This window comes from Hemiscyllium ocellatum, chromosome 1 (genome assembly GCF_020745735.1).
Source record: "Hemiscyllium ocellatum isolate sHemOce1 chromosome 1, sHemOce1.pat.X.cur, whole genome shotgun sequence".
Lineage (NCBI taxonomy): Eukaryota > Metazoa > Chordata > Chondrichthyes > Orectolobiformes > Hemiscylliidae > Hemiscyllium > Hemiscyllium ocellatum.
This window is the reverse complement of record NC_083401.1, coordinates 30,579,183-30,812,413: the sequence shown is the minus strand read 5'-3', so window position 1 is coordinate 30,812,413 and position 233,231 is coordinate 30,579,183. Positions and strand designations below refer to the sequence as shown.

At 41.2% G+C, this 233,231-nt stretch overlaps 3 protein-coding genes across 8 annotated transcripts; 1 reads left to right on the top strand and 2 right to left on the bottom strand.

Moving 5' to 3' along the window:
• Positions 1-3,034: 3,034 nt before the first annotated feature.
• Positions 3,035-184,110, bottom strand: LOC132826492 (charged multivesicular body protein 3). Of its 4 annotated transcripts, XM_060842730.1 has the most exons (7): positions 69,776-70,321; positions 58,082-58,221; positions 17,200-17,260; positions 11,350-11,529; positions 8,009-8,130; positions 6,290-6,404; positions 3,035-4,955 (listed from the first exon to the last, which is right to left on the bottom strand). In XM_060842730.1, exons 1-7 carry the CDS (start codon positions 69,999-70,001, stop codon positions 4,813-4,815), a joined length of 987 nt encoding a protein of 328 aa, XP_060698713.1. In that variant the 5' UTR covers positions 70,002-70,321; the 3' UTR covers positions 3,035-4,812. The 4 variants fall into 4 exon arrangements, with proteins under 4 accessions (XP_060698713.1, XP_060698616.1, XP_060698536.1 ...); XM_060842633.1 differs by lacking the exons at positions 58,082-58,221; positions 69,776-70,321 and adding an exon at positions 24,924-25,029; XM_060842553.1 differs by lacking the exons at positions 3,035-4,955; positions 6,290-6,404; positions 8,009-8,130; ... (1 more) ...; positions 17,200-17,260; positions 69,776-70,321 and adding exons at positions 48,306-50,561; positions 53,558-53,673; positions 127,839-127,934; positions 183,648-184,110.
• Positions 100,577-153,458, top strand: LOC132826712 (E3 ubiquitin-protein ligase RMND5A). Of its 2 annotated transcripts, XM_060842863.1 has the most exons (10): positions 100,577-100,970; positions 124,565-124,707; positions 128,710-128,805; positions 131,072-131,206; positions 136,093-136,193; positions 137,252-137,418; positions 141,323-141,488; positions 144,623-144,725; positions 146,565-146,719; positions 152,623-153,458. In XM_060842863.1, exons 1-10 carry the CDS (start codon positions 100,829-100,831, stop codon positions 152,684-152,686), a joined length of 1,272 nt encoding a protein of 423 aa, XP_060698846.1. In that variant the 5' UTR covers positions 100,577-100,828; the 3' UTR covers positions 152,687-153,458. The 2 variants fall into 2 exon arrangements, with proteins under 2 accessions (XP_060698846.1, XP_060698936.1); XM_060842953.1 differs by lacking the exon at positions 128,710-128,805.
• An 8,262-nt stretch (positions 184,111-192,372) lies between the features above and the next one.
• Positions 192,373-205,479, bottom strand: cd8a (CD8a molecule). Of its 2 annotated transcripts, XM_060828513.1 has the most exons (7): positions 205,393-205,479; positions 204,326-204,649; positions 204,015-204,119; positions 201,099-201,209; positions 200,961-201,000; positions 197,798-197,846; positions 192,373-192,961 (listed from the first exon to the last, which is right to left on the bottom strand). In XM_060828513.1, exons 1-6 carry the CDS (start codon positions 205,430-205,432, stop codon positions 197,801-197,803), a joined length of 666 nt encoding a protein of 221 aa, XP_060684496.1. In that variant the 5' UTR covers positions 205,433-205,479; the 3' UTR covers positions 192,373-192,961; positions 197,798-197,800. The 2 variants fall into 2 exon arrangements, with proteins under 2 accessions (XP_060684496.1, XP_060684506.1); XM_060828523.1 differs by lacking the exons at positions 200,961-201,000; positions 201,099-201,209.
• Between the last annotated feature and the right edge of the window lie 27,752 nt (positions 205,480-233,231).

Below are 233,231 nucleotides of genomic sequence, written 5' to 3'. Positions count from 1 at the left end.
TTTGGACCCAATGATAGAGTTCAATTATGTGTGATCATAAGTACTGTTTTTTTAGGAAAGCAGAAGCTGGTAATTGTGCTGTGACATTTCTAGTTCTTCCAACCCATTAATCCCTGCCCTTTGCCATGGCTGTCACTTTTTCTATTATTGCATTTTCCATACCACAGCAGTGACCCTGTCTTAGTGTTGAGGGAGGAGAGGAAAGAATGATCATTTTCATCTCAAGTAGGAAGTCATTTGTAAATTCTGTAGGTCTCATCACTTGCAGAAGACACATCTATTTAGCATCCATCCTATCCAGTTCTTCAGGATCTTGTATGCTGCTTACATCTGGCTTCTCATTCTGCTGGAAACTCATCAATACAGGCCCATACCTTCCTCATAAGCTAACCTCCATTCAAGGAATCAAATAGAGTGAACCTTCTTTGTATTTCTAAAGCTATTATATCCCTTCAAGTAAAAAGATTGAACTGTATAGAGTATTCCAGACGTGGCTTTAATACTGTACCATATACAATTGTAGTAACATCCCTATTCTAATATTTCATTCCACTTACAATAAACATTTCAATCATTTTTTCCCTAATCATGTGCTGTAGTGAATCAGATGTACAGTATGGAAACAGACCCTTAAATAAAACCAGTCCCATTTGCCAGCATTTCCCTCATACCCCTCCAGGTGTCTAAGTGTTTGTAATTGTACCAGCTTCCACCACTTCCTCTGGTAGCTTATTCCATATACACACACATCACCCTCTGTGAAAATGCTGTCCCTTAGGTTGCTTCTAAATATTTCCCCTCTCACCTTAAATCTATGCCCTCTAGATTTGGACTCTTCCCACCCCAGGGAACATACCTTGTCTATTTACCCCATCCATGCTCATACTGATTTTATAAATATCTAAGGTCACCCCTCAGTCTCTGACGCTCCAAGGAAAACAGCCCCAGCCTATTCAGCCTCTCCCTATAGATCAAACCCTGGCAACATCCTTAAATCTTTTTAGGAACCGTTCAAGTTTCCCAATACACTTCCTACAGTAGGCAGACCAGAACTGCATGCAGTATTCCAAATGAGGCCTAATCAATGTCCTTCACAGCTGCAATATGATCTCCCAACACATACTATGCTCAGTGCACTGAGAAATAAAGGCAAGCATACCAATTGTTGCTTCACTCTCCTATCTATCAGTGACTCCACTTTCAAGGAACTATGAACCTACACTCTAGGGTCTCTTTGTTCCACAACCCTCTCCAGGACCTGAGCATTAAGTGTATAAATCCTGCCCTGATTTTCCTTTCCAAAATGCAGCACCTCTGATTTATCTAAATTAAACTCCATCTCCCACTCCTTGGCCCATCTGATCAAAATCCTGTTGTTCTGAGGTAGGCTTCTTCGCTGTCCACTATACCTCCGATTTTGGTGTCATCTGCAAACTTACTAACCATACCTCCTATGCTCAAATCATTTAAATGATGAAAAGCAGTGGACCCAGCAACAATCCACGCAGCACATTGCAGGTCAAAGGCCTTCAATTTGAAAAGCAATCCTCCAACACCACCACAACCCCCTGGCTTCTACCTTTTGAGTCAGTTCTGTATCCAACTGGCTAGTTCTCCCTGTATTCTGTGATCAAACCTTACTGCTAACCCAGCGTATCATGAGGAACCTGGTTTGAATGCCTTACTGTAAGTCCCTATAGATCACATGTATCACTCATCTTATCAAATCCTGTTACTTCTTCAAAAAACTGAAGTTAATGAGAGACAATTTCCAACGCACAAAGCCATGTTGACTATCTCTAAGTCTGTCTTTCCTAATACATGTAATTCCTGTCCCTCGGGATTCCCTCCAACAAACTGCCCACCACCAATGTCAGGCTCACTGGTCTATAGTTCCCTGGCTTTTCCTTACCACTTTTCTGAAATAGTGGCACCATGTTAGCCAATCTCCAGTCTTGCAGCACCTCACCTCTGGCTATCTATGATACAAAAATCTCAGCAAGGAGCCAGGTCATCACTTCCTTTGCTTCCCACAGAATTCTAGGGTATACCTGATGAGGTGCCAGGGGTTTATCCACCTGTGTGTTTTTAAGATGTCCAGCACCACCACCTCCGTAATATGGACATTAAGATGTCGCTATTTATTTACCCACATTCTATATCCTCCACAGTAAACAAGGATGCAAAATACTCATTTAGTATCTCCTGCGGTTCCACACATATGCCCTATTCTCTGCTGAGTTACTCTTTTGTCCTTAATGTATTTGTAGAATCCCTTTAGATTCTCCTTAACCCTATTTGCCATCTTGATTTCCCTCAAATATACTTCTGCTTTTATACTCTTCTAGGCATTCAGTCTATCTCTGCTGTCAGTATCTGGTGCATGTTTCCATTTTCTTGACCAAAACCTCCATTTCTTTAGTCATCCAGCATTCCCTACACCTACCAGCTTTGCCCTTCACCCAACAGGAATATACTGTCTGGACTCTCACTATCTCATTTTGGATTTTCAAATGACCCTATTATTCTTATAGATAGCCTTACAAATTTGTTTCTCAATTTCTTACTGATTATTGGGGGTCTACAATACAATTCTGATAAGGTGATCATCCCTTCTTAGTTCCACCCAAATTAACATCCCTGGATGTATTTCCAGGAATATCCTTCCTAAGTACTGTGGTCATGTTATCCCTAACCATAAATGCCACTGCCCTCCTCTTTTGCTCCCCCTTTCTATCCTTCCTATAGCCTCTATACCCTGAAATATTAAGCTGCCAGTCCTGTCCCTTCCTGAGCCACGTCTCTGTAATTGTCAATTCTATGCACCCAACCATCTGCTGTACCAGCATTGATTTTGATGAAAAAGATCTCTCAGTCCTGTCTTATTTTCTACTTTGTTCCTGACTGTTTGACTTGCTCCTTTCCTTACTATCTCCCTGGTGATGTTTGTGCAGTACTCACACACATTGTCCTGTTCATGAGGCAGGACAGAATCTGTCAAGTGGTATAACAAGTTTTTCATAAACACGACAAATTTAAAAGTTGTATAAACAATTTATTAAGTTGTATTATGAAAAAAAAACCTCAAACAAAGCTCCAGTAAGCAGTACAGATCCAATGAATCTCAACTATTTTTGGGTAACAATGAACTGAATCATTGGCATGTTATTTCCTGTACCTCCATCCTTAAATGTTTATGGATCCAAATACTGCATTATTTGATGTTAGTATGAGATTGCAATATTATTGGAGGTCCAGTTTGATGAACTCTTACCTCAACAATTTTTGAATGCATCACTGCAGCCAATCCTGCTTCAGCATGACTTCAACATGAAGAAAGAAACAGATTGTGATACAGTTCTATTGAGGATGATGTGTTGGGGACTGCAATAACCAACTATGAAGTTACTACTTAAAATACAGCATATATCCGGAGTCTAGATTCCTGCTCGATTTTGAGTATTGTCACTCAGGAGTGTTTCTATAATCTTCTAAACCAAATGCAAAATCTACAATCCATCCATAAATATGTATCAAAGCAAAAAAGTCAAATCCTCATTAAAGTTGCTCTACTGCATTGTAGCCCCAAGTGTAGTCCCATTGTGATTCCTACATTATAATAGTGACTATTCCAAGTATTTAATTGATATCTCAACGTCAAAGGCTCCATATGCGGTGTTTTATTCCTCCAGCTGAACAAACCACAAATACACTTGTCAGCATCTTGTGATGGGGGAGGTTAGTAAAAATACTCTTCACAACCAAGGTTCTTTTCAAGCTGCACAATCTTGCAGCAATTTGCAAGGTTCCAAATGTTGGCCCTGTTAATTTAACATACACCTGCACAAGAAAATTAAAGGCTCCGTGGGGAAGCAAAAACATTTCGCAAGTAGATCGTGTTGCTCAGCAATGAGGTTAGTGTTTTACTGGTAGTAGTGCATCTTCCAATTCAAACTTTTTGTGATGGAAAGTCAGATGAAACATTAACTGTTTTTCTCTACATACAGAATAAGTATATCCAGCATATTGCTTTTAAATTCAGATTTCTGGAATTTTTGCAGTACTCAAGGCAACAGCTTTAAAGACTACAGCAAAAAACTCAAAAAAATTCAAAATCCCTAGATAATTTCACACTTTGTGATAAAGGGGGCAATGCAAAATTAGCTGCCTGCAGTTTATAAGAAAAAACTTGCTTTAAGTAACAGAACACCTGTATGAATGACTATATAAGCAACCAGATACATATCCCCTAAGCAATTATCATTGAATTTTTAACTTTCATTCCAAAGGGTTTATTTTGAATCACTATGAACTATCCATTTGATACAATTAAGGCCACATGAAGTATCTATACATGTTAAAAAAAACTAAGTTTGGACAGCTAACATTACTACCCCAAATGAAAAACATGCCTTCACTATGTACTTCACAATGATTATTCAAATTGCTCGAGCAGGGACCCCAAACTTCATTGCATGCCTGGGAAGTACACTTAAAACAATAAGAAATCAATATTGAAGTACTGAAATCACCACGCTGAATGATAAACTGAGAAAAGTATGTTAACAAGACAATGCTTTAGCAAAGAAGTAACATTCACAAGTGCAATTTTTGTTTTTCTTCAGAAACCTTCCCATCTATACAAATTTAACTGTAGTTACCTTTCATTAAGAAGGAAATGTTTACTCATATTTGGAAAAACAAAATTACATTGAACAGAAAGTAGAAAGGATATCCATTAAGTGCAACTGAATTATATCACTGGAGTAAATTTGTAAAAGGGCAAACTGTACAACTAAGTTATTTACATATTTAACTCCGTAGGGCAGCCAGTCGTGACTGCATTTCTTCAATATCTTCCTCTGCCTCACCCTCATCGGATGCAGCGGTAGCCCCTTCAAGCTCTGGTTCTGGGAGAGCATCTGTGACTTTACTGGGAGCTTTCCCAAGAGCACCTGCAAAAACAAATGCATCAAAAGATGAGGACATTAAAAGGTAATATTTCCAAATTTGTAGATGATACAAAAGCTGGGTGGAGGATGAGCTGTGGGAAGGATGCAGAATCATGATCATTATTAGATACTTAATTCCAGATTTTAAAAAAAATTGAATTCAAATTTCACTATCTGCCATGGCAGGATTCAAACCCAGGTCCCCAGAATGTCACCTGGATCTGTGGATTAACAGTTTAGCAATAATACCACTAGGCCACTGCCTCTCCTGAAGGGGGCAAGCAGTTCAGGATATTACTACATTTCAAAAATCTATATCGAAACCCAATTATAAATCCACTAATGTTTAAAAAATGCTCACAGGATGTGGATATGTTAGATGGGCTGGCATTTATTACTTACTCCCTCATTACCCTCAAAAGGTGATGGTGAGCTGCCTTCTTGAAATGCTGCATCCCAAATTGGTGCAAGTGAACCTACATTGTATTAGGGAGGAAGTTCCTGAATTTTAACCCAGCAAAATGAAGGAATGCCCATGTTTTAAAGTCAGGATGCTGTGTGGTTTGGACAGGAGTGTGCAGGTGGTTGTGTTCCCATGCACCTGCTACCCTTGTTCTTCTAGATGTTGAAGGCTGTATTTTAGAAGACGCAGTCTAAGGAGTTTAATGAGGAGCTACAGTGTGTCTTGTGGGTTGTGTCTTGTCAGTGGTGGAGTGACTTTTACATTGAAGGTGTTAGATGGGTGGAGGAGGTGAGGACTGCAGATGCTGGAGATCAGAGTCAAGACTCTGACGCTGGAAAAGCACAACAGGGCAGGCAGCATCTGAGGAGCAGGAGAACCGGCGTTTCAAGAATGGGGCTTGTGGGCCGGGGGAGTGCTGAGAGATAAATGGGAGGGGAGGCTGGGCTGGGGGTGGGGGGGGGAGAGACGGAAGTAGCTGAGAATGCAATAGGGAAGTTTAGATGGGTGTCAATGTAACTGGATGTCAGCTCAATAGCCTATTGACAATCAGCAAGTCCAAAATTAGGCAACTCAGAGTTAGGTTTTCTTTAACTTTGAACTTTAATATATTAAGTATATTCTTAACTAAATTTTACTTGAAAGCTCCATTTCTCTTGCTAACCTGTCCCCTAAAAACCTCCTCCCTCCCATTAAAGGGCAATTACATACTGGCAATAGTGGAGAGATGCAGACTGAAAAACAATTATTTTACCCCCCAAATCTTGTCCCAAAAATTTACTAGCAGAGATTTGATTTCTGAGAATGATACTGGTAAAAGTTCCTTGAGAGATTCAGTATTACAAAAATTTTTAAAGACATAGTGGCCTTAATTTACCTGCAGTAACCTCAAAAAGTATCTTGTCAATTTCCATCTCTGCTGCTTCTTCCATTTCTTCCTCATCTTCCATGCTTTCAAAAGTATCCTCTAACATCTCCTCAATAATCCCTGCCTGGTGAATACAAGACAGTGCAGAATGCAAAACAATAGTTGATTATAATTATGGATATGAACACATTAGAGATTTACAAGAATCTAGGAATGAGAAACTTCATAGCAAGTTTTGAGAAGATTTGTAGCTCAGGTTGAGGTTCTGGACGTAGGTTTGCTCGCTGAGCTGGAAGGTTCATTTCCAGATGGTTCTTCACCCCACTAGGTAACATCTTCAGTGGTAACGCTTCGCCTGGAGTCCCACTGAAGATGTCACCTAGCAGGGTGACAAAATGTCTGGAAATGAACCTTCCAGCTCAGTGAGCAAACCTACATCCACAAAAACTTCATTTACAAGACAGATAGATAAGTTGGAGCTTTCGTCCTTGGACAGGAGAAGGCTAAGAGGAAATTTGACAGAACTTTTCAGACCCATGAGCTAGACAGCAGCACTCACTAATTTCCATTCTGGCTGTGTCGGCCTTTGAGACCCTTCTGCGGCAGTAACTTCCAGAACTGTAAGTCAATGCCACGATCAGTGATAAGTTGCACAACGTACAGGGAACATTACTAGACACCGTAGGTAGGGAGAAACTGCTCTCACTTGTAAAAGAATCATGAACAAGTGGACATAGTTTTAAAATGACTTGCAAATGAAGCAACTGTGAAGTGAAAACACTTTCACATAGGAACTTGTTAGGGTCTGGAATGCATTGCCTGAAAGTGTGATGGGGGCAGGTTCAATCAAAGATTTCAAAAGAGCATTTGATGATTGTTTATATTCAAATAATTTGCAGAGGTATGGAGAAAATGTACTAAGTCATAATGCTCATTTGGAGAGCAGGTGAAGGCCCAATTGGCATTTTCTGTGCTGTAACAATTCTGTGATTGTTGACAATGCTATTAATATCATTGCCTTGACAGAAATATAAATTATTTGACTAATCTATTATCTATTGACTAAAAAAAGCAGTAAGTACAAGAAATATAGAAGTACAAGAAACTCTCTCATTGCATTGTTTTTAAAAGCACCTATAACTGAAATATCTCTTCAAAGATTCTGTCTGACTAATCTGTTCAGTGTTTATATTTTACATTTTGGTTCAGGTTTCGAGCAGCTTTTTTTTGAAGCTTTTTTGGCTTGGGAAGTTGATTCACCAAGCAGCTGTGATAAGCCAGCTTTCATCTGCATTCGTCGTTGAACTGGCTGATCATGGGTAGAACAAGATGACACTATATTCAGCCTCAGCAATTATGGATACATCCTCTAATCTAGTACACTACACCTGCTGCTCATGAAAATATCATTATGAGAGACATATATTGAAACAATCCAGCCTAGCATGAACTTTGTGTAGCTAGTTAGGTCACAGGTTTGATTTCAATAAGTGAAACTATAGAAGAAATCTCACTTTCCACAGCTCTCAGGCAGGAACCGATGATCATGATCTTCTGATTCTCAGTGGAATTCCATGGAATTACAGGGTTGGTCCTGATAAATATTCTAAATAGATGGGCTGTATTTTTACAACAATAACAACAGCATACACAATACAAGTTCAAACTAAAATGTAACTGTTCTATAGAACTACAATTCTAAAGGCTAGGGCCTAGGTTTTGTCTCACCTTCATCATTTCTTTGGACAGATCTCTCATGGTGGCTTGAATTTCAGGAATTTTTATTAAACTTTGCATGGCTTTCATCACCTCTGTGCTCTTCTCTAAGGAACCAGTGACTTTCGCTACAGCTGTGAAGAAAGGACAAGGATAAGAAAATGCTCATCTTCAGTTAACAATCTATAGCAATTTTATGACCATTTCATGATGACTTAAAAAACAATCAGGGCTCCAACATTTTGAATAGAAAATCTCCAAAAATAGTAATCACTGGAATACTTACCTATAAACGATCAAAATGAACAAGAGGCCTAAGCCTGAGCAAAAGAGTCCAGAATGTGTTTGGAGAACTTGGCTAAGCTCATTTCAGTCAAGACATTTTTAATGATCTTGTAATGTGGGAAGTGGATTTGTGATGCCTGTCATACTTAGCAAGGGGCATAAGGGTGGACATGTTAAGGAATCTGGGCATGCAAGACAAAACTGGGAGGAAGTGAAGACTGTAAAAGAGCAGAGACAAAATATGAAGCACTGTTGCTGATGTTGTAATTTTGTTACCAGTCATTAAATAGGCTCTATTTTATATAGATAATTGAGTGTGCAGTTTCCAACTGTCATGTGGGTCACCTTATACCATAAAACATATCTTTGCATTTTATATGTGTTGTTACCATGCAGATATGATGCACCTTTTTAGGGGAATAAAATATAATTTACATATTGCATCTTATCATTAGAGCTGTAGACAGCAAATATGAAATGATGCTTAGTCCTTCCCCATACTACTCTCTAGTCATTTACATTTGAGGATTCTGACAGCAGGATATCTTTGCTAATGTGTTTTTTAACATTAAAATGCATTTACTCTGGTTATACATTTTTGAAAACTAAAATTTAAGCAGTAACAGTGACATTTGGATTAATCACAATTAACTGATGAGATTATTATTCTCAAAACGTGTTTGAATAGGTACTCTCTTCTTCACACTGGCACTGCCCCCTTCCCAAGCCAAGTTCTGAGAAATGTCTTCTTCTAGTTGAAAGGGTAACTATCTCCTCTATTGCCTCATTCAGAGTCACTACTTAAAGACTATAGGTCACAGGACAAGAATTAGATCATTCTGCCCATCATGTCTCCTCCACCATTCATTGAACATAAAACATTACAGCACAGTACAAGCCCCTCGGCCCTCGATATTGCGCTGACCTGTGAAACCAATCTGAAGCCCATCTAACCTACACAATTCCATATCATCCACATCCTTAAAGATGGCAAATCTATTACTGTTGCAGGCAGGGTGTTCCATACGCTTATTACTCACTGAGTAAAGAACCTACCTCTAACACCTGTCCTATATCTAGTGGTGGACTCTCCCTCTTTATGGGCATTTAAACGGGCATTGGATAGACATATGGAGGATAGTGGGCTAGTGTAGGTTAGGTGGGCTTGGATCTGCGCAACATCGAGGGCCGAAGGGCCTGTACTGCGCTGTATTTTTCTATGTTCTGTTAGCCTTCAATTTAAAGCTATGTCCCCTCATGTTAGCCATCACCATCAGACGAAAAAGGTTTCACTGTCCACCCTTTCTAATCCTCTGATCATCTTGTATGTCTCTATTAAGTCACACCTCAACCTTCTCTCTAAAGAAAACAGCCTCAAGTTCCTCAGTCTTTCCTCATAAGACCTTCTTTCCATACCAGGCAACATCCTAGTAAATCTCCTCTGCACCCTTTCCAATGCTTCCACATCCCTCCTACAATGCAGTGCCAGATATCAATGTGATATCATTGATACTCTGGGTTTAACAACAGATTCTAAATAATATTATGCTTCTGTCAAAGAGTGGGTGGGAATAGCTCATCTATTGTGAAACCATGTAATGCCCATTTGTCAAATATGCCCCTCCAAAGCAAAACATCATACATCAGATATATACTGCTGTCAGGATAAATAGATAAATCACCAGGGAGTAGAGAATGTGTAGGTGATTAGAATATAATAGATAACAGTTGCTTAAAAACAAAGTTATATTGAGTGTTAAAGCTTTTTATCATCTTATAAAACATTCTTCTGGGGTATATTTGAAACCATTCTGGTGGCACATATGTCAGTAGCAATTCTAAATCACTTATTCTATGTAGTTACAGAATGTTACATTTCTGCTTACGGTATTTTAGTATTTTGATTTATTCATTTAAACTCTGAAGGGATTATTTTCCTTGGAAAATTCACTATCAGATAACATATTTGAGAGTTTGAGCACCACCCCCACTATTTAGTACACAATGCTGTTAAAGCTTTAGGACAAAAATACATTGCCTGCATTCATGAATTATCATTTCTTTTAACAAACCATCTACTTTATATAAAAATCCAACAATTATGAGAAGATGAATCTCCAATCAAGATAAAAGCTACATAAACTTGCACCTCTACTTAAATGATTTGAAATGAACATACTCTTTACTATAATTCTAGTGCTTTTAAGAATTCAAAAAACACAAACTTAAGTCAAGGCTATCTTTAATATTTTCATTACATTTCAAAATAAAGGAGAACCCAGAGGAAACCCATACAGACACGGGGAGAATGTCTGTGTGGAGTTTGCACAGTTGCCCAAGGCTGGAATTGAACCTGGGACCCTGGTGCTTTGAGGCTGCATATCTAACTACTGAGCCACCATGCCATCCCTAAGGAGTCAAAACAAAGTACAGGGCCAACATCTTCATGTCCTATCGCATTAAAATCTGCTTTTCCTCAATTCAAAATATTTATATCTGGTCTACCTTTGATCTTTTCCATGACTATCTTAGATCTTATTGATTTATGATCACGATCACCGAAATGCTCTCCCATAGATACCACCCTCAAGTTTTCACAGTTATCCATCCCAGTTAATTCTGGAGAAGTTGAAATCCCCTATAACCTTTTTACTTTTACACATCTCTGAAATGCGTCTACATTTCTGTAGTTCTTTTACTTCCTGACTATTTGGGATCTATAGTATACTCCAAATGTGACTGCCCTCTTTTCATTTTTAAGTTTCACCTATTTGGTCTCAATTGAGAAGCCCTTACAAGATGTTCCTCTTTATTGCAGTAATTGACTCCTTGATCAATACTGCCACACTACCTCCTTTTATGCCTTGCTATGTCTCACCTGAATATTGTCCACCCCAGAATATTGAGATGTCAGTCCTGCCCCTCCTTCATCTAAGTCCTCATGATAGCAATGTTGTCATTTGGGAGTCTTAAACTGATCAGACTGGGTCCAAAGCAGTCATCACAAGAATTTCACGAATTGGTTATTGCATTTTTCTGACATTGGAGCGACAATACTAATAACTTACCTAGCTGGTTTTTCATGCTCATAAGGACAGAGTTCATTTGAGCTTTTGATGCATACAGCTTTCCCACAGCCTTTCTTGAATGCACAATTTCTTTAGCTAATATAGTGCACACATCCCTTTGGCCTTTCTTTGCAGCATCTTTTACCGATCGCTTGACTTTTTCCTCTTCTCTTTGAATATCTAACGAAAAGATAAGAAAGTATTTTAAAAAACACAACTCTATAGTGCCTTACTTATTTAATGGCTTATCTTCACTTCAGTATCACCATGTACTGCAGCAGTTCAAGAAGTCAGCTCACCACCAATTTGTGATGGGTAAAAAATGCTAGTCTAGCCAGTATTAGCCACATATTACGAATACATATATTTTAAAAATCACGTTCCTTAGGCTGCCCCAACAGGTTTCAGAAAATTATCTGAAGTGCACTTGTGGGGAGCGGTGAACCTGGTAGACATTTTGCTCAATCATTCTATTATCAGCAGAGAGATGTTTGATTTTCCTTGCAAAAAGAATGTTGGAATGCACATCAGAATTTAAGGTGTAGGTTTGCTCGCTGAGCTGTAGGTTTGATATCCGGACGTTTCATTACCTGGCTAGGTAACATCATCAGTGGTGACCTCCAGGTGACTTCACTGATGATGTTACCTAGCCAGGTAATGAAACGTCTGGATATCAAGCCTACAGCTCAGCGAGCAAACCCACACCCTAAACCTCAACCTGAGCTACAAACCTTCACAAAGCTTGCAAAAAACATCAGAATTCACTGTTTCTTTAAATAATGTCATTTAAATAAGTTAATAAAGTTGGCAACATGTATCAATGGATTTCAAAGCACTGCAGTACTCCGTACTCTGCAGGATTGCCAGTCAAGATGGTACAAACTAAAATTCTGAAGTGAGATTTAAACATGTGACCTTATTTAGAAAAATTCCAGCATGGTCTGCATAATGGCATTTTTAAAGAGCTTAGTCATTCTATCTAAAAAGAAACATGCAACTTGTAAAAGATTAATGAGAAAAAAAATTGCTCCTTTCAGAAAAAAAGCTTGCAAAATTAATAGGAACAACAGTTGAAAAAAAACAAAACAGGCCAAAAGGCAGGAGGAAACAACATGCAACCTCAGAATTTAGTAGAGCATATTGTGAACCGTACAAACACACTTTCAATAATGATCAGTGGGCAGCAATCAAGAATAGGCATCTTATATAATTGTTCCTCTTTTGCTAACTGGGGGTCAGTTAGCTCAGTTGACTGGATACCTGGTTTGCAATGCAGAGTGATGCCAACAGCATTGGTTCAATTCCTGTACCAGTTGAGGGTGTTGTGAAGGACTCAACCTTCTCAACCTCTCCCTTTGCCAGAGGCATGATGACCTTCAGGTTAAACCATTGCCAATCATTTCTCTTAATGAGACAGCAACCCTATAGTCTGGTAAAACTTTGGCCATTGCTAAGCAGGAACTCCAAAAAAATCTGCATTTTTCCTATAACCATCCTGGCTGAGACTAACCAACTCAATGCAGGGCAGTGAACTGGTGACCGAAACGTTGATTTCCCTGGACTTTGGATGCTGCCTGAACTGCTGTGCTCTCCCAGCACCACTAATCCAGAATCTGGTTTCCAGCATCTGCAGTCATTGTTTTTACCTCCATAATCTATGACACACACAATTTGAAAGGCATTATCACCTTCTTATAAAACTTGCATCAGTTCAGACTAATTAAACTGTTCTGAGAATTGCAATGTGGATGTGCCAATGTTGGGCTGGGGTTGACAAAGTTGAAAATTACAACATCAAGCTATAGTCCAATAGGTTTATTTGTAAGTACAAGCTTTTGAAGCATTTCTCCTTCATCATGTAGTTAGTGGGGCAGTATCATAGGACACGGAAATTATAGTAAAAGTGTCATACAACTGATGCAATGTATTGAACAAACCTAGATTGTTGTTAGGTTTTTAATCACTTGGAATGTGTTGCAGATTTTGATTCATTAATATGTAAATCCCAGAATTTATTTCAAGTCACATTCCCGACTCTAACCTCACACCTTTAATGCATTGTCTGAGCTGAGATGTCACTCTTTTGTTATAACACCTCAAGCTATCTCCGGAATGTGACTTGAAAGAAGTTCTGGGATTTACGTATTCATGAATCGAAACCTGCAACCCCATTCTAAGTGATTAGCAGCAATCCAGGTTTGTTCAATACATCATGAGGGGCATTAATAGGGTAATTTCGCTGCACTTTGGATGCTGCCTGAACTGCTGTGCTCTTCCAGCACCACTAATCCAGAATCTGGTTTCCAGCATCTGCAGTTATTGTTTTTACCTCCTAAACAGACAAGGGCTTTTCCCTGGGGTAGAGGAGTCCAGAACTAGGGTGAGAGGGGAAAAATTTAAAAGGGACCCAAAGGGCAACATTTTCACAGAGGATGGTGCATGTATGGAATGAGCTGCCAGAGGAAGTGGTGGAGACTGGTACAATTACAACATTTAAAAGTCATCTGGATGGGTAAATGAACAGGAAGGGTTTAGACGAATACGGGCAAGTGCGGGGCAAAGGGACTAGATGAGGTGAGGATATCTGGTCGGCATGGACAAGTTGGACCAAAGGATCTGTTTTTGTGCTGTACATCTCTATGACATTGCAACAGTTGTATGACACTTTGATCTTTTACTATAAATTCTGTGCCCTTTGATCGCACCCCACTAGCTACCAGATGAAGGACCATGCTCCAAAAGCTTGTACTTCCAAATAAACCTGTTGGACTATTATCTGGTACTTTGTGATTTTTAACTAAGGATTGTGGAGTCACCTATGATGCTTTAGTTATTTAAACTAAGCTGGTCTCTCACTAAACATAGATAATTGATAGGGGGTTTAAAGATTATCACAGATATAGGTTGATCTTTGCTAAATTTGGAAATCACGAACTAGAAATATCTTTCATAGGCTTTCTGTATTTATTTCTTTGCATTTCTTTGTTGCTTTTTAAATTCAATTCATAAATCCCAATTCTTAAGAACAGGCAGCTAATCAGCTCATCCAACATGGGCAGCACAGTAGCTCAGTGGTTAGCACTGCTGTCTCAATGCCAGAGATCCGGGTTCAATTCTACCCTGGCTGTGCACAGTTTGCACGTTTTACCCGTGTCTGCATAGGTTTCCTCTGCTTCCCTCCCATAGTCAAAAGTTGTGCAGGTTAGGTGGCCTGGCCACGCTAAATTGCCTATAGTGTCTAAGAATGTGTAGGTTAAGTGGATTAGCTGTGGGATATGCAGGGTTATAGAGCAGGACGGGGTGGGTCTCGGTGAGATGCTCCTCAGAGGGTTAGTGTGGACTCGATGGGTCATATGGCCTGCTTCCATCCTGTAGGGATTTTATGTGGAATAAACAAACGTGACTGTTATATTAATATTCTAATTGTAGAAATCTGTTCTTTCAAATAGCACATTGTCACTGGACTTGATTAGACTCTAAGAGATGCAACTAGAATGGCTCAGTTTTGATTTTTTAAATTCACTCCTGGGTCATATAAGCCTCGGTGGTTGGCCAGAACTTATTACCCGTCCTTAGCTGCCCTTGAGAAAGTGGTGATGAGCTTTCTTCTTGAAATGTGGCAGTCCATGTGCTGTAGGTGACCCACAATGCTCATTAGGGACTAAATTCTAGCATGTGACCCAGCGATACTGCAGCAGCGGTGATATAATTTGAAAGTGTGGACAGTGAGAGGCTTGGATGAAAATGTGCGGGTGGTGGTGTTCCCATATATCTGCTGTCCTTGTTTTTCTATATGGAAGTGCTTATGGGTTTGGAAGGTGCTGCCTTGTGGATCCTTGGTGAATTTCTGCAGTGTATCTTGTAGATAGTACACGATGCTGCTAGTGGTGGATGGAGTGGATGTTTGTGGAGGTGGTACCAATCAAGCGGGCTGCTTTGTCCTGGATAATCAAAAATGAATCAAGTATAGCAAAATGTTTACATAATACCCATTTTTTAAAAGTGAAAACTGGTTCCAACATTGAAAAGTTTGGATGAAGGAAGTTTTATTTTAGATAAAAGAAAAACACTGCAGATGTTAAGATTTGAAATAAAAACAAGGCGCTAGGGAAATTCAGAAGGTCTCACAGCATCAATGGAGGGAGAGAGAGAGAGAGAGAGAGAGAGAGAGAGAGAGAGAGAGAGATTAATGTTTCAAGTCCAATATGACTCTAAGATACCTGCTGAGTTAGGCTGGCATAGACAGATTCCTGGTAAACAGGGGAATCAAGGCCTATGGGAAATGGGCAGGTAAAACCTTGAGGCATGTTGGATTAGTCATGAGTCTAGATTACAGCGGTGCTGAAAAAGCACAGCAGGTCATGCAGCATCCGAGGAGCAGGAAAATCGGCGTTTCGGGCAAAAGCCCTTCATCAGGACTGAAGGCAGGGAGCCTCCAGGGTGGAGAGATAAATGGAAGGGGGGTGGTTATGGGGAGAAGGTAGCAAAGAGTACAATAGGTGGATGGGGGTGGGGATGGAGGCGATAGGTCAGAGCGGAGGGTGGAGTGGATAGGTGGGAAGGAAGATTGGCAGGTAGGACAGGTCACGAGGACAGTGCTGAGCTGGAAGGTTGGAACTGGGCAAAAGTGAGGACTGCAGGGTAAGATGGGGGAAGGGAAAATGAGGAAACTGGTGAAGTCCACATTGATGACCTGGGATTGAAGTGTTCCAAGGCAGAAGATGAGGCGTTTTTCCTCCAGGCATTGGGTGGTGAAGGAATGGCGGTGGAGGAGGCCCAAGACTTGCATGTCCTCGGCAGAGTGGGTGGGGGAGCTAAAATGTTGGGCAGTGGGATTGATTGGTGCAGATGTCCCAGAGATGCACCCTAAAGTGCTCTGCGAGAAGGTGTCCTGTCTCTCCAAAGTAGAAGAGACCATATCGGGAGCAACGGATACAATAAATGACATTGGTGGATGTGCTGGTGAAACTTTGATGGATATGGAAGGCTCCTTTGGGGCCTTGGATGGAGGCGAAGGGGGAGGTGTGGGCGCAGGTTTTGCAATTCCTGTGGTGGCAGGGGAAGGTGCCAGGAGGAGAGAGTGGGTTGTTGGGGGCATGAACCTGACCAGGTAATCACAGAGAGAACGGTCTTTGTGGAAAGTGGAAAGGGGTGGAGAGGGAAATATATCCCTGGTGGTGGGGTCCGTTTGAAGGTGGTGGAAATGCCGGCAGATGATGCGGTTTATGAGAAGGTGTGGAAGGTGAGGACCAGGAGGGTTCTGTCCTTGTTACAGTTGGAGAGGTGGGGGAGGGCGGAGATGCGGATTATGGATGAGATGCATTGGAGGGCATCTTTAGCCATGTGGGAAGGGAAGTTGCGATCTCTAAAGAAGGAGACCATCTGGTGTGTACTGTGGTGGAACTGGTCCTCCTGGAAGCAGATACGGCGGAGACGGAGGAATTGGGAATACGGGATAGCATTTTTGCAGGAGGTAGGAGGTGTCTTCGCATTGGCGTCTGGCTTCAGCGGTGTAGAGGTCAGTGTGCCAAACTATCACTGCACCCCCCTTATCCACTGGTTTGATGGCGAGGTTGGGATTCCTACTGAATCGTGGAGCAGGCTCGAGAAGCTAAATAACCTGCTCTTTTTCCTGTTTCTTTGGTTTTGCAGTTTCTCTAGCACTTTGTCGTTATTTCAAAGCTACATTCTGTTTGCATTGCTTGGATGTTTTTGCTCAGGAAAACCTCTCCATTTATGAAACACTTTACTAAAATTCCAGACCTAGGCCTAGAGATTTCACTTTATTCAGTGTACAGCACTAAAACATTCAACTGAATCATACAGTGGAAATATAAAATCTTTACTTACCTCGGATTTGTCGATCAATCACCCTCATTTCCTTTCTTATTTTTAATGACCATTCTGTGACCTAATCAGAATCAAATTTTAATAGTATTAAAACCAGATAAATTATTTTGAATAATGTTAAGATCAAAATCCTGAAATGTTCTATCTAATGGCACTGAGAGTGTACCACTGCCTCAGACAGTAGCAGTTCCAGGCTAGGCCTCATCTTCTCACAAACAATTATGGTATCTGCGGACCAGTGATCCTTGCAAAGTCTTCTGCAGTAACATCTATCCCACAGACTAGTGAACCATCAGCTTGATGTACTCATATTCACAAATCATAGCTTACAATCAATATCCTGGATACCCCATTACTATCTCTGGCTGTCCTGTCCTACTGACTAGAAAGACCCACCACATGTTACAGCAGAATGGTACACAGCCAGGAGGGAATAACCCAGAGTCAAAATTGTCTCAAACACAATGAAGTTTCATGGCATCAGGTCAAACATAGGCAAGGAAGCCTCCTGCTGATTACCACATACTGAGCCACTCTGGCTGATGAGTCTCCACAGTGTTGGAAAATCACTCAAGGAGAGCACAAAGAGTAGAAAGGCCAAAGAATATATACTGGGGTGAGGGACTTCAAATGTCCATGATCAAGGATGGAGCAGTAGCATGACTAACTACAGTCCTAAAGAATGTATCTGTCAGATTGGTCTGCATCAAGTGTTGAGGGTCCAACAACAGGGAAAAGCTATTCGCCTTCATCCTTGCCAATCTACCCAGTGCATATATATCTGCCAATTACAGTAGGAGCAACCATCACATGGTCCTTGTGGATACATATCTTAATAGTGATACTATTCATGTTGTGTGACAATGCCACCATGATAAATGGAACAGATTCAGAACAGATCTAGCAGTGCAAAACAGGGCATTCATGAGACATTGTAGACATCGAGCAGCAGAATTGCATTCAACTACGATCTGCGACTGCACAGCCCAACAAATTCATCACATTATCATGAGGAAGACCTACAAATAAGTTAACCTCCTTAAGCTACCACGCAGGATTGCATGCGTACTAAATAATGGAATGAGCATGCTATGGCCAAAACCAGTGCAATCCTGCCATATCCACTCATGAAGGGTAAACAATACCTCGATCCTTAAAGATGACAGAACCAAGTACTTTATGCAAAACACAGGCCTAAAGCAGAAGCAACATCTTCAGAGGTGTAGAGTGAATGATCCATCTTGGCATCCTCCAGAGGTCCCCAATATCACAGAGGCCAGTATTCACTCCATTCTTTGAGAGTGATAAAGAAGGTAAAAGCACATGGAATCCAGGATAACTTCACAAGTTGGATCCAAAATTGGCTTTGTGGTAGGAAACAGAGCACAGTGGCTGTTTGTGTGACTGGAGACCCCGTTCAGTGGTGTACCACAGATCAGTGCAGTATCTCTTACAGTTCATAATATACATATATTTAAGAAAATGTGAGGGAGATTGATGTATAAATTTGTGGATGACACAAAGATTGGCCAGGAGTTTGACAGTGAGGAAGAACGTCTTAGGATATAGAAGGATATAAACAGAGCAGATGAACATATCACTGGCAGATGGAACTTAACCCAGATTAGTGCAAAGTGATGCACTTCAGAAAAAGTAACAAGATAAGGAGGCATGGCAGGAGACTAGAAGGTCTGAGGAAGAGAGAGAGAGATCTTGGGTGCTTCTCCTCAGATCCCTGAAGATGGCAGGACAGGTTTACAGGGCTAATGCCTGAAATATAGACTCTCCTGCTCTTCGGATGCTGCCTGACTTGCTGTGCTTTTCTGGAGTTTTTGACTCTGATCTCCAGCACCTGCAGTCCTCACTTTCTTCTAGGTTTACAGGGTAGTTAAGGTGGCAGATGGGATACTTGTTTTTAATCAGTCATGGCATAAAGTATAAGAGCAGGGTAGTTACACTGGAGCTGTAGAAAACTTGGATTAAGCCACAGCTGGAGTAGTGTGTGCAGTTCTGATCACCACCTTACAAAGGAAGGATGTGATTGCACTGGAGGTGATTCTCCAGGATGTTGCCTGTGCTGAAGCAGTTTAGCTATGAAGAGAGGCTGGGTAAGCTTGGGTTAATTTCTTTAATGCAGAGAAGGCTGAAATGGAACATGATTGAGGCCAATAAGATTGAGGTGGTTATGGACAAGGTGGATCATTTTCAAGGGGGCATAATTTTAAGGTGAAAGGCAGGTGGATGAGAGGGAATTTGAGGACAACAAATTCACTAAAAGGGTGGTTGGAATCTGGGATGTTGTGCCTGCAAGGGAAATTGAGGTGGGAAACCTCACAAATTTTCATAAGTACTTGGATAAACACTTGAAATGTCATTACATTCAAGGCTCTGGACAAAGTGCTGGAAAGTATAAATTTAGTTTAGTTTTTATTGGTATGGACTCAAAGGGCCAAAGAGTATCAAATGATTCTATGATTCATTAGTATCTTTCCATAGAATATCAAGAAACAGGTGGAGATACTGGATACGGCAAAAGCTACAGGCCCCGATGACATCCTGACAGTAGTACTGAATAGCTGTGCTCCATAACTAGCAGTATGTCTAGGGAAACTGCTCCAACACTGATATTGTGGCTACAACAAGGAAAACTAACCATGAACATCCTGTTTATAAAGAGGCAAGACAAATCCAAATCCACCAAGCATCACTGTTTTAGTCTACTCAGAAATCAGCAAATTACTGAAAAGCATGCTTGACAGCGTTGAGGGGAGAAACTTGATTGTCAGTGATGCTCAGTTTGGGTTCCACCAGTGCCACAAATCAGCTTTGATCAAAACATGGCCAAAGAGCTGAGGTGTTCAAGAGGTGAGGTGACATCAAGGCAGAATTTGACTGAGTGCAGCATCAAGGAACCTTGACAAAATTTAAATTAATGGGAAATTGAAGAGAAATTCTCCACGAGTTGCAGTTACACCTATTACAAAGAAAACTGGTTGTGACTGTTGGAGATTAATCATCTCAGCTCCAGGAGTTCCTCAGGATAGTGTCCCAGGCCCAAAGAACTTCAGCTGCTTCAATGACTTTCTCTCCATCAGAAGGTCAGAAAAAATGATCGTGGATAATGACTGTACAATGTTCAGGACAATGTACAATTCTTGACTACTAAAGTAATTTGTGTCTCTATGTGTCAATGCCTGAACAACATCCAGGTTTGTAATAACAGGTGGCTTCTAATACTCGTACCACAAATTGCCTGGCGATACCAATTCCGAAAGGACAAAATGTAACCATCTTCCCTTGATATTACCATTAGGTATTACCATAACACCTTGGAAAGTTATCACTAATGAGAAACTGAACTTAAGACCAGCCATCCGAATACTGTGGCTACAGAAGCTGGTCGTGGTTAGGAATTCTGCAATGAGTAACTCACCCCCTTACACACCAAAGCATGTACACCATCTACAAGGCATAAGTCAGGATTGCAATGGAATATTCTCCATTTGCCTGAATGTGTGCTGTTCCAACAATATTTAAGTAGTTCAACACCAACCGGGAGAAAAAGCTTGCTTGATCAGCACCCTAGTAATCAACTTGTAACCACCTCAAAACATGCATGCTCCCACTACCAATGTACATTGGAAGTAGTTTGCACTATCCTCAAGAAGCACTCCAGAATCTCACCAAAGTTTTTCAAAAGCTCTTTCCAAATCTGTGACCCCTAACTTGTAGGATGACAATGACAGCAGATGCATGGAAGCAAGTTCTCCTTCAAGTTACCTACTAACTTGACCTAGAGTAAAATTCCTTCAATGTTACTGAGTTAAAATCCTACACCACCCTCCCTAACTGTACCGCGGGTGTGCCTGTACCACATGAACTGCAGCAGTCCCCCGCCACATTCCTAAGATTAACTAAGAACCTAGGCAATAAATGCTGGTTTTCCCAAAAAAGCTCAAATCACATGAAAAAATATCAACAAACCATTTGATAAATAAATTTTGGCTTTATTAATGAGCATCCACATCTCAAGGATTAATTTTTGAAAATTTCTCAGAAGTCTTATAATACACAATGAGGCCATTTGGCTAAAGCATGCCTGCACCATAATTCAACAGGTTTTTATAATTCAGATAGAAATTAACAGCTGGACTGTCATTAGTACAGCTGCAAATACAAAGACAATATTAATTTCAAATCATTATCAAAAAATGAAATTCTCCAAAGTCCAGCAATTGCAGTAAACTTCTCTTTTACAATTTTAAAATATGAGAACCTTAGAATGGTCACGATTTCAACGGTCTGACTGTGGAGAAAATACCGTGTTCCTAAAAATAGTGATCAGTCTAAGGTTCTCATTTTTAAATTGTAAAAATGATAAAAAGTATTGGGGAATAATAATGAATCTGTAACTAATAAACAAGAGGAATTCACTTTTCTAAAGCATTCATAATATTCAGCGAACAGAATGAGACACATTCTTTACCAGGTCTGATTTTTTAAAAACATTTTCTTAATTAGCTGGGGTTTGTAAATCTCTAACCTGGAACTATACAACCTCAGGGAAGTAGGGACTATATTACAATGTACTGCATAAGTTTGGGACAGGTAGGACTCTGTATAAAGTACATGTCCAAAACTGCACTAAATACCATTTCTCATTAATTTCTACACTCAACACTGGCCTGCACTGTTCCTCAGTCCCTAGTACAACTGTCATCCTGCACAAAACACAACTGCAGAACTCCAGTAAGGATTTTTAAAAATATATTTATTCACAGAATGTGGGTATCACTGGTTAGGCCAGTGGCTATCCCCAATTGTCCAGAGAGCAGTTAAGAGTCAACCACATTACTATCGGTCTGAAGTCACATGTAGGCCAGACAGTAAAAACAGCAGATTACCTTCCATAGAGGTTTCTACAACAATCCACACTGGTCCCTAGTAGGTCAGATTCTAGTTTTTATTGAAATCATATTTCATCAGCTACCCTACTGGAATTCAAACTCGTCCCAAGTTTTGGATTGCTGGTCAGTGACATTTTCATTATGCCACCACCTCCACAATTCACTTGCTTCTCTGATATCCAATTAGACAACAAAATAGCTGAAACTCAAGTATTTTATTTCTTCATCTATAACTCTAGACAGTGACTATAAATACTCAGTGAGAAATAAACGCTGACACAAATTTGGTTTTCTTCTACTGAAGAGCTAGCAGTAAATTGCTGTCTCATGTAGGTGAACTAAAGCCCTAGCCTCATTAGAAACTGTATCAACTAAACATATTTATTGTCAGCTTGTGTACTTCACTTTGTCCTTAAGTTATCCTAGAAACTTATCCAATACTTTAGAGGAAATATAAACAGATTTAATATTTTTATATCACATTTACCTGACTCAGTTCTTGCCACAATGACACTCAGCTATTTTTAAAAGTAATCCTCCCAAGTAATGGAGGAGACTTAGCACCAATTTTAGAGGAACTGGTAATGCAGTGTAATGTCAGGGGGTTAATATTCTAGAGACTAATGCCCTGGAAACAGGAGTTAAAATCCCATCATGGTTACTGTTTGAATTTTAAATTTAATTAAAAAATCTGGAATTGAAAGTTAACTTTCAGTAATGATAATCATAACAATTAGTGACTGTTGTAAAAAATACTTCCTAGTTCACTAATTTCCTCTATGGGAGGAATTTTGTGGTCCTTTTCTGATCTCGCCTAATCTGCCTCCAAACTCATAGCAATGTGGTGGACTTTTAACTGCTTTGTGAAATGGCCCTAGCAAGCCAATCACGTCAACTAATGATGGATAATAAACACTAATAACATTCATAACCCATGAAATAAAAAACATTTTGTATACCAAGGCATAGACTTAGTTAAGTGACACAACACCAGATAATTTGTTTCAGTGAGGCTGATTGGGAAACACAGGGAAGAACTCCACTAACAGTCTTTGAAGAATTCCATAGAATTGCTTCCATCCACATCAGATGGTAATTAGGGTTTTGCTTTGCCATCACACCAAAAAAGTCTGAATTTCACACTGTATTCACAATGAGCACAATGATGGGTGGCACGGTGGCACAATGGTTAGCACTGCTGCCTCACAGCGCCTGAGACCCGGGTTCAATTCCCGACTCAGGCGACTGACTGTGCGGAGTTTGCACGTTCTCCCCGTGTCTGCGTGGGTTTCCTGCGGGTGCTCCGGTTTCCTCCCACAGTCCAAAGATGTGCGGGCCATGCTAAATTGCCCGTAGTGTTAGGTAAGGGGTAAATGTAGGGGTATGGGTGGGTTGCACTTCAGCGGGTCGGTGTGGACTTGTTGGGCCAAAGGGCCTGTTTCCACACTGTAAGTAATCTAATCTAATCTAATGAGCAGATATATAGTGAAAGAGCCAGAGACTTTGTGGACTGGTTTACAATCTTCTTAATCAATGGTGACAAGTTTAACACATGAAAAAACATTATGAGTAGGATTGCAACAATAAATAAATTTTATGTTGTGCCTTCAATATTAAAGCATTCCAGCAGCATTATCAGAAAAGGACAACAAGCTACACAAGATACTGCATTGGGACAGGCATCCATAATTTTAGTTATGCAGGGTCACCTAGAAAGGAGGAGAGGTCCAAAGCAGAGACCTTGAGGAGAAAATTCAAAATCTTGGAACTTTGATAAAGGAAATGGGGGATACACAAAAGGCCTAATGTCATCAGACTAGTAGCCTGTACAATTTGGAGATAATGGTGAGTTTGAGGCGGGTAGAGGTGAGGTAGGAATCTGTGTACACATGGAAATTTTTATTGTGTTTACAGATGATGCTGTAAATCGTAGCATGCAAATGAGAAGTAGGAAGGGGCAAGGAAAATGTCCACTGAGCAATTCTCATCCTCCCAATGTTTACAGGCAGAAGCATCAAGTGTTTATGGAGCAATCCCTCTCCCCCCGCTGTACTTATAGATAACATCAAGTGTCTGTGGAGGAGTCCCTCCCTCCATATTTACAGGCAACTTGAAGTGTCTATGGAGAAATCACTCCCATTCCCCCACCATGATACCCCCAACCCCAGTATTTATAGGCAGCATCAAATGTCCATGGAACAATCCACCTCCCCCCACATTTACAGGCAATATCAAGTGTCCACGAAGCAATCCTCCTCCCCCAGTATTCATAAGCAGCATCAAGTGTCCATAGAGCAGTCCTCCTCCCCCCGCATTTACAGGCAGCATCAAGTATCGATGGAGCAATCCTCCTCTCCCCAGTATTTACAGGAAGCAGCAAATGTCCATGAAGCAGCCACTCCCCCCGCAGATATTTACAGGCAGCGACTCAACCAAACTCGCTGCACCCCCCCCCACCTTTTATGACCTCACCTGACTGGCAGCCGTATCAGCCACTCAGTGAGGTCCGGGAACGCCAATGGACCAATGGACTAAGACAAGAGGTGAGACCCCTCCCCTCCCCTCCCCTCCCGTCCCCCACCGGTATCAGAGTAGGTTTCACGCTGCTGTGCTAATCGGCCAGAAGACCACCCGCCCTTTAAACCCCACACCGGAAATAACAAACACGGTGTCAGGCCGAATTCACAAAGCCGCAAATCTGACAGCGGTTCCGCTCCCTCTGTGCAATATCCCAGCGACCTCACTCGGTTTGGGTACAAAATGTGTGCCAAATTCGAATATAACACTGTTTTTAAAAATGGCAACGTAAGAAAATACCAAATCCTTGGGTGGCCGCTCCTGCGATTTACCGAACAGCCCCATATCGCCGAGCTCGAGCAAGCTGTTGTCCCGCCCCTCTCGAGGCACTTCCGGTCCCAATGACGTCAGCAGCGGCGGACCGTGTGCTCCCTTGGACTGCCGCAGGAGGCGCTGTGGCGGCAGACTACAACAAGAACTTGGATTGATGTAGCTACTTTGACAAGGCAACAGAGAAAGGTTCCTTCTCCTTCTATACCCCTCTCACATTGTCATAATCACTGTTGTGGCGCAAGATATCCTTAGGAATTGGAAGGGGTGGGGCAAGCGCTCATTGGAAAAGTAAACATAGGGCTCTTGTAATAGTGTCCACCCAAATGCAATTATCTTGAAAGGTTAGGAAACCTGGATGAAGGTCATTACAGAGTCAGGAGGCATGAGGAGGTATTTGAAAACGAAGATGAAAACTTCAGAATCAAGGCATTGTTTGAGAAGAACCCAATATAGGATCGCAAGCTCAGGTGGGATACATGATTATATGGGTAAAAAATGAGGTCTACAGATGCTGGAGATCACAGCTGAAAATGTGTTGCTGGTTAAAGCGCAGCAGGTTAGGCAGCATCCAAGGAATAGGAAATTCGACATTTCGGGCATAAGCCCTTCATCAGGAATGATTATATGAACATGATTATATGCACAATATTTGCTTCAGTCAAGCAGTCTTGAATGACCTCCATTGCTAGAAGATAGAAAATGAGACACATATCAAGAATGCTTTCATCAAATCTAGAAGTAACATCTAGAGGTAAAAATCTGGAATTAAAATTCTAACGATGACTATGAAACTATTGTTGATTGTTCACTTCACTAATGTTCTTTAGAGAAGAAAACTGCTTTCCTTATCTGGTTTGGTCTATATGTGACTCCAGATCCCAGTACAGGAGTTGAGAGGTCATGTTGCTGCTATACAGGACATTGGATAGGGCACTTTTGAAATATTGCATGCAATTCTAGTCTCCTTCCTATTAGAAGGATGTTGTGAAACTTGAAAGGGTTCAGAAAAGATTTACAAGGATGTTGCCAGGGTTGGATGATTTGAGCTCGAGGGAGAGGTTGAATAGGCTGGGGCTATCTTTTGTGTGTGGAATGGGCTGCCAGAGGAAGTGGTGGAGGCTAATACAATTGCAACATTTAAAAGACATCAGGAAGGGTCTATGAATAGGAAGGGTTTAGAGGGATATGGGCCTGCTGCTGGCAGGTGGGACTAGATTGGGATGGGATATTTGGTTGGCATGGACGAGTTGGACTGAAGATCTGTTTCTGTGCTGTACATCTCTATGCTCTTTGACTCTAATTGCCCTCTGAAATGGTCTAACAAGCCTCTCAGTTGTAGTAATCACAACAAAGTCTAAAGAACAAGATAAAACCAGATGGGCCATCAGGCATCAATAGTGGCAAACACAACCTGTCAACCTTGCAACATCCTCCTTACTAACATCTGTAGGCTAAAGTTGGGAGGGCTGTCCCACAAACAAGTTAGACAACAGTCTGATATATCAAACTCCAGAATCACACCTTACAAACAACAATGTTATCATTTCTTAGAGGTGTGTCCTGTCCTGTCCCACCAGTAGGACAGACCTAGCAGAGGTGGCAGCATAGTAATATATAGTAGGGAGAGAGTTGCCTTGGGCAATCTCAACATTGACTCCAAATCTCATAACGTCTTATGAGACTGGTTACAACATATATCTAGCACCCCTGCCTTGACTGATGAATCATTATTCCTCCATGTTGAACCTCACTTTGAGGAAGTAATGAGGATGGCAAAGGACCACAATGTGCTCTGGAATGGAACGCATCAATGTCCACCACCAAGAGTGGCTCAACAGCAGGTCCTAAAGGGCATTGCTGCTTTTTGTTGGATCTGTGGCAGGTGGTGAGGAAACCATCAAGAGAGAAAAACATATTTGATCCCATCCTTACCATTCTGCTGGCTGCAGATACATCTGTCCATGAAGTATTAGTGAGAGTGACAGTCCTTGTGGAGATGAAGTCCCACCTTCACATTGAGAACTCCCTCCATGTTCCATGGCAATATCACCTCGCTAAAAGGGTCAGATTTTAAATAGAACTAACATTCGATTTTTTGTTGTCACATGTATTAAGGTACGGTGCAAAGTTTTGTTTTGTGTGCAGTACAGGCAGATCATAACATACAAGGACAAATAGACCATAGAGTGTTTAGAGTGAGGCATACAAAGTTACAGTTGCACAGGAGATGCACAAAAACAAGATCAACATTAAATTTGAAATTAGAGACGTCCATTTGGCAGGCTAAAAACGGCGGGGAAGAAGCTGTACTTGAACCTTTTGGTACTTGTGTTTAAGCTTCTTTGCCTGACGGAAAAGGTTAAAAGAGAGTATAACTAGGCTGGGAAGGGTCTTTCATGATGTTGGCTGCTTTTCTGTGGCAACGAGAAGTGTAGATGAAGTTAATGGATGGGAGGTTGGCTTATGTGATGGTCTGGGCTGCATTCACAACTTTCTGTAGTTTGCTACAGTCCTAGGCAGGACAGTTGCCATACCAAGCCATAATGCACTCAGATAGAAATCTTTCTATGGTGCATCTGTAAAAGTTGGTGAGGGTCCTTATGGACATGCCAAATTTCCTTAGCCTCCTAGGCAAGAAGAGGCATTGTTGTGCCTTTTTGACCATTACATCCCTGTGCGAGGACTAGGACAGACTGTTGGTTATTGTCACTCCTAGGAATCTGATGCTCTTGACCCTCTCCACTTCAGCGCCATTGATGTAGATTGGGGAGTATCCTTCTCCTTTCTTCCTGAAGTCAACGATCAGTTCTTTAGTTTTGTTAACATTGAGGGAAAGATCGTTATGTTTGAAACACAACACCAAACATTTGATCTGCTTCCTGTATTCTGTCTCATCATTTTGTTTGATATCCAGTCTACAATAGTGGTGTTGTCAGTGAACTTGTCGATGGTGTTTGGATGTATTTAGCCACACAGTCATGAGTGCACAGAAAGTATAGTACGGGGCTGAGTATGCATCCATGTGAGCACTGGTGTTGAGGATTATCATAGAGGAGATGTCATTGTCTATCTTCGCTGATTGCGGTCTGTAGGTCAGGAAGCTGAGGATTCATTTGCAGAAGGCAGAGCCGAGAAATAGGTTTCGGTGTTTGGAGATCGACTTGGCTGGGATTATAGTGTTGAAGATGGAGCTGTAGTTCGTAAGTAGAAACCTGACATAAGCCTCCTTATCCAGATGTTCCAAGGATGAATGTAGGGCTAATGGAATGGCATCTGCTGTGGACCTGTTGTGCCATTAAGCAAAGGATTGAGGCAGGCTGGGAAGCTAGAGTTGATGTGGGCCCTGGCTAGCATCTCAAAGCATTTTATAATCATGGAGGTCAGAGCCACCGGATGATAGGCGTTGAGGGACGTTGCATATGTTTTCTTTGGTATTGGGATGATGGTGGTCTTCTCGAAGTAGGTGTGAACTTCAACTTGTAGCAAGGAGAATCTGTACTCCCGCCAGCTTGTCTGCTCAGGATCTGTGTGCACAGCTGGGACCTCCACCTGAGCTAACCACTTTCCTCGGGTTCACCCTCAAGAAGACTGATCTGACATCTGCAGCGGTGACTGAGGGAAAAGGTGTGTATGGAGCTGTCAGGGCAGGGGACACTGTTCCACTGGCATTCTGCTCGAACCGAGCGTCAAAAGCATAAAGTGCATCATGAATGAATAAGTTTTTGTTCACTACTTTCTTCTGCTTCATTTTGTATGTCGTGTAGGCCTTGCCACAGGTGGCAGGTGTCCGTGTGGTTGGTTTGGGTCTCTAACTTGGTCCAGCAATGCCTCTTGGCATATCTAATGGATTTGCCATTAGAGGTCATATCTGGATTTCTTGTAAAGCTCTAGGTCATCTGTCTCAAATGCCGCATGCCTGGTCTTCAGTGGCCAATGGATTTCATAGTTTATCCGAGGTTTCTGGTTGGACAACATACGGATTGCCTTCTTTGGCACACAGTTCCCATTATCAATGAAGGGGGTGCCCAGCATATCAGTGCAATAGATAAGGTTGAAACACAGATGCTAGTTTTCAGCCAATTCGATTCACTCCAATGTGATACCAAGAAACAGTTAGAGGCATTGGTTACTGAAAAGGAGATGGATCATGATCATATTCCAGCATATCAGAGCATAGACAGGTGATGTTAGGAACAAGGAAATAGGCAGTCTTAGTGATGTGAATGTATGCCCAAGAACCAGCATGGGTTGTAAATATCTGACTGGTCTTGAACTGTGTCAGTAAGAAAGATGGATTCAGTAGCTCAGAATGGAGTTTAGAAGAGGGACTGAAAACAAAGGCATCAATCTCCTTAAATTTATTTGGAGTACAACTAATAGGTGAAATATGCCTGATTATTCAATTTTCTAACTCAAATCTTTTCATCTCTAACAGTACCTTAATTAATTCCAGCTGTGACATTTCTTCCAATTCTAAACATCGATTAATCACTAGAAACATCTCATCATTATTAAATACATCTTTTACTTCTACCTTTAATTTGAATTCTAACTCTCACCTTAGCTTTAGTCAAGGATTCCATATAATCCACTATTGTGTCTTGCACCTCAAGAAAACTCTTAACAATATTCAAAGCCATCTTCAAATTTTGTGCAATAAATTTCAGTGCCACACAACTGTTTATGTCCAGAACTGTCTGTTACTTTAAAAAGACACAGATTCCTCTTAAATTCAATGAATTAAAATCCCATAGCAGCCCCCAATTCTGTGATCCCTGCTGATATTATCTGAAACTATCCAAAAACTGTTGATAGATGGTTTTAATTTAACAAGGTGACCTTTCATTAAACACAAACACGCAATACTGAAATTTTAGTTCTAACAATAAAACAGAAGTTTATTTGCAAAAGAAAAAATAATTGAATGAATCAAGCTAGTTATATATGATCCAATTTGAATGCTCATAAACATAAGAAAAATAAAATCCCATCCATCCCAAAATCATCACTTTACACTCATACACCAGAGAGAATTTTCTTCTCTATCGCATCTGCAGGTTTAACTTAACTGTTTCTTTCGATTCTTAGTCTTGAGAGGTTGGTGGTGTCTTCCGTGATTAGTCACATAACTGAGCTTAGACTTTCTCCTCTTTAAATAACATTTTAATGGTTTTAACCAATAACCTCTGATCTGGAACTTTCAAGCTAAAGTCCTTACATGGAGTTAACCTATTTCCTAACAATTCTAAATTATTTCCTTTCTTCAGATAAAATTTTTCATTTACCTCATTTCTACCAGAATCTCTGAGAAGTAAAAAGTAAAATCTTTCCATGTTGTGTTTTTCCCCGAACAAATCCTGTTCCTTTGAAACAGAAAGCAAGTTAATGCTGCTCAAAGTTTAGACTGCTCATAAAACTTTCCTAGTGTAAATAAATTATATTAATACCTCAATAATCTCTCACATTCTTTTTAAGAAAGAATAGTCCAGAGATACTAACAAGTTAATCACAGACCACCTAAAAAAACACAGACCAAAATCTACATACCATTAGCTCAAATCTAAATTCTAAAATAAATAACATTTATTACATATTTATAACATACACATTACATGCACGAGTTGTAAAAAGCTGAGAACACAATAAAATCCTCTGAGGGATTTGACTTATCACATCCTGTCAACCAGAAAAAAACCCATTTATCCACTCTCTCAGTTGTCTGCCAGCTATTCTTCTTACCATGTTAATATTGAATTAATTACATCATGAACTCCTACTATGATTAATAACATTTTTATTGACACCTTGTTCAATGCATTCTAGGTCTCCAAATGTGATACTCTACAGGCTTCCTTTTATCTAAAATGCACTCCCTTTGCCAGGAAGAAAAAAACAAAGAGTACTCCTTAAACAGAGAACAAAACCACTGAAGAATTCTGAGGTGCAGAGGGATTTAGATGTTCTGGCGCATGAGTCACAAAACATTAATACACAGGCACAGTATGTAATTGAGAAGCCTAATGGGATGCAACCCTTCATTATGACATCAATTGAATATAAAAGTAAGGTTGTTCTGCTTCAGTTACACAGAGCATTGGTGAAACCACAACTCAAATCTGTACGCAATATGGTCTCCTTTTTTAAGGAAGAATGTAGATACATTGAAGGCAGTTCAGATTAGGTTGGAAAGGATATTTTCCCTTAAGAGTTATGCCAGAACTAATGGGCACCACTTTAAAATTAGGAATTGCCATTTAAAGGCAGAGATAAGGAGAGTTGTGAGACTTTGGAACACTCTGCCTCAAGTAGCTTTGCAGATGGTGACATTGAATGTTTTAAACAGAGATGAATAGATTCTTGTCAAGCAGGGGAATTGAGGATTTGTGAGTTTGGAATTTGACACATAGATGGAGCAGCATTAATTCATTGAATGTCAGAGCAGGTTCAGGGGGCCAAATGTTCTACTTCTGCTCCAACTTTTAGTATTTGCACACAAAGAACTTTTATAAATTGCTTAGCCATGATTTCACTTTCACAAAATTTTGCTGATTTTTTCCAATTGCCTTGTGATTTTCCCTCATGTCGTCTAACTCTTTTGCTAATTATGTGTCCTCTGATTACTGTTCCTCCTACCGCTGGAAACAAATTCTCCTTATTCTATTAAAACTGATTGCAATCATAAAAGAACTGAACATAAATTCTGGTAAGTGAAATAAATATGTAGATTTATAGGGAATGCAATTGTTTTGCTGTTGCAGACAGCTGACATCTACACAAATGTTACCTACCACTTATCAGTCCAAATAAGGTTCCGCTGCCTCTTAGTCAGAGAATCATGGGCTCTGAAGGGATTAGTGTTTTGTTTAATGATGTTGAACCTGCAAAAAGAACTATCAAAATATTCAAGATGTAAGTAACTGAATGAATCTGTAAATTAGAAGTGGTGACAAGGTAGGAGATAATTTTGCTGATAATGACAGTGCAAGGTTAGACGGATTAAGACACTTTTTAAAAATAAATTACTAGGTCCCCTTTTTTATGAAAAATAATGAGTGAATGAACACTCGGGAAAGCCAGGGTATAAAAGGGGGCTGGATGCTCTGGATGCAAAGAGGAGGAGAATGATGTCAGGAAAAGGACCAAATGTAGTTTGTTTTTATATAATCATGTACATCACAAACAAGGGTATAATCCATATGATAATTACATGCAACGTTGAATTGTCAGAAGGGCAATATAAATGTATGGGAGACATTTTATATCAGTAATCTGAGAGTACTCTCCTTGTGTGTATACTTGTACTGATCAACTACTGCTTGATTTACTTTACAGTAGAGTCATGTTGAAAACCTTTAATATTTCTACACCAGTTCAAACCCTTCTCCAGAGACTTGGCACCAAATCAAGGCTAATACATGATGAACTACTGATAGAATCATACAGATGTACAGTATGGAAATAGACCCTTCGGTCCAACCCGTCCATGCCGACCAGATATCCCAACCCAATCTAGGTCCACCTGCCAGCACCCAGCCCATATCCCACCAAACCCTTCCTATTCATATACCCATCCAAATGTGTATTAAATGTTGCAATTGTACCAGCCTCCACCACATCCTCTGGCAGCTCATTCCATACATGTACCACCCTCTGCGTGAAAAAGTTGCCCCTTAGGTCTCTTTTATATCTTTCCTCTCTCACCCTAAACCTATGCCCTCTAGTTCTTGACTCTTCAACCCCAGGGAAAAGACTTTGTCTATTTATCCTATCTATGCCCCTCATAATTTTGTAAACCTCTATAAGGTCACCCCTCAGCCTCTGACGCTCCAGGGAAAACAGCCCCAGCCTGTTCAGCCTCTCCCTGTAGCTCAGATCCTCCAACTTTGGTAACATCCTTGTAAATCTTTTCTGAACCCTTTCAAGTTTCACAACATCTTTCCGATGGGAAGGAGACCAGAATTGCACGCAATATTCCAACAGTGGCCGAACCAATGTCCTGTACAGCCGCAACATGACCTCCCAACTCCTGTACTCAATACTCTGACCGATAAAAGAAGGCATACCAAATGCCTTCTTCACTATCCAGTCTACTTGCGACTCCACTTTCAAGGAGCTATGAACTTGCATTCCAAGGTCTCTTTGTTCAGCAACACTCCCTAGGACCTTACCATTAAGTGTATAAGTCCTGCTAAAATTTGCTTTGCTTTGATGTACAACTGAATCAGTCCAATTTAAATCAGCCATTAAACTTAGACCGCATCTAGCAGCTCATGTGGATGCAATAGATTCCATGATATTACTCAAAGAGGAGAGAGCTCTTGTGGCACACCTGGACCAAGAGGCTCAGGTTCAAGTCTCACCTGCTCCAGAGGTGTGTATTGTAATATCTTTTGAATGCGTTGATTAGAAAATATCTATTCAAAAAGGAGCAAACTTTGCCCAATGTTTATCCTTTAGCGAACATCACAAACACATAAATTGGTCATTTATCACATTCAAGTTTGCTAATAGGTATCTTGTTGCCTGCAGGTTGGTTGCATTAGTCCCCCAAATGACAAAGGTATCTAATTGGCTTTGGTATGTCATGCAATTCACTATAGAAATGCATAGTAGGATTTTGTGGGGCAATGGTAATGTCCCTACGTCTGGGGTAGAAGGGTTCAAAGCTCACCTACTCAAGCTGTGTCATAACATGTCCCAACAGTTGATTAAAATAAATATGAACGCAAGTTCTTTACTCAGTCCTCTTGGAATTCTCTTGATGGACCTCTTGAAATTCTCTCTTCTTTCACAGACTACAGTGTTTGCACTTTCACACACAAAATAGGTGTAGTGTTTACAATTCAGGTTATTTTTACACTATTTATGTATTGGATATGAGGTGATTTGACATTGTTTCTCTTGAAGTTAGTCAACAGATCATCTTAAACTTTACAATTAAAATCCTGTAAGTGTGAAACAACTATTTTGTGGGCTCAAGATTACATTTTATTGAACATGAAAGTAGCCATCATAAATATTATATTTTTGCAGCAATCTGAACTTTTAAATATTGTCTGTAACCAGTTGACAATCTTTTATAAGTAACAAATGTTGTCATTGTATTTCTCCTCACACATTCAATACTCTCTACTCCCAACCATCATCCAGGGTGGCACTGCTGCCTCGCAGATCCAGGGATCTGGGTTCAGTTCCAGCCTTGGGTGACTGTCTGAGTGGAATTGCACGTTCTCCCAGTGTCTGTGTGGGTTTCCATTGGGTGCTCCAGTTTCCTCTCACAGTCCAGCTTGGCGGAATTGTCAATGCTAAATTGTCTGTACTGCACAGGGATGTGCAGGCCAGGAGGATTAACCATGGTAAATGCGGAGTTACAGGGATAGTTTAGGGGGTTGGATTTGGATGGGATGTTTTTTTGGAGGGTTGGTGACTTAATCGGCCTCTTTCCACACCTTAGGTATTCTATAATTCTTCTCTCAACAAACACACACAAGAAAATTAGTTGTATCCTTTAATCCAATTTTACTCTAATTTTCTATAAAACTAATTTTAGGAAGCAATAACTGTTATTTTTCACTCTTAAATACAATGCAAGAGGAGGCTAGACTCTCAAAATCTGAACACACTTCAAACTATTCCGTTTGGTCTATTTTAAAATTACAATGCTTTTCAAAATCTTCCTGTTGTTCCCAATTTTCTAGAGCAGTTCTAAAACACTTCCTTCTAAGTTTGGGAGAAGATTTGTAGCTCGTTGCTGTGGTTCTGTTCGCCGAGCTGGGAATTTGTGTTGCAGACGTTTCGTCCCCTGTCTAGGTGACATCCTCAGTGCTTGGGAGCCTCCTGTGAAGTGCTTCTGTGATGTTTCCTCCGGCATTTATAGTGATTTGTACCTGCTGCTTCCGGTTGTCAGTTCCAGCTGTCCGTTGCAGTGGACACACACAAAAGAAGTTGCATCAAGACACTGTTCAGAAGGGCCACAACACACTGCAGCACACCAGAACTGCAAAAAGAGGAAGAAGAACACCTATACAATGTATTTGCCAAAAACGGATACCCCCGCAATTTCATCAACAGATGCCTAAGGGAAAGACAACGGAATGAGAACATGCCACAACCCAAAGGACTAGCTACACTACCATACATCAAAAACATTTCTAAACTTACAGCCAGACTACTGCGATCACTCGGACTCATAACAGCACACAAACTAACAGCCACTCTCAGACAACAACTCACTAGAACGAAGGACCCGATACCCAGCATGAGCAAAACCAATGTAGTGTACAAAATCCCATGCAAGGACTGCACAAAACACTACATAGGACAAACAGGAAGACAGCTAACGGTCCGTATCTATGAACACCAACTAGCCATGAAAAGACATGACCAGCTATCTTTAGTAGGCACACACTCAGATGACAAGCAACATGAGTTCGACTAGGACAACACTACTATTATGGAACAAGCAAAACAGAGAACAGCCAGGGAATTCCTAGAGGCATGGCACTCATCCACAGATTCTATCAACAAACACATCGACCTGACTCAATATACCGGCCACTGCAGCGGAGAGCTGGAACTGACAACCAGAAGTGGCAGAAACAAACCACTATAAATGCCAGAGAAAACTTCACAGAAGCGCTTCACAGGAGGCTCCCAAGCAGTGAGGATGTCACCTAGACAGGGGACGAAACGTCTGCAACACAAATTCCCAGTTCGGCAAACAGAACCACAAGACTTCCTTCTCTCTCTACAGTCAAATTAAATCTCAATTATATTCTCCTAAACAGTGTCTCAGAAGTGTAGAACTCCTTAATTTTATCATTCTTACATTTCAATACTCAAGATCTATGTCTAAAGTTTTTTAAAAAATTATTCATTTGTTAATGTGATGTGGGGATCACAGCCGGGCCATTCGTTGCTCATTCCTTGTTGTCAGAAAGCAATAGTTCACTATCTTCTTGAGCTCCTGTGATCCATGTGCTGTAGGTAGGCCCACAATGCCAATAGAAGGGAGTTCCTGGATTTTGACCTAGCAACAAAAAAACGGCAATATATTTCCAAGTCGGGATGGTGAGTAGCTAGGAGGTGGTGTTGCCCATGTCCTTCTAGATGGCACTGGTTATGGATTTAGAAGGTGGTGTCCGAGGTGACTTGCCTCCTGCACTGTAACAAAGAACAAAGAAAATTTACAGCCCAGAAACAGGCCCATCGTTCCCTCCAAGCCTGAACCGATCCAAATGTACTGTCTCAACCTGTTAGTCAATTCCCAAGCATCTGTATCCCTCTGCTCCCCACTTACTCATGCATCTGTCCAGATGCATCTTAAATTAATCTACCGTGCCTGCCTCTACCACCTCTGCTGGCAACGCATTCCAAACGCCCACCACCCTCTGTGTGAAGTACTTGCTGCGTGTATCACCCTGAAACTTTCCACCTCACACTTCGAAAGCGTAACCTCTTGTTATTGAATCCTTCACCCTGGGAAAAAGCTTGTCTCTATCCACCCTGTCTATACCCTTCATGATTTTGTAAACCTCAATCAGGTTCCCCCCCAATCTCCTTTTTGCTAGTGAAAATAAACCTAACTGACTCAACCTTTCCTCATAGTTAGCACCTTCCATACCAGGCAACATCCTTGTAAACCTTCTCTGCACCCTCTCCAAAGCGTCCACATCCTTTTGGCAATGTGGTGCCCAGAAGTGTACACAGTATTCTAAGTGTGGCCGAACCGATGTCTTGTACAACTTTAACATGACTTGCCAGCTCTTATACTCAATACCCCATCCAATGAAGGCAAGCATATATATGCCCACTTGACCACTCTATCCACCTGCACAGCAACCTTCAGGGTACAATGGACCTGCACTCCCAGATCTCTCTGCCCATCAACTTTTCCCAAGGCTCTTCCATTCATTGTATAATTTGCTCTGGAATTAGACTTGCCTAAATGCATCACCTCACAATTCTGAGATTTTGTGAAGGAAGCAATCAAGTTGGCTGCCTTTTCTTGGACGGTGTCAGCAGAGTTTTCCCCTCCCTGATTCCTATTGACACCACTTTTGACAGGGCTCCTTGATGCCACACTTGTTCAATTGCAGCCTTGATCTGAAGGGGTGTCACTCTAACCTAATGGCTGGAATTCAGCTCTTCTGTCCATGTTTGAAGTAAGGCTGTAATGAGGTCAGGAGCAGACCTGGTAGAATCCAAGCTGAGCATTAGTGAGCAGATTACTGCTGAGTGAATGCTGCTTGATAGCAGTATTGATGACACTTCCTATCACTTTACTCATGATCAAGAGAAGACTGATGGTGTGGTAATTGGCCAGGTTTAATTTGTTTTGCTTTTTGTATATCTGATCAATTTTCTTCATTGTTGAATAAATGCCAGTGTTATAGTTGGAACAGCTTGGTTTGGGAGCGTAGCAATGTTTAGAGCACAGGTTTTCAGTACTAGTGAGAGACTGTTGTCAGGGCCCATAGTCTTTGCAGTATACAGGGCCTCCAGGTGTTTCTTAGTATCACATGGAATGAATGCATACATGTAGCATGCATGTTGCTGAAAACCTCTTGAAGTCAAGATGAATAATTCACTTACCACATCTGACTGAGATTGTTGTAACTGCTTTACCATTTGCACTGATGTGGGGCTCCCACGTTATTGAGGATGGGGATATTTGTGCAGCCTCCTCGAGTGAGTTGTTTAATTTTCCAACATCGAGTGGCAGAACAGCAGAGCTCTGGTTATGGTACACAAGTGGGCCTGTTTGTATTTTCACCAGGTTGACATTTTATTTTTAGCTAAAGCGTCTGGCATTTCCTCCTGCACTCTTCTTATACCAGGATTGATCCCCAGCCTTGATGTTGATGGTTGAATGGGGAAGTATGCCAGACCATGAGTTAAAAGTACAATTCTGCTGCTGATCCATAGTTCTTATGGTCATTAATCATTTGGCCATTTGGACTATTGATTCCAATCTTTCATTCAATGAAATCATGGCAAATCTGATAATCCTCAACTCTACTGCAGTTCTGTGGAAGGCTCAGTGTACCCGAAATGTTTAATTTCTCTCCACAAATGCTGCCAGAGCTACTGAGCTTTTCCAATTTCTGATTTTGTTTCTGACTTACAGCATGCACAGTTCTTTCAGTTTTTATTTTGTTACATTGGCAGTTTGCCAAGTGTCTGGGACCTTTCTAGAATTAGGATTCTTGCAAGATTACTACCATTTCAACCACTGTATCTGCAACTACTTCCTTTAAAACCCTAAGATGCAACCCATCATGTCAAGGAGACTTATCAGCCTTTATCCTCATTACTTTCTTCTACTTTTCCTCTAGAGTTATTTCCTCCCTCTGTTTAGCACCTTGATTATTTTTGGAATGCTGTAACTATCCTTTGCCACAAAGACTGATGTTCAACTCTTCTGCCATTTCTTGGTACCCCATCATTTCCCCAGCATCATTCACTGAGGGTCAATGTTCACTGTTGCCCTCCCCTTCCCTTTTATATATTTAAAGAAGTTCTTAGTATCTGTTTTCATGCAACTTGCCAGTTTGCCCCTAATTTATGTTCTGATTATTCTTTTAGTCTTCTTTTGTGCTTTTAGAACTTTCTCAGTCCATAGAATATTACCACATTTTATGTGTTTTTCCTTTCAATCTGATACTGTCCTTAACTTTCCTGGTTACCCATGGTCAGTGTATTCTGTTCCTAGAATCCTTCTTCCTCATTAGAATATATCTTCACTGTAACAAATGAACTAGTTTTGTTAAAAATGCCTGACATAGTTCATCAACTATTGTTTCTGCTAAATTCCTTTCTCAGTCTGTTTCAGCCAAGTCTCTTCGGATTCTCATGAATCACCTTTAAGTTTAAGTTGTTTCCTACCCAAGTTCCTCTCTCAAACTGAATACTAAATTCTACCATGTTACAGTCATTGTTCCCTAGGGGATCTTTCATTGAGAGATCATTTACTGAACCTGCCTCATTATACATTACTAGATCCAAAGGTTACCTGAATCCCTGGTCGAGTTCACAACATACTGTTTCTTCATGGCTCCTCTGCCAGTTTGATTGTCCAAATTTTCAAGAAAATTAAAATTACCCATAAGATGCAGAAATAGACAATTAAGATTCTTAATCAACTCATAATTAATGTATAGCTTTTAATAAAAATCTTTCCGATCTCCTAATTTATTCTCTGACCTGTGGAACATATTGACTACCACCAGTTCTTCTTTCCCTTGTTATCTCACCGCCATTCATATGGATTCTGCATCATCCATATTAGATCACTCTTGTATTAATTCTATCTCATACAAACAAAGCTCCCTCCCCATCCCCAACCTGCCTGTCCTTTCAAAAGGTCACATAGCTCTGAGTATTTAACTTTGATCACATTGTAACATGTCTCCGTAAGGGCCAGACTATATTCATTAAACTCAGTTTAGTTTCTCAAAAAATGTTTCACTCCAAGCCCAACTGTTCCAGTCTAATACTGTTGCAATAGACTCTATCCACTTGTTTCATTGTGGTTTGGTAATAACAAAAGCTTAGGAGCAAGTGACCTATTACCTCGTGACAGAACGACTTTACTGGAAAAGCCAAGAATACTTTAGCAGTGGCATTAACAGCTTCATTTTATGTCAGAAAGCTCCCCCTCAAAACCAAATATCACCCTGACTTGGAATGATTATTGCAGTTCCTTTAATGTTGCTAGGTCAAATTCTTGGAACTTCCCAACACCACTACCTATACCCAAGACCTGTAGTAGTTTACCTTTTCCAAAGAAATCATGTAAGGACAATAAATGCTGGCCAAGCTATAAACACCCACAGCCCATGAACATTTTTAAAAAATAGTGATTGCTTTATAAAATACACAACCTTTCCTTTATTTTAATTTCAATTTCTTTTGTAGACTAAATGGCTGAACTAGGAATATATGGAAAACATATTGTAACCAGAACAAAAAGTAAGAGTATAAATGAATTCTCACATCTCATAGCATAATAGGATCCTGGTGACATTTTTTCCTTTACACAGGGTGCACAAGGTCACAGAAAATTTTGCATTCATCTGTGAAGTCAACAGAACAAACCGTGGATTTTCCTGAAGTTTGTAATCACTTAGACATGATGTTTACTGCCAGAAAGAATCAGTATTAACTGAGTAGAGAGTCAAACAACATGAAAACAGACCCTTTGGTCCAACTTGTCCATGCCGACCAAGTTTCCCAGACTAAACTAGTCCCACTTGCTTGTGTGTATCTCTCGGAGAAAGTGAGGACTGCAGATGCTGGAGATCAGAGCTGAAAAATGTGGTGCTGGAAAAGCGCAGCAGGTCAGGCAGCATCAAAGGAGCAGGAGAATCGACGTTTCGGGCATAAGCCCTTCTTATGCCCGAAACATTGATTCTCCTGCTCCTTTGATGCTGCCTGACCTGCTGCGCTTTTCCAGCAACACATTTTTTTAGCCCATATATCTCTAAACCTTTCCCATAGACAATTTCCCAAAGAACTATAGGCTAGTAAGCCTGATGTCGGTGGTGGACAAGTTGTTGGACGGAATCTTGAGGGACATGACGTACATGTATTTGGAAAGGCAAGAACTGATTAGGGATAGTCAACATGGCTTTGCGCATGAGAAATCATGTCTCACAAACTTGAGTTTTTTTTGAAGAAATAACAAAGGTGATTGATGAAAGCAGACCAGTAGATGTCTATATGGACTTCAGTAAGGCGTTCAACAAGGTTCCCCATGGGAGACTGGTTAGCAAGGTTAGACCTTATGGAATATAAGGAGAACTAGCCATTTGGATACAGAATGGGCTCAAAGGTAGAAGACAGAGGGTGGTGGTGGAGGGTTGCTTTTCAGACTGGAGGCCTGTGACCAGTGGATGCCACAAGGATCGGTGCTGGCTCCATCTACTACTTTTCATCATTAATATGAATGATTTGGATGTGAGCATAAGAGGTATAGTTTGCAAATGACACCAAAATTGGAGGTGTAGTGGACAGTGAAGAAGGTTACTACGGAAAACAACAGGATCTTGATCAGATGAGCCAATGAGCTGAGGAGCAGCAGATGGAGTTTAAGTTAGATAAATGCAAGCTACTGCATTTTGGGAAAGCAAATCTTAGCAGGATTTATACATTTAATGCTAAGGTCCTAGGGAGTGTCGCTAAACAGAGACCTTGGAGTGCAGTTTCATAGTTCCTCGAAAGTAGAGTCGCTGGTAGATAGGATAGTGAAGGCGTCGTTTGGCATTCTTTCTTTTATTGGTCAGAGTATTGAGTACAGGAGTTGGGAGATCATGTTGTGGCTGTACAGGACATTGGTTAGGCCATATTTGGAATATTGCAAGCAATTCCGTTCTCCTTCCTGTAGCTAAAGGGAGAGGTTGAATAGGCTAGGGCTGTTTTCCCTGGAGTGTTGGAGGCTGAGGGATGACCTTTAAAGAGGTTTATAAAATTATGAGGGGCATAGATAGGGTAAATAGACAAGGTCTTTTGCCTGGGGTGGGGGGAAGACTAGAACTAGAGGGCATAGGTTTAGGATGAGAGGGGAAAGATATAAAAGAGACCTAAGGGGCAACCTTTTCATGCAGAGATTGATGCGTGTGTGGAATGGGCTGCCAGAGAAAGTGATGGAGGCTAGTACAATTGCAACATCTGGATGGGTATATGAACAGGAACATTCCTGATGAAGGGCTTTTGCCCAAAACATCGATTTTCCTGCTCCTCAGATGCTGCCTGAACTGCTATGCTTTTCCAGCACCACTCTAATATAGAATCTGGTTTCCAGCATCTGCAGTCCTTGCTTTTACCTGTATGAACAGGAAGGGTTTGGAGGGATATGGGCCAGGTGCTGGCAGGTGGGACTAGATTGGTTTGGGATATCTGGTCGGCATGGAAGAGTTGGACCAAAAGGTCTGTTTCCATGCTGTACATCTCCATGTCTCTATTCATGTACCTATCCAAATGTCTTAAATGTTGTGACCATACCTGCATCTACCACTTCCTCTGGCAGTTCATTCCAAACAGTATTGTTTGATTGTACCAGAATGGGTTGAACTGGCATGATGAACTTTGTTTTGGAAAGAAACAAAACCAGTCAGGTAGCTACCTAGAAATGACTCAAATATACTGAAGCGTGTGGCAGTTAATTGCTACATTGGAGAATAGAATGTTCCAGATTTACTCAATAGGCTAGAACAAAAAAAAAGTAATGCCTATATAAAATGGTAGGATAACATTGAGACCTAAACCAAGAAGATTACGTTGGAAATTTAAAATGGAAAAGTGAAGGAGGTTAGTACATCAGTCGCTGTAGCCTGGGTTGAAATGCATTAACGTGAACAAATGCTCATTTTTGACTACAGCCTTCCTCATTGTAATTGTTATAGACTTAACACAAAAATGAATCACGATACATACAAAGCAGCAGCAGTAGACCATTCAGCCCTTTGAGCTTGCTCTGCCATTCAAGAAGATCATGACTATTATAACCATAATCCACATTCTTGCCTCGCTCTGATAATCTTCCACTCACCCTCTTTTATACCAAGAATCTATACACCTCTGCTTAAGGATATTCAATGTCTCTCCTTGCACCACCTTTTCAGGATGGGAGTTCCAACGTTTCAACCAAGTCACTTCTTAGACTTCTAAACTGCAGTAGATATAAACCCAACCTGTTCAACCTTTTGTCACAAGATAACCCATCCATTCCAGTTTGTACCCCCCCACCCCACTCCCCACTAAGGCACTAATGATTCTGGTAACATTTGTGGTCCAGCATCCACAATATTTCAGATGTTCGCGCCAGTAATTCTGTCTTGATCTTTATTCATATTCCACTTTGTTACGTTTTGTCCAGTTTGGATACGCTAAGACATGTTTTTCATGTCCAGTTAGTAACATGATTCCCTCTCATAAGGGGCAACTCCTGGATAATCTTAGTGATAGAGTAGGTAATCTATTATCTGGTGAGGATTAATGCAGTTAGTAAAGTTAAGTGTACCTCATTAACTTTATAAGGTTCAAACTCTTGAAGATTGAGAATAGTGGGAATGTAGCTTACAGAGAACAAGTGTAGACAATATATGGTATTTTTGTTAGCGAGATACTATCAGTGTGAAATTTAGCTCATAATCACCTAATTAACCAAAACCAACTAAAATGAATCTAATAATTCTAGTCTAAGGCATTAATTGTAAGTTTAAGACATGTCAGGAGAGACCAACCAAGCGGAATTTGTCATTTATCAGAGATGGAGTGTACTGGACACTGCCAGTGTCCTAGACGATCACATGTGCAGGAAATGCTACCAGCTGCAGAAGCTGGAGCTCCAAGGTCTCGACACTCGAGCAATGGTTGGAGACACTGTGGCATGTGAGACATCCATGAGGTTGAGAGTTACATGGACAGCACATATAGAGAGGTGGTCACACTGCAGCTAAAGGGAGTAGAAAAAAGATGGAAATGGATGACGTCCAGACAGTCCGAAAGGAACTGGCATGTAGTGCAGGAGCCCCCAGCCAAGCATCTGGCACCACAAGTGGCTTGACTGCTGGGGACAGGGGGAGAAAAGCCAGACAAAGTGTTTGATGTGGCAGTGGGGAATCATTTTAATGATAGTGACCACAACATGGTATGGACAAGGAAATAGGTGACTTGCAAAAGATGGTTTTGGATTGGGGAAAGGCATAAATCTGTGAGAGAAGCCACAGGATACTGGAAGTGTTGAATGAATACTTATCCTTGGTGTTCACTTTGGAAAAGGAGAATGTAGGTATGGAATTCAGGAAAAGGGACTCAGGAATTTACACAGTTTGACATAACAAATGGCAAGGTATTGGAAGCTTTGTCAGGCTTAAAAACAGATAAATCACCTGGCCAAGATGAATTGCATCCCAGGTTGCAATGGGAGATGAGACAGGAAATTGCACATAGACATAGAACATAGAACAGTCCAGGGTAAAAACAATGACGGCAGATGCTGGAAACCAGATTCTGGATTAGTGGTGCTGGAAGAGCACAGCAGTTCAGGCAGCATCAGAGGAGCAGTAAAATCGACGTTTCGGGCAAAAGCCCTTTATCAGGACAGCACAATAGGCCCTTCAGCCCACGATGTTGTGCCAACCATTGATCCTCATGCAATGTAAACCTAATGTACGAACCCTCAAATTTCTGTGACCATATGTATGTCCAGCAGTCTCTTAAATATCCCCAGTGACATCGCTTCCACAACTGCTGCTGGCAATGCATTCCATGCTCTCACAACTCTCTGTGTAAAGAACCCGCCTCTGACATCCCCTCTATACTTTCCGCCAAACAGCTTAAAACTATGACCCCTCGTATTATCAATTTCTGCCCTGGGAAAAAGTTTCTGGCTATCAACTCTATCTATGCCTCTCATTATCTTGTACATCTCAATTAGGTCCCCTCTCTTCCTTTTTTCCAATGAAAAAAATCTGAGCTCAGTCAACCCCTCTTCATAAGATAAGCCCTCCAGTCCAGGCAGCATCCTGATAAATCTCCTCTGAACCCTCTCCAAAGCATCTACATCTTTCCTATAATAGGGCAACCAGAACTGGACACAGTATTCCAAATGCGGCCTAACCAAAATTTTATAGAGCTGCAACAAGATCTCACGGCTCTTAAACTCAATCTCCCTGTTAATGAAAGCCAAAACACCATATGCTTTCTTAACAACCCTGGCCACTGGGGTGGCAATTTTAAGGGATCTACGTACCTGCACACCAAGATCCCGCTGTTCCTCCACACTGCCAAGAATCCTGTCTTTAATCCTGTGCTCAACTTTCAAGTTCGACCTTTGAAAATGCATCACTTCGCATTTATCCAGGTTGAACTCCATCTGCCACCTCTCAGCCCATCTCTGCATCCTGTCAATGTCACGCTGCAGCCTACAACAGTCCTCTATACGGTCAACGACACCTCCAACTTTTGTGTCATCTGCAAACTTGCTAACCCATCCTTCAATCTCCTCATCCAAGTCATTAATAAAAATTACAAACATTAGAGGCCCAAGGATAGAGCCCTGCGGAACACCACTCACCACTGACTTCCAGGCAGAATATTTTCCTTCTACTACCACTCGCTGTCTTGTGTTGACCAGCCAATTCTGTATCCAGACAGCTAAATTTCCCTGTATCCCATTCCTCCTGACCTTCTGAATGAGCCTACCATGGGGAACCTTATCAAATGTCTGACACAAAATTTTAATTCATCTCTAGCCACAGGGTAAGTACCAGAGGATTGGAGGATGACTAATGTGGCTACACTTTTCAAGGAAAGTGGTAGAGATGAACCCAGGAATTACAAACTGGTGAGTCTCACATCAGTGGTAAGGAAACTATTGGAGGAAATTCTGAAGGAGAGAATTAACATCCACTTGGAAAGACATGGGTTAATTAGGGACAGTCAGCATGGTTTTGTCAGAGGGAAATCATGCCTAATATATTAGTTTGAATTTTCTGAAATGTGATTAAATATGTGAATGAGGGAAGTTCAGTTGATGTAGTTTATATTGATTTTTAACAAAGCTTTTGACAAGATCCCACATGGGCAACTGGTTGAGAAGGTTAAAGCACATACAAACAAGGGAAACCTGGCAAAATGGATCATTGACTGGCTTAGTAACAGGATACAAGGGGTAGTAGAAGAAGGCTATTGAATTGGATGATCAATCACAATCACATTGAATGCTCAAAAGGGCTGAATTCCTACTCCTGCTCCTATTTTCTATGTTAAACTAATTTTCTGAAGTGGGATTTTAAAATGACTTAAATATCAACCTACATATAAAACTAAAGTAAACTTTTTCAAAACAAGTCACCTATCACTTCATTCAAGCTTCTGGTTATCATTAGTAGGCCTTCATTTTATTATCATCGCTCATGTTCCCTTTCTTCTTATCATAGGAAAAGAAATGGATTATAAATAATAACATGCTTTATAAATCCCTGCAGTGAACAATTTGAGCTTTCATTTGAAAAAAAAGACTGGAAAAATATTAGTGTGGAACTTGGATTGTACTTCAATTCACTGAGGTCCAAAACTGTTGATATTAGTGGCAGAGGTGAAAATTTCATCAGGTAATCTGCTGTCACCTGTGGGTACTATTATATAGTCTTGATAAAAGATTCAGAACATTTAGACTGTTAAGCCTTGTGAGCAATAAATATTCATGCAAACATATTATATAAATATGATTAAAAAGTTCAAGGAGACAGTTCTCTCAATTTTACATCAAATAGCTCACCTTCTATTTATTCCATTCCTTTTAAAACAATTATATCACATTAGAACAAAGTTCAGCCATTCAGTTTGTCTCTGTTTTCTTTTCTCAAGTACATAGAGTCATCAGATTTGCCAGGTTTGTTCTTGTACAACTGAGATGAGCATGTTGGAATGGGAACAGACACTGTAAACAACAAACACAATTTGGGCTAAATGGCTTGTTTCTATCTTGAATGTTCTTTGTTATCCTATTTTACCAAGTATTAAGACTACACTAGTGACCAGCTAATGCAAGAGTATAGCACAAACTTGGTATTACATCAAGCCATTTTCGAGACAAATGAAGTATTAACATAAAAATACCACATCCTTGGGTATTGAATGCACAAGATGGCTAGCAGTGTAATTGGTGAACTGGCCAGGTATGAAATCAGAGTATTCAACAACACACGGACACGAGGCATGACAAACATACCAACTCCATCATTGGAGGAAGCATCTTCATTCACATGATATTCCATTCACCCCGGATGCAATGGACCTATTCTGTGTAACGAGAAGATTACATTCACAGGACAGATTACTTCTTTAAATTTCCCATTGTTTGATGTCTTTGCAATAGAATGAGCACAATCATCACTGGCACGATGAGCACTTTTTGCAGTTTATTTTTTATCCTGGAACAGGTAGCATCTGACAGTGGCTCACAGTTCATAGCATTCAAGACATGTATACGAAGTGTCGTATCATGTTGTCACCCCACTGGCCATGCTGAAAAGGTCTAGCAGAACGTAATATTTGAATGGCAGTATCAGCAAAACAACCAAGTTGACAAAGAACAACACATTCTCTCCAGATGGGTACACGATCACTAGAACAGGATGACTTGTCAAACCTCCAGAACATTACATCAAACTTTGCAAGGTTCATCTTGTAAACTCTGTTTTAACTGTTTGGTACAATTATGTAATTGACAAAATGTGCTTATGTGCAACAATGATTATATGTTTGGAATCATTTTTTTATTAAGGAAAAACTAAACTTTGGAAATATTGACCATGAAACTGTTATGTTTCATAGTCAGTATACCTTTAAGAGAAATGCTCAGGAAAGCTTAATATAATAGCATAATGGTATTAAAATCATTTACCTTACCTTATCTGGGTTCATTTGAACTACAACATACTACTGAAAATATGCTGCTTAATTCTGTTTTGTTGTAATCTAATACCTTCAATACTAGCTGAGAACTAATGTGTCTGAGGAATATAATGTTTGGACATAGTACCTATCCACAATAAACATCTGCTGGATTCTTCAGTATGATATCCAAATCTAATTTCTTATGTTCTGATGTATCAGGGTAAGTGCTGTGGAAGCAGAGGAAAATGACAAAGCAGGAGGAGTAATGAATGGGATGATCAACATGGGAGAGGCTCAGACAGGCAGTGTGGGTGGCGAGTGGGAAAGAGACAGCGAGCAGAAAGATGGTAGTAGAGACGGTAAGTAGAAAGATTCAGTATTTGGAGTTGGTAAGCAATTAAAAACTGGTAAGCTATTAAATACAGTAATAACTGTAAACTTGCAATAATGTCAATTATTAATTTGCTCATTATTTAGCATCATGTTTTATAAAGATAAACTTTATTGAAGAAATTAATTGCAATGAATCTACAATTTTAAAAAAATTCTACATGCAGCCTGATTAAAATTTTTCAATATCCCAACTGGCTGATTATTTTTCCAGTGAATGCCAGAACACCAGGATATAATTTCACAAAATAGAAAAAAAGATAATTAGCATTCTCACCATAATTGACTATGTGATCGCATCACATTAGCGAGTTAATCAGTAATGTGTAATCATTATAATGTACTAAAACTGTGCTCAAGATTGTAAGGTAAAAAGGATCCAATTATGAGAGTTACTATTGATACTGAATAAAACATTGATCATAAGTCTTCTACTCTTTAGAAGTCTTTTATAAATCTTCTATTTTTTTCCTATAACCTTTAGTCTCAGATCTTAAAAACTTATATTTAAGTTAAATGAAGTGAAACATCTTCACTATAGATCTTTGTCCGTTGAAGTTTAAGACATCTACTTTTCAATGCATATCAGCAAAGAATACATGCAATTCAGCACTAATTAAGAGACATGAAATATATAGGCAATGCAATAGTGTTGGGATCATAAACACATAAGTGTCTTATGAATCAGATTTCTAAACTTCTGTATGAAATACCCATAGTTTTATTTCATGTTCATTACTGTCCCGGAGGGTGTCAGTTTCCATGGACCATCTTTAAAAATGAATGCTCCAAAATGAACAGGTGTACATTACACTTTTTTTAATTGACTCTTTTTACAATAGCAGGTTTTTACTTCAAAACATGAGCTGTTCCCAGATGTACACAGGTGTAAATTCATTTAGTTTTTGTTTCCTAATAAAATATATTAAATTGGTAGGTCTCTTTCTTTGTTCTCTGGTAGATGTCAATTTTTAATAGATGAACATATTGAAACAGGATAAACAAGAATTACTGTGTTACTGTTAAAAAGCATCCAGAAATAAACAAGGCAATTTTAATTAGACTCGTCAGTAAATGTGGTGCGTATATATTGTGGATCAGCTCAAAAAAACCCAACATAAAACTAAATTTAATCCACAAAAAAGCACAAACATTAACAAACATCACAATACATATTAAGTGTTAAGATATTTAAGAAGAGCCTGAAATAGATGGAAAGTACTTTTCAGAAAACCAGAAAACATTGCAGTATGGAACAATTGGCTTTATCTGACAAAATTGTGCTTCTTTTTGTATGAAGCCCATCTGCACACAGGACAGCAGTGTCGCCCTCCTGCCAACCAGACAACAATGCACTGCTGGTGGAACACATGACCACATGGTAGCCCCATTATTAAGCAGCCGTTTCTGAAATTTTCCAGGCACACCACACATTCTGAGCAATGCAGCATGTTATTGGGCCAAGTAGACCAATCTGGCTCATCATCATCAGTAAAGCTTGTCATTCCATGTAGTCTTGGTGTGCTTTGAGGAATATTGCCAGAATTTCTCTCACTTGCATTGGTTTCTTCATTAGTTAGCACCTTTCCTTCAGCAGGCATTAAGTGTGTACCTGCCTCTTCATTATCACTTATTCCTGATTTATTACACATTACATCACAGCTTTCATTTTCAGAATCACTATCAGTCTCATGGCAACTTTCACTTATTTCATCTTCAGAATGTCCTGATACACATTTAAATCGCCATGTTGGTAAGTTTTTTATGTAATCTGTTGGTATCAATGGATGCAGCCACAGATCTGGGAATGCAAGTCTCTCCAGCAACAAATCAGGATCTTCTTCCCAATCCAAAGTGTGAGGGTAATGCTGAAATGAAGCAATTGGATGGAACAGGTAACTTGTATACCAATCCCACAGACTTGACAGCCACTCAAGATTATTAACATTTATTTCATCATCATTATTATTACGTCTCCGTTTTTTCTCAAAGTAATCTATTAGCAAACCATGGCCCAGGTATGTGCTGAGAAATAGAGCTGGATGGGATGAGTAGAAAGTCCAGTCAGCTCTCACCCAAGAAGCCAAAGTGGTTGTGTTGGCATATCTCAAAAATTTTAAACTATATTCATAAAAACTTTCCAAATATGGCAACTGAAGAAATCCAATTATAGGTAGCCAAGACATTATTAATAATGAGTTATAAGTTCCTAGTGTGCTTATAAGAACTACAAATCGCTTTATAGTAGCACCTTGTGTTATAAATAAATCCATCCAAGCCATTAAGTTAACCAAAACTAAACTTAAGACAAAGAGATCATTTACTTCAGGCTGCAATGATCTAAGAAATACATCCATTGCATGATGTGATATAAACTCCCCTGTAGTGTTACCATATTTATAGATTCCTTCAGGAGTTTTCACTACATATGCTGGGAATTGTTGTACACCAATTTCCTTCACACGACTGTCATTGTTCCAGTTTTGGACATCAACAAAAATGAATTCTACACGACCTGTAAATTTTACACTGAGAACAGAGTAGAACGCAGGCGGTTGGTCCAGGTTTGCAAACAAGTACATCTTTACAAGATACCGGTCACTTTTATTCCATTCTTCCATTAGCTGGTCAGTACTTCGTATAGTTTTGATCCGAGATGCCACGTGAGCATTTATCCATTTAAAAATTTGCTCAACTTCAATCTTGCGACCACTGTATTCTTTAAGCATTACTTTCCCTTTTGAAGTGTTAGTCTGCGGAATGGACATTATGAGTGTGGACTTCAACCATCCTCTTTTGCTGCAGTATCTACAGAAAAACACAGAACAACTGAATTGATTTAATCATTTTTTGTAAGTCACAGAAATAGCAAATGCTACTTGTTAAATTAGTTATAAAAACAGCTCAAATTCACAAATAATAAATATAAATCTATGTAGCAGCTTGAAGAGTGAAAACATCAAGTGACATTGAGTTAGAAAAGTTATGAAAGGCACGATTAAAAAGATGGAATTTGGGGAGTTAAACAGAAAGAAGGAGAAAGGTAGCTAGATGAAAAGCTTGGGGAAAAGTGAACCAATGTAAACCTGGTCAGCGGAGCAGGGATAATAGGCGAAGACAGGGTGCATACTTGTTGAATAAGCAGAAATTATGAATGGTGGAAATTGGTTTGTCAGCAATGGAGCCATTGAAGGTTGGGAAAAAGTTTAGTTAATGTTAGGGGTGAGGCTGAGGTAACGCGCAGCTTGACTGGTCCGATTACGCAGTGGGGTTTGAAGTTTTGCTCAGGGTCACACAGGCTACAAGTTTTGCTGCAATTGTTTCAGCATGAGAGAATGGAACAGCAAGGCACGGAATCAATGGTAAGGTGTAAAATTTAGGAATGAATTGAAAATAACAGCTTGTCTTTCCAATGTCCATTTATAGGAAATGAAGCATCCACCATGGGGAATCTAACAACAAAGGCAATGGAGATTGAAGCAGTGGAAAGCTAGACTGAACAGCATAACAGTGGAAGTTGATTGCTTGTTTTAAATAAATCCTTGGAGTAAGGTAATCATGGACAAGCTGTCATTTATCCATGCAAAGATGGTCATCAAGGAAAATTTTAGGAAATGGAGAAATTATAGCAGCTCAACAAAAAAATTCCTTCATGACCATCCTTGCATGCATAACCAACAATGAGCAATAAACTAATGAGATGACCTTACTAGGAGGAATTATTTCACACACGCAATCAGCTTCAACTGGTGTACTGTACAGTACCTCTGTAATACCATTGCGTAGGGATTGACAGAAATTTGACTGAGCAACAAAGAAGGATTGAAATAGTCAAACAATATGAAACTTACAGACATACCTTGAAAGAACAGGAGTCTCCAGAAGTGATGGTTGAAGGCAAAGGGAAAGTATTGTTGTAGAAGTGCTGGCTTTATGCAGCAGAAACATGCGAGGGTTGCCTTAGGATCCAAAGATGTGCAGATTGGGTGGATTGGCCATGCTAAATTGTCCTATAGTGTCATGGATACACAAGCTAGGTGGATTAGCCATAGTAAATGCAGGGTTACAGGGACAGGGTTGGGAATCTGAACAGGCTGCTCTATGGAGGGTCAGTGTATAGTCAATGGGCTGAATGGCCTCTTTACGCACTGTAAAGATTCTGTGACTAAGAGTTGGACAATACAGGCAAAGCATTAACAAGAGGTTGGGTTGTTTACATCAAACAATGTGAAAGTTGACACAGAAAGGACAAGTTGGGGAGGGGAGGGGGTCACATCATGGTTACAGAGGATATTATTTGTAGCCAGGTGTGTACATTTATGGTTAAAGACAAGGAAAGCCACAAACATAGCCATAAACAGATATGACTCTATGACCTTCTTGCTTTGGTTTCCATGGGATTGAAACCAATCCCCACAATTTCAAAATAAATCCTTAACTGTAATTTTAAAATGCACGTATCATATTAAAGAAAAGCAAAATTTCTAATATCTAGTGCTCAAAGTTATTGTAGCTACAGATCATGAAAAAGTGCTAGGCAACAAGCTGATAAAACTGAAGTCATAACATGAAAATAATGTTTTGGAAGGATCTGTTAAATGAATCAGCAATTGGCAGTTGCTTCCTTGTAAATTACTTTTAAAAAAGGGTTTCATCCTGTAATTCTGTTATACAATACATATAGTCATCCACATCAATGAATAAGGAACATGAATAGACAAATTAAAATAACACACAATTTATGTTTCAGATTGGAAACAACACCAAAGTTACAACAATTTGATATCAGAGAAGATTTTAGTTGCTGCCTCAGCATTGCTGATGGGATAAGACAGAAGTAATCCTATACTAGTAACAGTAATGAGAGGGTCATTTCCCGCCATTTAAGTCATAATACAGCTGGCCCCACTGACTTCTTTCACACATCAACAAAGTGTTTTTAATATATCCAGCCTGGTGAGCCTTTACCTCTCACACTATAAATGAATATCTTTGTTAAATGTCATGATTTGGAGATGCCGGTGTTGGACTCGGGTGTACAAAGTTAAAAATCACACAACACCAGGTTATAGTCCAACAGATTTAATTGGAAGCACACTAGCTTTCGGAGCGACGCTCCTTCATCAGGTGATTGTGGAGGGCTCGATCGTAACACAGAATTTATAATTGCTCAAAATCTGCATACATTCATGTAGAACTCTGAGCTCAAAAACTGCAGGAATTTATGTAAAACTCTGTTATCTCACTTATTAGATTAGAATCAATCTAAACATCAGGTCATAGACAGAGAACACAGGGGGCCAACACCTTCAACATATTGTCTAGCTATCACCATTGTTAGCAGCTAACCCAAGAATGCAACTTTAAAAAGAAGGGTTTTGTGATTTACACATGAAAGATGTGAAACTATCACTGTATTCTAACAGATGAAAGGCTTAACAGACAATCAATTTTTCAATGTATAATTTCAGTTACATCACACTGCAAATTTTTGCTATAAATTCTGTTACGATCGAGCCCTCCACAATCACCTGATGAAGGAGCGACACTCCGAAAATTAGTGTGCTTCTAATTAAACCTGTTGGACTATAACCTGGTGTTCTGTGATTTTTAACTTTGTCATTGTACAGTTACTGCAGTCGCATTTAACAATCTTCTGCTATTATCAAATCTTTCGCAATAATGTAAAAGGACCAAATTATCTGGAGGAAAATGGAATTCTTTGTTACAAATGGACACACTCTAATATAACAGACAGAATACAAACAGTTCTTGAGGGCTGTATGGTGAACTGTAAAACTTACCTGGGGTCACTGGAACAATTGAAAGTTCCTGTACGTATACCAAATTGGGACACTTTCTTCACCATCTTGTGCCATTGGTCCTTGCACAATAAAGGATCTTTATCTTTAGCTACAACCTGTAAAATAATTTTACAAGTTATTATAAAAAAGTAGGATTGTTATTATTCAGAATTGAAACCTGATCTGCAAGCATCATATACCAATTCAGAAATGACATGGGACCTCATTACTCAGCAACAGAGTGAGGAGAGATTTCTGGCACCATGTGGAACTTAATACCTTGCTGTTTTTGGAAAGACAGAGGACAATACGGTTGCAGAAAATGCTAAGAAAGAAAGTTAATAGTCAAATCTAGTGAAAACAATGCACTGTAGCATTTCTTACTGATGTTCAAAATCAATGCACAGCTTAAGATGTGATGAAAGTAGGATCAATTGAGGCTTTCAAAAGGGAATTGTATCATTAACTGAAAAAGGGAAATTTTGCAGGGCTACACAGAAAAAGCCGAGTGGTACTACGTGAATTTCATCTTCAGAGAAGTGTGAAGTATTGCATTTTGGAAAGTCAAATCAAGGTAGGAGATTCATCGTGAATGTTAAGGACTTAAGGAGTGTAGTGGAACAGAGGGATCTTGGAGTTCAGGTTCACGGTTCTCTGAAAGTGGAGTTATAGGGAGACAGGTCAGTGAAGAAAGCTTTTGGCGCATCTGGCCTTTTCAGTCAGAGCATAGAGTATAGAAGTTGGGATGAAATGGTGCAGTTATACAGGATGTTGGTGAAGCTGCACTTGGAGTACTGTGTTCAAGCTTCAGTCATCTTGTTATAGGAAGGACGTTTTTAAACTGGAAAGAGTGCAGAAGAAATTTACAATGATACTACCTGAACTCAATGGTCTTGAGTTATGGGGAGAGGTTGGACAAACTAGGAATTTTTTCTTTACAGCACAGGAGACTGAGGGGGTGGTGGAGAATATTATAGAAGTGCATAACATCATGACAGGCATGGATAGGGTAAGTGCACTCAGTCTTTTTCCCACGGTTGGGGAATCGAGGACTAGAGGGCATCAGTTTAAGGTTAGAGGGGAAAGAATAAAAGGGAATCTGAGGGGGAATATTTGTTTTAAAACAGAGGGTGATACACATATGGAATGAGCTGCCAGTGGAAGTCGTTGAGACAACTACTAAAGGCATTTGGAGAAATACATGGATAGGAAAGGATTACAAGGATATGGGCCAAGTGCAGGAAAATGGAGTTAGCGTTCAGATATTTTGGTCGGCATGGACCAGTTCAGGCCAAAGGGCCTGTCTCCCTGCTGGAGGACTCTATGACTTGTACCTTGTATAGTTTTAGCAAGACCTCCCACCTATTATGCTGCATTCACTTTGAAATAAAGGCCAACATTCTATACTTTCTTCTTCCATCATATTGGCCTTTGGTAGAATTTAGATAGTGAACAGTCACCTCCCACCTAAAAAGGAGGACATATTGACAAGGGTGGCTATTAAAGAGTAGACTACACAAAAGCAAACACATGATCCATTTATTAATACACCCGTGCTACACTTTAGAATCACTGATTTTGCAGGAAATAGGTGGCATTGAAGGTAATGGAAAGGGGTAGAAGCTGGGTGAAAACAAAATTAAATGAGATAGGTGGCACAATGCCATGACAAACTGTTACATAATAGTTTTGGAGAACAGAGTCTTGAACATAGGTAATTGGCTGTTAAACTAGACTAAATGTCTGGCCTCCTCTGGAAAATGCATATCTAGTGAATACACACCTCACGAGAAATGCACCATCAATCTCACCATTATTTGCATTTTTCTATCTGCACGGTGTTCTATCCTGCAGAAGGAAGTGATGTTGGATGTACTGACAGCTTATGTTATAAAGCTGGTATCAACTTATTTTTTGGATTGAATGTGTGATCAGGGACATTCTTAAAGCTAAAAAACCTAGAAAGCCTAGTCTGTGAGAGCTGGCTACACCCAGATTGCTTCCATTGTTCCAACTTAAAAAAAATCCAAGGCTTTCCAAGTTGTTCAGTGTCTTCAATAGCCAGTTTGGCATCTCTACCTCACAAACTCTCTACAAAACAAAACAGGAGAAAGTAACTTTTTAAAGTGACAGTATCATCACATGAGGGTTATGGGAAAAGGCAGGGAAACAGTTGAGGGTTACCAGATCAGCTATGATCTCACTGCAGAGCAACCTGATGGGTTGAATGACCTATTTCTGCTCCTATGTTTTATTTCCTCTCAGCTACCCCAAATTTATTTTTACTCCTGTTCTATCTTTTCTACAATTACGCCAAATCTAACTATTATAGTCACTGTCTCCAAAATAGTTACCACTGCAACTTCATCCATTTGCCCAGCTTTATTTCCTAAGTCTAAATCCAGAACTTCCCCTCATCACTTTAGGCTTATTTGTCCTGGCTCAAAAAGTTCTCTTTTGCACCCTTTGTGCCTTTCGCACTCACTGTACCCTATTTGATATTAGGGTAGATGATATCCTCAATAATTACTGTCTACTTGCTTTTACACTCAGACATTTGCCTACATATTTGTTGCTCCACCTTTGTCCACTATTTAGGAGTCTCTCGAACACCCCTGACCGATTGGCTGCCCCTGCTTTATATCTGAACTCAACCCATACATCCTCACTAGAACGTTTGCATCTCTCCTCCTGGCTGTAATTGATTCCTTAACTAGTAACGCTACATCCTAAGCCTTTTTTAAAAATCTCGTCTCTATCCTGCCTGATAGATTCATCCATATTAAGGATGCCATGTTGCTATTTTGGCCTCTCTTTAAGCTAATTTTCTGTTATGACAATGATAGTATTTTGTCATGTGCCTATCTGCCCCTGCAGTTCAACAGCTCTATTTGCAAAGCTTCTTGCATTTTCATATATAACTTTTAATACTGACAAATTTCTGTTCTGTATACCTTTTAACCTTTGCTTCTTTGATCTTTTCAGTGTTATATCGGTACTAGAACAGCTTGACCAGGGTACAGCCAATTCTGGTGCACAAATTTTCAGTTTTATTGCTGGAACTTTAGCAGAGCACGTAGTCATTGTTGTTTCATGATGTCACGTGGAATAAATGAAAATGGCTAATGGCTGACATTAGAGGTGTGAGGTCTGCAGAATACACCAAGATAGATTTTCTACTCAGCACTTTGGCTTAAGATGCCAGCAAATGATTCAGCCACATCCTTTGCAGTGAAGTGCTGGGGTCCCCAAAGAGTGGTGATCTTTCCCTCTCATTTCCAATTATGCAAGTTCTCTGATGTCACCATAGGTCACTATTCGTGTCACGTTTTCGTCCATTTTTGGACCAAGACTGTAAAGAAATTTGGAGCTGAGTGGCCCTGACCAAACGCAAACAGATAATTGGTGAGTAGATTCCTGCTATCTAAGTGCAGCTTGATAGCACTGACAATAAATCTGAATAGGATGTGGGCATCAAAGGCTGAGCCCAGTATTTACTGCCTCGTCCCCTTAATTTCCCCTCATGAACTGTCATCTTGAACCATGTATCTGCTGCCTATGTCCTTCCAGGGGTTCACAGGTTTGGAAGGTGCTATATGTTAGCTGCTGAACTTGGAGCTAGCTTCTTGCAATTTTTTTTTGAACAAGGATTCTCAAATCCTTCTGCTCCTTGGCTTTCTGCAGTCTTTCTCCAGTCAAATAATATTCACCTTCTCTATTCCTTCTGCTAAAGTGCACAACCTCACATTTCCCCACATTATGTGCCATCTAGGGATGGCACATTGGCTCAGTGGTTAGCAACGCTGCCTCACAGCACCATGTGAAAAGCCAACCTTGGGCAACTGTTAGTGTGGAGCTTGTACATTCTCTCCCTGCCGTGTCTGTACAGTTTTCATCTGCGTGCTCCAGTTTCCTCCCACAGTCCAAGGATGTGCAGGTTCGGGTCGATTGGCCATGTTAAATTGTCCGTAGTGTCTGGGGATATGCAGGTTTGGGTGAATTGGCCATGGAAATGCAAGGTTACATGGATCGGTAGGGGATGGGCCTGAGTGGGATGCTCTTTGGAGGGTCAGTGTAGACTCAATGGGCCGAATGAACTGCTTCCATACTGAGGGATTCTACAATTTTATGATAAAGTGAAAATAGTGGCTAGCTTAGTAGAAGATAGTCAGCCAGATTGTCTGGGTGTGTCCAAATCAATTTTCCACATTAATGCTACTATGTTCAAATAATATTTGGCTTCTTTGGCTGCTTCATTTATTGAAAGAGTGATGACTATTGTGAAATTTAGTATATAAAATTTAGATTATAAAAATATCAAACAAAAACAGAAATTGCTAGAGAAACTTAGGAGGTCTGGCGCATCTGTGGAGCAATCTGAAGGAGGGTCACTGGACTCTAAACGTTAATTCTACTTTCTCTCCAAAGATGCTGTCAGGACTGCCAAATTTCTCCAGTAACTTGTGTTTCGGATTTCTAACTTCCACAGTTCTTCATTTTAGTTTGAAAAAAGAATGTAATTACTTGGACCAGCCATATGCCATCTTTAGTGTCTTCCACTTGCTCGTAGAAATGCATTTCACCACTGAAGTTGGTGCTGGAGGTAGATTCCGATGCTTCCTCTTCTCGGAGTGCAGAATAAAGCTCACCCTCCATCAAATCACCTGTGGTAACAAAGACACGAAAAGACTTTCAAAAACACCACAGAATAACAGAAGGTATAAGACTGGAGAATAACAAATGGCTTGGGGAGAATTCAGTTGAGGGACTGTCTTAAGAGGAGACCATTCAGTCTATTGTCCTTGTAGCAGCTCTCTGGAATTGTTACCTAGTAGTTCAAATTTCCTACAAGTTTGCTTATCTGACATTTACTTCCCTCTCTCTTACAACACATTCGGGAAACTGGGTCTGTATTCTCTAGCATTCTGAAGAATGACAGCTGGAGATGGAAGTGAATTTGTTCACTCAAGAGGGAAGTGAACTTTTGGAATCCTCCACCCAAGAGTTGTGGAAAACTCAATTATTTAGCATATTCCAGACGTATAGTGATCCAGACATTCTGAAAACTGAGATAATTAGCCACAATCTAATTAAATGATGGGTAGTCTAGAGGGCTGAATGCTTATTCCTGTTCTTAAGTCTCACTAAAAGATTCCACCCTGTGTCAGCTTTCTGAAATTGCTATCTATTCATTCAAATTTCCTAAATGTTTACGGTGGCACGGTGGCACAGTGGTTAGCACTGCTGCCTCACAGCGCCTGAAGACCCGGGTTCAATTCCCGACTCAGGCGACTGACTGTGTGGAGTTTGCACGTTCTCCCCGTGTCTGCGTGGGTTTCCTCCGGGTGCTCCGGTTTCCTCCCACAGTCCAAAGATGTGCGGGTCAGGTGAATTGGTCATGCTAAATTGCCCATAGTGTTAGGTAAGGGGTAATGTGGGGGTGTGGGTGGGTTTCGCTTCGGCGGGTCGGTGTGGACTTGTTGGGCCGAAGGGCCTGTTTCCACACTGTAAGTCTAATTATCTGATATATTTTAAAAGGGTAGTAAATAAAGTAAGTAAAATTGGGGACGTGGTGGCCCAGTAGAATTATTGCTAGACTGTTAATACAGAGACCTACATAATGTTCCGTAGACCTGGGTTCAAATCCTGCTACAGCAGCTCGTGGAATTAAATTCAATAAAAGAAAAATCTCGAATTAAGAGTCTAACGATTACGTCTAACAACGTAAATCCATTGTCAGAAAAACCCATCTGGTTCAATAATGTCCCTGAGGGAAAGAAACTGCCATCCCTACCTGGTCTGGCCTACATGTGACTCTGGACCCACAACCTGGTTAACTCTTAACTGTCCTGTAGGCATTCAGGGATGGGCAATAAATGCTTCATACCGTGAATGAATAAAAGAACTAGGAATTGTTTTCAGTACGACACTTTCATACCCTAATAAACAGCTGGATGTATAAAATCTCTAAAACGCTTCCTTGTTCATTTTTTAAATCATCATTAACCTTGAAGGTTTTGAATACCTCTGATAAATCTTAAATGAGAACTTTCATAACTAAGATTTACTTGCTTCTTTTACCTATATTAAGATCTTCCTAAATAGGGTGCCAAAATTCGACAATGCTGCTGCTTGACCTGCTGGACTTTTCCAGCTCCACACTTTATCAACTCTGATTTTCCAGCATCTGCAGTCCTCATTATCTCCAAACTGTGAAACTTGAAAGGGTTCAGAAAACATTTGCAAGCATGTTGCCAGAGTTGGAGGGTTTGAGCTATAGGGACAGGCTGAATAGGCTGGGGCTATTTTCCCTGGAGCATCAGAGGCTGAGGGGTGACCTTATAGACATTTATAAAGTCAAGGGGCATAGATAGGGTAAATAGGCAAGGTCCAAAACTAGAGGGCATAAGTTTAAGATGAGAAAGGAAAGATATAAAAGGGTTAACTTTTTCACACAGAGGGTGATGTGTGTATGGAATTAGCTGCCAAACAAAGTGTTGGAGGTTGGTACAATTACAACATTTAAAATGCATCCAGATAGGTACATGAATAGGAAGGGTTTAGAGTGATATGGGCCAAATGTTGGCAAATGGGACTAGATTAATTTAGGATATCTGGTTGGCATGGACGAGTTGGACCGAAGTGTCTATTTTGGTGTTGTATATCTCTGACATAATAACTATTAGTGAAGGCAGTGAATAGTAATGACACTAGACTAATAATTCAAACACCATGCAATTTTCAAGGGGGATGTGTTTGAATCCCACCATGACAGACACTGGAGTTCTAATTCAGAAAAGATCTGAAGTAAAAAATGTTAGACTAACAGTAATCATAGAACAGCTGTTGATTGTTGAAAAAGCTCAGGTAATTCACTAGTGTCCATTTAGAGACAGAAAACGGAGACACATCTAATTTGGCCTGGGTCTATTTTTAAGTCACCCATGGGAATGGGCATATTTGTAGCCAGCATTTATTGCCCATCCCTAATTGCCTTGAAGAATGTGGTAGAGAGCTGTTCTTCTTGAAATGTTGCAGTCCATGAGCTGCAGATTAACTCAATTCCATCAGGTAGGCAATTCAAGGATTCCCAGGTCATGTATTTAGAAGGTACTGCATAAGGATCTTTGGCAAATTCCTGCAATGCATCTTTTAGGTAGCAGCAGCAGTGTGTACTAAGTGTCGGTGGTGGAGAGAGTAGATATTTGTGGATGTGGTGCCAACCAAGTGTCTTGGGTGGAGCTGCACTCATCCAGGCAAGTGTGGAGTATGCTATCATATTCCTGACCTGAGCTTTGTAAATGATGTACAGGCTTTGAGAAGTCAGGATCTGTTACTTGCTGCAGAGCTGTTCTTGTAAACTCTGAATTTTGGATGTAGGTTTGCTCGCTGAGCTGGAAGGTTCATTTCTAGACGTTTCGTCACCCTACTAGGTAACATCTTCAATGGGCCTCAGGCGAAGCAATGCTGGAAATTCCTGCTTTCTATTTAAATGTTTGGGTTTCTTTGGGTTGGTGATGTCGTTTCCTAAGGTGATGTTATTTCCTGTGGTGAAGTCACTTCCTGTTCCTTTTCTCGGAGGTGGTAGATGGGGTTTAACTCGAAGTGTTTGTTGATAGAGTTCCGGTTAGAATGCCATGCTTCTAGGAATTCTCGTGTGTGTCTTTGTTTGGCTTGTCCTAGAATGGATGTGTTGTCCCAGTCAAAGTGGTGCCCTTCCTTATCTGTGTGTAAGGGTACTAATGATACAATGTCATTTAGAAAACACCGTGTAAGGATTGTAACAAACACTACATTGGACAAACGGGCAGAACACTAGCTGCCAGGATACATGTATATCAACTAGCCACAAAAAGACATGACCCTCTCTTACTAGTATCCTCACATATGGATAAGGAAGGACACCACTTTGACTGGGACAACACATCCATCCTAGGACAAGCCAAACAAAGACACGCACGAGAATTTCTAGAAGCATGGCATTCCAACTGGAACTCTATCAACAAACACATCAAGTTAGACCCCATCTACCAGTCCCCTGAGAAAAGGAACAGGAATGACTTCATCACCGGAAATAATATCACCACAGGAAACGACATCACCAACCCAAAGAAACCCAAACATATAAATAGAAGGCAGGAATTTTCAGCATTGCTTCGCCTGAGGCCCATTGAAGATGTTACCTAGTAGGGTGACGAAACATCTGGAAATGAACCTTCAAGCTCAGCGAGCAAACCTACATCAAAAACCTCAACCTGAGCTACAAATCTTCTCAAAAATCTGTATTTATTGGTGAATCCAGTTGAGTTTCAAATCAATGGTGACCCCCACAATGTTGATAGTGAAGATTCAGTGATGGTAGACATGGGTGGTGGTCAGATTGTCTTTTATTGGACATGATTGGGAGATGCCGGTGTTGGACTGGGGTGTACAAAGTTAAAAATCACACAAAACCAGGTTATAGTCCAACAGGTCTAATTGGAGGCACACTAGCTTTCGGAGCGAATCTTTTATTGGAGATAGCAATTGTCTGGTATTTGTGTGCCACAAATATTGCTTGTTGCATTTTAACCCACACCTGCATATTGTCACGGTCTTGTTGCATTTGAATATAGACTGGTTCAGTATCTGAGTAATCACAAATGGTACTGAACATTGCAATCATCAGTGCGCATCCCTACTTCTGACTTGCACGGTGGGCTCCAGAGATGCATAAAATATTCTAGTTGTGGCCTAACCAACGTTTTATACAGTTCCAGTATACCTTAAAACCTTAAATTGGATAATTAATGCAAGTGCACAACATGCCTTTTTAACCATTTTATCCACTGGTCCTGATATCTTCATGGACTGATGTACATGAACACCAAAGTCCTCAGTGCTTCCCAAGGTGCTGCTGTTGATCATGGGGTTCTTTTGCATTCTTTTGCCTTGACTATCCTGCGCAAGTGTATCACCTCACATTTATTTGCTATGGATCAGCCAATCTAAACCCTCATGTGATCTAAGGCTATCCCCCTCTAGCACCCTGCTGTTATTTTGTACCTGTGAACTTCCCACATTCAAGCATAAATTATATGTATATCATCCACAAACTGCAAGGGTTCCAACACTGACCCTCTGGATACAGACTTCCAATTGGAAAAAACCCTCTCAACTATCATCCTCTGCTTCCTGCCATTCAGCCAGTTGTAGATTCAATTTGCCAAATTTCCTCAGATTTCCATGGGCTCTCATCAGTGATATCAGTCTCCCATGCCAGACCTTCGCAAAATCCTTCAAATCCAAATAGGCTACATTAAAAGGACTGTCCTCATCTACACACCTGATCACCTGTTTGAAAAATTCAATCAAATTGGTCAGATATAAGACAAAAGAGAGATTTGAACTTTAACAAAACTACGCTGGTTAGATAGACTGGCTTGTAGATCCCTAATTTATCCCTTGCTAACTTTTTCAATAATGGTACCACATTTGCAGTCATCCAGACCTCTGGAACTGGTCCTGTAGCCAGAGGGGAACTGAAAGACTTTGCAATCGACCTTGCTATTTCTTCCCTTGCAACAACATTTCATCCAGCCACGGCAATTTATTACTTTTAAATCTGCCAGGCTACTCAAAACCTTCTTTCTATGCCAATTTATTTAACTGTATCACAGACTTTCTCCCTGATTTCTATCCCCATATCATCTCTCTCAGTCGTGAACACTGATACAAATTATTCATTTAGAAGGGCATAAGTGAGGACTGCAGATGCTGGAGATCAGAGTCTAGATTAGAGTTATGGAAAAGCACAGCAGGTCAGGCAGCATCCGAGGAGCAGGAAAATAGACGTTTCAGGCAAAAGCCCTTCATCAGGAATCATTTAGAATCTTACCTGTGTTCTCTGACTCCTTTCCTCATGTTCCCTCAATATCCTTTTTCCTTAATATACCTGTAAAATGGCTAAGGGTTTTCCTTTATTTTATCTATCAGTAACTTTTCATGTCCGATCTAGTTCTCCTCATCGAAGTTCCCTCTTGCACATTCTATACTCCTCTCAGGTCTCTGCTGTTTTGAGCCCTCAGCATCTGTCATAATCTTCCTTTTTTAAAAATCTTAACCCAATGTTGTTCACAGGATTTGATGGTTCCACTTTTTTTGTCTTTTGGAATATTTGACCTTGTCCTCTCTTTATTTCCTTTTTGAATGCATCCACTGTTGAGACAGATTTACCTGAATATATCTGCTCTCATTCTGGATGCTGCCTGACCACTGTGATTTCCAGCATTTTGTGTTTTTATAACAGATTCCAGCAACTGCAGTAATTTGGTCCTGCCCAGAGTGTAGTTCAGTCAATCACATTGTTTTAGGGCTAGAGTCACATGTAAGGTAAGGATTGCAGATTTCCTTCCCAATAGGGCATCAGCGCACCAGCTGATTTTTGTCACGACCTGCTCAGCTTTTTATTCCAGGCTTTTATCAATTTCAAATTTCACCATCTGCCACAGAGAGATTCAAACCCATGTTCCCAGAACATTGGGCTGAGATTCAGGATTACATGTGACATTACAATATGCCACCACCTGTCCCTGTTTTACCATTTTACTTTGTCTTCCTGTTTAATGTATTGAGCTTAGCCATATACTATTGAGTTAATGCTCCACTAACATCAATGCGATGACTGTGAATTTTAAACATGTGGAGTGAGTATCTTTGTAAATGCTACCTTTTACCAGGCTACTCAGAATCCAGTGAAAACAGCAACCCTAAGATAATTTGATTGATTCACAAGTATAGAGCTGCAACATTGCAGTATTTGTCCTCATGGTACTTTTCCAGTTGGAAATTTTACAATTCGTAGGAAACTAGAGAGCTGTGAAATATGGTCATTGTTATTTTTAACCCTCAAATATCTGTCTAAAGTCAGAGTTAGCACATCAAATATGTAAATGAGTGTCCACCTTCAAAGTGGTCTGTGGGACTTCAATAGTGTAATGAAATAGATACATATTAGAGATGAAGGAAGGAGGAGATGCAATTAATAGCAATAAATCAGCACTAAATGTAAAATAAAATTACTGAAATCTGGGTGTCACTATGCATGATTCACAAACAGTTAATACGTAGATACAGCAAGTGATTAGGAAAGCCATTATAATATTATCATTTATCACATGGAGGCAATAGCATAGCAGGAATATCAGCACTGCAGATGGTAAACCTTGAATTTTGAAAATCTGAAATAAAATGCTAGACTAATGGCAATCACAATCAATTGTCATTAAAATCTCTCTGATTCACAAATGCCCCTTCGAGAAAGCAATATGCTATCCTTACCTACACATGATGCCTGACGCAATGCAATGAAATGCCCTAGTGAGTTTTGAGAAGATTTGTAGCTCAGGTTGAGGTTTTAGATGTAGGTTTGCTCGCTGAGCTTGAAGGTACATTTCCAGATGTTTCGTCACCTTACTAGGTAACATCTTCAGTGGGCCTCAGGCGAAGCAATGCTGAAAATTCCTGCTTTCTATTTATTTGTTTGGGTTTCTTTGGGTTGGTGATGTCATTTCCTGTGGTGATATTATTTCCTGTGGTGAAGTCACTTCCTGTTCCTTTTCTCAGGGGGTGATAGATGGGGTCTAACTCGATGTGTTAATCCTATACAGACAACAAGTCATCATAGTAGCCCACAAACCCATCAACACACTAAAACAGCATATAATATACTTGAAAGACACTATACAGACAACAAGCAAAACTAATGTCATTTACAAAATACCATGCAAGAACTATAACACTACATTGGACAACCAGGCAGAAAACTAGCCACCAGGATACATGATCAACTAGCCTCAAAAAGACATGACCCTCTCTCACTAGTATCCTCACATACGGATAAGGAAGGGCACCACTTTGACTGGGACAACACATCCATCCTAAGACAAGCCAAACAAAGACACGCACGAGAATTCCTAGAAGCATGGCATTACAACCAGAACTCTATCAACAAACACATCGAGTCAGACCCCATCTGCCACCCCCTGAGAAAAGGGGCAGGAAATTATTTCACTACAGGAAATAACATCACCAACCCAAAGAAACCCAAACATATAAATAGAAACCAGGAATTTTCAGCATTGTTTCGCCTGAGGCCCACTGAAGGTGTTACCTAGTAGAGTAACAAAACATCTGGAAATGAACCTTCCAGCTCAGCAAGCAAACCTACATCAAATGAAATGCCCTTTAGACGATTATGGATGGGTAATAATTGTTGACAATCCTACGAACATGTATTAAAAAAAGAATGCAACTATTGTTCCTTGACAGTCAATTGCACTTCCATCACTAAATCCCCCATTTTGAATATCCTGATGGGTACCATTGACCAGAAATTGAACTGGACTTACCACAGAAATATTGTGACTGCAAGAGGTCAGAAATGAGGAATCCTGCAGCGAGCAACTCACCTCATGACTCCCCAAAGTTTATCCACCACTAGCAAGACACAAGCCAGATGTGTGATGGAATACTCTCCATTTTCCCAGATGAGTCAACTCCAACAACATTCATTGAGCTTGACACCATCCAGGACAAACCCCGGCTTGCACTTTTGCACCATATTCAAAAAACATTCAGTCCCTGCACCACAGATGCTCACTAGCAGAGGGGTGTGCCACTTACATGATGCACTGCAGAAATTCACCAAGTACTTTCCAAACTCAAAACCATCCATAAGAATGAGGGCATCAGATACATGGAAAATTACTACATAGAGTTCTCCCTCAAGACATTCACCATCTGGACAGAAATATATCACCCTCCCTTCAGCATTGCTGGATCACAATCCTGGAACTCTCTCCCCAACAAAATTGCAGGTCTACCTAAACCAAATGGACAGCAGTGGTTCAAGAAGGCAACCACCACCACCTTCAAGAATATTCTGTGAATGGACCGGCCAGCAATGCCACATACCACGAATGAGAAAAATTACAAATAACAATCTAAACTCTTATCAAACATTAGATTACAATAGTCAAGGAAATAAGATTGTAAATTATAAATTCATTCATTCATAAATTATGATGTGCAATCATTTTTGTCATTGTCTTTCTTAAAAAGGCAATTGCTAGGTGGGATGTCTGAAGAGTTTAAAATGATAACTAACTTGTGTTTAACATGGAAAACAAAATATGTATACACCACCTGCTGCTACAATTAAACTAAATTAGCTCCCTACAGTACACAACTTAAAGACAAACAAGGGACAGATGCATTGCACATATTATTTTCTGACAAATAGGCACATCAACAGTATATGGCGCAACTCAGACAAAAAAAATTATTTGATCTTCTTGATTCAAACTTGGAAATCTCACATCTCAAGTCTTATCTTACATTACATATTTAAACAGCAGTAGTTCTCTAGACCAGGAGGCTTGGATCCAAGTCCCACCCTACACAGCACCTGCAGAACAAGTTGATTCGAAAATTAGATTAGATAAGACTACTTACAGTGTGGAAACAGGCCCTTCGGCTCAACAAGTCCACACTGACCCGCCGAAGCGCAACCCACCCATACCCCTACATTTACCCCTTACCTAACACTACGGGCAATTTAGCATGGCCAATTCAATTGACCAGCACATCTTTGGACTGTGGGAGGAAACTGGAGCACCCGGAGGAAACCCACGCAGACACGGGGAGAACGTGCAAACTCCACACAGTCAGTTGCCTGAGTCGGGAACTGAACCCGGGTCTCAGGCGCTGTGAGGCAGCAGTGCTAACCACTATGCCACCGTGCCGCCCACATATACGTTTTTACATTACCTAGTTTCCCTTGTTGGAGTTAAGTAACCTGTCATAATTTTAAAATGTACCTATGAAATTATCTTCCTGAACAATGGGATAGGGTCAAAACATGTTTAAGGTAGAGGTAAAGAGACTATTGAGCATCAGGGGACAAAGCGCAAAAATGAAAGTGGATTTGAGGCAACAATCACAACACTCGAGTACAGTCCTCTACAGAAAGCTGGATTGAATCAAATCAGCTGAAGATTTTCCCCATGCCACATGACTTGAAAACTTCATTATCATAAAAGGTGTACAATTTTAAACTGATTACCTCAGTCCAAAAACAAATACAAAGTAACTTGAATATCTAAAACCCAAAGCTGATACATAAAATCCACCTTTAAACATTTAAAGCCTCAGCTTATTTTTAAACAGCTATCAAAATGGACATCAACCTGATCTATGAACTACTCAAGCCCTTAAGAAAGATAGCATCATTACTTCATCACAGATTTTATGGCATACACATTAACCAGACTTTCTAAAGCTGGAATACTCATCCTAGTACATGTTTATAAAGATATTTTTCTAAATGATTCATTAACACATGATATCACTCACAAATGGGAGTGTAAAGTCAAATGCAACAACTCTTAAAACCACCTAAACTCTGAAAACAAGAACAAATCAAGTGTACTAAAAATACAATTCTCCTTTAACAATTGTTGATAAATTATTGCCAATGCTGATTAGATACATTTCAATAATGAGAAGCATTATATAGATTCTAATACTTCTTTTAAAAAAGGGCAGAAAATACTGGTAAAACTCAACTGTTCTGTCTTCATTAGAACATAAGAACTAAGAGGCATAAGCAATTCAGCTCCAAGGCCTGCTGTCATTCAATGCCATCATGGCTGATCACATCTCACGTTCAACTCTTATTTTCCTGCTTGCTTTCCATAACTTTTCAACCCATTACTAATTAAAATTCTATCTCCTCCTTAAATTTACTCAATGTCCTGTCATCCAGAATCTGAGAGAAGTAATTTTATATCTGTTTTAAATCTGCTATCCCTTATCCTAAAACTACAACCTGTTATAATAGATTGTCCCACAAGAGGTAATACCCTCTCTACATCTACTTTTCAATTACCTTAAGAACTTCTATACCTCAATTAGATCTTCTCTAATTCTTCTAAATTCTTGACAGCACAATCCTAAACTGCTCAATTGTCTTTCTTCATAAGAGAAAGAACCTCCAATGCAATTAATAGAGAAAGAATGAGTACTTCAAGTCTGAAACATGTTGTTAGAACCAAGATGAATGATCATCAGTTTAAAATTTCAACATCATTTCTCTCAATGGATATTATCTGACTTGCTGACTACTTCCAGCATTTTCTGTTTCTATGTCAGATTTTCAGCACCAGTGGGTGGGTACTGTGCTTTTGTACTTGTACTTTAAACTAAACTAACAATGAACAGGAGAAGTAAATAAACACTAAGGACTGGGATCAAAATATAAAAGATATCCAACAACAATGCAAAGAGTTGAAAGAGCTAAATGATTCCTTCTGGACTGATGAATGATATTGTGTGGGACCTGCATACTTTGGAAAGAGAAGTCCTCCATGACCATCATGACCTGAATATTTAGAATTAAAACAGTAAGATACCCTCAGCAAGTCCGGTAGCAGTTGAATGGTGGAAAGGGGACAAATGTGAAAGAATTCAGAGTACCTTTGAGAACAATCTTGGTGACAAAAAGAAACCGCAGATACTGAAATCCAAAGTAGCAGGAGGCTGGAAGAACACAGCAAGCCAGGCAGCATCAGATGGAGGAGTCAATGTTTTGGGTCAAGACCCTTCACCAGGATCAGGGGGTTAAAAAATAAATAAAAGGGAGGGGTTGGGGCTGGGGAAAGGTGGGTGAGATAATGATAGGTGGATGCAGGTAGGGGGTTATTGTGATGGGTCAGTGGGACCTGCACCTACCTATTGTTATCTCATCTACCTTTCCCCCATTTATTTCTTAGTGCCTTCCCCCTACCTCATCCTGATGAAAGGTCTCGACGCGAAACGTCGACTACTCCACCTCCTGATGTTGCCTGGCTTGCTGTGTTCTTCCAGCCTCTTGCTTGTCTACTTTGAAAACAGTCTGGCAGCATCTTTAACCAGAAAGCAGAGTTAAAGTTTCGGGTTCAACGCCCCTTCGTCAAAACTAATTGCAGCTGGGGAAAGGTTGGTATGATGTACACCTCTCTGACTCTATACACATCAACCTTTCCCTCGCTACAATCAGTTCTGAAGGGGCACTGAACCCGAAACCTTATCTCTGCTTTCTCGACGGATGCTGGCACATCTGTATTTTTCCAGAAATTTGTTTTTAATTTCTGATTTCCAGCATTCGCAGTTTTTTAAAAAGACAGCCTGATCCTTTACCGGATTTCTGCACCAGCTCCCGGACATCTTTCTTCTCGGGCAGGCCGGCGTAGCAGATTCCCCTGCACTCCAGGATGGTGCGGAGTTTCTTGAAGCTCAGAGCCACGGGGTCCACTAACTGCGTGGCGAACACCCCCGTCTCATACCAGACGATGGCCTCGAAAAAGCGAGCCAGCACGAAGAGGACGAGGAAGTAGAGGAGCAGGAAGAAAAGCTTGAGCCACATCTTCGAAGCGGACTGGGATTATTGAATACGATGGTGAATCTCAAACCGGGCCCTCCTGGAGCTGTTGCCCCGACACCAACATCTCACTCACCCCCTTTTCCCAGGGAGTTTTTTTTATGCCTTTTCTCTGTCTGAATACTTCCTCCCCCTTGTCAAATCTCCACACGAACCTAATGTCAGTCTCTCAAACGCACTCAGATTTATGTAGGCGACTGCCTGTCTCCTTTTTAATTAATGATCGGGTCAGTATTTGTCACTCTTCAGGTTTCAGGCCCACTCCAGAACCATTTTCCCGGCCCAGATCCAGACGCCCGTAAATATAACGTGCGCATGCGCACAGAAACGCTGAGCTCACTGCATGACGCAACGAATCTCATTTGCATGTTGTTTATTAATTATGTATGCTATTTTGTGACGCGACCCTGATTTGCATGTTGCTTGTTAATTATGTATGCAGTTTATGACCCGAGTTTTATTTGTATGCTACTTATTATGCGTCGATCCATCTTATATTTCATTGTGATGCAACGTAATTTACATTTTTATTATCCATTAATTTAAGATCCATTGTGACGGAGAGCACGAGTGACGGCCAATGAGGCGCTGTTGCTGTGGTTGCTGAAACTAGTATCCCCTTCACCGCCCACTGGCCCTCCAGTGCTTCAGAGACGAATGGGTTAGCGAAGTAATTTGCAAGATTCCTTGTAGGATAATGGTAATGACTCTACCTCTAGACCGGGAAACTCTAGTTCAAGTCCCACCTACTCCAGAGATTTGTAATAACGTTTCTGTAGTGTTTAAAATATCATATAACACCTGGTTATAGACTATGATCTGGTGTTGTGTGATTTTTTTTAACTTTGTACATCCAACTCCAACAACGGCTCCTGCAAATCATTTCTGAAGAGATTGGTTAGGGGAAAAAAAAGTTAAATAAATCTGACCACATTCCAATTACAAGAACAAAGCTAGGTACTTTGTTGACATGGGAATAAACAGGAAATTGTAGAGAATTAATATTTTGGGTCCAGTGGCCCACTCCACAGATGTTGCTAAACCTGCTGAGTTTCTTCAGCAATTTCTGTTCTTGTTTGTTGACATGGAGTAATGGCTATTTACTTTTCAATTGTGGACATGGCTCGGAATGCTGCACACATATTCAGACCATAGGTTGTGTGTCATACTTTGCTAGTTTGTGAAATTAGGTGAGCATGTTACGCAACACATAAACAGGCCAACAATTAACACTCCACATCACTCTCCCATTTTCTTGTCTATACAAATCCGAAACTTGGGTCGTGAATCTATAAAGAGGTAACTATGAGGATGCGAAATACAAATTGGCAAGTACGTAGCACCCCGATTTACGAACTTAATCCGTTCTGGGACCCGGTTCGCGAACTGAAATCAATTTTCCCATTGCTCAGATATTTCCGAATCTTTTTTTTTGTCTCTTGGAGGTTGGTGATGCCAAAAGAAAACGATCCACAGAAATTTGTTTTTTTTCTTTGTTGCAGAATTTTCCGAAAATGGGACATCACATTGTCATTTAAAATGTTCACTGCTCTGTTGGTCACAGTTTTGTTAGGGTGATGCCTCTCAACAAAAGCCTGCACTTCACTCCATTTGCTACAAATGTCTTTGATTTGAACACTTGATATATCTTCCTTCTCTTCTTCCTCCTCTCCAGAATGGTCCTGCTGCATAACCTTCACCTGCTCCTGTTGCAATTCAACAAGATCTTCTGTGCTGAATTCTTGTCAGTGGTCCTTCACTAGTTCCACTACATCACCCTCGTCGACCTCCAAGCCCATATTTTGGCCCAGGGTCACAATCTCGTTCACTACATTTACTAATATCTCCTCCTCAAAACCCTCGAAGTCTCTCTCAGGTACACAAGCTGGCCAAAGTTTCCGCCAGGCCGACTGCAACGTATGGAAAGAGACCACGTTCCATGCCTTATCAATAAGGCTTATGCAGTGGAGGATATTGAAGTGGTCCAATTTGACGAAGGGTCGAATCTGTGTCATTGGTGACCTGGAAACACCTGGCAAACAGAGCCTTCGTATATAATTTTTTGAAATTTGAAATGACATTCTGGTCCATGGATTAGATGAGAGGAGTGGTGTTGGGAGGAAGGAACTTTGCTTTTATGCATGTCCAAGTCTTCTTCCAAATTTGGAGGATGGGCAGGAGCATTGTCCATTACTAGAAGGCACTTAAGTGGCAAATTATTTTTTTCAAGATATTCCTTGACAGCTGGTGCAAAAACTTCCGTCAACCATTCCATAAAAATCACTCGTGTGAGCCAAGCCTTGCTATTCGCCCTCCACATTACCAGGAGTTTAGCCTTCAACACATTATTGCATTTAAAAACACGAGGATTTTCAGAGAGGTAGACTAATAGAGGCTTAATCTTGCATTCGCGCACTTTAAAACCATTAATCAGTCCTTTCTTGGTTGATGGCCCGGTAGTGCCTTCTCCTCTTGGGTTATGTAGGTCCTTTTGGGCATTTTTTTCCAGAAAAGTCCAGTTTCATCACAGTTAAAAACTTGATGTGAGACATAATCTTCATCTTCGACAAACTTATTGAATTCCTTCATAAAGTCCTCCACTGCCTTTTGTCTGAACTAGCCGTTTCTCCATGCCTTTTTACACTATGGATTCTAGTTCGTCAATGAAATTTATCAAACCAGCCTCTGCTGGCTTTAAGTTCTTCAACGCTAGCAGTACTTGTACTCGGCAGTTTCACCAACAAATCACCGTGTATGTGTAGAGCCTTCTCACAGATTATAGTCTCGTTAACACTATCTCCAGCAAGCTGTTTTTGATTTATCCAAACTAATAATAATTTTTCAACCTTGTCTAACAATTTAGGCCTTTGCTTTGTTAAAATAGTCACTCCTTTCGCCACGTCAGCTGCCTTTAGTGCCTCTTTGTGCTTTAGGATAGTACAGATAGTCGATTTTGCCATGTCGTACTGCATAGCGAGATCAGATATGCGAGCACTATTCTCGTGTTAGCTATTATTTCCTTCTTCGTTTCCACAGTAATACGTTTAGGCTTCTTAACACCACTATCTCTACCATTCTTCACTTTCTTGGTAGCCATAATGAAGGCTAATTTAATGCAAAAAACAAATAAAAAGCGCAAGAACGCTGGATGTTCACAGCGCATGCGCCAAAGACGAACTGAATGAGATCACGCGTGGCCCGAGGGTTTTTGCATTCAAAGCACGCGTAGCAAAGCAGAACAATTACAATGAAACCACGGGCTTTTTGCGTTTGTACCTTCGTTCGTACCTTGAATTTTGTACATACGTTGAAGCAAAACTTTGCGTACAATCCGGTTCGTAAACTGATTTGTTCGTGAACGGGGTCGTTCGTATGTCGAGGCACTACTGTATAGATCATGGATAGGAAAGAACAAGTAGGATAAGGCAGTGGGGGGTAGGGGGGTGGTGCTTTCAAGTTGGTGACCAGTGGGATGAGTGGTAGGACCACTACTGTTTACACTTATGATTTGGAAGAAACAAGGTTTGCAGGTGACATAAAATAGGTGGTAAGGCAAGTTGTGAGAGGGATACAAATAGTTTACAAAGAGCTTTTGGTAGGTTTTTTTTAAGATATTTTTATTAGAAATTTAACATTTTTACAAGTTTACAAAAATAAACAAAACTCTCAAATACAAACATTGATGTACAATTAAATCAAATATACAATAGTCAAAATTTAACAAAGGAAAAAAAAATTACCAAAATAAAAAAAAAACTCAACTTTCTACTAATCTAACCTATAACTAACCAGAGTGCATATTTAAGTCTCTTACATGCTCGGAATGTAATAACATCAAATGTAATAAAACCCGTATTCGTGCGGAATTCCTCTCCTAAGGGGCCCCGGAGCAGCCAGGTTTGTGATCTTCATTAAATAAAAGCCCTTGTTAGGATGGCCGAAATATCTGCATTTATGTAATTCAAGAAGGGCTGCCATATTTTATAAAATAATTCAGTCTTTCGGTGCACCATATTTGTAAGGAAGTCAAGGGGAATACATTCCATAATTAATCTGTGCCAATTTGAAAGTCCAGGGGGGCCCTCAGCCACCCAGTTCACCAAAATATTTTTCCTTGCACAGAAAGAGAGAATAGAAAATAGTCTCTTCCCGTGCATATCCAGGGAGGAAAAGTTCGAAAAGTCCAAAAGGAGAGATACAGGGTCCACTCTAATTTCCGTTCCTAAAATTTCTGTCAGGGTACTTGCTACTTTAATCCAATATCTACGGATCTTATGACAAGTCCATAGGCAATGTACAAGAGTGCCCACCTCTATTTTGCATTTGGGACACTTTGGAGATGCTCCTGCCTTAAATTTTGCCAATCGAGCCAGTGCTATATGGGCCCTATGAAGTATCTTCAGCTGGATAGCCTGGGTTCTGTTACAGATAGTAATTCTTCTAGCATTTTCCCAAATATCATTCCACATTTCTATAGAGATTTCTAGTCCCAAATCTTGATCCCACGTTTTAAGCAGATTGTCCATATCTCCCGATACTCCATGATAAATGATAAATAGTACTGATGGAGGATACCCCCACTGGTCGTAGGACATTACAGCTTTTGATAGGTTAACTAGTTGGATAAAAAGTTGACAAATGAAGACCAATATAGGAAAATGGAAAGTTGTTAATTTTGGAAGGGAGAACAAAATTAAGTGTTATTTAAATTGAAAACAAACTGCAGAAAGCTGTCACACAAAAGGATTTGGGGGATATTTATGTAAGAAACATGAAAAAAACAAGGTGCAGCAGGTAATCAGGAAGGCTAATAGAATGTTTGCTCTTATTTCAAGGAGTTTAGAGTAAGTATAATAGTAGTTGCAGTCTTGCTGCAACTGTGCAAAGTGTTAGTGAGACCCCATCTGGAGTACTGTGAGCAGTTTTGTTTTTCTGATTTAAATAAAGATTTCATTTCATTGGAGTAGTTCAGAGAAGATCCCTGATAGGGAGAGATTGCCTTATGAGCAAAGGCTAAACAGATTGGGACTCTACTCACTCAGGTTTAGAAGAATGAGAAAATGAGGGGTGATTTTATTGAAATATATAGGATTCGTAAGAGGCTTGACAGGGTAAATGCTGAGAGGATGTTTCCCCTTATGGGAGTGTCTAGGACCAAAGGGCAAAGTATCAAAACAAAGCGGCACCAATTTCACACTGAGATTAGGAGGAATTTCTTCTCTCGGATTGTTGTGAGCATCTGGAATTCCTTATCTCAGAGAAGTGTGGGGGCAGATTCCTTGTGTACATTTAAGGTTGAAATAGATTCTTGATCAGTAGGGGAATCAAGGAGAAAGGGCAGGAAAGTGGATGTGAGGAATGTTGGATGAGCCATGATCCTATTGAATGGAGGAGCAGGCCTGAGGGGCTGAATGGCCTACTTCTGATCCTATTTCTTATGGTCTTTTACTTGTACGTGAATTAAAACAATCCTTCATTACTGCTCTTTGGGAAAAAAAAATGAGTAAAGGTAGCCCAACCATGATGAACAAAAAAATTTAGGGATAATATTAGATTCAACGAGAAAACACGTGAAATTGCCAGAACAAGCTATAGAGGATTTGGGAGTATTTTAGAATTCAGAAAAGGTTTGACCAATCAGGGAAAATAGAGTATAAGAGTAAAATTGCAGGGAACATGGAAACATTTGGAAAGCATTAACAGGATCAGGCAAAGCCAGCATGGGTGTATGAAATGCTGGAGCTTTTTGAGGATGGAACACGTAGAACAGATTAAGAAGAGTGAGTGAAAGTAGTGTATTTGGATTTTCAGGCTTTTGATAAGGTCCCTCCCTCATTTTTGAAGCCAAAGTTAAAGCACTTGGGTAGGAGGATATTAGCATGGATTGAGAATTGGCTGATAGACATGAAACAGTGTAGAAGTAAATTGATCTTTTTCTGAGTGCCAGGTAGGGGTAGGACTTCAGGTCCACACCTGAAATACTGCACACAGTTTTGGTCTCCCTACCTAAGACAGGATATTCTTACTTTGCAGGGAGTGCAATTAGGCTGATATCGGGGATGATAGGACTGACTTATGAGGAGAGATTGGTTCAACTGGGCCTATATTCACTAGAGTTTAAAGGTATAAGAAGGCATCCAATTGAAATGTGTAAAATTCTAACAGAGCTGGGTAAACTGGATGTGAGAAAAATTTATTTTATAGTTGGGGAGTCTCGAATCATAGACACAGTGTCAGGATATGGGTCAGACCATTTCGGACTGAGATGAGGAAGGTTTCTTCACTCAAAGAGTCGTGAACCTATGAAATTCTTGACCTCAGAAGCTGTGGAGGTCAAATCACTGAATATATTCAAGGAAAAGATATATATTTAAAAAGAAAAAGAGAGTTATCAAAGTGCTTTGGAAAATAACTATTTGGATTTCTTTTGACAGGGGTCAGTGTTGGACCCAAATCAGTTCACAATATTCCAAATGTGGTCTGATCAAAGCCTTTCCAGCCTCAGGATTACATTTCTGCACTTGTATTCCAGCCCTCTTGAAATGAATGCTGACATTGCATTTGCCTTTCACACTGCCAACTGAACCTGCATGTTAACCTTAAGAGAATCCTGAAATAGGACTCCTCAGTCCTTTTGTGCTTCAGATTTCTGAAGCCTTTCCCCATTTAGAAAATAGTCTACACCCCTATATTTCCTCTCAAAGTGCATAACTTCACACTTTGCAACACTGTATACCTTCTGCCATTTCTCTGCCCATTCTCATCGCCTATCTAAGTCCTTCTGCATTGTCCCTGCTTCTGCAACACTACCTGTCCTCCCTATCTTTGTGCCATCTGCAAATTTAGCTCCTTCGCCCATAACGTGCAGAGTTGTGGTCCCAAAAATGACCCCTGTGGAACTCCACTAGTCACTGGCTGCCATCCTGAAAAATACCCTTTTACCCACACTCTCTGCTTTTTGCCATTCAGTCAATCCTTTATCCATGCCAGTACTTCGCTCCTAACTCCTCAGGCTCTTGTCTTATTTAGCAGCCTTCTGTGTGGCACCTTGTCAAAGGAAATCCAAACAGATCACATCCACTGGCTTTCCATTATCTACATTGCTTGTTACCTAACAGGTTAGTCAGAAATAGGTATAGACCATTCTGCTATCAAGCTTGTTCAACCATTCAATGAGATCATGGCTGATCTGTGGCCTAACTACACATACCTGCCTTTGGTCCATATCCTTTAAGACTGTTGCTCAACAAAAAAAATCTATTTCAGATTTAAAATCAACAACTGATCCAATGTCCGCTGCCATTTGGGGAAGTAGTGGCAGATGAATTGAGTCGATATTTTGTGTCAGTTTTCACTCCAGTTGATACATTAGCTATAAATCAGGAATTGAAATGGAAGGAGGAGCTGATGAAAATTACAATTAATAGGGATGTAGTACTGAGTAAATTGTTGAAACTGTGAGTTGACATGTTCCCATCCTTGAGTCTTAAAAGAAGTAGCCAGTGAATTAGTTGATACATTGGTTTCAATTTCCCAAATCTTCAGGGAAGGTTCCTTTAGATTGGAAAATAGTTAATGTAACTCCTTTATTTAGAAAGGGAATAGGGCAGTGAAATAACTCCACAGCAGCCACTATCCCGTCACCAAGTCGTCCTTTATTTACAAGTAGAGGGTCCTTGACATTGATACAGCTCCCTCAGAGCCAGCTGTCTCACTGAACAGTGTGTCTGACACTCCTGTTTATATCTGTCAGCCAGGTCTCCCTAATTGTGCTCATTGACATCACCAATCAGGGAACTTCTATTCTATGATGTCCGCAAGGGCTGACCTCGATATAATCACTACATTCTTCCCCCTCTGAGTCTGAGGACATAGGCCAGTTTTTTTTTCTGTAGCTCCTCCTGGGGCATTTTAGCACTGGGTCAGGTTCTTCCGATTCTGCCTAATACGGGCAGCATGTAATGCACAGTAGCTTGCCTCTTGCGCCTGGAGGGTCTTGGAAAAATGTCTTTCTCCTCTCCAAGTGGTAAAGGCATCAAGATGGTGACATCTACTATGTCCATCTCAGATTATGGTGGAACTTCCTGATTCCAAATATGACTGCCTGACCTTCCTTCTCTATCTCGGCATATTTACAGTGTGCATTTGCCAATGTGCTGGATGCATGCGCTATTGGGCATTCCTCGTCATTGGGCCATCTATGAGCTAATACAACCCAATGCCATAGGGGGAGGCATTGATGTTAATACCAGATCTCGCTTGGGATCATCGTGTGCCAACACCTGAAAGGATGATAGCTGTTTCTTCACTTCCCTGAAGGCTATGGCTTGGCTATGTGACCATTGCCAAGGCTGACCCTTTTTTAGGAGTAGATATAAAGGTGCCAGGATGGAGGTCAGATAATATGTATGAACTTTCTGCAATAGTTCACCAGCCCAAGGAAAGACCTAACCTCCAGTACTGGTGTGGGAGTTGGGGAATCTTTGATCGTCCTCACTTCATCTTCCACAAGTGTAACATGGTCTTGTCAACTCTTGCCCAAGTAGGTCACTCTTGATGCCTGGAACGGACATCTTTCCCTTCTAATGCATACGCCTGCCTGTGAGAAACATCTAAGAACTACATCCAACTTCTCTAAGTGCTCATTATTGCTCTTCCCCTGTTATCAGTACGTCATCTAGATATATGGCAACTTGAGATTGACCTTGTAAAATACTTTCCATCATCTGCTGAAAATTTGCACAGGCTGGCAATACCCCATATGACAGTCTCATATACTGGGGAAACCTCATCTAACCACAATTGCAAGAATGCATAGTTCATGTCCAGCTTCTTGAAGGAGAGCCTCCCTGCCAGCTTTGTGTATAAGTCCTCTACGTGAGGGATTGGGTATTTAGTTAGCTGCGAAAAGCTGTTTAGCAATTGTTTAAAATCCCCACAAAAGGAAAACCAACCCATCGGGCTTCACAACTATTACAACCAGTGCTGCCCATTTCACAAACTGTACTGATTTGATGATTCCTTCGCTATTCAGCCTTCTGATTTCTGCCTCTACTTTTGCCCAGAAGGCACTGGGCAGGCCTTACAGAATCGTGGAATTTCTTTCTGGTCAATATGCAATGTGGCCTTGCTTCCTTTGATTGTCCCTAGGTCGTCCTGAAATTCTCTGGGTATTTGATTAATGTTCACTCAGGCAGCCATTTTCTAATCAAAAGTTGTTGAGCCAATCTAAGTGAATCTTTCTCAATCAATTTCATCCCATCAAGCTTGGTCCTGAGCCTTTCACTATAGTTGTGGTAACTGTACTAGTTGCTTCTCATAAGAGACTGGAACCGAAGTTTTACTTTTAATCTGTAAAAGTTCTCTGATATAGGTTCTCAGTCTAACCGAAGTCTTGCACAAATTTAAGGGTTGGAGTCCAGAGCAAATGTTTTAAAGGCTATTTCTGTGGTCATTGAGATGGCCATGCTGGTGTCACCCTCCATTAGAACCAGATGACCATTTGACCAGTAGTTTATTTTGATTCGTTCCGATTTAGATGTTGAGAAATTTAACTGTTCCAAACCAGGTGGAGGCGGACTTTCCAAGGTGTGCACTCTCCTGAATACCGGCCAATGAGTTCTCTGAGTCAATTTAGTGGGACTCTTTTGCTGTCTCAAGTCCACATACTGGCAGCAACTACAAGGCCTAGATCCTGAAGAAAATGTTAACAGTTTGGTTGAGGCTTAGCTTTGTTTTGGGGCTTTGTTATGGACTGACCTCGAGTCCCTCTGTTCAGGATATGTCCTAAGTGAGGCTGTGCAACTGCCTTCACTCAAGTGGTGCTTCCAGTACATTCGGACTGGCGAGAGTTTACACTTCCATCGGACTACCCTGCAACTCATATGCTCCATTTGCCACATTTTCTAGCGATAAAGCCAGTTGTAGTGCCTCTTTGAAGTCCAGCTGGGCTTCAGCATGTAGGCACTTTTTCATGGTTGCATCATTAATCCCACTACCAAATGATCTCTCATCATCTCACTAAGGTTTAAACCAAAGTTACATGCCCTTGCTAGTTGTCTTAACCTAGTTAAAATCCTGATACGGATTCCCTTGGTTCTCAAATTGCCAAGTAAAACTGATGGCAAATGAGAATTAGGGAGGCTTGGTAATAATTTTCCTTAACTAAATCTGTCAACTCTTGAAAGGTGTTAGTAGCTGGTGCTTCAGGGAAAGTTAGGCTCCTAATTACAAAAAAAGCTGTGGGTCCACAAACTATCAGGAGAATTACTCATTGATTTTCATCTGCCTCATTGTCATTTGGCTGGAAAAACATAATGCATTCTTTCCATACACTGGTCCAGTCTTCAAGGGCAGGGTCTAATGGCAGGAGTCTCACAAGATGGTGGCAGAGTAAAACACTTCAGCTGGAGCTCATCTGCTCTGCCCATTCTTCTTCTTTCTCTTCTCTTTTTCCTCTTGGTGTTTTTTTTTCTTATTCTCTCCCAGCCTCCAATGACTCCCAGCTTTAGCTGACTCTCGACTTCCGGTCAACTCACGGACTATGACAATTCCTGGTCTCAATGCAGACACCAAAGAGGGGTCCTCTCGCCTGGCGTGGCGACCTATCAGCCTGACATCTTGATCTTCCAATGTGGCATAACGGCCTCCTGGTGTCGCATGGCAGTCTGCCTGCTTGGTGTCCTCTTGGCCTAGCGTGGCAGTCTCTCAGCCTGGCATGGCCTCAGCATGGTGACCTCGTCTTGAGGTGATACCAAAGCAATCTCCCAGCCTCACGATCCTCAAGTTGAAGGCCCGCCACTGTCTGGAGCCAAGGCCCGGTGTGGACTGGAGGCTAGGTGCTAGTGTGCTTAGTGTTAGAAGACCGTTGATCTGGATTTTTCTGAAATACTGGACATTTTACTTTCCTATTTTCTCAGATCTTGTAACTAAAGAGCTATACCTAGGTACCTTTGTACCTAAGCTGGCACTCTCAGTGGTGACGTACACATTTTTCACTGTACTGAGTATGGGAGGTCATGTTGTGGCTATACAGAATATTGGTTAGACCACTCCTGGAGTATTGTGTGCAATTCTGGTCTCCCTCCTATTGAAAAGATGTTGTGAAACTTGAAAGGGTTCAGAAAAAATTTATAAGGATATTGCTAGGGTTGGAGGATTTGGGCTATAGGGAGAGGCTGAATAGGCTGACGCTGATTTCCCTGGAGCATTGGAGGCTGAGGGGTGACCTTATAGAGGTTTATAAATTCATGAGGGGCATGGATAGGGTAAATAAACAAGGTCTTTCTCTTGGGGTGCGGGAGTCCAAAACTAGAGGGCATAGGTTTAGGATGAGAGGGGAAAGATTAAGAGGGACCTAAGGGGCAACTTTTTCATGAAGAGGGTGGTGCGTGTGTGGAATGAGCCGCCAGAGGAAGTGGTGGAGGCTGGTACAATTACAACAATTAAAAGGCATCTGGATGGGTAGATGGATAGGAAGGATTCAGAGGGATATGGGCCAAGTGCTGGCAAATAAGACTAGATTAGGTTAGAATATTTGGTCAGCATGAAGAAGTTGGACCAAAGGTCTGTTTCCGTGCTATACATCTCTGTGACCCTATGACTCTCTGACTTATTCGAGTATGTGACAATAAAGCTAATTCAATTCAGTTCAATTCAATTCAAAAAGTCAAGCTTCTCAATAGTGACATTATGCCAAATGTTTACCCCAATTCAAAGACAACTATTGCAAGTGAATTTCTTCAGGAGAGAGCTTTTTTCTCATTGTCACTGAAATAACTCCACAGATGCTGGTATTCCATCTCCAAGTTACCATTTATTTACACCGCAAGAGTCCTTGACACTTATCCACCTTCCTCAGAGCCAGCTCTCAAAGTAAACAGAACCTCTGACAGTCTTGTTTACATCTGTCAGTCAGGTTAACAGCTCCAATCAGGAAATTCATATTTTATGAGGTCCACAAGGGCTGAACCAGTTACAATCACTACAGCAGACTGCTAGCTTAATATCTGTCACAGGGAAAATGGTAGAAGTTATTGCTAATGTTATTACAGGACCCTTGGGTAACTTCAAGGTAATCAGGTACAGCCAACATGGTTTTGTCAAAGGGAAATCATATTTAACTAGTTCATTGGAGTTCAATGAAGAAGTAACTGGGGTGGCATGGTGACTCAATGGTTAGCACTGCTGCCTCACAGCACGAGGGACCCAGGTTCAATTCCTGCCTCGAGCGACTGTCTGTGTGGAGTTTGCACATTCTCACTGCGTCTACGTGGGTTTCTCCCACAATCCAAAGATGTGCAGGTCAGGTGAATTGGCCATGATAAATTGCCCATAGGATTAGGTGCATTAGTCAGGGGGTAGGGAAATGGGTCTGGGTGGGTTACTTTTCGGAGGACCGGTGCGGACTTGTTGGGCTGAAGGGCGTGTTTCCACACTGTAGATAATCTAATCTAAAAGGGAAACCAGTGGATATACAGTATTGTATTTGAGTTCCTGAAGGCATTTGATAAGTTGCTACATTCAAAGTTATTTCAGAAAATAAAAGCTCATGACATAGGAGCTAATATTTAACACTGATAGAAGATTGGCTTGCTAACAGGAAACAGAAAGGAGGAATAAATGGATCTTTCTCAGGTTGGCAGGATGTCACAGGTGATCGGTACAGGGACCTCAACACTTAACAATTTATAAACATGATTGGATGAAGGGATTGAAAGTGTTGTAACTAAATTTGCTATTGACACAAAGGGAGGAAAGTGATTGTGAAGAGGACATAAGGACCTAGAAATGGATAGAGATCAGTTAAGTGGGCAATGATCTGGCAAATGGAATACAATGTGAGAAAGTGTGAAATTTTCCACTTTGGGAGAAAGAATAAAGAAAAAGCATATTATCTAAATGGCAATAGGTTGTGGAGCTGAGATACAGAAAGATCTGGGTGTCCTCTTGCATGAGTCACAGATGTAGGTACAACAAGAAATCAAGAAAGCTCATAGAATGTTATGATTTATTACGAGGTGCAATGAATGCAAGGATAATAAGGTCATTCTTCAATTATAGAGTGCATTGGTGAGAACATATCTGGAGTGCTGTTACAGTTTTGGTCACTGTACTTATGGAAGGATGGTTATGCATTTGAAGCAGTTCATAGGTTTACTGGACCTATACTTGGGAATGAATGCATTGCCTTATGAGGAAAGGCTAGGCAGTCTCAGCCTGTATCAACTTAGAAACTGACCTAATTGAATCATATAGGGTCATGAGAGGATTTTACTGCGTGGATGTTGAAAAGATTTTTGCTTGAATTGAATTAGGTTTATTGTCACACATACTCACAAGAGTGCAATGAAAAGTTCACAATTTGCCATTTATGGTGCCATCTTGGGTATAAAGCTACCTAGGTACAGAATCTTAGGTACAAAGCAGAAGAAAATAAGGAAAACAAAGTTGAAGAAGTTAAATATTGCTGTCCTTCTTCCTAAAATGTAGAAAAACAAAGAAACACTGTCAATATTTCACCACTACAGTCCATAAGCACCTGGCCATGCTTGGCTCGCACTCCTCAGAAGGCTCGACCTCCGTTGTTTCAGGTTTGACCTTACCCTGGCCACCACCCCAAGCAGCCTGTTTTCACCCCCTTGCAGCCTATTCCTGCTACAGCCCCGGGCTGCCTTCTCCCTCTCTCATCACCAGCCGCCCCAGATTGCTTGCTCCTGCTTCTGCCACTGGCCCCAGAATCTAGTTCTAGGAGTCATAGTTTAAAAATAAGGGGACGTCCTTTTAACAGAGATGAGGTTTTTTTTTTCTCTCTCAGAGAGTTGTGAATTTTTGGAATTCCCTTCCTCAAAAGGCAGTGGATGCAGAATTTTTAAATATTTTTTAAGGCAGAGTTAGATAGATTCTAGATAATGAAGAGAATGAAAGATTATTGGTGATATTCAGGAATAGAATTGACATTAAAGTTAGGTCAGCAATGATCATATTGAATGGTGGAGCAGGTTCAAAGAAACAAATGATCTACACCTGCTTCTGGTGTTGATGCTTGTATTCCTTTTCCTCTTGTGTGGTTGTCTAATTTCCTTTTGAAAGCACCTAAGTTATTTAACTCGACCATGTCTTATGGTGGTGAATTTTATATACAAACATTATAAGAAAATAATGTACGCTCTTTCTGTCTGCAAAGAACAGGGCTCTATATATATTTGGCTTCCTGTTCATACAAGTGCACCTCACCGTAAGGTTGACCGTCAGTCTCACTCTTCTAATCTCTAATGAATATTGGTCCAATCTATTCAACCTTTTCTCATTAGATACCCTCTTCACTCCAAGAACCAGTCAATTGAATCTTCTCTTAACTGCAGCTACAAGACTTGTTGAAATGTGGGGCCAGCTGTGACTAAAATAGAATGTAAGGAACATTAGCATTCCTAACAATTAACTATTACCCACAGCTAATGATGACTTTGCTTCATATATCCATTACATTCTAATCAAGGTGCCTTAACTTAGTATCTCATACTTTCAATACTTTCTGCTTTGCCCATGTATAGAAAAATAGAAAAGCAAAACATTATTTAAATGAAGAGACATTACAGAATGCTGAGCCACAGAGGGATCTGGGTGTTCTAGTCCACAAATCACAAAATGTTAGTATGGAAGAATAGTAAGTACTGTATTTAAACAGGCAAATGGAATGCTATGTTATCGTTGCAACAGAAATATTACTGCAGCTGTAACAACATTTTTAGTCTTATTTAAGGAGAGATGGACTTGAAGCAGTTCAACCAAGGTTCACTAGATTAATTCCTGAGATGGGTCTAGATTAGAGTGGCGCTGGAAAAGCAAAGCAGCTCATAAGTTAAATATATAAAAAGAGAGAAAGGCCAAAGTGAAATTATACCCTTTAGAGAACATAGATAGGGAAATAATAATGAGGAACCAGGAAATGGCAGTGGTGTTAAACAAACACTTTCCAACTATCATCACGGTAGAGTTCACTAACAGCATCTCAAAAATGCTAAATAATCAAGAGACAAAAGAGGGGAAGGAAATAAATAAAATAGCTGTCACTACAGAAAAAAAGTACTTGGGAAACTATTGGGGCTGAAGACCAATAAGTCACCTGGATCTGATGGGTTGCATCCGAGGATTTTAAAGCAAGTAGCTGTACAAAAAGTGGTTGCACTGATAGTAATCTTCCAAGAATCCCTAGATTCTCCTAATGTAGTAACCTCATTCAAAAAAGAAACAAAAAGTGGGAAGGCAATAGCCTAGTGGTATTGTCATTGGACAGTTAATTCAGAAACGATGGCAATGTTCTGGAGACCCAGGTTTGAATCTTGCTATGGCAGGAAACAAATCTGGAATTAAGAGTTGAACAATGACCATGACTCCATTGCTAATTGTCAGGAAAAAAAAACTATCTGGTTCAATTGTGCCCTTCAACATGGCTTTGTGCATGGGAAATCATGTCTCACAAACTTAATTGAGTTTTTTTGAACAAGTAACAAAAAGGATTGATGATGGCAAACAGTGAACATGATCTATATGGACTTCAATAAGGCATCCGACAAGGTTCCCGATGGGAGACTGGTTAGCAAGGTTAGATCTCATGGAATACAGGGTGAACTAGCCATTTGGATACAGAACTGGCTCAAAGGTAGAAGATAGAGGGTGGTGGTGGAGTTTTTCAGACTGGAGCCCTGTAGCCAGTGGAGTGCCACAAGAATTGGTGCTGGGTCCACTGCTTTTCATCATTTATATAAATGATTTGGATGTGGACACAAGAGGTACAGTTAGTAAGTTTGCAGATGACACCAAAATTGGAGGTATAGTGGACAGTGAAGAAGGTTCTCAGATTACAACAGGATCTTGACCAGGTGTGCCAATGGGCTGAGAAGTGGCAGATGGTGTTTAATTTACATAAATGTGAGGTGCTTCATTTTGGGAAAGCAGGACTTAGCAGGACTTAAAGTCCTAGGGAGTGTTGCTGAACAAAGAGACTTTGGAGTGCAGGTTCATAGCTCCTTGAAAGTGGAGTCACAAGTAGGCAGGATAGTGAAGAAGGAATTTGGTATGCTTTCCTTTATTGGTCATAGTCTTGAGCATAGGAGTTGGAAGGTCATGTTGCAGCTGTACAGGATATTGGTTAGGCCACTGTTGGAATATTGCATGCAATTCTGGCCTCCTTACTATCAGGAAGGTGTTGTGAAACTTGAAAGGGTTTAGAAAAAATTTACAAGGATATTGCTAGGGTTTGAGGATTTGAGCTGTAGGGAGAGGTTGAACAGGCTAGGGCTGTTTTCCCTGGAGCGTTGGAGGCTGAGGGGTGACCTTATAGAGATTTACAAAATCATGAGGGGCATGGATAGGATAAATAGACAAAGTCTTTTCCATGGACTGGGGGAGTCCAGAACTAGAGGGCATAGGTTTAGGGTGAGAGGGGAAAGATATAAAAGAGACCTAAGGGGCAACCTTTTCACACAGAGAGTGGTATGTGTATGGAATGAGCTGCCATAGGAAGCGGTAGATGCTGGTACAATTGGAACATTTAAAAGGCATCTGGATGGGTATATGAATAGGAAGGGTTTGGTGGAAAATGGGCCAGATGCTGGCAGGTGGGACTAGATTGGGTTGGGATATCTGGTTGGCATGGATGAGTTGAACCGAAGGGTCTGTTTCCATGCTTGCATCTCTATGACTCGATAACTCCCCTCCCTACTTCACCAAGAACATGTAAATCCTGGGCCTCCTCCACAGCAAAATTCTAGCCACCCGTTGCCTGGTGGGGGAACACCTAATCTTCTGCTTTGGGACCCTCTAATCAGTATCGGTGCTGATTTCACCAGTTTCCTGATCTCCCCAACCCCACCTTATCCCAACTCTAACCCTCCAACTTGACACCGCCCTCTTGAATTGTCCTGTCTGTCCATCTTCCTTCCCACCTATCTGCTCCACCCTCCACTCTGACCTATCACCATTACTCCCCATCTCCATCTACCTACTGCATTCCCAGCTACCTTGCCCCCAGCCTCACTCCCTCCCATTTATCTCTCAGCCCCCTTGGGTCTCCCCCACATTCCTGATGAAGAGCATATGCTCGAAACATCGACTCTCCTGCTTCTCAGTCAGCTGGTAATAGGAAAGGCAATTGACTGTTGGCCTTTATTTCAAAGGGATTGGAAAATAAAAATAATGAGTCCTGCTCAAACTAAACAAGGCTGTAGCCAGACCACATTTGGGAGTATTGTGAATAGTTTTAATCCCCTTATCTAAGGAAAACTACACTACATTGGAGGCAGTCCAGAGAAGGTTCAATAGATTGATTCTGAGTAGGGAGGGATTTTTCTTATGAGGAAAGCTTGTGTCGGTTGGACTTGTCATTTTGGAGTTTAGAAGAATGAGGAGACATTATTGAAACATTTGAGATTCTTCGAGGTCTTGTTAAGATAAATGCTAAGAGGTTGTTTCCCTTGGAGGACAGTTTAGCACACAAGGGCACAATCTCAAAATAAGGGGTGACCATTTAAGATGGATGAAGAAGATATTTGTTCTCAAGGTGGTGAATCTGTGGAATTCTTTATCCAGATATTGATTTTGTGTGTGTGTGTGTGTGTGTGTGTGTGTCGGGGGGGGGGAGGGATGTTTGTGATTACAGTGAAGTAATATGGGCAGTTGACAATTTGTAGCAATTTACTGATAGTTTATTGAGTTTGTTAAGAAGTAGCAATTTAGATCTCAAATGTCAGTTAGTAAATAAAGATAGTATACAACCATGACAATCAGGGATTGTTTACTGATACCAGACACAGCTTGTTAATGCAGCAAGTGTTGGTCTTATTAAAACAGTGAAGGCACCATCCTGTTCAATTGTCATGGTGTTAGGAAACTTTTCCTGCATCTTCCTCTTCTCCTTCTGGTTTATCTTCCACCTGAGAAGACAGCTCTCTTAAGGACCTTCTGATGAAGACTATTGTCGATCAGGACTACCTGATGAGGACTGTGCACTTGTCTATACACATTATTTTTAAGAGGGCTCTGATGATGTTGTGGTGGTGTCTCTAACTCTTAGCCAAGAGGCCCAGATTCAAGTCCCACCTGCTCCAGAGGTGTATAATAACCTCCCTGAGCAGGACGATTAGAAAATATCGATCTTATTTCTAAGGCCTGGTAAATTATACAGTGTTAATTAATTGCTGAATCCTTTTGACCAATGAACTGTTACTCATGAAGCCAGATGACTGTTGCCTTTTGCCCACCTCTATTTGAAAGTTAGTTTTCATTCATCCTGAGAACAAAACCTCATTTTTGAAAACACAGCATAGCACCTGATAAATCATTTATTTACGCTAGTAGAAGGTTAGTTACGACTAAAACACAGTTAAATGATCTTTATGCTCTACAGGGAATAATAAATATGGAACACTAAAAGCATAGCAGCGCTTCACAGGAGGCTCCAAAGCACGAAAGTTGTCACCTATACAGGTGACGAAACATCTGCAAATCAACTTCCCAGCTCAGCGAACATACCCACAACCATTGCAGAATTTCCAGTCTCTGACCTCCTTCTGTATCCATGGTACTTACATGGTTGGTCCAATTCACTTCCACGTCTTTGGTAACTCAAGGACGTTGATAATAGAAGAATCAGTGATGGTAATACAATTAACATAAGGGGAAATGGTTTGATTCTCTCTCGTTTGATATAGTAATCGTCTGGCTTTCGCATTTGGCACAAGTTTTACTTGTTATTTATTAGCTCAAGCTCGAGTATTGTCCAAGTCTTGCTGCATCTGCTGCAAATGGATACTGACTGCTTATCTATGAAGCCACTTTCCCTTTTATGTCATTGATTGCCACTTTCACAAGACAGGATTTCTTATAGAAAAAACAATGGATTTCTAACGACCTAATAAGATTTTTATGTATAGCAGGCATCATATGAAATTATCAAAAGTATGCAATGTTAATCTTTTTTCATTCACTCACAAAACGTAGGTATCACTGGCATGGTCTGCATTTACTAACATTTTTAGGTGGCCTTAAGAAGTTGTAATGAGCTGCCTTCTTGAACTGCTGCAGCTCTTTTGGTGCAGGCATACCTATAATGCCATTAGGAAGGGAGTTTCAGGATACCTTGGCTTGGCACTTTTGGAATATTGCGTGCAATTCTTGTCTTCTTCCTGAAAGGGTTCAGAAAAGATTTACAAGGATGTTGCCAGGGTTGAAGGATTTGAGCTATAGGGAGAGGTTGAACAGGCTAGGGCTGTTTTCCTTGTAGTGTCAAAAGCGAGGGGTGACCTTATAGAGATTTATAAAATCACGAGAGGCATAGATAGGGTAAATAGACATGGGGTGGGGAGACCAGAACTGGAGGGCATAGATTTAGAATGAGGGGGGAAAGATAGAGCAGCAATTACTGTTTTATATGCTGTTGCATTGCTTGGAACTTTGGGGAAAAAAAGTCAAAAACAGCAGTTTTAAAAGGGAGAAGAACAAACAAAGGAAGCACATTGCAGGAGAGAGAGAGCGAGAGAGAGAGAGAGAGAACCTGCACAGTTACTGCCTTTGCTGTTTGAATTCATGTATCGCTGGACATCGGAGTGCGTCTGGGAAAATTAACAAACAGTGAAATTCACAACTGATCTTGGAGGAATTGTTGGGTGAAATTCACAGCACAGAAGCAGATAAGTTAATCGTTGTTTTAAGCGTGGCCTACAGAGAATCTTCAGTAGTGAATAGAGTGGGTTCTTCCTTGATTGTATGTTTTTGGAGATATGTCTCTTGATTTTTTTATTTATTAATAGATATTTTTATTGGGAATTTAACATTTTGACAAATTTACAAAAATAAGCAGAATTTTCAAGCACAAACATTAATATAAAAATAGATCTTAAATATATAATCATCAAAATTCAACTAATCCACAATCATCCAGAGTGTATAGTTGAGTCGCTTACATCCTTCAAATAAGAGAAAATGTTCTCTAATACACTCATAACAGTATGATAAAAAGGAAGCTATTTCCAAACAATAAGAACAAACAAAAAAAAAATTAAACATGTTTGAATGGAGATCTTCCCCTTGTTCTCAGGGGGCCTTACTACCTTTCCAACGTTCCACCATATCCTCTCCCAAACAGTGTACCACCCTCGACCCGGGCGCTCCTTAATAGGATTTAGATATAATACCGAGCTAGAGTTAACAGTGAGCGCCGCACCCCCACCCCTCCCCACCCATACCTGAGTATATCTAATAGCATCAATGCCACGTACAAACATACATAACTATAAAATTACAACTCCAACAGATTACAGTTAAGTATAATAACATAGCAAGGAAGACAACCCTGCTCCCAGAGGCAAAAGTAAAGTAGAATAAAGTATCCATTTCTCCCCACGGAGTGTGGGAGAGGCAAGCCAACATAAATTGTCTCTTACGATTTATTTAACCGAGTCTAAAAGTTTCTTAGCCTCTTCCGATGATCTAAAATTATACTCGGATCCTTCGTGGCTAAAGCATAACGTCGCTGGGTAGCGTAAGGTGTATTGAATATCTAAGTCCCTTAAACATTTCTTCACCTCATCAAACGCCTTCCTTCTTCGTGCCAAAGCCGGGGAGAAGTCCTGAAATAACATAATCTTGGATCCTTCATGAATCATAGCTTTAGGATCCTTTCCAAGCTTTCTGGAGGCATCCAGGAGTATCTGCCTCTTCCTATAACTCTGCAGCCGGAACAGGACCGGGCGTGGGCGCTGGTTTGGGCCAGATCCGCGTACTGCGACCCGGTAGGCCCACTCCACCCTTACCCGATCAGTTTCAGCCCCCAGGTTTAAAAGCTGGGGCAGCCATCGCTCCAGAAATACTACTAACTGTTCTTTCCCTTCTTGCTCTTGAAGGCCCAGCAACCGAATATTTTTTCTCCGATTTCTGTTGTCAATATCATCGATGTAAATTTCAAAGGCCCTGATTCTCTGCTCCAGAGCTCGCACCTGTTCTGCAGCTGTTTGAGCTGCAGCCTCGGAGGTCGTGGCCTTTAGTTCCGCCCCCTCCACTCGGCCCTGCAGCTCCTCCATGGTTTGATTCTGTTTCTGCAGCTTTTCTTCGAATGCATTCCATCTCTGTCGGGATTCTGCGATGAAATTGACGAGTGTCGATTCCAGTCTTGCAATCATCTCTACAAGGCCTGTTTTTACATCAGCTGCAGCCGGAGGAGAGGAGGGTGGGGGAGGGGTCTTTGTTTTCTGAGAGCTGCGGGGTCCCTTTGATTTACTCATTATCCACTCAGTATTAGACTATTTAAATATAATATTCAGCAGCTAATTAAGATTAAAGAAATTTTTTGGGTGGTTTGGCAAGTGTGGTGGGGGCAGGAAACCCACTTTACCCAGGTTTTGGGAAGGGCTCTGTAGACTCAGACTTGCTGAGTCGCCGCCATCTTGGATCCCCCATGTCTCTTGATTAAACTTAAAATATAAGCCATAAATATTAATTTAACCTGGGGCAGTGTTTGTAGAGGAATAAGACAGTGTTCTTTTCTGGGTCGGTAGATTGTGAAGGAAAAAAAGGACCTTTAATAGAGTGATATGTACTTCTTGTCAGATGTGGGAGTTTAAAGAGAGTTTAAGGGTTACTGTAGATTATATCTGCCTTAACTGCTGTTGGTTGTGAATCTTGTCAGATCGAATGGATTGGTTGGAGAGACAGTTAGAAGCAATGAGGAATTTGCAACAGCAACACTATGTGATGGATGGCAGTTATATGAAAGGGGAAAAGTCTCAGATACAGTCACAAAGATAGGGTAACTCCAGGAAAGGTAAGAGAGGTAGGCACATAGTGCAGGAGTCTTTTTTCAAACAGGTATGCTGTTTTGGAAAATGTAGGGGGTGATGGATTCTTAGGGGAACGTAGCACGAACAGCCAAGTTTCTGGTATTGAGACTGGCTCTAATGCAACGAGGAATACATCAGGTTCCAAGAGATCAATTGTGTTAGGGGATTCTCTAGTCCAAGGTACAGACAGACATTTCTGTGGCCAGCAGCGAAAAAGCAGGATGGTGTGTTCCTTCCCTGGTGCCAGGATCAAGGATGTCTCAGAGAGGGTGCAGAATGTTCTCACGGGGGAGAGGGGCCCGCAAGATGTCATTGTCAATCAACGACATAGGAAGGGAAAAGGTTGAGATTCTGAAGGGAGATTGCAGAGAGTTAGGCAGAAATTTAAAAAGGTCTTTGAGAGTAGTAATATCTGGTGCTACGAGCTAGTGAGGGCAGGGAGAGGAGGATAAAGCAGATGAATGCACGGCTGAGGAGCTGGTGTATGGGAGAAGGAGTCACATTTTTGGATCATTGGAATCTCTTTTGGGGTAGAGGTGACCTGTACAAGAAGGATGGATTGCACCTAAATTGGAAGGGGACTAATATACTGGCAAGGAAATTTGCTAGAACTGCTCAGGAGGATTTAAACTTGTAAGGTGGTGGTGGTGGTGTGTGGTATCCAGGGAGATAATGAGGAAAGAGATCGATCTGAGACTGGTACAGTTGAAAACAGAAGTGAGTCAAACAGGACAGGCAGGGACAAGATAGGACTAATAAATTAAACTGCATTTATTTCAATGCAAGGGGCCTAACAGGGAAGGCAGATGAACTCAGGACATGGTTAGGAACATGGGACTGGGATATCATAGCAATTACAGAAACATGGCTCAGGGATGGCCAGCCCTAACCTGCAATCTTCTTCCTGACCTCTCTGCCCTCACCCCACCCCGGCCTAGCACCCTCACCTTGACCTCCTTCCACCTATCACATCTCCATCGCCCCTCCCCCAAGTCCCTCCTCCCTATCTTTTATCTTAGCCTGCCTGGCACACTGTCCTCATTCCTGATGAAGGGCTCTGGCCCGAAACGTCGAATTTCCTGTTCCTTGGATGCTGCCTGACCTGCTGTGCTTTAACCAGCAGCACATTTTCAGCTCAGGGATGGACAGGACTGGCAGCTTAATGTTCCAGGATACAAATGCTACAGGAAGGATAGAAAGGGAGGCAAGAGAGGAAGGGGAGTGGCATTTTTGATCAGGGATAGCATTACTGCTGTGCTGAGGGAGGATACTCCTGGAAATACATCCAGGGAAGTTATTTGGGTGGAACTGAGAAATAAGAAAGGGATGATAATCTCATTGGGATTGTATTATAGACCCCCTAATAGTCAGAGAGAAATTGAGAAGCAAACTTGTAAGGAGATCTCAGCTATCTGTAAGAATAATAGGGTGGTTACGGTAGGGGATTTTAACTTTCCAAACATAGACTGCCATAGTATTAATAAATTCCTCTTCATCTAGATCCTTAAGTGTGTACAAGAATATTTTCTGATTCAGTATGTGGATATACCTATTAGAGAAGGTACAAAACTTGACCTACTCTTGGGAAATATGGCAGGGCAGGTGACTGAGGTGTCAGTGGGGGAGCACTTTGGGGCCAGCGACCATAATTCTATTCATTTTAAAATAGTGATGGAAAAGGATAGACCAGATCTAAAAGTTGAAGATCTAAATTGGAGAAAGGCCAATTTTGACGATATTAGGCAAGAACTTTTGAAAATTAATTGGGGCAAATGTTCGCAGGTAAAGGGACGGCTGGAAAATGGGAAGCCTTCAGAAATGAGATAACAAGAATCCAGAGAAAGTATATTCCTGTTAGGGTGAAAGGAAAGGCTGGTAGATAGAGGGAATGCTTAATGACTAAAGAAATTGAAGGTTTGGTTAAGAAAAGGAAGGAAGTATATGTCAGTTATAGACAGGATAGATCGAGTGAATCCTTAGAAGAGTATAAAGGAAGTAGGAGTATACTTAAGAGGGAAATCAGGAGGGCAAAAAGGGGACATGAGATAGCTTTGGCAAATAGAATTAAGGAGAATCCAAAAGGTTTTTTCAAATATATTAAGGACAAAATGGTAACTAGGGAGGGAATAGGGCCCCTCAAAGATTAGTAAGGCGGCCTTTATGTGGAGCAGTAGAAAATGGGGGAGATACTAAATGAGTATTTTGCATCTATATTTACTGTGGAAAAGGGCATGGAGGATAGAGACTGTAGGGAAATAGATGGTGACATCTTGCAAAATGTCTATATTACAGAGAAGGAAGTGCTGGATGTCTTGAAACAGGTAAAGGTGGATAAATCCCCACGACCTGATCAGGTGTACCCGAGAAATATGGGAAGCTGGAGAAGTGATTGCTGGGCCTCTTGCTGAGATATTTGTATCATCAATAGTCACAGGTGAGGTGCCGGAAAACTGGAGGTTGGCTAATGTGGTGCCACTGTTTAAGAAGGGTGGTAAGGACAAGCCAGGGAATTATAGACCAGTGAGCCTAACGTTAGTGGTGGGCAGGTTGTTGGAGGGAATCCTGAGGGACAGGATGTACATGTATTTGGAAAGGCAAGAATTGATTAGGGATAGTAAACATGTCTTTGTGCGTGGGAAATCATGTCTCACAAACTTGATTGAGCTTTTTGAGGAAGTAACAAAGAGGATTGATGAGGGCGGAGCAGTAGATGTAATCTATATGGATCTCAGTAAGATGTTCGACAAGGTTCCCATAGGAGCCTGATTAGCAAGGTTAGATCTCACAGAATACAGGGAGAACTAGCCATTTGGATACAGAACTGGCTCAAAGGTAGAAGACAGAGAGTGGTGGTGGAGGGTTGTTTTTCAGACTGGAGGCCTGTGACCAGTGGAGTGCCACAAGGATCGGTGCTGGGTCTTCTACTTTTTGTTATTTACATAAATGATTTGGATGCGAGCGTAAGAGATACAGTTAGTAAGTTTGCAGATGACACCAAAATTGGGAGGTGCAGTAGACATTGGTTCGGCCACTGTTGGAATATTGCGTGCAATTCTGGTCTCCTTCCTATCGGAAAGATGTTGTGAAATTTGAAAAGGTTCAGAAAAGATTTAGAAGGAAGTTGCCAGCGTTGGAGGATTTGAGCTGTAGAGAGAGGCTGAACAGGCTTGGGCTGTTTTTCCTGGAGCGTCAGAGGCTGAGGGGTGACATTATAGAGGTTTACAAAATTATGAGGGGCATGGATAGGGTAAATAGGCAAAGTCTTTTCCGTGGGGTAGGGCACTCCAGAACTAGAGGGCATAGGTTTAGGGTGAGAAGGAAAAGATATAAAAGGGACCTACGGAGCAACCTTTTCACACAAAGGGTAGTACGTGTATGGCATGAGTTGCCAGAGGAAGTGGTGGATGCTGGTACAATTGCAACATTTAAAAGAGATTTGGATGGGTATGTGAATAGAAAGGGTTTGGAGGAATACGGGCCGAGTGCTGGCAGGTGGGACTAGATTGGGTTTGGATATCTGGTCGGCCTGGATGGGTTGGACCGAAGGGTCTGTTTCCATGCTGTACATCTCTATGACAATGATATAAAAGAGACCTAAGGGGAACCTTTTTTTACGCAGAGAGTGGTAAGTGTATGAAATGGGCCACCAGAGGAAGTGGAGGAGGGTGGTACAATTGCAACATTTAATTGGATAATTGGGTATATGAATAGGAAGTGTTTGGAGGGATATGGGCTGGGTGCTGGCAGGTGGGACTAGATTGGGTTGGGATATCTGGTTGGCATGGATGAGCTGGACTTAAAGGTCTGTTTCATGCTGTACATCTCTGTGACTCTGTACCAACCCAGCAATGCTTAAGGAATGCCAATACATTTCTAAGTACGAATGCTGACTGACTTGTGGATAATTTGCAGGTAGTGGAGTTCCCACATTTCTGATGTCCTTGTCCTTTTGATGGTAGTAGTTGTGCATTTGAAAGGTTTTGTTTGGAGCCTTGGTGATTTCTGATGCATCTTGTAGATGGTGCGCACTGTTGCTACTGAGCATTGGTGAAGGAAGGACTAAATTACCATGATTGCGGTGCCAAGCAAGTCGTTTACTTTGATCTGGATGGTGTCAAGCTTCTTGATTGTTCTTAAAGCAGCACTCTTTCAATCAAGTGGGGATTATTCCATCACATTCCTGACGTGTGTCTTGTAGTTGGAGGACAGGCTTTGGGGAGTCAGGAGATGAGTTATTCCCTGCAAGATTGCTCGCCTCCGACCTGTTCTTGTAGCCACAGTACTTACATGGTTAGGCCAGTTTTTAGTTAATGGTAACCCCAAGTATTGATTGTGGAGGATTCAGTGATGATGATGCCACTGAATGTCATGGGTTGATTGTTAATTTTTTTCTTGTTGGAAATGGTACTTGTGTGAAGCAAATTTTATTTGTCAGCCCAAGTCTGGATATTGTCCAAGTCTTGTTGCAATTAAGCATGGCCTGCTTCATGATATGAAGAAATGTGAATAGTTCTAATCTGGGCAGTACATTAATCCCGCATTGGATTACATTAATGTGGGAATCTCATTTATTGGTTAATTTTCCAAATTTGGAAAATTAGTTGGGTTTATTTTGCAGCTGTAACATTTTACATCTTAAAACGTACATATTTTAGTCAATTTAACTCTTTCTGTCCTAAGTAGAAAGAATGGTAATGGCAAAAAGGTGGCAATAAGATGCTTGCTACATTTTTATGCTGCAAACATGAAGAAGATTCTTAGATGGCCAGCCAGTCAGAAGCTACCTGTGTTAGATAGGAAGATGCTTACAATCATATATATTTACAATGCTAGTTGTGTTGATGGGGATGGGTGGAGCACTGCTGTTTGGCTCACAGATGAAATCCTTTGGGTATTGTGAACTTGTCCAAAGCTGTCCCAGTAACCAGATCACCGTCTCCCCAACGTTCCAATTGTCTGTAGGAGCTGGATAATATTTTTCCAACTCTTCACAAGTTGCCATTGCCAATTACACCATTTTTTAATTTGATACTTGAATTTAAATACACTTGTGATACTGATAGAGTGCTATATCTTTGAAGATGCTGACTTTTAGATCAGACATTAAAGTGAAGTCCATGTACCTGTTTAGATGCATGTTAAAGTACTTTAGGAACCTCACCAAAAGAATTGTGGGGTGAGGGGGCTAGCCAACATCCTTTCATTGCTACAATGAAAACACATTAGCTGGTTATTCATCTGCTGTTTCACCCTAAAAAGCAACAACTTCATTTCAAAATTTAATGCCTGCAAAGAACTGTAGTATGTTATACAGATGTACAGCACAAAAACAGACCCTTCGGTCCAATTCGTCCATGCCAACCATATATCCTAAACTAACCTAGACCCATTTGCCAGCAATTGGCCCATATCCCTCTAAACTCTTCCTATTCCGATACCCATGCATATACCTTCTAAATGTTATAATTGTACCAGCCTCCACCTCTTCCTCATTCCATACACACAGCAACCTTTGAGTGAAAAAGTTGCCCTCAGGCCTCTTTTAAATCTTTCCCCTCTCACCCTTAACCTATGCCCTCTAATTCTAGACTCCTCCAATCCCAGGGAAAAGACATTGTCTATTTACCCTACCCGTTCCCCTCATGATTTTATAAACCTCCATATGGTCACCCTCAGCCTCTGAATCTCCAGGGAAAATAGCTCGAGCCTATTCTTAAAGCTCAAACCCTCCAACCATGACAACATCCTTGCAAATCTTTTCTGAACCTTTTCAAGTTTCACAACATCCTTCCAAAAAGGAGATCAGAATTGCACAAAATATTCCAAAACTGGCCTAACCAATGTCTTGTACACCTGCAAAATGACCTCCCAACTCTATACTTAATACTCTGACCAATAAAGGAAAGCATTTCAAACACCTTCTTCACTATCCTATCGACTTGCAACTCCAATTTCAAGAAACTATGAACCGAATATCCTGAAGATGTGGAAGATATTGTACAAATGCAAATTTATGGAATCATAAAATTATTAAGAGCAAAGCTATGGGGCATATATTGTTTGTGCAAGCTCTACAAAACACCATTTGAAGTGGAATTAAGTACATAGTTGAACAACATAGAAAATGCAGGCAAGTGGGATTAGGATTGACTGCATCAACACAGATGCACCTGCCGAAAATGAAGGTTCCCCTACACTGTTAATAGTGTTATCTCTGCAGATAGCAAAGCCATCTGATTATGAAGCATAATGTGAACAAGTATGAGATTATCCATTTTAGTAGCAAAATAAAGCAGGCATGTTATTGGCTGAATGGCAATAGATTGGGAAAGGGACAGGTGCAACATGACATTGGTGTTCTTGTACACCAGTCATGAAAGATAAGCATGCACGTGCAGCAGGTGGTAAAGAAGGCAAATAGTCTGATTCAAATCCAGGAGCAAGGATGTCTTGCTGCAATTGCACAAGGCCATGAAACGGGCACACATGGAGTAGTGTGTGCAGATATGGTCTCCTTATCTTAGGAAGGATGCAACAAAGGTTCATAAGAATGATTCCTGGAATAACAGGACTAATGTTTGAAGAGAGACTGGATCAGTTATGACATTCATCAGAGTTAAGAGGAATATGTTAAGAAATCTCATACAAACGTACACAACTCTAACAGAACTAGATGTAGGAAGGATGTCCTCAAGGACTGGGGAGTCCAGAACCAAGGGTCACAACTTAAAGATACAGGGTAGGTCATTTTGAACTGAGGTAAGAAGAAATTTGTTCAACCAGACTGGTAAGCCTGTGGAATTATCTGCACTAGAAAGCAGTTGCGGCCACAACATTAGAGGTTTTTAAGATGAGTTCTTAGGGCTATACGGATGAAAGAGTATGGGGAGAAAGCAGGAACCAGGTACTGAGTTGAATGATCAGCCATGATTCTGAATGGCCTACTCCTGCTCCTATTGTCTATGTCCAAGTTTTTATGTTAAACAGATAACCTGAATTGATTTTGTGTTTTATATGGGGCGAATGGTATTATGAAATGGGAAAAAGAGGCTGTTGTCATTCCTAATTAATACAAGCTGTCAGATTTGTTGAGAACAATAAACCAACTAACACTTTTGAGCTCTTTTTTCAGTATGTCAAAACAGCTTATACTCCTAAAAAGGTTTTGACAGATGTTTCCCAAGGCCTTTTCTAGCATTTGCAATTTTTAAAAAATCTATTTTTTATCACAAAAGCCAAGACCAACCTGTTCTGAGGAAAGGCCATCAGATATTAACTCTGTTTTCTCTTCTGACGCTGCCAGATCTGCTGAGCTTTTCCAGCAACTTCTGTTTTTCTTTCTATTTTTATTATGCCACACATGTGGGCACCACAAGGAAGACCAGCAGTTATTGGAAATCTCAACACTGTAGTGAATGCAGTTCATTAGATTCAAATTTTCTGCAGCCCTTTGGTCCAATCGGCTAGCAACACACACATTGTGTGGAACCAAGTCCACAGCATAGGCCAGACCATTAAACATCAGATTTATTTTCTTAAATAACATTTCAATAGAAGTGTCACCAATCCTGAGGCCAGCTTTAAAGTCAGATTTTATTCATCAAATCAAACTTCCACCAGCTACCGGGTTGTGGGGATTTGAATGTGTCTCCACAGAACAAACATGAGCTTCTGAATTACTATCAGAAAATTGTTATGGTGCAGAAGGGTGCCATTCAGCCCAACATATCCAGACGAGCTCGCTGAGCATTTTGACGAAGTGCAAATTCCCGTCTTTTTCCACATAACATGCTTTGAATTGAATGTTTCAATTAGATCAGCCAATACCCGCTTGAATGCCTCAATTTAATCTTGCTCCACCACTTTCAGGTAGCACATTCCGAACCCCTATTTGCCATGTGAAAAAAAAGTTGCCTCCTCACAGTTGATTTTTTTTTCATCTCGCTTTAATCACCACCTCTACGCAAACTTATCGACCCTTCGGCTAACCCAGTGACGATAAAAAGACACCCGCTTCCCCTTTATCCCCATTTTAATCACAAAAATTGCAACTCCACGCTAGACTCAACACTCTCAAACACCAACCTGCTTCCCGAAAACTGCCTGTTTGGTCTAACAGGACAGGAGCCAGGAGGCCGCCTGTAACATGGCGACAGCGGGTCAAAGACCGACCCAGACAGGGACACCAATACAGAAATCGTCCCAATAACACATAAACCGAAGCACAGGAAATTAAAAACAAATCTGATTAACACTTGACCGCTTTGTGATCTTTACGAGTTACCACGCTGCTCTGAAGGAAACGTTATACTCCCAACCGTACCACCCCCGGAGCAACCTTCGATCTGGTCATCGGGAGGGAACATTACAATGTGTTACGACAGGCATATCCATGATACTTTGGGAATTATCGTATTGAAGGAATCAGATTAGAATATTATACATCATTCAACGTAACGTGTGTGGTGAACATACGCTTGTTTCTCTGTATCTTTCCTTACAAATTATAACCCCCTACCCGTCTCCCCCGCAAGTGTTGATCATTGGTACCGCCCAGTGGTCGCGCGGCTGGCCGTTTGTCAGCCCCAAACAATCTCGAGTGGGCGGTACCCGACGCAGAACAGGCCGGCCACCGCCGTGGGGAGCTGCGCGACGCAGGCGCACAGCGGTTTGGACGTCCAGCTCTGCGCCTGCGTTGCGCACCCCCCCACACAGCAGCGTCGGGCTGGAGGCGGGCGGAGTTGAGGTGAGGCGCAGGCGCGGAGCGGAAGCGGGCCCGGCTGGACCGGATCGGATCGAACCGGAACGGGTAGCAGGGAGGAAGAAGAGGGGCGCAGGCGCAAAGCCGGACCCGGGAAGAAAGAGAGTGTGACACACAGGAGTCCAATCGAGCGTCCGCTTGGCGGAGCGCTCCGTCCCTGTTTGTTTACCATCCATCCTCTTCCCCTCCCCCCGACCTCCCCTGTGTCTGATTGTATTATGGAGCAATGTCTGAACGTGGAGAGGGAGCTGGATAAAGTGCTTCAGAAATTCACCTCGTATGGACAGCACTGCGACCGGACCCTGGAGGAGCTGATCGAGTACACAAGCGGCCTGAGGCAGGAGCTGACCCAGACTGGAGGTGAGCGCCGCCATGGCGACCAGGGCAACTGGGCCAGGCAGAGCAAAACTGCCAATGTATAACGGTAGCTCGGCCTGTCGTGTGTGTCTATTTGTGTTTGTGTACCTTCAAATGACTCAATGACACATTGCAGTCGGACAGGGTTATCTTCTACAACTGTCACGTTACACCCAACCGCACACGCTAAGCTTACATTGCCTTTAATTATACTGGCTCCTCTGCTTGGGTGTGTGTGTGTTTATAAGTGTGAAACGTATGTTTACATTTTGGTTGAAGTGTGTAATATTGCCATGCACTGATGAATTTGTAATTCTATGTAACATTTTACCACAACTGAGAACAAGGGTGCAATGTTCCTGAGAATTATGCACTATCAGTGCAGGGCAATATAACACATTGGACGTTGAAGCTAAAATTAATAATGTTGTACAACACTGTCCTGCACTGCTAATAAATCTTGCAACAATTTTGCACAACCATGGTGAAACTACACATGGAGTTTTGTGCACAGTTTTGGCTTCATTACTTGAGGAATGAAGCCCCTGCTTTAAAGGTGATTCAACAAAGGTTCATGAGACTGATTATTGGCATGGGGGTATTTATTTGTAAGCAGAGATTGAGTAGAATAGACATTTTTTTCAACATAGGTGAAAGCGAGTACTGCAGATGCTGGAGATTAGAGTCAAGAGTGTGGTGTTGGAAAAGCACAGCACGTCAGGCAGCATCCGAGGAGCAGGAAAATCGACATTTCAGGCAAAAGCCCTTTGTCAGGAATGAGGCTTGGAGTCTCGAGGGTGGTGAGATAAATGACAGGGGGTGGGACTTGGGGGAAGGTAGCTGAGAGTGCAATAGATGGATGCAGGTGGGTGTGAAGGTCTTGGATCGGAGGGGAGGGGTGAGTTATGTGAGAAGGAAGATGAACAGATGGGACAGATCATGAGGATGGTGCTGAGCTGAAAGGTTGGAATAGGGGTAAGGTGGGAGGGAGGGGAAAATGCAGAAACTGGTGAAATCCACTGTATTTCAACATTTCTATCCCTATAATTCTAAAGGGGTTATGAAAGTAGACAAACCTGCATATACAAATAATTTGAAGTTGGCAAAACTAGTTGACAGCAGCTGAGTTAAAACATGTGGGATTTTTTTTGTGAAAAGGGGGATAGGGTACAAAAACAAGGATGTACTGTCAAACCTGGTTTGGTTTCAGTGTGAGTATTGCATCTAGTATTAAATGTCATACTTTGGGAAGGATGTGAAGGCTTTAGAGAGAACAGAAAGGATGAGGAACTTCATTGCACAAGACACATGTGTTTCATTGAAAAATCATTATGGTTTCTTATACTGCATTTGTGGCACAAGTGAAACAAGCCAATAATTTATAACATAAATAATCTTTTTATTATTTTGTACTTTATTTTTATGATTGCATGAATGTTTCAGTCTGCAAATAATTACAATACATTGTAAAATGCAGGTTCCCTTATTTGTAAAATAGAAATGGAAGGCTGACAGCACCTTACATTTTGTTTAAAAGTTTGTAGATCATATGTTGTCAGGTTGAGTCAGTTAAATTCTCAATTATTTACATGGTATATGATTTTGCAAAGGATTGCACTGTGTTGCCTTGTTTGTATATCTCACTTGGGACTGACATTTTTCCTTTAACTTAATTGTATATTTACTTCTGTGTAGATTGTGGCCAAGATGTGACAATCCAAGGTAGAATTCAAGTTTTCTCTTGAAGTTTTCACACATTCATTGTTTAAAAACAGCAGATTATAACGGCATCTATGAAGAGAAACAGTAAATGTTCATCAGATCATTGGCCTTTCCATCAGAACAACTTTTTGATTATCATGATGTTTGGTGTCAGAGTAACTTTGATACGTGTTTCTAAATGCTTTCTAGCTTGTTCGCATGTTCTTTGGGTACGTCAAAACTTTCTAAATGGGCATAGTGGTCTTATAACTATTACAAGACAGTAAATAGGTCAGTTTATGATATGTTGTAGTACTTGATGAGACTAAGCATTTAAAATCTTTAACTGGCTCTCTGAAGCATTTAGCACATTTGGCAATCTCATTTGAAATTACTTTGAATGAGCTATCCTAACAATTTAATGTAAATTGGAAGAGTTGGGGCTCTTGGAGAAGGAAAAGTGAAGGGAGACTTTCAGAAGTATTCAAAATTCAGAATGGACCTAGGTGTAGAAGGGATTATGGACCGTAATTGGCAAAAGAAACAATAGAAAGATGCATAGAAAGATGCATAGAATGGTTCGAATCTGGAATGTATATCCTGAGGTTATGGTGGCGATAGATTTAGTCAAGATATTCAAAAAGGACATATCATTTCCTGACCAAAAAAAAATGTGCAGGACAATGGAATAAAGGCAGCGGGGGGGGTTGGCACTAAGTGAATTGTTCTTGCGGTAAAACAGGAGGTAAAAAGATCTCTGGTGTAGCCATTCTCTGGTTATTTTCTTTATGTCATGTTTACAAGTGTAAGGGTTGACCTAATCAAAACAAACATTTAACATTCTTAACAGCATTGATAGTATAGATGCCAGGAAGATGTTTCTTTTGACCAGAGGATCCAGAAATATGAATCAGAATTTTGACTGAAATTAAAAGTAATTTCTTCCGTCTAAACGGTTATGAAGTTTTGTACTTCTGTACTCCTGAAAACTATGGATGTTGAGTAGATTTAAGTCAAAGTTTCATATTTTTAGGAATCTAAGAGGTATATAGGGACATGGGGGTAATGCAGGAAGTAGTAACAGGAAATCAGCAAGTCATATTTAATAGTCGAATAGGCTTGAAGGGCTGAATGACCTGCCAGAGGAAGTGGTCGACGTGGGTACATCGTATAAAACATTTGTACAGTTAAATGGATAGGAAGGTTTAGAGCGACACAGGCCAAGTGCAGGCAAGTGGGACTCATTCAGTTTAGGAAACCTGGGCGGCATGGACTCTAAGACCTAACCCTCCCATCTTTCATCTATGTATTTACCATGTGCTGCACTGCAGTGATACCACAGTAGACTGATGGTACAGTGCATGTTTCAACCTAAAATTTAACTGTTACAGGTGTTCAGTCTTTGTGCACACCATGCTGTGAGAGTGGTAATATTAGTTGTTTGATGGACAGTCATGATGTAACACAACAAGGAATTGACATAAATTCATCAATCAGAAAATCTTGATTATTGTAAATTGGCTATTATGCACTCAAAAATCATTGCCTATAGTTTTTAAAATCTTTTATTACAAATTAAGCTATATTTCAATAGTGTAGTCATAAGATTTTAGGAAAGTATCATGTATCATCAATTTTGAGGTTGTAGTTGAGGTTTTATTTACACTAAGTTTACATAATATTGAATATGAATTTTTGTGTTCCCACTTGAACTTCGCAAGTGTTAAAAGCATAGCTAGATTATAGCATACTGACTAAAGTTTTCTAAACTTTACTGACTAAAGTATTGGTATCAAACATTCTAACAAAACATTTGGTAGTCTCCCCTAATTTTGCCTTATGTGCTTTGTAATGATGTTCAAAATATTTCAGTGTCCCACTATGTTAAACACCTTATGCTAAAATAGTTTTTCTTTTGTTTGCATTTGCTGAAATCTTGTGCTGTGATTTTCTTATAAGTGATTTACATTAAACTAAATTTCTTCTTCTGTGATAAGTAGGTGCTTGATCAAACTGCAACTGATTTTAATAGATTTTGTTGGAAATAGAATGGATAGGTAGTAATAGTGATGTATTTGCATTAATTGTGCAGTAACTTTTATGTGTGGTCTAAAGAGTTGGCAGTTGAATATTAGGATGGGTTAGATGCAAGATTAACCTGAAACATTGCTGTATGTTCATTTGTTTTCATTAGTGTTCGCTCTTGCTGATGCTTAAACTGCCCTCTTCATAAAGCAGATTCAATTCAACAGTAGGAACAAACTTTCTAAGCAGTTGAGATCTGAATGCTGTAATTGTATGCGTTTGGGATACCTGTGCTTGTGAAAACTTCAATTCGTGCAGTTTTATTAATACATTGGACTTAAATACAAGTCTTGCTTTCTTTCACTGACAGTGCTTATGTGGTGACTTTCATGACTCTAAGATGTTCCAAAGTATTTCAGAGTCAACAACATATCTTTTGGAATTTCATCATTGTTGCAATGTAAGAAATGTGGCATTAAATATGTGCACAGAAAAATCTCTCAAACAATTATGTGGCAGTGACTAGAAGACTAGAAATCACTTTGATTGTTGAATGATAGGTAACATTACGTTGTAAGCAATGGGAAATGTCCACAGTCACTGGCAGAGAAAGTGTTTGGGTCCTTTATTTGGGGTTTTGTGTTCGTGCTTTTGTGCTTGAATCAACTCTACAGCATAAGTAAATGCAATTGGAATTATATGATGTGGAGGAGCCTGGGTTGGATAAAGTGTTGGACTATAACCTGGTGTTGTGTGATTGGTGTTGTCAGAAAGTTATAGCCAACCCAATTTAAATGTCTTATTTACGACAATTGTACCATATACTAGTAAGATATTATGTCAAATGAAACATCTAGTTTTTTATGAGGTGAGGTTAATTGTACATTTTCTTAATTATGCTTACATAGCCTGAATGTTATCTGTTCCTGAATCTTGAATCACAATGTCCTTTGCACTATGTGGTTCGATTAGTGTTAACTCTCTTATATATTGTAACTTGATAGTTACTGTTCAATTTCTTTGCTTTTTCTTTAGTCTGGGAAATGTGCTTTGTCCTTTTGTTTAATAACAATGGTGTAGATCTTCAGTTCCACATAATTTGTAGTTCTTCCCATTTTTCCTTGTTTTCTGTTTTTCTTTTTCTACTCCATGTTGATATTCCATTTCCACAATACAAGCTACCTGATCGTGTAAATCACCATTGTTAGGAACAGGATCCACTGGGGTGCTTTTATTTTATTTTCTACTTTAGGAATGCTAAGACCAGTTGTGCTTAAGATGAGCCAAACTAGGGACAAACATGAAATTTGGCAAGCCTGGAAATTCATTGTGTTACTTGCATACTTTGTACCTTACTTTCCATTTTAGTATTCCTAAACTTCTGTGTGCGATGAAAAGCACATATATTTTTCTCCTGCTGTTGTCTCCCTTTCTATTTTTATAGATAAGTCTTACTTAGCTGTGCTCCAGTGAATGCAAACATTGTCCTGAGTCTCAAAAAACAACATTATTACTTAAATTTTTATGCAACCATCTGTCTAAGCTGACAGTGTGCTTGACAGTCCATCATTTGTGTTTGTCATCATTTTGTGTCTCCACGTGAGCTTTTCAAAAACGGTCACTGGTTTTTCCCCATTGATTTCCTTCCTTGCTTATCTTCAGTTCATTTGCCTGATATTGCTGCCTAGTTGAAATCAATGAACTGTGAATTTAGCATGAATCTGGAACCTACTTGAGTTGATAGCTTATATCGCAATTCCTTCAGTGTTGCTGGCGCAAAATCTTAGACGTCCGTCCCTAACAGTATCATAGGTATACCTACACCAAATGGACAGCAGCAGTTCAAGAAGGTAGCCCACCATGACTTTCTCAAGGGCACCTAGAAATGGACAATAAATGCTGGCCAAGCCAGTGATGTCCACACCCTCTGAGTGAATAAATTAAAAAATTCACTCCAGGAATTTACCAAAGCTCCTTAGTTGCTCCTTCTGAACCATGTCGAAGTACAAGGGCTCAGATACATGGCAACTCTCCCTTGCAAGCTATTCACCAGTCTGAGTTAAAAATATATCACTGTTCCTTTACTGTTGTTGGGTCAGAGTTCTGGAACTCACTCGCTAATGTCATTGTTGGTATTTCACACCAAATGGTCTGCAGCGATTCAAGAAGTTAGCTTGGCATCAACATCTGAAGATCAGTTAGGGATGGGCAATAAATGCTGGCCCAGCCAACAAAGCCCACATACTATGAATAATTTTTAAAAATAAGACCTTCCGTGCTCCCCTGGCTTGCTACAGTATTTTATTTGTGACTGTCATAAACTTTTTTTGCTTCAATTTGTTTTTGGATAATCGGGAGCAGTTTAACCACTTTTTTTTAGTGTAGAGACATGTCTACATCATGCTTGTGGAATCTTGTTTTTGAATGCCTCCAGTGATTTTCTTTCAGGAAGCTGTATCCAGTCCAGCCGTACCAGATTACCTCTTGACTCCCTTCAATTTAGAAACTTTACTCCTCAACTATCTTTGCCTTTTCCACAATGATGCTAAATTAACTATTATGGTCATTATCTCCAAAATAGTCATCTCTGCCACTTCATCCACTTGCCCAGCTTCATTTCCTAAGACTGAATCTGGAATTGCACCTCCTCTTTTCCTATTGTATGCTGACTCAGAAAAAATGTTCTCTTGATTTTGAAAAAAAGCCCATGGAGTTTGAGGATCATTTACAAAGTTGACTTTGTATTTTTTATCACTTATCTTGATGTAATTACTACTACATTTGGATTCAAGTTCCATGATGTGGAAGTCCGGTGTTGGACTGTGGTGGACTAAGTTAAAAATCGCACAACACCAGATTATAGTCCAACAGGTTTATTTGGAAGTATGAGCTTTCAAAATGCTGCTCCTTCATCAGGTAACTAGTGGGGCAGGATCATAAGACGCAGAATTTATCGCAAAAGATTGCAATGTCCTGCAATTAAAGTGATATATTGAACAAACCTAGATTGCTGTTAAGTCTTCCATTTTTTAGAATGGGTTGCAGGTTTTGGTTCATTAATATTTAAATCCCTCACATGCGCACACAAATCTATGGCTGAATTTACATTTGCAGATATATTCTATTTTTGCTGAGAAAGCACACACCCTGCAGGCAGTCAATCCAAGTAATATTTTATCAATTCCTGCTTTGGAAACAGGACCAGTCTGACTCAAGATTGGGATACAGACAGACTCTATCCTCACACCTTTGATCCATTGTCTGAGCTGAGATGTTATAAAACCTTAAATTATCTCAAGAATATGACTTAAAAGAAGTCCTAGGATTTACATATTAGTGAACCAAAATCTGCAATGCATTCTAAAAGAATTAATGGCAATCTAGTTTGTTCAATGTATCGTTTTAATTGCATGACAATGTGATCGTTTGCTATAAAGACTGTGTCTTATGATCCTGCCCCACAAATTAGCTGATGAAGGATTAGCGCTAGTGCTTCAAAATAAATCTGTTGGACTATAACCCAGTGTTGTGTGATTTTTAACTTCCAATTCCATGTCTATCCACCAAGGCTTAGGAGCATTATTGTTTTCCCCTAGATCTCTACATCTGCAGACAATAAAGAATATTTAAAAGATAAATAAGCAGTACAAGTGTGAATAACACTGTTGCTTGGGTTTTCTTTGCCATGTTTGGATCTCTAGAGCTGTAAACTGGAACCCAGCATGATAATCTTACTTCCTTAAACCTCATGCACTGAAATGGACAATCTCTTAAAAAAGAGACACCTTTTTAAACTAGGCATACTGAAGTGAGATATTTCCTGGTGAGTGAGTGCCAGAAACAACATGACTCATTACATTGCAATTTGTAATAGGATTCAACACAAATAATCAACATTTTAATTAAGTGTGAAGAAATTTATAAACACACACTTCTTACATAATCTGATCTCTCGGCAACCCAAATGCTTCGTATTGGAACACTTCTAAGTTTAACAGCACTTTAAGTTGTAATGGAGGAAATGTAAAAGCCAGTTTGTGCGTGCATGTGGATGGTTTGGCAAAATCTATCTGCTCTGCTGATAGTTACATTGAACTATTGTGTCCAACAGGGCAATGAGCTTTGGCTTTATGTCACATCTATAGGATGTAAAATTGATTTTTCTTTAAAGAAAGGAGTGTTTTCTGTATGCTTGACAAATCTATTGGAATTCTTTGAGGATGTAATTGGCAGAGTTGATCAGTGGAGACCATGGATGTGGTTTATTTGGACTTTCAGAAGCTTTCAATGAATGCTAGCAAGAGTAAACTCATAAGAGATTAATAAGACCATAAGTTGTCAAAGCGGAGTTAGGCCATTTAGTCTATTGAGTCTGCTCCTCCATTTAATCATGGCTACTATGTTTCTCAAACCAGTTTTCATGCCTTCTGCTCGTAACTTTTGATACCCTTACTGATGAAGAATATATCTGTCTCTGTCTTCAGTGCGCTCAGTCATGTGGCCTCCACAACATCTGTGGCAATAAATTCCACAGATTTATAATGTTCTGACTGAAGATATTTCTCCTCATCTCAGTTTTAAAAGGTAATTTCTTCACTCTGAGGCCATGACCTTCGTAGAATCCAAGAAAATTCTAACAGAAAGGATGTTCTTTGTGGTGGAGGAGTCCAGATCGGGGCGATAGTTTAAGGGGTATAAGTGGTGAGCCTTTTGGGATTGAGATGAGAAATTTCTTCACCCAGAGAATGGTGAGCCAATGGAATTCACTACCACAGAAAGTGGTTGAGGCCAAAATATTGTGTTTTCGATAAGGAGATAGGTATAGTTCCTGTGGCTAAAAGAATCCAGGAGTTATGGGGAGAGGGTGGAATTATGGTGTTGAGTTGAATGATCAGCCATGAACATAATGTATGGTGGAGAAGGCTTAAGTGTTGAATGGCCTACTTTTGTCTTCCATGTTTCTAACTCTATCAGAACTGCGAGGTTTTCTTGAGTGGAAGAAAGAAGAATTTTGTTAACTACTGCTGCAAAAAATAAATGAACTATGGCATCAAAAACACATAGGTGACAAGCTTAAAAAGAAGGGGGTGATGCTTTATACACCGACAAAGATGTAACGGGAGTAACACTTTTTAAAGCTCTTGGCATTCGTGAGATGTTAGACTTTAAATTTGAGTCCTAACTTTTATTTGTTTCTTCAGCAGTGTCGAGGTTTAGAGATTGAGTGACCAGTGCATGTTTGTAGTTCCAGCTTGCTTTTTCACTAGCCACTGGTTTTTGTGTTTGAGAGAAAGAAGTGGAAAGGGTTTGAAAAATCACAGAACACCAGGTTATGGTCCAACAGTTTATCTGCAAGCATGAGTGTTCGTAACGCTGCTCCTTCAGGTGGTTGTGGAGAAGGAGTGCCTTTCAATTCTTGCTTGAAAATCAATTTTCCCTCTCTCTGTTCTTATGCACCAAGAAGTATTGATGTAGGTTCATTGTGTATTTCTGAGTTGCTCATAGTTGTTTCCAAGCTGGATAACTGGCACCTGAGCCTTTCATCTTACAATATGTGAAATTATCATGTTTAAATTAAACATGATATAAATTTCTTCATGTCTGTTTATTTGGTTTCACTCTAGTCACAGCAGTGAATTGAGGTCAGTATTTGTCCTTTCTAAAAGTCACTTGAATCCATGAAGATCTTGGGTGTTAAAATCAGATGATGGAAGTAGAATATTTATAGTCCATTTTATGCTATGATCATAGCAAGCAGTCCATATCCTGAATAATTTTGAACCCTTCCCCTCTGACCATCTCTTTTCCAAGGGGTGCAGCCTCCACTTCTCCAGTCATAATTCTTCAGCCACTGACCTATTCTGCAAATTTTCCTGCAGCCTCTCTCAAGCCATCTCATTCTTTGTAAGTGTGGAGTCGAGGATTGGACAATAGAGTGAACAGAATAATAAATACAGTAATCATTGCTAATTAACTGTTACAATATAGTCACATCCCATAAACACACTCCTTTGCAAAAAAGCAAATTCAGGTCAGATTTTTTCATGTGCAATGCCTGCAATAGAAAGAGAAACCCCAGCTTCTAGCTGTAACCACGAGAGGGGAGAAAATAGCTTCTACTACTTCAAAACCAGCAGTTTCAGCAATCTAAAAGCTTAAAAAAAACCCTAGAAATCCTGGACTGAAGAGCTGGCTTTACCCATCCAGGCTGCTTCTGTTTTTACAACCCTTCCTTAAAAAAAATCCCAAGGCCTCTCAATCTCTTAACATTACCACAGAGTAATTGGCACCTCTCATTCAATCTCTTTCTGAAAAGAAACCAGATCAAAATACGTCTCTTAAAGCCATAACATCGTCACAGTTATCATTAACTTGCTTGCTTTTATAGTGTGTTAACAATCATAAAGCTCATGTTTAATTAACTGCTCTTTCGACCTATCCTGTTACTGTCTGTAATTTGTGCATATATAAGACCAAGTCCCACAGTCTGGCACCCCCCCATTAAAATTATTTCCTTTGTTTTGTGCCCCCTCTTATCCTTTTCTTCCGAAATGAGGTACCATGTAAGGAACAGGACCAACTAACAACCAGAATCTTGGAAGCGGCTGCACTGGTGTGGTGACCATGCTGTCTTCATAATCATTATCTTTCAGATTTAAAACCTGTTTGAAGTAATCAACAAAGTACATTCAGTAATGTGGACCAGAAATGCCTGATCACATCACATTTAATCCACAATATAATCTATTCAAAGCTCATACCCAATATTGCTTTTCAAAGAGAAGTTTAATTAATTTGACAAAGTGCCATGATTTTGGACCAATGAAACTGTCATGAACCAAACAGATCAGCTTGTGTATGATGTGACTGAAACATCACAAATTTATTGATTTTTAAGTAGGTCTTGAATTAGGGTTTCTTGCCCTTAAAGATGTTTCCATGTAGAAGCAGCTTAGTTCTGATGGTAATTTATTTTGAGCAGTGGATTATAGGTAATCCAAGATGGAGGACAGGAAAACTTTCTGGCTGTAACAGTTGTTCCTTTTTTTTTGAGGTATTTTAGATGCTGCAGGTGATTTCCTTGAATTGCAGGAGCAGCAATTACTGTTTCATGTGCCTTTGCATTGTCTTAGAACTTTGGGGAAAAAAAAAGTCAAAACAACAGCAGGTTTAAAAGGGAGAAGAACATACAAAGGAAGCACATTGTAAGGACAGTGCAGGAGAGAGAGAGAGAAAGAACCAGCATAGTTACTGCCTTTGCTGTTTTGAATTCATGTATCTCTGGACATCGGAGTGTGTCTGGGGAAATTAACAAAGTGAAATTCACAACTAATATTGGAGGAACCTGAGCTAGTGAGGGCAGGAATAGGAGGATAGAGCAAATGAATGTATGGCTGAGGAGCTGGTATATGGGAGAAAGATTCACATTTTTGGATCATTGGAATCTCATTTGGGGTAGAAATGATCTGTACAAGAAGGATGGATTGCACCTAAATTAGAAGGGACTAATATACAGGGAAATTTGCAAGAGCTGCTCGGGAGGATTTAAACTAGTAAGGTGGGAGGGTGGGACCCAGGGAGAGAGTGAGGAAAGAGATGTATCTGAGACTGGTACTGTTGAGAACAGAAGAAAGTCAAACAGTGAGGGCAGGCAGGGACAAGGTAGGGCTAATAACTTAAACAGCATTTATTTCAATGCAAGGGGCCTAACAGGGAAGGCAGATGAACTCGGCTCATGGTTACGAACATGGGGCTGGGGTATCAGAGCAATTACAGAAACATGGCTCAGGGATGGGCAGGACTGGCAGCTTAATGTTCCAGGATACAAATGCTACAGGAAGGATAGAAAGGGAGGCAAGAGAGATGGGGAAGTGGCATTTTTGATAAGGGATAGCATAACAACTGTGCTGAGGGAAGATATTCCCAGAAATGCATCCAGAGAAGTTATTTGGGTGGAACTGAGAAATAAGAACGGGATGATCACCTTATTGGGATAATGTTATAGACTCCCTAATAGTCAGAAGGAAATTGAGAAACAAACTTGTAAGGAGATAGAGTCATAGAGATGTACAGCATGGAAACAGACCCTTCGGTCCAACATGTCCATGCCGACCACATATCCCAACCCAATCTAGTCCCACCTGCCAGCACCTGGCCCATATCCCTCCAAACCCTTTCTATTCATATACCCATCCAAAATGCCTCTTAAATGTTGCAATTGTACCAGCCTTCACCACTTCCTCTGGCTGCTCATTCCATATACATACCACCCTCTATGTGAAAAAGTTGCCCCTTAGGTCTCTTTTATATCTTTCCCCTCTCACCCTAAACCCAAGCCCTCTAGTTCTGGACTCCCCGACCCAGGGAAAAGACTTTGCCTATTTATCCTATCCATGCCCCCCATAATTTTGTAAACCTCTATAAGGTCACCCCTCATCCTCCAACGCTCCAGGGAAAACAGCCTCAGCCTCTCCCTATAGCTCAAATCCTCCAACCCTGGCAACATCCTTGTAAATCTTTTCTGAACCCTTTCAAGTTTCACGACATCTTTCAAATAGGAAGGAGACCAGAATTGCACGCAATATTCCAACATTGGCCTAAACAATGTCCTGTACAGCCGCAAAATGACCTCCCAACTCCTGTACTCAATACTCTAACCAATAAAGGAGAGCATACCAAATGCCGCCTTCATTATTCTATCTATCTGCGACTCCACTTTCAAGGAGCTATGAACCTGCACTCCAAGGTCTCTTTGTACAGCAACACTCCCTAGGACCTTACCATTAAGTGTATAAGTCCTGCTAAGGTTTGCTTTCCCAAAATGCAGCACCTCGCATTTATCTGAATAAAACTCCACCTGCCACTTCTCAGCCCATTGGCCCATCTGGTCAAGATCCTGATGTAATCTGAGGTAACCCTCTTTGCTGACCACTGCACCTCCAATTTTGGTGTCATCTGCAAACTGTACCTCTTGTACTCGCATCCAAATCATTTATGTGGGGGATCTAAGATGGCGGCGATCTGAGAAGATCACACTGCAGAGCTTCGCATCGCAGCAGGAGCAGGACAGTCCTTTAACCCACCCAACCCAGGTCATCAGGATTTCTTGGGTCGTTGGAAGATTGTGGAGCCCAAAGAAACATTTAAAAATTGACTTACCCGTATTTTCAGCTGTCCAGAAATGCCTAAAAATGGAGGTGGAGCATCTGAGGCTGGGCCTGCAGCTCAGCCTGCAGCAGCCTCAGAGCAGATTACACTCCAGGACTTGATGAACCAGCTCTCGAAATCTCACGAGATCTTGGGGAAACAGATTGAAGAGAAGCTGGCTCCAGTCTCTCTCATGCTGCAGAAGCATGAGCAGCAGCTGGGAGACCTGGAGAAAAGGACGGATGAGGTGGAGCACAGGGTCACAGTGGTGGAAGCTGATGCCAGATCAATGCCCTTGTCCTTTCCTGGTGCGGTTCCATCATTATCGGGATAAGGAGAGAGTCATGGAGGCTTCCAGACTCCAGGGCAAGGATCCAAAGGCCGTAATTTTCGAGGGGTCTAAGGTCATGTTTTATTCAGGACTTTTCAGCGGCGGTGATCCAGAAACGAAAATCGTATGATGGTGTTAAGAGAAGATTGAAGGAGCCTGGGATTCAGTACTCCCCGAGATATCCGGCAGTGCTTCGGATCACCTTAGATGGATTCATGCATCTCTTTGACACATCGGACAAGACAAGAGACTTTGTGGACAAACTAACCTAATTTAAACAGTTGTGGTATGTATAAATATTGTTGCTTGGGTATGCGTTTATCATTCTGTAAAAGAAATGGAGGAAATCCGGTTGGAGCTTTGTTTTTCCTCTTTTTTTTCCCTCTATTGATAATAATTTGGTTCAAACTATGTCTGGCGGTGGTTAAGATGTACATTTTAAATTTCTAAGTTAAGACATACCAAAGGGTGGGTGGGGTATTTATTCCCCCTTTTTTAATAAAAGAATGTTTTTTTTATTCATATTGATGTTCTATGGAGTGTTTATTGTTTTTAGCTTGTGCTTGCGATGCGGCTCTAGCTGGGAGAAGTGAAGGCGGTTGAGATGGTTAGATGCCTATTTATGGGCAGTTCAGGATGGGTAGTTGCCCCCTCCGGGCAGGGGGTGCGTTCCCCTACTCAGCGCTATTGGCGCTTTATATGTTGATTTGTTTTCTGGTTTTTGTTGTTTTTTTTATTTTTAATAATTTTGTATGTTTGTTAAATGTAGTGGTTTTAGTTTATGCAGTTTTTATATTTGGTGGACGATGCGACACTAAGGCTCAGCAGTTTGTGGTTCGGGTTCCTCCTCTCTGGAATTTAAATGTAATTGCAGAAGATTATGGCTAATGATTTGATTAAATGGTGTACCTGGAATATCAAGGGAAGTCACTCACCAATTAAGAGGAAGAAGGCACTTTTGAGACTTAGGAAGGAGAAGGTGGATATTGCTTTGTTACAGGAGACACATTTGGATGACAAGGAGCATTTGAAATTACAGCAGAATGGCTTTGACCGAGTTTATTTTTCATTATTTAATACCAGAAGTAGGGGAGTGGCTATATTGGTAAGGAAAAATCTCTCATTTAAATTGATGGAATGTGTTAAAGACACATACAGGAGGTTTGTAATTCTTAAAGCCTTGATAAATGGGGAAGAATATGGCATTTTAAATGTTTATTGTCCCCCAGCTCATCCTCTTAAATTCTTGGTAGGGGGAGACTTTAACTGCTCATGGACCCCACAGTAGTTGCCTAAAAGTCCCTCGATACCCTCTGCACAAACTAAACAATTATTGGGTTTGTGTGGGAAATTAGGGTTGGTGGACGTCTGGAGGTGTCCCCACCTTACAGGTAGGGATTTCACGTTTTTCTCCAATCCGCATAGATGTCACAGGAGGATTGATTTTTTTTTCTGACCCCTGCGGTAACCCTGGATTTGGTGGCATCCTGTACGATTGGTAATATTGGCATCTCTGATCATGCTCCAGTGTACCTCATTATTAAAATTAAGGATGTTACAGTGGATTCAAGTTACTGGTGAATGGACCCCTTTATTCTCAAGGACAGCAAGTTTGTGGAGTATTTCTCTAGGGAATTTCAGGCATTCTTAGGCATCAACATAGACTCGGTTGATAGCTCATCTGTTCTCTGGGAACCTGCCAAAGCTTTTGCCAGGGGGTTAGTTATTTCATATTCCACAAGTAGAAAACGGCAGAAGGGTGAGCAGCAACGTCTCCTTGAAACATGGTTGAAGGCAGCCAAGAAGGCCTATTTTGACAGACCCTCGTTGGTCAAACTACAGAGGATTACGGCACTGTGGTCTACACTAAATTCCATGCTCACGCAGACGGCAAAGAAGGAGCTGGCTTTTGCAAAGCAAAGGTTATATGGGCATGGTGACAAGCCAGGCAAATACTGAGCACAAACCATTACAGCAATTAGGGAAGGGTCTGGGAACCTAACATGTGATTCTAAAAAGATTAATGTGGCGTTCCAGAGATTATACTCTAAATTATGTCAGTCTGAGAATTGTGAGGAGGGGCAGGCCAAAATGGAATCCTTTTTTTAGAGATCTGAAGCTCCTGGGTGTGACTCCCAAACAACAGTCCTTTCTCAATGCCCCATTATCAGAGCAAGAAGTGCAGGAAGCTGTGAGGCAGCTTCAGAATGGAATGGCGCCTGGTCCTGATGGACTTCCCAGTGAATTCTATAGGGAATTTATAAGTATACTGTCAGGCCTGACGCTGAATGTGTTTAATGATTCATACAGTCATGTTTGTCTCCCACCATCTCTGAGAGAGGCCAATATTTCACTTTCCCTTAAAAAAGGGAAGAATCTGGAAGACTGTGCTTCATACAAGCCCATCTCGCTCTTAAATGTGGACTTTAAGATCCTCTCTAAGGCTCTTGCATTAAGGTTGGAGACTGTGTTGCCCTCTATTATTAAAGAGGATCAGACGGGCTTCATAAAGAGTTGCAGATCCTCCAATAACATTAGGAGGCTGCTTAATGTAATTCAAGCATGCCAACAGCAGTCAATACAGGGATTGGTGATTTCTTTAGATGCAGAGAAGACATTTGACTGAGTTGAATGCTGTACCTTTTCTATACTCTAGACCAGTTTGGTCTGGGCGAAGTTTTCATAAGATGGAAAAAGGTTGTCTACAGTGTACCTCTCGCTGCGGTCATTACCAACGGGGTGGATTAAGCAATTTTAATATTTTTAGGGGTAGCTGGCAGGGCTGTCCCCTTTCACCATTACTTTTTACATTGGTGATTGAACTGTTGGCAGAGGCCATTCATGGGGATCTCAATATATCAGCTCCAGAAGTGGGGTCAAAACTACATAAGATCTCGCTGTATGCAGATGGTCTAATTTTCTTGACAAATCCAGCAGTTTCAGTGCTTGCCTGATACAATGCATTTATGCGTTTGGCCCTTTTTCAGAGTATAAGATTAACTTTGCTAAATCAAAGCTATGCCTATGGGTGGTCTTACGAAAGAGCTGGCCCTTGAGAGTGACTATAGATTCCCATTTAGGTGGTCACAGGGGGGTTGTGTGTATTTGGGCATATTCATTCCTCCAGTTCTGGATTGGATGTTCAAAACCACTTTTACTCAATTATTTGAAAAAAACTAAACAAGATCTCCAAAGATGGGAGGCACTTGAAGTCTCATGGTTGGGTCGGATAGCGCTTATTAAGATGAATATTCTCCCTTGTTTGCTATACCCTATACAGATGCTCCCCCTGATTTTCAATAAATAAACACTCAGGAAACTGAACAGTTGGTTCAACTCCTTTATCTGACATCGTAAACGGTCCCTCTTTAAATTAGCCCAACTGCAGTTACCTCACAGATTGGGGGAAGTAGACCTTCTGGACATTAAAAATTACCAATTAAGCTCGCTTATGACTTAGGTGAGTGATTGGGTTTGTGGGGATCCTCTTTCAATATGGCTAGATATCGAAGTCTCCCAGGCAAGGTGCCCCCTTACCAGCTTGCTGTTTTTGGACAAGGTGAGGACAGTTAGGGAATATTGCCATAACCCAATAGTCATCAATACTGTTAAAGCTTGGAGAGCAATTCGGCAGAGGGAAGGTAATATTGGCAAACATCTTTGTTTACACCTTTAGTGGGTATGCCGAGTTTTCAACCAGGTGCGATAGATTCAGCGTTTAAACGTTGGGCAGCTAGGGGTATATCTTGAACGGGTGATTTATTTGAGGGAGATGTAATGATGTCCTTCAATCAGTTAGTACAGAAGTACGAGTTACCTAATAGAGACCTCTTTCGTTTTTTTTCAAGTTAGGGATTTTATTAAAAAAAAACACACTTTTGACTGATCCCTACAAATCTGACATAGTAAGAGGGGTACTAAGGGCTAAGAGTACACTCTCTGTCAGTACTCTATATCCCAATTGGGGGGTGCCACCTCAGATGAGTCTGATCGACTCTGTAAGATATGAGAAAGAGAGCTGGGTGTTGAAGTTTCTTCAGAGGCATGGGAGGATATTTGGGAGAATGCAAGGAAGATATCAATTTGCAATAGGACCCATGCTTTACAGTTGAAGATTCTCCACAGGGTCCACTTAGCCCCAGACCATTTGTCAAAATTTAAACCAGGTGTATCTTCAGCATGTCCCAAGTGCAAAGTCTTTGGTCTTGTGACAGGCTTCAAACATATTGAAACATTGTGGTGGATGCAATGGAGAGGATTTTAGGTGTAGGGGTGGAGAAGGACCCTATTTTGCTCCTTTTGGGCCTATCCATTGTATTTCTTGCAGACTCGCATAAGGGAAAACTTTTCAATATTCTTACCTTCTGTGCAAAGAAGAATATCTTGCTAAGTTGGAAATCAGAAAACCCCCCCAGGCTTGTCGGGTTGGTGGAAGATTGTTATGGAGCATATTCCCCTGGATTTTCTCACAAATATGGTACACCACAAAACTGAGAATTTTTACAAGACATGGCAACCCTTTTCGAAATACCTGGACACAGATTTATCTGCCACACTAACAAGGGTTTTTATAAAGCCGTAACGATTGTGCTTCATGAGTCCAATATCCAAGGAGGAGGAACTGTGAATGTATGAGTGTTTTGTTTGGCTGGGCTGAGTTATTACTATTTATTTGTTTGTTAGGTATTTATTTAGTTAGTTAAATAGTTAGTTTAGGTTTTTTTTAATTTTATACTTCTCTATATATGCTTATACATTCGTATAGGAGGGTGGGCTGGGGAATTTTTTTTATTATTTGGGTTTAGTTTTGTACTGTTTTGAATTGCATTGTTTTGTATTTGTTGCAATATTTAAAAATCTATTTTTCTTAATAAAAATGTACTTTAAAAAAAATCACTTATGTAAATGACAAAAAGTAGAGGGCCCAGCACCGATTCTTGTGGCACTCCACTGGTCACAGGCCTCCAATCTGAAAAACAACCCTCCACCACCACCCTCTGTCTTCTACCTTTGAGCCAGTTCTGTATCCAAATGGCTAGTTCTCCCTGTATTCTGTGAGATCTAACCTTGCTAATCAGTCTCCCAGTTCTTGCTTGTAAATCAAATTTTCCCCATCTTTGTTCTTATTCAGCAAGTGCCTGTAGAGTCATAGAGATGTACAGTATGGAAACAGACCCTTCCGTCTAACGCATCCATGCCGACCTGATATCCCAACCCAATCTGGTCCCAACTGTCAGCACCTGACCCATAGCCCTCCAAACCTTCCCTATTCATATAACCAGGCAAATGCCTTAAAATGTTGCAATTGTATCAGCCTCCACCACTTCCTCTGGCAGCTCATTCCATACTCATTCCACTCTCTGTCTGAAAAAGTTGCCCTGTTGGTCTCTTTTATATCTTTTCCCCTCTCACCCTAAACCATGGCCTCTAGTTCTGGACTCCCCTACACCAGGGAAAAGACTTTGTCTATTTATCCTATCCATGCCCCCTCATGATTTTATAAACCTCTACAAGGTCGTCCCTCAGTCTCCAATGCTCCAGGGAAAACAACCCCAGCCTATTCAGCCTTTCCCTACAGCTCAAACTCTCCAAGTCTGACAACATCCTTGTAAATCTTTTCTGAACCCTTTCAAGTTTCACAACTTCCTTCCGATAGGAAGGAGACCAGAATTGCACACAATATTCCAAAAGCGGCCTAACCAATGTCCTGTACAGCCACAATTCCTGTACTCAATAATCTGACCAATGAAAGAAAGCATACCACACACCACCTTCACTATCCTATCTACCTGCGACTCCACTTTCAAGGAGCTATGAACCTGCATTCCAAGGTCTCTTTGTTCAGCAACACTCCCTAGGACCTTACCATTAAGTGTATAAGTCCTGCTAAGATTTGCTTTCCCAAAAGGCAGCACCTTGCATTTATCTGAATTAAACTCCATCTGCCACTTCTCAGCCCATTGGCCCATTTGGTCAAGATCACATTGTAATCTGAGTAACCTTCTTCACTATCCACTGCATCTCCAATTTAAGTGTCAACTGCAAACTTACCAATTGTTCCTCTTATGCTCACATCCAAATCATTTATATAAATGACAAAAAGTAGTGGATCCAGCACTGATCCTTGTGGCACTCCACTGGTCACAGGCCTCCAGTCTGAAAAACAACCCTCCACCACCACCCTCTGTCTTTTACCTTTGAGCTAGTTCTGTATCCAAATGGCTAGTTCTCCATGTATTCCATGAGATCTAACCTTGCTAATCAGTCTCCCATGGGGACCCTTGTCGAATGCCTTGCTGAAGTCCATATAGATCACATCTACTGCTCTGCCCTCATCAATCCTCTTTGTTACTTCCTCAAAAAACTCAATCAAGTTTGTGAGACATGATTTCCCATGCACAAAGCCATGTTGACTATCCCTAATCAGTCCTTGCCTTTCCAAATACATGTATATCCTGTCCCTCAGGATTCCTTCTAACAACTTGCCCACCACCAACATCAGGCTCACCAGTCTATAGTTCCCTGGGTTGTCCTTACTACGTTTCTTAAATAGTGGCGCCACACTAGCCAGCCTCCAGTCTTCCGGCACTTCACCTGTGACTATCAATGATACAGATATGTCAGCAAAAGGCCCAGCAATCTCTTCCCTAGCTTCCCACAGAAGTCTAGGGTACACCTGATCAGAGTCTGGGGATTTATCCACTTTTATGACATCCAGCACTTCCTCCTCCGTAATATCGACACTTTTGAAGATGTCACCATCTATTTCCCTACATTCTATATCTTCCATGTCCTTTTCCACAGTAAATACTGATGCAAAATATTCATTTAGTATGTCCCCATCTGCAGCTCCACACAAAGGCCACCTTGCTAATGTTTGAGGGGATCTGTTCTTTCCCTAGTTACCCTTTTGTCCTTAATGTTTTGTGAAAACCCTTTGGGTTCTACTTAACTATATTTGCCAAAGCTATCTCATGTCCTCTTTTTGCCCTCCTGATTTACCACTACCCAGTAGGAGTATACTTTTCTGATGGTTGACTTGATCTATCCTGTCTATGACATCTATCTTGTTATGTCTTCATCTATCCTTGTTTATGCTTGCTTTCTTTTTCTTAACCAAGCCCTCAATTTCTTTAGTCATCCAGCATTCCCTACACCTACTAGCCTTTCATTTCACCCTGACTCGTTATCTGGACTCTCGTTATCTCCTTTCTGAAGGCTTCACATTTTACAGCCATCCCTTTACCTGTGAACATTTGCCCCCAATCAGCTTTCAAAAGTTCTTGCCTAATATTATCAAAATTAGCCTTCCTGCTATTTAGAACTTCAGCTTTCAGATCTGGTCTATCCTTTTCCATCACTATTTTAAAACTATTTGAATTATGGTCACTGGCCCCAAAGTGCTTCCCCACTGACACCTCAGTCACCTGTCCTGCCTTATTTCCCAAGAGTAGGTCAAGTTTTGCACCTTCTCTCGTTGGAACGTTCACATTCTGAATCAGAAAATTTTCTTGTATACACTTCACAAATTCCTCTCCATTCTAAACCCTTAACACCCTTAACATAGTCCCAGTCTGTGTTTGGACAGTTAAAATCCCCGACTACAACCACTCTATTATTCTTACGAATAGCTGAGATCTCCTTTCATGTTTGTTTCTCAATTTCCCTCTGACTATTAAGAGGTCCATAATACAATCCCAATAAGGTTATCATCCCATTCTTCTTTCTTCGTTCCGCTCAAATAACCTCCCTGGAAGTATTTCCAGGAATATCCTCCCTCAGTACAGCTGTAATGCTATCCCTTATCAAAAAACTCCCCCTTCTCTCCTGCTTCCCTTTCTATCCTTCCTATAGCATTTGTATCCTGGGACATTAAGCTGCCAGTCCTGTCCACCCCTAAGCCATGTTTCTGTAATTGCTATGATATCCTAGTCCCATGTTCCTAACCAATCCCTGAGTTTCCCTGTTAAGCCTCTTACATTGAAATAAATGCAGTTTAATTTATCAGTCCTACCCTATTCTCTACTTTGTCCCTGCTTGCTCTGACTGTTTGGCTCGCTTCTTTTCTCAACTGTACCAGTCTCAGATTGATGTCTTTCCTCACTATCTCCCTGATCCTTCCCCACCCAAATCCTTACTAGTTTAAATCCTCCTGAGCAGCTCAAGCAAATCTCCCTGCCAGTATATTAGTCCCCTTCCAATTTAGGTGCAATCCGTCCTTCTTGTACAGGTCACTTCTACCCCGAAAGAGATTCCATTGACCCAAAAATGTGAATCCTTCTCCCATACCCCAGCTCCTCAGCCATGCGTTCATCTACTCCTTTCTCCTATTCCTACCATCACTAGCTCGTAGCAGTGGGAGTAATCCAGATATTACTACTCTCGGGGATCTCCTTTTAAGTTTTAATTCTCCCTTCAGAATTTCATACTTTTCCCTTCCTATGTCGTTGGTTCCAATATGTACAATGACCTCCTGTTGAGCCCTCTCACCCATGAAAACATTCTGCACAGTCTCTGAGACATCCTTGATCCTGGCACGAGGAATTTTTCGCTGCTGGCCACAGAAATGTCTGTGCCTCGGGACTAGAGAGTCCCTTAACACAGTCAATCTCTTGGAACCCAATGTACCCCTCATTGCATTAGAGCCAGTCTCATACCATAAACTTGGCTGTTCATGCTACATTTCCCTGAGAATCCATCACCCCCTACATTTTCTAAAACAGTATACTTGTTTGAAATGGAGATAGCCACAGAAAACTCCTGCATTACCTGCATGCCTCTCTTCCCTTTCCTGAAGTTAACCCATCTATGTGATTGTATCTGTGACTTTTCTCCCTACCTATAGCTGCCATCCATCACACCCCTTTGCTCTTGTGCATTCCTCATTGCCTCTAACTGTTGCTGCAACTGATCCATTCGATCTGATAGGATTCAATGGTATTTATTGCAGATATAATCCTCAGTAACACGTAAACTCTTCCTAAACTCCCACATTCGACAAGAAGAGCACATCACTCTACTAAGGGCAACTTTTGCTTCTTCCAATTTGCAGACCCAGAAAATAGCACCATATTATTCCTCTACAAAGCACTGCTGCAGGCTAACATAATACTTATGGTTTATATTTTTTAAGTTTAATCAAGAAACATATTTCAATAACACATATAATCAAGAAAGAACCCACCCTACTTACTACTGCAGACTTACAGCAACGCCACACTTAAAACTATTCACTTATCTGATTCTGTGTTGTGACCTCTCCCAAACAGGTTCCTGCAAGATCAGTTGTGAATTTCACTGTTTGTTAATTTTCCTAGACGCACTCTGATGTCCAGTGATACATGAATTCAACAACAAAGGCAGTATCTGTGCAGATTCACTGTTGTATCAGTTAGCAGTTTGGGTTTCTCTCTCTCGTCTACCTCATCTGCACAGACCTGACCATGTTACTGTTCCTCTCCCTTGTAAACATGCCTTTGAACTTGTTTTTTCTCCAAAAGTTCTAAAACAATGCAACAGCGTGTAAAACACTAATTGCTGCTCCTGGAGTTGGAGGAAATCACCTCCAGCACCTAAAATACCTCAAAAAAAAATGTGCAGCCTGTTACAGCCAGAAATCTATCCCGTCCTCCATTTTGGATTACCCAGAATTCACTATATGGCAATTGCATGCCCATAGTCGATCATTGAAGGAAGAAAGTGTGTGTTCGAGGAAGTGAACTTCTGCTCTTAATTGCAATGGTTTTTCTTTACATTTCTATTTACCAAAAAAAGGAATTGAAGAGTGAATGATTCCATAACAGCTGTCATCAGGGTGTACTTTTAATTGAATTTGTGCATCACTTTGATAACAAAATGAAAGGGAAATATAACAAAATTCTACTGCTTCATAATAGAATGTTCTTTTAAGATCTATGGATCTCTCATCACAGCAAGAGCTGGAAACTGAGGCATGGGCTGATCAGTGCCAAGCAATGTTTGCACAGTAATTCAGGCAATACTGATTTCAAAATAGAGAACAAGTCTAATCATCGACTATCGATTGTTAAATTCCCCATTGTTCATATCCAGGGGCTATTGACCACCTGGACCAGCAGTGTGAGTACAATGTCATGAGTAGGTCAGAGACTGGGTATTCTTTGGTGCTAATGCCCATATCCAGAAAATTAATTTTATTAAAATTGACTGGAAGTTTACAATGAGTCTGTTAATTTGTATATCATTATGTTTCTGTTGTAAATTGCAACATTATTAATGATTAATTTGAAGAAGTCATCAGAGGTCAAAAGATAATGATGTATGAGCAGCGATAAGTTATTAGTATAGGAATAAGGGCTGAACTAACCATGTTTAAAAGATTTAAATTCATGTATTCTTTTTTATCTGGCATTAGGACAAGATGTTGAGTTGTCAGGGACCTTGTCGCTTGTTTTGTCTCAGTGTTGCAAAAGAATAAAGGACACAGTTCAAAAGCTGGCTTCTGACCACAAGGACATTCACTGCAGTGTTTCACGAGTAGGTAAAGCCATTGACCGGGTAAGTTCATGACAGTTTCTGCTGACACTGTCCACAATTTTGTTCTTATAGGTTTGAGTTAGGTTAGTCCAATAGTAAAATTGTGCGTGTGATTTATTTGATATATTTTAATATTACCCCAGTAGGCGATATTAGACTTTATGAAATGCCAATCTCTCCAAAAATCAGGTAAAGATTCTTATGTCACTGAACTTTTCTCCTGTGGAGTTTCTCTTTTGCCACCCATCCCACATCTTTGTCATCCATGTTACTTCGTCCCTGCCTTCAAAGGCTTTGATAGGTTTTTTTTTCAACTATACCTTCAACTACAACTAATGTCCCAGGTACCTACTTTGCTCTCATGATGCCACCAAAAGTGCTGATCTAGCAAGTTTCAATGCAAATTACATTTCTGTTGAAGTGTGCGGAAAAAAGTTCAAATAATTGTGCATAGTTTGAAATGCCTGATGCCAGCAAGATTTAGCCTTTTTTGTGTGGTATGGATGCAAACAGCCAATTGAGTGTTGAAATATTTTGTATTCTCGGTATTTGGTTAACAAACCTCTAAGCTTTTATTAACAAAATTTATGATTTGTTTATAACCAGAAACTTTTCTTTTGAATGCCAAACCTGAACGTTACTGAAAGGTTAATATATAGGAAATATAAATCCTTAATATTATATGATTTAAATCTGCATTTACTATTGTACCTTTACATGGAGTCTTAGAGATGTACATCACAGAAACAGACTCATGGGTCTAACTCATCCATGCTGATCAGATATCCTAAATTAATCTAGTCCCATTTGCCAAATCCCGTTAAACCCTTCCTATTCATATTACCCATCCAGATGCTTTTTAAATGTTGCAATTGTACCAGCTTCCACCTCTTCTTCTGGCAGTTCACTCCATATATGCAGCACCCTCTGCATGAAAAAGTTGCCCCTTACGTAGGTCCCTTTTAAATCTTTCCCCTCTCTCCTTAAACCTATGCCCTCTAGTTCGGGATTTCCCCACCCCAGGGAAAATACCTTGTCTGTTTACCCTATACATGCCCCTCATGGTTTTATAAGACTACTTATTCAATCCATCACCTCATGGTTTTATAAGCCACTTCTAAGTGTTTGTCTACATAATTTGAGAAGTAGTTTTAGATTTAACATTTCAACAGAATATTAAGTATCATTATTTCTATCATTAGAGATTGCATTATTTTAAAATACAGTAGACCAATACAAATTAAAATGTTTTAAGGATTGCAGACAATGTGAATGTCAAGTCACTGCTGTTCAAATAGCAAGCAAATACCATGTAAATAAATTAGGGTACTCCATTAATATTTGAATTTGTGTGTTGGTATCATTCAATTAATGGATACAGTAACACTCATTAACAATACAGCTCTGGATGACTATCTGTTAACATAAGCAAATCAGCAAACAAAATGATGTTTTAATTGTTTTACTGTTTTAATTTTATGCGGATGTTCTTTAAATGTAGGCTTGCCTAAGACAACAAAAAATATTTGGACAGTAATATTTGCATTATCTGGCATGTACCACATCCAAGTGGTGCCAGTAAATCCAAAATGCTGATTAAGCCATTGATGTATGTGGTAACAGATAAAATAAAGTCATGCTTTGATGATATGCTTCAGCAACTTGCAGAGGCTTAAAGCCTCTACAGCTTTGGCTTTTTTCACTTTAACAGTGGAAGGAAAAAATGCTCCTACCTCCAACCAGTTCTCCTACAATCTTTTAGGACTGACAATATGGTATTTTATATAGTAATGGTGCCTGACTGTGCTCAAAATGCTCAGATCAGCTGGTTGCAGGAGGCTCAGGGTAAGGGTGATAGAAGACACTGCAAGAGTGGGGCAGGAGGGTGGTGGTGAAGTGAGAGAGAGGAAACTGCAAGAGGGAGAGAAAACAGTTTTAAACCTTTCATCAAAGGAATACTCAGCTAACTGGGTCCATGAGAGCTTGAAGGCACTCAGGGAATGAATTCCTTGCCCATGAATGTGTAATGTCTAGATTAGGGCAACATATGTTCAGGACCTATTATACTTTGAAGAACAAATAGAGGATTGTATTGTAATGAATACTGTCAGTTGTTAAATGTGTAACTATCTAATTAAAATGCTCAAGCTTTGTGCTAGTGCTATGGAAGCGCATTAGCTGTGACCTCACCAGTCTGTAAAGGTGTGTTTACAGCAGTGGCTTTTTGTGTAGAGGTGTACATCAGTTATTTTGGGAGAAAAATCTTTTATTGATTTATACTTGTTATCTTGTACCAAAATACCACATTGTATTGGAAATTAATGTTTTCTTTGCAGTTTTACTTTTAGATGAATTGATAAATATTGAGGATATTGATATTCTAATTCTGCTTGTGTGAGAGTTCAAGTAACCAATACGTCAATACAGGTACAAAAGGTGTTCCAGCATGACAGCATCACCTAATAAATGAGCTAGTGAGATTGATAAAGTAGTTGCCAAAAATCAGGAAGCATCTTTCAAGAAAATGTAGAGGAGCCCTCAACAAAAATAATTTGACTTCTAATGTTTGGGGGGGTGGGGGGGATACCAGAGATTCTAGTTTGTGGGGTGCTAGATAATGCAAATTTTATTGTATCTTAATTTGCTACAACATAAATAAGGAGCAGTTTGTTGGCTTTGTTTTGTGGTTGTAAAAGTTACTGTGTTTTTTGTACAATTTTTCGGCAAATGCCTTTGTCATTGGCTAATGAACGTAATTTTTTTCAGGTTAATTTTCCCTCTTTTCAAGACAGTCTAAGCTGAAATATAGTCAGGACCACTGATCATTCTCTGCTACTTTATCCAGAATGCCATTTTCCAGCTTGATATCTATCTAATGTCAATTAAATGCTTCACTATGCATACCTTTAACAATAGAAATTAGGAGTGGGTAACAAATGCTTACCTCACTATCGATTCTCATATATTTTACGATTTTTAAAATTTAAAACACTAGGGAGATGGTATTCCAGGGTTATTTTGGATAAATGAAATAACATGGACTGATTGGTGTTCCATAATTAATTGTACGAGCTTGTTGGCAGGCTGGTGAATGATAGGAGAGGGGCAGGGTTAGAAGGGATATTTCAGTATGGTCTTAATTCTGTACTCACCTGACATCTTTCTCCACTTCCAATCCGTGCCATTGGGCAATGACGAGCAATAGGGGGAAACAAAAGAATTGCTGGAGAAAACCAGTCTGGCAGCATCTGTGGTGAGACAGCAAATTCAACATTGAGTCTAGTGACTCTTCTTCAGAGCAGATCTCTCCACAGATGCTGCCCAGACTTGCTGAGTTTCTTGAGCAATTTCTGTTTTGTTTCAGATTTCCAGCATCTGCAGTTCTTTGATTTTTGTTTGATAGTTCAAATTTTGGTCATCTTTTGTACAAATTGCTGACCCTCGAGCAATATTAACTAATCTGGGCAATTTGTTCAGATAACCTTTTGTGTACTGTAAAATGGGAACATATTCAGATTTCCTATTGGTACATAGTCCTAAACATAATTTTGCAACTTAAATTGAGTGACTGGTTAATGTTGCTCCTGTTATGAGGTATAATAGTTCTATATTGCATTACAAAGATGTCCAGCTCTTTCATTAGCAGGAGACTAAGAAACTGCTGCTAATTTTTATTCACTTGTTCAGAAAAATGCAATATTTCCCATAGCCTACCTGACAAATTCTGAATTGCTGGCTGTTCTGTTCTAGAGATGTCACTATCTGTCACCACCTGGAATGTACTGTTATCTCTCCATTCCTGGGGTTCATTCTGAGTAGTAGTGTAACACTTGGTGGTCAGTGGTCCTGCAACACTATATTCCACAGAATTCTCGTTCATAAAATACTTTAAAGTAAAAAAAAAATTAGAATGTGTAAATTAACATTTTGGAAGAACTATGAATCTTTGTGATGACCCCCTCCCCAATTACGTAACCACTAAATACCCCATTTTGTCGATGTCTTCTGCTATATTTATTCTAGGTATTTCGGCATGTTTCCCCATTCTTTATACTTACAGTAGATGCCAAATACTGCTCCTTTTATCCAAGAATGGGACAGAATTTTGCTACGAATCAGGTAACTTGGTTAATTTATTCCCCCACAATCAATTTTCATTTTTGTAGCGGTCTCCATAATACCTTGCTTTACCAATGTACCCTGTTTGGCTATTTTAACTCAGAATTGGACATTGCACTGTCACCATCTGACAATTCTAGCCTCATTCATTGTGTGGCTGTTTTAATATGTCTTGATAGTCTTGAGGTGACAGATGATGCAGGGATGCATTACCATCGTAATTGTTCACATCACAATTCTCAAAAGGAATTTCTTATCTGGTTTGCACTTTCCTGTGAATTTTGCACGGGGAAGCTGCTAATGCAGTTGGTTAATGTACGTCTGTTTTAGTTTTGTCTCCCTGTTTTCATGAGCTGCAACTCGGTTAGTAATGCTGTCCTTTCTGATTCATGAAATTCAGGTTGCAAGTCCTGCACCAGAACCTGAGCACAAAAATCAAGGCAGACATTTCAGGCCAGTGCTGAAGGAGTGATGCACTGTCTGAGGTGTGAGATCTTTTGGAAGGGATGTTGAACTGAGGCCCTAGCTGTCTATTTGGATAGACGTAAAAGATCCAATGTTAGATCCAAGGAGGTATCTTTGGTGTCCTGGACAATATTGTTCCTTGAATTACCATTGCAAAAATAGATTGCCTAGTCATTATCACATTGCTGTTTCTGGGACTTTTCTGTGCACAAATTAGCTACATTTTGTACATTGCAATAGTGACTACACTTCGAGTTTTCCTTGGCTATGAAGTACTCGTGATTTGCTGAGTCAAAATCCTGGAATTGCTTAACAGCCCAAGGACCGCAGCAGATTAAGAAGGCCGCTCACCACCACTAGGACAGTTGTGAATGGAGAATAAATGATGGCCCTAGCAAGTGATGCCCACATTCCATGAGTGAATGAGCAAAAACACTTGGAAACAAAGTTATAACTCATGAAATAAAAGAGATCGAGATAATAGCAACGTAAATACAAAATTGTCCGAGCAACAGAAAACAGAAATGATTTAATGGATACTTTTCAGGCTAGAGGAATGTTTATAGCGGAGTTCCGTAAGGTCAATACTGGAACCTTGGCTTTCCTAATATAAATGAACTAGACCTAAGTGCATAATTTCATATTGGTGAATGCTGAAGAAATATTAACATGTATAGCAGAATATATGGAGAGAGAAACACAGTTAACATTTCAAGTCCAATATTACTTGGCATATTTAGACCAGATCACAACAGGACATTAGTGAGCCAGTTAGGTTTTTATGATAATCAACATTAGTTTCATATTCATCACTAGACTTTTAATTCCAGATTTTTAAATGCAAATTCTACCATCTTGACCCAGATCTCTGAATGATTCATCCAGAACTGTACCAACTCCCCTTCCTTTTTTTGTAATTTCTCCCTAAAATCTCTTTATTTGACTATTCCTTGATCCTGATGACATATGTTTTACAATCATTCACAAAATGTTCTCCAATGTCTAAATCATTCAAAAAAAAACATAGAACTGTAGATGCTGGAGATCTGAAAAAAAAAACAGAAATTGCTGGAGAAACTCAGCAGGTCTGGCAGCATCTGTGGACAGAAAGCAGAGTTAACATTTCAGGTTCAGTGACCCTTCATCTGAAGCTCTGCTGCATATGTCCTTGCTCCAAGTCCCATTCAATCAGTACCCTTGTGCTCTCAGACTGTCACTAGCTTCTGGTCAGCCTTGATTTTAATATTTTTATCTATCTTTCTTTTTGCATTCCCTCAATGTTTTTTCCCATATCTCTGACATCTCATATAGCAATACTACCCTCAAAGATATGGCTGTCCTCTGATTATTGACTATAGAAGCAAAAGATTTTGATTGAGTCTCTTTTTGTGACAAGTGTCTTCCGATACCAGGGCTCTGGCTCTGGAATTCCCTCCCAAGTCTCTTCATGCCTCTACCTCTTATTCCTCCTCCATAATACCTAAAACCTCTCCTTTAACCAGATTTTTGGTCATTTGCATGAATATTTCAAGTCGTTCTATGATAATTCTGTTTGATAATGCTTCTGTAAAGTACTTTGCTTTTCAACAATTAAAGGTACAAAATGCATACAAATTATTATTCAAATATGTAATGACATAGGAAGGCGTGTCTGTAGTTTCATTTTTGCTGTTATATTATCATGCTTTATTTTTGCCCCTGCTGCAAATGACCTATTAATATTTGTGCACCTAAATAAATAGGTTTACTACTTATTCCTTCATTACTATTAAATGTTAACATTCCCATTTGCACTTTAAAGAATTTTGATGCAGACATCAATGGGGTGGCAATTGATGGTTGCTGGCAAACTGATAGCCAACGTCTCCTTAGCGAGGTGATGGTGGAACACTTCTTCCGACAAGGAATGCTGGATGTGGCAGAAGAACTCTGTCAGGTAAAGTGATGGGCTCTGCAGTAGTTTGTATTCTATAGTGTTGGCAATTCCTCAATCTTTTCTAAATTGCTTGTCTGAAATAAGAAAATTTCATGATGGAATGCGTTTATCACGTGAATGCAGCTAATTCTTTATGCTTGTCTACATGTATTTGTGTCACCCTTTCACTTTGTCTCTTCACTTTTGCATCATTCGTTTTGCTGATGCCATGTTACAGCAACTACATTCTTATGTGAAAACTATTTATTGCTTGCTACAGAGCTTACATCTTTACTCTAAACAATTCCCCCACCACCCTCACCCCAGGTCTTCTATATATGTCGCACGCATATATCTAAGCATACTCTCTCTTGCAAAGAGAAAACAAATATAACTAGTCAAACAAAAAATACATTAGCCCATTGGGAGCACTTTAACATAAAACAAAATGAGGCAATCAAATCAAAATGTAGGTTCAGCTTCCATGATGGCTATCTGTCACAAAAACTTTATGGTGTAAATACATTTAAATACTTACCTTAATTAACCTTTCTCGACATGTTTTGATACTGGATCCTCTGGCCTAGATGTTAGAATGCTCCCATTGTGCCATGTGAACCCTTGCAAGATATTTTTAGTAAAACCACATATGCCACCTTGATAAAATGAAGCTGTTATAATTGGAAACCCTATAGATTTTAGACCTTATCAGGGAATGAGGAAAATTATTTTATCACTGGCCATATTTTTTCCATACCCTTCCAGTCCTGTCTTGTCTGTAGCTGCTCTTGTTGTCTGACAGAACTATTTTGAAAATTTTCTGTTTTATTACCTATTCCATGCCTTGCCAAAGTGTTCTGTTTTCTATATTATTATTTCATGATATTTATCCTCGCGCTCAGCAGTTGGGCTGTTTCTCCATCCTTCTACTTTTTCCCCCTCGCTGACATGGTCCCCCTATCCTGAGTAAGCTCTTCTTTCACAACTTATGATAAATGTTCGCCGATCCATGAGGTGTGCCCATCTGTCTCCACTCCTCATTAATGTTGCCAGCACAAGCCATCAACCATTTTCTTCCGCCACCCCTTAAATTCTCCTATTCTCTTCCCCCCCTCCTAGAATCTATCTTCTTCTTGTTTGCTGCCACTGTCTTTCAATCTTTCTATAACTCTTAGTAAAAAAAATTGTATCAAGCATATTCACATTACTTAGCATTTCTTGTACTGTTAGGGTATCTCAATAACTTCATAATTTGCGACATGTAGTTGCTGTTGCAGTGCCTGCTGTCATTACATCCTGCATGTACTGCACCACAGTAGGAGGTGTGCACTTTAGTGTTTTGGCCTTTGAGGAGACAATTTTAAAAATGCACTGCTCCCACTGGCTGTCTGTAAATAACAGGCTTAAGCATCTGGTACTACTTCTGGGTCATTGTGAGCAATACGGTGGGAAGTGCAGTAGAATCATAGGGTCATAGAGATGTACAGCATGGAAACAGACCCTTTGGTCCAAACCATCCATGCCAACCAGATATCCCAACCCAATCTAGTCCCACCTGTCAACACCCGGCCCATATCCCTTCCTATTTATATGCCCATCCAAATACCTTTTAAATGTTACAATTGTACCAGCCTCCTCCACTTCCTTGGGCAGCTCATTCTATACACGTACCATCCTCTGCGTGAAAAACTTACCCCTTAGGTCTCTTTTATATCTTTCCCCTCTCACTCTAAACCACCACAATAAAATGTATGCTTATGTTTAGCACTGAAGAATAGCATATAATTGTCACAGCTTGAAAAAAATGCACTTTGATTAGAATTGATACAAAGAACAGAAAATTGATTCATATATAGCAGGTTGGTTATGAAAAAAAAGTAGAGGAATTTCACTTTTATGCTTTTGAAGAAAGTGGTTAAGCGTGAAACTTTTTTCTTGATTCACTCATGGGACATGTGTGTTGCTGGCTGGCCAGCACTTATTGTCCTTTCCGAGTTGCTTTCGGGAAAGAGGTGGTGAGCTGCATTCTTGATCAATTGCAGTCCATGTGAATAGGTAGCCCCACAAATCCCTGAAAGAGGAGATTCCAGGATTTTGATCCAGTGACAATGAAGGAAAGATGATTATATTTCCAAATCAGAAGGTGAGTGGCTTGGATGGCCATTCCATTTATCAGCTGCCCACGTCCATCAAGATGGAAGAGATCATAAGTTTTGCAGATACTGTCTAAGAATCTTCCGTAAATTTCTTCAGTGCATCTTGTAGAAAGTCCATATTGACTTAAGCCTTATAGATGATAGACAGCTTTTGGGGAATTAGGAGGTGTGTTACTCGCAGCATTTCTAGCCTCTGACCTGCTCTTTTAGCCACTGTATTTATACGATGAGTCCAGCTGAAGATGATTGAACCTAGGATGCCACCATGAGGAACTTCTGCAAAGATGTCCTGGAGTTGAGATGACTGACCTCCAATAGAGGGGCACACTGGCTTTGTGGTTAGTACTGTTCCCTCACAGCGCCAGGGACCTGTGTTCAATTCCAGCCTCGAGTGACTCTGGGAGGAGTTTGCACACATTTTCCGTGTCTGCGTAGGATGTGGTAGGACTGCAGAGCTTAGAGCTGATCCATTGGTTGTGTGATCACTGGGCTCTGTCTATCACTTGCTACTTATGGTGTTTGGCACGCAAGTAATTCTGTTTAGTGGCTTCGCCAGATTGAACACCCCTTTTTCAGATATGTCTGCTGCTGCTGGCATGCCCTCCGGCACTGTCCATTGAACCAAGGTTGATCCCCTGGCTTGATGGTAATGGTTGAATGGGGGTATGCCAGACATATGATTTAGGAGAAGTAGTAATCCCGTTTGCCCCCTCTGGCCTGTCGTACCATGTAATAAGATACATTTGATATATTCCCACCCAACCTGTTGACCTTTCACTTCCTTTGCTTACCAAGAATCTATCCACCACAGTTAAGATTTTAAGACTTTTTCTACCACCTTTTGAGGAATAGTTTCAAAGACTCGCAGCCCTCGGAAAAAATTCTCTACTTCTCTATCTCAAATTGATGAATTCTTATTTCCTTACTCTTATATTCCAATTCATTTATAATGATGGTATTGCCCAAAACATCGATTTTGCTGCTCCTTGGATGCTGCCTGAATTGCTGTGCTCTTCCAGCACCACTAATCTAGAATCTGGTTTTCAGCATCTGCAGTCATTTGTTTTACCACTATGTTTGACCTGACTAACTGAGTCAAAAATTGTGGATCTGCAAAAGCACAACAAATCAGGCAGCATCTGAGGAGCAGGAGAGTCGATGTTTTGTGCATAAGCCCTTCGTCAGGAATGTAGGAGGGGTCAAGGAGGCTGAGTGATAAATAGGAGGGTGGGGCTGGGGGTAGCTGGGAAGGCAATAGGTGGATGCAGTTGGAGATAATTGTGATAGGTGGATGGTGAGGGTGGTGTGGATAGGTGGAGAGGAAGATGGACAGGTCAAGAGGGTGGTGCTGAGTTGGAGGGTTGGATCTGAAGAAGTTGGGGGGGGAGGGGGGGGTGAGATTTGAAAACTAGTGAAGTTGACGTTGATGCAATATGGTTGAAGGGTCCCAAGGCAGAAGATGAGGCTTTCTTCCTCCAGTTGTCGGGTGGCTTGGATTTGGCAGTGAACGAGGCCCAGGACTGGAATGTCCAAGGGATGTTGAAGTGGTCAGCCACAGGGCAGTGGGGGTTGTTTGGTGAGTGCTGTCCCTGAGGTGCTTCCTGAAGCACTCCCTGACACGCCCAGTGAGTTGGCGTCCTGTCTCCCCGATGTAGAGGTGACCATGATGAGATCAAGAGACACAGTAGTTGAGGTGGGGTGGATGTGCAGGAAAATCTCTAGATGTGAAAAGATCCTTTCGGGCTATGGATGGAGGTGAGGCGGGGTGGGGGTGAGGGGGGGGGGGGGAGGTGGGGGCACAGGTTTTACACCTCTTGCGGCGGCAAGGGAAGGTGAAGGTGAAGTGGGCCTAACGAGGGAGTCCCGGAGGAAGTGGTCTGTCTACAGATGAGGGTAGGGAGTGAAATATTTCTCTGCAGGTGGGGTCTGATTGTAGGTGGCAGATATAGTGGAGGATAATGCACTGTATCCAGAGATTAGTGCAGTGGAACGTGAGGACCGGGGGAATTCTATCTTTGTTGAGATTGGATGGGTTTAAGGGCGTAGGTGCGGAAAGTGGAGGAGGTGCACTGGAGGGTATTGTTGATCATGTGGGAGGTTGAAATTGTGGTCTTTGGAGTAGGAGGCCATCAGGGATGTCCTGGAATGAAATTGCCCTTCATGGGAGCAGATATGGCAGAGGCAGAGGAACTGGGAGTAAGAGATTGTGTTTTTACAGGAGGTGTAGTCCAGGTAGCTGTGGGGGTCACAGAACCACTTAAATCAGCTCACGTTGTAGTTTGTTTTGATTGGAATTAATTATATTTTGAGATGCTTTTTTTTTGTTCATTGCATAAGGGTCTCACTGGCTAGATCAGCATTAATTGCCCATCTGAATTACCCAGAGGGCAGTTTAAGAGTCAGCTGTGCGTCTGGACTTACATGTAGACCAGGTCAGGTATAGATGGTAGATTTCCTTCCCTACTAGACATTAGTGAACTAGATAGGCTTTTCTGACTATCAGCACTGATTACAGGGTTGCCATTTTGATGGCTGTTTATTCCAGGTATTTTATTGAATTACAGTTTCATCTGCCAACATGGGATTTGAACCCCTGTCCCCAGAGTGTTAGCCTCAGGTTCTGGATTGCTAATGACATTAACACTGCACCACTACCTTCCCTTTTGGGCAATAAGTGATTTAGTTGTCTCTTGTCCAGAATGATTTGTCACTTTGTTCCTAATATAAATGTTATACCCATTTGTCCAATAGGAAGCTGGCTTGTGTATAGAAGGAAACCAAAAGGAGCCTTTTGTAGAACTTAATCGAATCTTGGAAGCACTCAGAGTAAGAGATCTAAGGCCTGCATTGGAGTAAGTCACAATTTTTTAAAATATTACACAGTGATTTTAAAAAATTTTCTTGAACAAAATTTGTCAAACCAGCCACAGAAAACCTGTCAGCATTGTCTTAGCAAAGGCCTGAATATGGTGATATCTTAAAACAAAGGACTGTGGGTGCTGGAAACTTGAAACAAAAACAGACGTTTCTGGGGTGATTCAGCAGCCCTGGCAGCATCTTTGAAGAAAAAGCAGTTAATGCTGTAAAGAAGGGACACTGCATTCAAAATGTTGACTCTGCTTTCTCTCCATGGATGCTGTCAGATTGGTTAAGTTTCTCCAGCAATTTCTGTTTATATCCTAGAATGTGGTGTTGCCTGAATATGCTTATGGTATCAAATGATAACTTCATTATCCAGCTTTTCTATCAATTGTGCAACTCATAGAATCATACAGTACAGAAGAGGCTCTTTGGCCCAGCAAGGCTGTACTGCCGAAAATTTACAGTCGTTGAGTGATACAGAAGCAAAATACCGCTGTGCTGGAAATCTTGAATATAAGCAGGTAGTAGAAATACTCAGTAGATCAGGTAGCAGCTGTGTAAAAGAAGTGTAGTCAGTGTTTGACGTTACCTCTGATGAAACATCAATAACTAAAATATTAATTCTGCCTTCTGTCTCCACAGGTGCTGCCTGACTTGCTGACATTTCCAGCATTTTCTGTTTTTGATAAGTCCTGAGCGTGTCCAACTTCTAAAATGTTAATTTTTCATGAAAAATGCAATACAATTTTGCTCAAATTTGAAAGAGTGGTGGAAGATATTGAGTTTTTTTTGAGTTTGGAGGTCTGTGAATATAAATTTTGCAAGAGTTTGGCAGTCTCATGGACACTGTTACTGGCTCGTAATATTCCATTTTTTTGTTTAATTAACTGAATTTAGGTTCGCTATCAGCTGCAGTGAGATTGTTTCAAATGTATGAACAGTTACGCCAGGTAACTGGTCAGGAATCCAGTAACATAACCACTATACTATGATTTTGTTGGCCTGTAGGGTTTCCTTTAATACATTTGTAAATTTATTTTCTTTCAAGGTGGGCAGTTGCAAACCGAGAGATGTTGATGGCACAGAACAGCTCCCTAGAATTCAAACTACACAGATTATATTTTATAAGCCTGTTAATGGGAGGTACAGAGAATCAGAGGGAAGCACTTCAGTATGCCAAGAACTTTCAGCCTTTTGCAATAAATCACCAGAAGGGTAAGCTACATTTTGGCATGAAAATTTATACTATGGGAACTCATATTTTATAACGTGTTACAATAATACGTTTTTTTCTCACATTTTCTCGCTTTTTCTCCTGTAGACAATTCAACAGGTGTCACTTGTGATTCAATTCTTTATACAAACTAACTTATTGAATAACAACATGCATTTTATGCTGCCTTTATACAGTAAAATGCTTCAAGGTGCTTCACAGGCATATTATCAGTTAAAGCTTGACACCAAGAGGCTTGGAAATATTAGAACAGCTGACTAAAAATTTGGTCACAGTGATAATTTTTAAGGAGGGAATAGAGGGGTGGGGAAGATAAGAGAAGGAATCCCAGAGTATGGGGCCCAGGTCACTGAAGGCATAGTTGATCTGACAAATGGAATTCAGAGTGCTGAAGAGGATAGAATTAGTAGAATGTGGAATGAAGAATTCTTGGAAGATGGACATTGTAGACATACTGAGAGATGAGGCAAGAGACTGCTATGAAAGCAACAGTGAGAATTTTAAAATTCAAAATGTTTCACCTACAGACTGATGTACATAGAACATAAGAATTGGAACAGAGGGAGGCCATTCAGCCCTTTAAACCTGCACCACCATTCTGTATAATCGTGGCTGATTATCCAGTTCAGTACCCTGTTCCTGCTTTCCTCCCATACCCTGTAATCCCCTTATTCCTAAGAAATATATCAAACGTTGTATTTTGGCCTCAACCACTTTTCTGTGGCAGAGAATTCCACAGGCTTGCCACACTCTGAGTGAAGAAACTTTTCCTAATCTCAGTCCGGAACGGCCTATCCCTTATCCTTACCCTCTGATCCCTGGTTCTAGACTCCCTTGTCCTCATGAACATCTTGCCCAGTTTAGTTAGAATTTTATAGACTTCTAGCAAGTGTCCTTTACAACCCCTACCCTCACTGCCCCCCACGTCTTTTTTTAGATTTAGATTAGATTTCCTATAGTTTGGAAACAGGCCCTTTGGCCCAACAGATCCACACCAACCCTCCAAAGAGTAACCCACCTAGACCCATTCCCCTACCCTATAATTACCCCTGACTAATGCACCTAATACTATGGCCAATTCACCTGATCTGCACGTTTTTGAATTGTGGGGGGAAACCCACGGAGAGAATGTGCAAATCCCATGCAGACAGTTGTCCGAGGTGTGAATTGAACCCTGGTCCCTGGCGCTGTGAGGCAACAGTGCTGACCACTGAGCTACCATGCCACTACAACAACTGAGAATAATTCTGTTCTCACCCTGTCTTTCTATACCGTGCATTTCCTTCAGGGATCTCCTAAGTGGGATATTGACTAATTTTATGTATCCTATGGAGCAAAGTTAAAGGCTTTGTATCTGAATGCACAAAGCATTCAGAATAAAATTAATGAGTTAACAGTATAAATAGAGGCAAATGGTTATGATTTGGTGGTTGTAGGGAGACTAGGTTTGGGAATGGAATGTCCAAGGGTACTCAGTGTTTTGAAAAGATAGACAGGAATGAAAATTATGCGGAGAAGCTTAGATAGTAAAGGAAAAGTTCAGTACTGCAGCGAGAAATGATGTAAATGCTGGTGATCAAGACATAGAATCAATCTGTGTATAAATAAGAAATAGCAAGGGAAAGTCCCTAGAGGGAGTAAACTATAGGGTACCCATATAGTACTCCTGCAGTAGGGGACAGTATAAACCAGAAAATACTGGGGACTGTGAGAAAGATATGGCAATAATCATGGATGATTTTAATATGTATATAGTCTGGATTATTGAAATTGAACATGGACCCTCAAGGGAGAGATCATTGAATGTATTAGGAATTATTTCTGGAACAGTGTGTTGTGGAATCAACCCCCAGGGAGCAGGCTATTCTGGATTTGGGATTAATTAATGATATTACAGTAAATGACTTTCTAAGGAAAGTGATCACAAGATGCACAGATTTCAAATTCAGGTTGAGGGTGGGAAGCTGGAGTCTCTCATTAGTCTTCAGGAGCTAAACATAGACACAAGGACGGACTTGGCTCTTGTGGACTGAAGACTAAAATGTCGGATAGTTGATGAGCAATAGCAGATGATGGAGATATATCCCAATGAAAATATATTCCAGAAGGGGCGCGAGTTTGTATGCTGAGGTGGGTGGGAGAAACATCCATGGCTAAGCAACAAGGTTAAAGAGAACATAAAGGCAGAAGCTAAAACATATTATATTGTAGGCTGGAATATTATGAAACATTTAAAGATTAAATGTCACTAAAAATAAGCCATAAAAATAGTACAAGTAAATTATGAAATATAACTAGGACGAAATATAAAAAAAGACAGAAAATTCTACTACAGGAAGGAAGAACATCATTGAACTGAATATTGGTCCTTAGAGGATGAGACTGGGGTGTTATTAATGGGGAACACAGAAATTGTGGAACGCTAAATTCATACTTTATTAATTTTTCACAGTGGAGGACATTAGTGCCATCCCAATAGTAACAAGTAGTCCAGAGTTTAGAGAAAGGGAGGAACTTGAAACAGTTGTCTCTGCAAGGGAAAATGTATTGAGCAAACTATTTGGATTGAAGGCAGACAAGTCTCCAGGGCCAGATGGTCAACATCCTAGTGTGTTAAGCTTGAAAAGAAGATGTAGAGTGGATGCAATCTAGAACAAGAGGTCATAGTTTTAGGATAAGGGGTTGCAAATTCAAAACAACTGAGAAATTACTTTTCTCAAAGATCGCAAATCTGTGAAATTCATCATCCCGGAGTGCGGTGTATTCAGGGTATAATATGAAGAGTTACTGAGACAGATTTTTAATTAGCAATTGTTTGAAGGCTTAGGGAGTGATGGCAGGAAAGTGGAGTTAAAGCTGAGATGCGATCAGCCATGATTGTATTGAATAACTTGAAGGCTGAATTGACCGTTTCTGCTCCGAGTTCATATATTGAATCCTAAAGAATTTATAGAATATCAAAGTATCTTTGTCCTTACATGTGCTGAAGTCAATTAATTTGGCACACACTGGAGATTGAACCTGAGATCTACCTGACCAGTATGATTCAATCTACTTAAGAAACTGACTCAACAAGGTAGACTTGTAACTTTGATCTACAACATTATGTATTTTGTATTGGGATTGAAAGCCACAGTGCAGCTCATCCTCAAAGAGATTGGAGGGTTTGAGTTGTAGGGAGAGGAGGAATAGGGTGAGGCTTCTTTCCCTGGAAGATCAGATGCTGAGGAGTGACGTTTTTAGAAATTTATAAAATCATGAGGGGCATGAATAGGGTGAATAGCCACGGTATTTTTCCCAAGGTAGAAGAGTCCAAAACTAGAGGGCATAGGTTTAAGGTGAGAGGGGAACAATTTTCGTGCAGAGGGTGGTGCATGTATGGAACGAATAGCCAGAGGTGGTGGAGGTGGGTACAAGTACAACTTTTAAAAGGCATCTGAATGGGTACATGAATATGAAGGGTTTAGAGGATTTGGGCCAAATTCTGGCAAATGGGAATAGATCAGTTTTGGATATCTGTGCAGATGAGTTTGAGCAAAGGGCCTGTTTCCATGCTTTATAACTCTGACTCCATTTGTAGAGGGAGAAGAAAGTGGGTATTTTAAATTAATGGCAAGTACAGGATTTAAAAGATGTTGCATACCTATGTAATAATTTCTCATGTGCAAATTTATTTTGTGAAAGTGTTTTTCTTTATATTTAACTTGAATGTGAAAAGTTGAAACCATAAATATTGTGAAGGGTATGAAAGAAAGAACAAAATTAAGTAATATATTTATAATAAAACAGTATATTTTATGATTGCAGAAGTATTTTTGGTTTAGAAGGTTGATACATGTTTGTTTTAGTTGAGAGAGATGTATTCTGATTTTTGTTTCTTTACAGATATTCAGGTGCTCATGGGAAGCCTTGTTTATTTGAGACAGGGCATAGCAAACTCGCCATATATGCACCTGTTAGATTCTAACCAGTGGGCTGATATCTGTGATATCTTCACCAGGGATGCATGCTCTCTCCTTGGTCTCTCAGTAGAGTCACCACTGAGTGTCAGGTATGAGTAAATATCATTAGACCTGTTTACACTATCATACGTTGAGGTTTCATGCTTATTTAAAAACTGAACTGAGATTACCTAAACTGAACTGAACCTAGTTCTAGAGAAGAGTCAACTTGGACTCAAAATGTTAACTGTTTCTCTTTCCATATATGCTGTTACACTTGAGTGTTTCCAGTGTTTTCTATTTTTAGGCAAGCTAATTCTGTCGCTTAGGCCCGACACAGCATCTTAAGTCCAATCTGAAACGTATTTGATTCCAGGTTCAAAATAAAATATTAGTGTGCAAACCATGGGGACGTATGTCATACTTTGAATGCAGATGATAGCATTATTGGCTTGGACAACGTTTATCACCCATCCCTAACTGCCCTTGAGAAATGGTGGTGTAATGCTACCTTAAACTGCTAGAGTCTGTAGTGGGTAGGTATACCACAAAGCTGTTAGGAAGCAAGTTCCACAATTCCAACTGCTGGTAAGTGAAGGAGCAGTGATATAGTTCCAAGTCAGTGATGTGTTGCTTGGATAGGAAGTTTGTATGCTGTTCCAATGCCCTTGTCCTTCTAGGTGTTGAGACCATGAGTTAAGAAGGTGCTGTGGGAGAGTCTTGTTGAGTTGCAGCAGTACACTTTATATATGATATACACTGCTATCACAGTAATAAAGGGAATGAACATTGAAAATGGTGGATGAAGTTGATATCAAGTGCACTGTATTATCCTGGATGGTTTTGAGCTGTTGACTACACTCATCCAGGCAAGAAAAGAGTATACCATCGCTTTCCTAATTTGTGCCTTGTGGACAGGCTTTGGGGAGTCAGGAGGTGAGTTACTCACTGGTGAATTCCTCGTCTTTGACTTTCTCTTGTTGTAAAAGTATTTATATTGTTAGTTCTGTTTACTTCTGAACACTTTCTGTACAAAGATAACTGCCAGAAAGTTGAAAAATTGATTATTTATTAATGGTAATGCTGTTGAATGTCACGGGGAAATGTTTCTTGTGTGGCACAAATTTTACTCGCCATTGATCAGCCCAGTCCTGATGTTTCATGTGAACACTGGTTGCATTATCTTGTGAGTGGTGCTGAACATTGTAGAATCCTCTATGAAGCTTCCAAAAACAAAACCTAAAATACCTCAAAAAAAAGAGCAGCCAGTTACTGCCAGAAAGCTTTTGCATCCTCCATCTTGGATTACCCAGGACTGCAAATCTTAGCAGGACTTATACACGTTAATGGTAAAGTCTAGGGAGTGTTGCTGAACAAAGAGACCTGGGAGTGCAGGTTCATATCTCCTTGAAATTGGAGTCGCAGGTCGATAGAATAGTGAAGAAGGAGTTTGTATGCTTTCTTTTATTGGTCAGAGTATTGAGTACAGGGGTTGGGCGGTCATGTTGCGGCTGTACAAGACATTGGTAGGCCACTTTTGGAATATTGCATGCAATTCTGGTCTCCTTCCTATCAAAGGATATAAGAACAAAGAAAATTTACAGCCCGGGAACAGGCCCTTTGACTCACCAAGCCTGTGCCAATCTAAATCCACTGTCTTAACCTGTTGTGAATGTTGTGGAACTTGAAAGAGTTCAGGAAAGATTTACAAGGATGTTGCCAGGGTTGGAGGATTTGTAGCTGTAGGAAGAGGTTGAATAGATTGGCGTTGTTTTCCCTGGAAGATCAGAGGCTGAGGGGTGACCTTACAGAGGTTTATAAAATCATGAAAGGCATGGATAGGATAAATAGAGAAAGTCTATTCCTGGGAGTGGGGAAGTCCAGAACTAGAGGGCATAGATTTAAGGTGTGAGGGGAAAGGTATATAAGAAGGCTAAGGGGCAACGTTTTCATGCAGAGGGAGGTACTTGTATGGATTGAGCCGCCAGAGGAAAGTGGTGGAGGCTAGTACAATTCCATGTAAAAGGCATCTGGATGGGTATACGAATGGGAAGGGTTTGGAGGGATATGGGCCGGGTACTCGCAGGTGGGACTGGATTGGGTTGGGATATCTGTTCGGCATGGACAGGTTGGACCAAAAGGTCTGTTTCCATGCTGTACATCTCTATGACTCTATATAACCACCTGCTTCTGATATATGATGCAAGGGAGATAATTGATGAACTAGCTGGAGAATGTTAGGCCTAGGACATTACCCGAAGGGATCCTGCAATGATGTCCAAAGTCTGGGATGACTGTTTCCAATGAGTGCAGCCATCTTTGTGCTAGGTGTAACCAGTGGAGAGTTTTCCATGGTTTCCATTGACTTCAGTTTTACTCTTGATGCCATACTCAATCAGATGCTGTCTTGATAACAAGGACAGTTGTTTTTCCCAGTAATATTACACTTTTCAGTATGTTTTGTGCAACTCTTATGTTTAGTAAAACATTCCAACTTCCAAATTGTGATTTACCAACAATACTGAGAGATGGCTTGTTGAATAAAAAAACTAACAGGATAGTAGGACTAAATGGGTACTTTCTGTGCTGTATATCCAATGTAATACAATGCTGTAATTTCATCCTGATTATGGTGTTGTGTATGGGGAAATACTTTTATTCACTTGATGGCAGTGTTGTCCCACTTCAAATACACATATGTAAATTATCAATAGGAGAATGTGTTGCTAACCTGGTCCTCCCTGCGGAGACATAAAGGCTGAGTGATCCTTCTCACTTTGAGCAAAAACTTTTAAGAATGATTCACTTTGGCTATCTTCATGCATCTTAACTGACTTGAGAATTGAAATTATGTTTTCTCAGCCAGGGACTATTCTGTTTGTTCAGAGGACAATGATCATCATCACGTTACAAACTAGAGTAGTTGTGACTGAACTATATAATCATTAGGACTTAATTGATCTTCCCAGTATTTGATCTCCTCAGAACCGTCTAATTAGCAGTTCATATGTTTTGTAAAATGTCAACACCTTTTCAGAATAAAATCTTCAAGGTTGCTGAATCTTAATTCTCAAATCTTGTACAGTTGGAGGTCTTGCTACATTAATGAAACAAAATGCCAAGTATCTTCTGTTTGTAAAAATTATTGAAAATCAAATTCACAGTATGTTGTATATCATGTTTGAAAAATTTTCGTATTAAATTGATATATGTATCCTTTGTTTATTAAGAATTATTTGTTCAGTTTTTCAGCAGGGTGCATTGCATTGCCAGCTCTCATTAACATTAAGGCAGTAATCGAGCAGAGACAATGCACCGGAGTTTGGAATCAGAAGGATGAGTTGCCAGTGAGTGCATATTATTATTTATGTTCAGATTGTATGTAAACCCATTTTAGACTCAGACGCTTGGTAGACTTTGGATCAAATTGGGTTCGGATGTTAGAAGTGGCAGCCAAGCTGGGGAATTGTTATTGCTGCCTTCTATTATGTGGCAGTTAGCAAGTGAAGAATGCACTGTTCATGTTGTTCAAATTTTTCCAGTTGGATAATTGCTTGATCTCATGATGATTTTTGAAGCTATTTCAAAGTATATTGGAAATGCATTAAATGAGTCGTGTGGAAGAAGGGGAAGGAAATCATCACCAGTCAGAATACTTACTTCTTATCCCTGTTTCAGTCCAAGTTCAATGTTGAACACCTTAATGAGAACCCTAACGTTATCAGCAAGTATTCAAGGAAATTCCTGATATTTTGCACGGAGTGCTATGTTCGCATTTTAAAGCCTGCAACCACCATGTTGAAGCAGTCTTGAGTCGGAAACAGAAAGTGCATTGCAGTCTGGATTTCTAAGGCTAACCACTTTATTTTAGCTGAGCACTAACCTTTCCACACAGTCCACAAGTAAGTTTACATAGACCTTCCCACAATCATGAAAATATGTGGACCTTTTCACGAGCAACGGGTTTGCAAATTTATTTTAAAGAAAGGCCAGGAAGTAACATTTAACTTCCACAAGGCTATGGTGCACTATAATTTTGGGCAATTCATTATAGGAAAAATATAAAACCAATGGAAAGTTACAGTTTAAATCTGTACATTCACAAAAACCCTGATGAAAGTTGTTTCACTTTTTTGGCTGACCAGTGAATTTCTGACAGGACATAGTCTTGGGGCAGCTCAATACATTCTTTTACAGGGAAAACCACAGCTTATAATTCATCCCTATTTAACATTAAGTTGCTAGTATGGCAGATATGAGAATAGATGTTGTGAGAAGTAGAAATGTTAAACAACAATTTTCCTATTGTTTTGTAATGCTATGAAACAATTTTGCATCAAGTGATACACAGAAACCATAATTGAAGTTTAGCAGTTTGAGTAGAAATGAAAGCTCTCTCTAAAGTAGCTGGTGTTTTCAATCCTGATATCCAGGCTGCTGCCTGCAGTCTCTGCACTTGCAACTAGTTACATTGAGGATAGTTGCCGCCCATTCAATATTTTATATATAGTGAAGAGAAACACAGACAACTGCAGTGAGTTGCATTGAGTATTGGAATTAGATTTTATTATTAGGTATGAAGTACACAGATCTCTTAAAGAGCCTATACAGAACTGAAATTCGGAGTGCATGCCTCAGTTGAGAGCTTCCCTCATGCTGATATGTCATAACTTGGAATGAGAGGAGAAGTAGGTACTCTTGGGTACTTAGTAATATGTGGCTGGTGCAATTCACAAGCATCTTTATTTTTAGAAACAAAGATTGTCTACTATTAAACAAAACTATGTTTATGGGTTGTTTTCATATCATTCTTCAATTACCTCTTAAGATTACTATTCTTTATCTGCCTTCCTTGGCTTCCAGTATGCGACAGACTAATTACAAGATCATCATCTTTGTCAAATCACTGCATGGTCTCACTCCTTTCTTACTTTTCTGATCTCTTTGGTACACTGTTCTCAGACACAGATGCAGCTACAAAAAAATTCTCTACCTAATTTGTTTGGTACTTTGTTTTAGCTCTCAAAGACCTAATTAAAATTCTCCTTGACTGTGTCTTTTCAATCCAATCCAATCCAGTCCTTTTCCCACTTTCCCTCTTTCTTGATTCTTATCATTTCTGAAGCATTACTCTCTTGCATAAAAAAAGCCATATTGTTGAATGCTATTTTCCAATTTGTTTTTAGATCGAAGTAGACCTCGGTAAAAAATGTTGGTATCATTCAATCTTTGCCTGTCCAATTCTTCGACAACAGACTACAGAATCCAATCCACCTATGAAGCTTGTCTGTGGCCACATAATCTCGCGAGATGCTCTGAATAAAATGATTAATGGAAGCAAGTAAGTGCTGTCACAGAAACATCCAGAAACTGAGGGGTTTCAATTTCATATTTGCAATAATTGATCACTCAGAACAAATAGTTAGTAGGACATCCTTGGTGATTGTTTACAGCATTGTTTTATTACAAAAGGAGTAGGTCATTCAGCTCCTTGTAATCTTGTTTTAAAATCAACTAGATTATGTTCAATTATGGTCCATTCAGAAGTCACACGACACCAGGTTATAGTCCATCAGATTTATTTGGAATTGCAAGCTTTCGGAGTGCTGCTCCTTCATCAGATGAAGGATTGGAAAATGACTGATATAATAACCTGTTTAAGAATAGAGGGAGGCAGAAGACAAATTATAGGATGGTTAGCCTGATCTCTGTTGTTGGTAAGAGTTTAGAGTCAGTCATTGAAGAGGCAAGTGGGCTAGTTTAGTTTGTGATTATGTTCGGCATGGCCTGGTTGGACCAAAGGATCTGTTTCCATGCTCTATGACTCAGATTGTAGAGTACTTGAAAATGCCTTGTTAAGTAAGGCTTATCACCAATGGGAGGTCATAACTGACAAATCTGTTGAATTTTTTGACAATGTAATGATCAATTTACATAAAGGAGATTAGATTAGATTACTTACAATGTGGAAACAGGCCCTTCGGCCCAACAAGTCCACACTCACCCGCCGAAGCACAACCCACCCAAACCCATTCCCCTACATTTACCCCTTCACCTAACACTACGGGCAATTTAGCATTGCCAATTCACCTAATCTGCACATTTTTGGACTGTGTGAGGAAACCGGAGCACCCGGAGGAAACCCACGCAGACACGGGGAGAATGTGCAAACTCCACACAGTCGCCTGAGGTGGGAATTGAACCCGGGTCTCTGGCGCTGTGAGGCGGCAGTGCTAACCACTGTGCCTCCGTTCCGCCCAGTAGATGTGATCTATTTGGATTTCCAGAGGCCTTTGACAGGGTGCTACACAGGATGCTGCTAATGCAGTCATTGTTTTTACCTTGCTAATCCAGGTGGTGGATTAGCCATGGGAAATGAAGGTAAAAAAATTAGGTCTGCAGATGCTGGAGATCACAGCTGAAAATGTGTTGCTGGTTAAAACACAGCAGGTTAGGCAGCATCTCAGGAATAGGGAATTTGACGTTTCGAGCATAAGCCCTGGCTTATGCTCGAAACGTCGAATTCCCTATTCCTGAGATGCTGCCTAACCTGCTGTGCTTTAACCAGCAACACATTTTCAGATGGGAAATGAAGGTTACAGGGATGGGATTGGGGGAGGTGGGTGTGGGTGGGATGCCGTTTGGAGGGCTGGTCTGGATTTGATGAGCCGAATGGCCTGTTTCCACACTGAAGGAATTCTGAGAAGATGAAAGCTCATGGTCTTATGGGCAAGGTACTGGCATGGATAGAGGATTGACTGACTGGCAAAAAGCAGAGAGTGGGGATAAAGGAGTCCTTTTCATGATGATAGCTGGTGACTAGTGGAGTTCCACGGTGTCCGTATTGGACCTCAGCTATTCATGTTATACTTGAACGATCTGGTCCAAGGGTACCAAGGGATCTGGTGGGCGGCATGGTGGTACAGTGGTTAGCACTGTTGCCTCACAGCGCCAAAGACCCGGGTTCAATTCCTTCCTCAGGCAACTGTCTGTGTGAAGTTTGTACATTCTCCCCGTGTCTGCATGGGTTTCCTCCAGGTGCTCTGGTTTCCTCCCATAGTCCAAAAATGTGCAGGTTAGGTGAATTGGCCATTCTAAATTTCCTGTAGTATTAGTTGAAGGGGTAAATTTAGGGGAATGGGTCTGGGTGGGTTGCTCTTCAGAGGGTCGGTGTGGACTTGTTGGACCAAAGGGCCTGTTTCTACACTGTAAGTAATCTAATCTAATACTAAGAGTATTGTTGCGAAGTTTGTAGATGCCGAAAAGATAGGCGGAGGGGCGGATAGTGTTGTGGATGTGGCAAGACTGCAAAAAGACTTAGACAAGCTAGGAGAATGGACAAAGAAGTGGCAGTTGGAATACAGTATGAGAAAGTGTGAAGTTAGGAAGAATAGATAGGTCACTGTTTTTAGCTTTAAACTCTAAATTATGCATTAGAGTCATAGAGATGTACAGCATGGAAACATACCCTTTGGTCCAACCTGTCACTGCCGACCAGTTTTCCAACCCAAACTAGTTCCACCTGCAAGCACCCGACCCATATACCCATCCAAATGCCTCTTAAATGTTGCAATTGTACCAGCCTCCACCACTTCCTCTGGCAGCTCATTCAATACACGTATACATTCTGCATGAAAAGGTTGCCCCTTGCATCTCTTTTATATCTTTTCCACTCTCACCCTAAACCTATGCCCTCTAGTTCTGGACTCCCTGACCCCAGGGAAAAGATTTTGCCTATTTACCCTATCATAATTTTGTAAACCTGTATAAGGTCTCCCCTCAGCTTCTGACACTCCAGGGAAAAAAGCCTCAGCCTGTCCAGCCTCTCCCTATAGCTCAAATCCCCCAACCCTGGCAACATCCTTGTAAATCTTTTCTGAACCCTTTCAAGTTTCACAACATCTTTCTGATAGGAAGGAGACCAGAATTGCATGCAATATTCCAACAGCGGCCTAACCAATGTCCTGTACAGCCGCAACATGACCTCCCAACTCCTGTACTCAGTACTCTGACCAATAAAGGAAAGCATACCAAATGCCGCCTTCACCATCCTATCTACCTGCGACTCTACTTTCAAGGAGCTATGAACCTGCACCCCAAGGTCTCTTTGCTCAGCAACACTCCCAAGGACCATACCATTAGGTGTATAAGTCCTGCTAAGATTTGCTTTCCCAAAAGGCAGCACCTCGCATTTATCTGAATTAAACTCCATCTGCCACTTCTCAGCCCATTGGCCATCTGGTCCAGATTGTATTGTAATCTAAGGTAACCGTCTTTGCTGACCACTACATCTCCAATTTTGGTGTCATCTGCAAACTTACTAACTGTACCTCTTATGCTCGCATCCAAATCATTTATGTAAATGACAAAAAGTAGAAGACCCAGCACCGATCCTTGTGGCACTCCACTGGTCACAGGCCTCCAGTCTGAAAAACAACCCTCCACCACCACCTTTTGTCTTCTACCTTTGAGCCAGTTCTGTATCCAAATGGCTAGTTCTCCCTGTATTCCATGAGATCTAACCCGGCTCACCAGTCTCCCGTGGGGAACTTTGTCGAATGCCTTACTGAAGTCCATGTAGACCACATCCACTGCTCTGCCCTCATCAATCCTCTTTGTTACTTCTTCAGAAAACTCAATCAAGTTTGTGAGACATGATTTCCCACGCACAAAGCCATGTTGACTATCCCTAATCAGTCCTTGCCTTTCCAAATACATGTACATCCTGTCCCTCAGGATTCCCTCCAACAACTTGCCCACCACTGATCTCAGGCTCAGTGGTCTATAGTTCCCTGGTTTGTCTTTACCACCCTTCTTAAACAGTGACACCACATTTGCCAATGTCCAGTCTTCTGGCACCTCACCTGTGACTATCGATGATATAAATATCTCAGCAAGTGGCCCAGCAAACAGTTCTCTGGCTTCCCACAGAGTTTTCGTGTACACCTGATCAGGTCCTGAGGATTTATCCACCTTTACCCATTTCAAGACATCCAGCACTTCCCGCTCTGTAATCTGGACATTTTGCAAGATGTCACCATTTATTTCCCTACAGTCTATATCTTTCATATCCTTTTCCACAGTAAATACTGATGCAAAATACTTATTTAGTATCTCCCCCATTTTCTGTGGCTCCACACAAAGGCTGCCTTGCTGATCTTTGAGGGGCCCTATTCTCTCCCTAGTTACCCTTTTGTCCTTAATATATTTGGAAAAACCCTTTGGATTCTTCTTAATCCAATTGCCAAAGCTATCTCATGTCCCCGTTTTGCCCTCCCAATTTCCCTCTTAAATATACTCCTACTTCCTTTATATTCTTCTAAGAATTCACTCGATCTATCCTGTCTATACCTATCTATGCTTCCTTCTTTTTCTTAACCAAACCCTCAATTTCTTTAGTCATCATGCATTCTCTATACCTACCAGCCTTCCCTTTCACCCTGACAAGAAAATACTTTCTCTGGATTCACGTTATCTCATTTCTGAAGGCTTCCCATTTTCCAGCAGTCCTTTTACCTACGAATATCTGCCTCCAATCGGTTTTCGAAAGTTCTTGCCTAATACTCTTAAAATTGGCCTTTCTCCAATTTAGAACTTCAACTTTTAGATCTGGTCTATCCTTTTCCATCACTATTTTAAAACGAATAGAATTATGGTCGCTGGTCCCGAAGTGCTCTCCCACTGACACCTCAGTCACCTTCCCTGCCTTATTTCCCAAGAGTAGGTCAAGTTTTGCACCTTCTCTAGTAGGTACATCCACATACTGAATCAGAAAACTGTCTTGTACGCACTTAAGGAATTCCTCTCCATCTAAACCCTTCACACTATGGCAGGGCTAGTCAATGTTTGGAAAGTTAAAATCCCCTACTATAACCACCCTATTATTCTTACAGATAGCTGAGATCTCCTGGCAAGTTTGTTTCTCAATTTCCCTCTATTAGGAGGTCCATAATACAATCCCAATAAGGTGATCATCCCTTTCTTATTTCTCAGTTCCACCCAAATAATGTCCCTGAATGTATTTCCAGGAATATCCTCCCTCAGCTGTAACGCTATCCCTTATCAAAAATGCCACTCCCCCTCCTCTCTTGCCTCCCTTTCTATCCTTCCTGTAGCATTTGTTTCCTGGAACATTAAGCTGCTAGTCCTGCCCAACCCTGAGTCATGTTTCTGTAATTGCTATGATATCTCATGCCCTGAGTTCATCTGCCTTCCCTGTTTGACCCCTTGCATTGAAGTAAATGCAGTTTAATTTATTAGTCCTACCTTGTCCTTGCCTGCCCTGACTGTTTGACTCACTTCTGTTCTTAACTGTACCAGTCTCAGATTGATCTCTTTCCTCACTATCTTCCTGGGACCCGCCAACGCGCCCCCGCCCCCACCACCACCTTACTAGTTTAAATCCTCCCAAGCTATTCAAGTAAATTTCCCTGCCAGTATATTAGTCCCCTTCCAATTTAGGTGCAGTCCGTCCTCCTTGTACAGGTCTACTCTTCCCCCAAGAGAGATTCCAATGATCCAAAAATGTGAATCCTTCTCCCATATACCAGCTCCTCAGCCATGCATTCATCTGCTCTATCCTCCTATTCCTGCCCTCACTAGCTCGTAGCACTGGGAGTAATCCAGATATTGCTACCCTTGAGGACCTCATTTTTAAATTTCTGCCTAACTCTGAGATTCTGAAGGGAGATTACACAACCTTTTCCCTTCCTATATCGTTGGTTCCAAAGCGAACAATGACCTCTTGCTGGCCCCTCACCCCTGTGAGAACATTCTGCAGCCTCTCTGAGACATCCTTGATCCTGGCACCAGGGAAACAACGCACCATTCTGCTTTTTCTCTGCTGGCCACAGAAACGTCTGTCTGTACCTCTGAGTACATAATCCCCTAACACAATTGATCTCTTGGACGCTGACGTACTCCTCGTTAATCAATTGAATTTTTTTCCACTAGCTGCTGGGATTTGGGCCCATATCCTCAGAGCGGGAATTTGGGGCTCTGGCTTGCTTGTCAAGGAACATTACCCCTGTGTCCCCCATGTAAAATTGGTCTGCTGTATAATTCCCAAAATGTTCGAGTGATTAGCACAGGTGTGACTCCCAGAATGTAAAAATACAAAAACCATCTTTGCTGGTCCCACAGCACTGCAACAGTTGACTGGTAGAGTGATCATGGAAGGATGTTTATCTTTCTCTCTTTTAATTGTGATTTTCTAATTAAGTTTCATTTGTGTTCACTTCCTAGGTTAAAATGCCCGTATTGTCCAATGGAGCAAGCACCAGCTGATGCAAAACAGATCTTCTTTTGAAGTTTACTGTGATTGGGGAAATCGTGTAGGAAGTTTTGAGCAGGGCTGTAGCAATTCATTATTCTGTTGGACTAATGCTTGCTAAGTTATGGTTGGTGTGAACATGCCAATGTGTATTTGGGACAGACTGAAGAAGGAAAACTACTGGGTATAAATTGGTTGCAATAGGGCTTTTTAACTCAGCTTGGTCTTGATACTTGATCAAGTGAGTACACCAGCACTCACCATTTCATGCAGTTATTTTATATTGAGACAATACTAGTAGTGCATTTTTTAAACTTAAAATATATGTAATTACCCATGAACAATGTTTTCGTATGGTTCCTCATAGTATCATTGTCATTTCATGGGTTACATTTGATTTTTTTAAAGTTCGGTGTGATCTTCATTCTTTAAATAAAATAGAAAAAGTGAATGTATGAGTAGACAACTACCGGTAAGGTTTGCATACCGTTCTATGTTGGTTTGATTGAGGTAGCTTTGGTATATTTTCATGTAATTTCTTTCCTGCCACAATTTGGCACAAAGCTCAAACATTGAGTGTGCATATATTAAGCTCCCAGGGGCTGATTATTTAAATTTACTGTAAATTTAAAAAGAATTTGCATTGAAAGTGGGCTAGTGGAGTATTGGCATGGGGAAAGGAACCAGTGCATGAAGGATAAACATGTATAATTCTGCTTCATGTAGATAATTTAGTTAGGTGTATGGTACCATGTCCAATACGTAACTACAACCTGAAATATCTTATTAAACAGAAGTTGTATACCAAGCATTTGTGTATTTCATCACTGTTTGAAGTGTACACCATCCTGTTCTATTTAAGAATGGGTTGTTGAAATAGCATTATTACAATTGCTTTGAAGTCTGTTGTATGAATTAATTCAGTGAAAATCTGCAATTTGGAAAAGAGTTCCAAAATACTGTACCAGCATCATGATGAAATTTGTAAATAATGTTAAAATTTAATTAAGTCTCTCATGCTCCAGCTTCCTTGTATTCCTCACATTTTCCATTCATGCTGGTTGTGTTTTGTACATTACACATTAAGCCCCCAGGCGCACTACCAGAGTGAGGGAGACATAAGTAAGACTATTAGTGTCTAAGCAGAAGCATAAAAATGTAACTTATCTTTACTTAACTACTCCCTGATTGTGCCGCAGGTACACAGACACAATACCTCCAAATCATGACGGAGAGATTGAGATGCCAGTGTTGGACTGGAATGTAGAAAGTTACGCAGCACACAGCATCAGGTTATACTTCAACAGGTTTAATTGGAAGCACTAGATTTCAGAGTGCCATTCCTTCATCAAGTAGATGTGGAATGCACAATTGTGCACTCCACAACCACCTGATGTAGAAGCGGCGCTCCGAAAGCTAGTGCTTCCAATTAAACCTGTTGGACTATAATCTGGTGTTGTGAGATTTGTAACTTTCAGCAATCTCTGTTTACACAGTAAAGCCTAAGGAGACTGATTGAGTTCAATCAATCATTACCTGACTGTTATTTGACCAGTTCAAAGCATACCCTTCTCGTCTGTTCAGGCCAGATCAGTCTCTGGATTTGTATGTCATATTCTCAAACTTCAATTAACCTGGAAACGGACCAGTGCCAAGAATAAAAATTGTAGTTTTGGCACTAATGTTCTATCTGCCCTCTGTCTAAGACATTCAACTTGTGTTCAGATGATCTTTTTTTGTTCTTGTAGCAACCTGCCTACTTTCATGCTTTGGTTTGGATTTCTGCTGAAATTTTACCTTTCACATTTTGGTTCCTTTCAAAATTTTCATGGTCAGAAGCATTTGGTTAATGAAGGTGCAGACCAACAGTACCATATCATGTCACCACTCAGCTGCTTTTACCCATGTGTTATACAAGCAGGAATAAAGTCAGTTTAAATTCCATTGAACACAAATTAAAACGTGCAATTGGTGCAATAATATTTAGTTTTTCATCAATTAGCAAGAAAACCTGCTGTCAGGACTGGATTTGAACACTGCACTTTATCTTAAATTCTCCTTGTTCTTAAAATTTTGCTTTTCTTTATTATATTATAGTGGAAGGACTGCTTCTGAATTTTTATTTCTTTTTTATAATTTATTACTATGATTTTCTGCTTTTGAAAGTGTGCAGTGGATGGGCTTTTTATTTCTTTATTTTACATTTTTTCCTTAGAGTTTGTACTCGAGAATCTGTTATCTGTGCTGTAAGTGGTGACTTGTAAACTTCACTGTACTCATGTGAGTACATGTGACAATTCAATTCAGAAATTAAGCCAGAATGTGAGGCTTGGAGGACTCTATGGCCTCCAGTTCCTGTGCCCATGTAATTTGTCTTGGTGGTATTGATTGAGAAATGAATATTGGCCTGGATGCTGAAGAGGACTCCCCATCTCTTTGAAGCAGTAACAAGAAATCCTTTGCTTAGCAATGTAGCCATCTTCCATCTGTGTCCATCTGTTTCTTTACAGAATGCAGCCACATGTTCTTCATCTCAGTAGTAACTGTGTGTTTCCATCTCCACTTAAATAAATTCCCTCACCTTTTGATCTCACATCAATCACAGTTGATTAAGTTCCTTGATTTTTAATAAAAATAGTATGATATTACACAGACTTGCTTTATTCATTTAACTCATTTAGCTGGTTGACGAGTTTGTGATGCAGAGTGATACCAGCAGTGTAGGTTTAATACCGTACCAATTGAAGTTATTATAACATCCCCTTTCTCTTGTGGCGTGTGACCCTTGGGTTAAACTACCACCAATCATCTCACTCTAATAAGTGAGCAGTCCTATGGACTGGTAAGACCATGATGACTTTATAAATTTAATCATGGAGCACTGGAGCTGTCAATTGAAGGATTAATGACGGGCTTTCGACTGGAGTAGATCAATTGAAAACCAGGAATGAAAATGGAAATACTGCACATAGGTGCATTAACATCCACAATTTATTTGTTGCAGTCATAACTAACACAAAGATGGACAATCATTCAGCCCCAGTGCATTGCAGCAGAAGTTCCTTTGGGAATTGTATCAGAAGATCATAAGAAATGGGAGCAAAAGTAAGCCATTCATCCCATGAAATCTGCTGTGCCATTCAGTGCGATCATGGCTCATCTGATAATCCTCCATTCCACTTTTTCCCATATTCCTTGACTACTGGTTAGAACGAGTCATAGAGATGTACAGCATGGAAACAGACCCTTCGGTCCAACCTGTCCATGCCGACCAGATATCCCAACTCAATCTAGTCCCACCTGCCAGCACCTGGCCCATATCCCTCCAAACCCTTCCTATTCATATACTCATCCAAATGCCTCTTAAATGTTCCAATTGTACCAGCCTCCACCACATCCTCTGGCAGCTCATTCCATACACGTACCACCCTTTGTGTGAAAACGTTGCCCCTTAGGTCTCTTTTATATCTTTTCCCTCTCACTCTAACCCTATGCCGTCTAGTTCTGCACTCCCCAATGCCAGAGAAAAAACTTTGTCTATTTATCCTATCCATGCCCTTTATAATTTTGTAAACCTCTGTAGAGTTACCCCTCAGCCTCCGACGCTCCAGGGAAAACAGCCCAGCCTATTCAGCCTCTCCCTGTAGCTCAGATCCTCCAACCCTGGCAACATCCTTTTAAATCTTTTCTGAACACTTTCAAGTTTCACAACATCTTTCCGATAGGAAGGAGACCAGAATTGCATGCAATATTCCAACAGTGGCCTGACCAATGTCCTGTACAGCCGCAACATGACCTCCCAACTCCTGTACTCAATACTCTGACCAATAAAGGAAGACATACCAAACGCCTTCTTCACTATCCTATCTACCTGCGACTCCACTTTCATGGATCTATGAACCTGCACTCCAAGGTCTCTTTGTTCAGCAACATTCCCTAGGACCTTACCTTTAAATGTATAAGTCCTGTTAAGATTTGCTTTCCCAAAATGCAGCACCTCATATTTATTTGAATTCAACTCCATCTGCCACTTCTCAGCCCATTGGCCCATTTGGTCCAGATCCTGTTGTAATCTGAGGTAACCCTCTTCGCTGTCCACTACACCTCCAATTTTGGTGTCATCTGCAAACTTACTAACTGTACCTCTTATGCTTACATCCAAATCATTTATGTAAATGATGAAAAGTAGAGTGCCCAGTACTGATTCTTGTGGCACTCCACTGGTCACAAGCCTCCAATCTGAAAAACAACACTCCACCACCACCCTCTGTCTTCTACCTTTGAGCCAGTTCTGTATCCAAATGGCTAGTTCTCCCTGCATTCAATGAGATCTAACTTTGCTAATCAGTCTCCCATGGGGAACCTTGTTGAATGCCTTACTGAAGTCCATATATATCACATCTACTGCTCTGCCCTCATCAATCATCTTTGTAAAACTCAATCAAGTTTGTGAAACATGACTTTCCACGCACAAAGCCATGTTGACTATCCCGAATCGGTCCTTGCCTTTCCAAATACATGCACATCCTGTCCCTCAGGATTCCCTCCAACAATTTGCCCACCACTGAGGTCAGGTCTTTACCACCCTTTTTAAACAGTGGCACCACATTTGCCAACCTCCAGTCTTCCGACACCTCACCTGTGGCTATCGATGATAAAAATATCTCAGCAAGAGGCCCAGCAATTACTTCTCTAGCTTCCCACAGAGCTCTCGGGTACACCTGATTAGGTCCTGGGGATTTATCCACCTTTACCCATTTCAAGACATCCAGCACTTCTTCCTCTGTAATCTGGGCATTTTGCAAGATGTCACCATTTATTTCCCTACAGTCTATATCTTCCATATCCTTTTCCACAGTAAATAATGATGCAAAATATTCATTTAGTATCTCCCCCATTTTCTGTGGCTCCACACAAAGGCCGCTTTGCTGATCTTTTGAGGGGCCCTATTCTCTCCCTAGTTACCCTATTGTCCTTAACATATTTGTAAAAGCCCTTTGGATTCTCCTTAATTCTATTTGCCAAAGCTATCTCATTTCCCGTTTTGCCCTCCTGATTTCCCTCTTAAATATACTCCTACTTCCTTTATACTCTTCTCAGGATTCACTCGATCTATCCTGTCTATGCTGCCTTCTTTTTCTTAACCAAAACCTCAATTTCTTTAGTCATCCAGCATTCCCTATACCTACCACCCTTCCCTTTCACCCTGACAGGAATATACTTTCTCGGGATCCTTGTTATCTCATTTCTGAAGGCTTCTTATTTTCCAGCAGTCCCTTTACCTGCGAATATCTGCCTCCAATCAGCTTTCGAAAGTTCTTGCCTAATACTTCAAAACTGGCCTTTCTCCAATTTAGAACTTCAACTTTTAGCTCTGGGTTTACTGGGGATGTTTACTGGCGATTGTAGACTCATTTGCAACTGCAGCAGTCCGCCAATATGAAACCGAGATCTAAAGAAGAATTAGTCTTGTGTTGACATTCAAATAAAGACATGATAAATAATGGTTATCTCCTCCAAAAGAGAAATGAATCATTGCCCTTGATTTTCAATGACATTACTATGTCTGGGCTCCCAACTGTTAATATCTAGTAGGGTGCTCACTCCAATAAAGGCAAAATGCTGTTGGTTCTGAAGTTGTATTGGACTCTGTTTCTCTCTACACAGATAGTGCCAGCCCTGAGTTTCTCCAGCATTCTTAGAGATTTGCTGAGAAGAGCATGGTTATAATTGTTCTGTTCTGAGAAAGGTCACTAGACCTGAAACTTTAACTCTGATTTCTGTCTACAGATACTGCCATGACCTACAGAGCTTTTCCAGCAAATTCTATTTTTGTCTCTGATTTACAGCATCTGGAGTTCTTTTGGTTTTTATATTATGACTGTGCCCACTGAATGAAAAACTGTTAAATTAGAGGTAGGTGACCCCTCACTGAGGTTAGAATATCTATAAAGTTGCTGTTGAGAGTAAAAGAGTTGAATCTTTATTTCTGCTTGCGATTTTTGAGAAGATTTGTAGCTCAGTTTGTGGTTCAGGTTGTAAGTTTACTTGCTGAACTGAAATATTTGTTCTTAGATGTTTCGTCACCATGCTAGGTAATGTCATTAGTGAACCTCTGTTGAAGTGCTGATGTTCTATCCCACTTTCAATTTGTGTGCCTTGGTCTGTTGTGGGTGATATCACTTCTGGTTCTTTTTCTAAGAGATTGGTAAATGAAGTCCAAATTGATATGTTTGTTGATGGAGTTCCAGTTTGAATGCCAGGCCTCTAGAAATTCCCGTGTGTGTCTTTGTTAGCCTGTCCCAGGATGGATGTATTGTTTCCGGTCGAACTGGTGTCCCCCATTCTCTGTGTTTAACGATACTAGTGATAGTTGGTCATGTCTTTTGGTGGCTAGTTGGTGCTTGTGTATCCTGGTGGCTAGTTTCCTGCCAGTCTGTCTGATGTGATCTTTGTTACACTCCTTGCAGGGTATTTTGTATGTGATGTTCATTCTGCTGGTTGTTGGTACAACGTCCTTCAGGTTTATCAAGAGCTGTTTCCGTGTGTTGGTAAGTTTGTGGGCGACCATGATGCCAAGGGGCTGGAGTAATCTAGTTGTCATCTCCAAGATGTCTTTAATCTATGGTAGTGTAGCTCGAGTCTCTGGGCATGTTGTGTTCTCTTGTTTAGGTTTGTTGTGTAAGAATCGGTGGACTGTCATTTTCAGGTATCTGTTCTTGAATACATTGTACGGGGGGAGGGGGTGTGTGGTTATTTTGGCATCTCTTAGTTCCTGGGTGCTGAAGTGCGTTGTGGCTCACTTAAATAATGTCCTGATGCAGCTCTGTTTGTTGGTGTTAGGATGATTGCTCCTGTAGTTGGGTATCTGGTCTGTGTGTGTTGCTTTCCTGCAGATGCTGGTCTGCAGCTCTCCATTGGCGTTTCATTCTACTGTGACATCTAGGAAGGGGAGTCTGTTTATGTTCTCTTCCTCTTTGGTGACCTTTATGCCAATATGGATGTTGTTTATGTGTTTGTAGGTTTCTTCTAATTTGTTCCATTTCATGATGCCAAAGGTATCACCCACATGGCAGTCCCAAAGCTGGGGCTGGATCATGGGGATGGCTGTTCGTTCCAACCCCCACACAACTGCTTCTACCAAGAATCCTGATGTTGATGATTATGAGTGTCCCATTGATTTGTCTGCAGATCTTGTCGTTGATGGTGAAGTGAGTTGAGAGGCACAGGTCTACTAGTTTGAGAATGCAGTCCTTGCTGATGGAGTTGGTGCTGTCTGATGTTTGTGTTCTTGGTTCATCTAGTAGTGCAGACAGTGTTTCTTTGGCCACAGTGATGTTTATTGATGTGAATAAGGCTATCATGCCAAAGGAACCATGACTTCATTATCCTATACCTTGGTGTCTTTGATGATGTTCAGGAATTCCTGGATGGAGTAGATGGAGTGACATGAGTCTTCTATGAGGTATTTCAATTTGGGTTGAAGTTCATTTGCTAGTTTGTATGTCAGTGTGTCTGGAAGTGAGACCATGGGTCTGAGGGTGGATCCTGGTTTGTGTATCTTATTGTAATCTGTAGAAATGGGATGTATTGGTTCCTTCAGGTTTCATTCTTTGGAGGTCTGTCTTGTTAATTTCACTGATCTTGTGAAGTTTTTCAGCGATGCTGTTACACGGTTTCTAGCAATGGAGTCAGGTCAGCATTCAAACCGGAACTCCATCAACAAACACCTCGATTTGGACCCCATTTATCAACCCCTTAGATAAAGTGATGTCACCCATCAAAACAGACTAAGACACACAAAAAGGAAGCAGAACAGAGCACCAGAGCTTCAATGGAGATTTAGTGATGATGCTACCTAGCATGGTGACGGAACATCAAAGACCAAACCTTCCAGCTCTGCAAGCAAACTTACAACCTTTTTCAACAAGTTCTTACAAAGTATGAAGTAGGTTTTTTTGTGTGTGTGTAACAAACTTGTATGTTCTTGTGTTTAAAAACACATTACTAACCTCTTGTGAATATGTTCAGTAACTGACACCATGATAAACAATCTTTAAAAATAGAAGTTATGGTCTATGGAGACAGGTTTCACGTCATTTGACTTGTCCAATATTACCATTGGCTGTGATCAGAAGGGTAACACCTATTCACAATCCCTGGTGCACAAGGGAATATTGTCCACCCTCCTGGATGAGTGCAGCATCAAGATTTTTCAACTTGACACCATCCAGGAAAAACCAACTTGATTGTCATCGAATGATCCTACAAACCAGCTTCCTTGAACAATGAGTGGAACTGACTAAACATAGAACATAGAACATAGAAAGATACAGCGCAGTACAGGCCCTTCGGCCCTCGATGTTGCGCCGACCGAATCCTACCTAACCTACACTAGCCCAATAACTTCCAAATGCCTATCCAATGCCCGCTTAAATGACCATAAAGAAGGAGAGTTCACCACTGCTACTGGCAGGGCATTCCATGAACTCTCAACCCGCTGTGTAAAGAATCTACCCCTAACATCTGTCCTATACCTACCACCCCTTAATTTAAAGCTGTGTCCCCTAGTAACACCTGACTCCATTAGCGGTAAAAGGTTCTCAGTGTCGACCCTATCTAAACCCCTAATCATCTTATACACCTCTATCAAATCTCCCCTAAACCTTCTCTTCTCCAATGAGAACAGCCCCAAGTGCCTCAGCCTTTCCTCATAAGATTTTCCTACCATTCCAGGCAACATCCTGGTAAACCTCCTCTGCACTCGTTCCAATGCCTCTACATCCTTCCTATAGTATGGCGACCAAAACTGCACACAGTACTCCAGATGAGGCCGCACCAGAGTCTTATACAGTTGCAACATGACCTCAGGACTCCGGAACTCAATTCCTCTGCCAATAAAGCCCAGTACACCATATGCCTTCCTCACAGCACTATTTACCTGGGTGGCAACTTTCAGAGATCTGTGTACATGGACACCAAGATGGCTCTGCTCATCCACACTACCAAGTAGCCTACCATTAGCCCAGTAATCCATCTTCTTGTTACTCCTACCAAAGTGAATGACTTCACACTTAGCTACATTGAATTCCATTTGCCACATTTCTGCCCAGCTCTGCAACTTATCTATATCCCGCTGTAACCTACCACTTCCTTCCTCACTATCCACAACTCCACCGACTTTTGTGTCATCCGCAAACTTGCTTACCCAGCTTTCAAGCCCTTCCTCTAGATCATTTATAAAGATAACAAAAAGCAATGGTCCCAAAACAGATCCTTGTGGTACACCGCTAGTAACTGCACTCCAAGATGAACATAGTCCATCAACTACTACACTCTGTCTCCTTCCAGCCAGCCAATTCCTAATCCAAACCTCTAATGTATCCTCAATGCCATACCTCCGTAGTTTTAGCATTAGCCTACCATGGGGAACCTTATCGAACGCCTTACTAAAATCCATATACACAACATCTACTGCTTTACCCTCGTCCACTTCCTTAGTCACCTTCTCAAAGAACTCAATAAGGTTTGTGAGGCACGACCTGCCCTTCACAAAACCATACTGGCTATCCTTGATCACGTTATTCCTATCCAGATGTTCATAAATCTTATCCCTTACCATTCTCTCTAAGACTTTGCCCACCACTGAAGTCAGACTCACTGGCCTATAGTTACTAGGGCTATCCCTACTCCCTTTCTTGAACAAGGGGACCACATTCGCTATCCTCCAGTCCTCTGGTACTATTCCCGTTGACAATGACGACATAAAGATCCAGGCCAATGGCTCTGCTATCTCCTCCCTAGCTTCCCATAGGATCCTAGGGTAAATGCCATCAGGCCCAGGAGACTTATCTATTTTCATCCTCTCCAATATTCCCAGAACCTCTTCCCTGCATATTTCCAGGCCATCCATTCTAATCAATTGTGACTCCATATTCACATCAGCAACAGTGTCCTGTTCCTGAGTGAATACTGATGAAAAGTATTGATTTAGTGTCTCTCCAATCTCCTCCGCCTCCCCACACAACTTCCCACTACTATCCTTGACTGGACCGATACCTACCCTAGTCATCCTTTTATTCCTGACATACCTATAGAAAGCCTTTGGGTTTTCCCTAATCCTACCAGCTAAAGACTTTTCATGTCCCCTTCTCGCTTCTCTTAGCTCTCTCTTTAGATCCTTCCTGGCTACCTTATAACTCTCTATCGCCCCAACTGAACCTTCACGCCTCATCTTTACATATGCCGCCTTCTTCCCTTTCACAAGGGATTCCAATTCCTTACTAAACCACGGCTGCCTCACAAGGCCCTTTGCACCATGCCTGACTGGTACATACTTATCGAAGACACGTAGTAGCTGCTCCTTGAACAATCCCCACATCTCATTAGTGTTCTTCTCTTGAAGCCTGTTTTTCCAATCCACACATCCTAAGTCATGCCTCACTGCATCATAATTTCCCTGCCCCCAGCTATAACTCTTCCCCTGCGGCGCACACTTATCCCTCTCCATCACTAAAGTAAAAGTCACCGAGTTGTGGTCACTGTCCCCGAAGTGCTCACCTACCTCCAAGTCTAACACCTGGCCTGGTTCATTACCTAGAACCAAATCCAGTATAGCCTCACCTCTTGTTGGCCTGTCTACATATTGTGTCAGGAAACCCTCCTGCACACATTGGACAAACACCGACCCATCTAATGAACTCGAGCTATAGCTCTCCCAGTCAATATCTGGGAAGTTAAAGTCCCCCATAACAACCACCCTGCTACCTTCACTCTTTTCCTGAATCATCCTCGCAATATTATCCTCTACTTCTCTAGGACTATTAGGAGGCCTGTAGAAAACACCTAACAGGGTGACCTCACCTTTCCTATTTCTAACCTCAGCCCAAACTACCTCAGATGGCAAGTCCTCTTCCATCGTCCATTCCACTGCTGTAATACTATCTTTGGATGGAAAGTTATTTTAGATCTAGTATTGTGTAATGAAGCAGGGCTAATTAATATCATAATACGGGTCCTCTGAGTGAAAGTGCTTATAATATAATTCTGTATTAAGTTTGAGCACCATGTTTGAATCTAACCGATCTTAAATTCAATTTTTAAAAAGCTCCCCTCTATCAACACATGCATACACATGGTTGGGGGGGGGAGTGGAGAACAGTACAATGGTCCCTATCCACATGGTTTATTGAGATGATCCTTTGCTGGCCAGAACATTGCTTCTAGCTGATCCTTCTCTGCTGTCCCTTGTTTCCTGGAGTCGCCGTACCTGTACACATTAATAAAGGTCTCTAACTTAATTAATTAGGTCATAGTTTACAACAACTGTTGTCAGGAAATAAGTTGGCTATGTTCAGAAATTTTACTGCATACCAAGAACAGCTCTTTCCAATGGCTTCTGCCCAAATGTTAGGACCCCAAATTGTTCAGCCAACTAGGGACTCTCAATGGTTCTTCAATGGTATTGCTACTACTGAATCCCCCACTATCAATATTGTTGGGAGTTACCATTTCCCAGAAACTTGACTGGACTCACCACATAAACACAATAGCTGCAAGAGCAGGTCAGAGACTAGGAACACTGTGGCGAGAAACGCCTGACCTAGAAATAAGTTGCCTTTCCTTCACTGTCATTGGGTCAAAATCCTGGAATTCCCTTCCTAAGGGCATTGAGTGTTAACCCACAGCAGGTGGATTGCAATGGTTCATGAAGGCAGCTCACCACCACCTTCTCAAGGGGAACTAAGGACAAGTAATATGTGCTAGCCCAGCCAGGAAAACCCACATCCACGAGGAATGAAAAAGAGCACGAAACATAGGCCAGTTAGTATAACATTTATGATAAGAAAATGGTTTGAATTAGTTATTAAAGAGGAAACTTAGCAAATCGTGATGTGATCAGGCAGAGCCAACATGGTTTTATGAAAGGGAAATGGTGTTTACCTAACTTACAGTCCTTTTCAGGAAGAAACAAGCAAGGTGGCTAACTAGGAACCCATTTGGTGTACATGATGTGGTGTGTGTAGCTGGATCTTCAAAAGATATTTGATAAAATATCACACTAGAAGTTGTTGCACAAAAGACGAGTGGGCTATGTGGAACATGTTAGCATGGATAAAGGGGAAGCACAGAGCATTGATAAATGAATCTTTTTCAGGTTGGCAAGTTACAATTACTGAAGTGCTACAGTGATCAGTGCTGGGTCTTTAACTATTTGCAATCCATATTTGTGATTTCCATGTAAGGACTGAACATACGGTAGCTAACTTTACTGATAAAACATAAGAATGTAAGAAAGAGGATCAGGAGTAGACCATGTAGCCCTTCAAGCCTGCCTTGCTATTTAACAAAGTCATGGTTGATCTGCTTCAGGCCTCAATTCCTATCTCATGCTAATCTATCTCCACTATTTTTAAAAAAATCCATCTTCTCTTTAATCGTTTTAAATATTTTCAGTGATTTAGTCTTCACAACTCCCTGGGCAGATAATTCAAGATATTCACTACCCTGTAGGAGAAGAAATTCTTTCAAGCAATCAAAGTTTATGGAAGGACAGCAGGAAAATGAAGTTAAAGATTATCAGGTAAAAAATGAGGTCTGCAGATGCTGGAGATCGCAGTTGAAAATGTGTTGCTGGTTAAAGCACAGCAGGTTAGGCAGCATCTCAGGAATAGGAAATTCGACGTTTCGGGCATAAGCCCTTCATCATAAGCTCTGATGAAGGGCTTATGCCCGAAACGTCGAATTTCCTATTCCTTGGATGCTGCCTGACCTGCTGTGCTTTAACCAGCAACACATTTTCAACATTAAAGATTATCAGATCAGCTACAAGTTCATTGAGCGGCAGAGCAGACTCAATTGGCTGAATGGCTTGCTCTTGTTCCTACATCATATGGGCATATAAAGATATGGTCACCAACACCCTGCAGCATTGTAACAAGGCTTCCTTATTTTTAAAGGCTGAATTTCCCCATGGGATACTGGTTAGCAAGGTTAGATCTCACGGAATACAAGGAGAACTAGATATTTAGCTGCAGAACTGGCTCAAAGATAGAAGACAGAGGGTGGTGGTAGAAGGTTGTTTTACAGAATGGAGGCCTGTGACCAGTGGAGTGCCACAAGGATCGGTGCTGGGTCCTTTACTTTTCATCATTTATATACATGATTTGGATGCAAGCATAAGAGGTATTGTTAGTAAGTTTGGAGATGACACCAAAATTGGAGGTGTAGTAGACAGTGATGAAGGTTACCTCAGATTACAACAGGATCTTAATCAAGTGGGCTAATAAATGGCAGATGGAGTTTAGATTCCCAACAGTGTGGAAACAGGCCCTTCAGCCCAACTAGTCAACACTAACCCTCCGAAGAGTAACCCACCCAGACCCATCTCCCTCTGACTAATGCACCTAACACTATGGGCAATTTAGAATGGCCAATTCACCTGACCTGCACATCTTTGGATTGTGGGAAGAAACCGGAGCACCCGGAGATGGAGGAAATGTGCAAACTCCACATAGACAGTCGCCCAAGGCTGGGATCGAACCGGGGACCCTGGTGCTGTGAGGCAACAGGGCTAACCACTGAGTCACCATGCCAATTCAGATAAATGTGAGGTGCTGCATTTTGGGAAAGCAAAGCCTAGCAGGACTTATACACTTAATGGTAAGGTCCTAGGGAGTGTTGCTGAACAAAGAGACCTTGGAGTGCAGGTTCATAGCTCCTTGAAAGTGGAGTCGCAGGTAGATAGGATAGTGAAGAAGGTGTTTGGTATGCTTTCCTTTATTGGTCAGATGACTGAGTACAGGAGTTGGGAGGTTATGTTGGGGCTGTACAGGACATTGGTTAGGCCACTGTTGGAATATTGCGTGCAATTCTGGTCTCCTTCCTATTGGAAAGATGTTGTTCAGAAAGCGTTCAGAAAAGATTTACAAGGATGTTGCCAGGGTTGGAGGATTGAGCTATAGGGAGAGGCTGATCAGGCTGGGGCTGTTTTCCCTGGAGCGTCGGAGGCTGAGGGGTGACCTTATAGAGATTTACAAAATTATGAGGGGCATGGACAGGATAAATAGACAAAGTGAGGGGCTAGCGGGCATAGGTTTAGGGTGAGAGGGGAAAGATATAAAAGAGACCTAAGGGGCAATTTTTTCATGCAGAGGGTGGTACGTGTATGGAATGAACTGCCAGAGGAAGTGGTGGAGGCTGATACAATTGCAACATTTAAAAGGCATTTGGGTGGGTTTATGAATAGAAAGGGTTTGGAGGGATATGGGCTGGGTGCTGGCAGGTGGGACTAGATTGGGTTGGGATATCAGACCAAAGGGTCTGTTTCCATGCTGTACATTTCTAGGACTCTATTTGCCTTTTTAAAAACTTGTTGCACCTGCCTGTTAACTTTTTTGTGTTTCATGCACAAGAACATCCAGATCCCCATGTGGTTGCATATTTTTGGAGTCTCTCTCCATTAAAGTATCAATCAACCATTTCATTCTTCTACCAAAGTGCATGACCTCACACTTCCCTGCAATAAACTCTATCTGCTTGGTTTTTGCCCACTCATTCACTCAACCTGTCCATATCTCCTTGCAGATGTCTTATGTTCTTATTGCAATATGCCCTTTGATATTTGCATCTTCCAATTTGGATATGTTACATTCTGTCCCACTTCCAGATTATCAATATAGACAGTGAACATTTGAGGGTCTAGGACTTAATCCTTGTGGAATTCCATTAGTTACTCAACCTGAAAAAAAAGTCAATTCCAACAGTCTGTCATCTGTGTTTTAACAAATCCTCAATCTGTGCAAATATATTAATTCCAATACTGTGACCACCTATTCTGCACAATAGTGGCACAGTGGTTAGCACTGCTGCCTCACAGTGCTAGAGATCTGGGTTCAATTCCTGCCTCAGGCGACTGACTGTGTGGAGTTTGCACATTCTCCCCGTGTCTGTGTGGGCTTCCTCCCACAGTCCAAAAATGTGCAGGTCAGGTGAATTGGCCATGCTCAATTGCCTGTAGTGTTAGGTGAAGGGGTAAATACAGGGGAATGGGTCTGGGTGGGTGTGCTTCGGCAGTTCGGTGTGGACTTGTTGAGCCGAAGGGCCTGTTTCCACACTGTAAGTAATCTAATCTAAACTGTTTATGAGACACAATTTCAAATGTAGTCTGAAAATCCTGATACACTAGATCTGTTCATTCTCCTTTTTTAACTCTGTTTGTCATACCGTCAAAGAAACAGATAAGTAGGAAAGTAAATTCCCAAGAAGAGATTGCAAAGGGATATGGTAGGTTATGAATGTGCAAAGCTTGGAAGGTGATGTATAATGTAGGAAAATGTTAACTTGTCCACTTTAGCAGTAAAATGGCGAGAGACTGCAGAACAGTGGTACAGAGGAATCTAGTGATCTTGGTAGAATAACCATATTAGTATGCAAATACAAGAGATGAGGAAAGACAAAATATCCCGTGTATGAATTAAATGGGTGCTGGCATCTATTGCAAGGGGAATGCAGAATAAAATAGGGAGGTTTTACTGGAGCTTTATGTGGCCATTGATGAGACCATATATGGGGTATTGAGTACAGTTGAAACACAAGTGGATCAGCCACGATTTTATTGAATGGTCCTCTCTGTTCTTTTTTGTGTATTTGTATCAATGTATAAAGTTTGTGGTAATTCACCTCCTGACTTTTCAAAATCTTCACTATTTTCAAGGGACAAGTCAGGTTCATGGTAGAATACTTGTCACTTGCCTTAATTAATGAAGCTTCATATAATTGTAGATACCGTACATTTTAATTTTACTGTATTCTTGATTGTGAATGGGAAATGTATTAGTTTAAAAGCCAAGGAACATTGACGGATTGTTGCAATTTTTAAAAGCAAATTTTATTCATTGTAAGTGCCTTTTATCTAGCTGTTGCTTCAAGTAGCGTAGAAAGCCTAATTCTGGATGTGCTGGAGCCAAGGGGCTGTGTATGAATAGAGATTTGATGAGCAATAACTAGATTGATTGTGGACTAGTCACCAGTTATTTATGACATAGACTTTCTGCCTGCCAACTACAATGTAATTTTAAAATATTCTATTTACATGTGGAATGTGGGTATCGCTGGCTGGCCAGCCTTTTTATTGCCCATCTCTAATTGCCCTTAAAAACCACTACAGTCCACATGCTGTGGTTTGACCCACAACGCTGTCTGGGAGGGAATTCCAGGGTTTGATCCAGCAATAGTGAAAGAATGGCAATATATTTCCAAGTCAGGATAGTGAGAGACTTGGAGGGGAACTTGCAGGTGGTAGTGTTCCAATATTTCTCTGCCCTTGTATTTGAAAGTGGCTGTGGGTTTGGAAAGTGTGATCTAAGGATCCTTTAGTGAATTTCTGCAGTGCATCTTGTAGATAGTGCACACTGCTACTACTGGTCATCAGTGGTAGAAAGAGTGAATGTTTGTGGATACAGTGCTGATCAAGCAGGCTGCTTTGTCCTGGATGGTGTCAAGCTTCTTGAGTGTTGTTGGAGCTGCACTCATCCAGGCAAGTGAGAAGTATTCCACCACAGTCCTGACTTGTATCTTGCCGATGGTGGACAGACTTTGGGGGGTCAGGAGGTGAGTTACACACCGCAGTATTACTAACTTCTGACCTGCTCTTGTAGCCACTATGTTTATATGGCGACTCCAGTGGAGTTTCTAGTCAATGATAACTTCAGGATATTGGTAGTGGGGATTCAGTGATGGTTACACCACTGAATGTTTGGGGGGAGAACCACTATTATGTTCCTATTTCCTCCGTTCGCTTGAATAGCTCCCTGTATCATGGCGCTCTGGTCAGTTTGCTCATCCTCCTTGCTATCCCCAGTCTCATTAACACAGGGAGAGGCTGCAGGGTGCTAGATTGTCTCTTATTAGTGATGGTCATAGCCTGTCATTTGTATGGCGCAAATGTTACTTGTCACTTGCTAGCCCAGGCCTGGATATTGTCCAGATATTTTTGCATTTGAACATGGACTATCTAAGTATCTGAGGAGTTGCGAATGATGCTGAACAGTGTGCGATCATTGATGAACATCCTCACTTCTGGCCTTACGATGGAGGGAAGGTGCAGCAGCTGAAGATCATTGGGCCGAGGATACTACCCTGAGGAACTCCAGGTGACCTGGAGCTGAGATAACTGACCTCCAACAACCACAACCATCTTCCTATGTGCCAGGTATGACTTCAACCACCAAAGGGTTTCCCCCTGTTACCCATTGATTCCAGTTTTGCTAGGGCTCCTTCATGCCGCACTCGATTGACTGCAGCCTTAATGTCACAGGCTGTCACTCTCACCTCATTTAAGTAAAGAGCCATTGATTTTACTTTTTTACCATTTTCCCCTCCTTTGATCTTGTTGCTGCTGCTTACCTAGGTCTGTGCATTCTGTCACTTCCTGTTCCACTGTGGGTTTCATTCTCCAAATAACAACCTGTAATTCTGTCTTATCCTGTCGCTTTTTAAGACAACACTTTTCCTTCTCCCAAACTCTCTTCCTCTCTAATTCGTTTAAACCCCTCTCCACAGCCCCAATTACTCAATTTGCCAAGACACTGGTCTCAGCACAGTTCAAGTGAAGCTTACATACCAGAACAGTTCCTTTCTCCCCCAGTACATGTGCCAGCGCCCATGAATTGAAACCTATTCCAGCCGCACCCACCTTTTGAGAAAAGTTTTTTTTATTATAGATATTTTTATTGGAAATTTAACATTTTTGCAAATTTACAAAAATAAACAAAACTCTCAAATACAAACATTGATGTACAATTAAATCATATATACAATAGTCAAAATTTAACAAAGAGAAGAAAAAGAGAAAAAAAGGAGAAAAGAAAAAAAAACGAGAACCAAAAAAAAACAAAACTCAACTTTCTACTAATCTAACCTATAACTAACCAGAGTGTATACCTAAGTCTCTTACATGCTCGGAATGTATTAACATCAAATATAATAAAACCCGTATTCGTGCGGGATTCCTCTCCCAAGGGGCCCCGGAGCAGACAGGTCTGATATCTTCACTAAATAAAAGCCCTTGTTAGGATGGCCGAAATATCTGCATTTATATAATTCAAAAAGGGCTGCCATATTTTATAAAATAATTCAGTCTTTCGGTGCACCATATTTGTGAGGAAGTCATAGGGGATATATTCCATAATTAATCTGTGCCAATTTGAAAGTCCAGGGGGGCTCTCAGCCACCCAGTTCACCAAAATATTTTTCCTTGCTCAGAAAGAGAGAATAGAAAATAGTCTCTTCCCGTGCGTATCCAGGGAGGAAAAGTTCGAAAAGCCCAAAAGGAGAGATCCAGGGTCCACCCTAATTTCCGTTCCTAAAATTTCTGTCAGGGTACTTGCTACTTTAGTCCAGTATCTGCGGATTTTCTGACAAGTCCACAGACAATGTACAAGAGTACCCACCTCTATTTTGCATTTGGGACACATTGGAGATGCTCCTGCCTTAAATTTTGCCAGTCGAGCCGGTGCTATATGGGCCCTATGAAGTATCTTTAGTTGGATAGCCTGAGTTCTGTTACAGATAGTAATTCTTCTAGCATTTTCCCAAATGTCATTCCACATATCCTCAGAGATTTCTAGCCCCAAGTCCTGCTCCCATGTTTTAAGCAGGTCATCCATGTCTCCTGAGACTCCATCATGTAGCAAATGGTATATAGTACTAACGGAGGATGCCCCCGCTGGTCGTAGGTCATTACGTTCTCTGTCTGATTTATAAAGACTATCTATTAATGTAGTCTTCCTCTGTATATAATCTCGAATTTGGAAGTATCGAAAGAGATCCCCATTAGGTATTCCGAATTTCAGACGCAGCTGCTCAAAGGACATCAGGATCCCATCTTTAAATAGGTCCCCTAAGCATGAGATGCCCTTGGATCTCCAGAGTTTAAAGGTGGCATCTGTAATCCCTGGTTGGAATCCCCATGCGCCTACTATTGGTGCATGGGGAGATGTTTTATGTGAGTTACCCTCATTTTGCCGCATTATATTCCAGGCCTTAATTGTGTATAATATTATGGGATTTTTACAGTGGTCTGTAATGATTTTCCTTTTATCTGAAAATAAAAGGTTAATAAGTGGATATTTTATTTGGGAGGCTTCGATATCCAACCAGATTGATTGTGGATCAGACAAAACCCAATCAGCTATGTAACTTAGTAGGGAGCTTAACTGATATTTCCTAAAGTCTGGGAAATCCAGTCCTCCCCTTGCCTGTGGAAGCTGTAGCTTCTTCAGCTTAATAAGGGGCCGTCTATGGTTCCAAATAAAGGAGCCCAACCAGCCATATAATTTACGTAGGGCTAGCCTTGGCAGCATCAGCGGGAGCATTCTCATAGGATATAAGAGACGGGGCAGAACATTCATTTTAATTAATGCTATTCTCCCTAGCCAGGAAGTCGGAAGGTCTCTCCATTGCTGGAGGTCCTGCCTTATCCTTTCCATTAATTGTACAAAATTAGCCCTATACAGCTGACCAAATACTGGCGTGATAAAAATACCTAAATATAAGAAACCCTCCAGGGACCAACAGAAAGGAAAAGGGGATCCGTCCATTAGGTGGGGTATCATAACCAGGCCACCCATTGGCATAACTTCCGATTTTGAAAAATTAATTTTATAGCCTGAGAATGCACGAAATGTATTAATAACTTGAATTAGACGAGGCACTGACATTAAAGGATTACTGAGGAATAAGAGAACGTCATCTGCATAGAGGGTAATTTTGTGTTTGCCTGTACCAATCCTCGGGGCCATTATATTAGGATCAGTCCGGATGGTTTCTGCTAATGGTTCGATTTGAGAAAAGTATTTAACAATTTGACTTTATTTGTCCTATGCCAGTTGCTGGTGGCTCAGGTCGTAATGCAGAGATTATTACATTGATGGTTCTGTTTTTTTTTAATCTAGCTCCTAACTGTTCAAATTCTTTCAGCAGAACCTCTTTTCCACTTCTGTCAATGTTATTTGTACCAGTGTGGTCAACAACTGGATCCATCCCCTCCTGTTCTAAGCTTCTCTCCTACCTTGATGCCCTTAAACCTGGCACCAGGCTAGCAGTCCAACCTTCAAGACTCATGCTTGGCTGCAGAGAACAGTATTTAATTCACAAATTATACTATCCCTATCACTACTATGTTCCTATTTCCTTCTCTCACTTGAATGGCTCTCTTTGTAAGGGTGCTGTGGTCTGTTTGCTTATCATCCTCGCTGTCCCCATTCTCATTCACACATCTGAGATTCTCATAACTGTTAGGACAATTGCAGGGTCCGAGGCTCCTCAAATATAAGTTTCTTTCTTTTCATATTTGTGTCACCTACAGTCACACTCTCCTTGTCCCTGATCACAATCAAATTTGAATTACTTTGTGAAAGGGGTGTGGACACTGTCTGGAACAAAATTTGAGGTAACGTTTTCCTGATGTGGCTCAGTGTTTGTAGTTCAGACTCCAACTCCTCAACTCGGATTCAAAATTCCTTCAGCTGTGTTTGCCCTGGATCAGCTTGGCACCCAACAGCTTCCACATGCTACACATCACCCATCCTGTCATCACTATCATAGTTTACTTATTAATTAACCCTCTAAATTGACTTCTCTTTTCACTTTATTCTAATTACTTTTTATAAACGGGCTATTTTAAGAAAAGAGAGAGAGAACAAAAATGTGCAAAATGACAACTAAGGTAGCTTCTGTTGTTGTCTATGGACATCTTTTAGTCTAGTCAGATAATACAATATTTTTCTCTGAAAAATGGCCAAGATTATCCTATGGACTTTAATGGATTATTTACACAACTATATTTTGAACTTTGGATGATAGCTGCTATTCAATGATAGCACTTCTCACTAAGTTTTAACGTTTTGGGTTCAGGTGTCACTGCAGGGTTTTGAGCAGATAATTTGAACTGTACTCAGGGAAAGCTGCACTGTTGGAGTATCTTTCAGATGAGACTTTAAACCAAGTCTCCGTCTGTTCTTTCAGGAGATCTTAATGTATTGGGTTTATCCATTATTTCAGACAACCCAGCAGGGGAGTTCTCTCAAGTGTCCTGATCAATATTTATCACTCAACCATCATTGCTATAAACAAATTACCTGATGATATGTTCCCTTTGCTATTTGTGGGACCTTTGGTGTGTGCACATTGGTTTCTGTGCCTTCTACATATTAACTATGGCTGCCATTCAGAAGCACCTCAAGCACTGTTTTTGATACATCTTGAGTCAAATAAATGCAAGTCCATCTTTTCATTTAAAAAAAATATGAAAGAGTCTTGGTTTATCATCTTGTCTGAAAGACACTCTGTCAGTGCACCAAGAGGTGCAGGCTGGTAATCACATTGTTTGCAATAGCATAAAATTGATTTTTTTTAAAGGAAGGAAAATGCCAAAGAGGAAAGAATGTATCTTGTGTATTCATGTTCTCAAAAAGACAAGGCATTGCAACAAAGGCACAGAGCACAGTTGCCTGGCCCACAGCGTCTATGGCTTCCCACTTCTGTGACACGCCCATACAGCTGGTTGAAAAGGCAGAGAATCAAAAGGGTGCTTGCATCAACTCAGCCAAGGTGGTATGTGGTTTTTTTTACTGGAACCAATTCACTTTAAAGCCACTAACTGTGCCATTACCATTGAATAACTTCATTTAAAAAATATAATGCTCAAAATTTGTCAATGAAAAAATGCCAATACTGACTGAGAATCATGTTGTTAAATTTTAATTTCTGTCAATCCTCAGTCCAAGCTGATGTATACCACCATAACCCCATGTGATCATAAGATACCAATATTGCAGCACAAATATGTTTCCATTCTCACTTCTGTGCGTTTCTCCCTCTCTTGGTTGTATTTCAGACCTCCATGTTTTTCAAGGATGATATCTGACCTCAGATGCTGGTTTTCACACTCTACAGATAGAGTCTAGGTTAGAGTGGTGCTGCAAAAGCACAGCAGTTCAGGCAGCATCCGAGGAGCAGGAAAATCGACGTTTCGGGCAAAAGCCCTTCATCAGGAATAGAGGCAGGGTGCCTGCAGTGGAGAGATAAATGAGAGGAGGTTGGGGGTGGGGAAAAAGTAGCATCGAGTACAATAAGTGAATGGGGGGTGGGGATGGAGGTGATAGTCCAGGGAGGACGGTGGGGGAAGATAGCAAAGAGTACAATGGAGGGATGGGGGTGGGGATGAAGGTGATAGGTCAGAGAGGAGGGTGGAGCAGATAGGTGGGAAGGAAGATAGGCAGGTAGGACAGGTCATGAGAGCGGCGCTGAGCTGGAAGGCTGCAGCTGGGGTGAGGTGTGGGAAGGGGAGATGAGGAAACTGGTGAAATCCACATTAATGCCATGGAGTTGAAGTGTTCCGAGGCAGAAGATGAGGCTTTCATCCTCCAGGCGTCTGGTGGTGAGGAAGCGGTGGTGGAGAAGGCCCAGGACCTGCATGTCCTCGGCAGAGTGGGAGGGGGAGTTGAAATGTTGGGCCACGGGGCGGTGTGGTTGATTGGTGCGGGTGTCCCAGAGATGTTTCCTAAAGCACTCTACTAGGAGGCGTCCAGTCTTCCCAATTTAGAGGAGACCACATCGGGAGCAACGAATACAATAAATGATATTGGTGGATGTGCAGGTAAAACTTTGATGGATGTGGAAGGCTCCTTTGGGGCCTTGGATGGAGGTGAGGGAGGAAATATGGGCGCAGGTTTCGGAATTTCTGCGGTGGCAGGGGAAGGTGCCAGGAAGGGACGGTGGGTTGTAGGGGAGCATGGACCCCTACAGGTAGTCACGGAGGGAACAGTCTTTGCGGAAAGCGGAAAGGGGTGGGAAGGGAAATCTATCCGTGGTGGTGGGGTCCGTTTGGAGGTGGTGGAAATGTCGTTGGTTGATGAGGTTTATGCGAAGGTTGGTAGGGTGGAAGATGAGCACAAGCGGGGTTCCGTCCTTGTTTCAGTTGGAGGGGTAGGGTTTGAGGGCAGAGGGGCGAGATGTGGATAAGATGAAATGGAGGGCATCTTTAACCACGTGGGAAGGGAACTTGCAGTCTGTAAAGAAGGAGGCCATCTGGTGTGTTCTGTGGTGGAACTGGTCCTCCTGGGAGCAGATACGGTGCAGGCAGAGGAATTTGGAATATGGCATGGCATTTTTGCAGGAGGTAGGGTGGGAAGAGGTATAATCCAGGTAGCTGTGGGAGTCGGTGGATTTGTAAATCATGTCAGTGTCAAGTCAGTCATCATTAATGGAGATGGAGAGGTCCAGGAAGGGAAGAGAGGTGTCAGAGATGGTCCAGGTGAATTTAAGATCAGGGTGGAATGTGCTGGTGAAGTTGATGAATTGCTCAACCTCCTCGCGGGAGCACGAGGTGCCACCAGTGCAGTCATCAATATAGCGGAGGAAGAGGTGGGGAGTGGTGCCAGTGTAATTATGGAAGATTGACAGTTCTATGTAGCCAACAAAGTGACAGGCATAGCTGGGCCCCATACGGGTGCCCATGGCTACTTCTTTGGTTTGGAGGAATGGAGAGGATTCAAAGGAAAAATTGTTAAGGTTGAGGACAATTTTAGCCAAATGAATGAGAGTGTTGTGGAAGGGTATACTCTACAGATACACTCTTACATTATCAGAAAAGCCACAGAATGGTGGTCCTATGGTTTAGTTTACAAAATGAATCAAACAGTTTTCATAGTTTTCTGTCATTCAGAATTGTAATGTGACAAATTAAATGGCAGCAATTGATTTTTTTTTCACATCATCATTGCTGATTCTGAAAAGTTGTTACTAAACCCAAAATGTTGACTCTGCTTTCTCACACAAGTGCTGCCAGACCTGCAGAGTTTCTCCAGCAATGTTTGTTTGTCCAATATTGTTGCCATCTCTAATAGCCCATCCTGAATCTCTATAGTTCCTGGGTGTATAGGAAGGAAGTAGACACACACACACTGCACACACTACACACCTTGGTGTATGACTGCAATGTATTTTGTAGATGACACCACCCAGGCTGCTTTGTTCTGGGTGGCACTAAGTGTCTTGAGTGTTACAGAGTCATACAGTCATAGCATACAACATGTGGTTGGTCCAGTTCAGCATGTGGTCAATTGTAACCCCAAGGATATCGATGGGAAAATTCAGTGATGGCAATGCAACTTAACATCAAGTGGCAATGGTTAGATTCTTGCTTGTTTGTGATGGTCATTGCGTGGCACTGTTGAACATAAGAACTAATAAATAAGAAGAGGAATATGCCATTCAGACCCCTAAAGCCTGCCTTGCCATTCTCTACGATCGTAGGTGATCTTCACCAAGCATCAACTCCTCTTTTGTGTATGCTCCTCATAGTCCACAACTCTTCAAAAATCTATCCACCTCCTCTTTAAATACTTACAGTGATCTAGACTCCACAGGTCTCCAAGATAGGGAATTCCAGACATTCACTATCCCCTGCGTGAATAAATTCCTTTGCTTCTCAGTTTTAAATTAACATCCCCTTACACAGTATTCCTGATGAAGGGCTTTTGCCCAAAACGTTGACTCTTCTGCTCCTCGGATGCTGCCTGACCTGCTGTGCTTTTGCAGCACCACACTCTTAACTGTAACTATAACCCTGGTTCAAGATTCCCCGCCACTGGAAACATGTCAACATCTACTCTGTGAAACCCCCTCAGAATATTGTATGCTTCAATAAGATCACCCTGAATTCTTCGAAATCCTAATGAATATAACCTCGTTAGCTATTCTCAAGAAGTATGTTGAACTGCCTCCAAAACCAACATTGTGTGGTCACCGATACGACTCTGAGATCAGGCTCATCAGCCACACAAGAACACACAGAATCCATTACCAGAGACACAGAATTTCCTGGTTGGATGTAGAACATAGAACATGGAACAGTACAGTACAGGAAAAAGTCCTTCAGCCCACCATGTCTGTGCCAACAACGATGCCATTCTAAACCAATCCCATCTGCCTACACATGGTCCATATCCCTCTAAACGACGCCTATTCATGTCTGTCTAAATGCCCCTAAACATAAAAATCATACATGTTAGCAATGACAATGATAAATGCCAGTATGTCCTTTCTTAAATACGGGGACTAAAACTGCATTTAGTAGTCCAGGATCAAAAAGTGGAGTGCTGGAAAAGCACAGCTGGTCAGGCAGCATCTGAGGGTCAGGACAGTCAACATTTCGAGCATAAACCTTTCATCAGGAATCCTGATGAAGAGCTTATACTTGAAACGTCGACTCTCCTGCTCCTCAGATGCTGCCTGACCGGCTGTGCTTTTCCGGTGCCACACTTTCTGACTCTGATCTCCAGGTGCAGCCCTTAAAGTTGTAAAGTTACTTCTCTAATGTTTGCAGTAATGTTTGGAAATATTTTTGCCAAAATCCTATTTGCCTTTTTAATTACTTATGGCATCTTCATGCTAAGTTGTTTAGGTTCATGCACAAAAATGTCAGATCCCTCTGTGCTGCACTTTTTTTGGAGTCTCTCTTTCCATTTAAATAATGGTCTTCCTTTGCATTCTTCCTACCAAAGTGCATGACCCAAAACTCTCCTACAATAAATTCTGTCTGCCGAGCTTTTGCCCACTTATTCAGATTAGTATATACTTTATGTCCTAATCACACAGATCCTCCCTACCAGTTTTGTATCATCAGCAACTTGGATGTTACATCCCACTCCACTTCCAGGCCATCATTATAAATAGTAAATTATTGAGTCCCTCGGACTGATCCTTGCAGAAGTCCCTCAGTTACAGCTTTCCAACTTGAAAAATACTTATTAATCCTGGTTGTAGTGTTTGTATGTTAACCAATTCTCAATCCATACTCATACTTTACTCCCAATACAGTGAGCACCTATCCTGTGCAATAACCTTTTACATGGCACATTATCAAATGACTTCTGGAAATCCAAATACATTCCATCTAGAGGAGGTACAAATGTTACTTGCCACATATCAGCCCAGGTCTTGTTGTATATGGACACAAGCTGCTTCAGTATCTAAGGAGTCATGAATGGTACTGCCTCCTCTGCCATTCAATAAGATTATTTTTGAACACCTACATTTATTCCATTTCAATAAAAGCAGAATACTGCTGATGCTGGAAACCTGAAACAAGCACCACGTTCTCTGTTTGTCACCGATTCCACTTGTCTAGCCTATCCACATACCCCTTGATTTCCTTAGAGTCCAACAATCTATCAGTCTCATTCTTTAATGTGCTTAGAAACAGAGTATTGATAGCCCTCTGGGGTAGATAATTCCAAAAGATTCACAACTCTGTAAGTGAAGACATCTATCATTATCTCAGCCCTAAATGGCTTATCCCTTCTTGTAGGACTACACTTTATCATTTCAGACCTTACACAGGAGAAAGATTTCGTGAGTTTTGAGAATATTTGTAGGTCAGGTTGAGATTCTGGATGTAGGTTTGCTCGCTGAGCTGGAAGATTTTTTTAGAGGTTTCATCACCATCATCAGTGAGCCTCTGGATGGAGCACTGGTGGCATGGTCCACTTTCTATTTATATATTTAGGTTTCCTTGGGTTGGTGATGTCATTTCCTGTGGTGATGCCACTTCCTGTTCTTTTTCTTAGCGGGTAGTAAATGGGATCCAAGTCAATGTGTTTGTTGATAGAGTTCCGGTTGGAATGCCATGCTTCTAGGAATTCTCGTGCATGTTTCTGTTTGGCTTGTCCTAGGATGGGTGTGTTCTCCCAATTGAAGTGATGTCCTTCCTCATCTGTATGTAAGGATACTAGTGAGAGAGGGTCATGATGTTTTGTGGCTAGTTGGTGTTCATGTATCCTGGTGGGTAGTTTTCTGCCTATTTGTCCAATGTAGTGTTTGTTACATTTCTTGCAAGGTATCTTGTAAATGACATTAGTTTTGCTTGTTGTCTGTATGGCATCTTTCAAGTTCATTAGCTGCTGTTTTAGTGTGTTGGAGGGTTTGTGGGCTACCATGATGCCAAGAAGTCTGAGTAGTCTGGCAGTCATTTCTGAGATGTCTTTAATATAGGGGAGTGTGGCAAGGGTTTCTGGACATGTTTTATCTACTTGTTGTTTGTTGCTGACAAATTGGCAGACTGTGTTCATTGAGTACCCGTTCTTTTTGAATACACTGTTTAGGTGATTAGTTCCTCTGTGTTCCAGTATGTGGTGGCTCATTGAAATAATGTTCTAATGCAGCTCCATTTGTGGGTGTTGGGGTGATTGCTTCTACAGTTCAGTATTTGATCTGTATGTGTTGTTTTCCTGTGGACACTGGCTTGAAGTTTTCCATTGGCTGTTCGTTCTACTGTGACATCTAGGAATGGCAGTTTATTGTTGTTTTCCTCCTCTATAGTGATTTTTATGCCAGTAAAGGTATATTTGATGGTCTTGAAAGTTTCCTCTAATATGTTTTGTTTAATGATGACAAGGATGTCATCAACGTGGCGGACCCAATGTTTGGGTTGGATGGTTGGCAGAGCTATTTGTTTGAGTCTCTGCATTACTGCCACTGCTAAGAACCTTGATATTGGAGATCCCATGGGTGTTCCATTGGTTTGTCTGTAGGTTTTGTTGTTGAAGGTGAAGTTGGTGGTAAAGCATAGGTCCACCAGCTTGATGATATTGTTCTTGCTGATGAAGTTGATGATGTTTGGTGTCTTTGGTTCTTCTAATAGTGTAGTCAGTGTTTGCTTGGCCAAGTTGATATTGATGGATGTGAACAGGGCTGTTAAGTCAAAGGAGACCATTATTTCACCCTCTTCTATCTTGGTGTCTTTGATGGTCTTCAGGAATTCTTGGGTGGAGTGGCATGAGTCTACTACTAAGTGTTTTAATTTTTAGTGTAGCTCCTTGGCCAGTCTGTAAGTTGGTGTTCCCAGTAATGAGACAATGGATCTGAGGGGGGCTCCTGGTTTATGAATTTTTGTAATCTGTAGAAGCGTGGTGTGTTGGATCCATCTGGTTTCATTTTTTGGAAGTCATTTTTTTTCCTCCAGATTTCTCACGTTTGTTTGAGTAGTGCTGTCGTTCAGTTCACTAGTTGTGGGGTTGGGTCTATCGCCACTTATTGGTAAGTGTTGTATTCCCTTTCTCAATGTAGTCTCTTTGATTGAAAATGATTGTCAAGTGTCCTTTGTCTGTAAGTAGGATGACAATGTTTTTATTTTTTTTTAGTCTTTCTAGTGCTTTCCTTTCTTGTGTATTGAGTGTGCTTTCTTCCTTTTTCCCGCTTAATGTTGGTGCAACTGGTTGTCTGATGGTTTGCTGGGTTTCTTCAGTGAGATGGTTGTCTTTCAGGAGAAAGAATCTTTTAGTACATACTTCTTTCAGAGTTTTTCTTTCAAAGCAATCACTTTTCTTTCTTTTAAGTTCCAGAGAAGATTTAAAAATAAAGATTTACATTCACACTTAATGATATCCCAAAGTTCAAAGTGCTCTGAATAAGTCACTACAGAAGTTTAGGGCTAAATTTAATGCTGGGGTATCATTTAATTGGGTGACAGAGTGCGAGATGGAGATACCAATGTTTTCCTATTCTGAATAAGCCTGGGGAAGAAAGGTTTAATCACATTGGATTTTCTTGCAAGTTCTTAGGGGTTCTGCTGTAGAAGAAGGGTGGTGGTGGTGGTGGTGGTGCTTCTTCGAGACACCTGGTAATCGAAATGTGAACAGTAGTGACAGCTCACTTGCAACACAGCCAGTCAGCTCTTCCCTGAAACCACCATCTCAACCTTACTCACCTGTTACCTGGTCTAGTACCTCAATGATCCTGGGCTTCTGGTAGCTGCAGAGCCTGCTGACAACTGCCAGTGTTCCTAGTGACTCTTTCAATTGGAAGCCAATTGTGGGCCAACACTTATTGTCCATTCTTAATTACCTAAGACCAGTTAAGATCCAGCATGTGATATGTAGGCCAGACCAGGAAATGATGGCAGATTTCCCTGTCTAGACGACATTAGTGGACTAGATGATTTTTACAACAATTAATGCTGGTTGCCAATAGGATAGCTGTTTAATTTTAGATTTTAATCTTTATTGAATTCAACAATCAGCATCTGTCATAGTAAGGTTTAAACCCATGTTCCCAGAATGGATGGGCACACATGCAGCTGGGGTCCTGACTTGCTAGACTAGTGACATTACCACTCACCAGTGCCTCCACTTGATATCCAGGAAGGCTGACCACTGCCTAATTAAATGTGTTATTGACTATTTGCATGGTGACTGTTGCATCATGGAACTCTTGCTGACTGCTAGACAATGGCCAAGATGCATGTCTAATCTTGTGCAACTTGTTCTAATCCTTCTGAAAATCCAATATCCAACTTTCACAGGCATCTTGTTATTCAGTGTGATAATTACATTTTCAGAATGCTGAAATAAATTTGCCCTATGTCCATTCAAGTTTGGATAAATGATCTCATTGAAGGAGATGAAATTCTTAAACGCCTAAATTCTTTGGTTTCCTTGCACAAATTTTCAACTTTTCATATATCATTGACTCTGAGCACATTTTGCTAAAAGACACCTTACAGGTAGAGCCACGGTTTTAACACTTCCAGTATAAAGTAGGAAATAAATGACTCTGCTGCACAACCACAGACTGAAGAATTGTACCTGAAGATCAAGGACATTCATTTTGAGATTGATCAAAAGCAGTTTCTTTGCTTCATACCGTGCATTGTTTTGCAGATCAAAGTGTTACCCTCCCCGCAGACTAAGTGTTCTTTGTCCTTTTGTTGAATAACAAAATCTCAAGAGTTAGATTATGAGATCCACTTTTATAGTGTAAAGGAATGACTATCCTCACCTATAAATTGATATTAAATTCCTTAAGATAAGTTGATTTATTGGCTTTCATAAGAATTAAGCACAGGACCTGTATGTGCAATAATGACATCATAATACAATCATAACTACTGTTTTCAATAATTTCACATCACATAAGGTTATATTTATGGTACAAGGTAACAGAGAATTTGCACTATAAAAGTCTCTACCTTAAAGAGTACAATGAGTGGGCTTTGAATTCTGAAGAATCACTGAAGTGTTATGGCACAGAAGGTGGTTATTTGCACCATTGTGCCTACACCGGTTCTATTTTCTAGTGCAAATCTCCTGTTTCTTTCCTGCATCCTTGCACACCATTTGTATTCAAAGAGCTTTTCTATACAGAAGCAGAACAAAGTTATCCATTTGTTTTCCTGGTGGGATACACTTTTTAGAAATGTTGCTGTTGCCCCTCCCCTTCTATGGTAGATCTCTACACCAAAACTAAGCTAACTCCTCCTTTTATTTGGCTCCACGCTAGAAGGCTAGTTTTGTTTTTCCATTCCAAGTAGGCTTGGGGAAGGGATGGGCCAAGATCTGACCCTGACAGGACACTCCTGGTCTTAAAGCTGTCTTCCACAATTCCCATGTCTTCCTCATGTGGGCTCCTCATTTTCTTTTGAGCTTTCTTAGCTGATACAGGCTATCACAACGGAGACATGTCTCTCCTGCTGTATGATTAGTACTGAGGAAATACGACAGGGGCTGTGTTCTGAAAGGTGCTTGTGTGTTCATCATACTTAGCAGGCTTGATTTTTTAAGAGAAGTGCAAAACTTCAGGCTATTAGAATTCAGTACTAATCAGTATATCTGGAAGACAATTGTTGGACTCTAGCATTCCCACACATCATATTAGGGCATTAAGTTGACTGAGTTGTTGTCAGTCAAATAATTCAAATGGAGTAGATTCAAGAGACCCAATAATTATTTGGAAAACACCCTCAACAATGAACTCAGTTGTAAGCCATCATAGCTACGATCTCTTACTTAGGTTATATCCTTCAATTGTATGTGCAATTTCATTGCAGTTTGTGGAATTTTTTCCTGACAGAAACCAAAACTTAGACTGTGCTATGGGCATGGGCATGGGCAGGCCCACTTAGGAGATATCAACATTAAGACAGTTTCCAGCTTACCTGTTCAAACAGGGCATAAGGTGTCCATGGACCATTTTTTGTTCACCCCATATAGCGTTGCTGGCTGGGACAATTATTGACCTTCCAAAGTTGTCCTGGAGAAGGTGGTGACATGCTGCCTTCTTGAACCACTACAGTACTGCTGTTGGTAGACCCACAATGCCATGAAGGAAGGAATTCCAGGATTTTGACCCAGTAACTGTTGTTAAGACGGTTCTACCGTCCTCGTGTTCGTTTCGGAGGAATGAGACACCGGGTCAGATTCTAAGAAACAGACTGCTTTATTCGAGAGAGAATCGAGTTACAGCAAGGCATCAGACTTGCTGGAGAAGGCGTTCTGACCCTTTGTTCTAAGTTGTTTATTCTTATACCCCCCTTATTCCTGCACCGTTCCCTTATTTGGTAATGGTCGGTTCTATAGTTTGTCATTGGCCCCAGTCTCTTATCAGTGTTCGAACATGCCTTATTCAGCTATCAGTTAGCTCAACTTGCTATGTACCAGATGGCCCCCTTTGTTCTGTTTTTTCAAGTTTTACTGCTCTTTCAGTACTTTTCCACTGGTTCAGTTATCTCCCTCAGACCTCGTGTCTGTTTCCCCCTCTGGGGCCCCCTGGCCACATCAGCCTGAGAGCTATTTCTATCTAACATTTTAGTGTTACACCCATCTTACATTTGCCCGAGTGTTAGTCCTACCTAAGACTACCTAACACTGTGAAGGAAAGGTGATATATTTCCAAATCATGATGCTGAGTAGCTTGGAGTGGAACTTGCAGTTGCTTGTGATCCTATGTATCTACTGCCCTTGTCCCTTGGGTAGTAGATTTCAGTTTTGAGAGGTACTCAGTCTTGTTTCTTGGCTTGAGTAAGATTAATGATTTCCTGTTTCTCTGGAGCATTTCATCAGCTATACTCAACACCAACAACTGCCAATTTCCAAGTGCCAGCTTACAATTCATCTGCTTTATCGTTGAACACAACGTCTTCACCTTCGGCAACTAGATTAGATTACTTACAGTGTGGAAACAGGCCCTTCAGCCCAACAAGTCCACACCGACCCGCCGAAGCGGAACCCACCCATACCCCTACATTTACCCCTTACCTAACACTACGGGCAATTTAGCATGGCCAATTCACCTGACCCGCACATCTTTGAACTGTGGGAGGAAACCGGAGCACCCGGAGGAAACCCACGCAGACACAGGGAGAACGTGCAAACTCCACACAGTCAGTCGCCTGAGGTGGGAATTGAACCCAGGTCCCTGGCGCTGTGAGGCAGCAGTGCTAACCACTGTGCTACTGTGCCGCCCTTAACTAGTTCTTTATCCAGATACAATGAACAGCCATGGGGACCAAATTTGCACCCCAGTACACCAACTTTTTCATGCACAAGTTCAAGCAAGACTTCTTTGCTGCACAAGACCTCCAACCAATGCTATACACCAGATACATCAATGACAATTTCTACATTTGGACTTGTAGAGAGGAATTACTGAAACAATTACACAACAATATCACACACAAGTTTCATCCCACTTACTGCTCTTCAGAATCAGTCTCATTCTTGGATACATGCATTTCCATTGAGGATGGACACCTCAATACCTCACTCTACTGCAAGTGCACTCATAACCTTATAATGCTGCCCTTCTCTAACTTCCATCCTAAGCATGTTAAAGAAGCCATCCTCTATGGACAAGCCCTGTGTATACACAGGATATCGGCAAAAGTTAGGACTGCAGATGCTGGAAACCAGAGTTTAAATCTCAGTGGTACTGGAAAAGCACAGCAGGTCAGGCAGCATCCCAGGAGCAGGAAAATCAATGTTTCGGGCAAAAGCCTGATGAAGGGCTTTTGCCCGAAACATCAATTTTCCTGCTCCTCGGATGCTGCCTGACCTGCTGTGCTTTTTTAGCACCACCCTGACCTATACACAGAATCTGCTCAGGTGAGGAGGAACACAACGTACACCTAAAGATACTGAAAAATGCCCTCATAAGAACGGGATATCACGCTCAACTCATCGATCACCAGTTTGGAACATGCCACAGCAAAACATCACAATGACCTCCTCAGAAGACAGACATGGGATACGAATGATAGGATACCCTTCATTTTCAGAGCGGAGAAACTATGATAAGTTCTTCACAGCCTTCAACATGTCATCGATGATGACGAACGTCTTGTGGAGATCATCCCTGTACCTCCACTTCTTGCCTTCAAACAACCGCCAAAACTTAAACAGACCACCATTCACCACAAACTACCCAGCCTTCAGGAGAACATCATTCACAACACCACACTACTCTGCCACAGCAACCTCTGCAAGACATGTCAGATCATTGACATGGATACTACTGTCACACATGAGAACACTACCCACCATGTACATGGCAGATATTCATGTGACTGAGATAGTGTTGTCTATCACATACGCTGCATGCAAGGATGCTCCGAGACATGGTACATTGGTGAGACCATACAGATGCTAGGACAATGGATAAATAATACCATGCAACAATCACCTCACAGGGGTGTTCCCTCCCAGTTGGGGAACACTTCACTGGTCAAGGACCTTCCGCCTTCGATATTCAGGTAAGTGTCCTCCAAGGCGGCCTTTGAAATACACAACAATGTAGACTTGCCAATGAGAAATTGATAGCCAAGTTCCAAACCCATGAAGACAGCTGCAAACAAGATCTTGGGTTCATGTTGCGCTACATGCAACCCCACCATGCTATTCTGCATTTGAAAAATCTTTCTTAACATCCTGACTTGACACCATCACCGTAACCTGTCATTATTTCTCCACCTTAGTTAATTTGTACAGTTTTTGTTTACTTGTTACTTTGGTTAGACTCTTGATTTGCAACTCTTATACCTAGCATGTTATTTCAGTCATTTGGTTTACCTCCAGCACACTTTATTTTTAATTTTGTTTGTAATTGTCTCTCCGCCTCAATTAATTGGATTATAGATTATCCCTTCACTTGATATTCAACTGTTGACACTTTACTCACACTGTCTGACACTCTTGATCATCTGTAGAGACATATTATTCAGCCTATCGACTCACACCATTTGTGTGTTCTTTTCATCTCTCTGCCTGCAAGTTCGGTGCCTGTGTGCTTCCCTTCACTTCATCAGTATTTACTATGGAAAAGGATATGGAAGATATAGACTGTGGGCAAATAGATGGTGACATCTTACAAAATGTCCATATTACAGAGGAGGAAGTGCTGGGTGTCCTGAAACGCATAAAAGTGGATAGATCCCTAGGACCTGATCAGGTGTTCCCTAGAGCTCTGTGGGAAGCTAGAGAAGTAATTGCTGGGCCTCTTGCTGAGATATTTGTATCATCGATAGTCACAGGTGAGGTGCCGGAAGACTGGAGGTTGGCTAACGTGGTGCCACTATTGAAGAAGAGTGGTAAGGACAAGCCAGGGAACTATAGACCAGTGAGCCTGACATCGGTGGTGGGCAAGTTGTTGGAGGGAATCCTGAGGGACAGGATATACATGTATTTGGAAAGTCAAGGACTGATTGGGGATAGTCAACATGGTTTTGTGCATGGGAAATCATGTCTCACAAATTTGATTGAGTTTTTTGAGGAAGTAACAAAGAAGATTGATGAGGGCAGAGCAGTAGATGTGTTCTACATGGACTTCAACGAGGCGTTCGACTAGGTTCCCCATGGGACACTGATTAGCAAGGTTAGATCTTACAGAATACAGGATGAACTAGCCATTTGGATACGAACTGGCTCAAAGGTAGAAGACTGAAAGTGGTGGTGGAGGGTTATTTTTCAGACTGGAGGCCTGTGACCAGTGGATTGCTATAAGGATCGGTGCTGGGTCCTCTACTTTTTGTCATTTACATAAATGATTTGGATGCGAGCATAAGAAGTGCAGTTAATAAGTTTGCAGATGACACCAAAATTGGAGGTATAGTGGACAGCGAAGAGGGTTACTTCAGATTACATCAGGATCTTGACCAGATGGGCCATACATCAGGAGCATTTCTGAACTGACAGTCAGACTACTGCGACCACTAGGACTCATAACAGCACACAAACCAACAGCCACGCTCAGATAATAACTCACCAGGACAAAGGACCCGATACCCAGCATGAGCAAAACCAACGTAGTGTACAAAATCCCATGCAAGGACTGCACAAAACACTACATAGGACAAACAGGAAGACAGCTAACAACCCGCATCCATGAACACCAACTAGCCACGAAATGACACAACCAGCTATCCTTAGTAGCCATACACTCAGATGACAAACAACATGAATTCGATTGGGACAACACTACTATTATAGGGCAAGCCAAACAGAGAACAGCCAGGGAATTCCTAGAGGCATGGCACTCATCCACAAATTCTATCAACAGACACATTGACCTAGACCCTATATACCGGCCACTGCAGCGGACAGCAACTGACAACCGGAAGCGGCAGATTCAAACAACTATAAATGCCGGAGGAATCAGCACAGAAGCACTTCACAGGAGGCTCCCAAGCACTGAGGATGTCACCTAGAAAGGGGACGAAACGTTTGCAACAAAAACTCCCAGCTCGGCGAACAGAACCACAACAACGAGCACCCGAGCTACAAATCTTCTCACAAACTTTGAAGAGGTAGATATAGTCTCAGTGGGCTGAATGGTCTTCCCCCTGTAAATGGCACCATGTTTCTATGATTATTAAGTAATCTCAGCTTGTGAGAAAGTGTGTGTCAATTTGTATAAGTTTAAATTTCATTGGTTTGAAAGTCTATGTTTAGCAAAGATCATTTATATCAATTTCCAGTACCTCTGTCATTGTTGAGGTGGTTGTACACAAATTTGTCACCTCCAACAATCTTCACCATGGACTCAATAAACATTTGTCAGCCTCAATGGCACAGTATTCTCTGCACTGGTAAAGGTCCTATGCCCGCACCATCATCTCAGTGAACACAGCATTGGTGAGAGCACACCGTGAGTATTCTACAGTTTTTGGTCATCTGGCTGAAAACTATATTTACATTTGAAGCAGTTCAGAGACTATTCACTTACCTTATTCCTGTATGGAGGACCTGTTTTAGGAAGAAAGATTGAGCAGGTGGGACTATTCTCATAGGAGTTTAGTAGAATGAGAGATGATCTTATTGGAATGTTTCTGAGGATGCTGGAGTTGGTGGATGCTGAGAGGAAATCTCCCTTTGTGAGGAATCTAGTATTGGCTGGGGTGGGGGAATTGGAGGGGTGGGGGGTGTGGTGGCACACTTTAAATATATTTATTCATAAAATCATGAGGGGCATAAATAGGATAAATAGACAAAGTCTTTTCCCTGGGTGGGGAGTTCCGAACTAGACGACATAGGTTTAGGTTGAGAGGGCAAAGATTTAAAAGGGACCTAAGGGGCAACAGTTTCATGCAGAGGGTGATGTGTGAATGGAATGAGCTGCCAGAGGAAGTGGTGGAAGCTGGTACAGTTAAAGCATTTAAAAGGCATCTGGATGGGTTTATGAATAGGAAGGGTTTAGAGGGATATGGACCAAATGGGACTAGATTAGTTTAGGATATCTGGTCAGCATGGATGAGTTGGACTGAAGAGTCTGTTCCTGTGTTGTACATCTCTATGACTCTATGATTGGTATTTTCTTCAAAAGCCAGCGGTGAAGCCTGAGTTAAATAAATATTTAATTGATGAGAGAGTTAAGGGTTATGGGGTTAGGCTGGGTAATGGCCCATAGGAGAGTAATGTTCACACCACAGTCACAGCTGACCATTAATGTGGATGTAGAGACCATAAAGCCTACTCCCACTCCCATTGCTTATGTTCTTACTTTCAAACCTCAACTTACCCAAGAATCTGCTCATTGATCTTGCCCACACTTAAGTTGCCCATCCATTTTGTTGCCTCAGAAAGGCAGCCATCGTCAACCAAGACCCCTCCCACCCTGATTATAATCTCTTCCAACCTTCTGTCAGTCAGAAGGTACAAAAGTTTAAACATATGTTCAACAGGTTCAAGAACAGCTTCTTCCAAGCTGTTGTTAAATTTCTGAATTTCAAATCTAATGTGTTGATCTTGCTTTTCATGCACCTTCTTTACAGCTGTAGCTTTGTATTCCTCTCTCTGTCCAGTCATCCTATGATCTTTGTATGGTATGATCTGCCTGTACCTCACACAAAACTTTCCACTGTACATGTGGCAACAATAAATCAAATCAAATCAAATTCCAGGTTAACAACATGGAGTCACTTCCAAATTTCAAATTTCACACCATCTTTGAAGCGTGTAGTGGCAGCAGCAGCAGCAGCAGTCAGGGTGGGAGGGAGTCAGAAATAGACATAGGTTTGTTAAGTCCCATTATGGTAAATGACTGGTATTGATTTCACACAATCCATGTGATGTTCATCACTATCCCACATGTTTGTATCTCCACAAGGGCATTGTTTTAATATTTGCTGTTGGAATAGAATGTTTTGAATTGAATCTGCCTCACTGTTATTTGTGTGCGTGTGTGTAGCCTAGTTCTGTGTGTGTGTGTGTGTGTGTGCGCGTGTGTGTAGCCTAGTTCTGTGTGTGTGTGTGCGCGCGCGTGTGTGTAGCCTGGATCTGTGTGTGTGTGTAGCCTAGTTGTGTGCGTGTGTGTAGCCTGGATCTGTGTGTGTGTGTGTGTGTAGCCTAGTTGTGTGCGTGTGTGTAGCCTGGATCTGTGTGTGTGTGTGTGTGTGTGTAGCCTAGTTCTGTGTGTGTGTGTAGCCTGGATCTGTGTGTGTGTTTGTGTGTGTATGTGTGTGTAGCCTAGTTCTGTGTTTGTGTGTGTATGTGTATGTGTGTGTAGCCTAGTTCTCTCTGTGTGTGTGTGTGTGTGTGTGTAGCCTGGATCTGTGTGTGTGTGTGTGTGTAGCCTAGTTCTGTGTGTGTGTTTGTGTGTGTATGTGTAGCCTGGATCTGTGTGTGTGTTTGTGTGTCTTTAGCTACAAATGAATCTGCCAACTCAACCCACTTCGAGATCAAAAGTGGAGAAGATGCAAAATTGGGCTCCCTCTCTCAGCAGGTAAACCCCCGGTAAAAACAAGGATCCCTCCACCCTGCAGCCACCCTGCTTCTATTCCTGATGAAGGGCTTTTGCCCGAAACGTCGATTTTCCTGCCCCTCGGATGCTGCCTGACTTGCTGTGCTTTTCCACCATCACTCTGATCTAGACTCAGGTAACCCCCTCCCCCACCCCGAGCAAGATCGTATCTCACTGCAACGCCAAATCTGCAGTTAATGGATTATTTATTTTTGAGTTAAGATTCTAAACAACAAAATGGATAGGACTGAGAAGCGCTTGTAAAATCGGGCAGTGTTCGCTCGGGTGAGCAGGGTCGCTGTGTGTGTATTATTAAACCGGAGGCGACCCTGCCCCTCCACATAACTTGCTCGAAGGAACTCAGTTTGACGAGGTTGGTAACATCTATGCCTCTGCAGGAACCGATGCAGCTATTTGCGGCCACTCATCAGCTGCGGTTTCTGAAGCGACTCAAAGACAAGCCCAGAGCGAGGGTGTTGTTGTTTGCAATGTTTAATATCTCTCACACAAAAGCTACATTCGACTCACTTCAGGTTAGCAAAATAGTCCAAACTCGACAGACATCGAGGGGGAAACACAGGAAACAAACACAGGACTTCTCAAGTTAAACAAAACTGTTCCAGTAAAAAAAAGCATTGAAAAAGTAGTCAAATAATTCATAAATGTTCGTGTATTCCAGTATTGGAGAGTGTTGCGTGTAAACAAAATTGGTTGATCTTTAATCTTAAATCCTAACCCCGAACTGAATTTCTTTGTTCGACACATAGTTGCAACAAATTCTCTTTGAAGATTCTCTCTAATGACATGGCTGTGCGCAGAAAGGGACTGATAGACTCGATTTTGCCCACACATGGGTCTTTGAAATCTCAATCAGGGTAGGCAATGGGCTAGAGGCATCATCGCGAGACTATTCATCCAGAAACTCGGCTAACAATCTGGGAAGGTTCCTGAAGAAGGGCTCATGCCTGAAACATCGATTCTCCTGTTCCTTGGATGCTGCCTGACCTGCTGCGCTTTTCCAGCAACACATTTTCAGCTCTGATCTCCAGCATCTGCAGTCCTCACTTTCTCCTAACAATCTGTGAGTCTGGATTCGGCTTTCTCCATGGTTGATGGTGGAATTTGAGTTCAATAAAAATTCTGGAATTAAGTGTCTCATGATAACCATGGAACCATGATAACCATTGTCAGTGGAAAAACCCCCATCTGAATCATTAATGTCCTTTAGTCTGGCTTACATGTTACGCTGAGGGGTGACCTTAGAGGTTTCTAAAATCATGAGGACCATGGATCAGGTAAATATACAAGATTTTTTTTCCCTGGGGAGGGTGTCCAGAACTAGAGGGCATAGGTTTAGGGTGAGAGGGGAAATTTTCAGGCAAAGAGTAGTGTGTGTAAGGAATGAGCTGCCAGAGGAAGTGGTGGAGGCTGGTACAATTACAACATTTAAAAGGCATCTGGATGGGTATATGAATAGGAAGGGTTTAGAGGGATATGGACAAGTGCTGGCAAATGGGACTAGATTAACTTAGGATATCTGGTCAAGGGGCAAGTTGAACTGAAAGGTCTGTTTTTGTGCTGTACATGGCTATGACTGCATGACATGTGACTCCAGACCCACAGCAATGTGGCTGGCTCTAACTGCCCTCTGGGCAATGAATGCTGGCCTGCCCACATCCTTTAAAAATTACCCTCCTTGGGATTGGTTTCTATTCCATTCGGGAGACTGTGGTCACAACAGGAACAGTCAGATTGGAAGAAGTTTAAGTCCTCTTTTACACAGCTGAACCCCATCCCCCAACTCCCCACTCAGCCACTCTGCTCATGGGGAAGAAACTGGTGGCTTTGGCAAGACTGGATCACCAGGACACGGATAGAGAGCCCAGCTTTCATCCTCCAATTTCGACCGGGCGTTTGGGAAAAATATCAAAAAGTTACCAGGTGAAACTGTAGCTTCATCCTCGCGGATTGAAGTGTTGCAGAACACAGATATTGAAAAAAGGACAAGTTTACACTTAGATCAGTCGCCACTTTTTAATATCTTCCCAAACGCAGGACGCGTCACGTATTAGTTTCTGTCAGCTACAGCAATGTTCTAAACAATGAAGGGGGCAATTTGAATGGGTGTTGTGCAAAATATAAAGGCACGCTGAAGTACTTAGTCACTCCTGCGCAGCATCATTTATTTCTCAGAGGGTTTGATAATCCACGGATGGATCACACACATTTTCCGGAATGAACCTGGAACATGGAAAGATGTCATAATTTAATCAATGTGTTCATGCAGTAACAAAGTGAGCCAGAAACCCATATCCTAGGCATAGTAACATGAGCCAGACTCTAGGTTTCTAACCCACTGAGGTGAATCCTAAATCCAAGAAGGATAAATGACAAACTGTATCTGCAACTTCGAGAGTGGCTCACTTTACACAAAGTGTCCCCTGCAAAATGATGCTCCAATTAAAAGGATGGTCACTTTTCACTGGTACATAAGATGGTCACATCAATTTACTGGTGCCTTTATTAATATTTCAGAGAATTTAATTTTAATCCTATTCATCCATAAAATTCCAATAAAAAGTAATGATTATCGAAGCTATTGGGTTGTTTAGAAATCAATTTGATTCATTAATATCCTTCACAGAAGGAAATCTGCCATCCTTACACCGTCTGCCCAACTTATCTGTCTCTCAAAGGCCAGCAAGACATTACTAATCAAACCACTGTGCAGAAGTGGAAGAAGGAAAACAATTGGATAGAAGGCTGGCAATCTACCTGGACACTGCAAATTACAAAGATACAGCCAGCCCAATTCACATTGCAACACTTTTCTCACTGACATCTGGATCTTATGCCAATTCTTTTCACTTATAATTTTCACTTTTTCACTTGTAATTTAACACTTATCACAGTATGTGTAATAAAATACACACAGTCATGGAGATGTACACCATGGAAACAAACCCTTTGGTCCATGCCAACCAGATATCCTAAATTAATCTAGTCCCATTTGCCATCACTTAGTCCATATTCCTGTTCATATATCCAGACTGATGCCTTTTAAAAGCTGTAATTGTACCATCCTCCACCACTTCCCCAAGCAGCTCATTCCATACCCTCTGTATGAAAACATTGCCCCTGAGATTCCTTTAAATCTTCCCCTGTCACCTTAAATTTATGTCTTCTAGTTTTGGACACCTCGACCCTGGGAAAAAGACCTTGTTTATTTACCCTATCCATGCCCCTCATTATTTTATAAACCTACCCCAGTCTATTTGGCCGTTCCCTACAGCTCAAACCTCCAATCCTGACAATATGCTTGTAAATCTGTTATGAACCCTTTCAAGTTTAACAACATATTTCCCAAAGCAGGGAGACCAGAATTTTAAATGGCCCACCTAATGTCCGTTACAGCCACAACATGACATCCCAACTCCTACAGTGAATGCAAAGACCAATAAAGAAAGCAATCAATCCATCAATTTAGACAGAAGTCCCACATTCTAGCCAACCAATAGTCTGATATAAGCATACCCACTGAGTCATACCTTGGGGAGGTGGGCAAGGGGTGGTGAGGAGACAGCATGGGACCCTCGGGCAACTATCTGTGTGGAGTTTGCACGTTCTCCCCGTGTCTGTGTGGGTTTCCTTCAGGTGCTCTGGTTTCCTCTGACAGCTCAGACCAACCAGAACTGGTGAAACATATTTGACTATATACTCATCTACCTACAAATGTAGAAGCATCTGTAAGTCCATAAGACTATAAGACATAGGAATAGAATTAGGCCAGTCGATTCATTGACTCTGTTCCACTACTCAATCTTGGCTGATAAGTCCATTGGTACGAGAAGACCGAGTCCTGCCTTCTCACTGAGGACTACTTTCATTATGTTGTTCATGACTGTCACTGCGCTAAATGTGGTAGATTCAGAAAATGTCTGGTAAACAAAACTAAGTCGCACTCAGGTTTTTAAATCATCATCATGAGGTACCAGCAAGACAACTGTATTCGCTCGTTGGTACCCTCAAAGCCCAGCATGTCCCTCACTCTACCAGTCCCATCAAGCCGATGGATCAATTTTGGTTCAATCAGGACTGTAGGAAAGTATTCAAGGAGCAGTATCAGGTATATTTACAAATGAAGTACCAGCCTGGTGACTCTGCAACGTAGGACTATTGCATAGCATGCTAAATAGCTGAAGCAGCATGTTATAGGTTGAGGGAAGTATCTCACAATCAACAAATAACATTGAATTCTTCAATTCTGTGACACTGAATTGTGAATGGTGGTGGAGAATTAATTGGGTGCATGGTCTCCACAACCATTCCCAACCTCAGTAATGGGAGAGACCAACACTTGGTGCAAAACAAAAACACGGTTGAAGCATTTGCAAATATTTTCAACCAGAAATGCCAAGAGAATGATCCATTTTGACATCTTTGAGATGTCAAATATTACAGATCTTCATCCAATTCAATTCAATATAGATGATTGCATGAAATGACTGAAGACCTTAATACAACAATAAAGACAAAATTGTTAATGATCCTGGCAACATCTGAGAGAAATGCTGAAGACCTATGCTTCAGGCTAGATCCATCCCTAGCAAAGCTCCTTCACTACAGCTACAACATTGTGGAATTGTACAGCTACACTCTGTCCACAAATAACAGAAGGAATCTAATCCAGCAAATAACTACCTGCTCTCAATCATCAGCAGAGTTACAAAAGGTGTCATTGACAAGAGATTCTAACTATCTTTCTTGACATTCAATGACATTGCCATCACACAATCTCCCACCGTCAACATCCTGGATATTGTTGTTAACCAGAACCTTAACTGGACAAGCCATATAAGCGCTATGGCTACCTCTACATCTGACTCCCCAAAACCTGCCACTACCGACAGAACAGAAGTCAGGAGTGTATTGCAATATTATCCCCTTGCCTAGATGAGTGCAGTTCCAACAACACACAAGAAGCTCAACCACCTCCAGGACAAAGCAGCCTTATTGACTTGCATTGCATCCACCACCTTAAAACTTGCACTGCCTTCAGTTCTGACCACATTGACAGGAATATGTATCATTTTCTGCAATATACCAAAGCTGCTTCAACAACTCCTTCCTAAATGGAGGCCATTACCACATAGAAGAATAAGGGCAGCAGATGCATGGGAACACTATCTTACAGAAATCCCCTCCAAGTCACATAATGACTTGACTTAAAATTATACCACTGTATCCTCGGGTCCGGTTTTCACAGTCTCAGTTACCTGCAGTTTTCCATGGGCCGAACACATTACAGGGAGCCTTCCAGAACCAAGGACCAGGGGGCTGCCAGGAAAGTAAATTTCCCATTTAAATGATTTCGTTCGTGATGATTCATGGTTTTGGGTTTCACGGTAGTCCCCTCGGTTATGGGGGGACTACCATATTGTCATTCTTCACTATGTCTGCATCAAAATCCTAGAATTTCCTCCCTAAAGTTGTGCTTAAGTCTAGTGGCAAATCTCAGAACAGTTAAGTTAGCATCTGGGTTTGAGAATAATTTTCAATCTTTAATAAAGATTTTTAAATGGCTAAATTATTTCACAAAGAAAACATAATTACAAACAGCCAACATAGGTTTCAGACAAGAGATTATGCTTGATAAGTCTGATACAACTCTTTGAGGAGGTGATAGATATGACCTATTGGAGAAATACATAAAAGTATTCATGTGGTGCACATGAACTGTCAGAAATCTTTTGACAAAGTAATACATTGAATAGGTGGAGGTAATTGGGTTAGGGTGTTGTCACTGCTTTAGTAATCCAGAGTCTCAGGCTGATGTTCTGTGCACAAGGATTTGAATTTATAATAGGTAAAATTTGAATTTAATAGAATCTGGAATTTTTAAAAAAAGTGATTGACATAAAAACTGATTCACTGACATCCATCCTTCAGTGAAGGAAATCTACCCTCCTTACTCAGTCACATGACTCCAGGCCAACAAAATTTGGACGGCTCTTAATTGCCCTCTCAAATGGCCAAGAAAGATAATCAGCTCAACGGCAATCATAAATGAGCTACAATTGTCAACCTTGCCAGTGCTACCTATATTCCATGCAAGAATTTTAAAAAAAGGACTCCTTAAGAAGATTTTAAATAATATGGAGTTTAGGAAGGTAGCAAATTGAGATCAAAGCCTATTGGAAGGGAAGATCCAAATAACTGGAGTAAGCAGTTTCCTAGGGAATTTGGAACAGATAACATTGGGGAAGGGGGAGTCTTCTTGGGATCCTATGTAAATTCTTCTGATTTCAACCATCTACCGTACTATTTACTTAAGTTGAAATAAACTGTCAAACCTTATTTTTCTACGACAACGTGAGCTCAACTTTGTCCCATTTATCAGTAATGCAGCATACTTCTACTACAAATCTCAAGGGCTTTGCAATTTAAATATATTTTTATATCTTGATAGGTTGACTTCACAAACATACTCACATTTCATATCTTGGACTTCTTCCCATACTGAACTCCAACTTGTCTAATACTTTGCAACCCACAGCCTGTCCTTATTGATCTCAATCAACTCCATCTTTCAATGCACTGAATTCAAAATTCCCAATCTAATTTTAAAATTTAATTTGGAACTTTTGTGGTCACTTTCAGCTTTATATTTAGTTTACATCCCAATAATCTCAGACATTGAGTTCTTGTATACTCCCTTTCCTCAGCATTATTAATTGCCATCACAGATTTAGTTGTCGAGATCCCATCTCAGGAACTCCCACTCCAAATCTCTTTGTCTTACTCCTTCCCTTTAAAAATCCTCAATACCTATCTTTTAGACTATACATTTGATCAGTTAACTATCACTCAGTGAAGAACATTGTGATATTTTATGGTGTTACAAGCACTTTACAATTAAAATTGTTACATGGGTATATAGAGTCTATATGACTCATTCTTAAGTAATCACAAAGCTTGACATATTTTGCTGCACTAATAGTATATTTATGCAATACTAAGATCATAACTTGTGCCATAGTAACTTGGTTCTTTCCTTCATTGAAGTACAGTACATACTTGTTAAAGGTATCTGTTTTGTGGTCTTCTATCTTCTTCAGCAATTGGTCTATAATGAATTAAAAAACATGTTAATGTAAGAAGCAGCAATTATTTTTCTTGAATATGTTACACTGTCATAGCTGATGTAGGCTTTGAAATGGCCCCTGTCAACAATAGAAATGGCTAGATTATAGAACAATTATGACTTATAGTTAGATATAGAAAATTTGTTCAATAAAGTTAGTGACTGATATATTTCATGTATTTTAAATACTTATGTCATAATTTAGTAAATATCTTTATGAAAACTGAATTAAGTATTGGCACAGGTCTATTCCTGCAATACTTAAATAGGAATAATGCAGCAGTGCATTTAAGTGAATATTTTCTGAAATGAATATATCTGTTTAATTAATATAAAACAACTAGAAAAAAATACACTAAAAACTAAACTTAAACTCATTAATGGACCACGAATGTCTCTGGTCTCTGCCAATTTATTCTTCAGTGCACAGCTCAAAGCCTTGTTACTTCAGTTTAACAATGGCATTTGGGCTTAAGATAGGAATTGAGAGTCAGGATTCCTATGTGCTTTAATAAAAACTTAATCTAAACACCTGACAGTCTACCATCAACATTTCTAACAGACTATGAAATATTGAACACTGCAAAAACAAAATCTGAATAAGTATATGATTTCTACACAGCAAAACAGACTGAGAACATCAGAGAGCCCATGAAATATAATGTTTTGCCCTTGTGGCTGGGTGAAGGGAAGGTGATTTAGTTTGGTTGTGGAACGCAGTTGGCAAGAGTTGAACAATGAGTTATGAGAATAGATATTATGGAGTTTCATTTGATTACCCTTGAAATGGACAGCAATATGTAACAAACGTTTCCTCCCAAAGTTAGATGAATTAGATTTAATAGGGCTTGTGGAATGATTGATGAAGTAAATGCTTTTCTTTTTCTGTGCATTATTTTTGGTCTTGTGAATCTTATCTCTACAGTACATTCCTATATTCATCATTATCCTGACTCTATAATTCTATATTAATCATTCACCATCACTAAGTGCATTTTTTCTATCTTAGTTCTCTTTAAGAATTTATAATATTAGAAAAAACATAATTAGGTTTTTTCTTAAACTTATCAGATCCAGTTAAACACACTTGCAACTACAATCTGTTCCGTACAAAGTCCCATTCATTCATCAGTTCTGTCCTTGCTACCTCCATTACCTCTACTTTTCAATGCACTGAATTCAAAATTCATGCCATCATTTTAAAATTTCCTGTAGAACTTTTGTGGTCACTTCCAGTCCTGTACTTATTTTACATCCTAATAACGTCTGACATTGGGCTCTTGTACATTCCCCTTCCTAAGCAGTTTTAGTTGGATTCAGAGCATTTAGGTGATTAAGTCCGATACCAGGAACTTCCACTTTAAATCTTTGTGCTTTGCTACTTCCCTAATTGGCTTTAAAACCTTCCTCAAAATCTTTCTTCATGATTGTTGCCTTCTAAATTGTAACCTCTCAGTGAGTCTGCTCAATGCCAAAACAGAGACTCGAAACTCTAACTTCATCAATGTCTTAATATATCCCTGTTTTATATGCAAAGTCCTTTTATATAAAGCCTAGCAAGTTAATTTACAATCTTTCTGTCAACATCACTATGTTTCTTCCCTTTATTAAAAGTCTTCTGGGTATTATTAATCGTTCTAAAATATGCTCCTTCATCTTGCACGAATAGATTTGAGGTTTTGTTTTAAAATAGGATATTTGAAATGATTTTTAAAACTCATTTTTAAACAATGTGGTGTATGAGAACTGAAAACTGTAAACAAGATAGATATTATCTGTAATCAAAACAGCAAGTACTGGAACTAATCGGCAAGTCAGTCAATATCTGGCACCAGAGAAACACAACGTTTAAGTCAATGCTTTCTAATTAGATATTTTTCAACTGAATCAATTTTAATTTGAAATATGTTTATTAATTAATGAGAAGTGGGCATTTCTCAAGGAACTATAATTCATTGCCTGTCGCAATTGCTTTTCAGAAGGTGACAATGAGCATCTAAAACTGATGCTATAATGTAGAAGGACTCCAAAGGTGATTTTAGGTGTGGATTTCCAGCATTTGGATTTAGCACTGATGAACGAATGTCAAACCAGCCACCATGTAGATTTCCGAGGTCCCTGCGTTTTAAGGACTTCTGGAATCAGAGGTCAATAATTCCGTCTTGTTGATCAGCGTGCGCGGACCCTCTGAGAGGATGCTTAGAGACCTATTTCTAACTCAGAATCATTTGGGACTTCGAAGGAAATGTATTGGTGTTGCCCCCCCCCCCCCCCCCCCCTTCCCCGCCATGATTCAGCTGCCCTTGATATTCTGGGTAGTGATAGTCGTTGGGTTTGAATGGTGCTGTTGAATCTTTAATGAGTTGCTTCAGTGAATCCTGTCCGTGATATATAGAGCAGCCACATTGCACTCATTGAAGAAGGAACTCTGTGATTCTGTGAATGAATGTTTAAGGAGGTGGATTGGCTGCCAATCACCTCGTTGTACAAGTGAGGACGCCAAAGAGCTGTTAGAGTTTTAATGGGTCGAATGGTCTCTTCCTGTGCCATCATGTTCTTAGCTCATGTGGGTTACCTGCAATTTCCCTTTTTATTGTTTCCAAAACTTATGTCCATCAGCTTTGATCCCTCACCAAGACATAACACTTCATGATTTGGAGATGCCGGTGTTGGACTGGAGTGTACAAAGTTAAAAATCACACAACACCAGGTTATAGTCCAACAGGTTTAATTGGAAGCACTAGCTTTCGGAGCGTCGCTCCTTCATCAGGTGATATCACCTGATGAAGGAGCGTCGCTCCGAAAGCTAGTGTGCTTCCAATTAAACCTGTTGGACTATAACCTGGTGTTGTGTGATTTTTAACGTTTAACACTTCATAGAATTCTTTCCCGGGTTAAGCTAATTTAAAAAATCCACTCTGTGCTTTCCTAACACCATAGAGATGGAATTCCTTGTACAGTACAGCCATTTCCACCCGCAGCCAACTTGTCTATTTACTAGGCGCTATGTTGCCTTTCTCAGAGATGTGGCAAGGTGTGACATCAAAGCCATTCTCTGGTGTTGCAAACCGGATTGTCTTTTTATTGTGAACGAACCTCTTTCTGAACTGATGCTGGCAGCGTCTCCGGCGTGGCCCTGGAAAACAAACACAGCTTAGTGCATTTCAATCAGGTTCGAGTTAATTAGGTTAAGTTGGCAATTTTTCTGAAATGAGAAAGATGTGAAAAATGTACTTCTGCAATAAGCAATGGAGACACAGGTGAGTGCGAGGAGCAGCAGGACGGCGGCGCCAGTCAGTGGAGCCCAGATAATAACGTGGCAGCTCATTGGGACTTGGGTATTCCCTGAAATGAAACAGAACAGGGAACTTATGTAACCACAACCCATGACTTGTTACGTCAATGCCAAGGCAAATGGGCCGTAAATTCACACACTTTTCAGCGAGCAAATAAAAATTTCGATAAATAGAATAATAATTGAGAGGGAATGATTGGATTTAACATTGGACATTACCCTAGGATGCCCAGAAAGAACAGGAGTAAACACATACAGGTAGAAACCCAATAGTCCAGGATATTCACCAGAAGCAGCAGCTGCCTTTCTCAGCTTCAGGCAGAACCCCCCCGCCCAGCCCCCGATCAGTTTGATAAATTTAGACAAATTACCCCGGCTATTCTGGCGGGTAAAATTCACACGCGCTTGCAGTCATTCTAAGAAACCCTGGTATTGTCAAAGTGACAGAAATTTAGACACGGATTAACCTCCTTCCGCCATTAACTTAATTATATCTTCCAACTGAAAAGTTAAACTCAAACCCGCTGTGTTTAAACCTTTAACTGTGCATCTTGTTGGATAGGAATTCCGTTGCAGTGAGAGAGGGATTGATGTTAAGTGTTCAGACAAACTCATTGCAGTGATGTTCGTCCCGTTGGAGATTCACACTTAAAATCATGAGCTTCGTGTGAAAGGGGTGGCAAATCTAGCGCAGGGTTTGATAATCCTGGAGGTGGTTGCGGTATGATTAGACAAAGGGTCAGTTAGACTCGAAACGTCAGCTCTTTTCTCTCCCTACAGATGCTGCCAGACCTGCTGAGATTTTCCAGCATTTTCTCTTTTGGCGGGATGATTAGGATCATGATTAGAACGATCGAGGCACTAAATTTCCCAAAGACCAGGATACATGGTTATACAACAAAATACTTTCACTATCAGCCCCTGAAATCGCACTGGTCTGGAAATACCCTCTGCTATAGGGTTAACGGGAACTCCAGCGCCTGCTTTGAGCTCACCATTGACAGCGTGTGAACTGTGAAACTGGGCGCCATCACTGACCGCGTGAACGCCCAGGGCGAATTCTGAGAGATTACCACCTTTCTGTGGGTAGACTTTAATTGGTCACTTTATAGGGGAGGTCATCATTTACCCTTACAGAATAAATAGGGTTAAAATCTCGTACATCCGAACCAGTTACATCAAATGAAACCAAAGGTCAAGAAGCGGCAACGCTTTCTTCAGGGCATAAGTGGGTAGGGGCGAGGGACTGAACTGATAAAGTTACACATCAGAGGAGCACCCTCTGCAGGGAAGCAGAGAGGGGGAGAGAGAGAGAGAGAGAGACGCTCCTCTCTCACTCCACCAAAGTTTCATGCTAACTTCGGGGTTAAGAATGGTGCTGACCCTGTTCAGAGATAAGACTAGAGTGGTGCTGGAAAAGCACAGCATTCCAGGAGCAGGAAAATCGACGTTTCGGGCAAAAGCCCTTCATCAGGCAGGACTTGAATCTGGACCTTATGACTCAGAGATAGGGACATTACCACGAGTGAAGGTTTACAAGAGGCCGTCAGCGATATGACCAACGGTCTTGTGAAGATCTCTTCCAGCTTTTGAGAGGGAGAGAAGCCTGTGTTCCTCCAAACCATGCCAGATTCAGAAAGTTAGTGTTGGGACAGGAATGAGAGAAAGAGTGAGTGATTTAAGGTATCCCCATACTGTTGGTGGAATGTCTGGAGAAAAGGCACGTTTGCATTCATCCAAAAACAGTGGTTGAAGAAAGCCAAAGTGGGTGCTGCAGATTTTGGAGATGAGAGTCAAAATCCCATGCAAGGACTGCACCAAACACTACATAGGACAAACAGGAAGACAGCTAACGGTCAGCATCCATGAACACCAATTAGCCACGAAACGACACGACCAGCTATCCTTAGTAGCCATACACGCAGATGACAAGCAACATGAATTCGACTGGGACAACACCACTATTATAGGACAAGGCAAACAGAGAACAGCCAGGGAATTCCTAGAGGTATGGCACCCATCCACTGATTCTATCAACAAACACATCGACCTGGACCCTATATACCGGCCACTGCAGCGGACAGCAACTGACAACCGGAAGTAGCAGAGACAAACCACTATAAATGCTGGAGGAAACATCACAGAAGCGCTTCACAGGAGGCTCCCAAGCACTGAGGATGCCACCTAGACAGGGGACGAAACGTCTGCAACACAAATTCCCAGCTCGGCGAACAGAACCACAACAACGAGCACCCGAGCTACAAATCTTCTCCCAAACTTTGAGAGTCAAGAGTGGGTGCTGGGAAAGCACAGCAGGTCAGGCAGCATTTGGAGGAGCTGGAAAATCGACGTTTCGGGCAAAGGCCCTTCATCCTGAACCATCGGTTTTCCTGCTCCTCGGATGCTGCCTGACCTGCTGTGCTTTTCCAGCACCACACTCACCGCCGTCTACTCCAGGGTAATTAGACGTAGGTCTGGCCAGCGACACCCACACCCTAAGGACTGATTCCAAAATAAATAAACACGTGGGTGATTTCCTCCTTCCATACTCCCCTCCCCCACCCCCAAGGGATTTCTGGAAATTAATGATTCGTCGTGAAAAATGTTTGAGATGTGATGCTTCGTATTTTAAGGGTTTTTAAAATACAGTCAATATTTGGTGCACAGAGGTAGAGTAAACAATGCTGGATTATTGTGGGAAAGGATGGTAATAGTGGTCTGAATGGCTTCCCTCCGGCGACAGAAGGATCATCAAACTGGCATTTAGCCGGACACAGTGTCTGAATCAGAGGAACTAGGGTTTTGAAAGTTCCCTCTGGAGAATGTTCTGAATGTTCGAGTCGCATTGACCGTACCTCTTTGAGTTGAGTGACATTGAGTAGATCCTTTGCTGTCCGGCGTGGTCGGTTTTGCTTGCGTCGTGGTGGGCACGGTGGTTGGCTTTGGTGTAGTTTTAACCTCTGGATTTAACCAACCAAAATTAAAAAGAGACGTGCGTTTAATAATAGTATTTTTTAAAAAAAAACTAAAGTCATGAAAATGAGCATAAATCGAAGTAATCTATTAAAACGTCCGGCTATACCCACGGGTGGTGAAATATTAAAGGGAAATTTTACTAAAGTAGAATTAGCCATGGGGTTATAATCAATAATTTAACCTCACTGACCTTCAACATACAGCTCAATGTCATTCCCAAAACGCATGGCCATGTTCTTGACCATGAAACAGTAATACTTCCCAGAGTCTTCCTTCTGAAAATTCTTGATCGTCAGGGACACTCTGTTGGATGACTTTGCTGCATCGTATTTGTCGGATTGGGCCAGAGCCTTCACTCGTCCCGCGCCTGTTACATACAGCAAGAACTTCGGCTTGGAAGCGCGGGACTGTTGGAACCAATAGACCCCCTCGTCTGCGTTCAATGAACATGTTACGTGAACGATTTCCCCTTTTTTCACCACTCTGTTTTCCGATAAAAGCGGTAGGACGGTGCCTATGTTAAAACACAAACAAATTAACATCAGAGTGGTGTTTAATTTGGGGTGGGGGGGGGGCGGTGGGCAGCTTTGAAAGCAGGAGACAGTGAGGACTGCAGATGCTGGAGATCAGAGTCGAGAGAGTGGTGCTGGAAGAGCACAGCAGGTCAGGCAGCATCTGAGGAGCAGGAGAATCGACGTTTCGGGCAAAACCCCTTCACTCATTCGGAAGAAATTTAAAAAAAGGACTCAAAATTTTAATTCCCGAGATGCTGCCAGACCTGCTGAATTTCTGCATCATTCCCTGTGCTGGTGAATCTGTTACAAAATCCACTCCCTAATCAAGAGACATGGGGCTTTCTGAACCTGGAACACGTTATTAGTGGCTACAAATCAAATGGAAATAGATTGCCTTTTACGTTGGCGTTGTGAACAGAGTCGTTGTCCCCACATAACTGACCAACGAATTTTCCAGGGAGGGCGTTAGAAACGTACAGCGCTACATGTTTTAGCTTTGCAATGAAGTCCGGAGAAATTAGCACATAGTCTCCTTTAAAAAAATCGCTATTTCGATTTAATTGCATTAAATACATGAATCGAAGTAAAATATGTTGTTCACTCCCACCACACACAGACACAAACACATTCATCTGTCTGTTTCAATTCGAAAAATATGCATTTTCCTTCTGCAAATAGCCGAATATCTTTAATCTTTGCGAGACAAGTAAGAGAATATAAATCATTCAGTATTATTGCTCACTTATCAGTTGGGTCGCGAGGAGGAATCCAAGAATTTTCATGATGGGTTCAAGGCACTTGCGTGTAGGGTCGATGTTTACCAACGAGTGGAACTTCTGCAACAACCCGTGAGTGCACCGCATCAGGACGTGAGGTCATTACCTCCGCAGGCGTATCGATATATTTTGTTTAACAAGTGCCTTCAATGAACATTCATGTCCAATGAGTTTCAGCCTCCCATTGGAAATGAAATACAAATATCTGGGATTCGCTGGATCTCAAACAGCGGCACTGTGTTCGGCCTTCAGGGATTAGTGTAACTGATACATGACTTTGTTGAGTTACAAATTGTTTTCTGTCAGGTCACAAAGGATATGTGAAAGACATACCTCAAGCATCCGTTAAATTGACGTTGGTTTTAACAATACGTAAGCAGGTTCAAACTGCCCTTCATCTATTACATTAGTGCACATACAGGGTTTGGAACAGACAAAATACTTTAGAAAATCTTATTTTTCCCATGCATCTGTGAGATGTATACTACTTAAAGTGAGGTCTCCTTGATTTGGACTCTTTGACTGGAGTATTGCTTGGACCACATCTCATTCGATGTCTGTGTGGGTGATGACTCAGTTCAATCCACATCTGTGATATTTTTGAAACATTTGGCCATTGCCTGAAATGGTAATTTGACTGCAATTTCCGGAACCAACTGAAACGGCTGCCTGAACATACAGCACCGATGGGTGACAGGTGACTGCAGCAATGTGCCTTGGATGTACAGATTAAGATTAAGATTACTTACAGTGTGGAAACAGGCCCTTCAGCCCAACAAGTCCACACCGACCCTCCGAAGAGCAACCCACCCAGACCCATTCCCCTACATTTACCCCTTCACCTAACACTACGGGCAATTTAGCCTGGCCAATTTACCTAACCTGCACATCTTTGGACTGTGGGCTTTTCTTTTTAATTGAAGAGTAATATATAATACTTTTTTTTGTTTCTGAAGGACCAGCTGCTGATTTAAAACCAAACCACCATCAAACAAACGAGAATAGTTCACCAGCGAGCTGAGACCTTCAAACTAACAGATGTCGTACACAGTACACTCACAATACTGTGCAAACATGTGGATTTCCATGTGTTCATAATCCATTCTAAGGAGCAATAGCTTCGGTTCGATGGGCTATTTCCCCTCTGCAATAATTGTCAATAAAGGCTTCATATTTGACCGTGAAATTGAATTAAAGGGGGACCACACCTTCCAAATCAGGTTATCTGGCCCAGTCCATAATAAAAGTGGGAAGAATGAAGATTATATAAAATATTTCGGGGAATTCAACCTCTTCACCATGCTTTCAAATATTCCTAAGAAGACACAACTTTTCATAAGAAATACAGGCTAACTGCAGTACCTTCATTTATAGAAAACAGAACAATACAGCGCAGAATAGGACCTTCAGCCCTCGATGTTGCGCCGACCTGTGAACTACTCTAAGCCCATCCCCTTACGCTATCCCATCATCATCCATGTGCTTATCCAAGGACTGTTTAAACCTTCCTAATGTGGCTGAGTTAACTACATTGGCAGGCAGGGCATTACCACCCTCTGACATTTGTCTTAAACCTATCACCCCTCAATTTGCAGCTATGCCCCCCTGTACAAACCGCCGTCATCATTCATGTATGGTGTGCCTGTAGATCTCCAGTGTCACGGAGTTAGAACTGATTACTTCATTATTTCTCTCTACCTGCCACAAGGAATATTGTCAGGAAGCAAGATTATCATCAATATAACAATTAGCGGTAGCCCCGTGCACCTTGTTAGAGGTATAAAACCACGGCTCTTGTCAAAAATGGTGCTGAATATATTGCCCTGATCATATTTTGAATCAATGAATTCAGTTAACAACAATTAGATCCCCTACAGTGTGGAAATAGGCCCTTGAGCCTAGGGCTCAACCAGTCCATACCGACCCTCCGAAGAGTAACCCAACCAGACCCACTTCCCTGACTACTGCACCTAATACTATGAGGCAATTTAGCTTTGGACTGTTGGAGGGAACCCACGCAGTGAATGTGCAAACTTCACACCGAGGCTGGAATCGAATTTGGGACCCTGGTGCTGTGAGGAAGCGGTGCTAACCACTGAGCCACCGGGTCGCCCTTGCTGTATTCGAGACTTCAATATTCCCCACACAGCAACCGCCCGTTTTACCAGATTGCCATTGTTTCCATCCTCTGCATGTCCTGCTTGGCTTAGCCTCTGCTGCATGCTCCGTTACTGCTTCATTTATCGATGCCACATTTTCTTTCATTTGTTTAAACCGAATTGCTTAATTAGATTTACAGATCCTCCCCCCCAATACTTGGCAGGAGTTTGTATCGAGTGACTGCATTGTTGTTATCTCCTCAATAAAAAAAACCTTGCCCCAATTCCATGATTTCTACCAGATTGCAAAGGAATTACATTCATGGCTCTGATCAATTTATTTTGTCAAATTGGGTGAGTAGCTTCCTATTACCCGTGATAAATTGAAATGCATGCACTTTTATAATGTTTGCATTTCATGTAAAATATCAAATTCTAGGAGGTCTTGTCGCACTTTGCGTAGTGTCCCCACCTCTCAATCTGGAGTCCATAACCTGATGGGCAAGGAAACTACATTAACATAGAACAGAGAACATAGAACAGTACAGCACAGAACAGGCCCTTCAGCCCACAATGTTGTGCCGACCACTGATCCTCATGTATGCACCCTCAAATTTCTGTGACCATATGCATGTCCAGCAGTCTCTTAAATGTCCCCAATGACCTTGCTTCCACAACTGCTGCTGGCAATGCATTCCATGCTCTCACAACTCTCTGTGTAAAGAACTCGCCTCTGACATCCCCTCTATACTTTCCGCCAACCAGCTTAAAACTATGACCCGTCGTGTTGGTCATTTCTGCCCTCTGGCTATCGACTCTATCTACGCCTCTCATTATCTTGTACACCTCAATTAGGTCCCCTCTCCTCCTCCTTTTCTCCAATGAAAAAAGTCCAAGCTCAGTCAACCTCTCTTCATAAGATAAGCCCTCCAGTCCAGGCAGCATCCTGGGAAACCTCCTCTGAACCCTCTCCAAAGCATCCACCTCTTTCCTATAAAAGGGCGACCAGAACTGGACGCAGTATTCCAAGTGTGGTCTAACCAAAGTCTTATAGAGCTGCAACAAGATCTCATGGCACTTAAACTCAATCTCCCTGATAATGAAAGCCAAAACACCATATGCTTTCTTAACAACACTGTCCACTTGGGTGGCAATTTTAAGGGATCTATGTACCTGCACACTACGATCCCTCTGTTCCTCCACACTGCCAAGAATCTTATCCTCAATCCTGTGCTCAGCTTTCAAATTCGACCTTCCAAAATGCATCACCTCGCATTTATCCAGGTTGAACTCCATTTGCCACCTCTCAGCCCATTTCTGCATCCTGTCAATGTCCCGCTGCAGCCTACACCAGCCCTCTTTACTGTCAACGAAACCTCCAACCTTTGTGTCATCTGCAAATTTGCTAACCCATCCTTCAATCTCCTCATCCAAGTCATTAATAAAAATTACAAACAGTAGAGGCCAAAGGATAGAGCCCTGTGGAACACCACTCATCACTGACTTCCAGGCAGAATATTTTCCTTCTACTACCACTCATTGTCTTCTGTTAGCCAGCCAATTCTGTATCCAGACAGCTAAATTCCCCTCTACCCCATTCCTCCTGACCTTCTGAATGAGCCTACCATGGGGAACCTTATCAAATGCCTTGCTGAAGTCCATATACACCACATCCACAGCTTGGCCCTCATCAACTTTTCTAGTCACATCCTCAAAGAACTCAATAAGGCTTGTGAGGTATGACCTGCCCCTCACAAAGCCGTATTGACTGCATTTAATCAAGCTATGCTCTTCCAGATGGTCATAAATCCTATCCCTCAGAATCCTTTCTAACACCTTGCAGACGACCATAAGCACATGACCAAACAGTTCCAGGATGTTGTAAATCATTCCAACATACACCAGCTTGTACATTCGTTTAATATATGCCAACGACAGTTAATAAGAACACGGTCAGCTAATGTAAAAGAATTGGAGTCTCTACCACCACTACCCATAGCTCTAGGCTACAACATGCAGGTGACTGTATGTATGGCTAAGCATCCGGCACTTGGGGGACTGTTTGCCTCTGTTGACTCGACGGTTAGTGTGGATCAGACCGGGACAAATAGCATGAGTTTCTGACTGGGGTGAATTTGAAACCTGACCTCTTGCTCTACACTGGTGGAGATCACAGCACCATGGGTGAGACTGGGGCAGAGAGGACAATATCATACAACGTTAGATCACAGTGGAAAGGTTTACCTGTAACCCTACCCTCCAGTTCAATCTTCCTCGTTGTACTCTTTGCCTCGTCCTGGTTCTCTATTCTATCTCCCTAGTTTCTTTAGTATTATGCCTCCTATGCTATCGGAAGCCCTTTATTTTGATTCAGTTTTCTGAAGTCTATCGCATTGAAATTGTATGATTGTGCTCCGTCCAGCATCCTGCAAAACTGTCAAGCAAAATAGAATGTGTGTAATTGCTGAACTGGAGGTTAATCGTTGACAGCAGCTTTCTCGCTAGGTTTGACCAGTCCCTGACCCGTCTGAGTTCTGAAGGTGTCCTATCAGACTCAAGAGCTTAACTCCGTTTCTCTCTCCACAGCCGTGCTGCCAGAGCTGCTGAGTCTCACTAACATTTGCTGTGTTTGTTCCTGGCCCCTGACGTTGGGCAGATAATTCTCCACGGGGACCAGGAGATGACTGATTTTAAGAGGTGCGTATAGCTTGGCAACTTCCCAATGTTCAGATGTGATTGGTCATTGCTCAGGAAATCCGGATGACGAAGTTCAAAGGGGAGACCCACATTTTAAGGTGCGACGTGATCCATGAATAATTCCACATACGGATCTCCCTTTCCCTTTCTCTACAATGGGTTTCCATTCTCCGTTAGTGCTTTAGGCGTCACATTTTGAATTGATCCAGACATGAGTGTCTCATGTTTGCCAAGCAACCGTTCCTCCAATTCCTCCCCAACTTCCCCCTATTCCCTGTCTCTAGAAAGACCTCGAGGAGAACGTGAAGTCTGCAGATGCTGGAGATCAGAGCTGAAAATGTGTTGCTGGAAAAGCGCAGCAGGTCAGGCAGCATCCAAGGAGCAGGAAATTCGACGTTTCGGGCATAAGCCCTTCATCAGCCTGCCCTTGACCTGATGAAGGGCTTATGCCCGAAACGTCGAATTTCCTGTTCCTTGGATGTAGCCTGACCTGCTGCGGTTTTCCAGCAACACATTTTAAGCTCTAGAAAGACCTCACCGAGCACTGCTAAACCAACCCTGCACAAGGTATTGGTGGGACCACATCTGGAGCACTGTGAGCAGTTTTGGTCCCTTTATTTCGGGGAGGATTTCATTTCATTGGAGACACTTGAGAGAAGGTTCACTTGGCAGTGTCTTATGAGTAAAGGAGAGACAGGTTTGGATTACTAATTGGAGTTTACAGAATGAGAGGTGATCTGATTGAGATGATTAAGGGGTTTGATTGGATCAATGCTGAGAGGATGTTTCCCCTCATGGGAGAGTTTGGGACCAGAGCGCACAATCTCAGGATTCACGCCCGAGATGAGGGAGAATGTCTTTTCTCAGAAGGTTGAGTGTCTTTGGAAGTCGTTGCCACAGACAGCAGTGGGGACAAAATCCTGATGACCAGTTGGGATATCAAATATCGCGGGCAAACGAATGTGAGGAAGGTCAGATCAGCTCTGATCCTATTGAATCGCGGATTAAGCCGGAGAGGCCGAACCCCTGACCTTATTGCTTATGGCCTTTACGCTCATTCTGCACAACAAACGTGTTAGCATTACAACCATCAATTGTTTATGCGTTTACTTCCGGTGTTCTTTAAACACAGCACCTGCTTCCCAGTTGATAGCGTTTTGCGTTCAACGTGCACTCATTGGTCCTTTCACTTTTCCGCTCAATATATTTCTCAAAATAAAGTAAATGTTCATTGCTCTGTCCACCCTGGTCCCATGTGACGAGCCGTTAACTACAGCAATCAGTGATCTCGTCCCATCATGTTGCTGCGTCTCTCGTTTCTTTCGACACTGGGATTCGTTTAATAACTATTCCTGGACTGGAATGAGTGCCATTATTTAATTTAAGCGTGTTGTCGATGGCAGATTATACACACACACTTCTCGGCCAAAGCTCATCTCTAATGAACACCATTCTAATAGACTTGAGTGACAATAAAATGAAGGCGTTCGGGACTGTCCATCTTCTCTCTGTGCTGCACACTTTAAGTTAACCAGACATTTTCCCGAGTGTTCGTTGCTTCCCAACAATGTAACTCGCTCCTTGTCTTTGTAAACTCGATGGGCCGAAAGGCTCCTATTTCTTATGGTCTTATTACTCGCAATGAGTTCTAATGTTTGATTTTTTTTCCCCCTTAGTTAAAACTGCAAGCTCGAGATAAATACTATTTCATGTTGCTTTTTGCGTGTGAAGAATGAAGACTTCCAAATTTATGGGGACCCTTTTAAAATTATTACATTTCTCTCATTTGCATGGTGGAGTCGATGAAAAAAAAACACAATGAAAGAAAAAGACCTGGGTTCAAATCCCACCGATCCTGGATGGGTGCTGTGACATTCCTGAACGGGTTGACCAAGAATGAAATAAAGACCTGAAACGAAAAACTGAAATTACTGGAGAAACTCAGCAGGTCTGGCAGGATCCGTAGAGAGAGAGAAAACGGATATAATGCTTCGAATCCAGTGACCCTTCCGAAGGGTCTTCGGCTCCCTCTACAGTTTCTGTCCTTGTTCAAAACCAACAACTGCAGCTTAACTGGCGAGCCCTTTCACAGCGGAAATGCCATGTTCTTTCTGTCTAATTGACTCTGAGAGAGACGCCGCAGAAAGCCAGCTAGCTCACGAAGCCATCTTGGTGCAGTATTTTCTCTGCGAATTGCGTTTGTTTCCTCTTGAGGCAGAAATTAGATTCTGCAGACAGACAGAATAATGTCAACACATGCAGTCATTATCCTGCAAAATAAAAAAAAGCCTTTCCCGTCGCCCCACTGACAACTCCTACATTGAATCTTCAAGTTAGCCTGCACTGTGGATTGCACATCATTGATCTGGTGGTATTTCTAACTGTTTACACTTGCAATCGTCACAGGATCTCATTTTTCGTTGTTGCTTCGGTGAGTCCGAGCACCCAAAGAGTCAACTGTTTCACACGTTTGAGACAGATCTGAGTTTTCTCGCTTGGCGCACAGTACACCGTATGGAGGATAGTCAGTACACAAGATAAAGCAAAGACACTTACAGAAGGTATGATCTACTTCTTTTGTGCAATGCAACGGGTTGTAACCTTCAAAGACACCAGCTGTCCTCATGAAACCTGACATACTTTTCACTGGAACACCAACCTATATTTCTGAAGAGCTAGCAGCTGAACGGAAGGAATTGTTACAACGGAGGGTCACCCACTATCATCTAGTGTAAAAAAAATGGATTTTAGAGACTTTTACAAGTACCATCGACAGTCTTACATTTCGGTATCAGTACACTATGTTTGAAAAAGAGTACTCTTGCATTATAAGAGAGCAATAGTTACTAGTCCCAGAGAACTGACAAACTAAATTATGTGTGCAACTAGCAACTAATATTAGAGGCATCTCAATTATACCATAATTAAAGAATAAGGAATTAATGAAAGCTGTATTTTTTGACAAATAACTTTTAATAATTATGCAATGTACTATTGTGCTTATTTACACTGTTAGAATGGAAGAAATAAGATACACCAGGAATCTTATTTGATTTTGGTAATTTAAATTTGTGTATCAAAACTATACAAAACTTATCATAAGTTTCTTGATAAATGTGGATAGAAAATTGTATATCTCGGTCTTAATATCACCAACGCACAAATGATTAGCGATCTGTTGTTCTAAGAGATATGGGTATTCTGTCTAAATAACTAATTCACGTTATTGGTGACCATCTTTGAAGAAATGGATATAGAAGGCCGGGCCATACGAATCATGGTTTATGAAGATTCAGGTCATTCAAAAGTTCTAGTCTGCATGGAGAACAGCCATGGAACCGTCAAACTCGGAAGCTAGGTCACATCTCCGAGCAATTTCAATAACTTGGGGCATTGTATTTGTAGAAGGACCTGTTTGTGCGATAATTGCCTATGTTGATGGCAAAACAGAAAGTAAAAGTTTGAAGTCGGTTAAAGCCGCGGAGATTCCAATATCCGCAGCACATTATTTTGCGTGTGGAAACAGAAATGCCGGTGCTGAAGTGAAAAAAAGAGGATTATTTCATGACAGGTGTGTTAGAAAGGTGAAGAGCAGTGGATACATCTTCGTTCTTAATACTAATTTTAAAAATCCTATACTTAGTCTTGAAACAACTATGAGAAATACGCAATTAAAGTTACAGAGAGGAATATTTGACAGAGTCAAAGCATAAAAATGTACATGTGGACAATCGTCTCAAAAAGCAATTGAAAATAATGGGGGGGGGGGGTGTGGAGACATAGAGAGATTATATATTTTGTCAATTAGAAGACACCAGGAGCATATTAAAAAGAAATATACATGAAATTCCACAAAGCAGATCATTCTCATTGTCATGAAAAGATATTTGAATTATACTATGATCTCAGCTTCAAATGAAACTTGGCTTGGTAAACTATAAATTTGACCATGGTGGTTAATCAGTGAACATATTCACATGAGGCAGTCAATAACCCAAATAAAGGAACTCAAGTTTATTTCACAGAAGAAAAATATGTATCTGATATTTTAGAAAGATGTTGACTTAACAGCAAAGCACAGTTTAGATTAGATTCCCTACAGTCTGGAAACAGGCCCTTCAGCCCAACAAGTCCACACTGGCTCTCCAAAGAGTAACCCATCCAGACCCATTTCCCTCTGACTAATGCACCTAACACTATGGACAAGTTAGCATGGCTAATTCACCTGCACATCTTTGGACTGTGGGAGGAAATCAGACCACCCAGAGGAAACCCACACAGACATGGGGAAAATGTGCAAACTCCACACAGACAGTCACCCAAGGCAGGAATCAAACATGGAACCCTGCTACTGTAAGCCAGCAGTGCTAACCACTGAGCCACCATGCCACCCTTAGCAATGGATTACCAGATGGGGTTTCTGCTTATCATTAAGCTAGTTTTTAATTCAAACTTCGTTACCCGCCATGATGGGATTTGAAACCACATCCCCAGAATATTAGTAGCTTTGTGGATAACTAATTTTATGACAATACCACTATGCCATCACTTGTCCATTTCATGTCCATTTCAACCAGTTTTCCAGCAATATCTTTGACAGATACTCAATCCCTGTGGAGTGTCCCTCCTATCTTAGCTACTTAATTTCATAGCTGAAAATGTGTTGCTGGAAAAGCGCAGCAGGTCAGGCAGCATCCAAGGAACAGGAAATTCAACGTTTTGGGCATAAGCACTTAATTTCATACTTAACTGACACTTTCTGGAGTTGATGGCCTAGAGACTTTGTTCCAATTCTGATCACCTTAACCACTTTTCAATTCTGTCAGCCTAAACACCTCTACACAAATTCTCACACTTTGCAAATTAAAACTCTTTTGCAAGGGAAAAAAACTGTTTTCCTGAAATATGATTGTGATTGAATTAAAAAGAAAAAAGGCGAATGATATGTTTTTTCTCTGTCTTGAAAGTTAATCGTTGCAAGCACTTAATCAATTAACACCACTAGTACTTTGTTAGGTTCTTTACTGAAGTCACAAGTTTTCCTGGAAATTATGTAATTAGTTCATTGTTTCAAATAACTTGCTGACTTCTTTACAAAACGTTTTCACAGCACTGAAATCATACATTTATCTTACCTCTAATTTTAATGATAATAATATTTAATACAGATGGTGCATGACACTCATATTCTCTTTAAGACAAAATTTGTTTTCTATCAAATTCCTTCTTGGCATTTTCACTGTTTTATTTGTTTTTGAAACAGCATTCAGTGTACCATTACCTTTTTCTTTGTTGAGAATGATTTCTAAATTTTATGGTTGAAACATTAAACATCAATGGAACAGTTTGAGATTTTTGAAATTGAATCTCTTAAAAAAAAAGCAATGAGGTCTGTATGAATAGCAATATCTGCAGAAATGTTTGATATTTAAATTTAAGTTTGTAGTCATCATATTAAGTTCATTGTCTCTTTCTTGATTGTTGAGTATTTTTAATGATGAACATTTCATTTCTTGGACAAAAAACCTGACTTGTTGACTACCCCAACTCATCTGCAGGTAACAACATTGCACTAACATTGACATTGCTGGCATCAACATCCATCTTAACTATTTGAAAGCATGTATACTGAAAACAGATTTCAGGGGCTAGGAAGGAGATTAAAAACTAAACCTTTCAAAACAATAATCTCTGTATTGCTCCTAGTCCCATATGCTAGTGAGCATAGAAAAGAGAGAGCTGAGTGACTGAACACATGGCTGGAAGACATGTGCAGGAGGAAGTACATCAGAAGTTGGATGCTTTTGGACCGGTTCTAGTGCAGGTGCATTGTGTGTAACATCAATGGTTTGCAGTTTCTATGTTTGCAGGGACAGTTGCGAGTGGAGTCAGGAATGGTTTAAATTGGATTGGCAAGGAGATGGATACCTAAAAGAGAGCTTAGATTCAAGGGAAGCAAAACTAGCAAACAAAAGGAGAAGAGTAATAGCTACAAATATAAATGGCAACCATCAAATAGAATAAACAGGAGAATAATTTTAAAAAGGCTGAATTATAGGTATGCTATCAAAATGTACTTAAGTTTTGCAAAAGCAAAAAAAAATTAATGAGCTGAATGAAAAAATTGAAGTCAATGGACATGATTTAATTGCTATTACTCAGACATTGTGACAGGGTAACCAAGATTGATAACTGAATATCCAAAAATATTCTACATTTAGTAGGGCTAAACAACAAGAAAAATGAGGTGAGATAGCATGCCTAATAAGGGATAATACCAGCACATTAGTAAGAGAGGATCTTTGTTCAGAGGAATGAGAGTTAGAATCAGTTTGCATGGAGCTAAGAAAGAGAAAGAGGAAGCAAACATTTGTACAACCTATTTATGGAATACCAAACTGCAGTACAGTACTAATGTTGGGCATGCTATAAATCAGGAATTAGAAATGCACGTAATATAGGTAGTATAGACATAATAGGTAACTTCAATTTGCATATAGACTGAGTTAACCAAATCAATGCAATATAGTCCATTCTGAAATTAGCATCTTAAATCTGAGCAAAGGAAGTTATGAGCATATGAGTGGCAAGTTGGCTCAGGGAGATTGAGAAAATACATAACATGATTTGAAGGCAGGAAGTCAATGGAGAATATTTAAAAATATACCAAACAGTCAACAACAGATATGCATTTTTCTAAACCACAACACCTAAAGGGAAAAGTAAATCAACCATTGTTAATGAAAGAAGTTGAGATTCCATCAGATCAGAGAAAGTGGCTTATAAGAATAACCGATATAGTGGTAAACTCAAGGATTGGGAGCAGTTTATGAACAAAGGAGAGCTAAGTAGTAAGGAACATAAAGTCATACTGCAAAAGCTTCTTGTGAAAGAAAAACAAAATTAGGAATGGTGAACATTGGTCCATTACAGGTGAGTCAAGTGAATCTATAGTGGAGGACAAAGAAATGGTGGAGGAACTAAACAATTACTTTGCATCTATCTTAATGGAATACACTACTAAAAATATCCCAAAATACTAGATGACTAAAGGACTTGTGTAACTGAAAATCTAAAATAAATTAATGGATATTAATTTGAAAAATTAGATCAATTGGAGGTTGACAAATCTGCTGGAACCTTATTATCGAGTGTTGAAGGATGTTGCATTGAGACATTGACGCATTGGTGGTTAATTTGTGTAAATTTGTAGATTCTGGAAATGTTCCTGTTGACTGGACAGTACCAAATTTAACTCTATTAAGTCAGGATTTGGAGGAGTTGGTGTTGGACTAGAGTGGATTCTCCTGCACGGACACAAACATATAAGTTTATGCAATGAATTTATATTTGCAGATACATTCTATTTTGCTCAAAAAATGCAAAACCTACAGGCAGTCAGTCCATATAATATTTTGTAAATTCCACTTTAGAAAAAGACACAGTCTGACTCAAGGTTGGGACACAGACAGACTTTAACCTCACATCTTTAATGCATTGTCTGAGCTGAGATGACACCTTTTGTTAAAGAAGCTTGGTTGTCTTGAGAATGTGACTTAAAATATGTTCTGGGATTTACATATTAAAGAACTGAAACCAGCAGATCCATTGTAGAAGATGCAAGATAGTCTATACAGTGTATATCATTTCAGTTGCATGACACTGTAATCTGTTGTTATAAATTCTGTGTTTTATGGTCCTGCTTCACAACCATCTGACGAAGAAACAGCACTTCAAAAGCTGGTGCTTCCAATTAAACCTGTTGGACTATAACCTGGTGTTGTGTGATTTTTAACTCCATTAAGACAGACTGCAGACCTGTTAGCTTGACACACATAGTAGGAAATGACTAGAAACTATTATGGATTAAAATTGGACAGGATCAATATGGACTCATGAGAGAGCAGTCACAGTTGACAATTTGTTGAAGGTTTTTGAGGATGTTACCTGTAGCATAGACAAATTGAATCCAGTGGATGCTGTGCATTTGGATTTTTGGAAGGCCTTTAATGAGATCTTGCACAGGAGATTAGTAAATAAAATTAGTGTACATGGGATTGGGGAGAATATACCAGTATGGACTGAGAATTAGTTCATTGGGAGAAACCAGAGAAAAGAAATAAACAGATTATTTACAGGATGACAGGATGCAAAGTTCAGTGCCACATTCACAACTATTGATAATCTATGTAAATAATTTTCAGCTGGGAACCAATTATAGTATTTCCAAATCTGCTGCAGACTCCAAACTAGGACACAATATAAGTTGGAATGAAGGTGCAAGGAGGATCAAAAGGATATGGGCATATTAAGTGAATGGGCTAGAATATGACAGATGGAACTTAATCTAAATGAGTGTGAAGTTATTTTTCTTTCTGGAAAAAGAAGAAAAGCAGAATATTTCTGAAATGGTGAGAGATTGGGTGGAGTGAGTGTCCACAGAATCAGGGTGTTCTTGCCCATGAGCTCGACTCTTTAAGTTTGTTCTTGTTGAAGAGCCAATGATTCTTCTCCAAGCTGACAGCATGAACTTATCACAAGTCTGACGGCTGAAACCTTTTCTGAATAAAACAAACAGAGGACTTCTGCCCCAAATTCTCCTTTCTTCAAAGTGTCACATACACTGCTGCTGCAGAGACCCATTTCCTCTGAACTAAACTGTACTAAAACCCGACAGCAGTGAAACTAAGAAATTGCTTCTGAACTCAACTCCTGATTCTTCTCTACTTGTATCTTCTGAATTGAAGTAAAAATCATGCTGAAGGCTTTGTGAGCTTACTCTGCCTGTCGTGAACCTAAAAAGTGTAAACATATTATTGCATGAACAGTCAGGAATTCTCCCAAACCTTTGATTGCAGTCGCATTTCTCCTTTGAACGGATAAATTTAGGTCACCGTTTCAAATGACTTTCTGATGTTTTTTGATAAGTCCTTCACATGTCCATTTGCTTTTTCTTTTAAAACTGCAAATTCCAAAAATGAGACTGATATATTTTACATACCTTTCACCACACAAGCTGTTTATGTCTTGACCCTTTCCACATCACTCAGGAGCTTGAGGAGTTCATTGTTTCTGTCACTTTCTGCATGGTAACGGCTCAGTCATTCTGACCCAATTTATCGTCAACCAATTATCACTATATTCATCTGGAGCATAAATTGTTCTGATCATTTGAATTTTGACATTCTTTAGAATTGATTACTTACAGTGTGGAAACAGGCCCTTTGGCTCAACCAGTCCACACCGACCCTCCAAAGAGAAACCCACCCAGACCCATTCCCTTACTTTTACTCCTTCACCTAACACTACGGGCAATTAGCATGGCCAATTCGCCTAACCTGCTTATTTTTGGACTGTGGGAGGAAACCAGAGCACCCGAAGGAAACCCACACAGACACAGGGAGAACGTGCAAACTCCACACAGCCAGTTGCCTGGGTCTCTGGCGCTGTGAGGCAGCAGTGCTAACCACTGTGCCATTGTGGGGCCCGTGTTTCTTGTGTTTCTCCTTACGAATGCAAGAGAAAGGTCTTGGGTAACATGATTCAATTTTCAGCAGTATTGAAGTTCTATATGACCAGATGAGTGTTTATCCGAAGTAGCCCAGAAAATTCAAAATTAAAGTGTTTTAGATTAGATTAGATTACTTACAGTGTGGAAACAGGCCCTTCGGCCCAACAAGTCCACACGACCCACCGAAGTGCAACCCACCCAGTCCCAGTCCCCGTCCCCTACATTTACCCCTTCACCTAACACTAGAGGCAATTTATCCCGGCCAATTCACCTAACTTGCACATTTTTGGACTGTGGGAGGAAACCGGAGCACCTGGAGGAAACCCACACAGACACGGGGAGAATGTGCAAACTCCATACATATTGGTGTTATATTGGTGTTGCAATGTTAAAGGCTAAATAAGAAAAAGCTGTTGCTTAGCTAATCCTTTGAGAGCATTATGCAACAGTAATGGCTGAAAGTGGTAAATATTTTAATTCCAACACTTTGTAAAATATGTTTTCTTGAGGGACATGGATTTCAATGCTGACCAGCCTTTATTGCCCTTGAGAAGGTGGTGATGTGCTGACATCTTGAACTACTGCAGATAGAGAAAAACATAAAAATATAAAAGGAAAACCTTCAGGAAATGAATGAATGATGATTTATTGTCACTTGTACTCTGCAGTGAATATACACAGTGAAAAGCTTCAATTGTTGCCACAATCTGTCACCATTTCAATAATTTAAGAATAAAAAGGTAAAGCTAAAAGAGACCAACTTCATTCTGCTGCCTCCACCATGAATACTGAGCCCTGAATGGCTGACCAATGACATCTGCACAGCCACCTGTACTGGATTCATCAAGGTTGGAGTTGCCATCTCTTCATCACTGGTCCCACCTCCCCAACAGGCCCCTGATGCCAGGTCCCATGCTGGACCCACGCTTGCCCTGCAAACAGGAACTTTTGACTTTCTTGCTGCTGCTGCCTCATGGATTAACATGGAACCCCAACTCTTGCCCTGTCACAACCAGGAGCTGCTGGCAGATTTATCTTTGAACTTTGGGTAGTGACATTGTTTTGGTAATATTTACTGATTATTCTGGTATAGTTTAAAATAATACAGTGGATTCAGGAGATAGTGCTCACATATGGGGTTAGGTTAGTCCAATCTTAATAACAGCCCTTATGGTTGGAATATTGGGTTCTCAATTATGTTGACTGCCTGTGGGACAATATTAAGTTTGAAAAACACTTATTGAAACAAGGCTGTTCCCCAAGCTTGGCAGTGAAGAATATGTGGAAGTTACTGAATGTGGTGAAATACAATTCCACTGCTAAAAGCTCACAGAATCATTAGGTCCCAATTTTGTGATGTTGGATCTGTTTTAAAATTTAACGTAATGGTCGTGCCACATGGCACAATGTCCTCAGGTCTGAAGGCAAAACTTGGTCTCTTCAAGGATTGAATGGTAGATAAACCTATCTACAATATTATGGACAAATGCATCTACAACAAGTAAATTAGTGATACAAGGTCAAGTTTCTCTGCATGTTGGCATTTATAACATTTTCTTAAAAACAAGTCCTTTTGCTATGTTTTAGGTTAGATTACTTACAGTGTGGAAACAGGCCCTTCGGCCCAACAAGTCCACACCGACCCGCTGAAGCATACATTTACCCCTTACCTAACACTACAGGCAATTTAGCATAGCCAATTCACCTGACCTGCACATCTTTGGATTGTGGGAGGAAACCGGAGCACCCGGAGAAAACCCACGCAGGCACGGGGAGAGCATGCAAACTCCACACAGTCAGTCGCCTGAGTCGGGAATTGAACCCGTGTCTCAGGCGCTGTGAGGCAGCAGTGCTAACCACTGTGCCACCGTGCCACCCACACGTTCTTCATGACGCTACTACATCAGGCAGTGGTTGTGTTACTGAGCTACACATTACCACCTGAGTCAATGTAGTGTTCTTGCTTGTCTCAGAACTTCTTGCAAGTGGCTTTTAGCATGTAGGAGTATTCATTTAAAAGCTGAAGGAAGGTGGTTATGTGGTAGAGTCATAGAGATGGAAACAGATCTTTTGGTTCAACCCATCCATGCCGACCAGATATCCCAACCCAATCTAGTCACCTGCCAGCACCCAGCCCATATCCCTCCAAACCCTCCCTATTCATATACCCATCCAAATGCCTCTTAAATGTTGCAATTGTACCAGCCTCCACCACATCCTCTGGCAGCTCATTCCATACACACACCACCCTCTCTGTGAAAAAATTGCCCCTTAGGTCTCTTTTATATCTTTCCCCTCTCACCCTAAACCTATGCCCTCTAGTTCTGCACTCCCCGATCCCCGGGAAAAGACTTTGTATTTATCCTATCCATGCCCCTCATCATTTTGTAAACCTCTATAAAGTCATCCCTCAGCCTCCGACATTCCAGGGAAAACAACTCCAGCCTGTTCAGCCTCTCCCTGTAGCTCAGATCCTCCAACCCTGGCAACATCCTTGTGAATCTTTTCTGAATCCTTTCAAGTTTCACAACATCTTTCCGATAGGAAGGAGACCAGAATTGCACGCAATATTCCAACAATGGCCTAACCAATGTCCTGTACAGCCGCAACATGACCTTCCAACTCCTGTACTCAATACTCTGATCAATAAAGGAAAGCATACCAAACGCCTTCTTCACTATCCTATCTACCTGCAACTCCACTTTCAAGGAGCTATGAACCTGCACACCAAGGTCTCTTTGTTCAGCAACACTCCCTAGGACCTTACCATTAAGTGTATAAGTCCTGCTAAGATTTGCTTTCCCAAAATGCAGCACCTCACATTTATCTGAATTAAACTCCATCTGCCATTTCTCAGCCCATTGGCCCATCTGGTCCAGATCTCGTTGTAATATGAGGTAACCCTCTTCGCTGTCCACTATACCTCCAATTTTGGTGTCATATGCAAACTTACATAACTGTACCTCTTATGCTCGCATCCAAATTATTTATGTAAATGACAAAAGTAGAGAACCCACCACCGATCCTTGTGGCACTCCACTGGTCACAGGCCTCCAGTCTGAAAAACAACCTTCCACCACCACCCTCCATCTTCTACCTTTGAGCCAATTCTGTATCCAAATGGCTAGTTCTCCCTGTATTCCATTAGATCTAACCTTGCTAATCAGTCTCCCATGGGGAACCTTGTCAAACGCCTTACTGAAGTCTATATAGATCATGTCTACTGCTCTGCCCTCATCAATCTTCTTTGTTATTTCTTCAAAAAAACTCAATCAAGTTCGTGAGAAATGATCTCCCATGCAAAGCCATGTTGACTATCCCGAATCAGTCCTTGCCTTTCCAAATCCATGTATATCCTGTCCCTCAGGATTCCCTCCAACAACTTGCCCACCACTGACGTCAGGCTCACTGGTCTATAGTTCCCTGGCTTGTCTTTACTGCCCTTCTTAAACAGTGGCACCACGTTTGCCAACCTCCAGTCTTTTGGCACCCCACCTGTGGCTATCGATGATACAAATATCTCAGCAAGAGGCCCAGCAATCACTTCTCTAGCTTCCCACAGCGTTCTCGGGTACACCTGATCAGGTCCTGGGGATTTATCCACCTTTAACCGTTTTAAGACATCCAGCACTTCCTCCTCTGTAATCTGCACATTTTGAAGGATGTCACCATCTATTTTCATACAGTCTGTATGTTCCATATCCTTTTCCACAGTAAATACCAATGCAAAATATTCATTTGCTATTTCCCCCATTTTCTATGGCTCCACACAAAGGCCACTTTGCTGATCTTTGAGGGGCCCTATTCTCTCCCTAGTTACCCTTTTGTCCTTAATATATTTGTAAAAACCCTTTGGATTCTCCTTAATTCTATTTGCCAAAGCTATCTCATGTCCCCGCTTTGCCCTCCTGATTTCCATCTTAAGTATGCTCCTACTGTCTTTATATTCTTCTAAGGATTCACTCGATCTATCCTGTCTATACCTGACACGTGCTTCCTTCTTTTTCTTAACCAAACCCTCAATTTCTTTTGTCATCCAGTATTCCCTATACCTACCAGCCTTCCCTTTCACTCGAACAGGAATATACTTTCTCTGGATTCTTATTATCTCATTTCTGAAAGCTTCCCATTTTCCAGCCATCCCTTTACCTGCGAACATGTTCCTCCAATCAGCTTTCGAAAGTTCTTGCCTAATACCATCAAAATTGGCCTCTCGCCAATTTAGAAGTTCAACTTTTAGATCTGGTATATCCTTTTCCATCGCTATTTTAAAACGTGTTGAATTATGGTCGCTGGCCCCAAAGTGCTCCCCCACTGACACCTCAGTCACCTACCCTGCCTTATTTCCCAAGAGTAGATCAGGTTTTGCACCTTCTCTAGTAGGTACATCCACATACTGAATCAGAAAACCGTCTTGTACACACTTAAGAAATTCCTCTCCATCTAAACCCTTAACACTATGGCAGTCCCAGTCGATGTTTGGAAAGTTAAAATCCCTTACCATAACTACCCTATTATTCTTACAGATAGCTGAGATCTCCTTACAAGTTTGTTTCTCAATTTCCCTCTGACTATTGGGGTCCATAATACAAACCCAATAAAGTGATCATCCCTTTCTTATTTCTCAGTTCCACCAAAGTAACTTCACTGGATGTATTTCCAGGAATATCCTCCCTCAGCACAACTATCCCTTATCAAAAATGTCATTCCCCTTCCTCTCTTCCCTCCCTTTCTATCCTTCCTGTATCATTTGTATCCTGGAACATTAAGCTGCCAGTCCTGCCCGTCCCTGAGCCATGCTATGACATTTGCTATGATATCCCAGTCCCGTGTTCCTAACCATGCCCTGAGTTCATCTGCCTTCCCTGTTAGGCACCTTGCATTGAAATAAATGCAGTTTAATTTATTAGTCCTTATCTTGCCCCTACCTTGTCCCTGACTGTTTGACTCACTTCTGTTCTCAGCTGTACCCATCTCAGATCGATCTCTTTCCTCACCATCTCCCTGGATCTCACCACCTCACCTTACTAGTTTAAAACTTCCCAAGCAGTTCTAGCAAATTTCCCTGCCAGTATATTAGTCCCGTTCCAATCTAGGTACAATCCGTCCTTCTTGTAAAGGTCACTTCTACCCCAGAAGAGATTCCAATGACCAAAAATGTGAATCCTTCTCCCATACACCAGCTCCTCAGCCATGCATTCATCTGCTCTATCCTCCTATTCCTGCCCTCACTAGCTCGTAGCACTAGGAGTAATCCAGATATTACTACCCTTGAGGACCTCTTTTTAAAATTTCTGCCTAACTCTCTGTAAGCTCTCTTCAGAGTCTCAACTTTTTCCCTTCCAATGTCATTGGTTCCAATGTGGACAATGACCTCCTGCTGGCCCCTCTCCCCCGTGAGAACATTCTGCACCCTCTCTGAGACATCCTTGATCCTGGCACCAGGGAGAAAGTGAGGGCTGCAGATGCTGGAGATCAGAGCTGAAAAAGCGTTGCTGGAAAAGCGCAACAGGTCAGGCAGCATCCAAGGAACAGGAGAATTGACGTTTCAGACGTGAGCCCTTCTTCAGAAAGGTTCCTGAAGAAGGGCGCATGCCCGAAACGTCCATTCCTTGGATGCTGCCTGACCTGCTGCGCTTTTCCAGCAACACATTTTCAGCCCTGGCACCGTGGAAACAACACACCATTCTGCTTTTTTTCTCCTGGCCATAGAAACGTCTGTCTGTACCTCTGACTACAGAATCCCCTAACACAATTGATCTCTTGGAAGCTGACGTACCCCTCATTGCATTAGAGCCAGTCTCAATACCAGAAACTTGGCTGTTCGTGCTACGTTCCCCTGAGAATCCATCACCCGCTACATTTTCCAAAACAGCATAGCTGTTTGAAATGGGTACATCCACAAAAGACTCCTGCCCTAGGTGCCGACCTCTCTCATCCTTTCTCAAATTAACCCATCTATGTGACTGTATCTGAGACTTTCCACCCTTCCTATAACTGCCATCCATTACATACTGTTGCTGTTGCAAATTCCTCATCGCTTCTATCTGTCTCTCCAACTGATCCACTCGATCTGATTCGCATCCAACAGCATTTATGGCAGATATAATCCGCAGTTACCCTTAACCTCTCTTTAAACTTCCACATCTGACAAGAAGTACATAGCAGGTATATAGCAGGAGATGTCCATGCTCATGTGTAAGATGATGTCATGAAAGTTCATGGGGTCAGGAATCAATATTGAGGCACCAGTTCCACCACCTCTGCTGAATCTGTCCTATTTGTTGGAAAGACATAGAGAAGGATCATGATGATGGAGCCTGGGATGTTGATTGGAATATTGCAAGACATGATTCTGAGAGTATGAATATGTTTGGCAGGTGCTTGACTAGTCTGCGGGATAGCTCTCTCAATTGTGGTACAAGTCCATGGATGTTAGTGAGGAGGACTTTGAATGGTTCCTGAGTGGGTATACCTTTAGCAAGTTGAACGTCTCAGCTGGTGTTATGTGGTCAGTCTGCTTCTATTCTTATTGATTTTTGGAATGGTTTTGTTAGAACTGAATGGTTTGTTATGGGCAATTCAGAGGACAGTTAAGAATTAAGAGTTGAAGAGTGTGGTGCTGGTAAAATACAGCCGGTCAAGCAGCATCCAAGGGGCAGGAGAATCGATGTTTCATCAGAAACAAGCCCTTCATCTGGAATGAGGCCTGTGGGCCAAGGGGGCTATGAGATAAATGGGAGGGGGTGAGGGGTGGGGTTGTGGGGAAGGTAGCAGGTAATGCGATAGGTAGATGAAGAGTGGGGTGAAGATGATTGGTCAGAGAGGAGGGTGGAGCAGATAGGTGGGAAGGAAGATGGACAGGCAGGACCGCTCAAGAGGGCGGTGCTAAGTTGGAACTGGAATAAGGTGGGGGAGGGGTGGAATGGGGAAACTGGTGAAATCCACATTGATCCCATGTGGTTGGAGGGTCCCAAGGGGGAAGATAAGGTGTTCTTCCTCCAGGCGTTGGGTGGTTAGGGTTTGGTGATGGAGGAGGCCCAGGACCTGCATGCTGTTGGTGGAGTGGGAGGGGAAGTTAAAGTGTCCAGCCACAGGGCGGTGGGGTTGGACAGTGTGAGTGTGCCAGAAATGTTCTCTGAAACAATCTGCAAATTGGCGTCCTGTCTCCCCAATGTAGAGGAGACCATACTGGGTGCAACAGATGCAGTAGGTGACACGTGTGGAAGTACAGGTAAGTTTCTGTCAGTTCTGTCATAGTAACCATGAAACCACCAGATTGCCATAAAACATGACTTTATTCAATAGTGGCCTCCTGGGAAGGAAATCTGTCCTTTTTGCATCACCTGAACCAGATGTGACTCCTGTCAATCCAACCCTATTCTGTCAAATGTGTAACGACCTTTTGGGGCCTTGGATGGAGGTGCGGGGGAGGTGTATACGCAAGTTTTGCACTCCTTGCGATGGCAGGGGAAAGTGCTGGGAGGGAAGGATGGGTTGATGTGGAGTGTGGACCTGACAAGGGAGTCACAGAGGGAATGGTCTCTCTGAAATGCAGAAAGGGATGGAGAGGGAAATATATCCCTGGTGATGTTTGTAGGTGGTAGAAATGGCAGAAAATGATGTGATGTATTTGGAGGTTAATGAGGTGGAAGGTAAGGTCCGATGATGGGGTCATCTACTGTATCCATTGCACTCGATGCGGTCTCTCTACATTGGGGAGAAAGGATCTTTGGATGCTGCCTAACCAGCTGTGTCTTTCCAGCACCACATTCTACAACTCTGAGCTCCAACATCTGCAACCCTCACTTTCTCCCAGTTAAGAGTTAACCACATTTCAGTAGATCAGGAGTCACATCTAGGACCAGATGATGCAAAGAGGACAGATTTCCTTTCCAGGAGGCCACTATTGAATAAACTCATGTTTTATGGGGCAATCTGGCGGTTTCATAGTTACTATGATTGGAACTAATTGTATTTAATTGATTGAGTTTAAAGTCCTCAGCTTCGATAATGATCTTTGAGCTCATACCTCTGGATCATTACTCCAGGCTTCTGCAATACTATTATGCTGTACTCTAATCAGTATTTAAAAACCAAACTCATGCCCAAATTTAAAATACAATTCATTTTAAATAGCCTCAGAGGTCGATTTAAGGCTCTGTTGGAACTAACAGGAGCACATCCTAGTGTGGATGAGTTAATCTTCATAATCTTACAACTATTCGCATGAAAAGGCAGATCAATGTTATGATAAAGTACGACGTTCGATATCAGATCAGTTTCCGTCCACACTACAGCAGGAAATATCTGCTTAAATTATGTTGCCCGTTACTACTTCAATCATCCATAGACTGAGAGAAAGTAGAACTGCAAAACAGCCCTTACCACTCAGCTGATGTTGCTGCTATCTTCCACAATAGTAATTGTATTAATCCCTTGTCTATCCTGTTCTTAAATCATAGATTCATATATAAAAAAAAGACCATTTAATCTATCATTGTATCAAATTCTGGAGCAAACCAATTAGATTACTTTTAGATTAGATTACTTACAGTGTGGAAACAGGCCATTCGGCCCAACAAGTCCACACCGACCCGCCGAAGCGCAACCCACCCATACCCCTACATTTACCCCTTACCTAACACTACGGGCAATTTAGCATGGCCAATTCACCTGACTCGCACATCTTTGGACTGTGGGAGGAAACCGGAGCACCCGGAGGAAACCCACGCAGACACGGGGAGAACGTGCAAACTCCACACAGTCAGTCGCCTGAGTCGGGAATTAATTGTACCTGTAATTGTTTTATCACTTTCTTTCATCCACATGTCTAAATCTATTCGTAATTGTCTTTGGTTCAATCCCTAGCTATTGTTGGACTTTCCACAGTCTTACAACAACTTGTGCTCTGTGTCTTCACTCTGGCCTGTTCCGTTTCACATCTGAGCCTTGTTCTCCACCACACAATTTCCATTGTTTGTTTCTATTGAGTCTGCTTTCATTTTCATTTAAACACATTTATCAATCACCTCTAAATCATAGAATCCCTACTCTGTGGAAGCAGGCCATATGGCCCATTGAGTCCACACCAACCCTCCGTAGAGCATCCCATCCACATTCATCTCTCCCACCCTACCCACAAACCCTGCATATCCCATGACTAATCCACCTAACCTACATGTCCCTGGACAATGTGGTGGCACAGTGGCTCAGTAGTTAGCACTGCTACCTCACAGCGCCAGTTGAATTCCCATCTTGGGTGACTGTCTGTGTGGAGTTTGCACATTCTCCCCATGTCTGCGTGGGTTTCCTCTGGGCGTTCCAATTTCCTCCCACAGTCCAAAGATGTGCAGGTAGGGTGAATTGGCCATAAATTGCCCATAGTGTTAGGTGCATAAATCAGGGGTAAATATTGGGTAGAAGAATGGGTCTGGGTGGGTTACTGTTTGGAGGGTTGGTGTGGGGTTGTTGGGCCAAAAGGCCTATTTCCATACTGTAATGAATCTAATCTAATCAAATGTACTAATGAAAACCTTCCCAGTTTAAATTCCAAACTGTCTACTTCTTATTTTTAGATAATCTAGAATGAAGGGTTAAAAATAGATCACCCATTTAAAATAGAGGTTTTTTTTATCATAGAACATCTTGAGACTTTAAAATTCCCTTTCTCAGAAGGTGGTGATAGCAGAGTCATTGAACATTATTAAGGTAGAGGTAGATAGATTTCTGATCAGTAAAGGAGGTGAAAGGCTATGAGGAATAGGTGGGAGTGTTGAGTAATCAGATCACCCATGGTCTTATTGAACAGTGGAGCAAACTTGAAGAGCCTAATAGCCTACAGCTCCTTCTGAATTATATGTTTGTCAGTCTGGACCACATTTCCTACGTGACAATGATGACAACATCTCCGCCTGGAAAGAACTTCATTGTCTGTAAAATCTTCCAGGTTATATAAATGTAACTTTTTTTAAAAGGTAGGTTATTTTATTCAATTGGACAGACGACATTAGATGTCAATGCAGGATATTTGATATCAAATAAAAAGAAAATGTTGGGAATGTACTGCACAACGGTAACATCTGTAAAGAGAAAATAGTAGAATAAGGATTGGGAATGGAGCCACTTGAAATAGAACTAAAGAACGATATATGAAATCATAGAATCCCTACAGCAGGCCATTCAGCCCATCGAAGACATGTAGGGCCAGCATTTTCAGCAGGATGGGTAGATAACGAACACATCTTGTACCTGCTGGTTTTGTTGGGGTTTCCCCGCAGGAGACCGTGGAGAGCCGGCACTGCATAATGAGGAGGCCTCTGTGATCTCACTCTGACCAACTCTGGGCATTGGAAACCCCTGAAAGATAGGGATTATGATGCAAACCGAAAACTGCTTAAGGAAACATTGACGAGCGAGAAACATTTCACACACACACCCACACCCACACAGAGGGCGGATGCAGAATTAAGGGTGACTGTTCGGGTCGGGGTTCAAGATGTGTTCAAGGGGATGCGAGTTGCAGAGTCCCCTCCCATCCCTTGCATTTGATTTCCAGTTGCAATGATGTGGTTGGGCACAGCCGATTCCGAGTTAGTCCTTCCTGACCCCGTTCATTTAATTCATTTCAACAAGTTGCATTTGAAATAAAAAGAACTTGAATTCGTATAGCGCCCCAAAGGGCTGCAGACAATGCTGTGCTGCAGGGACGAGTGGCAGCAAAATTGCACACAACAAGCTCCCACCTGTACTAACAGGAGACAGAACAGATCATTTTTTGGTTGGGGTCAGGTCACTGAAGAAGGGCTCATGCTCGAAACGTTGATTCTCCTGCGCCTTGGATGCTGCCTGACCTGCTGCGCTTTTCCAGCAACCCATTTTCAGGTCAGATCACTGAAAGTGACTTCCCCAATGTTTCATTGAATAGGCACAAGGGGACTTTGGTTTAACGTCGCCGCTAAAGAATGGCTCCCCCTGCAGTGCAGCACCGGGCGCTGCACTGAACTCCCAGACTGGATTAAATATTCAAAAGTCGTGAAATTTATGTTGAAACCACAACTTTCAGGTGCAAGTGTGATTGCGAACACCACGATTAAACAGACAAAAAAACCCACTTATTTTTAAAAGCCAGTGTACGTCTGTAAATATTGATTTTTTTTTAGTTTGTACGAATTTGCAATTCCTGAATTGCAGCTTCCACAAATGTATTGCATGGCACTGACAGCATTTTACTGCCGAATTGAATTTCTGAGAAAACACTACGCCAGGCACAGAATGCAGTTCTGACAAAGTGCACCCGACATAGATCTCACCACATTCAATCCCACAGACACATGACAAAGCAGCAGCTGTGCTCTGCAAATGCGAAAGAGAACTCATTCTATGCCACCTGCAATTCTGTAAAAAAGCAACCCCCAACAAATATTTTAAACTATTTTCTAATCAACCTGTTCAGAGATGTTACTACACACCTCTGGAGGGACTTCAAGATCGCAAGTACTGCAATAATTACTTCCTTTGAACAAACTGCATTAGGTGCATATATTATAACCAATAACCATCGTGATATAAATCCCCAATGGATGAAATATTATCAAAGGCATCTTACGTTCAGAAAATACCTTTAAATATAATAAAAAGCCCAAACATTATGTCACAGGAGCACCAGAAAACCAATTATGGTACCCAGCCACGTAAAGAGATGACCAAAGATGAACTTGGTCCAATAATTAAAATTAGGAATGCACAGCAGATCAAAAAATCTTGGAGGGTAGTGGGGAAGGTGGGGTAAGGCTAAGAAGAGTCAGGTACGGATAATGAATAGGAAATGGGTTATTAAGTAATAGAATATAGAGCATACAACAATGCAGCGCAGAACAGGTCCTTCGGCCCTCCATGTTGCACCGATCTGTGAACTATTTTCAGCTCGTCCCCCTACACTATCCCAAAATCATCCATGTGCTTAATGACCACCCTGTTCCTTTCACTCCTACCCAGAATAATTTTGCCAATCCACTCTTCCACCTCCCTGGAACTCTGCAGAGGCCTATAAAAAACATCAAGAACTGTGATCTCTCCTTTCCTGTTTCTAACCTCAGCCCACACTACCTCAGTAGACGAGTCCTCATCAAAACTTGTCTCAGCCACCGTTATACTATCTTTGACTAACAAGGCCACACCTCCCCCTCTTTTATCGCCTTGCCTGTTTTTCATGAAAGATCTAAACCCTGGAACCTGCAACAGACATTCCTCACCCTGCTCTATCCATGTCTCCGAAATGGCCACAACATCCAAGTCCCAGGTACTTATCCATGCTTCAAGCTCACTTACCTTATTTTGGATACTTCTGGTGTTGAAGTAAACACACCTCAAACCACTTCGCCGTCTGCCATCACATTCCTGTGACCCTGAAATCCTGACCCTGTCCTTCCTACTCTCATCCTCCTGTGCACTGCAACTACACCTCCGGTTCCCATCCCCCTGCTGAGCTAGTTTAAACCCACCCGAAAAGCACCAGCAAATTTCCCACCCAGGATATTAGTACCCCTCTGGTTTAAGTGAAGACCGTCCTGTTTGTACAAGTCCCACTGTGGGATATAGGTGGATTGGTGTTACTTCTGCAATTCTGCAATTATAATTTCTGATACAAGGTGAATGAACTCACATCAGTATGTAATTGTTTCAGCCAGGAGCTGAGTCAACAAGAATGGGAACTATGTGGAGGAAATGCATAATTGTTTTTTTGTATTAGCTAAAAATGTATGCAAGAAAGAAACGGGACTGTAAAACAATGGTAAGATGCTGTAAAGACAGGCCTGTATAAACAGTAGGTATAAACATCTGTTTCCCACTTTTACAGAAACACAGGAACAAACCCCAATTAAACGAGTCTTAATGATATGATGCTGAGAGGGGCAGCACAGATGGAGGGAGTAGATAATGGTAAGGCAAGGATGTGCCCACAGCAGGATGAGGTCAAATGGCCTTGAGAACAGGAATGAGCATTTTGTCACAGACAAGACTGGATAAGACAAGAGAGAAAAACAGGAGTAATGGGTACCGGTCTTAGGGAAGTGGAGGATGTAAATGGTGGGGGAGGGGGGGGGGGGAACAATGAAATAAGAACAAAATATGTAGGAACCAACTTATATAAATATTGAGTATTTGTTGAATTCAGTGTGTTTTCTCCCTGCCTTGTGGACATCACACCCACTTGCAAGTGTGAAATAAAGGGCACTACTGATTCAGATCTTGTCTCGGACTGAAATTATTGAAGTGAGTCGGCTTTGTTTCTCAAACCACCCTCTCCAGAATGAGCCCCAATTATCCAAGTACCTGAAACCCTCCCTCCTGCATCATCCCTGCAGCCATGTGTTCAGCTGATATCTCTCCCTATTTCTTGCCTCGCTATCACGTGGCACAGGTAACAAACCAGAGATAACAACTCTGTTTGTTCTAGCTCTCAGCTTACACAATAGTTCCCTGAAATTCTGCCTTA

Excerpts from the sequence above, each read along its gene's own strand:
- LOC132826712 (XM_060842863.1), top strand. The coding sequence starts at position 100,829 with ATGGAGCAATGTCTGAACGTGGAGAGGGAGCTGGATAAAGTGCTTCAG. Across the intron at positions 128,806-131,071 it reads AGAATTTTGCTACGAATCAG|AATTTTGATGCAGACATCAA; the intron begins GTAACTTGGTTA and ends TGCACTTTAAAG. Across the intron at positions 131,207-136,092 it reads TGGCAGAAGAACTCTGTCAG|GAAGCTGGCTTGTGTATAGA; the intron begins GTAAAGTGATGG and ends TTTGTCCAATAG.
- LOC132826492 (XM_060842490.1), bottom strand. The coding sequence starts at position 70,001 with ATGTGGCTCAAGCTTTTCTTCCTGCTCCTCTACTTCCTCGTCCTCTTC. Across the intron at positions 58,222-69,775 it reads GGAGCTGGTGCAGAAATCCG|GTGATTTGATGGAGGGTGAG; the intron begins GTAAAGGATCAG and ends TTGTTACCACAG. Across the intron at positions 50,562-53,557 it reads AATTGTTCCAGTGACCCCAG|ATACTGCAGCAAAAGAGGAT; the intron begins GTAAGTTTTACA and ends GTTTTTCTGTAG.
- cd8a (XM_060828513.1), bottom strand. The coding sequence starts at position 205,432 with ATGAAAATTCTTGGATTCCTCCTCGCGACCCAACTGATAA. Across the intron at positions 204,650-205,392 it reads CCTCGCGACCCAACTGATAA|GCACCGTCCTACCGCTTTTA; the intron begins GTGAGCAATAAT and ends GTTTTAACATAG. Across the intron at positions 204,120-204,325 it reads CATTGAGCTGTATGTTGAAG|AGGTTAAAACTACACCAAAG; the intron begins GTCAGTGAGGTT and ends GGTTAAATCCAG.